Source organism: Pogona vitticeps, chromosome 1, assembly GCF_051106095.1.
Source record: "Pogona vitticeps strain Pit_001003342236 chromosome 1, PviZW2.1, whole genome shotgun sequence".
Taxonomy (NCBI): domain Eukaryota; kingdom Metazoa; phylum Chordata; class Lepidosauria; order Squamata; family Agamidae; genus Pogona; species Pogona vitticeps.
In genome coordinates, this window is record NC_135783.1 from 25,652,437 (window position 1) to 25,940,794 (window position 288,358).

Here is a 288,358-nt window from a genome sequence, read left to right on the forward strand (position 1 = left end):
TTCCTGATGGAGATCGAGAATTTCCTGGGAACTGAGCAAGATCAAGTCGCTGACCCTAGACACCAAGACGATCGAAGGGCTGCCCCTACAGCTGTTCTACCACCTGGCCACAATGATTTTTTTGACCTCTTAACGAACTCTCATAACAAACCTCAGCCGGAAGCAGAGATCATTTCAGTAATGGATCAAGCTAGGACATCTGATTTTAGCCTGACAAACTCCCTTCAAAACTCTGCAAGTTTTGACCCAAGCTCAGGAAAGGCAAATCTCCCAGCCTCTAAACCTACCTCAAAAGACTCACTCCTGCAGCTTGAGTCTGTTGGGGCTGATGCAGCCATTGTAACGAATACTCAGGCTCCGCCCCAACATATGTGTCTTACAATTTCTAACGCCGATCCCATTGCAGTCCCTCCTAGCGAACCCAGCAGAACTACAGTGAGCCCTCTGACAACGGATTCTAATGTTGCTCTGCATCAAACCAGAGACTCTACTAGTTTTCTCGTGGGTCACAATTCCGACCTTGAGGTGATTGCTAATGGTTGCGCCCCATCCCAGTCCAACAACCTTCTAGACCTACTTACTGAATCTGATTGACTGGTCAACCCCCTTTCATACTCCTCCTCCACTTCACCTATCAAGCTAATCTCTTGGAACCTCTCAGGATGGAGGAGTAAGTCCAAGGACAAAGACTTCCTGAACTACCTTCGATCCTTCGATGTCGTGCTCTTCCAAGAAACCTGGGCGTTAACGCAAATCAACGTCGAAGGGTTCAACTCTTATTGTTCTCCAGCCCTAAAAACTAACAACAGAGGCCGCCCACAAGCCGGTCTAGCAAGTCTGGTGGCCTCGCATTTAATTTCTGAAGCTGTCAATCTACTGTCGGACTTTCCTTGTTCAATTCAAGCCATAAAACTCACCATTGCTAAAACAACGCTAATCATACTTAATATATATATCCCTCCATCTCCCAATTCCGCCTCTCTTCATCACCATTGGTCACACTTAACTTCTCTTATGGAGGACCTGGAAAGAAAATTTCCCTCCTCAGAAATTATTCTGGCAGGAGACTTCAATGCAAGGGTTGGTAACGATGCCTTGTTGTTCCACAAGGCTCTTGATGTTGACCACGACACCTTTTTACCACCTCCTTACTCACAAAGCCGACATTCAAAAGACAAACTACTAAACCGTGCTGGTATTTGCTTAACAAAATTCTGTTTTCAGTTTAACAGAATATGGCTTAATGGGTCAACGAACTTCGCCAATTCCGGTGATTTCACTTTCCTGTCACCCAGAGGCTGCAGCGTAATCGACTATATAGTGATCTCTTCTTCTTTTCTGCCATACGTTTATGACTTTGCAGTGGGCGACCGTACAGATAGCGACCACGTCCCTTTAACAATGAAAATTAAGCTTCATTACCAGCCTAGCTCTCTTTTAGCCAAACAATTCCCTGCTGAATCTACCGAGGCCCTATGCAAAATCCATTGGAACGAGGCCTCAATCCAAATATTTTCTAACCTAATCAAATCCCACACCATGCTAGAACTTCGGCTACACTGTACTTCATCTGACGACCCCCCCGAATTTATTAAAAGATACGAGGCTATACTTCTCCACATAGTTGATTCCTTGATCCAGAGTCCAAGATCTCAAAGGAACCTAAGAACGCCTTATAGTTCTCCCTGGACAGACAAGGGGTGCCGTGAACTGAAACGTCTCACCCGTGACACTTACCGCCAATACCGGGACTCCAATGACAGATCTCTACTTCTAAGATACTTTGACCTCAAAAAACAACTCCAACAACTTATCCAGAAAAAGAAAGAAGACCTTTCATTTTCCCAGTGGGAACAGTTATATCAAGCCACAATTTATAATAAACCTAAACTTTTCTGGTCTATAGTATCTGGGTCTTCTCATAAAGCTGATCCAGAGGCTTCCACAGTTTCATCACTGGAGTGGCTTCGACACTTCTCAGCCTTGTTCTTTGAAAGACAAACTGATGTTCCAAACTTTTTAGATCCCCCATTGACCACCTTACCCAACTGGCCCTTGACCACACCAGACGAAGTCCGTGAGTTAATTTCCCAACTCAAAAATGGAAAAGCCCCTGGCCCCGATGTCATCTCAGCTGAAATGCTAAAGCATGACTCGGACTTCTGGGCCCCCCTTCTTGCTTCCACCTTTTCAATGGCTGACCAAACTGGCTTAATGCCAGAAGCATGGACGAATGCCATTATAACTCCCATCTTCAAGAAGGGAGACCGCTCACTCCCCTCCAACTATAGGCCAATTAGTCTCTTGTCCATCATCGGGAAACTCTATGCAAAGCATCTAATGGCCAAACTTGCCTCCTGGATGGCACAGTCCAAAATCCTTGGGCCTGAACAAATTGGGTTCACTAAAGGGAAGTCAACTACAGACCACTGTCTAGTTCTCTATCATCTGGCCAACAAATATTCACAGAAGCCCAATTGTAAACTCTACACTGCTTTCCTGGATCTGAAGGGAGCCTTTGATTCTATTGACAGAGATCTCCTCTGGTCCAAACTATACAATCTGAACATTGACCAAAGGCTGCTCTTCCTCATCAAAAGATTGCATACTTCTACAACTTGCCAAGTCAAGTGTTCCCCCGCTGGAAAACTAACATTAAAGATCCCGGTTAATAAAGGCGTTAAACAGGGCTGCATCCTAGCGCCCGCTTTATTTAACCTGCTTCTCAACGATATGGCCCCTTTCCTGGCTGAAATAGATGCTCACTCTCCTAAAATCGGCTCCCTACAAGTCCCTCTGCTCCTCTACGCGGATGATGCCGTTCTAATTTCCCGCACCCGTGTGGGTTTGAAACGCCTACTCACTAGGTGCCTCGAATATCTTAACCAAAACAAGCTTCTACTAAACTGCGAAAAATCAAAAATTCTTCTTTTCTCCAAATCCTGGCGACCCTTAAAATGGGTAATCAATGGAAACACAATAGAACAGGTTAAGCATTTCAAATACCTTGGTATCAACTTTCAATATAACTTATTTTGGACACAACACCGTAATTCTGTTACAAATCTAGCCACTTCCAGCACCCTTGCAGTCTCCCGGTTTTTCTACAATACTGGCAACCAATTCATCCCTGCAGCCATAAAGGTTTTTAACGCTAAAGTTCAGGCCCAAATTCTATATGGTTCCCCTATATGGATCAGCTCATTCGACCATTCTATTGAGTGTATCCAGTCAAAATTTCTTCGCAAAATATTAGGGCTGCCTAATTGCGTCCCATACGCTGCTCTTTGCCTGGAAACCGGACAGACTTCAATCGAATCTAGAGCCTGGTTGATTACCTTCAAATACTGGCTGAGACTTCATAACGACCCTGATCCAAATAGTCTCATTTTTCAACTACTTCAAGATTCGTCCTCCTCCAACTGGCTTGCCATCATCGAGAAAAAAATTAGTGCTTTGGGTCTATGCTTGGACTCCTTCTATATGCTGTCTGCCTCTGAAACGTTTCAAATAATTAAACGAAGAGTCCTGGACATTGAGCAACAAAACCTTTACAATGCGGCTAACAAGACTTGTTCACCAGTGAAATTGTCTCTTCCTTGCAAATTTGGACATATAGCTTCATACCTCTCTGCACTAAGTAACCCCCAGCACCGGAGGGCGTTCTCATTGGCCCGGTTTAATGTGATGCCATCTGCAGTCCTGACGGGCAGATTTTTAAGGACCCCCCACGCAGATAGGCTTTGTTCATGCAAACAAAACTGTATCGATTCAATTTCCCATATCCTATTAGGGTGTCCCAAGTATACTGCCCCTCGTATCCAACTTTTAGAACCAATTTTAAAAAACAAATCAGGCCTCTCTGAAGCCGACAAAGTTTATTTTATGTTGAGTGACTCTTTACAGGATGTATCTGCGAGTGTAGCATCCTTTCTACACTATGTTACAATCCTGTGTAACAAAGACCAGCAAACTGTACTCCTCTTTTAACTTTCCTTTTATACGTTGTCTTGTCTATGCCAATAAAGGTCTGATTGATTGATTCTTCCAGCAATCTTAATTCCGGCTTGGGATTCCTCCAGTCCAGCCTTCCGCATGATGTATTCTGCATATAAGTTGAATAAGCTGGGGGACAATATACAGCCTTATCGTACTCCTTTCCCAATTTTGAACCAATCAGATGTTCCATATCCAGTTCTAACTGTTGCTTTCTGTCCCACATATAGGTTTCTCAGTAGATAGATAAGGTGGTCAGGCACTCCCATTTTTTTAAGAACTTGCCATAGTTTGTTGTGGTCCACACAGTCAAAGGCTTTTGCATAGTCAATGAAGCAGAAGTAGATATTTTTCTGGAACTCTCCGGCTTTCTCCATAATCCAGCGCAAGTTAGCAATTTGGTCTCGAGTGCCTCTGCCTCTTCAGAATCCAGCTTGTACTTCTGGGAGTTCTCAGTCCACATACTGCTGAAGCGTACCTTGGAGGATTTTGAGCATAACCTTGCTAGCGTGTGAAATGAGTGCAATTGTGCGGTAGTTGGAGCATTCTTTGGGATTGGGATGTAGACTGATCTTTTCCAATCCTCTGGCTCTGTTGGGTTTACCAAACTCGCTGGCATATTGAATGTAGCACCTTAACAGCATCATCTTTTAAGATTTTAAAGAGTTCAACTGGAATGCCATCACCTCCACTGGCCTTGTTGTTAGCCAGGCTTTCTAAGGCCCACTTGACTTCACTCTCCAGGATGTCTGGCTCAGGGTCAGCAACTACATTGTCTGGGTTGTCCGGGATATCCACATCTTTCTGATATAATTCCTCTGTGTATTCCTGCCACCTCTTCTTGATGTCTTCTGCTTCTGTTAGGTCCCTCCCATTTTTGTCCTTTATCATGTCCATCTTTGCGTGAAATGTTCCTCTAATGTCTCCAATTTTCCTGAACAGATCTATGGTTTTTCCTTTTCTGTTATTTTCCTCTATTTCTTTGCATTGTTCATTTAAGAAGGTCCTCTTGTCTCTCCTTGCTATTCTTTGGAAGTCTGCATTCAACTTTCTGTAACTTTCCCTATCTCCCTTGCATTTTGCTTCCCTTCTCCTCTCTGCTATTTCTAAGGCCTCGTTGGACAGCCATTTTGCTTTCTTGCATTTCCTTTTCTTTGGGATGGTTTTTGTTGCTGCCTCCTGGACAATGTTACGAGCCTCTATCCAAAGTTCTTCAGGCACTCTGTCCACCAAATCGAGTTCCTTAAATCTGTTCTTTACTTCCACTGTGTACTCATAGGGGATTTGGTTTAGATTATACCTGACAAGCCCAGTGGTTTTTCCTACTCTCTTCAGTCTAAGCTTGAATTTTGCTATGAGAAGCTGATGATCAGAGCCGCAGTCAGCTCCAGGTCTTGTTTTTGCTGACTGTATAGAGCTTCTCCATCTTTGGCTGCAGAGAATATAATCAATCTGATTTCGATATTGCCCATCTGGTGATTTCCATGTATAGAGTCGCCTCTTGTGTTGTTGGAAAAGAGTGTTTGTGATGACCATCTTGTTCTCTTGACAAAACTCTATTAGCCTTTGTCCTGCTTCATTCTGAACTCCAAGGTCAAACTTCCCTGTTGTTCCTTTTATCTCTTGGCTCCCTACTTTAGCATTCCAGTCCCCTAGAATGAGAAGAACATCTTTCTTTGGTGTCAGTTCTAGAAGGCGTTGTAAATCTTCATAAAACTGTTCAATTTCAGTCTCCTCAGCAGTGGTGGTTGGTGCATAAACTTGGATTATTGTGATGTTGAAAGGTCTGCCTTGGATTTGTATTGACATCATTCTATCATTTTTGAGATTGTATCCCATTACAGCTTTTCCCACTCTTTTGTTGACTATGAGGGCCACTCCATTCCTTCTACGGGATTCTTGCCCACAATAGTAGATATGATAATCATCTGAGCTGAATTCGCCCATTCCTGTCCATTTTAGTTCACTGATGCCCAGGATGTCGATGTTTCTTCTTGCCATCTCCTGTTTGACCATCTCCAGCTTTCCAAGGTTCATAGATCTTACATTCCAGGTTCCTATGAAGTATTTTTCTTTGCAGCATTGGATTTTCCTTTCACTTCCAGGCACGTCCACAGCTGAGCGTCCTTTCGGCTTTGGCCCAACCACTTCATTAGCTCTGGAGCTACTTGTACTTGTCCTCCACTCTTCCTCAGTAGCATGTTGGATGCCTTCCGACCTGAGGGTCCCATCTTCCAGCATCATATCTTTTAGCCTTTTGTTTCTGATCATGGGGCATTCTTGGCAAAGATACTGGAGTGGCATTGCCAGTTCCTACTCCAGGTGGATTGCGTTTAGTCGGAACTCTCCCCTATGTCCTGTCCGTCTTGGGTGTCCCTGCACGGCATAGCCCATAGCTTTTCTGAGTTACTCAAGCCCCTTCGCCACGACAAGGCTGCAATCCATGAAGGGGGCAGCAATCCATGAAGGGGGCAGCAATCCATAAAGGGGAAACCGCCGATCAGCTGTCCGGAAATCATCATTTTGTGAAGAATCGGTTCCCAAAGCAGGGAACCGATCATCGCAAAGCGAAATTTCTCCATTTAGACCATTGTTTTGTGATCGCAAATGCGATCGCAAAAAGATCGTCATAAAGCAGATTCATCATAATGCGGGGCAATCGTAAAGCGGGGCAGGACTGTAGTTTCAAACAAAATGCTTGCAAAGAATATATTGTGCACACTTTGCAGGTAGTCCCCCTGAAAACCAGCCAGATAAACTTTGACCAAAGAAAATTAATTCATTCCATTCTCTGCCCTCATGCTTCATTTCTCTTTTCTCAATTGCCCCCCCCCAAGTTTTTTCTCCCCATGCTACTATTTTTAATACCATAAGCCACCTTGGATCCTTTTAGGAGAAAGGCATATACTGTACACTTTTCAATTAAATAAATAAATAAATTTCTCCTTCCATCCCAGCACTCAAGGAAGCTCCTTGTTTATATGTTTCTGGCCACTCACCCAATTATTACAATTAAAAGAATGGTATTCTTGGTTAACACGTATTTGTAAGAAACCTTGCATCCTAGGGTATCAACACCCAAGCTAATTTTTGACACATTGGCTGAAATCCAGTAGTAAGTTATAACTTCAGTAGACCCATTGAATTTGTGGGGATTTGGTGAGTCAACTCCTCCCTATGTTCCACTGATTCCGTGAGTCTACTCTAGCTGTGATTCACTACTGGATTTCAGTGATTGATTAGAATACACTTTGTTGTGTGATAAAATAAAAGCAAGAGAATTGACCTGGAAATAACAGATGAGCTACTCTGTTTCTGCACAGGGGAAAGGAACTCCAAACTGCAGCTTATCTCACGACCTTATCAACTGGCCAAATTGAGCTCTGGAGGAAGCAAATTTGAAATGTAACAAATCCAGATATTTAAGCCGGGGATTCAGTACTATTTAAATGTTTATGTTTCAAACTGTTACAAATCAGCAAACTGTCAAACAATATTTATACACATTTAACTGACAGCCGGTGGGATGGTGCTGTTGAAATTTTTCTGATGCTTCTTACAGGGAAGCCCACCAATCCGTATGATTTGACATTCCTAAAAGTTAAATACCAGTGGACTCATTTGGGACCCTGGGAAAACCAATTTCAGGACCTAACCTACTCAGTTTTTTAAACTGAGGCATCATGCAAAATTCTATGTTTCTATGAGAAATACAAGAGTTCTACATCTAATAGTTTCAGAAATGATTAGGAACAAACAAATTTCCTGAAATATTTATAAAATCAAATGGGGTGAGTTAAGTATTTGCCTTCAGTAAATGCATGGGTGTTAAAATGTGAGGAACAGAATTTTACTTGAATGAAGAAGACAGGTATAGAAGGGCATATTTGGGTTCTTGTCGTATTACGGTAAAACATCAAAGTGCCTTATTATCTTTAACATATCTTTACCAATGACACGATCAGCTAAGTATGTTATTTTCCCCTTCCCTTCTCTTCCCTAGTAAGAAATTATGAAAATATTGGTTAGATCAATATTTTTAGAAAGAACTATCCAAAATTCATGTTTTTTAAAATAAATAAATAAATATGAAGAAAGAATACAAGATTTTTAAAAATTAATTGTGAGAATAGGCAAAACTGATATTCACCTAGAAAATCCTGAGTACTTAGTTCTCAGAAATAAATAATTCTATTTATATTTAGAAAAATGGGGAATACAGTACATATAAATGTATACATAAGAAAAATTGTCTACCATGTGTTGAAAATTCCATCCCTTTTTAAATATAAATGGTTGCTATCTCCTTGGAGTTACACGTACTTTACCAATACAATGTCAATTATTTGAGAAAGGCATTACATAGAAATTGCTTTGTGGGTGTAATCCCTTTTTAAGAAAAAAAGAAGTCCTTCTCTCAAGCCTTGTCAATGGCACTTACCTCCAGGTGTAAGGGCAAAGAACACACAACTTGCCAGAAGCCAGGCATGGTGGCTGTTCAGCATCTCAGAATATGAAGGATATTCTGTTTCACATAGAATTCAGATTGGCCTCCAGTCTATTCCCAATATAGAGAAGTTACTTCCTTATATCCTTTTGGTTATGCCCATGCAGAAGCATCCGAGAAAACATGTTGTCCTCATGAGAGAACAAAGACAAAGGCCAACAGGTCATGAATCATAAACTGCGACGGCATGGGCAAAATAATAACTAAGACAAGATCAAAAACTACTGTAAACTTAGCTACTAGTTTGTCTATGCATGGCCAGTTTGTGATTTCATGGCCTACTGGCACTTCTTTTTGTCCTTCCTATGAGGATGCAGTGTGAGGGGAAACAGAAGAGAAGAACACTGCAATGAGGAAGAGGATCTTGAAAGAGCTGTGGAACAGGAGATGAAAAAAAGGCCTCCTCCCCTTCTAAGGAATCCCCACTTGGTTACGGAAATTCACTGGGAGTAGGTTAGAACTATTAAAACCATCTTTAAATATCTCACCTTGCAAACCCCATTAGGGTCACTATAAGTTGCCCCCTTAACCTGGTTGACAGCACATGACACACACCGATATGTAAAAAGGATATGCAGTAAATCAGATAAACACACACACACAAACACTTTACTGGTATGAATTTGGGGTAGGTTTTCTTTATTTATTTGGAAATACTCTTAATGAATAATTAAATAATAACAGTTCCAATTCCTGCATTGTGATTTCCCAGTGCCAGCCCTTATCTCTCAAACCCAGCCTATAGGACTGTAACCTGTAGAAAGGAACGGAAATATGTATTGTATATGTATTGTGTAAATATAATTACATATATACAGGTATCTATGTTGTTGTTGTTGTTTAGTCATTAAACCATGTCCGACTCTTTGTGACCCCATGGACCAGAGCACGCCAGGCCCTCCTGTCTTCCACTGCCTCCCGGAGTTTGGTCAAATTCATCTTGGTAGCTTCAATGTTGGTACCTTCTTTATGACACTGTCCAACAATCTTGTCCTCTGTCATCCCCTTCTCCTCTTGCCCTCACACTTTCCCAACATCAGGGTCTTTTCCAGGGAGTCTTCTCATCAGATGGCCAAAGTATTGGAGTCTCAGCTTCAGGATCTGTCCTTCCAATGAGCACTCAGGGTTGATTTATTTTAGAATGGATAGGTCTGATCTTCTCGCAGTCCAGGGGATTCTCAAAATTCCCCTCTAGCACAACAATTCAATTCTTCAGTGGTCAGCCCTTTGTGGTCCAGCTCTCACTTCCATACAACACTACTGGAAAAACCATAGCTTAGACTATGTGGACCTTTGTCGGCAAGGTGATGTCTCTGCTTTTTAAGATGCTGTCTAGATTTGTCATCGCTTTCCTCCCAAGAAGAAGGCGTCTTTTAATTTCAGGGCTGCTGTCTCCATCTGCAGTGATCATGGAGCCCAGGAAGATAAAAGTTGACACTGCCTCCATATCTTCCCCTTCGATTTGCCAGGAGGTGATGGGACCAGTGGCCATGACCTTAGTTTTTTTGATGTTGAGCTTCAGACCATTTTGGCACTCTCCTCTTTCACCTTCATTAAGAGGTTCTTTAATTCCTCTTCACTTTCTGCCATCAGAGTGGTATCATCTGCATATCGGAGGTTGTTGATATTTCTTCCAGCAATCTTAATTCTGGCTTGGGATTCATCCAGTCCAAAGCCTTTCACATGATGTATTCTGCATATAAGTTAAATAAGCCTCGTCATACTCCTTTCCCAATTTTGAACCAATCAGTTGTTCCATATCCTGTTCTAACTGCTTCCTATCCCACATATAGATTTCTCAGGAGATAGATAAGGTGGTCAGGCACCCCCATTTCTTTAAGAACTTGCTACAGTTTGCTGTGGTCCACACAGTCAAGGGCTTTTGCGTAGTCAATGAAGCAGAAGTAGATGTTTTTCTAGAACTCTGGCTTTCTCCATAATCCAGTGCATGTTAGTAATTTTGTTTCTAATTCCTTTACCCCTTCAAAATCCAGCTTGTACTTCTGGGAGTTCTTGGTCCACATACTGCTGAAGCCTATCTTGTAGGATTTTGAGCATAACCTTGCTGGAAAGAATTTCCTAGAATTGGTCATTTTCAGCCTCTTCAACATCAGCAGTTGGTGCATAAACTTTCCAGGGTCCTATCCAGTAATTTTTTTAGAATTGGACTTTCCTTTCACTTCCAGGCGCATCCGCAGCTGAGCGTCCATTCGGCTTTGGCCCAACCACTTCATTAGCTATGGAGCTACTTGTACTTGTCCTCTGCTCTTCCTCAGTAGCATATTGGACACCTTCCAACCTGAGGGGCTCATCTTCCAGCATCATATCTTTTAGCCTTTTGTTTCTGTCCATGGAGTTTTCTTGGCAAAGATCCTGGAGTGGCCTGTCATTTCCTGCTCCAGGTGGATCACATTTAGTCAGAACTCTCCACCATGACCTGTCCGTCTTAGGTGTCCCTGCACGGCATAGCCCATAGCTTCTCTGAATAACTCAAGCCCCTTCACCACGACAAGGCAGCAATCCATGAAGATATACATGATAGCTATACATAAGTGGAAATATGAATTTAAAATTAATGTATTTGCATTCATTTGTTAGAGTCAAGAACTGTATCACAGCATTCAAAAAGTGTGTAATCCACAAGTCAGATTTTGTTTACAAATTAGTCCAGGAAGTATCGGGTTCTTCTTGCTTTCAAATATCCTCATTGTGTACAAAATAGAATGGAAATTATAACTGCAACTTTTGCAAATGAAAACAACCCAAACACTGGGAAATCTCACATATTGTGCTTACTTACAAACACACCATCTTGGTTGTTGATCTCAATCCTCTTCTTCTCCACCCTACAAAAAAATTATTTTGAAACCAACCAATCAACAAACCAACCAAAGAATTAAATAATATGACAACTTTGTAGTCCTACATGGGATTAACCTTTAACTGTTCTTTTTTTTCTTGTTGTATGAACAAAAGCATAGGGAGAAAAAGATTCTACAATGTCTCTATAAAGTCATCTGTTTCCACTTCATATTATTCCTGGCTCAGTGATAGGGCAGGCCCTACCATTATGCAAAGCGATTCATTTGTTCAATGTCAGCACACCATTTACTCACTATAAAAGATCTTGAATTAGTTTTCATGCACCATAAGTCCATGCATCCTGAAATGTTTTTTTCTGAAGTAATGCAGACTTTTTAGTTCATATGTTTTTGGTTTATGACATTTTCATAGAAATTGCCCATAAAAGCCACAGAGGGAGAAAGTGGATCATTCCTCTTCCTTCCCAGAAAAATTAGGACATATTAATCCTGCTGAGAAATCATGCTACTGGCTGCCAATGAGCCATGGAGCCCAATTCAAGTTTTTATTATTATTAGTGTATAAATCCACAAGCAGATCAGCATCTAGATACTTACAGAATTAACTGATCCAGTTCCAATCCAGTTGATCTTTAAGCTCAGTAGTGGAAGCTTTGCTTGGGGTGCCCCAACATACTGTAGTCTGTAGAGCTACTTCATGTAGCAAATCAGGCAAAACCAAAATAAAAATAAAGAAGACGAAAATGTTGTGGTGCCTTAAAGACTCCTATATTTTAATGTAAGCTTTCATGAACAAATCCACCTCCTCAGACACGCAGTAAGACTTTCTTGGTAGTGACAATTGGGGTTATGGAACCACTTGGTGTGAAAGGTCTGGTTGCCCCTCAGACTTTATGACTGCTTGTACAACATTTCCTCACTTGTGGATGTATGCATGATTATGATGAGGATGGGTCAACCATTTCAGGTGACTAAAATCAATATTATCAGAAGGCTACACTCAATTGTAAATCCAGGTTCCAAGAAAGATCACCTCAGTAGAAGAGAACTGATGGTTCCAATCATAATGGGGAGAAAAAAAGATTCAAAAGCAAGTTACACTCAAGCTACATCTTGTTAGTACTGTCAGAAAGCCACAGGGGTAAACCATTTGTTGTCTGTATTTGTACTGGAAAGCCCTGTGATGAGACAAGTCAAAACAAGAAATACTACTAGAAGATGACAATCCCAGGTGAGATGACATTCACTCAGCTGCCAGGCAAGAGCAAAGTATAAATGGCTCTGTCACTAATGAAGCAATTGGATTAAAGCCAGAAGGATATCTCACCGTTGTGCATTGAAGCAAAAGAAAGTTCCAATGCTACATAGCATTCGTGGGGGAAATGTGCTCGGATTTGATTTACAAATTAGTCAAGAAAGTATCGACCAGTTCTGTTTGCAGTTAATGATAGAACAGTTTGAAAGCCAATAACTCATATCCTTAGAAGTGGCTTGATGGCACATAATATATTCTGAGGTTTTTTCCTTAATTATCAGATGATTGTATAGTGAGAAGACAGGTGAAATGGTTGAAACTGTGACATTGCTAACATTGAGTAAGACCATTCTCAGCCACAAAGCAAAACAAAAAATAGTTATTTCCCAGCTCAAACAAGTGTGTTTGTGAATATTTGTTCTCTATTATGTTTTTAATATATTTTAAAATATTATTGCAACCAGACATAGAATCTGTTTGCCAGCACCAATGCCTGTTTGGCCAAGAAGCAGCTAAACATTCAGTTGGATTTTGATTGACAGGTTCAAAAGTGCAGATTGCCTCAGACCTGGAGCTGATTTCTCCTTTGAAGACATCTGTCAGGAGCCTGGTCTAAGAAATCCTGAGAGAATGTTTACTGAAATCATTCAGGGTAGGACAAACACAACTGCTCTATGCTTTTGTTGTGCACAAATGCTTTGAATGTGCTTTACAAAATTCTATGCTAATTCCCTGGAGATGCATGCCAAACTGTCTTTTTCTGGAGTGCCCCATTATTTTCTTTAAAGCAAACTTTTTTTTTTAATCTTCAAAGAAAACCTGTCTTTTGCAATAATCATCCACAACAGCATTACACTTCTTCACAAATCAATGTGCTTTATGCTTATTCATTGTTATCCCAACAGTTAAAATAATGATGGAAGACAATGATGGTGAAAATAACATTCTGTAGATTGCCTCAGAACACAGGGTTTCTTGAAAGATGGAAAAGTGAAAGAGTTGCAAAACAAGAACATTTTTTTTTTACTGCTTGGGAAAATGTGAAGGCAAGAGGAGAAGGGGACGACAGAGGATGAGATGGATGGACAGTGTCATCGAAGCTACCAACATGAATTTGACCCAACTCCGGGACACAGTGGAAGACAGGAGGACTTGGCATGCTCTGGTCCATGGGGTCAAGAAGAATCGGACATGACTTAACGACTAAACAAAAACCAATCTAATAATTAGAATGTAGTTTTTGGAGCAGATGCTTTGTATTGTCAGCAGTTAACATCCTTTAATCCTTTGGAGGCATGTCAACAAGGTGACCACTGTCACATTGATTCTGAAGGATTTTTTTCCCCCTGAACCAAAAAGTTAGAAACATGTCATTTAAAGGAGAATTCAAACAGACATCTGAAGAAAGAAGTAGCTTTATTTCATGCACTGTAAGACTGTAGAAAGGCATGGTTTCAACTCAACAGCTTGCGAGACAAAAGAAGACAGCTTATGAGATAAGGGCACAGATTTTTCCCCCCTCAGTATTATAGGGATCTTCAGGTGGATTTCAGCCATATTTATAAATATTCATTGCATAAATCTTGATCATTGCAACAGGTGAAGTCTTCATAGAAGTGATTATTGTTGAAAAATTTAGCTCTTTTACCACAAAAGATTCTCTCTACACAAGTTCGAACAATTGCTTTTAATTCTCCGTCTAAAATAAATGGAAAAATTGTGAGAGCAAAGAGTCAGCTTTAGGTTTTTAAAATATAAATAATATTTCACACTAACTATCTAAAGTGTACTACAGTCCATCTTCCTTCTTTATAATCCTACCACTGGAAGCTGGAAGGACTGGAAGGAACCCTATGGATCATTCAGTCCAACCCCTGGCAAGAATGCACGGTGGGGAATCAAAACTCCCAACCTCTGCAGCCAGATGCATAAAACACTGAGCTTTCATCACATACCCTTCCATTTAGCTGCTCATAGTCCCATTTTGAAGATGAAGTAAGAATGCATAAGTCCAGGACTGATAGAGGATTTTAAGCAAAATATGGAAGATCATCTGTAGTCAGCAGATGACACAGTTGTTTTTGACCCTAGCAACACCAACAGCATTGAGACAGGCCTATTTTTCCCTGTCTAATCTCTGTCCTTAACACCATTCAGCAACATTGATCTTCCTCATGATTTGCAAGAACTTTGACTATAGTAATGGGCAAATTCTCCTTTCCTCTGTTGGAAGTCACTCAGTTGAGAAGATGCATGTAATTACATGGGGAAGAATAGAGACAGACCTCCTCAAGTTTCCTAGACTGACCTCTACCTGCTCTGACCTGTGCTGACCTTTCTTCAACCTTAGATTACTATTCTTAGCATTGCTGATGTCACTTTTTTCCTCTAACGCCTTTCTTTTGTGCTTCCAAGGAGACATCTTGCATTTGTTCCCTAGATATGAAAGGGGCAACCTTAGCTCCTGACATCTCCAGCTTAGTTAATTAGTACTGGGACTTCTATGACTTCTCCTATACCAAAGTTATGTCTCTAATAAAGACAAGCTTTTTATTTTCTTAGAAAGAAGTGCAAATGTAATTTCTTTATAGTGAAGCATGCCCACAAGTGATCCGTCCACATTTCAAAGGGCTGAAATCTACAAGTTACTCCAGTACTGCTGCATGAGTACTTTCAAAATTACTGAAGATGGAAATAGTTCAGTATTGCTGAGATTCTGGGAGAAGCATTTCCTGTTACATCATCTGATCAGTGGGGGAAAATGCAAATCAGGGTGCTCCAAACCTGTAGAATTTCCCCCCTAGCATGGTTTCCCCCTCAAAATGTTTCATACCTTACAGCAACCAGAGAAGAAGCAGTGTAGGGATAGTGTGATCCATGAGTCCAGAATTAAAAATCTCAATATGAGCTCAGTATAAGATGTCTTACCTACATAGAATTTGTCTAAACCACAGGTTTCCGTTTTAGTGGCTTCACAGACATCCTTCCTGTCAAATGGTTTACATATTCCACCCAAAGTTTCTCCTTTTTAGAAGCATTTTCGACACTGTAGAGCATGTGCTTCAAAATATGAAATTGTCATGATTATCAATTTCCAAACAGAGCCTCAGCTGGTAATTCAACATGAATATTGTGTCATCATTTTGCTTTATATTCCATACATTCAGCAGTAAACAAATTATTTAATTAATATTGTTTAAAAGGAAGCAAAGGGCATCAAGGGTCAATAACATTTTTGAGAAGAACAGGGTGTGTGTCATCCTATACAACCTTTATCAGGCAGTAAGGCCAGTTGAATTCAGTCTGGTTTAATTCCAAGTAGACATGCATAGTATTGTACACTGCGTTTATATGAATTTTCAGTAAAGAAGCACTGGATACAGCACAATCAGCATTCCCTCTAATTTTCCACCAGTGCTGGGTTCTGGCTGTGACTGGAAGCGAATGGACAGCAACACTGGATCGGTAACATGACACCAATTCAGCACTGTGCCTCCACTGTGGAGCATTGAGCACAACCTTACCTTCTGTTAGTTGCTTCATGGAATAGTGTCATCGAAAAATATTCAGGGCTTGTTCCAATTTCCCCTCAAAAGCGTTTTATATTTAATTAAACACTGACATGCTTAGTAAATACGCGATATTGTGTAGCTACACTGATGTAACTCCATAATCCTGTTGTGTAGTGACATATATGGAAATCATACTGCATAACGCATAGCAGCTACTTCTTCAGGAGTAACTACACATCAGGATTGGGGTCACTGTTATTGGAGGGAAAGCTAGGATATTGGACTAGTTATTACCATACATAGTATTTCGGTGAACGGCATGACCTCTGGACTAAAATACTGAAAGAGAAGGAGCAAGCAACACTGTATGTCTGCATTACCCTTTCCACTATCACTTTCCTGTATTCTTCACCAGGAAGACTTGAACACATGACCACAACAGTTTTAGACTGTAAGCAACTTACATTAACACGAGGCACACATATCCAGTGCTTTTTTACCTGCTGAAATCATGTATGCTGATCCTCTCTATTCCTTCTATGAATGCGAAGAAACGTTGGCTAATTTTTTTTCCATCTCACAGATTTCAGCTGCGTCAACACTATGAGACTCTCAATGCAAAATTGTCAAGCCCTGCAAGATATTGCATTTCCACACTGGGAGCTGAAAGAATGTTTCTATTCTCCATCAGAATGACTCCAGGTTGCCCACGATGTTTTTGTCTCTGTAAATCTAATGCTTTTTTCCATTTAACGAAGGGACACGAAGCAAGCACAGAAGGACTGTCTGGTTCTTAAAAAACAAGACCAAACAAATCAGTCAATGCTTCGGATCCTTACATTTCCAGACAAGGAAACACTGACTGCACTTTTGAGCTATGTCTGAACATTATGCCAGTCACATCACCTGCACCTCTGTAATCACATGCTTTGCAATGTGTGCAACATCATGTCAGTATTGTAAAAAAATATTGCACCCTTTCACAAAGTGAGCAGACATTTCTAAAGATCTTAAGGGATGATAGGATCAAAGATTTACATCCCTAGTTTCATCTCCATTCCCATGTGTCAACCTTCTGCCAAAGGAGCTGTTTTGTCCTTCCCAGTCTTGACAGAAACTTTCTCTCCCTCCTTTCAGTGGAACGTACCTCCAAATACCAGGGCATGGAAGACACAGATAGCAAAGAGCAGGGTGTGGTCCATAAGAGGCATCTGGGCATCAGTGGAACCCTGAAACACAATAGATAAAATGTGGGACTCCAGTCTCTCTGAATAGTTACGTTGGTTCTTTTTTTTATACCCTTAACAACCTGCAGGGAAATCACCTGAGAGAACATCTTGTCCGGATAAAAGAGAAATAAATAAAGCCAAGTGGGACCCAAAATCTTAAATTGGCCATTTAGCATCAAACATAGGATGTCTATGATGCCATAAGTATAAAAGAAGGTAAAACAAACTCAATCCAGTTACACAAAACTGTATTACTCACAAGAATATCACAGTTTGTATTACTAGCAGAGATATAGATTATGAAATCCACCAGGAAGACAGCTAGTGCTTAGAATTCAATTGTGTTCCTACATTGCTGTAAGTGGTACCAAAAATACATATGGCAGAAGGAAAGAAATGGCAGGTTTTTCAAAGTATCTATTCTGACAGGATGTCATAAAACTGGCCACTTATCAACCAAACAGCAAAGAAGGTTATTAATGAGCGTTGGACATTCATGTGTGTCTTAAATACACCCATGTCTGTATGGTGACTCTCTCATCACCCCATATGTGGATTCAGCTTTTTTTAAGAAACCAAGGAGGGTATGAAATAGGGAGCAAGTCTAAATACGCCCAAGGACTCCAGTTATCACAAGAAAAGCACCACCTCTCCTATTATTGGTAAGCAACTCAGAGTGGGTGGGCTTTGACCTGTCGTCAGGCTTGACCTCAGCATCTTCCCTTCCTCCATAAGGTTCCCATTGAGAGATAAGGAAGGGTTTTGAGTGGCTTTCCTTCTGAGGTTATTATTCAAGACCTGTATCTTTTGCCCCAACAGGTGGTGCAACAAGCCCTGGAAGGTGGGAAGAGAGTGGCAAAAAGCCCACTCCAGAGGTTTGCCTCCCAAGGTAAAGTATGAAAGGGGCAACAGTAAAGAAAGATGGAAAGAAGAGTCTTGAGACAAAGGGAAGTGAAGAAGAGGAAGACCGAGGACTGGAGGACTAGGCTGATGCCCCCGAATAGAGAGAAGCCGTTCTTCCATTATACAGGAGTCACTTCTAAAAATCTGGATTTTCCTTTCTCAAGCCAAAGCACTCCACAAAGCAGCAGAGGTTGAATGTTTTTGTTCAGGTCAGATGACAAAAACATTCTGACTGTTGGTCCTGTTGAGACCTCAACTATCAAAACCATCCCAATTCCAACACAACTGGGTGGGTGGAGTCACCACATGTGATTTTAAAAACTGCCCCAGATAGCAAACGCTGAGTGTGCCATAAGTAGAAGTGGACTGATTCCTGCTGAGCATCAAAGTTGATGGCTAACCACTTGCTTACCTCTATAAGTCTGGAGAGATCAGGTGTTGCCCTATAGCACTGTGCCCATATAATAGCCCAGAGTGTGGCAGATACAGACTGAGGGAGAAAAGATGGAGGATAACTGACCCAAAGACAAGAACCTGCTTTTTTAAAAAAATTAGTTCTGTAATAGATGTGGGCACCAATCAGGAAAACAGCAGTTCATGACGGTTCAGGGTCCATTGCTATTCACAAACCACAAACATTCATAAATGTTCTGATGCAATTAACCATTACACAGTTCATGCAATTCTGGACTTCCGGGAGTGGTGGAATAGTCACTGCATGAGTTAAAGATGCTAAACTCACTGTGAGTCTTCAAGTGACTCTACTCCCCATCCCTTTCACGTTTGGTGAAGACTGGATTTGGGACATCCAAGTTATCAGATTCCTCCAGGAAAGAGCTCTGTAGCTAGCTGCTGGAGAGCATTTTCCTGGGGGGTACCTGATTTGAGGGAATTTAACTTGGACCTCCAATATTCAATCTTCACCAAACTTGGAAGAAGTGAGGAGTATAGCCAGACCAAGGGTTCAACCAAGTTTGGTGAAGATTTGGTTTGGGGTGTCCAAGTTATAGCCCACACACTAATCACCAATGCTGGTAACAACTCCACATTTTGTTTCATTCTGGGCAAGTGTGTTACCCTGAAGCATCCCAAAATGAACCACCAAATGGATGATTACTTTTTTGCTTCGTGGTTCAGTTCTCTATTCCTTAATAAAAGTTCTGTGGGGTTCAAAATGTATGTGAACCTTCATTGGAATAATGAGTAATCCTGGTGGGCCGTTTGATGTCCCTCAAGGAATGGACAGGCTGCGGACTCTCAGAGCATCCCATAATATACAGGAAAGGTCTATAATTAGAATACCAAATTGACATTGTGTAGCCGTAAGCAGTGCACAATACTGTATACATAAAAGAAGGAAAGAAATGACAGGTTTTGTAAATGGCTTATACTGAGAACTCAATTGCATACATTTATTAAATTGCTAATTTTCCTTTGTGGTGCTTCTTGGATATTAATACCATTGTATCATGAACAGTCGAAATAATTAAACTGTAAATAGCCACAGAAGTATTTTTTCATAATACAAAATATATATCCAGAACAAAGTTGTAAACTGGTGGTCCCAGTGGATATTTTTAAAAGACACAACTTGATTTGAACTGATCTCAGGAAAGATGAATGGAATAGAATGACTTTTTCCCCCACATCTTTCTGCCTCTGCTGCTCTAGACTCTTGCAATGTGATAATTGATCGTCTACAGTGATTTCACTCATGGGACCCAGCAGGGACTCCGTATGAAAAACTCTGAGGCAAACAAGGTTTTCCCTAGTGTGTAGTTCTACTCTGAGTGCAACTTTAAAAGGACATTGAGCATGCTTCTCATTGATTCTTTATTGAAAGAGCAGTGCAGGAAGCCTGCTCTTCTTTAGACAGTTTCTGTCCATTCTGTTTGCCTCTGCCTGTCCTGTTCCCTGAATCTGAAATTAGTGGTGTTGCAGCCAGAAACCTTTGATGATTTAATCAATGAGTTTGCAGCAGGGAAGTCAGGGAAGGTTCCTTTCAAGGGTAACAAGCAGACTCTTGCCCCCCCCCCCAGTCCCGGAATAAAGATGCGAGACAGTGATATGGATTAAATACGGGCCACTTTATTAAATCAAATCACATCAATCTATATCTTCGAACATTATCAAAAGAGGGGGCCTGCTGTAGTGCGGAAACAGGAAAAGGCAGGGGTATCCAAATACCCCCTATTCCGCCATTGGGCAAGTCCCTGGCCCCAGGTTCCAGCAATCTTAAAGACAGCAGGAACCTGACCAGCCACTAATAAACACCTTCTGTTGCAATTCCAAAAGTGTGCTTCAGCATGACAGCAAAAAAGATCTCAAAAAGGGTTGGTGCAAGGTCACAGCCCTGTTTCAGTCCACTTCGGATGTCAAAGGGATCTGATGTTGAGCCATCAAAAACTATAGTGCAAGTCTCTCATGGAAGGTCCTGATGATGTTAAGGAGTTGAGGTGGGCATCCAATCTTGGGAAGTATTTTAAAAAGGCCATCCCTGCTAACCAAATCAAAGGCCCTTGTGAGATCTATGAAGTCCACAAAGAGCGGCTGTTGTTGTTCCCAGCATTTCTCCTGCAACTGTCTGAGGGAGAATACCATGGCAGTGGTGGATCTATTAGCTTGAAATCCACACTGTGATTCTGGATATACTCTGTCTGCAAGCACCTGGAGCCTCTTCAGCACAACACAGGCACTTGTTGTGACTAATATCTGCACTAAAATATAAAAATAAGGTAACACCAAAAGAGATTATTAGCAGTTTTCATTTCATTATCAGGAATTATATTCTTCAGATCATGTGGATAATGAGCTCATTACCAACTTGTTCTCCACTGAAGTTCACTAATCAAGGTAAACATGTTCAAAAGTCCTTCCTTGCCCATTGAGCGGCAACAAAATTCTCACCTCTGATTTCTTGTTAGAGCTGGCAATAAGCAAAATCCAGCTCCTCTCTGCAAGCACTGCAAATGGAGATTGCTGGAATTCTCCCCTCTGGTTGCATGTTGGAGCTGTCAATGAGCATAGCGCAAGAACAGAAATTGATCAGAGACACTGATAGAGCCCAGCAACTTCTCGACTTGCAAATGTTAGTAGTGGGAAAGTTTCCAGAACAACTTTGCTTGAATGCACCCAAGAGCTGCTCTCCCTCTGCATTGCCATTATTTCACTGAGGTCTTCCTTATTGTTTCAAGAGGCAGTCAGTTTGTGATTTCATGTCCTGATTGCCTTCCTCTTTGTTTCCCTTTTCTGAATAACATTTTCTTTTGGATGGCTTGGCAAGCAGGTCATTAAGCGTAGAAGAGGCAGAACTTGGTTCATGTGCTCAAAGTGCTTGGAGTCCAGCATTTCTTCTACAGTGTCTTCGAGATCTCATCCCAAAATGTTCATTGTGGGTCATCTCGTGCTCCTTGCAATTGGTGTCTCCCTCCACGCAGCACCATCAGGTGAGTTCTCTTAACAATGGGTGAGAAAACCTTTTTTAAGAAGGCTGACAACTTTTTAACAGGCTGCACTGCAACTGCTTTGATAGGAGGGTTGAGTTGGCGGAGTACAAGCACTAAAAAGAGAGGAGGACATGTAATTTCAGCAGGTTAAAAAGAAATAGAAAATATGAGACTATCAGTTTCTAACAGTCCTCAGTATTCATGTACAAGTGTTAGAAACTCCCTGGAAGAAATTCCAGAAAGTGGTGAAGGAAGAGGTTATTTCAGATATAAGATGCTAAAAAAAGTGTAGGAGAAGAATTGTTACGAAAGAGAACACACCAGTGGGAGTTGCAATAAAATGCTGGAGTGATGTTTGCTCCTCTCCCTTTCAGACTTTGAATCAGCATGCCATATTTTACACAGAGATGATCATTCCATCCACTCTTTGAGCCACCTTGATTTTCCCTTTTTACCCTCAACTCAATATTTGATTTTACCTAAGGGGTTCAGGATTCATTACAGGGTTTTTCAAGGTAAGAAATATTCACAAGTTATTTGTCATTGGCATCTTCCTGCACAGTCCTAACTAGAGTTAGCTTGAGTGTCACTGCGGTTGTTTATGAAAGACCCTCCATCAGTGTCACCTTCAGCTATCATCTCCTTCTAGGAGCTGTCTTCCAGGAGTTTCTCTACCTGCATCAACACTAAAACTGTCCATTCTCTTCTGCTGACCATTAATCTTGAAGAGGGAGAATGCACCTTAGTCTGGTGTTTCACACCTTTGCCTTGGGTGACTCTGCTAGAAGTCCAGACTTGTAATGGAGTCTAGCCTCCTGACAGTATTGACTTTTCGGCCCCACTCAAATCCCATCACCACGTTAAGGTCTAGATCCAAGAAGGAGACATGTGTCATGAATGTAAAAGTGGGACAATGAAAAAAGCTGACCAAATAAAGGGATTCATTTAAAATGTGGTGTTTGAGCAGGGTTTTACAGATGTCACAAGCTCTCTGAAAGACAAAGAGGCATGAAGAAATTAAAAACAAATTAAGCCAAAACTCTTCCTAGAAGCAAAAAAAAAAAAAAAAAAAAAAAAAAGATTAAACTGAGGATATTGTACATTGAGCATATCATGAGAATATCAACTCACCAGATGGAACAATAATGCTAGGATAGTTGTCCTCTTGTGTATTCTCTCAATTTAACAATATTGTTTCAATAAATACATATTTACTATTGTAATTGCAGGAAAATGGGAACCGAATAATTGAATAATGATTGCTTGTTTCATTCCTAGTGGAGGTTCTGGTCTGAAATAGATACAATAATGTGAATTTGTATTTTGGGTAGATGCTCTACGGTGTCGGGAGTGTGGAATATATCATCCATATCCAGAATGTAAACCAGTTAGGAAGGACTGTCAACCTGACACAAAAGAACACACCTGTGCAGTATCAAGACTCTATGAAAGTAAGATATCTTATGCTGAACTGATTTTCTGGTTCCTAATTCAACACCTATTGACCAACCCCATCTCCACTTCTTTTGAGATGCCTATGGATTAATAACATTTCCATCCCCATCTGGGTGAGCAGAATAGAGTCTTGCTGGCCTCAACATCCCACTGTGCATAAATTTTAAATACAAAGAATCAAGACCAAAACAGAGAATTAAAATGGAGATTAATTCCAAATATAGGTAAAGGTAAAGGTTTCCCTTGACATTTTTAGTCCAGTTGTGTCCGACTCTAGGGGGCACTGCTCATCCCATTTTCAAGCTGTAGAGCCAGCGCTTGTCCAAAGACAGTTTCCGTTGTCACGTGGCCAGCATGACTAGGGAACGCCATTTTACCTCCCCATTGAGGTGGTACCTATTTATCTACTCGCATTTACATGCTTTCGAACTGCTAGGTTGGCGAGGAGCTGGGACAAAGCGACGGGAGCTCACTCCGTCGTGTGGATTCGATCTTATGACTGCTGGTCTTCTGACTCTGCAGCACAGGCTTCTGCAGTTTAGCCCGCAGCACCACCACATCCCACTATTTAGATTTAGAATTCCAAATACAGCAGACAGTATATATAACATACTAACAAGAATATGTAAGGAAGGAAAAGAAAATAAACTAAAAGACAGTTTGGACATTTTCTGTGAAATATTCATTAAAAATAAGAAGACTGACTCTTCCCCTTCCCTCTTTTCTACTTTTCTTAGAAGGAGAGCTGATAAGAACATATCGAGGATGTCATGGTAAGTCTGAATGTGGTAAGAAAAGAACCTTCCCTCCTTCAAGAAGTAGTGAAGTCGTCTGTTGCCATGATCGTGACTTCTGCAATGAAAACTTATAGAGAGGTGCCTGAAGATCATCAAGCCTACAGGATGCATGGCTATGCTGATATCTTCTTATTTGACCTTTGCTCTCCTTGAACCAATGAATCCTAACCATGCTTGTCTGGGAGACTCCCTGCATTCTTAAGAATTAAAGTGTAGAATTGTTCAGAAGTCCAAGATTATACTGTGCTTTTAAAAAGGGGGCAGCTTTATACAGTTTAGAATACAAATTTGGGAACACGTATCCCATGCAGACAATCTCTTTGAAAAGAAAAGAATAGAACATCATGGGATTTTGTAGGGCGATTGGACAACAACTCCCTGAATTCTCCAAGCAACATGTTGCCTGGAGCATACTGGGGATTGTAGTCCAAACATACAAATAGGCCCCCTGCTAGTGGCCACTTACATCTCTCTCTCCTCCAACTCTACAGGCAGGGTGGGTTGGCCCAGAAGAGGCAACTTAAATTTGAGGGGAAACAGCTCTTACCACCTCTTGGTCAATAGCTGGAAATGCTGTGGCCTTTGGACATCCCCAGCAAAGGAACAGACATGTTTGATCTCCACACTGGATGGCAGGGTGGGTAGGACAACAGCTTGGTGTCAGTGTTGGCCAAAGCCAGTCACGTTACCCTGCATCCAGATACTCTGCCACTGATCGTCCCACTCTACCCTGCCTACTGAGCCCCAGTGGCATACTTGAATGCTTCATGATCACCATGACCTAAGCCAGAGTGTTTCACCAACCAATGCTCAGTGAGGCTGAGATCCCTATATTTGTTTCTGCAGTCACCTGGTGAAGCAGGGGGCACTGCTTCATCAAGCACGTAGAAGGTCATAAGTTCCACAGTACAAGGAAGTGATCCAGGGCAGTGCTTCTGATGCACAGGTGGCTAATCTTATTTTATTATTTATTTATTTATTATTTTATTTATTTAATTTATATGCCGCCCACACTACCCAAAGGTCTCTGGGCGGCTTACAGCATTAAATACAATAAAAATATGTACAATTAAAATACAATTAAAATATATATAAAATTGCCATCAGACCCACAGTTAATATTATTTCAGTTAAAAGCCTTCTGGAACAGGAAGGTTTTGACCTGGCGCCGAAATGTCATCAGTGTCGGCGCCAGACGAATCTCAGTCGGGAGGGCGTTCCATAGTCTGGGGGCAGCTGCCGAGAAGGCCCTTTGTCTACAAGCCATCCCTCTTACCTCCTTGAGGGATGGCTCTTTCAAAAGGGCCCCCTGGCTAGATCTTAACTGCCGGGTAGGCTCATATGGAAGGAGGCGGTCCTTCAGGTATCCAGGGCCCAAGCCGTTTAGGGCTTTATATGTCAAAACAAGCACTTTGAATTGGGCCCGGGCAGCAACTGGTAGCCAATGTAACTTGTACAGAATCGGCTTGATATGGTCCCTGGCGGCCACACCACTCACCAGCCGCGCCGCTCGATTCTGAACCAGTTGCAGTCGCCGGACCGTCTTCAAAGGCAGCCCCACGTAAAGCGCATTGCAGTAATCTATACGGGATGTTACCAGTGCATGTGTAACTGTCATGAGACTCCGCTCGTCCAGGTAGGGCCGTAGCTGGTATAGTTTCCGCAGCTGGAGGAAGGCGCCCCTGGCCACCGAGTCCACCTGGGCTTCCAGTGTTAGACTGGGGTCCAGGAGCACCCCCAAGCTGCGGACCCTGTCCCTTAGGGGGAGTGTAACCCCATTCAGGGCAGGGAGATGGCCCTCCAGCCTGTCTGGCAAAGCACCCACTAACAGCACTTCCGTCTTGTCTGGATTGAGTTTCAATTTATTGACCCTCATCCAGTCCATTATCAGGTCCAGACTCGAGTTCAGCACAGAAACCGCCTCACCTGGATTGGTGGAAAACGAGAGGTAGAGCTGAGTGTCGTCAGCATATTGCTGACTCCTCAGCCCAAACCTCCTGATGACCTCTCCCAGCGGTTTCATGTAGATGTTAAACAGCATGGGGGACAGTATCGAGCCCTGAGGAACCCCATGACATGAATGCCATGGGGCAGAGCAACTGTCCCCCAGCACCACCCTCTGGACACGGTCAGCCAGGAAGGAGCGGAACCACCGTAAAACAGTGCCCCCAACTCCCAACCCAGCCAGCCTATCCAGAAGGACACCATGGTCGATGGTGTCGAAAGCCGCTGAGAGGTCCAGGAGTATCAACAGGGTCACACTCCCCCTGTCTCTCTCCCGGCAAAGGTCATCATACAGGGCGACCAAGGCAGTCTCTGTACCAAAACCCGGCCTGAAACCCGATTGAAATGGATCCAGAAAATCTTCACCCAGTGTGAGATGCAGACTAAAATCACCCAGCAGGGAGCAAAGCTCTCTTATCCCATGGTCATAGGTGGGCTTTTCTGATCCAAGATTCAGAAGATACTTGACCACAAGAGGAAGGATGTGGGCTAAACCCCCTTCTTCAGAGTAGCTAGCATGTAAGCTGTGTTGTCCATGCCTATTAAAGCATGATGGATGCTCCCACCATCAAATCAAGAGGACATCTTTCAGAAGACCAGCAGGATGTTCTATGCCATGTGGCTCCATGGTTTATTTATGTAACATAACTGAGAAGTACCCTAGCTGTCTCTGCTCTCTGGGCTGACTACATCCACATTGGAAAAGGGCATTATCCAGCACCCAGAAATGTGCAGACAAACCATACCACCCACTCACGTTACTCTACAGGCCTGCTTTGTTTGTTTCACTTCTACCCTGCCTTTTTCCCATGGTAGGTTACAATGATTAAAGCAAGTTAGTCTAGTCTGATGTGAAAGGGATGATCCCATGGGCTTGGTCCATCACCTTATTCACCGGATCCTGGCTCCCTTCCACAGGGTGGGCACAGTCATCTGGCTCATAGTAGGCTTACAAGACACCAGGTAGGAAGGACAAAATAATTCAGGAGTCTACAGAAACTCACCTGCTCAACCAGGAAGGGAACCACTCTTGAGACTGATCATCTTCCTGGTCAGAGCATTGACTTTCCAAGATAGCTGCCTCTGTGCACCCTGCTCCCAACCCCTCTCCGCAGAGCCATAAAACATCTGCAACACTGTTCCTGGACATGATGAATGGACATTGCCTTCTTCTCTGCTGGTATGTTCCTCATGAGTCACCTCCTGTTCCTTGCAACCAGTTTCTCTATCTACATAGCGCCTGCAGGTGAGTTCCATTAACAAATCATCATCATAAGCATCCTACAGTCTCGAGAGACTATGGTAACATGCTCTGAATTGAGGAGTGTCCTCTCCAGAGCATGAAGCCTGGGTACAGTAATATGGAGGATAGGCTGTTACCCAAGCAGCAGATCCCCCCTCTCCACATTGCTGAAATGGTCCAATGGAAAGGCAAGAGCCAATACAACTGGTTCCAGCAACGTCGCAGGAGTTGGCAGAACGACACGAACTGCCTTCGGGACTCCAACTCCGGATTTTGTAGGGAGACTGGACAACAACTCTCAGAATTCTCCAAGCAGCATGTGGAAAACAGAGACCTTTGGGTAGTGTGGGCGGCATATAAATAAAATAAAATAAAATAAAATAAAATAAAGAAATTCTCTTAACAATATTGTTTAAAAAATATTTACAACATCACTTTAATTTTTTTTATTTACTGCCATAAGTATGAAAAATTGTAATGACTGTACAATGATGGCATGTTTCATCCCCAGTGGATGTTCTTGTTGGAATAGACATAAGCCTTGCCTTCCACTTTACTGGATTGAGGCAATAAGGATCTTCTATCCAACCAGCTGGCAATGCGGGCTTTGCCAGCAGCAGCTATAGCTTTCGTTTAAACCGTTGCATGCAGCAGGTTATTAGTCTGCGTTACGTTCTTCCCTAAATAATAATCTTTAAATTCCCACATACTTCTCCTTCCAAATCTCTCTTATCCTCTAAAGCAGACAAACAGCAAGATGTAATCCCAACAGCCAATTCTGAATAGTCTGGGCAGCTTTTCACCTAAGACTGCAGTATAACTTATTTTGTCACAGCAAGTAGAACACCTACCTCCAAGTTAAGGCCCCTCGGTCAAGATGAGGGGGGGAGCTGTCAATCATCTTTTCACTATCAGCATCTTAGTTTCTTCCTTAAAAGGAATTGCTAGTTTCTCTTCCCTTTTCCTGTGCTTAATCACATTGCATTTTATAAAAGAAAAAATAATGAAATTAATAATAATAATAATAATTTATTGTCATTGTAAGTATATACACATACAACGAAATTCACAGACACCCAGAGACCAGACACATGCACACACATAAAATTCCCCAAACACTCCCCACCCACTAAAAGTCCCTAAAATTCAGCCTACCCACCCCTGAATCCTAGCTTTAACCGGAGCAATGCATGACAGTATTCCTATGCAAGAGAACTGGTCCTGTTCTCTTGTCTTTCACAGCTGCCACAAACCCACAAAAATACCTCAAGTCTACAAATCTGGTACATAGTCCTAATTCATATGTCATTTCCATGCTGGCTGTGGGATTCTGGGAGTTTTACTCTAAAAACATGATTTCAAGAGTTAGATACAAAGTGAATCTCTAAACAAAGTTAGACAAATGAAAAATAAAAAAAAATGGAATTAGACAAATCAGTTAGCAGGTCTGTCTCCTGTCACACAGCATGGGGCTGGAATGAGAAATTTGCCGACCCTAACCACAAATCTGCATTTTTAAAGTCCTGAGACTTTCCCCATTTCCCTTTCATAATTTCCCTGCATGTATTCAACCGAAATGTGGCAAGCTTGGTCCCTTTTGAAAGGACAGTTCTCCCAACAAATTTCATTCAAATCTGTCAAGATATATAAATAGGTTCCTTTTAAACGCCAACATTCACCTATGCACCTATTTCTTTTGAGGCTTGGTGCACCCAATCCCCTTATCACAAGCTACTGTGGTGAAAAATGCTGTTTCAGCAGCAACAACAGCAAAATGTAATGTCATGGTTTCCAGTCATAAATCAAGGGATGTTCCAGGACGATTCTAGTCTCAGAATGAAGAATGTGTGACATAACCTTGCTAGTACTTCCTCCTATAAGGTTTAATGAAGCATATAAAATCTAAATAACATTTGAAATAATGCTCAGAATTTCATCAAAGCAATCTGAGTCACTATTCCCTAAAAAGCCTGAATAAGGATAATCGGTAAAGGGCTTGAGTCCTAGCTGTCTTAAAGACTGCATCTCCCTCTTTGAGTCTGCCTGAGTGTTAAGAGCATCAGGAGAGGCCTTTCTCTCAGTCCCTTCATCATCACAGATGCATTTGATGAGGACATGGGCGAGGGCCTTCTCTGTCACTGCTCCCAAATTCTAGAACTCCTTCCCACGGGAAACCAGGCTGGCTCCCTCTTTGCTGTTCTTCCTCAAACCGGCAAAGACCTTTCTCTTCAGATACACTTTTCCTTAGTAACCAGCAGTCTGAGAGAGGTTTTGTGCTCTGTTGTTTTTAAATGAGTTTTTTAAGTATTAATTGAATTTAGCATTTTTAATATAATACTTGTTTAATTCTTTTTAAATATTTGTACACTTGTTGTTTTAGCTTTTGTATATTGTCCTTTCCCTGACATCTGAGCGTTCAGCCTGGAGGCAGGCATTGCATCACGGCCTCTCCCAATTTGAAGAGACCCTTATCCAGCAGGCCGAGGTGAAGAGGAAGTCACAAAAGCAGCAAAAGCAGGGAGCTGGACAGGGGTCAGATTGGATTTGTCTTCAATGTGGAAGAGATTGTCACCCTCGAATTGGCCTCCTCAGCCACACTAAACGCTGTTCCAAGTCCTCCATACAGAGCACGTTACCATAGTCTTTCGAGACTGAAGGATGCCTAACTATTATCCTTTTAATAAGTGGTCTCCAACCTTTTTGGCACCGTGGGCTGATTTTTAGCATGCGTGCTAGGGATGGGGGACATCTGTGAGTGTGTGTATGTGTGCAGGAGAACGTCTGTGCATGCGCAGTGGTACATGCATGCATGCCTACGGGCAGATGTGTGCATCCATGAATGCATGGGGGTGTCTGTGCATGCATGGGGGCATGAGTGTGTGTGTGGACAGGTCTCAGCGGCCCAGTCCTGGCCGCGGACCAGAGGTTGGGCACCCCTGCTTTTAACCTATGGTCCTTTCAATTAAAAAGGTGGGATATAAACAAACAAACACTCATCAGCAAGATTTAAGGAAGATATATACTATTCCCAGAGCTTGGAAAAATTATATTTTTCGATGATAACATACAACAGCTATGCAGGAATTGTCATCCAAAACATAACTTTTCCTTGCTCTGCATATGCTTTTTCTGAAAGGTGGAGGAAAAGGAGGAGTCACTGTGCCAATTTTCATCAATTTTAGTTCTGACAGAGCTTATCGTATTATTTTGAAACTGGGCACATTTGTGAATTTTATCAACAGCTCAGCTCAGTGCACGCTATTTTCAGAAGTACAGGATTTTTGAAGCTAGCAGTGGGGGCTTTTCCTTCCCCACCTACCTTCCCAAATTGCCTTCCTTGCAGAAGCACTCCTGAGGCTTTTTTACTAACAAAAAGAAAAGAAGCAAAATTGATGCTTAGGCCAAACGTCACTTAGCCACTGAGTTATCAGTGAAGAACTGCTTCACAAACAAGCTGTAATCATAAATGCAAAGAGAAAATGAAACACTGTTAACCAATTCACCACACTAGCATCCAGATCTATTAGTAATTCTAATTTTGCTAATTATTAATTTTAATTCTGCATTGTCTTTCTTGTGCTCATACAAATTGTTCTCATACAAATTGAAGTGATATAATTATCAACCTGATGCAGGCTTCCTCTTCATTTACTTGCATTTAAATATGGGCTATTGATAGCCACAAGAAGTTGGTATTACACATTTTCTGATACTGATTGAAATATTGTATGGAAGTTCATTTGTACAGCAGCAAAACTGGAGCTGGGACGTTATTTTCATTCTACCTAGAATGAAGTAGGACTATTTACTCAAGTACTACAGGCCTTTGTGCAGTCTGTTTATTTGTGCACACTAAAGGGCCTTTATGTGCCTGTTTGCAACTGATAGCATATTTTTGCATGAGCATTTAACAGGATTGAAAGACAAACCATCTTTGTTTACACATAACAAGTAAGGAGGTGTAAGGCCAGTGCCTGAATCCCGGGAAAATGGGCAGCACTACAATTGTGCAGAGAAAGAACTGTCATGAGAACAGAGGGAAGGAACCAACACAGTCAACTTCTCTGCCCACCCCCCTCTCCCCAGGTACCATTGATCACACAGGGGCCTGGCCTCGGGAATTTAAAATATCCTTTTAGAGAGGCTAAGCCTACAATGCCTCTAAAGAAATTCTGGACTGAGATGCTTCTTTAGTGAGATCCATTTAGACTTACCTGTAACCACTACACCACATAGCTTTTCTTTACCAAGGGTTCTGTTTAGCCATAATTTACTGCAGCATTCATTTGTCTCACATTATTTTAAAAAATATTTTGTTTTAATTTTGTTTGAAAAAGTATTTCACTTTTGTTTGGTGACATGGAGAATCAAAAGAAAATAAGGAATTCCACCAAGCACTGCAATATTTGTACATTCCATTTCTTTGCTTTTTGGTTCCCATTTTACTTTGAATCATAATTCGTATGTTTCGCGTTCCAATTCTGTGTGTTGTGCAGCATCGGACATTCCTTTCACTTCCACACACATCACTCTTAAACATATGTTTGGCTTTAATCTAATTGTATCATTAGCAACAGAGCTGTCCTTTGCTCTTCACCATCTTTCTGACTTGGGAGTCTCATCTTCTAGCACTAGCAACTCATCAATTCCAAGATCTGGTTTCTCCTGAGGTTTCACTGAATGGGCTTCCATGCCATTTCCATGCCATGGGTTCTAATCATGTCCTCTAGAACACTGGTTCTTAACCTTGAGTTACTCAAGAGTTTTGGACTGCAAATCCCAGAAGCCTTCACCACCAGCTGTCCTGACTGGGGTTTCTGGGAGTTGCAGTTCAAAAGCATCCGAGTAACAAAGGTTAAGAACCACTGCTCTAGAACAACAAATAACAAATCTTCTCCATGTTCTACATGATACCTTTTATATGAGAGGAACTTCTTGGAATAAAAAATTGAGGAGTCATTCAGCTCCTTTCCATACCTTTTAAGAAAGGAGATTTTTTTTTGAGATTATCCTTTGTGAACTCTTTTTTTCCTCCCTAAAAGGGCTTGCAGTCTTTGAATTATGCACACAACTGTCTGCTTGACATTTATATTATAGAATTTAAACAGGCTTGTCAGTCAAGTTGTGTTTTGTCCCATATGGTTCCGCAATCTGCCATCCAGGACATGTAGTTTTCGACACCCGCTCTGGATTATGCATAAGCAGCTGTGTATACAGATGGTACTTTGGCCTTACACCCAACTTATTTTCCATTCTGGCTTTGTGGTGACTGCCTCTTTCCTCAAGACGTTAAAAGTGTTGTGAACTGAAAAGCATGGGTTTTAGTGGAACATGAATCAAAAGACAGAATCAGATGTTTAAGTCTGAGATCTATCGAAATATATTGTTGCTTTTCTTCATTAATTCTAATTTCACCCTTGAGATCAATAGACTTCTGGAGGGCTTCATGCCATGCAGGTGAGATAACATACTCATATGGCAAAGATAGACAGAAGCCACGGAATTCTGGATTCTGCAATCTAGTAAGTGTAATATGATCCTTATTTGAACACTTCCCTACAGTAGAAAATGTTCCCATTGTGCTGTCAGCAGTCTCATTTACTGACTTTGCCAAATGTAGTTCAGTGGGAATTTTGTTCATTTGCTTTGGGATAAGAAACTCAATGTGGTGTAGTGGATAGAGTGATGGACTAGGATTCTGGAGAATATGGCCACGTTCCGACTATAAACTGGAGTGGAGTTACTACCATGAGAAAATCAAAGTCTCCATTGTGATTGAGATATAAAGCATTTTATACAGGAGAAAGTGAGAGTCATCAATTCCTAAATACAGTGGTGCCTCGCATAATGAGCGCACCGTTTAACGACGAATCCGCATAGCAATCTATTTTTTAGATCGCTAATGCGATCCCATTGCAATGTTTTAATGGGTAGAACATCGCATTGCGAAGTTTCAATGAGTAAAACATTGCATTGTGATGTTTTTTGAACAGCTGATCGGCGGTTCCAAAATGGCCACCGAGTGCCCAAAATGGCCACCGCAACCATTTTCGCGCCCTGCCCTCGCTTACTGACGGTGCGAAAATGGTGGCACTATGGAGGAACTTCGCTGAACGGTGAGTTTGGGCCCCATAGGAATGCATTAAACGAAGTTTAATGCGTTCCTATGGCTTTTTCTGTTCCGTTTAGCGATGTTTCCTCATAGCAACGATTAATCCGGAACGGATTAACGGCGCTATGCGGGGCACCACTGTAATGCATTTCTCACTGTATATGAGAAATATGCAGTAGTGGTTGATCATTCCCTTCTTCTGGGAGCATCCTGGGACTGTACAGCTTGCCCAAGGCCACATAAGCTGAATCTTCCCTCTGGAGACATAGTACATAATCAAACTCCTAAGCTCTGGTTCCACAGTCAGGTACTTAAATCACTGAGCTATGCATACAGTTTTTACAAATAGCATAAAAAGTTAACTTTTGAACAACCAGGGTCAGTAAGGAAAAAAAAAAACCCTAAAGTCGATGGACATTTTCAATGGACTGCTCCCAGACAGACATGTATGTATGAGTTGTTGAAAAGCACCACAGTTCAAAGCATTGAAAAGACAATATTTTTTGTGTTGTGGGCTTTGAAGATGTTGCTAGCAGTCCTGAAGTTTGGCTTGGCTATAAAGCACACCATAAAATCGATAAATGTAATAAATGGAAATAAAATGGGGGGAAAATGAATTTCACTGTGTCCTACATCTGTACACAAGGCATCGGGGACTTCTAATAACTGGAAAGATTTTTCCGTCACTGATTATATTGTTTAGTTAATTTGAGATCGGTAGCACCCAAATAGCTAGGAGTCTGAAATAGATCTAGGCAGACAGCTTTATTTTTGTCAGGAGAAAGGTTTTTTAAAAAATATCCTTCCTGCTCATTATACCAGAGAGCAGGATGTGTATATCATACAGAAGCTGTAATGGTATCTTCTTTTTATATTTACAAGAAGTACTCGCCTTTGTGTGCCATTTTTAATCTATAGGAAATATCTTGACATTTAAAAACCCAACAGAGTACCTAATGCTGTACACTGTGGCTTCTGTGAGAAGCTGCAGCTGTCCAGGAAGAATCTTCTAAATACTCAGTAGTACCTGCGGAAAGCCTAGAAGCACACATGCCTTAATGGAGGTGCACGGAGATCTCTCTCCAGAAATAAAGGCTGTATACATGTAGATTTCAGTCCGTATCCCTTTTAAGCAGAGCCACTGAGAAATCATTTAGTCCCATTTCCAAATATTTGCAAGGGATATGTACCAACTTTTCCCTTTCCTATGTGACACCTAATTTCGTTGCATTTTTTTAAAAAAAAAATCAAATATGGGTTCATAAATGATACAGCAGTTGAATCTTCAGGCACCAGTGGAAATCATTATTTTTACCCCCATGCCCTGCCAGTCTGTACTTCACCTGCTAGTTTTTGCAGACCAGGTTGCTATTTAAGGTTAGAACAGTCTTGCTTTGCCAGCTGGCAATCTTATTAACAAGGGGTTTTTAGTTGCTTATTCATTTCTGTCTACAGAAGAAGGACAATGTCTGATAAAGAACTCAGGGCAGCTCATCTTTTCATGCCACCCCCTTCTGAACCTGATTACATCCCAGGAGCAAATGGAAAGGGTCTGGGGAGAGAGCTGGGGAGTGAATTAATTTGGGGCCCTTGTGCCAGTCAGAGGAACAAACACAAAACCTGCCACCACCCCGAGCCAATGTTTCCTGGTGCCAGCAGGAATTTTAGCCCAGCTTTTAAAGTAATTTCACATACAAAAATCACACTTCCTTCTCCTCCAGTGCTGCTTGCCCTGAGACTTATTCCCCACCAGCCAAATCAGGGAAGCATGATGATTCCCTGAGACTCCAGTGATCACTTTGAGTCCTCAAAACAGGCTGTGAGCCTGGGCTGCAGAACCTCCCTGTACCCATTGTACCCCAGGGTCACCTGGGACTTGGAAAGAAGAGTGAAATGAGCAAGGACAATTTACCTCAGTGTGACAGGGAAGAGAGGTAAGATCTCAGCAAACCATACTGCTGTTTCTGGGTTTCCTCATATAAATCATGGTATGGCCTTTCTTAACATTAAGTGGGAAGGACAGATTAAGATTCCCACAGTTAAGTGGGAAGGACAGATCCTGAAGCTGAGGCTCCAATACTTTGGCCATCTCATGAGAAGAGAAGACTCCCTGGAAAAGACCCTGATGTTGGGAAAGTGTGAAGGCAAGAGGAGAAGGGGACGACAGAGGATGAGATGGTTGGACAGTGTCACCGAAGCTACCAACATGAATTTGACCCAGCTCCGGGAGGCAGTGGAAGACAGGAGGGCCTGGTGAGCTGTGGTCTATGGGGTCACAAAGAGTTGGACACGATTTAACGACTAAACAACAAGGGTCTTTCTGGAACAGATCATCTAAAATCTCTTCAGTTCTTGGGAGAGAACACACTAGTATGCAGCCATGCTGAGAAAAAAAACAAATCTCTCCTCAAAGGAACATACAGTTGGATTTTGCATTTTTGCTGGTGGAACAGCCTAAAAATTTCTGACAGCCATTTGAATTGTAGCCTGATGGATGTATTAACCAGGGAGGGATTCCCCATCTGTGCCAGACTGTAATTTCAACAAGAGTACAATCAGTTCTGGCCACTTGCCTACTCCACTTAGCCTTTGCCATGCCAATCAGCTGTGGAGCCTGCATGATTCCTACACTGTTCAGTATTTTGAAGGGAACTTTTGTAACAGCTCCTTTTGAGAACATCAGGGCTTCCCTTCACCAGCTTTGAGCCTTCCCAATGTTCTGCCCTCCCCAGCACCCTCAGCCAACATAGACTGTACTGAGAAGGGATGGTGGGAATCATAGCTTCAGACTAACATGTAGTCTTTTCTACTTCAGTATCATCCAAGTTATGCTGGACAAATTTCCCACTGTCTCCAGCCAGGATGGGCCAATGGGATCCATTGATCTTCTGTGTGTTGCTGTTGTTCTCTCTGCTTGCCTCTCAGGAAGCCGAGAACTGAAAAAAAACATCTTCAGAAAAGTCATGTGATGTACAGTACCTTTTCTTAGAACTTCCCACTTTAGACAACTGGTGAAAATTATTTGGGGTTTCTTCACCTTTGCCACAAACTCTAGTAAAGCGAGTGTGTTGAGGGGGGTGGGAGATCTAGGTCACAGTCTTTCTCAGATTATATTAAGTGGGAATAATAACTGTAACTCCCACAGGTGAGACAATGGGGATGCAGAGTGCTTGGCAGACATTTGTTTAAAGAGTTTAAAGAGTTCGGTAATAAATTCCAAAGTGCTGGCTGAGGAGGAGTTTGAAACCACACCTTCCCCCAACAAGCCTTTTACACACTGCATCTGTATCCAGCTAAAGAAGCTATCCTGACCCCAACAACAACCATGAGAGTTTGGGTCTTTAATAAAAGTATGTAATTTGCTGAACTATCCACAAGAACTTGGTGCAGAGCCTGAAAAAGATTAATTATCATTGAAAGCTAGCTGTCTGTTGTTTGCTTGATTTTTTTTTAAGAGTCTAATAAAGGTATTGTGGTGTCCTGGACCCCTAAAGGGCACTTAGCACTCGATCAGAGAGTTTGATAGGCCACTTACCTACCACCTTTGCGCTGAGGCAAGTCCCAAGACCTTAGCAGTGTGTAGTGTAAGCCCTTTGAACAAGTCTGACCTTAAGAGAACACTTTACTTTTACCCAGTACTTTGCAAGTATAGACACATGGGCTTTGTGATTCCTTAGAACTCACAACAGCACAGTTAGGTAGGACTCTTAAAGATAGCTAGTTTGTGGCCCTCTCCGCCTCCTGGATTTAGCCAGACCCTGCTGTTCAAGAGACCAGTCCTTTGTAAGGATTTTTATAATTAATTTTTATTAAAAAAATAAAGTTTCATAGAATCAGTTTATATTGCACAAGCTTTAACTTAAATAACATATTCAAAGATTATTACTAAAATAACTATTTCCCATTAAAATAATAAACACTACTAAGCTAAGCTGAGCTGAGGTGGACTAGCCCCACCTCTTCCTTTCTCTTTACTTACATCCTTTCTCCTTCAAGTCACATGCTCAAACCATCATCATGGAATCCAGTCCCAGAACAGAACTGGATCTCCATACCTCTCACACAACCCATAGTCCATTTTTCTACACTCTCTAACTCCTCCCTTCTTCTTGACAATTCTGGCTGCTAACCAATTAGCCTCAAGGGGCTGTAACACCTTCCTCCTCCCTTTATTCTCATGGAAGTCCAGGTGTTTAATCTCTTCCCCAATTAGCTCGGAATGCTGAGTCTTCCAGTCCACAGGCCTCTTTGTCCGACCTTTGGCTTTATCTCGAACCATGCAGAAAAACACTCTCATGGCACTTAGAAAAACACATTCCAATGTCTCTCAAATCATCTTCACACAGAACCTGTCTGGCTCCATCTTACATTTCTCTGACTACATATCCCATCATCATGACAGGTATCACCTGCTCTTGCACTTGTACTGTTTTGGAGAACACAGCCCTTTTCTGATTTTCCTAGTTATATGTGGAAGAGATTATCCGAGGGAGAATCCAACTTCATTTGGAAATGCTTTGGATCCCCTATTTGAGCCAGAGCTGGTAAGATCTCACTACAGTTTTATCAGGTAAGTCTATTGAATTTGGAGCCACAAAGAGAAGAATATGGCAAATATAATATACTTCAATAAATAATTGAAGAGAAGATGACGAGGAATCATTGAAGAGGTAGATGGATTTCTTGGATGAGTAATGGCAGACCTTACTAGAGAATAACTAGTCCCATAGTGAGAAATAAGCAGAGATATATCATGATGGTAGCCATCCTCAGCAACTGAGACAGCAGCCTAAGAAAGAGAAGAAGGTATCTTTATTGTATCAGAGCATCATGGAGATGCTTGGAATGAACAAAATTGCTTTTCCTGGTGAATGAGGAGCTGAGCTGAAGTCTTTAAAGCAAAGGGGAGATGCTGGTCTCCAGATCAAGACCTGGCAATCACAGTTGTTAATAACTTCATCTTTTTAGATAACCTAGGGAAGCACTTCAATTCTCTCTAATCAGAAAAATGATGAAGATTTGCAACCTGTACCTTCCAGGTGACAGTAGTGAGGCTCTAAAGGGAACACAATAAACCCTTTTATACAAGTGATTCACTGCTTTTCCAATGCAAATGACTTAATAACAGTCATTTGTGAAAGAGTGTCAAGGTTTTTAGGAAAGAAGTGCTAATTAACACCCAACCTGTGGATAAACTGCAAATGGAACTGCAGAAGACAAGGCAGGTTCTCTCATGAGAACAAGTGACATTAATTGCTTTTGCCTTAGCTCCATGTGGTCGGTTCAAGATCTATTTCAGAAAACATCTAGAATGTTTTCTTCTTCTTAAACTGTTGCCATTTACTGGTTTGTCAATGAAGTATCCCAGTCTAATTGTTCCTTGACTCTCTTCCAAACCAACATACTTTTCTGTGGATCTCTATTTCATTATGTTTGAAAATAATATAGTCCCATGTCATGAGAATCTTAACCCAAAAAGACATGTACAAATCTCCGGGTAGAAAATCAAGTTAATAGGAAGTCAGAGACTACAAAATCATTCATTTCAGCTGTGGGGACACTGAGAAATCAGTGTGGGTTCAACCCGAGGTCGATGTATACTGGAGAGATCAGATACACCATAAAGGAACATCCTCCAGTCTGGTATCACACAGTGATGAGCCCATTTATCTGGTTTAGGTCACAGGCCATGCAATTTACCAAGGTGTAGTTGTTGTGCTTGCAAATGAATTGAGGCCAATAATCAAGGAGAGCTTATAAAGAATCTGACAGTGCAGTAGTCCTTATAGGTATTGTTCCTATACAGGCATCTATTACACCTCTTGACCCACAGAAACGGGCACGAACTGATGGTTCAGTGGTTTGTGCTGGTTTATTTGCTGGCCAAACAGGTGTTCAGCACTTTAGAGACCCACCTCTTCCAACAGATAGCCATTGGAAGGCAGCACCCCAGCTTCCCTGCCGCACTTCCTCCAGGCGCTCGCTGCCTCTGCGTGGGCACCCGCTGGAGGAAGCGAGGCTTTGAAGTGCCAAACAACTGTTTGACCAATAATTTATTTATTTATTTATTTATTTATTTATTGCATTTATATGCCGCCCATCTAGACATAGTCTACTCTGGTAGACTATAAATGGCTGGTACATGTCCATTTCTATTCATATATAACAAACAACACAGGAACATGGTGGATAGATCACATCACCGTCTACAAATTGGGCTGTAGGAGTTACTGATTTATTAAATGTGTACCCTAGGTTTATCCTTAAAAATAGAAATCAAGGCAGCTAGTATGGGATGTAAAGCTGCAGTACACTAAAAAAACACTTGAAGAAAGTGTGGAGGTTTCTTGGATTTCTCTCTGTGGGCAGTGATTCTGAGTTCATGAGTATGGTGAATATCATCATCATCATTATCGTCTTAGAACTGTGGAGGAACCTGCCTTTATTTTAAAAGTTATACTATGAAGAAATGCATAGTTTAGCTTAAAAGCATCACAAAGGCACTTCTATCAATCACCTGAGTTCATTTTTGTGACTTTGAAGGGACTGTAAGTCAGCTAAAGATTACCTCAGCCCTTTTGATTAGTGCTTCTTTTTATATCTCTCCTGTCTCCCTGGCCCGTTTCTCAAAGAGAAACTGCCAACATTGACTCAGTAATTGAAGTTAAACCTCATTATATCATCCTGCCTGATGCCTAAACAAAGGTTTAATTTGGTTTGGAATGAGCTGGAGGGAAATCCCCTATGAATGTGGGGCCCTTCCAGGTTATATTAAATAAAGAGTAAATGAAAGCACTTATCTGCAGTCCAAATCCTGCAGTACAGGCCAGCCCATTTATAATATTAGTCTAAACCTACTATCCCCTTCATGGATTGCTGCCTTGTCAAGGCGAAGGGGCTTGAGTAATACAGAGAAGCTATAGGCTATGCCGTGCAGGGACAGCCAAAACGGACAGGTCATAGTGGAGAAATCTGACTAAACGCAATCCACCTGGAGCAGGAACTGGCAAGCCACTCCAGTATCTTTGCCAAGAAAACTCCATGGACAGAAACAAAAGGCCTAAAAGATATGACGCTGGAAGATGAGCCCCTCAGGTCGGAAGGCGTCCAACATGCTATTGAGGAAGAGTGGAGGACAAGGACAAGTAGCTCCAGAGCTAATGAAGTGGTTGGGCCAAAGCCAAAAGGATACTCAGCTGCGGATGTGCCTGGAAGTGAAAGGAAAGTCCGATGCTGCAAAGAAAAATACTGCATAGGAACCTGGAATGTAAGATCTATGAACCTTGGTAAGCTGGATGTGGTCAAACAGGAGATAGCAAAAATCAACATTGACATTCTGGGCATCAGTGAACTAAAATGGATGGGAATGGGCGAATTCAATTCAGACAATTATAATATCTACTACTGTGGGCAAAAATTCCGTAGAAGAAATGGAGTAGCCCTCATAGTCAACAAAAGAGCGGGAAAAGCTGTACTGGGATAGAATCTCAAAAATGATAGAATGATTTCAATACGAATCCAAGGCAGACCTTTCAACATCACAGTAATCCAAGTTTATGCACCAACCACCAATGCTGAAGAGGCTGAAACTGACCAATTCTATGAAAGCTTACAACACCTTCTAGAACTGACACCAAAGAAAGATGTTCTTCTTATTATACGGGACTGGAATGCTAAAGTCGGGAGTCAAGAGGTAAAAGGAACAACAGGTAAGTTTATCCTTGGAGTTCAAAATGAAGCAGGGCAAAGCCTTATAGAGTTTTGTTAAGAGAACAAGCTGGTCATCACAAATACTCTTTTCTAACAACACAAGAGGTGACTCTACACATGGACATCACCAGATGGGCAATACCGAAATCAGATTGATTAGTTCTCTGCAGCCAAAGATAGAGAAGCTCTACACAGTCAGTAAAAACAAGAGCTGGAGAAGAAAGTAGGAAAAGCCACTGGGCTAGTCAGGTATAATCTAAACCAAATCCCTTATGAATGCACAGTGGAAGTGAAGAACAGATTTAAAGAACAAGGTTTGGTGGAAAGAGTACCTGAAGAACTATGGATGGGGGCTCGTAACACTGTACAGGAGGCAGCAATGAAAACAATCCCAAAGAAAAGGAAATGCAAGAAAGCAAAGTGACTGTCCAACGAGGCCTTACAAATAGCAGAGAAAATTTGGTCTCTGCTTCCTTTGCCCCTTTGAAATCCAGCTTGTACTTCTGGGAGTTCTTGGTCCACATACTGCTGAAGCCTACCTTGTAGGATTTTGAGCATAACCTTGCTAGTGTGTGAAATGAGTGCAATTGTATGGTAGTTGGAGCATTGTGTTGTTGTGATCCCGGCCGTGAAAGCCTTCGCGAATAAGTTGGAGCATTCTTTGGCACTGCCCTTCTTTGGGATTGGGATGTAGACTAATCTTTTCCAAGCCTCTGGCCACTGCTGAATTTTCCAAACTTGTTGGCATATTGAATGTAGCACCTTAACAGCGTCATCTTTTAAGATATTAAATAGTTCAACTGAAATTCTTCACTCTCCAGGATGTCTGACTCAAGGTCAACAACCACAGTATCTGGGTTGTCCGGGATATCCAGATCTTCTGGTATAATTCCTCTGTGTATTCTTGCCACCTCTTCTTGTTGTCTTCTGCTTCTGTTAGGTCCCTACCATTTTTGTCCTTTATCATGTCCATCTTTTTATGAAATGTTCCTTTAACATCTCCAGCAACAGACTCCCTGGAAAAGACCCTGATATTGGGAAAGTGTGAAGGCAAGAGGAGAAGGGGACGACAGAGGACAGCGTCACCGAAGCAATCAACATGAATTTGACAAAACTCTGGGAGGCAGCGGAAGACAGGAGGGCCTGGCGGGCTTTGGTCCATGGGGTCATGAAGAGTCGGACAGGGCTTAACAACTAAACAACAACAAGAAAGCCTACTATATCTTGCACGCTTCACTTATCCACACAGTTCAGATTTTCTAATGCCACTTCATAGGCTCAGTTTTCAAGATGAAATATTGGATATTCATGCTGGCTTTGCTAACAAATTACTTTTTATGTCATGTGTACAGCAGATGGAGATAGGCAAGCATACAGGCAGGATGTGCTAGTTTTGGATGAAACATTGTTTCTCTGAAACACATAAGGCATCCTGGGAAATCCCCAGAAATACTTCCAACCAGGTTTCTCCAAAAATAAGAAACAACTCTAAAAAGGGGCAAGATGGAAGTCAGAACACATGTGGACACCAGAAGTGAGACAGCATGATGAGCAATCTGAAGAGTAAGCTATTATATGCCACTGCGGACCGGCCCTAACAGAGAGAAAACATGCTTATGCCCCGAAGACCTATCACAAGACAAAGCAACCCAGTGGGCAAATTACAGGAGATGATAAAAAACCTTTGCTTTGACAATCACTAACAGTTAGCCCTTAAGAAATTCCTTCTTTGAGAGATGGGTTACCTGTAAGACAGTCAGGCTCTGAGAGTTTGGGGTATTTTCATAATTAACTTTCTGGAGAAATGTTCAGCCACAAACCTTTGGGCATGTCTCCTATTCATACTGAAAGCTCAAGGTGTTGATGATCCTTGCCAACAGTAGTAAAGTAATTGATCTTTCCTTCTTCTTTCTTGGTTCTTAATGCAAAAATTGATGGAGCATGTTCGTTAGAGGATTTGGTGACTGCTGAATACAAATACATTTTATCTCAAAGAGCACCACTTGAATGTATTCTCATTTGGAACTAAATACACGTTCTCTCCAGAATGCAGGCAAGATTGAGAAAGACATTAAACTACACAATGCCAAAGAAAATGGCCCATCTGCCCTTCTGCTTTAAGTCCCCTTTCTACATCTGATATCTCCTTTTTTTTCCCCCAACCCTGTCCCTTTGAAAAAATTAGGGGCTCTAGATAGAGGAGACCTGGATAAACCAGGGGGGGGGGAAATGACTCAAAACCCATCACCTTTTCCATTTGCAATTAATTTTAATGTTTTTTTTTTACAAATATAAATCTAAACTGTCCAGTGCAAGACGGAATACGATATAGAGCAGGATTAAGGAATCTTTTACATAAAAATCTTTTGCATATCATTCCTGTAATGCACACTAGATGGTACTCAAGTGTATCAAAAGAGTTGCCTGCTTGACAAAGCATGGTTTAAGGTTAGTAAGAATTTTGCTGTTTAATGCTTGGTGCAAAATAATGAGAAACATGTCAAAGCTTTGATAATCTACAGCTTGAGAAATCCTATGTCACTATAGGTTGTCCAACTGGAAGACAACAAACCATGTCCCCCTTATCATGTCATCTGAGGATGACTTTTCAGTGAAGTAAATCAGCCTTCCACAACCTGATGCCTTCAAGAAGTTCCAACATTCAGCACCCCTAGCCATTGGCCATGTTGACCAAGCCTGATGAAAGTCCAAAACAAGAACACAAAACTTCCACTTTTCCAGACTCCCTGTCCCCATGGGAAATGGTCTAGAGCAGTGGTCCCCAACTTTGGGCCTCCAGATGTTCTTGGACTACAACTCCCAGAAGCCTTTACCACCACCTCTGCTGGCCAGGATTTTTGGGAGTTGAAGTCCAAGAACCTCTGGAGGCCCAAGTTTGGGGACCACTGGTCTAGAGGGCATGTATTGTGTGTTGGGCTCAAGAGACAGACTGGGGATTTTGTTGGTGTACCGCCCCCCCCCCCCCGCTGCTTACCTGCTGTCTCCCTACATGAGATAACAGAGGTGATCTCGGACCTGATGGTGAGGACACCCAAACTTTTTGTACTGAGGGTCCTCAACCTCGATGCCGAGGCTACCTTAACGGGGGTGTCTTGGGACTCCATGGCCGCCATGGCAACCATGGAGCTGTCTCAACATGTCATTGGCCCAACTCATGAGAAAGGCCATGCACTTGACCTAGTATTCCCAACGGGACGGAGGGATGGTGGTCCAGATGTGCTGGGTTTATCTTTGACCTCTTTGTCATGGTTGAACTATTTCCTGGTAAAGTTTAGACTCTGTGCCACTACTATCCTCTGCAGGGGTGGGGGATCAATTAAAATGATCCACCCCCAGAGACTTATGGATCCTGAAGGATTCCTGAATGTTCTAAGGGAGTTTCCAGCTGATATGGTCAGCACTCCTGTTGAAGTCCAGGTCACTTTGTGGTATAAGGAGATGGCCCAGGCGGTTGACACGATCACACCTAGGCGCTCTCTTCCTGCCCGCAGAGCCTATATGGCTCCATGGTACGCAGAGGAGCTTCTGGCTATGAAATGGTTGGGGAGATGGTTTGAGCACAGACGGAGGAAATATTGCTGCGACTATGACCAAACACAACTTAGAGGCCATTATTGGGCCTACTCTGTGGCAATACGGCTGGCGAAACTGCAGCATTTCTCCAGTCCTATTGCTTCCTCGGCGTGTCATCCAGCAGAGCTGTTTTGAGTGGTCCGGGACCTTCTTCAGTGGAGGTCCCGGACTGCTCAATGTCTCACTGTAACAAATTTGTTACACGGTTTGAGGGGAAAATTGCTCAGATTCACAAAGAGTCGGACTCCATGTCTGACTCTTTGTCTATGGTTGTGTCCGGACTTATGTCATAATTTATTGGATGAGTTTCAGTTGTTACAACCCAAGGATGTGGACAGGGTGCTTGGATCAGTTTGTGCCACCACTATGCAACTCGGCCTTTGCCCATCATGGCTAATAAAGGAATCTGTCAGGGGAGTTCGCACCTGGATCCTGGAGGTCAGCAACTCCTTGTTAAGAGAGGGAGTGGTCCCCGCCCCATTAAAGGAGGCAGTGATTCACCCACTCCTAAAAAACCCTAATCTGGACCCAGGTCTAGTGATCAACTTCCGACCAGTAGCGAACCTCCCTTTTCTGGACAAGGTGCTGGAACATGTGTTGGCTGAACATCTTCAGGCTCTCCTGGATGAAACGGATTTTCTAGATCCATTTCAATTGGGTTTCAGGCCGGGGTATGGGATGGAGACTGCCTTGGTCTCCCTGTTTGACGACTTTTGCAGGGAGAAAGACGGGGGAATGTATCTCTGTTGATTCTCTTGGACCTCTCAGCAGCTTTTGACACCATCGACCATGGTGTTCTTCTGGACAGATTGGCTGGAATGTGAATGGGAGGCACTGTTTTATGATGGCTCCGCTCCTACCTGGCTGATCGAGTCCAGAAGGTGGTGCTGGGGGACAGTACCTCTGATCCATTGTGGTTGCATCACGGGGTTCCTCAGGGCTCTATACTGTCCCCCATGCTATTCAATATCTACATGAAACCACTGGGGGAGGTTGTTAGGAGGTTTGGGCTGAGGAGTCAGCAAAATGCTGATGACACCCAGCTCTACCTCTCATTCTCTACCAATCCAGGTGTGTCAGTCACCATTCTGAACTCATGCCTGGACTCAGTAATGGACTGGATGAGGGTCAATAAACTGAGGCTTAATCCAGACAAGTTAGAAGCGCTGCTGGTAGGTGCTCTGCCACATAGGTTAAAGGCCCATTTCCCTGCCCTAGACAGGATTACACTCCCCCTAAAGGACAGGGTCTGCATCTTGGGGGTGCTCCTTGACCTGGATCTGACCTTGGAAGCTCAGTGTCCAGGGGTGCCTTCTTACAGCTGCAGATAATATATCAACTTTGCCCTTACCTGGATGAGTGGAGCCTGGCAACAGTCACACATGCACTGGTAACAACCAGACTGGACTATTGCAATGCGCTATACGTGCCTTTGAAGACAGTCCGGCGACTGCAACTGCCACAGAACTGGGCTGTGTGGCTGGTAAGTGGTGCCACCGCACAGACTCATCACGCTGGTTCTGAAAAATTTACACTGGCTTCTGGTTGCTGCTCAGGCTCAATTCAAAGTGCATACTTTGACATATAAACCCCTAAACAGATTAAGACCTGGTTACCTAAAGGACCACCTTCTTCCATACAAGCCTGCCCATCCTCTAAGATCAGGCCAGGAAGCCCTTCTGCTATCCCTGAAAGAGGGGTTTTGTGTAAAATACAAGGTTTTTGCACAAAATAATTCTGTACTGTCAAGTCAATTCTGACGTATGGATACCCTTTCCAGGATTTTCTGGCTATAGGATATTCAGAAGTTGTTTATTCTGGGGGAACTATGGGACCACGCAGGTTGCCCAAGGCTACATAGGCTGGCTCTTCTCCTGGGACAGCACACAGTGGGGAATTGAACTCCCAGCTTCTGGCTCCACAAGCAGATGGTGAACTCACTGAGCCATCCATCCATCCATCCATCCATCCATCCATCCATCCATCCATCCATCCAGCCAGCCAGCCAGCCAGCCAGCCAGCCAGCCAGCCAGCACGCATGCACGCGCGCGCACGCGCACGCGCGCGCGCGCACACACACACACACACACACACACACACGCAAAAGCTCTGCAAATTTTTCACAAAGAAGTGAGAAACAGAAAAAAGAACATTTTTGAAAAGTTTAATTCTCACCGGTAAGATCAAATTACTCCCAAAATTTGCATCCTTAGTCCAAAAAAAATCTGAAAAGCAACATGTTGGGGAAACTTGGTCTAAACCATAGTTGATGTTAACATGGCATTTTAACCAGGACTAAGGCTAGAAAGTGTCGTTGCTGAGCTGGGATTAACTGTTATGTCCTCCCTCAGTGCGACATGAATAATGCTATTTACCTATTTGGGGAGGTTCCATTTCTAGAAATTTACTCTGTACAAAGTTATGCTCAGGAAAGGAAAAAGTAACAGCAGGCTTTTCAACATATCCAAGAAAAAGTATAATCCCATTCAATTCACAGATGGTGTGAGAAACTTCCTCTGGAATTGGATCAAGGAATTTAGGAGACCTGTGGTTTATGAAAAGGGCTTCCAGATAAAGCAGGAAATAATTCAATTAATTTTTTTTAAAGAAAACCCTCATATTTATGAATGTGGGATATTGTGCTTCTTTGCCCATGATCCAAAATGCCAGGAAATGGCCTAATATTGTTGCACAATATTGTGCCCATATTGCCAGTAGCAAAAAGGATGCCAAGCTTTATATATCTTGTTGCCAACTAGACTAAAACCCACTGGCTTAAAGCCTGCTTGCTTAGCTTGTTGTCATTAGAGTAAGTCCACTAAATCCCTGCCTCTGAATTCGAAGAGAGCTTATATCTCTACTCTGTATCTTTCTTCCTCTTTTAGTTTGTTGGAAGCAGTCAGTCAGTCTGTTGAGGCATGTTATTGCAAGCAGTTCACGTTTGTTCTTAATTTGCTGTTTGATTTCTTCAGTTGTAAGTAAAGCAAGTGGCTTTTTTTCTTTCTTCAACTAATGTCTCAGAGTGAGTAACTGAGAATGTAAGTGCCAGCTGATGAGAAGAAAAGGTGGTCCACTATGGAGAAACCTGAAGCTATTCCACGCTGTGAATTCCTGCAATTCTGCTGTGCAGCTAGACTCTTCAACATAGAAGCAGTGGTTGGGAATTTATGGAGATAAGACAAACTCAAGAGCCACTCATCACTCCTTCTGTATTCCCTGGCCTACAACCAGATTCAAGGTAAAGGATACAATTCCTTTTATTGGAAATTGGTTGACAAGGCCAAGAGTGCATTATTCTTCTAAGTAGTTTGTGCCAGAAGATCCCATTAATTTCTCAAAGAATTAGGGAAAAGACATTAACCTTGAGGTTTTATTTGTGTATCTGAGAATGGATTCTTTCCTCAACATTTCCATCTATATGCTAATGTGTTCAATACATTTCCATTACCACAAGCAGTCCTGGCATGTGTTATCCCAGACTCCAAAATGTTCCACACAGCATCTTCTTCTCTGGCATTTGTGTAAGGCTCCATAGAAAAGTCCAGGCTTCTCTTGAATTTCTCAGATTGAAAAGAGAATGAAGAAGTTGTGTAACAATCAAGCTTTATTGTACAGAGAGATATTTACAGGAGTGCCCAACAGTAGCTTTTCTACACAAATATTAAAGACACGCCACCAAACTTTCCGGAATCTCACCTTCCACTTTCCACTAATGCACACGTAAGCACATGCTTTCCATTTTGCAGTGCCTTCTGATCATGGGATTATACCTGAAAGCAAAATCCCATGTCTTATTATTGTCTCAGTAAATGCTGAGTAATTCTCTTTTCAGACAGGGCAAGAAAATGGGAAGCTACAGAGTCAAACTGTGTACAGATTGTTTTCCTCCAATGAACTGATGGTTTGATATTCCCTCAGTAGTGTACTCAGAAGTATAAAGATGTGTTCTGAAGAAGAAATTAGTAAGCAAAATGCATCTTTAGAATATTCTGCATTTTCCAGATGAATACAATGATACCCATACAATTCCACTGAAAAAAAACATTGACCAGAATCCTATTGTTGGTTATATGGACACAAATGATATTGCGTATATTGCTGCTAGTTAATGAAATGCAGTTGCATTCCTGGTTATATGCCCATTGCACAATTGGGTGCATGACCAAGAACACAACCACCACTGTAGTAGAGGAGCTTCATGGCACAGTACTTAAACTGCAATCAAGACTTAGACAATCCGCTTTCGATGCGAATGGATTCAGGTAGCTGGCTCATAGATGACTCAGCCCTCCATCCTTCCAAGATCAGTAAAATGAGTACTCAGTTTGCGGGGGAGAGGGAAAAATGTAGCCTTCATCTTGTAAAATGCCCAGAAAGTGCTTAAAGTGTTATGGGATGGTATATAAGCATCACATTTTACTTTTATTGTAGAGATAAATTGTCACTGCAACCTATGTGATTCCACTTATAAACATATAAATTGACAATAGGATCCTGGCTGTACATTTAGATTTGCAGATTTTAAAAAATCCAGTCCAAGCAAAAAGCACTCCAAACAGGAAAAACATACAGACATGAATTTTGAATAGTTGAGGAATTAACCTTTTCTTTAGATATAGTAATGATAATAGTTAACTTTTTTTTAAAAAAAAAATCCAGTATTATTGAAGCTGAACATCATGTCGGTTGGAACATTTTTATGGAGCAAACAGTAATAAATGTTTGCAACGTGATACCTGAGCCTCACTTTCCTACATAATTCTTGGAATAGCAATCAACTTTTAATTATCATGGAAATTGGTGTTATGGGATACAAAAGGAATAATAGAAACTGAGATACTAGTAGAAACTTTGCTTGTTTTCTCAGGGTATTTAATGGGGATGTTTAATACAGGTGGATCTAGAAGTCATAATTAACCTGTCAGCTACAGGTAAAATTGCAACTTAATCCTACTAGAAGAAGTGATTTCTCTGCCTCTGGTGGAATGGTTTTACAGAAATCATGTGGTGGCAGCAATAAAATGTTGCAGTGCATCACCCTAATCTAACCTTCAGAGTTCCTGCCACCCAGCCATTCTACCCATTGCATTCTATAGACCAGTGGTCTCCAACCTTGGGCCTCCAGATGTTCTTGAACTACAACTCCCAGAAGCCTTCACCATCACCTCTGCTCGCCAGGATTTCTGGGGGTTGAAGTCCAAGAACATCTGGAGGCCCAAGGTTGGGGACCATTGCTATAGACCACAAGTAGTTCAGCCTTGACTCTTTCCACCCCATTTTCCAATCTCTTTTTCTACTTGATAATTTCTTAGCATTGGGTGCTAACTAAGCATGCTCTGGTTACAATGGGCTATTTTTTCATTTTTGTCCTTCTTGCACCTTCAATTTTCATATTTTTTAAATTTTTCCTTCCACAAACCTTAGGATTACCCCAGGAATGCTTGTCCCCCCCCCCCGTCTCTCAATAGTCTGACTCTGATTCTGCTCATTAGCCATGTTTGTTACTTAAGGAAGTGGCAGATTTTTTTTAACACTGACTTCTATCTGTAATAATAAAAGAAGGTGGGTGTATGTGTATGAGTGTTTAGGTCCAAGACTATGACACATAGACATTGAAAAGATGGATATCTTTCAAGGGCTGCTAAAGATGTGGTCTTTATCTTTAAGGTGGCAGATTTCCCAAAAGTTCCCTACTGCTGAAGCTGCAGTCATACTCAGAGCTTTTGTTTTCTCTAGTGAACAACAGAAGCAATAGGGGAAAGCATTTATCAGTGACATAATTTATCAAGGCAGACTCTGCCCTACTTTGGGCACATCGTGAGAAGGCAAGATTCTCTGGGAAATACATTAATGCTGGAAAAGGTGGAAGGCAGCAGGAAAAGAGGAAGACCAAATACAAAATGGACTGATTCCCTAAAGGAAGCCACAGACTTGAGTTTACAAGAGCTGAGTAAAGGGGTTGAGGACAATTATGGAGGTCATGTCAGGCAGGTTTTTCCTTAATGACTGGTGGTCTGAGAGGGGTTTTAAATAGACTGTTCTGCTCTGTTGTTTTAAATGTGTTTTAATGTTGTTTTAAATGTGTTTTAATATTGATCTTAGTTACCATTTTACTATAGTACTTGTTTAATTCTTTTTGTATACTTACTGGTTTAGCTTTTAGATACTGTTTTAGTAATGTAAGCCACCTTAGGCCCTTTGGGGGAGAAAAGTGACATAGAAATATTTTAAATAAAGAAATAAAATCCCTCAGTTATAGGGTCACCGTTTAACGCATATAACAACAACGATGGACAGTTTTAAAACTGGTAATTTTAATTTTTGTTTCTGGACAAAATCCTGTTGAATGGAACCATGCACCCAAAGACAATCATGCATGCAATTTGTCCTTTTTGCCAGCCAGCTAACCAAGGGATCAGGCATGCCTTTGTTTTCCTTACTGGAGAAACTGAAGGCACATACTCTCAGCTGCAGAGGTTGGGTCTCCTGCTCAGGGGATCCGACCTCTTCACAGGATTCTGGCACACACTGCATGTTTAATTCTTTTCTATTATTGTTATAATTTGTTGTGCTGCTAGGGGTAGTTTTTAAAATCATTTTTGAGTTGCCCAGTGTCTCTAGACTAAGAGGAAAGTGGCATCAAAATTAAATTAATGGATTCCTGCTTCTTGAACCTGCGATCCTTTGTTCGTTCACAAAATAGGTGTATGCATTTCTGGCTATAAATGAAATTTGATGACTAGAGCTACTATCAGAAGGAAAGAAGTGAGTGAGAGAATTAGCATGACCAAAGTAGACTGTATGGTTATAAAATATGGTTGTGCTCTAAAGGTTAGTGATAGTAGTAGTAAATTTGGAAATGCAGGTGCCCATCAGAAAAGTCCCCTTATATGTGTCCCCTGAGAGTCTGAAGGCAGCTGGATCAATCCATAACAAATAAGAAACATTTTGTAAAGTTAATGGCCACTGCTTGTTCATTCCAGAGCGAATTACCTTCAAATATGTTCCATTCCCTCAGGGAGAGTTTGCCACAATACGCTTTCCTGATGACATCCATTTCTCCCTCTGCTGTTGTTAGGACTACAGCTAAGCTCAGGAGGATCCGTGAAAGCCTGAGGTGGAGGATGGCAGATGAAATCATAATCCTTCCTATTTGGAAAATCTGGAGTTTCAACCCTGTAAACCTTGTCTCCACTAGACTATCACATAAGGGGAAGACATATCGGAAACAAACGGAGGAGAGAATGACTGGGAGCGATTGGAAGGGTTAAGGCCTTAATGTGTGAAAAGGGGACAGCATCTGTTATGGCACTGCATGTAATGAGTGATTGTGGTATGCCCTTTCTCTCTGCTCAGCCATAGCAATTTCATTTGCTTGTCGCAACTCAGCCACCACCACGCATCAAAGAAAGAAGCTTGCCTGCCTGAGCTGCAGGAGAAGATCTCAGAGATTATGCAAAAATATCAATAAGTAATGAGAAAAACGGATTTCATGTTACATTAAAAAATAACTGTCAGCGTAACAGCGGCTTGTTCATAAAAGCCAATACACTGAAATATGACACCTTTTCAGGATTGATGGAAAAATCACAGTCTGTGAGTGTGATCAGATGGGCATTTAATTCACCGTTCAGTCTGCTACAGGGATAGGTTGGTTTACTCCTTTTTTCAGCCATCACACAACATAATTGCGGAAGTGAACCAGACTGTCTCCAGTGTTCGTGTCAGGGGCTTCTGCTTTTTTGGTGCAGGTAGGATCCCTCCATTTGAGTTCATTTCCAACACATGCTATCACCAGAAATGAACCAAAGCAAGCTTGGGGGTGTCAAGGCTGCTTTTACTCAGAAGTTTCCATATCATGAACTACCTTAAGAAGAGAGACAGTTCAATATATTGGCAAACTAAACACTTCTTCCGCTCTGTGATTGGGTCAAGAACCACTCTCAACTAAATCTATAACTAAGTATGGGCTGGCAGGGGATTTAGCTCTGGGCAGGTTCTTGATCTGATCTTTAAAAAAAGTCTCAAAGAAAAGAAATCTGCCTTGCTGCTCTGTCCTGTCTCCTTTCACTTCCAGGAGGAGGTTTCTTATATATATGATGATATGCTGCAACATGTCAACACTGTTCTAACACAGTCTATTTTTTCACTTCCTCTGCCCCTTTGCAGAGTAGAGGAAGTGTTTAATTTGCCAATATCACAAAATGGCTCCTTAAGCCACTTCATGACATGGGAAATTCTCAGTGGAAGGAACTGGACCAAGTAGGTTTACTTGAGACCCAGTATGTCATTTGGATGTGAGGAACATACCAAATGGCATACCAGACCTCTACCCAACCCCAAGCAACCCTATTTAGCAACACAGTCCACTCCAAAAAAGCAGACAACACTGACTTGGTTACCTATGATACCGTCTTTTTCTGTGTATAAAATGACACTTTTCCCTTAAACAATTAGACAAAAAATTGAGGGTCGTTTTATACACAGAAGGCAGCCAATTTCCCTGCCTTTTCTGAAGCCACGGGGCTTCGCAAAAAGGAAGGGAAGCCTCCCTTCAGGTAAAGCAGAGATGAAAGGGCTATATGATCACTGCCCTTTGATCCTGAAGCCCTTTCATGGCTGCTTCAGGATCAAACAGTTGTGATTGTGCAGCTCTTTCACAGCTGCGTTACCCACTTCCTAAGCCCCTGCTGGGATAAAATTTTCTAATGTGGGGGTTAGAAAAGGGGGTGTCTTATACACTGAGTCCTCTTATAAATGGAAAATTTTGGTATTTGGAAACCCAATTCAACCACTGTACACCTGCTTTCACAATCTTCCATGCTCATATTTTCCCTCTTGACCCTCAAAGCAAACATGGTAGGTTTCTTCTAAAATTCAGCATGTCTGAAACAGCACATCCCAAAATTAAACAAAGACAATTCAGTTTGGCATCTGTCCTTCAACAGACACAGCTCCATGTTTGGAATGAGATACTGCAATACACCCAGAGCTTTGAAAAACAGGGCTCCTGTGAAAACTTTAAATGATTCACCACAAGATAGTCTTGGCAGAAAAAGATTCATAAATGATGGGTTAGCTATCTGAATTTGCCCTGGAAAGGGCTATGTGTTCTCAGGAAATTGTCGTCAAACTGTGATTCTCAATGCTCTGAAAAAGGTTTAACATAAATCGTCTTGTATCCTGGTTGCCTTATCTCAAAGAAAGACCAAAGCTGAATTTTACTCCTTAGATCCAGCACTAGACTGTTCTTGACACGGAAAAAGAACAGCTTTCTGCAAGGCTTCAGAAATTCTTCTTTACCAGGTGATGCTTTTAAAGTAACCACCAACACAGATTTCATGGTTGTGTCTTCAGCTGTGAAAGATTACTCAAATTCTCTTGAATCTCTTTGTGAGTCATAAGGGACTTCATTTTCCTCAGAATTAAAGTGCATGGGGTCCGACAGGCTCTTTTCAGCTGTGATCGGGTAAACTGCTTACGACGTTTTCTATACAGAAAAGAGAAAAAGACAGATGCAAAGGAAGGTCACTTATCCACCAAGATTTTATTGTAAACAGGAAATAATCATTCTACCAAACAGAATGGCTGCAGTTAATAAAGAGTAAAAGTTGGATGAAAACAGAATGAATTCATTGCATTGCAAGGTGGTTAACAATGCTCTCCTATACATGTCTACCACAACTTGGGCAAATTCCATTTTTGGGCTACCACCTCTAGAACCCTCCAGTCAGAATGCAACAAACTAACTTTTCTGAACTAGGGATAAACTTAAAAGATTATTGCTTTTAACTGTCAGGTGAAGAAGAGAGATGTATTCTGAGATGCACCTACATTTCACTTTATGCATTGGTGTGTGTCTGTGTGCATGCGTGCTCACGTGCATGCACGTGCTGGAGGAACTGTGGAACCAGAAAATTCACATCCTTTTTCGCCCACCCTCCTTTCATCCATGCCCTGCAATACCCCTGAGATCAGAAGTTCCAAACTCAGAAGAAACCTTCACAGTGACCGATGGGGCTTGGAGGAGGGAAATCCAGTCTCAAGCTGTCTCCTTCAAGGCTGGGGCATTAACAATGACCTTCAAACTGGATTTCTTGGGCATGTTCCCAAGACTACAGCCTTCAAGAGTTGCACATTCACATAATGTGACATCACTAAGAAAGACATTCTATAAAACTTCGGGGTACTGGAATGTAAAAAGAAAACCATAAGAGGATGATGTTTTTGTGCCTCTTTCTATTTCTTTCATGTAGACTGAATATTTTTATTTTTAGTCTCTCCATGGACACAGAGGGAATCAGTACTGCCTAAAAATGTTCAGTATGATTTATGGGTCTATTGGAGTAGAATAGCATCCTTAGAGGAGTAAACCACCTCCGTTTCCACATTCAATATGATCTAGGCAAACAGTGTAATCAGTAGTTCCATTTTGAACTTTTTAAAGCAGACATTGACTTCATTACTATGAAACTCAGAAAAGAGCCCTGCGGCCAGTGATTGTCACCCCTCTTGAGGAATGGAATTATGTGAGAATGAAAGCTACAAACCAGAATGTTTTACCTCAAACAAAGGTCTTCTCTAAAACAGTGGTCCCCAACCTTGGGCCTCCAGATGTTCTTGAACTACAACTCCCAGAAGCCTTCACCACCACCTCTACTGGCTAGGATTTCTGGGAGTTGAAGTCCAAGAACATCTGGAGGCCCAAGGTTGGGGACCACTGCTCTAAAAGACACAGCTCGGACACATATAATAAAAAACAAGGAAGCTGTGCCCCATCTGGCCGTTCTGTGATTTCAGCACAGGTCTTGACATTATCATCTGTGCCCAAATCAGCTGCTTTACAGCCAAAGTACTTCAGTGGTCTTATCAGCTATGGAATCTCCATCAGCTTTGCCCCGAACCTGAACCTGATTATTATTTGTTATAAATTACTCCAGTGCCTCTGGGTAAGAAGATTTGACTTGGTTTTCCCTTCCTAGATCAGGAACTGCAGGGTGTACAGTTGATGTAAGGGTTTCATTGCTTTCGGTGGGATGTACATTTGAATGAAAATGTTAAACAACATCCCAATCCACATTTCACAGCAATGTTTCATTTTGAAAAAAACGTTTGATATTTTAAAAATACAGTACTTTAGCCTTGAGATTCTATGAGATTATTGGGCTTGTGTACTACCAAATAGGTTGGTACAGACAGTTTGTTGGGTGTAATTACTGGACTCAATGGGGCTTACTTTGGAATCAGCGGCAATAGGATTGTTGTTCTGTGCCATCAGGTCAGAACTGATTTATAGTGATCCTAAGAGGCCTTTCAAGGTAAGTGAGATATTTAAGGAGTGGTTTTACCAGTTTTACTTCCCCCAGTGAGTTTTCATGGCCAAGTGGAGATTCAGACTCTATTCTCCAGAGTCTTAACCCCTCACTCTATCCACTACACCAGTGGTTCTTAACCTTGGCTTACTCAGGTGTTTTTGAACTGCAACTCCCAGAAACCCCAGCCAGCACAGCTGGTGGTGAAGGCTTCTGGGAGCTGCAGTCCAAAAAACACCTGAGTAACTCAAGGTTAAGAACCACTGCACTACACCACACTGGGAATCCTAGCAATAGGATTATGCTGTCAATTATGAAATCACTAAAAAAATTCTGACGGTCATATTTAAACCTATTTCTATCACCAATTTACAGGAAAGTATGGGTTTTTCCAGTGACACCATCTGGGTAGCTCAGTTAGTTGGTTTCTGGCTGGGGAGCCAGAGGTTTGGAGTTCAGTTCCTCACTGTGCATCCCAGAAGAGCCAGCCTATGTGGCCTTGGGCAAGTTGCACAATCCCAGGGTGCCTCCAGAGGAAGGAAATGATCAACCCCTGGGAAACACTGGAAAGCGTCACCAGAAGCCAGAGCTGACTTGATGGCAAACACTTATTATTATATTTCCAGTGACCATATGAAATGCCATTTTCCTTTTAATGAAAGGAAAATAACAGTGTATGTGTGCATTCATGGGCGTTCATGTGGGTTTTAACACATACACAAACAGGCTGTAGAAATTCGAGCCCAGATGAGTAATTCTTTTTTAAATAATAATAATAAAAGATTTGTGCAATCTTTCTCCTCCTCAACCCCACCTTCCCTCTCTCAATTCTTGTGGCTTCCATATAAGGGAAACTTAAAATGGAGGAGCACATTTTGTCAGGCTTCAGCAAGGCCCCAATTCTGTCATGGTCGCTTCAAAGGGAATCCGGTTTCATGTGTCAGAACCAATACATCTCTCCAAAGTGATCGAGGTCAATCCAGAATTTGGCTTATTCTAAACTACATCCCAAGAAAAGTGCAAAGCCTTACAAACAAAAATTGAGTTACCATATACAAAAACTCTTACATGAGTTAATTATAATTTTGTCAATGCAATATACATCAGAAAGCTGCAAAATCTTCAGTCAGCCTATAAAGGTCTAGTAGTTTGAGTAGTTCAAAATTAAGAAAAGAAGCAACCTGTCCCTATTAAAGAACAACAACAAACAAACAGGTAAAAAAATATGTTCCCTTTGGCCACCAAGAAGAAAAATTCTGTCAAGAGTATTTTGATAGCATAGAATTGAGAAATTAATTCATGTAAACAAATGGAAAACCTCCTTTCCTTTATGAAATGCCAACCTTAATCTGCATATTTCTCCAAGTTACTATCTTTTTCAGCATGTAATTTAGAATATTACACATTTATGAAATTAATAAAAATAAGACAAGAAGACAACATTATTTGAAGGAAAAGAGAGCATCCATCCCCAAAAAGCATAATGTATAGTTCCCTTTCAACAACAACACCAAAGGAAGGAAGGAATGTTTTTAGGAAGAAGGATAGGTTATGTATTTATTAAACTGATGACTTCCCCAGTGTAATTTTTACTAATCCACTGTACTTGACCTGTATTGGTGGACAGAAGTCTCATTAGGTTTAAGGGATTGAGGGCCTGCCTATATGGGGGAATTTGGACTTAAAAGGGATGCAAGTCTCCAATTCAGCTAGTTTTTTCAAAAGTTTGCTTTGATTTACTTTCTACACATCTCTTCCCCCTACCAAGCAATCACTAAGCCAAAAACAATGGGGGGAGGGAGAGAGCCTGTTACTTGTTGATTGATTTGGTGGTGGTGGTCAACTTACTGTAGCTCCCTTCCCTGCTTCTCCCACAGTGATCATTCAGCCATTTGTGGAAACTTTCCTTTTTTTGTTGTTTTATTTTATTTTATTTATTTTATATCCCGCCCATCCAGACTGAAGTCTACTCTGGATGGCTAACAACATACAAGAATAATAAAATAAAATAACCAACAACATTTAAACCATAAAGATAACAATAAATTAAGTATTGACAGGAGGGAAGGCCTGCCTAAAGAGCCAGATCTTGAGTTGGCTCTTAAGAACACCCAGCAAGGAAGCCAGACAACTTTCAGAGCAGGGGGGTGGGAGAGATTGTTCCAGAGGCGAGGGGCCACTGCTGAGAAGGCCCGCATTCTTGTTCTTTCCCTTTGGGCCTCCCTCAGCGTTAGGCCCCTCAGCCACCCATCTTGACTAGATCTAGGTGGAAGGAGGCGTTCTGCCAGATATTGAGGTCCTAAACCATTTAGGACTTTATATGTCATCATTAGTACAGTACTTTGAAATCAATGTGGAAATGAATGGGCAGCTAATGCGAGGCAGCCAGAGTGGGGGAGATATGTTGCTGCTTTCTCACCCCACTAAGAAGTCTGACTGCTGTTAAATAAAGTAAGTGATTTAACGATACAGCAATGCATCAAGCCAATATATCTCATCTATTTAGAATAGCACTGTATCAATAGGGAAATACATTTTTAAAATAAATCAGTAAATAAAATGAAAATAAAGGAAGGGGGTTCCCATCATCCCTTTCAAAGCTACCACCCATCAAATATGTCACAGGGTTACATATAGAACACCCACCCACAGCTCCATTTGGGTGGAAACTAACCATCCACACAGGCTGTGCAACAGGATAATTAGGAAGGCAACAAATTGTGCCGAAAGAAAGAAAGAAAGAAAGAAAGAAAGAAAGAAAGAAAGAAAGAAAGAAAGAAAGAAAGAAAGAAAGAAAGAAAGAAAGAAAGAAAGAAAGAAAGAAAGAAAGAAAGAAAGAAAGGAGTGCTATGCCAGAAAGGAGTGAGAGAGCTCTAAAAAGGGGTACTCTGAATAAAAACACATAAGGACATCATAAATTGAATCAAACCAAACAGTACCAAAAGGGATGCAAATAGAGATTTAGGTACCCATCTATACAAGCCTTTAAGTTCTGGATAATCTGTCTGTCTATCTGTCTGTCTTCTTCTTTAGAGAATCAAAGAGTGATGCTTTTGTCTTGTGTCTACTAGGAATAAGAACCCCTGTGTGAAACCTCCTTCATTTACTGGGGAGGATTACGGCCAGATGATTTCTGTGCCTGTGTTGTCCACTACCTGAGTGCTGTTGATAGATAACTCTGTGGCTCCTGTTCTCATTCCTCATTTTAAAAGCAGACTAAGAATAGAGAACCTTCAGAATTAGAGGACAGCTTCCAATACAATCCTTTGACAGCCCTTCCAACTGAGAATTGTCATCTGAAGGTATGACAGACAGCCATCCTCAAAGACATGAAATGAAATGCCTGTGGTTGGGGCAACAAGTGTACAAAAGATGAGGAACCTAGTCCCTTTGGATTTTTTTGTCTGAACTAAAAACTGCAGGGCACTTACCTTACCATCATCATCACCATTATCCTTCTCCTGATTCTATTCTTCTTCAAACTCATTGTTATGTTTCCCATTTCTATCCCTTTCCTCTAAAAAGAAAATCACTCTAAAATAGTGTCTTATCTCTACAGGAACAGTGCTCAAGATACCTAACATCACTAAAAAGTGAATTAAACAATAAAACCCTTAAAACCCTATAGCCAAAAACAAATTAAACAATAAGGCCATTAAAAATTAATAATCAACAAATGGTTCATGTAGGTATTTATTCATTTGCTCTTAATGTATTTGCAGCCCTGCCTTCTGCTATCAAGCTAGCTTTTACTTTTTAACAGCATTGAGAGGACTCTCGAGCTAAGAGCTGATGACCAAAGTAGCATTTTTACAATCGTGGACCATAGTGAGAAACACACTGCTGTCAGAAATACAGAAAATGGGGGAGGAGGAAAAGAATACAGGAAATAGAAAAGCTTTTTTTCCTGCTACATTTCTCTAGCATGCTTCAAGCTGACTCTGGTGAGGCCTTATTTCTTCTCTTAGACATAAGATCACTACTATTAATATTTGGCTGTTGAGGATGCTAACTAGCAGTTTTCTTTTTTCTTCCCCAGAGATATTTGAAAATCAAATCAACAAGGCAAAAAGATTAATGTACTTTTCATGTCTCCCAGGAATTTTAGCTAGCACCACCAATGATCTGGGAGATGTCGTAAAATACCCCAAACCTAAAAGATATGTAGTGCCCTCCTACTCGCTCCTACCCCCTAGCACTCCTACAGGGCTTTGCGAGTCACATTTTTTAAAAATATCACGCCATACAAAATGTGTCTTCTGTTCCTTCCTCTTGCAGAATTAACATTGCCTCGTATTTTAAACAATTTTTTTAAAAATACGAGGCAATGTTAATTCTGCAATAGGAAGGAACAGAAGACACATTTTGTACGGCTTGCTGTAGTGAAATAAAGGTCTATTTAATTTTTTTAAAAAAATAGACCCTTTATTTCACAACAGCAAGCCCATTCCTTTTGAAGCAAGGCTCCCTGCTTACCCACCCCACTTTCTTCCTTAAGTTCAGTAATGCAGTTACTGGAAACAGGGTGGGATCATAGCCACTGCAGATGTCAAGTGTCAAAAAATGGAAAATACATGCACCGTCATACAGAGTAGGGTAGAAAATAGTGAGTTGTATCAGTGGAATTATAACCTCTTACCGCTATTCAATGAAACATATGAAATAAACATAATGTGAGCCTTGAAAGTTGGATTTCAAAGTTGAAAGGTTCCAATCCAGTTAAATGTTGGGGACAGAGTAGAAATTCAGTCCCTCTGAATTTCCATATGAATTGGTTTGGTTCACAATTACCAGACCCATTTGTGAACCAGAATGAACATCTGCACTGACATCTTATGGTGTAAACAGGTGACCTATGTGCCGGCTCAGTGCATGATTACAGTTGGTAGGCACATTTAAAGAGCCTCTTCTTTCTTCTTATGCTCCTTCCTCTTTTAAGCTCTTCAGACAGAATAATAATCATGTGCTGTCCAGTCAATGCTGTCAAATGGTGGGTGACCCTTTTCAGCGCTTTCCAGGTAGAAAGTACTTAGAAGTGGTTTACCACTCCCTTCTTCTGGGGGTGCCCTGGGACTCAGCAGCTTGCCCAAGGCCACACAGTCTGGCTCTTCTCCCAGGAGGCATACTGGGGAATTGAACTCTCAACCTCTGGTTCCATAGCCAAATAACTAAAACACAGAGCTGTTGAGCCAGCTTCCAAAAGAATAGGGTTGGAAGCCAACTGCAACCAAGTCCTCTGAATTTGTCTTAAAATTACTCTGAAAGGGTTCTTGCATTCTGAAGGGGGCATTGGGGCAGTTACATCATTGCTGCTTCCTCTCTCAACCGTTTTTAGAGTCATTTGGATTCCCCCCCCCCTCAAAACTGGAAATGACTTCTGGCCCTCTGAGCTCCATGGGTGGAAGACAGCCCACTTGAAGATTCCTTCAAAATGAAGAACTGTCGTTCAGCCCTCCAAAGAAAGGAATACACTCTGCAAAGCGGGGCATGCAGCCTCCTTATTTGAATTCAACACATTTCCCATTCTTTTTCAAAATCTTACTAGGGTACACGTGTAGCTTGAGTGACAAGGCAGAAGAAAGATAAAGCTCTAGCTCATTTTGTCTCTCCCCTTAACACAAAGGATGAAGAAGGGGGGAGGTTGTAGCCATCATTAAAGTTCAATTTCCTGTGTCTTTGTCACCTTCTTTCATTTTTTAAAAATAAGGATTCTTTATGCCACCTAAACAAATGCAATATTCTTCAAAAGCGATAGCATCCTTCAGTGTCATTACAGGAGACCACTTTTCTTTTAACAGGAGTTTGCCACTAGGCTGCTTTGAAAGCATGAAAAGTGGAAGGAGCAGCTTTAGCATTTAGAATTCTAATGAAATCACAGCTTGCCAACAAGAAGTTGCAAGTAAGTAGTTACTTCTAATTTGTTCTTTTTTTCAGTAAGGATGGTAGAACTATATAAACTTTAAATTTGTAAAGAGTGGGTATGGGACCAAGACCGGCACCCCTACCAGTGAGTGTGGGCTTTCCACCTCCCCAAGAGTAAGGGCGAGATTCCTGACCCACAGTACTCTCAGGGTCAACCAGCTGGTTCTCCTCATATTCAGCCTCTTCCTGCACCTTATTACACAGGCAAGGTCAGCCATGTCCATATAGACTTCTTTAGGGGTACCTCCAAGGAGAAATACTACACTTATGGTGCAGCTGCCACTGGTAATTACTACAGAGGAGTAGCTGGGGAAGGTGCCCAGGCTACTCTGTTCCAGGGACAGCTGAGTGCTTGCATCCAACACCTTTACTGTGGCACTCTCAGCACACCTAAGAGTTTTCCTTGAAATGGCAGAGGAGGTGGGGTTCCATTTTTCTCGGTAAGAGACCGTTGTGGACTGGTCCTGTTGACCTATACTGTTTGGAAGTGCAGTTAGCTCCCTGGCACCCATGGAAATACTCAGATTTTGTTGTTGAGCCATGTTGGCCCTGTTATATTTATGTTGCTGCAATAAAACAGCTTGTTCTTGCAAACACTCTCCGTACCTTCATGGAGGAGGAAGTGGGGGATAACCTGTTTCTGCAGAGTAACTGCAATGTTGTTTTTCATTTGTAGGGAAGTGGACTCACTAAATGGTGCAGGAAGAAGAACAGCATATGCTGCACTCTGAGTGCACTACGCATTCAATTTTTTTTTACAGGGTTATGGAAATGAATTCATCTGAAATGTGGTTACAGACTTCCCAGGATTGCAAACCTGATAAGGTCCCCTCACTAGGGGGAAAGGTGGTTTTGAAATAAAACATGAAACAGAAATAAATACAACAAGGTTCCCAATCCTGGGAGTTCTGCAATCTCATTTAGCTGACCACGGTTACAGAGCCCTCTTCAGAGCCCTGCATTGAACAGCTTTATGGCGCAAGTGGTTAAACTGTAGTATTGCAGCCCAAACTCTGCTCATGGTTAGAATTCAATATCAAAGGATCTGACAGCTGACTTGAGGTTGACTGAATCTTTCATCCTTTCAAGTTCGGTAAAATGAGTACCTGGCTTGCTGGGATGGGGTGGGGGTGCGGGGTGACAATGTGTAGCCCGTATAATTAATTTAAAAATTGTAAACTGCCCTGAGAGTGCTTTAAGCACAATGAGGAGGTATATAAGCAGCACACTTTGCTTTTGCATTCTATGGGCAGGGGGGGGGCAGGATCGGGTTTGGTAATATTGAGACTGAGGTTCCAAACTTACATGCATGCTCTCTCCTCTAGTTTTAGCCTTCCTTGTGATTAAATGGATGCCCAGACGCACTAGAGTCAGAGGCGAGCAGCCAAATTGTAGTTGTTTTACTTGTTTTGGCCCTAGGGATTGTACCCTGGGGGAGTAGAGGCCATACATCCCGGCTACAACAGCCTCAGACTAAGCTTGGGCCTGTATGCTCTGAGCAAGCATTCACAGAGAGAGCAAGGACAATTAGCAAGCACACAGATTTTCATCAGACATGGAACAAGGTGATAGGAGAGGATAGGTGAAAACAGATAACCTTGGTGAGCAGATGTTAAGTTGCTTAAAGAAGGGGCACAAGGAAGCTGAGTGAAGGACAGGGTGGAAAGAAAATATAGAAAAACAGAAGGGGACAAATAATGTAAGAATGAGATTTGAAGGGAGGCATTTGGAGTTTTGCAAGAAGAAAGCAAATAGCATGCCTAGAAGATAAAGGAATGGAAACCTGTGGATTTGAATGAGATAAAAGTTTTTATCCTACTACATGTGTTTATTAGTTTATCCACTGCCAGGGTATTGGTGTTATCAACAACAAGTGATTTTGTGAATGGCCTGTTCATCCACATAGTTTGTATTGCAACTCACCTGTTCTATGTTTTATGACAGCTATATGGACAATTATCTCTGCTTGTAAATTCTGCATTCCTGTTTTCTCTAGCTCTCTGATTACTACTGCTAAATGCATAAAAGCTGTGTGTCATACTCTTCTACTATACTGGAGTTAAACAAAGATTTTCCTCAACCTTACAGTCATGTGAAGAAGAAATTACACTCTTTGAATTCTAAGGATTACATATCTAACGATATCAAAGATGTATGGAATTTATACTTTGAATATGTCTTTTCGAAGGGGAAAGGCTATATGCCAGCAGAAGAATCAATGCACTTTTGGAGAGGAATGAGGTGAAAAATGGTAAAAATTGATCTTATTGGTTACCTAGTCCCAAGGGTGAAGGTGGCATGGGTGGGAAGTGTGCACTCACTACTAAATTTATATTTTAGTTTAGTTTTGTTATTTGTAGCTTTCCTTGTTATTATTTTTCTTTTAAAAAGGACTTTTTAAGATCAATTTAATTGAATATGAGAGGCTGAAAATGTTAACATCTAAACTTATTACTGTACCCAAGTAGAAGTAGTAAAACTTGTGAATCCATTTATATAAAATTACTTGTCAGGAGTTCTCTTTCTTTAAATCAGCTTTAGATTTCGAAAATTAAATCTAACACAGAAGACATATATGTAGTGGTGCACCTCTATGCAAGTCACAACCCAGCCTTTAATACTTTTTTCAGCTGGGTGCTAGAGTTTAGTTGGTGTGACTCTTACCAGCTAAATCACCTCCCAGGAGAAGCCCCAAACATTTTCTTGCTTGAGGCAAGAAGATGTCTCTTCCCCAGTCTGGATTGGTAATTATTCTTATTTTAACCCTGAAAGGAAGGTGACATACTTTACCACATCTCATTCTCTACCACACCGGAGGCAGAAGGCTAGTTTAGAGGGCCCAAGTCAGAGTCTGCAGCATACACAGCTCTGAGAGAAGAGAATAGCCAGAGAGCTACTGCAATAAAAAGAAGAGGCTTTCACCATTATGAGGGAATTGCTTTTTTAAAAAAAGAGAAAATTCAATAAAGTAGAATGTACGTGTCCCTGGATCTGCTGCCGGAGGCAATTGCGTCACTCTGCTGGATAGCAAGATTGGCACTGCACTTCCCAAACCTTGCTCAACCCATCCTCTTTTTCCTTGGTCTCTTCTACCTTTGACAATATTTGGCAAACATCTGCTTATTAATAATAAGTAGACTGAGGAAAGGTATTTGAATATTTAAAGAAAAGGTATTTTTCACAAGGTTCAGTTAAAGCAATAAATAATGAATTGTAAAATAGTTAAAAACAAATAATTCATGGATAAAATTTCCTATTTTCAGTATTGCGTTGCCATGATACCTTTCTCCAAATGACTCTCTAAACGAGGGGTGGCTTGTTCCCACCACCAGCATGCACCCCCTAAAATGCAAGTCAGAAGTGCTCAGGGATCCATTTCTGGTTTCCTTTAAAAAAGTCTAAATCTATATGGCGGCGGACGAGATTGGCAATTATAGGCCCGTCGCCAATGTTCCTTTCATGAGCAAAGTGGTCGAGAGGGTGGTCGCTGATCAGCTTCAGGCCCAATTGGATGAGACAAATGCCCTGGATCCATTTCAGTCGGGCTTCAGGCCACGCCACGGTACAGAGACGGCATTGGTCGCCCTGTACGATGACCTGTTGAGGGAGGCTGACAGGGGCAAAGTGTCTTTGTTGGTTCTCCTCAACATCTTGGGGCGGCCTTTGATACCGTCGACCACAGTATCCTCCTGGGGAGGCTCTCCAAGTTGGGAATTGGTGGCTTGGCGTTAGCCTGGCTCCATTCCTTCCTGGAGGACTGACCCCAGAGAGTACAGCTTGGGGAGAATGTCTCGGCCCCATGGAATCTCAGTTCTGGGGTCCCACAGGGGTTGATTATCTCCCCAATGCTGTTTAACATCTATATGAGGCCGCTGGGTGGGGTCATCAGGGGATGTGGAGCCTTGTGTCATCAGTATGCTGATGACACCCAGCTCTAGATCTCCTTTTCACCAACTGCAGGTGATGCCGTCCTGTCCCTCCAGCGCTGCCTGGGGGCCATACTGCAGTGGATGCAGGAAAATGGGCTGAGGCTGAACCCGGACAAGATGGAAGTTCTGAGGGTGGACGCCCTTGGAGTTGGTGGCCTGGGTGGCTCTCTCACATTTGGGGGGGTGACCCTGGCTGCTAAGAGTGGGGTTCGCAGCCTGGGGGTACACCTGGACCCGACGCTCACCATGGAAACCCACCTTTTCGCACCACCTTTTTCCACCTTTGGTGGATTGTCCGGCTGGACCCTACCTTGACATGGGGGCACTCACTACCTTGGTACATGCGCTCGTAATCTCAAGATTAGACCACTGTAATGCGTTCTACGTGGGGCTGCCTTTGAGGCTGATGCGGAAACTTCAAGTGGTGCAGAATGCAGCGGCCAGACTCCTTTCTGGAGTGAGAAAACACCAACATATTTCTCCTGTTCTGGCCATGCTGCACTGGCTGCCCATCCGTTTCCGCATTGAATTCAAAGTTCTAATGCTTACCTATAAGGCCCTAAACGGTTTAGGACCTCGATACTTGGTGGAGCGCCTGCTCCCACCAAGATCTACTCGGATCACCCGTACGAGTCAGGAGGTGAAGCTGAGGAGCCTGATGCCGAGTAAGGCCCGGAGGGAAAAAACTCAAAGCCGGGCCTTCTCGGCGGTGGCTCCTTGCCTTTGGAACAACCTTCCTCCGGAGATTTGCGAGGCCCCTACGCTGGGTACTTTCAAATGCCAGCTGAAAACATGGATGTACATCCAGGCCTTCCCTCCTGTCAACTACTGATTTCTTTTGCTTTGCTATTTATTATTTATTTATTCCTGCACTATTTGTTATTGTTGTATGCTAATGTTCTTATGTTTTTTAAATGTTTTGATATTCTGTAAGCCACCCAGAGTGGTAGAATATACCAGATGGGCGGGATATAAATCGAACAAATAAATAAATAAAATAAAATAAATATATCTCGATTTAAATCTGTATTTATAATGTGTGCTGGTTCCCCAGCCTGATCCATATTTCAATAAGGATAAACAGATTGGTGGCCAACCTGCCCAGTGCCATTTTAGACATGCTCTGGCCTAGTCTTCTCCTATATCCAGGCTTATATTTGAAAGTTTCTGTATCTCTGGAAAAAAAAACAATTTTAGGAGATGCAAGCAACTATGGTGGTGAGGAGAGCAGATACATGGCACTGTCATAATTATTGCTGGCAGAGTTTGCTCATTTTCAGCTCATGGAACACTAGAAAACAGAAGCAATAGAGAGCCAATATGAATTTGGCAGTACAATAGGACTACCATATCCACTGGGGATTGGTTGCAAGACCCTCATGTATACTGAAAACTAGATAGTAGCAAACACTATATACATAGCATGGTAAAAGGGGGAAAATTGCATGCATTACCAGAACTGGCCACTAGAGACCATGCTGTGTATTCTTCACTAACAAGCTCTGGCTCTCTCTAGTGGCTGGTTCTAGTAATAATGTGAAAATATTTTTTCTGGATTTAAAAAAAATTAATATTTTCAGACCGTGGATAAGTGAATCAGTGGCTACTGAGCCCGTGGCTTAGGGGGTCCTACTGTAATACTACTAGACCAGTAGGAGGAGACCAATGGGAGAAACAGACTGTAATATCCTAAATGTACAACAAAAATAAAAGCAAGAAGTTTTGAAGATTAAAAAAGAAGTAAAATCGTTTCAGTGTAAATCTCATGGATTATAAAACACATTCCCAAACTTTCTAAATCCAAGAAGTGGGTTGTAATCCATGAAAGTGCACACTAGAATAAATCTGTTATTCTTTGAAACAGCGCAAGTCTTTTTCATTTATTCTTGTTATATATGTCAAAACAGACGAACACAGCTACCTTGTTGAAGATGACCATAATGTCCTAAACTGAATATCTGACCTAACCATAAGAAAGCAGGTGTTCATCTGCACATGTGTCCACATGCACACTCAGGCGGGGCAGTTGAGAACACTGACCCCCCCCAAGAAAGATCCAGAAAGCGAAGACTAGAACCCGGGCCTTCTTGGTGGTCACTCCCCACCTCTGGAACAACCTCCCCCCAGAACTCTGCCTGTCCCCTTCACTCAGAACCTTCAAACAATATCCTAAGACATAGTTTTTTTCCCATTATCATGATAATACAGTGGTAGTCTCAATTTGAATGTTGATTTTGATTTTTGTATAACATTTTTTTTTTAAAAAAAAAAGTGTTGGTGGTAATGTTTTATTTTATTACATTGGAAATCACCCAGAGTGGCCTTGCAGCCATATGGGCAGTATAAACAAACAACAAATTCAGGAGACCTGTGCGCAGCTTCCTACTCAGCCACGAAACTCACAGGGATGGGAGTGTGGAATTCATAAATAATTATAATTATTAATAATATTAAATAATTCTGACTTATGGCATCCATTTTCTGGGTTTTCCGGGCAGAGGGCAGTCAGAAGCAGCTCACTGTTCCTTTCTTCTGGGGGCACACTGAGACTATGCAGCTTGCCTGAGGCACACAGGCTGGCTTTTCTGGGAGGCACAGGGAGAAGTAAGGTATCCGGCTCTGCAACCTAACTCACTGAACTATCCAGCCAGCTGGAATTAGTGAAATTGTTCTTTAAATATTCCACCTACCTTGAAAGTACTATTGGGCTTGTTATAAGTCAGTTCAAATGTGATGGCAGAAACTAAAATGAGCTAGCAACATTCCCAAATTCAGATCTTGTACTGTTTTACGAAATAAAAAGTTTCTTGGATCAAAATAATCTATTTATCACACCCTGAATATTTTTAAGCTCCAAAGGTATCGTTACTACTATTAAGTACACCCCAAATCCTGGACCAGTTTGAAGGATGCTGGGAGACATAACTTACATCAACATCCTCCCAAAAAAACCCCATTATTTTGTCTTTCTTTGTACCGATTCTTATAGAACACTGGTTCTTAAACTTGGGTTACTCAGGAGTTTTGGACTGCAACTCCCAGAAGCCTTCACCACCAGCTGTCCTGACTGGGGTTTCTGGGAGTTGCAGTTCAAAAGCATCCGAGTAACAAAGGTTAAGAACCACTGTTATAGAACACTATAAGTACTGATTTCACCTGGGGAGGGAAGGGGGTAGGAGTATATACATAAAAGAGTCTGGTTCCGTTGTGAATCATTATGGATGACCATTTGAGTGGTTTACAAAATTCACGACATGCAAATACTCAAGAGTGCTGCATCATTTTAAATACTGTAAGAGGCTGCTGCAAGCAGATGAGATGATGTTCTGCCATGATCAGGAAAGCCCTTCTCTCCTCCTGATAATCTTCTGCAGATCTAGCATCAATATTTATGAAGAAAAACTATTCTTTGTGAACAATATGAATTAACATTAAAATGACTATTGCTATTTTGGGCATATCATTAAAAGAAAGAATATACTTGCTAGTAGTAATATATTTCATATACCTTACATCAGTTATCACCAGTGTGCCAGCTATGATCTCTCTTAGATAATTACAAGCCCAAGCCACAATAGTCCACATATTGGTAACTAGCATGGAGTAGAGGTTAGATTGTCTACTTGAGACTTGGAAAACCCAAGTAAATGCCAAACATAGCAGGAAGGTTATGTGAGCTAGCCACTCTCATTCCAAATATCCTGCTTTCAAAGGGTTGATGTGAAGACACCATGGATAGGAGAACTAAGGGAGGTTCCACTCTGTTCTCTCTGCATTGCGAGCATCTATGTGAAGTTAATGGGTGAGGTCACCAAACGGACTGGAGTCGTGAATCAAAGACACACACTCTATTAGGAGTGGATAATATGTAACATTTGTGGACTATTGCATTCCAAAATTTTTGAAATGAATTAAAATTTTGAAAATAGCCTTTAATTCAAAAGTTCCCCTTTGACCTCTAAGGTGCATGGGCACAGTTTTGCCATGTTTTGAGATCCCCCAGCATCTTTTCTGGAGAAAATAAATTTTGGAGTTTGAACAATTCTAGTGTCTAGGGATGGGGGATTTCAACACTTGGACTGCCAGAGGCAGCCTCCCTCATCACAACTTTATACAGTATGCTCATCCAGCTCTATTTATTTCTGTCATTTGAGCTATATATGTTTCTGAAACATAAAGGCTATTTTGCCTGTGTTGTCTATACTCATCCATGAGCACCTTCAGGTCATAGGCATTGCAAAGAAAGGCCATTTGCTTAGAGGGTACAGAGGACTGGAAAGACAAGCTTTTGTACTACTAGAAATGATACCCAAACCATACCATTTCTACATGCAGTTCAGCTGCAGCTGGAAGGCAAGTCACCAAAAAGACAACAAAAACCCCTAACCTTTATTCCCAATGAATGAATGAATTATCAGTTCAGTGAATGGTATTCTGAATTTATATATTTGTCTGACTGGGAACATGTTGATTAAAGATAACAGAAGAATGTTCTCCATCATGGGGGGGGGGGAGAAATTATTGGGGTTAGAGAAGAGAGGAATAGTGGTGACTCCAACAGCTTGGAGGCATGTAAGAGAACCTCACCTTAATCATTTCACTAGATAGAAGGGATCCTAACCAACTAATGGCCATAAAACTTTGCTTGGTGCTACACTTAAGTATAATATAAGCCATGGGTGGCACACGGTCTCAACAAAAGAGGTCACCTCATTCTACACTGGTGGGGTGAGGTACCTCCGTCACTTGACCTATGGACTGCTGGTGACTGCAGTCTTAGGTATTTACATGGGGATATCAATTCCATTGAGTGATGCAGCATCATTGCCACCACAGAATACCGTATTTTTCGCACCATAAGACGCACTTTCCCCCCACAAAACAGGGTGGTGGAAAGTCTGTGCGTCTTATGGAGCGAAGAAAACAGATTATATTTTCCTGTTTTCTTCTCCTAAAAAATTGGTGCGTCTTATGGAAAGGTGCGTCTTATGGAGTGAAAAGTACGGTATTTTGTATGTTTCTAGATGTTAAGATTTTGTTGCTTTACTCTCAGGAAGCTGGTCCAGACCATCTGCATTCTGACTTTTACTGAGTGGCTGTGATCCAACTTGTTCATTCATCCAAATTCTAAAATGCTATTTTTATCACACATTTCATGCTTTCATTTTTAGATCTTAACTACATTTCTTTGGCTTCTTCCTTTTTACGAATTGCCATAAACTTTGTTTTTTAACATTTGCTTTTTGACTGTACTCATGATTTACTTCATTGACCTTACTGAGTAGCCTATCCAGAGCATTAAATTGTAGCATGGCATCATCTGCACATTGGATGTTGTTAATATTCATTAACAATATACTATCAGTAGTGTTTCTCTAACGATGTTATTGTAGCACAAATCAAAAAAGGAGTCTTTGTTGTACTATCAAGGATGTGTCTTCCTGACCAGCTGTTAAGATAATCAGGAGAGGCCTTTATCTCAGTTCCATCACCTTCACAAGTGTGTTTGGTGGGAATACTGGAGAGTGGGCCTTTTCTGTTGCTGCTCCTAAACTCTGGAATCCTCACAGGAGGCTAGGCTGGTCCTATCTTTGCTGTCCTTCCATGGCACCTTAAAGACTAACGGCTATATTTCAATGTGAGCTTTTGTGGACAAATTAACTTCTTCAATATTTTGGGATATTTAAAAAAACATAATAGGTTTCAGTACATATGTTCTTCTTCATTCTTTTATAGAATAGTTTCTCATGCCTTCTGCACAGAAAAAGCAGTTAAAATGATCAAAAACTGGGGGGGAGAGAGAAAGATATTTACGCACTAACTAAAATTATTTACTGACATGAAGATTTCCAGCTACAGTTTCTAAAGGAAGAATTCATTAAGACTGCTGGAATTTTTAAATTAACATAATGACCAACATGCCCAGTTTTACACTGAGATTTAAACACTGTAAAAAGCAAAGCTACTAAATTTTGGTTGGTTGATTCTCACCAAAACCCCACAACAACCATCAGATCCTGGCCGTGAAAGCCTTCGAGAATACTACTAAGTTTTCTTAGGATTCATTGTGGCATCATTTATCATCTAGGCTCTTGGTACTTTATGCCTAATATACCTGCTATTTAGCTGAATATTGCCTGAGTGCAACCTAGCTGCAAAACAAAGTGACTCTATGCATCTTGATATTTTCAGATTGTACAAAATTAGAAGCACAATCTGGAAACCTTCAAATCTTTCAAACTATATATAATTGTTTTAAAGATGAGCTATGTAGGCATCCTTCAGTCTCGAAAGACTATGGTATCGTGCTCTGTATGGAGGACTTGGAACAGCGTCTAGTGTGGCTGAGGAGGCCAATTCGAGAGTGACAATCCCTTCCACACTGGAGACAAATCCAATCTGTCCCCTGTCCAGCTCCCTGGTTTTGCTTCCTTTGTGACTTCCTCTTTGCCTCAGCCTGCTGGACAAGGGTCTCTTCAAATTGGGAGAGGCCGTGATGCACTGCCTGCCTCCAGGCTGAACGATCAGATGTCAGAGTTTCCCATCTGTTGAGGTCTATTCCTAAGGCCTTCAGATCCCGCTTGCAGATATCCTTGTATCGCAGCTGTGGTCTCCCTCTGGGGCGATTTCCCTGCACTAATTCTCCATATAGGAGATCCTTTGGAATCCGACCATCAGCCATTCTCACAACGTGCCCAAGCCAGCGTAGACGTCGCTGTTTCAGTAATGTATGCATGCTGAAAATTCCAGCTCGTTCTAGGACTACTCTATTTGGAACTCTGTCCTGCCAGGTGATACCAAAAATCCGTCGTAGGCAACGCATATGGAAGGTGTTCAGCTTCCTCTCCTGCTGGGCACAAAGGGTCCAGGACTCGCTGCAGTACAGGAGTGTGCTCAGGACACAGGCTCTATAGACAGGCTCTAAAGATGAGCATAGCTGAGGTATTTGAATGATAAATAATCTCAATATTTCAATACTAGATTTAAAAGTTTAATATTCCAGGCTAAGAATTGTTCAAAATATTACCATAAGTTCAGTGAGGCTTCTTCCCAAACCTTCCATGATAGTTACTGGGTGATTCAGCTCTTAGATGAGGGCTGAGCAATGTATGGCCCATACCCTAGACCTTATTTCACCTCCAGAAATGTTTTGCAAAGACAATTCTGGTTTCTTTCAGGAGAGGATCTAGGCTGTGTCTTCCTGGAGGGAGAGAGATAAAGAGTCCCCAAGACCTCATTCATCCCTGCCTCAGATCGAAGGTTCTGAAGCATTTACATGGCATATTTACTGTTGCAATGAGAGAACTACTATTTCGGTACATTTTTGTAGATTGGCATTGCATATCCAGCTTAAAAAGAAGTCACCAACTTTACTTTTATTGAATTTATATCCCGCCCCTCTAGACAAAGTCTACTCAGGGCGGCTTATATGAGTAATAAAACAGGATAAAATAGCATACATTACAAAACCTAATAACAAGTCTCTATATACATATATACTGTATTTTTCGCTCCATAAGATGCATCTTTCCATAAGATGCACCAATTTTTTTAGGAGAAGTAAACAGGGAAATATAATCTGTTTACTTCGCTCCATAAGACACACAGACTTTCCACCCCCCTGCTTTGTGGGGAAAAAATGTGTCTTATGGTGCGAAAAATACGGTACATTATCAAGATGGGAATAGTTGAGAAACAACAACAGAAAATAAGTTAATTGACTGGAGGGAAGGCCTGCTTAAAGAGCCAAGTTTTTAAATGGAGACCAATAGAGACAATTCCCAACTGAAACCATGTAGCATTACCTGGGAGAGCCAGTACATGGGATACTCTTCAGGCAGTGGGCGATATGGGGTTTTCTGATATTTTGAACTGCAGATATCGTAATTACCAAATTCTAAACTCTTGCCTAGCATCTTATTTCTTCCCTGGTGCTAGCTGAGCAGGACACTTGGGCAGAAGTTGGGTAGCTAAAACCTTCCAATATTGACTTCCCTGTCAGGTCCATCATATTCAGGTTTACAAGGTACCTGTAAGGTAGATAGAATTCCCAGAATGGAAATGAAACCCCACTGCCTGAATGCCATTCTCAGGAGGCTAGAGTCTAGAAGAAGAATGCTCCTTGTAGAGAGTAAGGGAAATCTTGCAAGATGTTTTGCAGATTTCACCAGTCCCTGAAATACCTTGACTGTAGTTCAGAGTACAAATATAATGATATAAATGTAGTGTAACCATGGACTATGCTTCCAAGGCAAAGCAAAGTGTGCTGCTTATATACTGCCCCATAGGACTTAAAGCACTTTCTAGATAGTTTACAATTTAATTATGTAAGCTACACATCCCACCCACCCCCAATGAGCTGGAAACACAATTTACCAACCTTGGAATGAGGGAAGGCTAAGTCAACCATGAGCCAGCTACCTGAATCCGGAATTAAACTCAGTTCATGAGCAGAATCTTTGACTGCAGTACTTCACTTTAACCACTGTGCAACAATGCTCACCAAAAAGACAGTGTGGTTTCTTTTTTCACACAAAAAGCATCCACTGAAAATACACTCATTATAATACTAACTATGATGATGATGATACTGTACAACCTGTGTCAATAAATAGAGGTTCGGAGATTTTTACTAGGGGTTTGGAGGATGGATACTGCAATCCTGTATACATAGAAGTGAGTTCCCAAGTAAACAGAAAGAGGATTGCAGCCTTATAATACTGAACTGGAGCAAAAACAGAAAAAGTGCCAACATTTGTTGTTCAAACTCAGGCCTGTTACATTTTGTATTTCTTGGGATAATTGTTAAAAAATCTTCCCATAGCTTTCATTGGCTGGTTTAAAGTCAATCAGAGTATTGACTTTTAAGTGGCACTTCAAAATTATTTCCACTTTTATTTTTCCTTTTTAAGTTCCAGATGTCTCAAATGAAAGCAAAAAAATAATAATAATTAGCATGAAGCAGTATTATATAGGCACGAAGCAAATTATTTGCAAACAAGGGTTACCTGGTGAACTATAAAAGTTTTCTTGCAACATTGTAAGAACACTGCAGTCCCTTTTAAGAGAATTACTATAATCAAAAAGTAAGTTGTACTGACTTATTTATTGGAACATTACACTGTTGTTTTAGTGAATATGCTCTCAGTGGAGTTGACACTTACCGTGAGAAGGTTTCTAACTGCTTCCGCACTGAAATGAAACAAGCATTGAGTCATTCAAGAGTCGTTCTAGACAGAAATATTCCTATTGGCCCATTGAAGGAAAATTTACAGAAACAATGCTTTGATTTACACAGTGCTCTTCCAACCATGTTAAGAATGATGAATTAAATAGTATGTTTGACGTCAAAGAATGGTTAGGTTACCAAACTGGTGAAGATTTTGTTTACACATCTGCTTATATTTTCTTTAATATATGGATATCCTCTTCCCCAGTTTATTAGACAGAATTAACACAACTAATTACTGAACAAAATTATCATTCAAGTGTTTGTCTTGTTCTTAACAATGTATAAGTATATAGACTGTGAGTCAGTATAGAGTCTTAGTGCTCTTCAACTGGAAAACAACAAATTCTGGAGTTGTTCTTGTTTTGTATACATCACTCCACTCTTCCCAAACAAAACATCAAAATTCTTTGGGGCATTTAAGCATTCACCAGAAGTACATAAGAATGTCCTCTAAGTGAATGACAATTTTGCATTAAAACCATAGCCAATAAAGAACTTTGTTGTCCTGTCAAATAGATGAATGTCTTCTTGTTTCCTCTCAGCTACATCAGAAAGACAGTAATAAAATGTACCACTCCCCTGTCACACACACATACATATCTTTCCTTTCTGCTCTGTCTTGTAAAATCAATTAGTGCTCTTATGCACCTGGGGGGGGGGAGAATATTTGAGTTTGTAGATTTGTCCCAGTTTACTGTTTTCATACCCACAGGAAACAACACTGCTTTGTAGAATGCAAAGCCAGGCAAGTGGGCCCATACAATATCTGAAATCTCTCTCTCTCTTCTCCCCCACCCCATTCTCCCATGCAGATATAAGATGCAATGAAGCTGTACTTCCATTTTCTTCCATTTCCAAAGATACTAGATACATGCTGCTTGAGATTTTTGTTGTTTTTCTAAACTTAAAATTTCAATAGTTTTAACTAATTTTTAAGGTGAACCTGAAAGCTCATTCATTATGCTTGGATACACTGGGTCAACTCCATCACATTTAGAGATTTTATTTATTTATTTATTTATTTATTTATTTATTTATTTATTTAAATGTATGCTGAAACTATGATTTTTCTGTTATTGCAATGTTCTCATCTTGATCAATTCAGTTCTTGATTTGTGCCTTCAGTTGGTTTGTGTGGAACTAAGTTGAAGAACATGGTTTGTTGCACAGATGGTTTGTGTGCAACAACCCATGCCTTCCCCTGTTGATGTACTTGAACTGAGGGATTGGAAATCTCTCATTGCGCCATTCAATATATGTCAACTCATGAATAAGGCTCATTCAATTCAATTGAGCTTACTTCCAGGTAAACAGATATAAGATGCAACTAAAAGTAATACCTTTGCACTTAACATTTGGAACAAAGGGTATTGGGGCATTTTACAGACTAAAGAGTTATATTAGACATTGGCTTTAGAAGAAATTGAAGTGATGGGCAACAATTCAAAAAGGTTTATGCCTCACAAAACCTATTAGCATTTAAGTTGCCAGAAAACATTTAATTGGTCTTGCTGCAACAGGTTACCACAGTGCAAGGTTCATCGTATGGTAGACTAACATCTGAATTAAGTAGGTAGACCTGAGAAGAGATGGTGGTGAATGTAGGGCTACCTTTGAATAAGTTGTCAGACTACTGTATATGAACTTCTAGTATCTATGCTAGTTCATATTTACTGTATTTATTCGTATGATGATGAGGATCAGGAGAAGGATGTCTGGATCATTGACATTGCAATTCCAGGGGATGCCAGAGGTGAAAATAAAGAATTGGAAATACTAACAAAGTACAGAGACCTGGCAATCGAAGCATCTTGTCTCTGGAAGAAAGACACTTCAGGTGTCCCCATATTCATTGGGGCTTGATATCAAGAAACTTCGCACAGTACTATAAACAGCTGCAGATCTCAGAAATCACACCACCATCAGAGCTACAAAAAAACAGCAGTATTAGGAACAGCATACATACTGTGCCAATATTTAACAGATACTTAGGTTTGGGGTTAAAACTTGTATCTGTTATATCAGTGGTCCTCAACGTTGGGCCTCCAGATGTTGTTGAACTACAACCCAGAAGCCTTCACCACCATCTCTGCTGGCCAGGATTTCTGGGAGTTGAAGTCCAAGAACATCTGGAGGCCCAAGGTTGGGGACCACTGTGTTGTATAATACCAGTCAATGTTTTTTATAATTTTGACAATAATAATAGTGCAATGCAAAAAGATGAAAAACAAACCTTAACATGGCCTGGATAGACTATAAAAAGGCATTTGACTCATTGCCATACAGCTGGATTAACACCTACCTAATAAATATTTGGGATTAATAAAAACATTCAGAAGTTCCTCAAGAAAAACATGGAAAAAATGGAAAACTCTCTTAATGGTCCATGGTGAAGAAATTGGGGAAGTTATGATCAAAAGAGGAATATTTCAAGGGGATTCTTTGTCACCACTGCTATTTAACATCTGACTAATTCCCATGTCAATAATCTTAAAGAAAACTAGATTGGGCTACCATATTTCAGACATGCAAGAAAAATCAACAATCTCTTATACATGGAGGACCCAAAACTATATGCAAAAAGTTCCACAGAGATAGAATCACTGCTAAACACAGTGCAAATATTTAGTGAAAATATCCAAATGACATTTGGAATTGACAAATGTGCAGCACTGTCTATAGATCATGCAAGATCCACAGACGAGATGGAATAGAGTGTAAAAATGGCAATATGATAAAATCACTATAAAGTGATGAAAATTACAAATACCTTGTAGTACCAGATGCAGATAACACTGTGCACACGAAAGTTAAAAAACTGACAGAAAGGGAATATATCAAAAGAGCGGGAAATCTTAAAATCAGAATTAAATGGTGGAAATACAATAAAAGCACATGGGGCATTCCAGTAATTAGATAACCAGCTGGAATAATAGATTGGACTCAAAACAAATTAGAAGGATTGGATTGGAAAACATGGAAATGAATGAACATGCATCATGTGCTACATTCAAAAAGTGATGTGGACAGATTATATTTATCACAAAAAATTGGGGGTCGTGCATAACTGCAAATACAGCAGATAGTAGAGGAGGGGGGAAAAAGAAGCCCAAATGATTATATCAGTACAAGCAGACAAAAATTACTTAAGGCAGTAAAAATGGAGAATGTTTTGAAAATAACAGAAACAAAAGCTCAATATAAGAAACAAATTATGGAAAAGAAATTAAACAACTGAAAAAAGAAACCACTAAATGGATAACACCTGAGAAATACTGATGGAAAGCATAATCATAATTCAGCATGGGTATGGCTAAAACTGGGGACCATTAAGAAACAAAAACAAAAGAAAGTGGTCCCCGGGGGCTTTGGGAGCAATATCAAGAAATTTCACTCAGTACTGTAAGCCATTGTAGATCTCAGAAATTACACCATCAGAGCTACAAAAAACAGCAATATTTGGAACAGCATATATACTGTGCCAATATTTAACAGATACTTAGATTTTTGGTTAAAACTTGTATCTGTTACACCAGTCAGTGTTTTTATAGTTTTGATTGACTGTGCCTGGTGTTTTTAATAATAATAATAATAATAATAATAATAATAATAATAATAATAATAATAATAATAATAATAATAATAATAATAATAATAATAATAGCAGCAGAATGCTAAGTCATTTCTGACTTTTAGCAACTCCTTCAAGGAGTTCCTAGATATGAACACTCAGAACTGGTTTACCATTCTCTTCTTCTAGGGGGTGCTCTAGAATTGTGCAGTTTGCCCAAGGCTACACGGGCTGGCTCTTCTTTGCAGAGGCACAGTGGAAAATTATTTATTCTGAATCCATTACATTTTTATATGTACAAATTATAAATGCATTCAAGTCTTTAAAGACACTATATGATTGAATCATTCAACCAATGCATCACCCATTCTCTTTGCTGACTACAGTTCATGCATTATGGAGTTTAAATAAAGACAAATATTCAGTCCTGTCATTCAGGACTGCACTTCTTCCAAAGTTCTGGATAATGTCATATGAGTTTCCTATATTCTTTAGTTATATAAAAGCCAGGAGTGCCAATCTAGCACAATGAAGCTAATTTTAAAAATTATATTCGTTCCTTGCATTAAGCTAAAAAAAGAAATTTACAATACAGCTTGTATTGCATTTTTTTGGAAGGGCTGCAAGTCTAAAATGGTATTTTATATTTTACTTGAAGTAGCAATACACTGAAATTAAGATATATTATATTGGTTCATAGTACATTGAAGATGTTGGTAAATATACAGGGACTAACTAGTGAAAATGAATTTTTTCTGACAGAATCACAGCCTAATCTGCATAAAACGGTATACAGCACTTGAAATGGGCACGTGCATTAAAAGATTTAAAGGCCTTATATCAGCTATGATGAACCTTTTTGAGCCCGAGTGCCCAAAAAGCAAAGAAAACCAAATTATTTATTTCGAAGTGCCAACACTGCAATTAAACCTGAATACTGTGGTTTTAGTTTAGAAAAAACAATTCATGTCACTTACACATTTTGTCTGTCTGGTTCTTTATTGATTCCTCCAACTGACAGCTCTTTTAGAAAAAAGTCAAGTGCAAAATGCTACATTGAATTAAATGCACCCTATTTATAAAGCTTATTAAGTACAGTGGTGCCCCGCATAGTGAGGTTAATCCGTTCCGGATTAACCTTCGCTATGGGGAAACATCACTAAACGGAACGGAAAAGCCCATTGGAACGCATTAAACTTTGTTTAATGAATTCCAAATGGGCCCAAAACTCACCGTTCTGCGATGTTTCCCCATCCAGCCACGGCCATTTTGGGTGTTCTGGTGGCCATTTCGGGTGTTCCGGTGGCCATTTTGGGTGTTCCGGCGGCCATTTTTGGTGTTCCAGTGGCCATTTTGGATGTTCCGGTGGCCATTTTGGGTGTTCCGGTGGCCATTTTGGGTGTTCCAGCAGCCATTTTGGGTGTTCCGGCGGCCATTTTGGAACCGCAAACAGCTGTTCCCCCATCGTAATGCGAAGAAACATCGGTATGCGATCGCATTAGCGATCGCAAAATCCTCATCGCTATGCGGATTCATTGTGAAACGGTGCGCTCGTTATGCGAGGCACCACTGTACATTGAAATCCTGAACTTGTTTCCTCCAAAGCAGCTGCATATAGGAGTGCAGTTTTTTTAAGTATATACCAACATTTTATACACTACATAAAGTATATACACACATTTCACTTATTTGAAATGTAGTGTTGGAAAAGAGATTTATAGGTATCATGACTTGTCAGAAAGAGAAGTAAAGCAAATTAAGTGTGGACTCTCATTAGAAGCTTAAATAACCAAGCAAAGGGTATTGTACTACAGTGGCATCATGAGAAGACAAGCTCACTGGAAAAGGCAGCAATGCAAAAAAAAGTGCAATGCAGTAGGAAAAGAGGAAGACTGCACATGAGATGGATTGACTCAATAAAGAAAGCCACAGTCTTTTGTTTGTAAGACCTTTTGTTTGGTGTTGCAGTCAAAGCAGGACTAGGAGCAGAGAGACTGGGATTCAGATTTGGGGAATAAACTATGATACTTTTGCCTGCTTTGGTAATGAGAAACAGAGAAACATGATTGCTACACACTTCAGAAATCTAGTGTTTGCTGTTAATGAGATTCTGCCAAATATTCCAATTCTGCCCAGTTCAATTGAGAGTCTAAACAGAATCTTGAAATACTGTACTTGCTGTTCTGAGCAAAACCTGTAGAGCTAAATGCAGTGGAGATGAACTTTGGAAGGTTACTTTTTCATGGTTTTATTTAAATTTATTTATATTTAATTTATATACCACCCCATTAGTCCCAAGGCACTATTCTGGGTGGCATACAGACAATTATAAACCAGGACAAATGAACTATGGACACTAAAATGTAACAGAAACAGCAATGACAAATCAAAACCATAAAAGCTAATGGCAACAACAAATTTTCACGATAAAGAGGGCCAGATGGGAGGCGCTCAGACAGGGTTGGATTGAAAAGCCTCCCTGAAGAGTAGTGTTTTTTAAAGCGCAACCCCCATCTCTGTTGTATTCTTTTCTTAGAAAAGCTATTTTTATTTTCATTTCACCAGTTTGTTCTGCAGTGTATCCCGTGACTGGTCATATCTATCATGGCAACGTTTCTCAATATTCCCAGTTTGGGGACCCTACAAATCAAAGAGTCCTGGGACTTTGCTGAAGCCTCAGATGATCGGGATCTAACCAGTATCTTAACAAAGCTCTCCTAAAGAACCTGATAAATGGCATAACTGAATTCAATTAAAGATAGGTGAAGGCATTCTGAATGTTATACTTAACCAATGAATGATTTAAGTACTCATAGTGTTACTTTAAAAATCCAGAAGATTAATGAATAATTATTTATCAAGCCTTTCTTCCTATAAAAACCCTAGGACTAAGCACCATTGACTACAAGGGACTTATGCCTATAGAAACATGGATAACATTGCATTTTAGAAGTGTTACATCACAGGATTGCAAAGCTCCATTCCATAACATATGGTGACGTTCTAATGATATATTTCTATAGTACTATAATTTTTCAAACCTTGACCTATTGCTGCCAAGGTAAAAGTTTCTTTCTTTCTTTCTTTCTTTCTTTCTTTCTTTCTTTCTTTCTTTCTTTCTTTCTTTCTTTCTTTCTTTCTTTCTTTCTTTTCTTTTCTTTTCTTTTCTTTTCTTTTATTTTCTTTCTTTCTTTCATATGCTACCCATCTAGCCAGGCTATTTTGGGTCGTTCACAACACAATCAAGCAAAAAACATAATTACAAGTATAAAATAAATTCAACATATAAAACATCAAAAATATAATGACAATTAAATAATCACATAATAAAATATTAGATATTTAAATATTTCAAATGGTGCAGAGGGCAGAAAAATCTTTTCATCAACGGCTGTTTTAAGACAAACATGTTTAGGCTTCTTTTGTTAGTTTCTCTACTTACCAGAAAAAGACATTGCAGGGCCATGTTTTGGATTAAAAATAGAACTATGTGGAAAACGCCTTAAAATTACTTCCACCTCCCACTCTGTCAAACAGAAAGCAACTTGTAAGGCTGGCCAGAAAAAAATCAAGTGTGTACCATAATACAATCTTACTGAAATCTTTTACTGGGTACTTTTGAACGCAATGCAATCCAACAATTGTGATTAGCTTTTGATGCCTTTTTAATTCTGGTTTTATAAGTCAAGTCTCTCTGTGTGTCTCTCTCTCTCACACACACACAAACACTTTGGAAGGTTCATTTTTTCATGGTTTTATGAAAGAGTCCATTTCTCTCACAGTTTCTCTCCCTAAATTTTCAGCAGTCATTTTCATCAGTTCAGTATGTCCCTGTTTCCTCTCATTACATTTAAACAAGCTGATGAATCCACCTGTCCCTCTTTCACACGTTCCTTCACACCTTAATTGGAGCTTTCCCTCCTGCTTGCAGTCACCTCTGGTGGAAGTAGTAATTCACAAGCTGGATTGACTGCCCCGGGCTATTCTACAGTAGAAAACAATAAAGCAACCATATCTCCAATCTCTAAAAAGAACTGATTTGCAAGTGCCGCAAGCAAGGAAGGTAGCAGGGATAGGTGGCTTGCAATCGTGCAGTTTGAGGCTCTGCTGTGAGAGTGGGGGGGGGGGGTAGCACTCCGCTCAAGTGTCTAGGGAGAGGTCTCCACATGCCAGCTGTGGCACACCTGCCATAGGTTCACCACCACTGCCTTATATGATGTAATAATTCAACCAACTCATCACTCATTCTCTATGCTGGCTACAATATCTGTCCCATTCAATCACTATTAGTTACTGACACATTCTAATACAAGATCCTTGTTCCTGATGTAAACATACCACTTGATTTCTCATGATACAGACAACTTGATACTGGATCTATCTGTGTAGGCACTGAGTGCAATGAACAATTTTTGCTTTCACTGTACCATCTACATATGGGTTTACCTGATGCAAAAGAGAGGCAATGGGATGTGGTAGGAGGCCTCCATCACCAACCTCAACAGTCTGATTCCCTCTTCTGAACAAACCAATCCATGGAAGTTAGGATTGCTCCCTATCCATGTTGGTAATAGAAACTGGGGAGTAGGGCAACATATTGTAGCACTTTAAAGACTAACAGTTTTCAATTCTGTGCCAGCTATTGTGGAACAAGTTTCTCAGGAAGTGGATGTTGACTCAAAAAAGCTCATATTGAAACAAAACTGTTAGTCTTTGAAGTGCAACAATATTTTGCTCTTTTCTTCATTTTCTTTTACCAACATGCTGAGACAGATTAACACACTTACTTTGGAAATCCTTATGCATATAAAGTATATGCATAATAGCCTATGCCACTGTACATCTATGACAGACAGCACACACAGAAGGGCGAATGTAAATATCTGCACAACACAGGAAGACCAAAGAGACTGGGAAAAGAACCAGAGAAAATAATTAGAGAAGCCAATAGCTTGGGGGCAAACCAAGAATTAATAGTACTGGAATACTGTTAACTTGCTTTCCCACTACAGTCCTGATCTGCTTCTTTGTTATCAAAAAGAAAAAGACGAAAGTACTGCAGGGGAGTGGGAGAAATAACTTCAAATGAAGTAGTGTAATATTAGCTTTATGATGTTGTGAAAAGGCAGCAGGAAAAAGAGAAAGACTGGACACAAGATGAATTCACTCAATAAAAGAAGCCATGGCTTTTAGTTTGCAAGATCTAAGAAGGGCTGTTAATGATAAAATCATTTGAAGATCATAAAATCATAGGGTTGCCACATGTTGTAGATTAGAGATGAGCACAAATTGAGTTTTGTACCCATCTCACAGCTGCCACACATTCCCTCCCCCCCCCCACAGATGGCCCACTCACTCACCCCTTGCCAACAGGGTCCTCCTTCTCTGACAGCGGCCAGGCTTGGCTGGGGGAAGGAGCTTGGGCTGCCCTTCCCTACCTCCCCCAGCAGCTGACCCCTGACTGTTTAGGGAGATTCCCTTTCCTGCCTCCTCATCGGAATGGTCAGCTGCTGGAGGAGGCAGGGAAGGGCAGTTCCCAGCTCCTGCCTGGTTTGGCCCACCACCTGACAAGAAGGGGAGGGGGGAGGAAACACATGGCAGCTGTGAATGAAGCCCCCTGACTCAACTGATGCCCATCTGTAGTGTAGTGCAAATTCATAAATGCAGAGTTCATCCAAGACACTCTCTCTCTCTCTCTCTCTCTCTCTCACACACACACACACACACACACACACACACACACACACACCTGCAGCACATTCACATGCACCAAATTATGCCATAGCTGCAATTACCAAGGGCAGGGTAGGAATCCATGGGGAGGAAAGAGAAAAGCTGCCATCCAGAGATCACCTTCTTTCCACTTTTTGCAAAGCTTGTGTAATGCAGAGACAATGGCAGCTGCCATGACTTCCTTTACCCCACACACTTCAACCCTGCCCCATCTCTTTGTCCCAGGCTCAGCAATAGGAAAGTGCAAAACACACACGAGGAATTGGGTGGGAAAGAAGAGAAACTGGATTTTCCAAGCAGCCCAAAGAGTGGGTTACAGAATGGCTCCTTTTCTGGGTTTTAATTAACACTTTGCATGGGCACCAGGACTGGGACATGGAAACATAAGCAACCCGAGACCATCCTAATCAAGCAAGCTGGCAATCATCACCTGGCATAGAATGTAAGGTGGGACAAGATTTCTCCCACACACAAAGGAGAATGAGGTGGGGAAGGTGGAATATATCTCTATGAAATGCAATGGGAGGGAGGCTTTGAAGGACTGGCCAGTCTGAAAAGACATGAGTCAGTAGATTCCTGATGGGAGGAGACTGAAGGAAAAAGATGGAGGGAAAGATCTGACTAATAGGGCCAATAAGGAGGATCCCAACTTCAGAAGACTTGCTGGTGCTTCATACTCCCATGGAGTTGCACAACTACACCACTGGTTGCCATAACTCAAAACAGACAGGACAGGACATAACAGCAACAGTGCTAGGACATGAAAGCTGAACCCGTTGAAAGAATAATTTCTGCAATACACAACTACACATTTGGAAGGAGAATCCATAGAACTGAGCCACATCAACAGAATATTGCAATTTGTATCCATCTGGGTTAATGCTTTCTACATGGAAAGTATTACAGCCTTTCTTGGCTATCATTATAATGCACTCCAAAGATGAGAGAACCGATGATGGACTGAAATAATAATATTGGAACGCAGGGATTACATATATGAAATCAATCAGAAGGAAATTCACGCCGGAATTATAGCTCAAGGGAGACTTGAAAGAAAGAAGGAAGGGGGGGGGAAGGAAGGACAAGCGTCTTTAGACTGTTTCTCCTTTTATCAGAGGCTTTGGACCTGATCCAGCAGGACTTACACTTCATGGCCCACAAAATCCATGTTTACACCCCATTCCAAATGTGCTGTAGGTCAATTGTACTATTCAGTTCACATCTTTCGCCATCTCAGAGGAGATCACAGTACCTGATGCCATGCTTTTAATGGCTAACATAACTCAAGTCGAGTTCAGATGCCCTCACAAAGAAAGGCCTTGCTGGACGCAGGCTTTCCTTTGTCAAGGAAAGGTCCGGTGCAGCAAAGTCAGCTGCCTGACCAGTGCTTCTCCAGACAGCGCCTCAGCCAGGCACTTCCCTTTGCTTCTTCCTTGCTTTCCCCACATGGGCGAAGTGAAGGGAGAACGAAGTAAACTCAGTCAGAGATTTAGGAGTTATTTGAATCCCACCGTCAGGAATTCAGGAGACTCATGAAGCACTTGCTTTGCTTATAGTTAATTGTGTGGGAAGGAAAGAAAGGAGAAAAGGCATGAGGCTCTGTCTGTCATTCTCCCTCAAAAGAGGCAGGGCTTTGAGGAGGCAAAGGGATTTTGAGAGAGGGGTAGGGCCCTTCCCCTGGTTTGGAACCACAAACTGAGCAGCTTTGAGGTATAGGTATGTGTGCAGGATCTGTCCTATAGGTCACTATTATGTTCAATCTTCCAGTTTTCAGGAGCTGGCCCTCCTAGAGAGATTGAAAAAGCTATCCTATACATGCCATTGTCAGTCCCCTGATCTGACATAAGCATTGCCAAGTTTTCCAAAAACTGTTAGAATATGAAACACTCTGCTTCATAAAAACTAAGCTAAGGCACTGTAGATATTAACACTGGAAAACAGATTCCAGCTGGACTGCCTTTATTCATATTCCTTGTGGTCAGAAATCCACTGTGTGCCTCCTCCCGCTCATATCACAGTGAATCTCAGGGCTTTTATGCACCTTAGGAAAATTACAGGGTGTACTGGTATTTCTGGCATCAAACATCAAGAACATCTTTGCATGCAGTAGTTGACCTAGGTTTCCCAGACATTCATCTTGAGGAACTGATAGATTCATGAGCAAGCGTGTATCACATACCCATGCAATATGTTTGCTAATGTGTTCTTGCAACAATTGTAAAGTGTGAAACTGCCTCTTCAGTTGATTGAAAAAGAGTTAAGAGGAAAAATAAAATCTTCATTTGGATTACAGCCAATATGGCCATCCTTTGAGATTCTGAAAATCGTAGTCCAAATAATGAACTTTTTGCTATCCTTGCTTCCAAACAAACATTTATGCAAGAACTCCAGATGTTATTCTCCTGTCTTTAAAAAAAATCTTCAATTTGGAAAAATGAAGCTATGCTATAAATACCTGACAAAGCACCTGTGTATAATCACACACAGAGAGATGCATGTACATCTAAAATAAATCTGCCTGTTTTCTCCACACAGTGCAGATTGGGTTGCATCATTAAACCATCAAGGGGTGAGCTATAATTGAGGGATCTCCATAGCAATCAGCACATGGGAAGCCTCTGCACTCATAAATCTGTGTAGCTGATAATGAAAGGATGTTTTAATAAAAGGCTGAGCAAGGACAGCACTGCAGGAACATACTGCCTTTGGTCCTTAGTACAAAGATAAATAAAAAAAATTGGTGAGATAAGGTAGATACCAGAAAGAATGAAAAATCCCACACAATACACAAGCAAGAATCTTTACACGTTGACTGGAAAAATCCCTGCCGTTATCATGAATGGTGTTGCATAAAGAAAGCTAGTGTAGTGAAAGACCTGCTGGCTTGTTTGTTTTACCATCAATGGTTAAACAATTATAGGCTTGTTTGTTTCACCATCAATGGCCAAGGTATTTTACAGAAAAATGGTGATCAAGTCCCTACCCTGAGGAGCATACATGCATGAACAGATCAATGGGGCCCCACTGGTGAGGTACAAGCCACCCACTGTCACGAGTGGAAGAGATGATCACCACAGAAGTGTTCCCAAGTTTAGCACATCCCTACAGAAGTAAGAGGCAGCTGTTAAGCTGTATGACAGAACAGTATCAGGCACAACACAGCCATTGGCAGGCCAGCCATTTCCTACCTGCATAGCCCCACCCACAATTCTAGTTTTCAACCACTGTGAAATATAATGAAAAATCAGGACTCTCTCTCTCTTTTTTTAAAATAGCAAACCCCTTCTCTTTCTAGTACAGAGTAATTGTTGTCTACCTGAGATCAAAGAAGTCTATTGGATTATAGCATCTATAAATATTACTATGTTACAACAGAGATTATTCCCGCAGGTGTCAAACACACTGGAAGGGGCACATAAAGATTCATCATGTGCATAGGAACACATTTCAGGTTTCTCAGCCTGTTATACAGAAACAACAGCAGCTGTCAATGCTCTTGGTTCACATCGGCTCTTGACTCCCCCCTTTCTCTTACCTGGTCTCTTCTGTAGCAATAAACAAACCATCATCGGGAGCACTGAGCCAGTTTTGTCTCTGCCTCTTGAGCAACGGCGTAACGCTTGGCATAAGGTCACTTGTGCCGACTTGTAAAGTTTTACCATTAGTTGTATAGAAATCATGCGCAGCTTGCTGAAAGCATTACCAAAACAAACAAACAAGAAGGTTTTAGAAAACATAGGCTACAATCCAGTGGAGAGTCTTCTTCTGCCCTGGTGTTCTTTTCAGGACAACCAACTCCACCCACCTTGTTCCCACATGCGTTCCAAACTGCATGTGAAAGACCGTGCCATTTGCAAACACTTCTGATGAACCTCCACAATTCTGCCCTCATCTTAAACCTGGGATAGGCGATGTGTGGAACCTGCCAATATTGTCGTACAGAAGCTCCCATCGTCACAGACCACTGGCCATGCTGGCTAGGACTAATGGGAGACCAGCAAATATGCAACCTCTGATCTAGAAAGGAAACACCTTTAGCTACCAAGTTCCCTATGGTAGTTTTTTATAAACTTTACTTGCAGCATGCTAGGCTTTCCTGTTATTGGGTAGTCTTTGCCAGAGGTTAGAAATCAGGCTTTTTTGGACCACAGCTCCCAGTACTGCCCCCCACAGCTGGCAGGGGACTTTAGAAGTTCAAATATATAATTTTCCCAAGCCTGTTACCCCGGCATTGCCCACAATCTGCTGTACTGGACTACTGAAAAAGAAAAGTTTTGGTAAGAGTGTCACTATTTGACTCACATAAACTCCTAGTCAAACTTAACAAAGGTAAAAATGTATTGATTTACTGTTCTTGCTCCTCCCTCCCTCTAATCATATCCATTAAATTTGCCTCGTAATGTTAGCCATTAATGGGTACCAGTGAGGTCCTAAGTGCCTCTTTTGTCTGTTTTCTTCTGGCAGGAAATGTGATGCTACCATGGCAAAGCACAGTGTGAGACGCTGCATGCATTTATGGACTGTTGCCTGATCTAGATTTCAAATCCTAGCTTTGGTCATGGTGTGTGAACAAATGACAGTCTCGCCGCTCAGATCACGGCTCTGTGGATAGAAACCTAGCTTCTTTGCAAAAGACTTAAGAAACATTTCATGTACTTTTTAAAGCCACAGGATAACAGATCCATCCCCTGTTGAGAAACTTGATCAATATATAACTCAGACACAAGCTTTTTGAAGTTGATGGAAGATATGGCACTCCCATTCTACTACCTTTTCTAGTAGGATTTCTGGTGCAAAACAAAAATGCAGTTTGGTTAAAAAAGAAACAGTCACTGATGTTCCTTTCCCCCTAAAAGCTTGGAGAACGTCCTAGAGTCCATTTTCCTAGTCATTTGTCCTAGCCACAAAAGAACAATCTCATTTCACCACTGCATCACCTCATTCAAAATGATGCATCAGAGGGTTCAAAATGAGCTGCATCAGCTCATTCAAATGATATTTTCCCTAAACAGCAAAAAGCAAAAAAGTGTGCTTCTTATACACAGCCCCACAGCCCTTCAAGCACTCTGGGCGGTTTACAAGTTAATTATGCAGGCTACACATTGCCCCCCCATGAGCTGGGAAAGATAGAAGCCTGAGTCAACTTCAAGCCGGTTACCTGGGATTGAACTCTGGGTCATGAGCACAGATTTGGCTGCAGTACAGCAGTTTAGCCACTGTGCTATGAGGCCAGTTCTTTGATAGAAAACTAAAAGGAAATATTCACATACAGTATCTGTCATCTTTTTCAAAGGATTGAAATTATATTCTGGCCCACACTTTATGTAGCAAGTCCAGCATAACACGTGCCTCATAATTATGTGGCAAAAATGTTGCTGTTCTTTTTAAATTAAAGGAGTTGCTTATAGAACACAGAGGGCATTATGTGTCATTGCCTCAAATGCCATGAAGCGCAAGAGGGGTTTTTGTTCGTTCATTCTACTGCTAACTGCTGCACCTGGCAGTCCTTTCAGAATGTCTGTGGACTGCATCTCAATTGTCTTTGTATTCAAACATATATCCATTTTATTTTACATCAAATGCATTTAAAAAAACACACCATAAACATCAAATTACTTATTAAAAGAACAAAACAAAACAAAAGGTAGTCAGCATCAGCCTGGAAAATATATATATAAGGATTTCAGGAGGTGGAAAAAAACTATTAAAGATCAACAAAACACAGTGCAGCTGGACCCAGCAGGAGAACAAGAAAACAGCAGAGTTAAACCCAACGTGAAGTGCCTCTGAAATAAGGTTCTGACTCTTAATCCCCAAGGTGAGAGGGCCCATGAAATGACAAATCATGGGCTTTGACTCATCACCTAAAAATAAAAAGACTAAATTGTACCTTTACACCTGATATAACCATCAGCAGGGATATTGTTAGGCAGTGTAGTGTTTAGCCTGGATAATTAAATTGTAAACCGCTCAGAGAATGCTTTAGGCACTATTGGGCAGTATATCAGTAGCACATTTTGCTTTTTTGCTTTGAGTAGTATAGGAGAACCAGAATCTGGCATCTTAACCAGTTACAGGCCAAGGCTAAAATATCCAGGTAATTATTTTTAATAGTTACAGATTTTAAAAAGTAAACATTTGCTTTAACAGTTCTGAAAAGTAACTAGAATTCTTGTTTTCAATTACTTTTTTTTTAAAGTGCCTGACAATTACAAACTTCTAGTAAGTGGCACAAAATCCCCTTCCCTCCTCTTTGCAATCATCTCAGCACCTCCAGAAGAGCACAAGCCAGCAGCAGATGACACAGTGTGTGAGTCAACACTTTCACCATGTGATATTTCTCTTTCACTGTTAAGTGAAACTACACACCTGTAACTGTAAAAGTAACTTAAAATATAGTTGCACTGTGAGAGAAGTGAAATTATTTCTTCCCAGTTTACAGGCATAATATGGTATAACTATATTTTCATCATTAGAAAACAGAAATATTTATAAATATATTAGGATCATGGTACCCATGGCCAATCGGTTTGTAGCTCATCCCACCACCCCCATGGAGCTGGAAATAGCAGATGAATGAAGCACTTACTTCCAGTTTCTTTGGTTTCTTTCTGGATGGTTGAGAGAGGAAGCCTAGCCCAGTCTTGTCAAAGGACTGGGTTTCCTGCCCTCCTGTTTGCAAAAGAGGGTTTCCTGAAACTCACAACTGCCACCATATCTCACCCCCCCCACATGTGGCTGCTCCATTTCACCAGAAGGTGCTTCCCTTGGAAACGCCAACGACGAGTGTATTTCCATGAAGCTACCTATATATAGCATTGTTTCAATCTAGTGGCCAGTCCTAGTAATATACCTTGAGAATGTTATTTCTGTCTTTTTGTTTTTTCAGGCTGCAGATAAGTGAAATCATAGGTACTGATTATGTGGATATGGCTGTCCTACTGTTTTGAATTATTTGTCATTAATTACTTCCAAGCTCTGTTTTAGGAACCCTGCAGTGTTCTAGAGTCCAATCACCAAGGGCATACATTCCAGGAAAGGAAATAGTATAAAATGAAATGATGGCACCCCTCCTCTCCCTTTGTTGGCTTAGTGATACAGATTTACTAGGAAAAGAGATACTGTATTTTTCCATGTATAAGATGCCCCCATGTATAAGATGCCCCCCACTTTTCTAATCGAAAATTCAGAAATCGAAGTGGGGCTTAGCAAGTGTAGGGGAAAAGGGATCAAAGCACTGCAGGATCGCTTTGATCCCTGCTTTCCCCTCCACTTCCTTTTGTTCTCTCCTTGGCTTACTTCCGTGTATAAGACAACCCTTAATTTTTTGTCTAAAAATTTTAGACAAAAGTATAGTCTTATACACGGAAAAATACCGTAAATATTTTAAACACTGTACCATAACTCATCTCATCTGTCACACGAGTGTGGCAGTATTTACAAACATTTTCATTTATTTATTTGTCCATTTTATTCTTAATTTCTTTATTCTTTCTAGCAAGAGAGAACTTTAGGCAGATACCAATATCAAAACACACCAATAAAACGAAGAGCTGGGATCCTATTCCCAGCTAGAGAAGACACATTTCCTCAATGTTAGTTCTTGCCACATGACATTTTTATAGACACCTGTATGAAAATAATATTTGTTTTAAGCTCTGCTAAGTGTCTAACCAAGGTGCCTTTACATTATCAGATGTTTTAAATGGATATATCTAACAGATTAATTAGCAGAACCCAAATTGGGGGGGATAACATGTTTAGAAAGTACAAATATCCTAGATTTATATCCTGTAAGACACAGTTCTGAATTACTAATTAATTCCTAATTCAGAAAAGCAGAAGTTACCTTAAGCATACAGCAAAACAATAATAAACATATAACAAAACAGAGCACAGAGTGAGTTCTGACTCCTGTCCTCTGAAGATGCCGGCCACAGAGACTGGCAAAATGTTAGGAAGAACAATCTTTAGAACACGGCCAAAAAGCCCGAAAAACCCAGAGCAACCAATAATATTTATATCAAACTAATAACAAAGTTAATCCCTTACACAAAATGCTTATTAAAGACTGCCAAATCTGAAATTATTACAGCCACCAGTTGTGTATGAGACAGCTCATCTAAGAAATCCAGTGGATTCTATTTAATAAGGCCAGTAGAGATATAATGATGTTTTGATGACATAAAAAATGAGCAGAACTCCTAATCAACCAGGAAACATGCACAGGAGCAGCAATCTTGATCTAATCATAATGCTAACATCTGGTATTTGACCCCAGATAGATCTGTCACTGAGCTATCATGTAACTTTGCAGCAAACAGCTAACATTCTGATTCAGGCTCTGTCTAAAAGGAAAGATCAGACTTACAAATATTTATTTGGAACAACAATTGTGGTATGAGCAGCTGGAAGACAAATGGATTGCAATCTTATACACATTTACCTAACAGCAAATCCCATCAGAGAAATATACTAAAAACCAATCTTTAAGCATCTGTTCCATAAGTGGACAGCACCCCCCCTCCATACAAATGAGCAATGGTGCAGGTGTTTATATAAACACTGCATATGCCACTCTGCATTGTAAAAATTCTTCTATAATCCTTAAAAAATATGCGGGCTAAATTTAATGGCTGGTCCCAACTAGAGTTGACCCATTGAACCAATCAGTCTAACATTAGTATTGATTTATGAAATACTACTCCTCTGTCTCAGACAAACCATTGGATTTTACCCCATTTGTGTAATTAGCTGATGGAATTCCCTAACAAAATATGCCACTACATTAGATAAAGTTAATAGAGGATGTAACAAATGTACAGATAATGTCTATTATTGGCTTGATGCCATTACGGAAATACCGAACCTCAGAAATACAGGCTCAGAAGGTGTATGACAGCGAGTACAAGCTGTTGGGGAACAATGTTTATTTATTTAGTGCACTTATATCCTGCTGACTTAGTGCAAAGCACTACTCTAAACAATTTAAAACAAACAATGAAACAGTAACCCATCCCCTCACAAACCAACGTTAAACATCCGTAAATGAACACATACAATAATTAAAAAAGAAAGCTCAAATGATGGCGGAATCAGGGAAGACAGATAGGAATTAAGAGAGGACGTCTTTAAACACTTCTTATCCTTTTAAAGGATGGGAGGGAGGAGGCCTGTGTACTTCTAAGAGGAGCCCATTCTTTAAGGATTGGGCCACAAATGAGAAAGGCACAATTTCTGGTGACAGTCTTCTTTGCCTCTCTTGGCAAGGCGACCCGAAGAAGCAATTCCTATGAAAAACAGACAGGACAGGCTGATGTTCTGACAGAATGACACTCCAACAAGCCCTGTTTCTGAAGGTTTCCAATTGGCCACTCCAGCACAGTTGAGACCAGATGGATCTTTGGTCTGATGCATCATAGATCTTTGTTTCTTAACTAAAACATTGTTTATTTAAGGTCATACCCCACCTGCTCTCCAGTGAACTCAAGGCAGCATACATGGCTCTCCTTTTCTACAGTTTGTCCTGACAACAACCCTGTGAGGTAGGTCAAGTTGAGAGAGAATGAATAGCCCATGGTCCTCCAATGACTTTCAAGGGTGAGAACTAGCATCTGGATTTCCCCAGTTCATTTCCATGTTATAACCAGTGTACCACGCTGGCTCGGGAGGAAAACCATTGACCTGATACTTTGCTTTCCTACTGGTCCTAGCCTATGCATCTGTGGAAAATGACCCTTGACCATCCTCAAGGTGGAGGCCAAATCATCCATGAACAAGTTAAAAAGATAAGAGGCCAAGATTCATCCCTGTTTAACCTCCTTGTTACTCATGATCTCTTCAGGCAATTCACCCTTTGGAACAGAGCAGACCTGACAACTGGTAGGAGCATATAACTTTTGGATAAGGAACAGCTTTCTCCTATCCAAGGAGGTCCTTTCAATTTATCCCACAGCCTTGGAATAGAATCCTTGGAATAGAATCAAAAGCCCCTTTCAAGCTATGTCGAGCCACCACTTTGAGATGACACAACATTCAGTTAGGACATTCAAATATACAGTAGTACTTTTTAGTCCCTTGGAAACAATTTATGGTTTATCTTTGCTTGGTGATCTGAGAAAGAGGTTTCCATGTATGATGTCTCTAGGGCAGAGTTTGTTTTTTCTTAATTGTGACAATGCTGGTGGGGAGATTCTGGGAATTATAGTCTAAGAAAGTAACTATGATCACAACCGGGCTCACTTTTCCATTTCTCCCACAGGTGTTCAGTCTTCTTTTTCTCTACCTCATTTATATCTTTTTGATAGCAGGAAAAAACTTAAATAACTTTGGATAAAGTTCCAGTCTTCCCCTAATGGTACTTCAGCTGTTAATCCTTTTTTCATTTGAAGGAAAATAAACTAATAAAAGTATGCAGCTGTAAAGCGTTTGCTTTGACTGGTGAACATTTGTTTGGCTATTCCTAATTGGTAACATAATTTTTAAATGGATGAAAATAGCATAATCTTTCTTGATGATGAACAAACATTATAAGGAAGCCACCTCCACTACCTAAAATATTCTTGTGCTGAAGTACAAGAACGCAGATGGATTATTGGTAAAAAGATTGTTTGGCCTTCTCTGTCAGTTGTCTGAAGAGTTTACAGACAGAAAAAATATATTTGTCCAAGACAACACAATAATAAGCATAAGGGCTGTTCAGAGATTTGAGCCTAACTCTCAAATATTTCTAGAATTTGCTTCATATTGATTCGTACTCAATAGCATGTAAGGAAGAAATCATACTGCAGATTTTCAAAACCATGTACTGTCAGATGAAGACCAAATGCGCACTTACCTTCTAGAAATCCCCACTGAATAACGGTGCACTTTAAGTATCAATGCACAGGATTACACTCTTTGTGTATCAAACCATTAACAACCAAAGAAAAGAAGAAAAAGGGGACAACTTACCATCTTAGTTCCATGTGTATGGCTGGAAAGTCCTTAAAAAGAAAAAGAAAGACCACACAATTAGCTCTAGATTAAGTTTTTGCTAAAGATCAGTGTAAATGTTTCCTTTTGGTCTTCCCTGAGCACAACTCTAGAGCAGAAAGATATGAAATGCCAAAAAAAAAAAAAAAAAAAAAAAAAAAAAACCTTTGGAAAAGATTGCTACAAAGCCTGAAGTATCTATTCAATCTACAGAGGCAACCTCAGCAGCTGTTGGTCCCAGCATGGATGATGGCATGAACTCTACTGATGGAAAGCATTTGTTTTCATTGCTGAGCCCATTAATGGAGAAATGTGATCTGGCCGCAGTGACACATCCTGCCTGGATTACTGTAACACACTGTACGTGGCCCTGTTTATGGATGGTGTCAGGAAACTTCAGTGGGTCCAAAATGCTGTAGGCAAATTGCTAACTGGGGCAGGTCACAGAGATCACACAACCCCCTTGTTACAGCAGCTCTACTGTTTTTGAGAACAGTTCAGAGTGCTGGTTCTAACCTCTAAACAGCTTGGGTCCAAGCTATCTCAAGGACCGCATCATCCCCTTTATGAGCCTGCTCAAGTGTTAAGATCATCGGGAGAGGCCTTTCTCTTTGTTCTACCACCTTCACGGGTGCATTTAGTAGATGTACAGGAGAGGATCTTCTCCTCCCAGACTTTGGAACTCTCACACACAGGGGGCTAGGCTAGCCCCATCTTTACTATCCTTCCATTCAGGGAAGCTTTCCCTGAGTGACTGGCTTGCCTTAGTAGGGTTTTTAAATGGATTGTTGCACTCTACTGCTTTGAATATGTTCTGATGTCACTTATGATTTTTTAGTACAAGATTAGTTTGATCCTTGTTAGTATTTGTATACTCACTGTTGTGAGCTTTAAATACTGTCTTATAATGATGTAAGCCGCTTTGGGTCCTTTTTAAGGAGAACGGCAGGAAAAAAAATACTTGGAAAATATTTTAAATAAACAAATCTTCTTTACTGTTACTTTTAAAAGTTCAAATTCTTCATCACCTTGTCTGAACATCTGAATATCACACTAGGAGGTTTTCACACCTCTTGCAGTTTGTAGATTAGCTTAGCTTTATTTTGTGATTGGGCTTTGCTTGCAGGTATGATTGTGCAATCACAATGCTCTGCCTGAATCACACTTCAGGAACTTCAGGAACACTAGCAGATTCCAACTTCAAATGGCAAGCTTTCTGTCACATGCTGTTTGGGCCTCAGATACTTGGCATAATTGCAGAAAGCATGTCAGAAATCTGCAAGTACATTGGATTACAGCATATGTTTCCACTGAAAATGATGTTGCAGTGAAAAATAAGTTGACAGGAAGAAAAGTTATGCCATTAGGCAAGAATATAAAATGTAATGTATGTAGTACAGTAGTCGAAAGTTATGAAATAAGGTGAGCTTCAATGTCTTGTTTGAGCAATCCTTAGGGGGGAAAGTATATGATGTAGAGGAGGCATTAAAATGACTCAAGGGGTAGAATACTGGAATTTTGCTTTCCATAGAGCTGAGTTGGGAACTGAATATAGAAATCAGAAAGAAATGTCAGATGCTTTTCTGTCAGTGAAATGAAAAGAAAGGCATTGGGGAAGGCGAGGGAAGAACAGAACAGACTGTTCTTCCCAGGCTTTTCTGTAATGAAAGTATCCCAGCACCTCTAAACTGAGAAAATTAGAAAGCATTATTTTCTGCTATAGGAGATCTAGGGAGACACCGATATGCATCTGAATCTGGACATGGGACTTTCTCCTTAGGAGATCTGGAGTCTTGGACACTCTAGGATCCAAAGACCTTTAGGGACTCTACCATACTGCCCCTCAGAACTTCATTTGGCCTAAAGCCTTAACAGAAACTTGTCAGGACTAAACTGTACATTACAGTTAGTGAAGTATTAAAAGAAGGAATTCTTTAGCTGCAGATATCATTAGATAGTCATAGCAGGAGCTTCTTGTACCTCTTATTGTCTGTCGGTTATCTTGCTTTGTTTCGTGATTGGCCATCAGGAGGTAAGCACAAGGATCATTTGTAACCATGACTGCTTAGTCACTAAGGTCTGCCTGAATCACATCATTGATGTAGGAATTTGTGGGAATTATATGAGGAAGGTGCAGCAGGCTAGTAAGGTGAATCTATGGCTATGAATCAGGAGTAATCACTCCCAGTATTCATAATAAGGTAAAGGGGAAATATTGTATTTTTATTTATTTATTTATTTATTTATTTATTTATTGGACTTATATACCGCCCCATAGTGCTACAAGCACTCTCCGAGCGGTTTACAATTTTTAATTATGCAGGCTACACATTGCCCCCCCCCCCAGCAAGCTGGGTACTCATTTTACCGACCTCGGAAGGATGGAAGGCTGAGTCAACCTTGAGCTGGCTACCTGGGATTTGAACCCCAGGTCGTGAGCACAGTTTTAGCTTGCAGTACAGTGTTTTAACCACTGCGCCACGAGGCTCTCCTATAATCCCTTCAGATGAAATAGGATAAAACCTAAATTTGTGTGGATGAGCTCTTAGAGTAGGCTCCTGAGTATGGAAGTGTGCCTTCATGGTCAGCTACGTATTATCAGCAAAGGAGAATGGAGGAACTAAACTGTCCCCTTTAAGACATAGAGAAGTGTGATCTAAGAAAGACCCATGGTAAACAGTCTACAAGTTTTACAGAAAACCGAAGGAGGCCAAGATGCCAAAACCTACCTCACTATATCACCTTTAATTTAAATATAACATTGCAACACACCTAGCCTTACATCTGGAACAATGACAGATTCAGCTTCTAATAACTGGCTGTCATTCCCAGAATATTTTAATGGAGAGAGTAATAAACCAGAACTCAGGTTCTATTCCCTGGCTCTCCCATGGAAATACGTTTGTGTGTGTGTCTGTCTTTTTAAATACCTCACTTGAAAACTATTAGGGTCACTATAAGTCAGTTCTGATTTGAAGGCATATAACAAGAACAACAATAAGTGGCTATATGTAACACATCCCTGAGAAAGGCCCTCAGAGTAAAGTTCGCTGGGAATTTTCACTTGCTCAGACTTGTGGGACCTTAATACAAGAAGCAAACATTCCATCTTCTGTTCCCTAATGTCCGAAAAATGTCTGGGAAAAGGTATAGGATCATAAGGGACGACGGTTGGATTGGCAGAAGGAAGCCTCCAAAATGTATCATGTTCTTGAGAAGAATGGCAGAGTCTGAAGTGACCTCTCAAGCTAATCTGGTCCCCATTTTTATTGTCTCCAGCTAATTTTGAAACTCACTCATCATTAGTTTTATCTTCCTTCATTTCCCTTTTTTTGTGTGTGGTTGAATTGCATTTCTATAAGTTTGCATTATCCTGCTTAGTGACTGTTTTGTCAAAAGGAAAACTCTGTAAACAAACAAAACAAACTCTTAAAATTGTGAGGGGTAACGGTTACACAAGCTGACAAAAGGAAGAGCTGGAACAGATATTATATGCAGGTACAGCTCAATGACTTCAACTGGAAGAGGATAAACTTTTACATTTCCTTGTAATTAATTACACAACAGACAGGTAGCAATCTGTATACTTGTTGCAGATCACAGAGGACATTTTTGAGTGTAATGCAGCTGATCAGTGCTTTCAATTTTCATACGTCTGATGCCCCCATAGGATATCTATTGGGTGACAAACCTTTCATCACACACATATGTTAATTAAATAATCCTGTGATCATTTATCCATGCTGTCTGTGAAAACTCAAAGCCTCCTTATGATCTCCACAAGATGTTTACTTAGGTGATTCTGCGATCATCTATTCTATCTCTGGGAGCCTGAAGCTGTATAGATAGCATCAATTAGGCCCAGACTAGGCAATACAGTTAGCAGGTAATTAGAAGCAGAACTCTCTGAAACATTAAATACATATAACTGTCAAATCACAAATTCTCCTCACTTTGAATTTTGTAAATTGGTTTACTATTGTTTGAGGCTGGTCATTAGGAGGTACATATAAGCTTCATTTGCAAATATGGTTGTGCTTTGATGAAACTCCAGGAAATACATATTCCCCTGTGTGATTTGATCTTCAGCCTTCAAAGGCTGCTACTTTAATCTGGATTGGTATTGCCATTAATTTTTTGATGATTTTTTCCAAGGTAGGAGGAGCCATCTGACTTGTTTGGGGCCATATATTGGTGATCCTATAGCACAACAGTTATACAGCATTTTGAGCATGAACACATTTCACCTACTGTAGCAGTAGCCTGTCATCTAAATAGAGGAGCCCTTCATCCCACTACTCCCCAGTTTAGACTATGAGGTGTTGATTTGTAAATATTCAGAAATACTAACAACAGATCTGAAATGTAACTAGGGTGAAGAAAAGTCAATTTCCATACTACAAGTCCCAGAATCCCTCAGCCAAGGCAGCCACTGGCTGTGCTGGTCAGTAACCCAGTACCATTTCCATCGTTGCATGGGTTCAGGTTGAGTTACTGGCTTGCTAATGCTAAAGATTCCCAGTGTCATGTAGTGGGTAGAGTGATGTACTATGAAACTGAGGAGCAGAGTTCTGATCCCACTTGGCCATGGAAACTCATTGGGGGATTAAACTAGTAAAACCACTCCTTAAATATCTCACTTACTTTGAAAGCCCTGTTGGGGTTACTCACTATATGTCAGTTCTACCTTGATGGCACAGGACACACAATGCTAATTGGTGTGTTTATGGCTGAGGCAAGTTTAGATCATGGACTTAATTAAAATCAGAGTTGAGGCAGGTTTTCTGTTTCTTTCTGTTTGTATAATCAATCATTCGGGCAAATAAATCAAATGAGTATGTGGGATATGAAATATTAGATCAAGGACTGTGTAAAACATGCAAAATGTTTTCGCAGATCTGTACTCATTTGCATGTTTGGAGTGAAAACAGATGGAGTGCAATCTACTTGTACACAAACCAGGTTCACGCCAAACACCAGAGGCTGAATGTCAAGTGTTTCCTTCTATAAAATATCAGTTGAGAGTTCATGGGATGTAACAGAGAGATGGCTAGTCTTAGATGGGAAAGACCTGGATTTCATTGCCTGCTTGGAACCAATATGCCTTAGTTAGGCCTGTTGCAATCTCGTCTTGAATCCATTACAAGCTGTCAGTGAAGACACAAGGGCTCGTGTGAGGAAAGAATTTAAGAACCATATATGTCACTTTAAGCTGCTTGGAGTGTGGAATGAAATGCCAATATAATTAACATAAAATATTTCAGAAAAGAAAGGACATAACCTTTCTCCCTCGTAACTATAGAAGGTACGTGGGACTTTAAAATGTCACAAATTCTTCCTTATTGTTGAACAGGAATGTTTCTCTTTAGGGTTTCAGCCAGCTCGCAAAGCAATATTTTTCTTCAGGATGCCATAAACCCTTAGAGGCTGAGGAAAGCCAATTCATTCCGCTCTGCTTTGACTTTCCATTTTTTCTTTTCCAACTGACACTCAGCTTTCCATGTCTCCTGCTCACCATATAGCATTCTTTTTTAAATTATCTTTTATTTTAGTTGTGGTTCTGTACTCGTACATCCCTTGACTTTCACTCACTTACGAGGATACTTCCACCCGGTGATCTGTTTTGCATGTTAATCCTGTTTACTAGGGACATAGTATTCACTTTTATTGCAGAATATAACAATACTAGATCCCTAGATATGCATATCCACTGCTGCCTGAACCTGTTTATTTGTTAATTAATTGTTACATTCATATTCCAGATTATCTCCAGGAAACTCCATACGGCATTCATAGGTTTTCTCCTCTCCATTTTGTCTCCACAACCTCTTTTTCAGTGATAGGTGAGACTGACAGTTACTGGCCCAAGATCAATTAATTTCATGGCTCTGTGGAAGATTTGAACTATGATTTGTCAAGATCCAACTGAAGAATTTAAGATCTACATCCAATTAGTTGTCATATACCTCATGATACACACCAGAGAAGCATAGTATTTCAAATATCAAGTTTACACATACCATCAAGGCCATTATGGTGGTGGCTATAATTTCTCTTTCCCAAAATACTTAATGACGAATGGCCAGGGGGGGCAAGCAAACGCTTTGCCATCGAACTCTGAAGGCTTGGTGTTGATTTGATTATATTGGGTTTCATTGCAGGATGAATTTCTGTAAAAGATCATCATCATCATCATCATCACCATGAAGAATTTTGTAATTATTTCATATAATCATTACCATCATCACCACCTTGAAGAGATATAGCACAAAGGGGCAAAAAATCATACGGCAGATGGAAAAATAGGAACATACTCTGTAGTTTGCTTGAATTTAACTGTTGCTATGATGAGAAAAACTGCTCAGGCCAATCCCTGTGTCAAATGTAGTTAAAAACCATGATGTAGGCACATCAAGCCAAAATTTTACTGGGGGAAACCTTGCACAGGTAAGGGCAGCCACACAGCCTGTCCGCCTCACATGCTGTTCATCAGATGACCTAGTGTGTAAATAGTTGTAGGGCTGCTTCCTTGACTTAAGGAAGCAAAGGTATATGACAGACAGCAGTGCAGGTGGAGTCAGCTAAGTGATTGCCTGTTTATGCTTCACAAAATCAGGATTCTGGCCCTTGAAGCTAGTATTTTTCAGAATTTGCTTATCTGAAACACTTATGTTGCTTCAGCACATGCAAATATTTTGGAAAATGCATGCATATTTAAAGAGATGTTTACAGTACAGCATTTTTAGTTCTCAGGCAGGTACACTGCAGACACAGAGCTGCTTAGCTCTTTACTAGAGCCATATGTTTTCATGAAGAAAGACAGTTTTTGGTTGCAGGCACCTCCAGGTATCCAGAATTTTGGGATCTACTTTTTACAAGAAATCACTACTCTCACTTGCCCCCCACCTCATTAACCCATTATCATTACTTGTTACTCACTTCTATACATTGTTTTTTTCTTTACTTTTTGTTCTTTTCTCTTATTTTGATTAATCCAATTAGAAAAGTAAATGGCCTAAAATCTGAGGAGAAAAATCCCCTTCACATGGCCTTAGTACAACTTTTTGGCCAAACAATAGGAATGAGTAAGCAATACTTGTTACATTTTTTTTTAAAAAAAAATATCTGTTGTTGCACTACTTTGAAAAAGGAATATCACTAAACCCCCTTCTTCCACAAAACAAATGGCATATTATGGAAATTAAATCTGCTTTTCTTACTGCCTCCATTTGGATCCCTCCTTTGGAGGTATCGGTGTGGTGCAGAAATGTTGTGTTGAAACATAAATTACCTTCTTAAATGGACAGTGTGCTTCCTTTTAGAGATCTCTTGCATCTTTCCTGTACGGAAATTCTGTTATTAACTGTTACTTTTTTTTCTGTTTTCCTTCTTAAAATCAGGTCTTGATGATATATTTTTAAAACTTAAATCCCATGTGGCTTATTTTCCTGAGCAAAGTTTATTCTCCTGCTGTTGAAACATGGTTGACAGCCAGGGTGTCTGGTTCTTCTCATAGAAGACGGAGCTACACATGGATCAAAGCACAGGGTTCTGATGACTCACTACAGGCTGAGGGCTAAATCCAATTGTTAGTCACCACAGAAGACTAACTGGGTCAACAGAACTTACATTAGTGTTGACTTTAGAATTCCTATTCACTGAATGGATCTCCTCTAGTTGAGTGTAGGTTGGATTTAGCATTGTGAGTTTAATTGTTCTACTGTACAAAACACTGGTCATGGGGAGGGAAGAAAGAAAAAAAGAAACACTTCACATGGGGGGGAACCCATTCGTGACATTGACAGGTCCTCACACAGCTCTTGACATGTTTGCCTTTCACATGGCCTGGAAATGAGATGCACATTTTTTAAATCTCTCATAGCATCTCTAACCCTTACTTGCATCCTGTCCAACGTGCATGAATACCCTCTGTCTTGATAGGAATGCTTAAGCACCATCAACCTATGATACTTTTGGCTCAATTGACACTCACCCAAATATCCAATGATACACGATAATGATTTTCTAGTGCTTTTAATCTTCAAAGGATTTCCCACAAATTCACAGTGCCTGTCAGCATCTGGAGAATTGAAAAGAGAGCATTACTTTGGGATGGGTAGGAAAATGATGGCCATGGTTTTCAAAATCTCTTCTAGTATATCAAGGTCAGATCACACTTTAAGGCAAATGTGTATTTTCCCCGCTTATTGTGCTGTCTCTCTCATCATGCAAATTTTCCAGTGTTACCAGCCTAACACATTAGGTATCTCATCATCATCTTAGAACTGTAGAGCTGGAAGGGACCCTGTGGATCATTGAGTCCAGCCCTCAGTAAGGAGGAACAGCAGTGAATTGAATTCCCAACCTCTGGCCCTGGAGCCAGAGACCTAAACCACTGAGTGATCCAGTAGCAAAGCCACACTATCTTCCAACTGACCAACGGCAAAACAAAACATTTACCAAATGCATCCTGGAGCTAGTGCATATTATAATAAACAGACATTATTTCTCTCTTAAGCATGCACTGTTCCTAGATGAGGAATCAGTGTCTCTTCTATGAGACAGTCATTTCTCTAGTAATCTGCCATGATACTCAATGAGATGAGCAAGACAAGTGGCCAGGAACAATCTACAGGACTACAGGACAAAGTCAAATGGGAAAATTAGAGAGCACTGTTCTTAGTCATCCATACCTCCCAACTGAGATCACTCACTCACTCATCAATAACTTAGATTGCATTCTAAGCTGCAATATATCCCCCTCTCAGGTTTTGAGCAACAGGCCTGTGCTTGCTTACAAACAGCCCCCAAGCCGCAACCCACGGCTAACAAATTATGGATATGAAGAAAGGAACAAGCCCCTGCTACTGATGGATATGCTATGGCCCCAAGTCTACCCTAGCAGCACTGTGATGGGTCCCACTCAAGTCACCTACAGTATCAGAGACTCATTTATTCATCTGCCATTCTTTGCCAGCACTGCCTCTCTCAATACTACCTAGGACAATCCAGAAAATCTGTAGGCAGCAGAATATATTGACACAAATCTGACATCAGAAATGGCAACAAACAAAATTTTTGTGTTCCAGGATGCTTCACCAATTATCTTAAACTGACAATTGTAGAAAAAAAGAGAGAAAGAAATACAAAGGGAGACATGAGATTTTGAGAAAGGCAGCTGAAATAGGTCTTACCCATAAATTCCAGTGTGCAGGTAAAGGCTATCTATCTATCTATCTATCTATCTATCCTAATGAACTTGCACATAAATCTGTGGATAAATACTGCTCTCCATGTATTTGGGGAAGTGAATTGCAATATATGAAAGTTAACATTGGAATAAGTCGATTAGTCTTTAAGGTATTTTGTTTTTCTTATGCATGTAGTCCATCCCAAGTTTTACAATTTAAATTTTTTTAAAAAAGACTCAAAGTGTCCCTACCTGGTCTGTAGAGGGAGTTAGAAGCACATTTTATCCCATTTCAGGCCCTTCAGCATACCTCTCATGCCATACCTCAAAACTGTTCATTTTTTTTTAAAAATGGCCACTGAGGATATAATGGAGTTTTTTTCCTCAATAAAAGTGAAAAGCCTTTTAAACAGAAAAATAATTTTGAAGGACAGAAAGGATATCATTTTGGAGGACATAAAGGGTGTGGCCCCTGAGTTCAGTGGGATCAGCATATGTGGGTCTTGATCCTCTGGAGTTTGCCATCCGCTGTGTTGAGGATCATATGCTGTAGGTGCTACTTGACTGCAAAAGGGTGGCTTCCTTCCTATCAGAGGCAACATAATCTATGTCCAGCCCATGTGCATCTCTTTGGAAGAGTTGTACCATTCACAGAACTTGGTAGAAAAGGTAGAGATGTTTAGTAGCCCTTAACTGGAACATCCAAGACATTCTGCTGCCTAGGGCAAAGATCTTCTCCTGCGCCCTCCCCATTCCACCAGATGACTGGACTGGCAGTTGAATTTTCTTTCAATACTAACAGGGGAGCATTCTGCACTGAGCCAAATGGCAACAAACTAGAGGGAGTGTAAGGCAAGCTACATGGTGCACATAACTCTCCATAGACTGTAACTCCCATGCAAGAATAGATTTTCCAAGCTCTGGCCTTCCAAAATGTTGCCACTGCTCTATGCTCCTCCTTTGCTGTGATACCTCTCTCTGCCAAATGATAGGACTGTCCTCTCCTACAATATTAATGGCAAGTCATGTCATTGTGTGCTACAGCAGTTACATTATCCTTCCCCACACCAGCATTGTCCAGCTGTCTTTGATTACAACCCCATGTTGGCTAAGAATGATGGGACAGCAAGACTGCAAAAGAATACTAGATAGACCTGCTCTATGGTAGTGCTTCAGATAATGTTGAACTAGCACTCCAATCATTCTCAGTCATTGTCTGTACTGGCTGAGGCTGATGGGAGTTAGAATCCATCAGCATACAGAGGACCACATGTACACCACTCCTGTTCTAAACAATTAAAGAAAAATAGACAGCAAGAGTTCTTTCTCATTAAATTTGTATAAAGTTACGCTGCATGATTGGGAAAATGCTTTTCCTGTCTATATTTCAAGTAATTACATGTTATGCTGTCCTTAAATAAAAGTATGCATTTCTTAATACTCCAGTTCCTGGAAATATTATGCCAGTTTAATTACTGGTTACAATTCAGCTGAGCTGAACAGTAATAAGTGCCAAAAAGTTTAAACGACAAATAATGAAGCACCCGCTGGATTCTCTTCTATTTAATTATCCTTTCTCAACCTGATGCCCTTCAAATGTGTATGATTACAGTTACAGTGATCCTACTGGCAGGACATGATGGGTGTTGTGGTTGAAGACAGAGACAGGAACAGGCTGTGGATTTCTGTTCTTAATCAATAGTATCTAAAATTCTATAACGTTGGCCGGATTATGCCCCCTTTTGTGCAAGCTATATGTGTATATAAAACTGTAATTTTAAGTGTATTCAGAAGACTTCTTATGTAAGGGAGGTTTTATTTCATTAAATATTGGCTAAATACTTAAGTGATTCCCTAAAAGAGACAATGGGCTTGAGCCTGCAAGCAGGGAGGCTGAGGACAGGAAATTTTGGAGACTCATTTGTACATTTGCCATTAGGCAGAAGTGACTTGATTGCACATAACAACAACAGACTGAATACGCATCTTCCTGGATATAGGGAAAGAATTATAATACTATTAGATAGCAGATAACTAAATTTAGAAAAGGTTCAGAACAGGGAAAGGAAAGGAAAGCTGAGGAAATTATCTCAATATTTCTTCCACTTGAAAGATTCTGCACAAATACCAAACTAACAAGGATAACATATGGAACAACAACAGCAACAAAAAGAATTATGATGTTTTTACTACCTGATTCTGTATTATTTTGTATGTTGATATCTGCCCTTTCCCTCCCCTTTTCCTTTGATATATTCTAATATACATCAAAGTGATGTATACGATCCCCTCATTTTAGCTCACCTTGCGAAATAAGCTTGGCTGACAAATAGTGACTGGCCCAAGGCCACTCAGCGAGCTTAATGGGAATATGAACCCAGGTCTCCTGAATCTTAACTTTCACCCTATTCTTGCTCTCCATGTGTGTTCATTCAGAAGAAACTCCTACCAAATTTATATCCCAAATGAGTCAGCATTAAGATTGCCAGGTCAGCAACACCCCACTCCCTCTGATTTCAGGACTAAAACGAACGTCTTTGGGCAGGTTCTTCTGATGCTCTGGGGCAGTTTTGTCAACCAGCTTCACATCTCAGAAACCGGGCAAGCAAGGATTGAAGGGCACTGAGCTGCCTCTGGCCCAGCTAACTGTGGAAATGGTCATGAGTGGAATTCACACATTTGGACCTTAAAAAAACTTGCTTAACTAAACAGTCTGTCAACGAAGACTGGGGGATGATCTAGTTATTAATCAATTTCAGAAATAGCAAAATGTGCTTAGTTGATGGCTGCGACCATCCCTGGTTAAAGTCATATCCCGGGGGGAGGGCTTAGCTACCGTGTTTCCCCGAAAATAAGACAGGGCCTTATATTAATTTTTGGTCCAAAAAAAGCAGTAGTGCTTATTTTCAGGGGATGTTTTTTTTTTTCATGTACAACAATCTACGTTTATTCAAATACAGCCATGTCATCTTCTGGTTGCTGCACTATGGTGGAGGGCAGGGTTTCACTTAACTAGGGCTTATTTTTGAGGTAGGGCTTATATTATGAACACCCTGAAAAATCATACTAGGGCTTATTTTCAGGTTAGGTCTTATTTTCAGGGAAACATGATGTAGCTCATGTAACATGTGGGAAGGACTCATAACCAGCTGATGAGGTTTTTTTTCCTGGCCTTTCTGTTTTGTGCAACAAAAATGTTCATGAGTTGCAATACAAATGCTCTGTACCCTGCCTTGCTTCAAAAACCACAATGTCCCCAGAATATGTGAAATTTCTTCTTCCCCCTTTCTATTTTCCTGGCTTTCTGGTGTGGTTATAGTGACATGTAGTCTAGTCACTTTAATGGCACTTCTGTGAATCAGTCCTATATTTTAACACCCCTGCTCAGGTCTTGAAAATTCACAAGTGTGGTTTCCTTTACTGAATTAATCCATCTCACATTTTGCCTTCCTCTTACCCTCCTGCTTTCCTAGCATTACTGTCTTTTACACTGAGTGTTGTCGCAATACAGATTTTAAAACAAAACATACAGCTGTGCAGAGCCAGTGAATCTTGGCACCACTTGGAGAAATGGGTGGATATAGATGTCCAGACTTTAAAGCCACCTCACAGAAATCTCAGTCTTTTCCTCTCCTCCAGCATCTCCCACTGTGAGATTTGTTTCCCATCCTGGAAATTCATGGAGACATATCAATTCCCTGAGATTTGAGCCAGCACTCTTGAGACCTGGCAATCCTAGAATGCACATGAGGCTCTAATATTTCAGTGTTTTAAATTCCACATTAAAAAGATATTAAGGCTTGAGAGGCTGACGTAGAAGCTATATTTGCCTGAATGACATGTAACACTTAAGTACAAGTCTGGACAGCATATTCCTTTCCTTTTAAAATGTATCATTTATGAAAAAGAGCAGATAGCTCATTATATCTCTACAAGCAAGATCTTGTTCAGTTGTGTCATGAGACGAATCAAAGTATTCTCCACTGTTAAGTGGAAGCAGTCTTATTAAAAATGTTTTGTGGAAATAAAATTGCTGGCAAGAGGCATACTAGGACCAAACCCTGGTAGTATTGGCAGCACTGACGTGAACAGCCACTTCTTCCAGGTGGAAGCCATATTCTTACTTGACTCCCCAGTTTAAATGCTCCCTCAGAGTCTGTTCATTTGTTAGGCATGCAAGTTGTTGCTTAAACAACATGTCATCAGCTTACCAAGCAGGAAGGGGTTGGGTTTGGAGTAGTAACTGTACTTCAACATATTTCATTAATTTGCCATTAATGAGAAGAAAAATGAAAGTGAAGTAAGGCACTATCAAAGTGTGCATGACAAGAAATACTGTGGAGAAGCCAGCTGGCTTGTGAAACAATCTGAACAAGAGACTTAGAAACTTCTACTGCCCGATCATTGTTCTTCCTAGCTGAGTATTTTCAGCTATAACTGGCAGCAAATCTCCATGGGGAGGTGGTGCCTTTCCCAGCCCTCCCTGAGACCTATTCAGATGTTCAGGAATGGATTAAGCTGAATCCATTGAACAGGCTAGTCTCTCTTCCTTCTTTATCATGGCCGTCCCTGCAAGGAGAACATGACTCTGAAGGAAAAAAGGTTCCTCTATGTATGGAAGCTCTCCCACAACCCAAGAACTGGAATTATCCTGTGGAGATACGTACTTCATGGGTAACACAGGATCTTGTTTTCAAATTGTCCTGCTTCACACAAGGAGAGCAATGACAAAGCAGGGGCATGGCTCATCAACTTCTTCTCATGTGTCAATCCTATCATCACCTGAACAAGGCTCTGAAGGTACCATTCATGTGGCACCTCCTCTGTGCAGATTAGTTGCTCTACCCCCAACAGTTACCTCAGTAAGAAACAAAAACAAGAAGCAGAAGAGCATCACAGAACCCTTAAGACTGACATGTTTATTTGTGAGAGAACCTTTGTGGATCACAATCCCACTTCTTCAGAGGCACAGACTGCACAAAAGAATCCAAACAAGCTCACACTGAAAGAACTCTGTCCAACTATAAGGAGGCACAAGACTTTCTTTTCTTTTCACCAAAACAGATGTAACACAGCAACCTTGCAGAAAAACTGTCTCAGTGAGAAACGGTGTACGGTAATTCACAGTAACTGACAATGGAATAACTCAACCAGCTGTATGAGCCTGACCAAACCGGGATTCCCCAACCACACTTTCTTCCTCAGCTGCCATCCATTCAGATGGACATATTGGCACTGTCTTCACTCCTCCCTTAATCTGACCCCAAAATGTGTCACAACATGACTCAGTTCTATTTCCTAAGCTTCCAACCAGTGTTTCCTTCCTTTCTCAACAGGGATATTGGTCTCTAGTCATGTGACAAGAGAACAGCCTTGCATATTTCAGAATTTTAAAGGAGTTTTGGACACCTTTTGCTATGATACAGAAGAACCACACACAACTTCGACGCCAAAGAGATCATGTAAAAGACTGGCACATTCTCCTTGTGGATGTTATACAAGAAATGCAAACAGAGAATGTGAGAGTCACTTGCAGATCATGTGCTACTAAAAATTGTATATTTTTGGAGCTAAGACTATAGTCTAGAAGTAGTATCTAAAAAACCAAACTTTTCCTAGCTCTCTGTCTGCATAGCACCCATAACCACTTTGAGCAACAGGAGTGACCATTTAGCCCAATTCACAATATGGTGGATATCAGGAAAGTATTCAGATGAGCATTATGTGGCATTTCATCAGTTCCCAACCTGAAATGTGGAATATAATGGAACAGAATAGAAATTCTGGTTTTCGCTCTAAATTTTAAAGCTTGAATGGATATAAATATATTTCTTTAAGCTTCCAAGCCCTTTAAAATATCACAACCCTTGGCAGAGGAGCTTGAAAATCCCCTCAATTTACCTTTATCCTATCCAAATTCTGAGCATAAATATACAGAATAAACCCTATGTCTTTTGTTTCCTTCAAAATTTCCCAATAAAAGAATGTTTTAATGTAATGGAAAATCTGAACCTATTCCTGTAACAATATTCCTGCGGCCACCAATATATATTTAAAGCAGTGAAAAGGCACTAATAAAACTCCTACACTCGGTCCAAATACTGATGCAATGAAACTGTAGTAAATCCATTTATATTATGCAAGTAAAAATGGGTTTAATTTTCAGGAATAATAGTTTTAGGATGCATTTGGCACTCCTAGAAGTGGAAATTCAAAACCAAATAGTCATTTTCATCTTTCCTGGTGTATTTTATTTTATACAATCCTATCTGCACTAATTTTCCACACAAATCTACTAATCTGCTAATATGCAAGCTTTCAAATGCAAATAAGAACCCTAAGACCATAAAAGCAATATACTTAGCTAGACCTGATTCAGCAGAAATTCAAAGCAGAGGAGAAAGGTAAAAAGTTCCAATTTTGTTAAGCCACCCAACAAAAGAAAGAAAAAAACCCAATAGCATTCCCTATCCTGTATTGTTCAGAGATGTGCAGGAAAAAAGGATAATTTATCTGAAATTGCACAGCTTCCAATGTCTAATTTTATACGACATGGCCCAGGTCCCAAGAAGTAGAAGATGTAGAACGCCTGCCACAAAAACTGTGCCACCATGTATTACAATTGATTATATTCAAACTTTGGTACTGAAATCTACTAACACAAAAAAAATTAAAAGTTCTTAATTTTCAATTAGTAAAAACTGAAGATTTTGGCAAAAGGTTTTAGTCTACTGGTTTGTAAACATGGGTCCCCAGATGTGACTAGATTCCACTTCCAATAAGTCTTGAAGATGGATCATGCTACTTAAGGTTTCTGGAAGTTGTTGCTCAACAATATGTGATCCTTACTTGTGAATCACTGATCTAGACATGTGCATCCAGTAGACCTGTGGTTCCCAACCTTAGGTCTCCAGGTGTTCTTGTACTAAAATTCCTGGAAACCTTCACTATTAGCTGTGCTAGTCAGGATTTCTGAGAGTTGCAGTCCAAGACAACGTAGTGGCCCTGTCTTCTCCAAAAGATGATCGAGAATGGGCAATTTAAAAAGCCAAAATCTTGAAATACAGCCTAAATCTTGTAACATAGGTTATTTTAATTAAGAGGATTAACCTCAAGGACAGCAGCTGAGGGTCAGGTGGTTAAACCAGTAATTGTTCCATTCACAAAAACAGAGATGATGTATACATAGCTTCTGGCACACAATTCACCTTATATTTTTCCCCTTGGTCATGGGTAGCATATTATTTATTTGATAAACCAGACTGTAAATTTACAAATGCAAAGATATAAGGCTTTAATCTATAGCAACATTGCTTTTGTTGATCTTTAGTGTGACTAATATTTTTAAACTATTATTAAAGACTAATATTATTATAAAATAAGTATTTGCATTTTTAAAAAATTCCATATTCCGTATTTCCTCTCATGAGTGTTACCCAGTTGGCTGCAAGGTGGGAATATGGGAATCGGAATGCAAAAAGAACTGGGCTGAAAAAACATGGACGAGGAGAAGGGATACACAGGGATAAATTTCCACACCTGCCACCTGTACCTTTCTGCAAAGCAACCCTATTACCCTCCTGTCATCGTACTTTGTACTAGAATTCAGCTAACACCTGAGCAGCGGGGTGGGTGAGTGGGTTACTGTGGACAAGCAGAACTTGGCCTGTGGACAGTCCAGCACTACCATATCCAACCCAAACTTCAATGTGATTTAAGACAGAAATCAAGATTTTGGAAAAGTAATTTCAATTGTAATTCCAGAATCCAGTGGTTGTCCTAGCTAAGGAAATCTGGACATTAAAAAAGTATTTTACCAAGCTCTGAAACACCTAAATCTGCCACTAACACAGGGATTGGTTAACTGTTATCCATGTTGGTGGTGAAGTTATACAATTCACTTTTGGCTGGTAAAGTCAGAGAAAGTGACATGTAATGATTACAGGTATTCCTGACCGTTTCATGAAGTGCCAAATGTAAAGACCGTGTCACATCTAAGCGATTATCCGTATACAATCAGTTCAATCATATCCCAACCATGTTAATAGACTTTATGGGACAAGATTCCACTTTAAAATAACCATGGGACATTCAGTGTATTTTTTACTGTGGATTTAGTTGTGCATTTCCAAGACCTCTATTCAGAGCACATTACCATAGTCTTCTGAGACTCAAGGATGCCTACAGGCTGCTGCAAAGCCAGGAAAATGGAGCAGGACTATGCAATTGTCAAGTATCTAATATAAAAAAAAAACCAGCAATAGAGAAACAATGACAAAATAGAACTGCATTCTTCTCAGGGCGAGATCTTTGGAGGGTAGAAAATCAGAGGATTCTCATGTGCATCCCCTTCATGGATTCCTGCCTTGTCGTGGTGAAGGGGCTTGAGTAACTCAGAGAAGCTATGGGCTATGCCATGCAGGGACACCCAAGATGGACAGGACATAGTGAAGAGTTCCGACTAAACGCAATCCACCTGGAGTAGGAACTGTCAATGCCACTCCAGTATCTTTGCCAAGAACGCCCCATGATCAGAAACAAAAGGCTAAAAGATATGACGCTGGAAGATGGGCCCCTCAGGTCGGAAGGCGTCCAACATGCTACTGAGGAAGAGCAGAGGACAAGTACAAGTAGCTCCAGAGCTAATGAAGTGGTTGGGCCAAAGCCAAAAGGATGCTCAGCTGTGGACGTGCCTGGAAGTGAAAGGAAAGTCCAATGCTGCAAAGAAAAATACTGCATAGGAACCTGGAATGTAAGATCTATGAACGTTGGGAAGCTGGATGTAGTCAAACAGGAGATGGCAAGAATAAACATCGACATCCTGGGCATCAGCGAACTAAAATGGACAGCAATGGGCGAATTCAGCTCAGATGATTATCATATCTACTATTATGGGCAAGAATCCCGTAGAAGGAATGGAGTAGCCTTCATAATCAACAAAAGAGTGGGAAAAGCTGTAATGGGATACAATCTCAAAAATGATAGAATGATGTCAATACGAATCCAAGGCAGACCTTTCAACATCACAATAATCCAAGTTTATGCACCAACTACCGTTGCTGAGGAGACTGAAATTCAACAATTTTATGAAGATTTACAACGCCTTCTAGAACTGACACCAAAGAAAGATGTTCTTCTCATTCTAGGGGACTGGAATGCTAAGGTAGGGAGCCAAGAGATAAAAAGTATAACAGGGAAGTTTGGCCTTGGAGTTCAATATGAAGCAGGGCAAAGCCTAATAGAGTTTTGTCAAGAGAACAAGCTGGTCATCACAAATACTCTTTTCCAACAACACAAGAGGCGACTCTACACATGGACATCACCAGATGGGCAACACTGAAATCAGACTGATTATATTCTCTGCAGCCAAAGATGGAGAAGCTCTATAGAGTCAGCAAAAACAAGACCTGGAGCTGATTGTGGCTCTGATCATCAGCTTCTCATAGCAAAATTCAAGCTTAAACTGAAGAGAGTAGGAAAAACCACTAGGCTCCTCAGGTATAATGTAAACCAAATCCCTTATGAATACACAGTGGAAGTAAAGAACAGATTTAAGGAACTCAATTTGGTGGACAGAGTGCCTGAAGAACTTTGGATAGAGGCTCGTAACATTGTACAGGAGGCACAACAAAAACCATCCCAAAGAAAAGGAAATGCAAGAAAGCAAAGTGGCTGTCCAACGAGGCCTTACAAATAGCAGAGAAGAGAAGGGAAACAAAATGCAAGGGAGATAGGGAAAGTTACAGAAAGTTGAATGCAGACTTCCAAAGAATAGCAAGGAGAGACAAGAGGGCCTTCTTAAATGAACAATGCAAAGAAATAGAGAAAAATAACAGAAAAGGAAAAACCAGAGATCTGTTCAGGAAAATTGGAGATATTAGAGGAACATTTCGTGCAAAGATGAACATGATAAAGGACAAAAATGGGAGGGACCTAACAGAAGCAGAAGACATCAAGTAGAGGTGGCAAGAATACACAGAGGAATTATATCAGAAAGAGTTGGACAATCCGGACAACCCAGATAATGTAGTTGCTGACCTTGAGCCAGACATCCTGGAGAGTGAAGTCAAGTGGGCCTTAGAAAGCCTGGCTAACAATAAGGCCAGTGGAGGTGATGACATTCCAGTTGAACTATTTAAAATCTTAAAAGATGATGCTGTTAAGGTGCTACATTCAATATGCCAGCAAGTTTGGAAAACGCAACAGTGGCCAGAGGATTGGAAAAGATCAGTCTACATCCCAATCCCCAAGAAAGGCAGTGCCAAAGAATGCTCCAACTACCGTACAATTGCACTCATTTCACACACTAGCAAGGTTATGTTCAAAATCCTACAAGGTAGGCTTCAGCAGTATGTGGACCGATAACTCCCAGAAGTACAAGCTGGATTCTGAAGGGGCAGAGGCACTCGAGACCAAATTGCTAACTTGCGCTGGATTATGGAGAAAGCCAGAGAGTTCCAGAAAAATATCTACTTCTGCTTCATTGACTATGCAAAAGCCTTTGACTGTGCGGACCACAGCAAACTATGGCAAGTCCTTAAAGAAATGGGAGTGCCTGACCACCTTGTATATCTCCTGAGAAACCTATATGTAGGACAGGCAGCAACAGTTAGAACTGGATATGGAACAACTGACTGCTTCAAAATTGGGAAAGGAGTACGACAAGGCTGTATATTGTCCCCCGGCTTATTTAACTTATATGCAGAATACATCATGCGGAATGCTGGAATGGAGGAATCCCAAACCGGAATTAAGATTGTCAGAAGAAATATCAACAATCTCAGATATGCAGATGATACCACTCTGCTGGCAGAAATTGAGGAGGAATTAAAGAACCTTGTAATGAGGGTGAAAGAGGAGAGTGCAAAAAACGGCCTGAAACTCAACATCAAAAAAACTAAGAAAATGGCCACTGGTCCCATCACCTCCTGGCAAATAGAAGGGGAAGATATGGAGGCAGTGACAGATTTTACTTTCTTGGGCTCCATGATCACTGCAGATGGAGACAGCAGCCACGAAATTAAAAGACGCCTGCTTCTGGGGAGGAAAGCGATGACAAACCTTGACAGCATCTTAAAAAGCAGAGACATCACCTTGCCAACAAAAGTCCGAATAGTCAAAGCTATGGTTTTTCCTGTTGTGATGTATGGATGTGAGAGCTGGACCATAAAGAAAGCAGACCGCCGAAGAATTGATGCCTTTGAATTGTGGTGCTGGAGGAGACTCTTGAGAATCCCCTGGACTGCAAGGAGAACAAACCTAGCCATTCTAAAGGAAATCAACCCCGAGTGCTCACTGGAAGGACAGATCCTGAAGCTGAGGCTCCAGTACTTTGGCCATCTCATGAGAAGAGAAGACTCCTTGGAAAAGACCTTGATGTTAGGAAAGTGTGACGGCAAGAGGAGAAGGGGACGACAGAGGATGAGATGGTTGGACAGTGTCTGTGAAGCAATCAAGATGAATTTGACACAATTACGGGAGGCAGTGGAAGATAGGAGGGCCTGGCGTGCTCTGGTCCATGGGGTCACGAAGAGTCAGACACGACTAAACGACTAAACAACAACTCATGTGCATGTAGAACTGAAGTTTTTGGATGATGGGGAGTGGTATACTAATGCATAATTCTAGGCCATGGCATGTTAAGGGTTTCTTTTAAATTACAGCTTGAAAAATCTCAGCACTTGAATATGCTGTCTGGGTAATCCTGGGAGTGTTAATCCAAATAAATTCATTTTTCAAGCTCTGGTTCCAGCTTTGATAGACAAGGAGGCTCTAGGGAGAGATGGGGGAAGAAACAGTAAATCCATATTCTGAAAGTGGTTGATCTGCTCTTTTAATTTCTGGATCCAGTCCTACTGTACTAGTTTAGTGTACTGAGGTAGGTCTCTGCCTGCAAAATTCACAGGTTGGGAATTTGATTCCCCACAGTGCCTCCAGTTAGAAGTGCCGGCCTTTGTGGCCTTGGGTAAGGTGGACAGTCACAGGATGCCTCCAGGAGAAAGGAATGATGAACCACTTCTGAGTGATCTCTCCTTCGAAAAGAGTTGCCCTAAGTCCAAGTCGACTTGATGGCCCTGAAGGAAGGTGTTGAACATGCTAACTACTGTTATTATTATTCAAAAATACAAGATACAGTCTTCCACTGTTACTATAATACATTTTAAACAAAAGCTACATTTTTGTTATCTTCTATTATTATTATTATTATTATTATTATTATTATTATTATTATTATTATTATTATTATTATTATTATTATTATTATTATTATTATTATCATCATCATCATCATCATCATCATCATCATCACCATCATCATTATTATTATTATTATTATTATTATTATTATTATTATTATTATTATTATTATTATTATTATTATTATTATTATTATTATTATTGACACATGACACAGTCTACCAACATGAATCTGACCCAACTCCAGGAGGCGATGGAAGACAGAAGGGCCTGGCATGCTCTGGTCCATGGGGCTACGAAGAGTCAGACATGACTTAATGACTAAACAACAACAACATATAACAGATACAAATATCAATGTAGTACGTGTTGTTGCTGTCTGCTGCTGTTGTCTCCTGCCTCTGGAAGACTCTCAACAAGCAGAACACTGTGATTATTTTGAGAAAACATGTCTGACTTAAGTTGATTGAGATGCTCAGAACCTTTATACACATAAATTCTTCTACTAAATTCTCTACGTAGTATGGATTGAGCTCCCAAAATGAAAATTATGAACCAGTAGTAGCCCTCAATGCATTTATAACAAATAATATAATAATAATATTTATTATAAAGGTCAGCATAGCTTATTCTGTTTTTCCTGTGTTCCGCTTTTATTTAACCACTTGCCCACTCTGTTTGCAACTGGCCTTTAAGTAAAGCTGTGTTCCATTAGGATTATTTTATGGAGAAGAAAAAGCTCTCCTAAGTACTTGAAACATTTGAGATGTAGGTGTGGCAAATCATTTGAGTTATTGTTGAAACAGAATGGCTCAGCATGCATATTATGTTCCTGGAAATGTGTCGCTATTTTAAAACTTCCTATATGCCAATTGCTCAATACTGAAACGAACTTTCTCTAGCATAATCACTGCTAACCTGCACTAGGCACATTCTAATCTTACCCCCTGCACTTCCCTGTGTCATTTTCCTTTCATATCACATTGTTCAGTTCTGTACAAAGACTTCATAACATGGAAGCCAAGGGCTGCAGTTCAGAGCCCTGCAACAGAAAACAAAAATGGAAGTACGAAATCCCGAGTTGATACTCTCAACAAATTCCTAAACCTTTCATAACTTTGTTAACTCCTGGTCTCAACATATTTACAAGGAAGTGACTGCTAGCAGGATGAATGCATATACTGTTGTTTAGGAAGAGGAGAAATGCACAGATCTTTGGTTTTACGATATCATTCCCAGAATCCCTCACACAGCGTGTTCACTGGTCATTGGAGCTGTACTCCAAAACCAGAAATATACACTTCTCTTTAAAAGTCCTAATGTTCATCTGGAAGCTCTCTATGGTGTTCAGTCCCAAGATATTGCTTCTCTTGAGGGATAAGCTGGGGAAGAAGGGGGCAGGAATTGCCACTCTGAACTGTAGGTGGCTGTGCATAGCACTGATTGGCTAGTTCCCTCTCCTGCCACCACTTCCTTATTTGCTGGAGCAGCTTTAAAAGTCCTTTACACACAATTGTGAATGAATGCTTTACGCAATGATTTTAAAAATAAAGAAGTTAATTGACTAAAATATTGTAAGACTGATGGTTGGCATTACTGGTATCTCAATCTCTCTACTGTGAAGCCAGAAGTAAACCAGGCTTACACTGTAACTAAATAAATATGTTGTGAAATCGTGGTTATCTTGATAAAGGTATTGCCTCAGCATAAACTGTGGAACTTGTTTCATGGCTATCCTTGCTTTTGGATACAAATTTAACCATTCAGCAGGAGGACATACACTTGAGGAACTGATGCTGGACATCAAGCAAAATAGCTGAAACTACATGATTTGGCTAATTTGGCTTCCTGTCCCAAATCCCACCATTAAAATTAACTCCAGCACTACCGATCTAAAGATTAACCTGGTGACCCTCTGACCATGTGTTCAGGCAGGACTTACATTATCTTAGGATGGAGGATCAAAAGATATTAATTTCTGGTTCTCAATTATCTTTGGGCTACCCTATCTGAAAATTCAGATAGAGAAGACTCCCTGGAAAAGACGCTGATGTTAGGAAAGTGTGAAGGCAGGAGGAGAAGGGGACGACAGAGGATGAGATGGTTGGACAGTGTCATTGAAGTTACCAACTTGAATTTGACCCAACTCCGGGTGGCAGTGGAAGACAGGAGGGCCTGGTGTATTCTGGTCCATGGGGCCACAAAGAGTTGGACACAACTAAATGACTAAACAACAACAATCTGAAAATTAACACACTGTAGCATCTGATAACTATTCATCCCTCCTCCGTGGCATCCTGAAACAAGATGCAGACAACAAGAACCTAAAAGCCATTATTTTCTCTGCTCCCCACCTTACTTCTAAACACACACATAAGAATGGGGCCATCTTGTAAGAGCAGGTTTTGAGTTTATATGGAGATGCTGGGTCTGAATACTAGGCTCAAATGACCATTAACAGCTTCCTTCTTTGATGCATATTAATAGGGAAACATCTTACACAGAGCCCTACCACAGAATCCTACTGAGAATTTTTCTTTCCGCTATCCATCTCTTCCATTTTAGAACAGTAATAAAATCTGCACAAGGCAATATATTTTTCATTCTATAAAAGCACCATGTCCCCAGACAGAAAAGAACAAGCAAATAAGTTTAAACAGATGAAAGTCAGAAAGGTATGCATTGTGAAAACAAATGCTCCATACAGATGGAAACATGGAAGAAGGGCAGTGGAACAGTGCAACCCCCCCCCAATGTTTCCCCTTTAAAAGATTTTTTCAGTAATTTTCACTAATAAGTTTAAATTCATCAAGCCCTCTTGTTATACTTAACAGAGAAGCTGAATCTACATATTTGTTGATTACAACAACACCCCCAAGTTCTACGGAACTTGCATATGATGAAACAGAGAGGTCACGTAAGGCTGCAATTCTGTTCTTATTCAGATTTTTTCTTCTTCCTCATGTAGTGTAGTGGTTCCCAACCTTGGATTCCCAGATGTTCTTGGACTAGTAACAGCAGGTTACCCACTTGTAACTGTAGTTCTTTGAGTGGACCTCTGTGGTTCACACCCTGGGTAATCCGCGCCTGCACGGAGCCTCATTGGAAAGTTACAGAGTTTCTGCAGTAGCAAAAACTCATTAGAGTAAGGTCCATCCCACCCTCGTATAAGTACCTTGGTGCCAAGGCTCCCCTTTTAGTTGTGTCAACTGCCGCTACATTAAGCAGAATGGTGTGACAGTGGGGAGGATGGGCCGGATGTGTGAATCCAGAGATCCACTCAAAGAACTACAATTACAGGTGGGTAACCTGTTGTTCTTCTTCGTGGCCTCTGTGAGTCACACCCTGGGTGACTAAATAGCTGTCTTACTCGGAGGCAGAGTGTCACACCAAGGTAGAGGCTAGAACAGCACATACAAAGGCTGCATCAGATTTCTGCCAGAGATCAAGTCTATAATGCCGGATGAAAGTGAACGGCTGTGCCCAGGTGGCAGAGGAACAGATATCTGGAAGAGGAACACTGCATAGGAATGCCGTACAGGTCACCACTGCTGTGGTGGAGTGAGGGCGAATCACTTTCAGGACTGGTTTGCATGCCAGCTGATAAGCGAGGTGAATGGATGAGGAGACCCATCTAGATATAGTTTGAGATGTCACCTGGCAACCTTTAGTAGGTGGTTGGTGACTTATGAAAAGTTGAGGTGAATGCCTGAAAGGTTGAGAGCGTTGGATGTAAAAGGCAAGGGTTCTCCTAACGTCTAAAGTATGGAGGATTTTTTCTTGAGTTGTGGACGGTGATGGGAAGAAAGAAGGAAGGATAAACAGCTGAGAGAGATGGAAATGAGATTCGACTTTGGGGAGGAAAGAAATATCCATGGATAGTTTGACTCTGTCCGGAAAAAAACGGTAAATAAGGCCGCTAACTCACAAGCTTGCTGAGCTGAGGTGATGGTGACAAGGAAAACTGTTTTGAAGGTAAGTAGCCATAAATCAGTTGAAGCGAAGGGTTCAAAAGGAGCTTTAGTAAGTTGTTGCAGTACTAGTCTTAGTGACCATTGAGGGGAAGGCGGGCGGGTATCTGGGTAGGTATGAGATAGACCTTTAAGAAAACGTTTCAATGTTGGATACTTGAAGAAATCAGCTGCCGTAGAGTTAGGGGGCTGATAAGAGACTTTGGCGGAGAGGTAAACTCTCAAGGAAGAGAGGGAAAGGCTGCTAGACTTGAGATGAAGCAAAAAAAGCAGAACAGTAGCAAAGGATGGGTTGATAGAAGGCAATGAAGATGCTTCAGTGAAAGATTTGAATCTGTTCCATTTATACAGGTAAGCGTTTCTAGTGGAAGGCTTTTTTGATTGACGGAGGACGTTCATTAGTGAGGTAGAATCCTCCCGCTGCCAGGTGCAGAACAGGTAAGTCTGGGTGGAGTACTTAGTGTTGTTCTGCGTGAGGAGGTGGGGCAGGTGAGGGAGGTGGTGTATGTCTGATAAGAGATTATGAAGGACTGGAAACCAGGGTTGTCTCAGCCACCAAGGGGCTATAATGATGGCATCGGGTTTCTCTTTTTGTAGGCGAATCACAAACCTGTGGAGAAATGGGAACGGTGGAAAAAGGTAAATGAGGGTCTTGGGCCATCGACCGACGAATGCATCTTCTTGGGACTATTTGCCAATGCCGGCTCGGGAGCAGTATTGTTTGCACTTCCGATCCACAGAGTATGCAAAGAGGTCGAAAGTTGGTTTGCCCTATCGTTCACATAGGCAAAGAAAAACTGATTGGTCTACCTCCCATTCGTGAGCTTGAGAGTTTGTGCGGCTGAGTAGATCAGCCAAGTCGTTGTCGTGGCCAGCAATGTGTAAAGCCACGAGGCAGATATGTGGTAGGCACCACTCCCAGAGGTCGACCGCTAAATAGAGGAGACTTGGAGAGTGGGTGCCACCTTGTTTCAGAATATAGTACATCGCTGTGGTGTTGTCGGTGGCAATTTGTACCATCTTGTCAGCTAGGATATTTCTGAAAGCTTTGCAAGTTTTATAACTGCCAACAGCTCTAATTCATTGTTGTGAAGCAATTTCTCTCTGGAAGACCACTTGGTGTGGATTTTGAGAGATTTGCAGTGAGCTGGTGTCGGAGGTGACCTGTATTTGTGGTTGTGGGAACTGCCGCCCAACCGATAAGTTGGGAGGAAAATGTCACTACTGAAGTTGGGAGGCAAGTTCTGGCATGACCCTTAAAAGAGTGTGAGGAGGATCAGTGAGAACATCGACGAGGGTGAGAAACCATGACTGAAGAGATCTCATCTAGAGACGTATGTACTGCACTACCGAAGTCATATAGGCCATGGTGTCTAGTACACATTGCACATTCAAGGTGGATACCATAGCATGAGGGGTGAAAACTTGAAGTAATGTGATAAGATTTTCTCTCTTGTCTGGAGGAAAAAAGGCATGAGCTTGTGTGGAATATATGCATGCACCTATATAATGAATAATCTTTGTAGTTTTCAAATTTGAATTTTGTTCGTTGACAGTGAGACCGAGACAGTGAAGGAGGGTAAGAGTGACGGGAATGAGCTACGAGGAGCCAATCATCGATATATGGAAATATGAGAAATTTTTGCAAGCTGAGGTAAGCAGCTACTGGTACCACGCACTTGGTGAATACTCTTCAAGCTTTTGTAAGGCCGAAAGGAAGCCTTTTGAATTGGTAGGCTTGTGATCCTAGCTGAAATTGAAGGAATTTTCTGTGTGATGTATGGAAGTATGTGTCTTTGAGATCTCTGACAGTAAACCAGTAGTTTTTGCGGAGTAAAGGGAGAACTGATTCGCGGGTAACCATACGGAATTTTGTGGTAACAATGTATTTGTTTAACTCTTGTAGGTCTAAGATAGGGCAAAGATCTCTGTCCTTTTTGAGTACAGTGAAATAGCAAGAGCAAAACCACTAGAAAGGCTTACCTGTATAAATGGAACAGATTCAAATCTTTCACTGCACTTTTTCCAAAATATTATCAGTTTCAGCATTAAATAGGCCTGCCCCGTCGAATGGAAGGTCTTCAATATGTGCGTGGGCATCCTTAGCTAGGCCAGCTGTCCTTATCCAATAGAAACGCCGTAAGGCTACTGAAGTGGCCATTGACTTTGCTGTGGCGTCTACCGTGTGCCTAGCAGAAAGCATCTGTTGTTTGGCAACGGAAAGACCTTCTTGTTGAAAGGTTTGGGCAAGTACTTTTTTATTTTCTGGTAAAGATTCGACAAAGGTTGCCATGTTGTCCCAAAGGAAACGTTGATATGCACCCATGGCTCCCTGGTAGTTAGCGACACGCATGGTGAACGCTGCTGATGAATAAAGCCATCTTCCCATTGAGTCAGTCCTTCTACTGTCTTTATTTGGTGGCATGAGGGTTTGTTGATGTTGAGATCTGGATTGTGAGGCTTTGACAAAAATAGTTTCGAACTGGTTGTTTTTGAAGAAATAGAGCTCCAGGATCATGGACTCTGAGGCAGTCATGGTAGACAATCAGATGTTACCGAATAAGGCATGGTCTCTAGTTGTTGTTTGGAGTCAACCCTGTCAGGTGAGGCAACTATGGAAGGGTTGCTCAAAATAACAGAGTGTTGAGGACTGGGAGGATAAAATGTTAATCGCAACCTTAAACTCTGTCATTCCATTCCAGTGATTGGGAGCAGGGTTGATGTCATCGTCAGAAGGCGTACCAATAAAGATTGATTTGGCGGTTTGTTGAGGCTGCTGAGAAATGACTGCAGCTTTAGATTTACGCTGTTTAGGTTTTTTAGGCGGAGAGGGCTCCGAAACCAAAGAGGCTTTGATGGACATTTGACGTTTAGTGGAGGGCTTCGATATAGAGGATTTTCTTATCGAGCGCTTCAATTTATGAGTTTTTGAAGTTTTAGATGAAGTGGATGGAGCGTCAGAGTGGGATGGTGTGGTCGATGGACGTTGTTTGGAGGCTTCAGAAAGAGCCTTTTCCATTCCTTTGGTTTGTGAGGTAGCCTTACAAGGAGGTTGGGCCATTTTGGTTGGCTGAAGGGATTGTTCTCAAAGATGGAGTTTTAATCTGGATAAGCGAGAATGGAGGACTCCGCACTTGAAGTTCTTATAATGCTGGCAGGAGGACATTTGGTGTGCCTCTCCCAAGCAAAAAAGCCGCTTGGCGTGGCCATCGGAGAGTGGTATTTTGTTATCACAGACCACATAGTGGTCAAACGGGCCCAAAGTGGCCATGAATATGAGAAAAATAATTTGAATAGAACCAGCGATGATGGGGGGGGGGTTGGTGCAGCCGGAGGCCGAGCGAAGCAGAAAGGAAAAAATCTCTGATGATAATGTAAATTGACCTAAAAGTTTAAAAGGAAAAAAGATTGCTAACAGGAAGTAATCAAGAATAAACTCTCTGTTTTACTCACAGAAGGAAAACTATGAGGATCTCAAAGTGGCGGTTGAAAGAAACTGAAAGGGGAGCCTTGGCGCCAAGGTACTTATACGAGGGGGAGGGACCTTATTCTAATGTGTTTTTTGCTGCTGCAGAAGCTCTAGAACTTTCCGATGAGGCTCCGCGCAGGCGTGGATTACCCAAGGTGTGATTCACAGAGGCCATGAAGAACTCCCACAAATCTTGGCCAGCACAGCTCACCAACTGTAAAAACATCTGGGAGTTTTAGTCCAAGAGCCTCTGGGGACCCAAGGTGGGGAACCACTGAGGCAGAGGAAGTGGGATGGCTTTTGTTACAGACCCATCCCTCAACTCCAACCTCTGAATGTTTAATGGGAAAGATCTGTAAAGGATTTGCAACCTTGTTTGACTTAATAGGATTACAGATTTCCATGTGATTAGGAATGCTGCCTCAGAAGAAACAACACAGGGAGGTCAGGAGGGTGGGCTGGAGTTGTTCTCTACATAGGACAGATTCCGTCTCTCTCTCTCTCACACTCTCTCCATGATTAGGCAGAATAGAACTAGGCTTCTGTATGGTGAGTCTTATTCCAGAAAGGCAAAACTGCAGAAAACTGGAAACTGCTGCAGAAAACTTTAATTTCAGCTCCCACCTCTTCCTTAATAATACATTTGTGCAGCTGGCCCATATCCTGACATCAGTTCCCCAAAGCTCAGCCAGTCAATAATAATTAGATGCTATCAAATCAATTCTAAGTCATGGCTGCCCCTTCCAGAGTTTTCTAGATATGAAATATTCAACAGTGATTTACCATTCTCTTCTTCTGGGGTTGCCTTGGGACTGTGCAGCTTGTCCAAGGCTAAACATCTTGGCTCTTCTATCAAAAACCCGGAGAGGGATCTAACTCCCAACCTTTCTCTGGCTCTACTTCCAGATACCTAATTCAATGAGCAGAAACCCACCTCTTATTGTGGGGGTGGCCCATGGACTGGTCAGGGGTGATGGTCTTCATGTTGAAATGGTAAAACAATTTACTCTCACTGCTCAGGCCAAGAGCCCCAGATGGCTTTGACATTAGAACACCAATCCTGGATTTAACACACTAATTCCAGTTTCAGTTCTGCACTAGCCTTCATTAAATGCCTACACTTGCAGTGATATCACCACCCTTTTTTGTTCTAATATGTCTCCCTCAAATACAGCTCTTCCTCATGACCATACTGCTGCCTGAGGGACAGCACCAGCACACAAGTGCGATGCCATGAAGAGTAAACTAGTCTGCTTCTAGATCTCTGGGGTCCTTTACCATCGTACTGAATCTAAAGCCAATTTAAAAGTACATTCATATCACTATTAGGAGGTATGATCTGTTTTCCAAGCATATAAATTAAAAAGTGACAGGTTAAACGAAATGTGTGATGGCAGCATATGAAGTAGGCACACAAACCTATGTGATTCATTGGTGGCCATTAAGCATCTTCGAAAACTCACAATAGTTTCAATAAACTTTTCTGTGGTGATAAAGACAAATGAAAATAAAGATTTTCTTAACAAAAAAAATAATACAAAAGGGTCATAGACAGAAATGTGTTTATTGCAAAAGAAACAAACAAACAAACAAACAAAAAAGGACGACAAAGTGGTTGGAATAATGGCACATTAAACTAAGAATTTAGAAACATCTTACATTCTGCCCTAATGGCAGCACAGTTAATAAGGACAAAAGGTCTTCTTGCTGCTCGCTTCAGCTGTAAGGTATTTCTGCAGACCTGGCGGGCAAATTTAGTGAAGTATGTCGTATGAAGGAAGAAAGACTGACGTGTCTTCACGGCAGATTTTGGGCTGCCAGTGTTCCGGACCGGTATTCCCTGTGTTGCCTGTCGAGACATGTGTGTCCTAACACATGAATCCTGCAGGAGGAAGAAAAAGGGTCATGCTTTTTTTTGTTTTGTTTTGTTTTGTTGTCTGGGACATCCTTTCCCATTATAGTACTATTTCCCTGTATATGGGTTACGCTCTCCATGAAAGTACCATGAGCCAACTGCCAACTGCTATCAAACGACTATTATTATCAAGGCACTAATATTATTATCTCCTATGACAGTTAACACTACTTTGCTATAATAGATAGTAATAGATAGTGAAGAAACACTTCAGTTCTCTACCACGAACATGCCAATTCTCTCTTGCCCTCTCCTTACTTAATAAGCAACATCTCACCATCTAAAGTGGGGGAAAATCCCGAGCTTTTCTCCCTCCCCATGCACTAGCCTTCCTTATTCCATCTTATTATAATGTAGAAGCCATTAAGAAATCCCTAGGGCCCCTTAAAACTTTTGTCCTCAGTGTCCTGTACTGCACTGCACCAGGAAGAGAAGAGGAAGGGACATGACTCATCCTCCTCCTTTGTACCAGCCTCATTGCTGAACCTCCCAAGAAAGAAACAGATAAGCAGGTGGTAATCAGGGGACGTTGGGAAAGGAATGAGGACAGCTAGCTGAGACAGAGAAGAGAACATTTTTTTCTGAATACAAGATCATTTTTGAGATAAAGAAGGAAAAGCTCATCCATCTCCGCTAAAGAGACTTCAAAGTGGAGAAAAATATTTTTATGTATACTTATCTACAGATGCAAACTTATATTCAGAATCTATATAATATTCCACTCCAGACCTAAAAACATAAATAACTTCTCAAACTGCTGTTTACAAGGTAGTGAAATTGTATGTTGGTTCTCTGACAAGTGTGACATAATAATATCAAAAAGCAATATATATCCACCACATATTTCCATAGAGAAACAAAATGTGCATTGCTTTGCATGCAGGGTATCACTAATTACTAAAATAACAAAGTATACGAAGCAATTATAAAAAAATATTCATAACCCTAAAAGCATAAAAAAAGTTCAGCATCACACAGCAAATGCTCTTACTTTCTCCTGCGTAAACAAGTATAGCTGCTGTGAGCATTATAATAGCACCAATATAAAATAATGCCCCACCTCTGTTGTTTGACTAGGAGAGAATCTGTCTTCATTTGTCAGTGTTGGCATTTTTAGGCCTCCGTATTTCTTCCAGTAAATCCAACATGGTGCGCATAATCTACACTGCATGTTGGGTGGGCCCCAAGAATACCACTGATGAGACTGTGTTACTGAAAGAAGATGAAAACAAAATTGAGGTGATCTATGCAGTACTGAATTTTCCTATTCAAACACACATCCCAATGCATTGCTGCAATAAGTATCAAAACAATAATTAAGAAGGCTCTACAGTCTACACTTTCCATTGTAAATGTAAATCTGCAATTGAATCTGTAATTAGATTACAAACTGATTTTATAGATAACAAAGCTACATACCTTGTGACCCAGTAAGGACAGGATGAGCAGAATACACTGATCTTTGGCGCAGCTCAAATGAACAAATGGGCTACAACAAAAACTGCTGTTCCGCTGCCGTGGTTAGAGGAGCTTGTACCTCAATCCCTCTCAGGGTTGCTAGGCGGGGGAGGGAGGCAGGCTGACAGTAAGGGTGGCAGTGCTTCAGCCCGCCTCTCTCAACAAACAGTAAGTGACACTGGCAACCTGAGAACTTAACACATTCTTCTTCATTGGAGGTTTTTAAAGAAATGCTGGATAGCTCAGTGGCTGAGGAGCCAGAGGTTGGGAGTTCGATTCCCCACTGTGCCTTCTTGACGGGGGCTGGACTCAATGATCCATAGGGTCCCTTCCAGCTCTGCAGTTCTAAGGTTACTACTACTACTATTACTACTACTACTACTACTACTATCCATAATTGGAGGGTTAACTTATCAGGGATACATAGCCATGGACTTCCTACATTTGCAGGGGATTGTACCAAATGCACTTTGGGCTCCCTGCCAACAGTTCTATGACTCTATGAATCCAAAACAGCTCTAACTGCTGCTTTTACCTCTGTCTTGAACAAGATCACAAAAGCAGAGAGAAGAGGCTAAAGATACCCACTTTCCCATCAATTCCTTTTCTGTAGCAAAAAATAAAAAAATTAAATAAAATTGGGGGCCACAATCCACCATCTGAGGCTTTCAGAGCTGACATGTTCGCCTACTCTCTACTAAGACAAACAGCCTGTAAACTGCACATAATGGCTGCCCACCAGCCTGTTTTGATGCCTCCCTGGGACTAATAAAAGGGCTGCATATGTGTGTCAAGCACCAGATAAACCTTTATATGCAACTGATATGCTGTGGGAATGAAAGTCATGTTATACAGGCTTGCTATACAAAAAGACGCACTTTCGTGTTTTCATACAACTTATGAAAGCCCTGATCAAGAAATCTGGGTATACTGTGATGTCTGCATGAAATTCTTGTGGAAGCAGGTGAACCCACACACTCCTATAAAGGAGTCTGCTGCACATGTGCATGCTCATGCATGCATGGAGCTAATCCCTCAATGGAGGATACAACAGATTGCTTGATCAGAAGGACATGTTTCTCAGAGGTGCACATGAGATGGAAATACACTCTTTACTAACCATAACAACTTTCACAGGCACGGCCTATTAACGAATTCTGAGCCTGATGAGGTGCTCCAACTGCTCCATTCATGGCACTTGGTTTTCCATTACTGCTGGATATCTGACTGGGATTTGGTTTGTTGCTTTAAAGTGATCACACATAAATTAACAACATGAGTTAAATGACAGAACCTTCTCTGAACTTCTGTAATAATCACATTTGTTATCAAGATTACTGACCAAATGGCCAAATATTTTCTATGCAAACAAAAAGCAAAAACATGTCAAACACTCAAGATTCTCAGGCACTTTTAATTTGGCACTACAATGGCCCCTGCAGAGTTCTGTTAATCACACCCAGGTCTCTGCACACACTTTCAGATAAATACTGCAGTTGCCTCTAGAAAGTTAAACTTTCTTTAAAACGGCAGCAAACAGTAATCCCCTTATTAGTGAGTATCAAAGGCAGTCTGTGACCCCAAGTGATCTGTTCTACATAGCAAGGTCTCTTGTTACTGATGAGAAACTCGTGTTTATTTTTAAAAACTTCCTATGCATGTAAAGAGAAACTTATTGAGGTCAAATTGACTTGAGCTTTAGCCAAAGTTATAAGAAATAATAATGTCCATTTTTGTGTAAAAATTTTGAAACTGATATTAAGAATTTCTCCTACATTCTGGGCAGAAATGAGCAAAAAATAGACTGAAACATACTGGCAGATCTCTGGGTGGCTCACAGTAGAATAACGAAGATTTCTGACTACCAATTGTTTAAGAACAGCAACAATGAAATGACTATTCTCTCCACTCCAAAAAAAATTATATTGCTGAAATGAAGAGAGCTTCAGGTAGCCAAGACTTTATTTTTCTATGAAATGACTGTGAGCTCACATATAAACTCTTGAGCTCAGAAATACTTAATGCTAAGGCTATGCCTTTTGCATTTTGACCCAGCTAGTGAATGTTTGTGTTTGGGGGTCTGTTGTTGTTTTTTAACTAAGTAGATCCTACAAACCTAAAGGCATCCCACTCTTGGTTTAGGATACAAGTATATATTAAAAATATACCTGTAATAATATTTTCCCCCAACAAAATTACTTGGGGGTACGGATAAAGAGTGAATAATGAAAAAGTCATTCTCTTTAATGTTATGGATGTGGACAGTTTCCACCAATTTGTTTTGACTAGTATGAACACCCAGTTTGGTCCAACTGTCAAGAGTGCCAGTTAAGAAACAACATTCTAAATAATGCCAAATAGTGAAACACACAATTTAAAATGGAAAAAAACAAACCACACAATGGATCAAATCTTTTACTGTAGAAGAATACAGCATTGAGCAGTATAAGTTAAACATAATAGAAGCTGCTCACCCTGGCGTAGACTGTTTCGTGGCATGAACCTTTTATTGTTTTGTAACAATGTTCTATGCCTGTAATCACCCAGTCTACTAACCTTGAGGGATGGAACAGGAGACTTCACTAACACTTACATAGCCAAAGATTTGTGGCTTTACCCAACAGTAAAAAGAATAATTTGCTTAGGTCACTTTTATGTCCATCGCAGACTGGTATAACAGCAAATCCCCCAATACAAAAATGTGTGATATATTATTGTTGCTTTATCTATTTTAAGTAAAAGTATCCTATATATTTGTCTTGTTCTATGCATCTGCACACAGAAAAGAAATAATTTAAGATAGAACTCCCCCACTTTGGTTGAAACCCTATATCTGCTTAGCTAGGAATACATCTCACTGAACAGAACAGGATTTATTTTTGAGAAGTTCAGAATTTCACTGTTCATCATTCAATGAAGAAATGCTACAAGAATTAGTTGCAGAGTAATCCAAGGAACATTTACTGTGTTTACCTAGACTTATTCTCATGTAAGTGTGAAGAGACCTGCAATGGAAAAGATCTATATTTTGTATTTACACATAAGAAAATAATTGAAAACGCTTTGATAAATGTCAGCATGGGCATTATTGGATTTTATACAAATACGTTCAATGTACAACAAACTAGGGTTTTATAAATGGTGCTCCTTGGTTGCTGCTCCTGAGTTGTCTACACATTTTGCATTTTTTTAAAAAGTATGACTGTTTATTATACTTACTAAGTAGGTATGTAAACTTGTTTCAATTTGCTTTCTGCTTCAGCAGCTTTTAGACGTTTCTAACAGAAATGATGAACAAAATTAATTTTATGCACAGTGTTAATATTATAGGTTTTCCCAGACAACTATATCAATATGCTCAGTCTTTAAGAGATGCTTCAGAGACCAAGCAGCATCTTCCTGACCTCACCCTTGCAAAACTTTCCAGAAGTCAATAAACTTTTGAAAGAAGCTATGAAGTTTTCAAGACCCCTTGAGTGAGATGCTAAATACTTCCATCAGCAAAATCCTTATAGGACAGCCTGGGAAAAGATATTATAGCAGTAAAATCAGAAACACAAAAATAGCCAAGTAGCTGGGCTACTGTTAAAGTAATATATTCAATGGTTCCCACACTATAGCCTCCTAAATGCATCTCATCTCCTCTGGTTCTGAAAGTGTAGACTGGGGAATGATAGGGGTTGCCAAATAGGCCTAGTGAAAAACACTTGCGCTTGAAGCCCTGGAGTGCTGTTGCCAGTAAGAGCTGACTCAATTTAATTCAGCTTCCTACAGGACCCAATAAATAAATAAATAAATAAATAAATAAATAAATAAATAAATAAATAAATAAATAAATAAATAAATAAATACACTGCAATGATGAGCCAAGGAAAAGAACTATATATTAGAATAATATTAGAACATTGTTTTTAAAAAACCTATGTATTAACTTCCAGATCTGCACTACACAACTACCGTGTTCCATATGCATTACTTAGGGATTCAAATTGCAATGTCATGATTTTTTTTTAAAGAAAACTAAATCAGAAGACAGTAATGCATCACACACTGCAATTGATTCAGAGGGTAACTAGTTGGAAGATACTTATCACACACAAATACTGCGAACTAAATTAAGCACAAATCCTAATTTCCAATGTTAGCATGCTTTTCCACAATGCCATCCACTTTGGAGCAATCTGCGCCTTAGCTAGTTACTTCCTCGACAGTGCAAATAAAGATAATGCTGTCTATGGGCTGACAGTGACTTGTTAAAACAATTGTTCTAGCATTTACTGGACCACATGCAGCTCCGAGAAGAAAAAACACATGGTGAATGTATTTCTGAGTTACCATCGGGATGAAGCCAATTAAGAAAACAAACAGGGAGTGACTACTGGAAGAACAATAAACCTACAAAAATTTGCCTTGTAACCATAACTCTGGGGTCCTTTTTGTTTTGTTATTACTTAGAAAGTGTGTATATTTGAAAATGCACCAGTCAATGGCTCAGTTCAGACAATCACTTATAATGTTTTTCTTTGAGGAGGAAGTGAAATAGAATCAACCATGTTATTCCCTCTGAACATGAGATGCAGTGGTTTGTTCTAAATGAAAATTTTCAGTCGTGGTCTCGGATCATGGTTATTTAACCAGCTTTGGCTTCTGAATAGACAAAACTCCCTCCCCTCCTTCTATGAATACTGTAGCTTCTGCTTCGGCTGCATAAACAAATTTCCATAAATGGAGCCTTTACATCTAACTGCTCTGGATCCAAGACAAAGTAGTTCAATATCCATAATTTCTAAATTTCTTTATGGCATTTAACTGAAGGAATTGAAGTCACCTTCAAATGCTGTTAACATCTTTTGCAGAAAAAGCCATAGGAATTAATATTTTATGTGCAACTATGACTGCCATACCACGTGCAGAATCAGGACAGATAATGATCTAATAACTGGCACATACCAGTTCCAAGTCATATTCATTCTCATATAATGTTTTGCATAATTTAAAGCATTACCTACCCCTTAGATTTAATTTTCTAAGCTGTTCGTATACAGTCCTTTTGATTTTCTTGGCTGACCACCGTTAACCCACTGTGGAAAAAAGAAGTTAAAATTACCTGCTGGATATATCTGTCTGTGGTTTTCCACATGTAGTAATATTCAATGATGCTAGTCAAAGATTTCCAAGGTAGCTGAAAAACATTTTTTAAACCAAAAGAGAGGAAACAACCATTTAATTAAAATTTCAGATATACATTTTATTGATTTAAAACATGGGCACAAACAATTACCTCTTTTCCATCAAACAAATGAGTCCATTAAAAATCTTTTCTCTGTTTCTAAAGTGTCATTGTACATTAATGACACAGAGAAAACCAATGAGAACCAGAAAAACTAATTAAAAGTTGTGTGCTTTTTAAGAGTAAAAATGCCAGAATCCCTCAGCAAGCATGGCCAGTAACTTTTGCAGCTCTGGGCACCCACTTGTGCCTCAGCAGTGACACACATTAGGCTGAAAAAGTACCCTAAGTCCTTGCAGCTCCCATGGAGTTTAGCTATGCTCACCCATTTCCTGCTTCTTCAAGCTTCATCAGCCTAATGGCCACTGTATAGAAATATTTGCCAAGGCAAAAATGTGTGTACTGAAGCCTCTGAGAGGACTTGGGAGTTTTGGGCTACATCTATCAGAATTCTGGCTGGGAGACTAACGTGGGAAGATGTTGACATGATAAACCCATGTACCACCTTGCTCATAACAGCATTAGATGGCAACAAATTCAAAAAGCATATAGGCAATGAAAGAACTCTGTAAGCCTCTTCTATGCTCCCTCTTATTCAATGGGAGCAAACAATTTGCTCTATTCACCTGTTTGCTTTATTACTGTCTCTCCCAAAGAAAGAGAGAAATAGAGAATGTTTGTCTCTCTCTCTCTCTCTCTCTCTCTCTCTCTCTCTCTCTCTCTCTCTCTGTGTGTGTGTGTGTGTGTGTGTGTGTGTGTGAGAGAGAGAGAGAGAGAGAGAGAGAGAGAGAGAGAGATGGATAACACCAGCAAGAAGATGTCACTGTGGAGGTATGTCTAAAAAGACTCCCAATTTTGCAGACAACCATAAACATTTTAAAACACAAAAGAAAGTGCATCTATCTACCAAACGGCATATATAATCTTCAAAGGGCAGTTGGCATTGTGATTCTGTAGACTTTAGTTATCTGAAGCAAACAAATGGGGAAATCCATTTCTAGAAGAAACAATATGTGTGAAAATTAACAAAAAAGGACTAAACAATATCAGAATTGTCTATGTAGTCTGCTTATTTGAAAAAAAGCATCAAAACCTGGCATCTTCTTGAAAGTTGGAAGCTTATATAATAGTAGAAAGCATTCTTTCTGAACGTGCCAGTTTTCTGTATCTCTTGCATTCAGCTTTCACTGAGAGATTTTGGTACAGAGTGTTTTTAAGCAAGCAATCCTCTTAATACATAACTGAAGTAATGTGACATCCCACACACTTTCCTCATTGTTCCATTACACGCCCTTGATGTACAAGTAATCACAAAAGAGATGTGATCCTCTGTATCTGAGGGCTTAGTGAGTGTAAAGACAGAAGTATTAAGAGGAAGGCGTTAAAATGAGCCAGCTGCATCCCACTGCAAATCAATCCTTTCCTAGGTCCTTCATGCATTACTTTTTTGCAGGGACAAAACCTGCATAATAAAGGATACGTAGTCGTTGATGTTCCTCTTAGCCTTACAATCTACATTTTGGCATAGGGAAACATAGGCTTTTTGGGTTCTTTGGGTCCTGAGACCATGATAATGCAGGGTTCCAGGATCCAAACGTATCCCTATTACAGATGTTTACACTAATTTATGGACAGCAAGGCCAGGGCAAAGAGAAAGAACCACACATCATCAGGGATGTGGTTGATATTGTTCCTTCTTAGCTTCTACACACCGGGACTTTTCACATGAATGCCTAATAGCCAAATATGCACACTGTATATTGGGAGGAGCAATTGATCTGAAGGCTTTAGCTCTGGAACGTTCTGCATTTCTTTGGTGCAAGCATTCCACAATGAATGGTAGTATGTAGTAACAGATCTTCATTCAGAAGACTGAAGAAACTGGAGGGCTTCAGCAGCAATTGCAGATGCCATACCCAGGAAACCTTCTAGTTATACTGCATCTCAAGAGAAAACGACAGGTTACCCACCTCTAATTGTAGTTCTTCGCATGGACCTCTGTGATTCACCCAGGGTATAATTCACAGAGGCCACGAAGAAGAAGTAGGATTTTATTTATTGCACATTAGCAGAATTCTCAGAAGTGATCTGGAGGGTCATGCTCAAATAAAGTAGCATGCTTTTATCTTGTTACCTTGAATACGCTTGATTCCAAACCATGTTTTAATCAAACAAGGATTAAATTATCTAAACTTTAATAATAGGAACAGGGTAGCTGGAGGGGAGGTTTTGTTCTTGTTCAGTTTTTTTTTCAGTAACAGACTCTTGTTCTCAAACCTGGACGACTTCATGTCGATATCCTTTCTTTCTTTCCAAGAAAGGATATCCAAGGCTGCAAACTATGATAGTTAGTGGAACCTCACTGGGACAGTTGGAACCACACTGTATTCTGACAATGTTAGTATCCATCATGTTCAAAAAGAATGGAAACAAATAATGAACTGTCAAGGTCCCATGAGAGTCAAATGTTATTTTAAGAACACTATAAAGGTGTGCAAATCAACATTTATTTAGAAGAAGGAAGAATTCTTAACTGATTTTGTTGGATAGAAACTGCTAAATGGAAAAGTCTCTAATTTCCTTCACAGAATACTTTTCTCTTGTGAAGTATCTGCATTTAGATAGTCCATATTACTGGGAGAAAAATCCTAGAACTGGGTAACACTTTATGAGGAAGAAAAGAATCTGCTTTTAATCCTTAGTTGTGAGGATTGAGGAGCTACTGCTACAGATAACAAATTCTAAGTAAAGTGCTACAGATAACTAATTTGACTACATATAGAAACAACTGCATGGCGGATGATAAAAAAGAATATAGTAAAAATATAATTAAAGGGGGAAGTTATTTCTACTTACAAAGTCCTGACGTATATCATTGAAGTCTTTGCCATATTTCTCCAGGGCTTCCTCAAACAAACTAGCCTCTGAAGCCGACCATTCTTCCATTTCATCTCTACAGAGCACAGGACCACCAAGTGGAACCAGGACACTAATAGCACTGCTCAAATCATAGTTATGCTTATGCAATGTATCCATTGCATGAAACTAAGAAGAACAAGAAATCTTTAATTAAACAAGAGTCAATAAACAAGTCAATAATTTATTACACCTGATCTCCCATTTTGAAAAAAACTGGCATGTGCTTTTAAAAATTCCCATTCATTGACCTTAACTGTGCAAATGTTCATGCTCTTCTTCCCCCTTCTCAGAGGTGAAGAAACTTTTGGCCTCTCAGGTGTTGCTAGACTACAGTCCCTATATCTTCTCACCAATTATACTAGCTGGATAGAGTCCAATAGAATCTGGATGACCACATGTGAACCAGCTCCATTTTAGTTGAACAAAAGAGATTCATACTCATTCTCTTTCCACCTTTCTGCTACCAACAGTCTATTTGTAAATCACTTAAAGGGAAAAACTGGGACATAATAAAATTGGATGTTAATGACTAATGTGCTGGCACAGGAAAATGTGCACTCCTGGTTCTCTCTAGTGTGTAAATTAAGCAGGAATGGGATGACTTTCTGTGCCAGACAACCTCAGGATGATGGTTCGATGTGTCCAAACAAGCAAAGCTTCATAAATCAACAACAAACCCTGGGCTACCAATGACGTATAGTTGTGGCTCTTTATTGTACACCAAACTATAATTACAACTTTGCACATCACAAAAAAAAGGAATCCCCTTTTACCCAATGGGGGAAAAGAATGAAGAAAGAGACTACATGCCACAGCAAACTGCTTGTCCAAATCATAACAAAGGGACAATTTTCATCTTATAGTGGTGTGCAGATGAGGCCCTGTATTTGCTAGGGAACAGTGCACTAGAGATGTGCAAATTTGTGTTTTTGGACTACGATGCCCAGAACACCTCAGGCAGTGTATTGAAAATAAATGCATAGGATAGGGATAGGATACACGGCTGCCACTCCTACATATTGAGCAGGTCTTCTGCAAACATTCTGTCTGGATATCCACACTAAATAGATCAAGGACTGCATGGAAGGCTTGGTCAATATGCAGTCCAGAGCAGCAGGCATTATTCTTCTCTGATTCGTATTGATTGTTCCAGGATTCTAACTTGTCCACGGAAGGATACAGAAACTTTATGAATCTTTCAACCTAGGACTTTCTCCTTATAACTGAAAGATACAGAAACCTACCACTTGTACTTAATTTTCAAAAATATTACTAGAAAAAGACATTTGGGAATGAGGGAGAAAAAGCACCTCATTAATATATATAAAAAAGCCCAAAAGGAGGGTTGATGTCTAACAGCCCATTACTTCTAGGATTGCAATGAAATATACCAAAACACTCCTCAAAATGCCAACTCCAAGTATATTCACCAATTAAAAGTGAAGTCCTATTATGAAAAGGAAATACGTCCTCATTTTTAACAAAAAAGAGAACAAAAAAGAGAACTGAAGTTCTAAATAAGGCCAAGAAAACAGACAAAATGTGTGGAAGCGAATGACTATGAATCCAGAGCAGCAATTAAATCTTTTCTGGCTTTTCTAGTGTCTCATTAGAAGATGAACCTTCCATTAAACAGAATTAAATTAACCATTAGAAAATATAAAATGTCTGTTCAGATACTAAAATAATGTGTCAGTTAGAGAAGCTAATGTGTGTTTTTGTGAAAGGAAGAAAACACTTTTACCATGGGGAGAAAGTATAGCCCTGGATCACACAAATGTCATGATATATTTCATATTTATTTATTTATCCTCCAATATTCACTTTGCAATATTCTTCCCTAGTCATCCCATCCCCAACATTATCATTACACTAGCCCTGATTGGTACGTTAGACTGGAAAAGAATGAAAATTCAGAATATTTCACAAAAGAATAGGGATTTAAATATGGGTCTCCTCAATTCTGTTCTGATGCACTGCACTGGCTCTTAGTATACATGCTAACGGACTTTCAGATGGAACTACTTCTAAATCTTTCTGAGAATTAGGCTATATGTTACTGATAGCCTATTATTGGAAGAAGTGATTCCCTAAGTGATGAAAGGTATCTAATTTTCATAGCTCACTCTTGTAGTTTTCCAACTAGTTTATTTAATTTTGTGATTGGTCACTGAGAAAGGGTTCCATTTGTAAACATGGTTGCTTAGACATTACGTTCTGATAGAAACACACCTCTAGAACATTAATGAGATTTCAGTTCTTAATGATTTGTTACATGCAGATCAAAATCTCTTGGTCTTTGTAAGCCAGATCATAACATTCACTCTGTTCCTCCTTGGCAAACAAAGCACACTGGTCATGATTTTTGGATCTGTGCATTCTGGCTTGGTGCACACCCTGAAAATTGAGGCAGGACTGCTTTGCTTGCCAGGGAGTAACAGACCAAACTAACATGCAATTTGGTACAGTAAGCAACAGGATTTTGATTACTGCTTAACTCTCAATGCTAGTTCAGATTTCCCCCTTTTTGCCTCCCTGCCCCTTCAAAAGAACAAAAACTACTTAGCAATTTGGTTCGAGCAAAAGCTGGATTTTGGTAGCCCTTCCCTTTTTAAGAAGTTTAGAAAAGTACCAAAACCATTTATCAGCATGTCCCTCAAATCATATATAATCTACAGGACAAACATCAGATGATTTGGCCTCTTAAACCCCAACCATTTATTTTAATGCACAAACAAAAAAACCACCAGTATTTCTAGGAAACTTCTTACCAAAGTGATGTCACGGGAAGCTGCAGCAGCACTCATGTGTAAGCTAGGCTGACGGACAGAACTACTGCAGTCAAGAGCTCGGGCAAAAGTGCCAACCGCACTGAGGAAGGAAGAAAAACATACATTTGCATCAAGAAATGCTAAAATACCCATGAAAACTAGTCGTCTTGATCCTGGTGGTGGTGATCCATTGGCAGTTTTGACTATTAGGGACCCTTGTCCCCGAGGCTCCCAAAGGCTTCCCCCAGGGCAAAAGGAAGCCCCATGCCCAGACACTTGGGTGGCCAGTTTGTGATGCTTGACAGGGACAGGTCAACTGAAAAAAGGTAGATCAGGCCTCCAGGACACCTGGGTCAACCTATTCTGCACCTGGGTGTCTGCAAGAACTGCCAGTCTATTTGTTCCACACTGGCAGTAGACTGGGCCTCCAGAACTCCTAGCATAAGGTATAATGCTGAACTACCTTGTTTAGTACCGATTCAGTTAGCACTCCATTTTCTTAGAATGCATCCTGAGCACAAAGCAGGATATTAGTATACATGCTTACCTAGGGGTAATCTCGCCCGAACCAAACTTGAGCCAAAATGCACAGGGCTGTGTGAAGTTAATCTGCACTGCAAAGTATCTTTACATATTGATTCCATATTTGACATATGGATGTAAGAATGCAGGGGAAAGGAAAATATGAGAAGATACTGGAACACAAGGTAGATATTGGTTAACTATTAAAAATCTATTGACTCATATATTTCTTACTGCAGTCTCTTCGTTTCTTATCATTCTTTGGTTTCTCCACCTGTCTGTCTTTCTTTCTCCTGGCTAGTGTAGAATTCTCCTCTTTCCCTGTGGGTGTGATGACTATTAAGTCATGTTCTTCTATTCTTTTGTTTTGTGCCTTTTTTAGATGGTGAGCCTACTGGCAAGTACTTGTGTTGTTCTATTTCTGTGCACCACCTAGTGCATATTAGGCACTTCTATAAATAATTCCACGAACAAGGCATGATAATAGAGAAGGCCCTCTCCCTGACTGTCATCTGTCTCACACAAAGGCACCCAGAACAGCCTCCAAATGAGATCTTAGCAAATGGCACAGGGGCAGGAGGATGCGGTAGAAGATATTGGTTTTAGATACCAAAGACTTACAAAATGTGAATGCCAGCACTCCGAACTGTGGAACTACAGTTGTGTTCAAAATTATTCAACCCCCACTGAAATTGAATGTTTTGGCCATTTTGACATTGATTTTGATCATTCAGTCATCTTGCTTACATTTACATGAAAGAGGCACTTGTAGGTCAGAGAAATATAACCTTAAGTTTATAATGAAATAACCACAAATGTCTTTTCTGTGCTCACATCATTATTAGTTTTTATTCAACCCCCAAGTGACATTCAATCTTAGTACTTAGTACAACATCCTTTTACAGTTATAACAGCTTTTAAACGTGAAGCATAGCTTGACACAAGTGTCTTACAGCGATCTACGGGTATCTTCGCCCATTCTTCATGGGCAAAAGCCTCCAGTTCAGTCAAATTCTTAGGCTTGCGCACTGCAACTGCTTTCTTTAAGTCCCACCAGAGGTTCTCAATTGGATTTAAGTCTGGTGACTGCGACGGCCACTCCAAAATGTTCCAGCCTTTCCTCTGCAACCATGCTCTAGTGGACTTGGAGGTATGCTTGGGATCATTGTCCTGTTGAAAGGTCCAACGTCTCCCAAGCCTCAGGTGTGTGACGGACTGCATCACATTTTCATCCAATATCTCCTGGTACTGAAGAGAATTCATGGTACCTTGTACACGCTGAAGCTTCCCTGTACCTGCAGAAGCAAAACAGCCCCAAAGCATTATTGACCCTCCGCCATGCTTCACGGTAGGCAAGGTGTTCTTTTCGTCATATGCCTTGTTCTTCCTCCTCCAAACATAGCGTTGATCCATGGGCCCAAGCAGTTCTAATTTTGTTTCATCAGTCCACAGAACACTATCCCACTTTTGTGGTTTGCCCACATGACTTTTGGCATACTGCAGTCGACTCTTCTTATTCTTGGGAGACAGCAAGGGGGTGCGCCTGGGGGTTCTGGCATGGATACCTTCATTACGCAGTGTGCGCCTTATTGTCTGAGCTGAAACTTCTATACCCACATCTGACAAATCTTTTTTCAGTTCCTCAGCAGTCACACGGGGACTTTTCACCACTCTACGCTTTAGGTAGTGCACAGCAGTCGAAGTCAGCATCTTCTTTCTTCCATGACCAGGTAGCATTTCAACAGTGCCCTTTGCCTTGAATTTGCGAATGATGCTTCCTATGGTGTCTCTTGGTATGTTTAACTTCTTTGCAATCTTCTTATAGCCATTGCCCTTCCTGTGAAGACAAATCACCTCTTCTCTTGTCTTCCTGGACCATTCTCTTGACTTCACCATGTTTGTAACCACACCAGTAAATGTCTAGAAGGAGCTGAGTATCACAGTCATTTTAAAGCTGCCTAATTGGTGCTTATTATGCTTGATTGGTGCTCGGTGACATCCACAGGTGTTTTCAATACCTGATCGAAAACACCTGAATGAACCTCTCTTCTTCAGAGTGGTAGTCTTTAAGGGGTTGAATAATTGTGGCAATGAAGAAACCACAAAAGAAACATTTACTACTGTATTACATAAACAATTGATGTTATTTTAGTTGCATTTGGTTCTTTAAAACGTCCTTGTAGGATTTCATTCTGAATACAATTCCAAATGTACACTATAGTCCCTAAACCCCTTTACAGCATTGGGGGTTGAATAATTTTGAACACAACTGTATCTAAGATGTCTTAAAGCCGTGGTTCTTAACGTGGGCGATAATGCCCCCCAGGGGGCAATTTCATTTTTCAGGGGGGCGGTAGAACGAAAAGGGGCGGCATGGGGGCGCTGGAGCAGAAGGGGGGCGGTAGGGGGGCGCTGGAGCAAGCCAAACCTGCTAAGATGGCTGCAGCCTTTTTACAGTGTGCATGGATATATATTTGCCTCCAATCTTAATTTAGTTTCAGAGTTTTTGTCTTGAAATTTTTAGTTCCTGTATTGTGGTTTGTTTTTATGCCCTTTTTATATTTCTTTTTGCGTCTTAAAATTTGCTTGCAACTAAATCATTAAATGTTACTTTTTGGGGGCATTTCATTTTCTTGGAATTGAATTTTGTTTTCAGGGGTCATTGGATTTAAGTGTCATAAATAAATAAATAAATAAATAAATAAATAAATAAATAAATAAATAAATAAATAAATAAATAAATAAATAAATAAATAAATAAATAAATAAATAAATAAATAAATAAATAAGATATCATCACCGCGGGGAGGGGGGCGATGATAACTTCCTCAATGGCTCAAGGGGGCGTTTCTTTCAAAAAGGTTAAGAACCACTGTCTTAAAGCACTGATGAGATGTGCTTCCAATGAAGTAATTGGATTTTATTCATTTACTCCCAATGAAGTAATTTGAATTAGTAATTTAGCAATCACAGTATGAACTAACTACAGCTTCCAGACAATCTCCACAGGCAGCCCCATGTACAATATAGTGCAGCAGTCTAACTGGGAGGATAACAAGGGAAAGCCCAACCACAGAACTGTAGAACAACCAAACTATCTATGTTTAGAAGGAGTACAGTACAGGGGGAAAAAACAGAAAAAAACAGGATAATAAAATGCACTGGTATGAATACTCCACAGCATTTTCTAGAATACCCTATGGGAAGAAAGGTGCCGTAGAAACAAAATAAAATCAATCAATCAACCCAGATCAACCTTTCCTAACTAGTTTGCCGTTCATATGTGTTTGACCACAATGCTCATTGAGGGTGGTAGGAAGTATAGTTCAATAAATCCAGAGGGTTCCAGTTCGTAGAAGACAGGTCTATATCTTGATGGAAAGGTTAGATACAAATTTAAGAAATAATGACCAAAATTCTACTAATTATGCCTGCTGACAGTGCAGGTGGTCTAAATCTTGGCAGCAAATTGTCACAAACTAAGAAGTCAGCATAGGCATTGGCTGTTGGATGCAAAGACATGCAACTCAGCGCACAACACAAAATGCCTACTTTGACTTTTTAACTTAAGACAACTCACCAACAAAATCTATGCCAATGCCACTATTCCACCATAAAAACGTGACGGGATCTTAGCCAATGCATCTTAGAAAACAGAAAAGAAAAAAACTGTGATCTCCGGTAGCTCTTGTCACAGTATTATTATTGTTTAAAATCTGTGTTTGAACATGTGTCAAAGCCAGGTGTCACACAAACATGAACCCTCCTGCCCACACATTCAAGCAGAAAATGCTGTTTTAAAGTACCCTTAAATATTTCCCAGCTGATCATTTAATGGCCTAATCCATCAGACCTCCCCTCAGTGCTGGATCCTTCAGACATTTAACAATTTGAGTGGGAAGAGCTGACACATAAGTGGTTTTTGCTCCCTGTGCAGTGTTCACAGCATAATTCAGGTAAGGCATATTAAGTACAGTATATATATGCATCAACCCACTGTTAAGCTGTTCTAATATGTCAGTTTTCTTTTTAATGTAATGGCATGATTGAGGAAAAGATGAAATTGCAAATTATATTTCTTTTAAAATTAGGAAGACTGATCTGCAAGCAACAGAAATGTTTCAGTGCTTTCCAGCTGGTGGTTTACATTTGAACATAAACAGCAAAAAAGTGAGCCATTAATATTACATGCTTTCAGCAATTTGCACAAGTAAACAAAGCAATTTCCTTCACCCTCCTAATTTTAAGTTTTTTTTTTGCCATTATACTGGATGACCACTTCTAGCTTGGCCTGATCAATAAATGATTGCTGTGTTATTGAAGCTATTAGGTTCATCTCCCTGTGTGACATTTGCACTTACAGATCACTGCAAAAAGCAAAAAGAAAGAACACCAAATGACATGCAGCTTAAAAAAAAAACCTAAAACAGAAGTAATGGCCAAAATCCCACTGTTTTTAATGCTAACATTAAGTGCCAGGGCATAAACTGCATTGGGTAATTGCCACTAGTTAACAAGTCCCCATGTGTATTTTTGTTGCACATTAATTTTCACTATTGGTATGCACTGAGGAATTTTGGGAAGTACAGCACAAATCCTTCTCAGATCTGCACACCCTTAGTGATGTGCATGTATTTAACCATGCCTTTAATTTAAAGTTGTTTTGTATTTTAATAGCTCCTTATTCAATCATATTTTAAGCCATGCTGATGCCTATTTGAGGAAGAAATATAACGCATATATCTAATAAATAAATAAGATAAAATAAGATAATTTTCACAAAGTTCAAGCTTCCACATATTCACTCAAAATCCAGGATACTATATTTTACTGCCTGATGTGAAGAAGCAAATGTAGGGAAAAAAGAGGCAGATATCCCACAAACATCCCTAGTATTAAAAATTTGCTGCTATTTCATGGCACCAAAAAAATCTGCTAGCATAAGCTGTCTGGCTGTCTGGCTCTGCCTAAAGATACTGTTCACTGTCTACACTCCTCACAGCAAATGTGGTTTTCTTCTCTAGTGAGCCTAACAAACCCAAGCCTTTTTCTCAACTTCAGAGGTGGCAGGGGATCACTCCAGCTATTGCACAGAAATCCCTGCTCTCCCTGTCTCTAATCCACAATTGGGAAAAAGGTGGGGTTCTCTGAAGCTGGGGATGGCATAGGCATCCTTCAGTCTCGAGAGACTATGGTAACATGCTCTAAATCGAGGAGTGTCCTCTCCAGAGCATGAAGCCTGGGTAAGGTAATATGGAAGATAGGCTGTTACCCAAGCAGCAAATCCCCCCTCTCCACATTGCTGAAATGGTCCAATGGAAAGGCAAGAGCCAATACGACTGGTTCCAGCAATGTCGCAGGAGTTGGCAGAACGACACATGCTGCCTTCGGGACTCCAGCTCCGGATTTTGCCTCTAGGTTAACTCCTGAAGCCTTTTCCATGAATGGATATAGCCACAAGGCAGTGGAGGTTTGAAATCGGAGTTTTCCTTCTCCTAGATGGGCTGCCTTCCATGGCTGACGAGCCCCACCTACCCAGCCAGATCATACTGTAGCATACCACTATCAGCACCAACACACACACCTCACACAGGGAGAACTCAGAGGGTCAGACTCCATCTTTGTATGACTACAAGTCCCATATGCCTTCTAATTCCTTACACACACTACAATGGAAGTGATTCACACTCTAAGAAGTGTGTTAGTCTGTCTTTATGCTAGTTTTACACATTACCTTATCTTCAGTATCATTTAATGTAATGCAAGGAATCACAATCAGAATTATACTGCGTCACATCGAGATTCTATAACAGGAAAACAAATCCTGCTTCAACCAACTATTGATTCTTCAAACTTTATTCTTTTTCTCTAACAAGCTAGCAGTCAAGATTATTTCCCACTTTCACATCCAAAATGCAGCCACCCTGATGCTGGGGATGAATGTGGAGGATTTAAGAAGCTGAATGGCAGAGATGATCCTTGGTCACAGGATATAATAATTTTGATCTTTGGTACCACAGCCAGCACAAAACAGTGAGCCTTTGCAATAATCTATGCATGGTCTTCTGCTTGAATTCATCTGTTCCTCTTCTCTAATAAGCTCAGTGCAATTCACTATGGAGGATCTTGGCAACGTATTGGCTATTTGTATACATACCTGTTTCTTTTGTACAACAGGGCAAATAGCAGCTTTCTAGAACAGAGATGATTTTCATTGGGAAAATGCTATGAGGAAGATAACTCTTACACTCCAGCACTGCCATCCTAATAAGTTCTTTCTCTCAACCACTGCAAATGAACTTTAAATAGAAAACCAAAGACCCGACAGAAGATGAAGCAAGAGATCCCCATTCTTGCACACAATCTGACCTTGAAGCAGTGCTATCCACCAAAGTGTGGACATTCCATTATTTCGGGCTGCCTTTAAGGGTAGAGCCCTTCATTGGTGCGGGTTTGTGTTTAGTGAGCAGGCAGCAGTGCGGCATGGGGGAAGGCTGATGTTGCCCCCCCCCCGTAGGCCAAAGGTGGGTTTATATCTTTTATACCCAGGGGTCAGATTACGCCCAAGGCCCTGCCTAACAGACCAGATGAGATAAAGATATAAAGGATTTTAACTCCTAGACTTTTTCTGTTTTATAAAAAATTGTTTTGAGGCAGTGACCCTCATGGTGCAGTGGTTAAACCGCTGTACTGCAGCCAAAACTGTACTCACGACCTGGGGTTCGATCCCAGGGAACCGGCTCAAGGTTGACTCAGCCTTCTATCCTTCCGAGGTCGGTAAAATGAGTACCCAGCTTGCTGGGGGGGGGGGAATGTTTAGCCTGCATAATTAACTTTTAAACTGCCCAGAGAGTGCTTGAAGCGCTATGGGGTGGTATATAAGCAGCACGCTTTGCTTTTTTTGGAATCCTTTAATTCTGTCATTCTCAAATCAGGTAACACTCATGTTAGCTGTGCAAGCTAAAGATCTATTTCCCTAACAAAAGTTGCAAAACTGGCTAATAGATTCCAGAAGGTTAGAATGTCACTACTTCATCCAGATCAACCCAGTTTTTTTCCAGCACAGGAAGGGAGCAGATAACTTAAAGTTGGTCGCAGATTCAACTGCATGGACACCAAAAGACCTGACACAGCTGCCATTATTTTACTTGATGCTGAAAAAGTATCTGATAGAATTAACTGGGAATTTATCTTCACAACTTTGAAATACTGTACATTAGATGTAAATATTTTACCTCTCTCCTAGGTCAAGAGTGGTTACAAATGTGATGCACTGTCTAGTTCATACCTAGCGAAGGTTACTCAGGACAGATGTCCTCTGTCATCTCTAATATCCAACTTATGTTTGGAACTGATGGCATGTATAGTAACACAAAATGCAACAATTTCATGATTTGTATATGGAAAATACGGACATAAAGTAGCTCATGGTCTTCTGTTGTTTATCACTAAACCTGAATAATCTGTACTGGAAATGCTAAAATAAATTCACTTTTGGAGCTTTCTTTGGCTACTCATTTAACTGGTCTAAGCATAATAATAATATTGTTGTTTTATTTTAGTTTAATATTGTTGTTAGCCACCCAGAACAGACTTCGGTCTAAATGGGCGGGACATAAATTAAATTAAATTAAATTAATAAATAACGCCTTTAGGGGTTAGTATCTCTGCTAGACTGTTTACCGACCAGCAATTTAATTGGTATTCTCCTACAATTTCAATAGTCAGGATGGCTCATCAATCAGTTTCTTATCAATTACAAGTCAGTCCATATAGATGTGCTAAACTAACTTAATGGTGCAACACTTATCTGAAATTTTTGAAACTTTTAAGGCGGAAAAATAGATTGATTATTGGGTAACCACATTAAAACAACTGACAGGTCCAGACCAGGACTTTTACCATTTTCAACTTTGCAAGCCATATATAACCTACCTTTTCGAATAGTACAACAATATTTACAATTATCACACTTTCTAGTAACCATATTCTGTACTACAGTGAATTAATTTTGTTTTAGAAAATCCATTGTATTTGTGGATATGTACAGTAGGTACTTCCTGAAGTTTGGAAGTATTATTATTATTATTATTATTATTATTATTATTATTATTATTATTATTATTATTATTATTATTATTATTATTATTATTATTATTATTATTATTATTATTATTATTAATTAATTAGATTTGTACCCCGCCTATCTGGACCAATGGAGAGAGTAGGGTGAACTTACAAGCTCTCATCATTGCCAAAGGACTTACACTTCAAGTCTGGAAAGCTAAACATACGCCATCCATAATTCAATGATAGGAAGCTCTCACTAACTTAGTCATGCACGAACATTTTATTCTATCAATGCCAACTCCAAAGGAAATGTTTTTGAACATGTGGTAGCCCATATTTATGTATATGCCTAGCCCATGATTATGCTATATTCTGAATTTTTTCTTTTTTCTTGTCTTTACATTTTACTTTCTTTCTTCCCCACTTTTGTTATTTTCTCATCCCCCTTTTTCCCTTTTGTCTTGCAATAAATTATTTAAAAATGGGTAAATAGAGGCATGTCCATTCCCTTCTCCCTGTAGTAACTTCCAGCTTCTCTTGTCAGAGAGATATCTATGCCTTTCTCTCAATTCTTCTTTCCCATTGGGAAGTTTGCCAGAGCAGGGATGGATCACCCTTTTGCCTCTAATCAGAAACTGGGGGGTACCACTGTTTCCCTGCTCCGCTCACCCTTTTATTAAGGAGAAGGAGAGAAGTGAAAAGGAATTCCTATGTTGTCTTCTGTTAGCAAATGAATCAGTAACCCATCCTGCTTCTCATTCCAAGAGTGAGGATGAGCAGAGGAGGTTTGGAAAGGGTCCATCATGTCGGCAGTACTTTAGCTGTCGGCAGCACCAGATTAGGCCTTGTATCCTATTACCACCACCTGTAGAACTGTACCTATGGGCCCTCCACCTCCTGCCAAAGAATGCCACAAAACTCTGCCGTTGGTGCCAGATGAGGTATCCACATCAGAGCTTTGACACCTATACTTCTACGAACATAGCTTTGTATGGCAGAATAATATTGGGCTGCTCAGTATGTTTGGCAATGACATGTCGTTGCTTTTCCATTTGTTTGCTTTCTTTTTATTAAGGCAAACTGCTTTTCACCCAAGCACCCAACATTTTTAATAATGTACCTTTCTTCGTCTCCAAAACCATTCTACAAACCAATTAAGATTTCTGACCTAAAAACTGAAGATCTTCCACATCAACAACTCACAGATAATTGAAGCTGGAAATTGACCCGAAGGACTCACAGACCTCAAACAGCAGAAAGGTGACATACTGAATATGTCTTATTGATGGCCAGCTGCTGTTGCTTCTCATCATCAGTTCACCCTTTGAAACAGGCAATGCTTATTATAAAGAAAAAATCACCAAAACACCCTACACTGCAGGGAAATAATATGATGAAACAGAAAACATGATGAAATCTGAATGAGATAAGGATGCTTGGGGGTGGGGGAAGGGAATAGGATAGAAAAAGCCATTCAAATTATGTACTCTGTCAGAATCGCTTCTCCCTAAAGAGATGGCGTGTTGGGCAAGGAGTCACTGTAGGCGCAAGCAATCACCACTTTTTATGCCCAAGACAGGTCCTTTAGCCTCAGAAATATGTAGTCCTTGCTCTATGGACAAGCTTGACCTGAAAATAGAGCCTCTTACCTACTTACAAGGCAATAAATCATTGACTGTGTGCTTCCTTAGACAGCACAACAGACTGGCTAGGTAGGACCTCTCTGTATAGTAGCAATTAGTGACCTTTCCACTCCACACTGGATTTAGGTGCAGTCTTGCTGTTCAAGAGACAAGACCTTTGTTGAAGAATAAATGTTTTACTAAGAAGTAAAGTAGTTCCGTTAAAATACAGTTGTAGCTTAAAAAGCATGATCATATCCAAACCGTTACTATGATTCGAATAAACTAGGTTAAAATAATAACAACTAAATCTATGTTAAGTAATCATCTTGGCAACATTCTACATCTTAGCACATTAGAGAAGCTCGGCAAATTCCTCCCCCCCCCTTCTCTTTCAAAATGACAAATCACTCTCTCTCCCTCCAACACTCACCGCAACATGTCACATACATGAAACAACCATTTTTCTACATGTCTCTGGACCTCCCTCTTTCTTACGCTTTCCAGTTGTTAACCAATTAGGATTATGAGGGTGTAACACAGTTCACCGCCCATATTTCACATGAGATCTGCACGTGGCTTATCTCATCCCAATTAGAAGGACTGCGGTGTTTGGTTTTCCTCTTGAACTTCTCAAATCTTGCTCCTTATATTGGCGCCAGGCAGAGCAAACTTCAAACAACAATCCCATGATACATTCAGTGGCTTAAAATATCAAACTACACAGAAAACTTAACAGACTCCATCTTTGTATGACTACAAGTCCCATATGCCTTCTAATTCCTTACACACACTACAATGGAAGTGATTCACACTCTAAGAAGTGTGTCAGTCTGTCTTTATTCTAGTTTTACACATTACCTTATCTTCAGTATCATTTAATGTAATGCAAGGCATCACAATCAGAATTATACTGCGTCACATAGAGATTCTATAACAGGAAAACGAATCCTGCTTCAACCAACTATTGATTCTTCAAACTTTATTCTTTTTCTCTAACAAGCTAGCAGTCAAGATTATTTCCCACTTTCACATCCAAAATGCAGCCACCCTGATGCAGTAAGTTACTGGCTAGAATCTTATCACTTATGTCCACCAGTATTAAATCAAACAGGGTACACTCCTCTGCGCAAACTGCCACTAATCAATAAGAAGGTATTTGTATTTCCCATTGAACACCAAGTCACAACTTCTCAGTTAGCAGCAAATTACTGCAGCAATTTACACAGTCTGACTTAAACCAGCAGACCTAAGTAATAAGATATTGGCCAATGCATGGAATTCACTGATTGCATAATTTTAAATAGCTTTAGAAGAGCGCAAGACGAATTGAGGGAGGCCTAAATCAGCAGCTATTTGGAACTTTGTCTTGCCAGGTGATACCAAAAATGTGTCGGAGGCAACGCATATGAAAGGTGTTCAGCTTCCTCTCCGGCTGTGCACAAAGGGTCCAGGACTCACTGCAATACAGGAGTGTACTGTACTCAGGACACAAGCTCTATAGACCTGGATCTTGGTATATGCCATCAGTTTTTTGTTAAGCCATACTCTCTTTGTGAGTCTAGAAAACATGGTGGCTGCTTTGCCAACGCATTTATCCAGCTCGACATCTAGAGAGTGAGTGTCAGAGATCACTGAGCCAAGGTACACAAAATCATGAACAACCTCCAATTCTTGTGTAGAGATGGTAATAGAGGGAAGTGAGATAGATGCCTTCTGTTGCAGTTCCAAAAACGTGCTTCAGCATGACAGACAAATTTTTGGCATCACCTGGCAGGACAAAGTTCCAAATAGTGTAGTCCTAGAACAAGCTGGAATTTTTAGCATGTATACATTACTGAAACAGCGCCATCTATGTTGGCGTTGGCATGTCATGAGAATGGCTGTTGGTCAGATTCCAAAAGATCTCCTATATGAAGAATTAGTGCAGGGAAAGCGCCCCAGAGGGAGACCACAGCTGCGATACAAGGATATCTGCAAGCGGGATCTGAAGGCCATAGGAATGGACCTCAACAGATGGGAAACCTTGACACCTGAGCATTCAGCCTGAGCATTGGCCTCTCCCAATTTGAAGAGACCCTTGTCCAGCAGGCCGAGGCAAAGAGGCAGTCCTGAAACCAGCAAAATCAGGGAGCTGGACAGGGGACAGATTGTATTTGTCTTCATTGTGGAAGAGATTGTCACTCTCGAATTGGCCTTCTCAGCCACACTAGGCACTGTTCCAAGATCTCTATCCAGAGCATGTTACCATAGTCTCTTGAGACTAAAGGATGCCTGCTGTTTACAGGTGATCTGCTACTAAATATCACATGTTGGAAAACAACAGCATGAAAAGGCTGCTGCCTGCTTGTCCCTCAAAATACCTGGCTTGACCCTAGAGTGAACAGGATGCTGGTCTTTTGGCAGGCAACAGAGTTCTTGGGTTTATCTGTAAGACTCTAGTGTCTTTTTTTTGGGGGGGGGGGAATAGTAAGGCAACAACAACAGTAACAATAATGTTCTTAAACAAAGAGGGCCTCAGTGTTGCCATACTGCCACTACCACACCACCTATACTTGACATAGACTCTTCATTAATTGGGTCTTCCCCTCTCTACTGGGCTTGGCACCAGGAAGACACCATTTTAATTTTGCATAATGCCCTCCCTTCTCCCATGTTCCACTGTTGGTAATCAAAATAAACAGCCACAAATCAAAACAGCAAAACAAATAACAGTCAGCTGAGAAGCACTACTGCCTAGCAAGGAAAGGGGTCCACCGCCATACGAGGCACTCTAGTGATATTGAGAAACCACCAGTAGACACAATGCTGAGGGACCCTCAAAGCCTGAAACAGGCTCTGAAGAAGGCCCTTAGTCTGCAACAAAATGATCATGTATCTCGGCAGTGAAATAATGGAGCTCCAACTGTGGAAGAAGTTGCAAACACACTTCTAACAACAAATGAACAAGACTTTATATGAAGGAAATGTGTGTGCAGATCAGAGTGCTTAAGCACTGCTGGCTCAGTTTCTAGAAAAGACTCCTCCAAATACACTTTTTGGGGGGGGGGGTATTCTCTAAGGCTTTCACGGCCAAAAACTAATCCCACAGTTACAAATACTCAGCTATCTAGAACACTACAACAGAACACAGACAGAGTTCTAACTCCTTTCCTCTGAAGATGCCGGCCACAAAGACTGTCGAAACGTTAGGAAGAAAAACCTCTAGAACACAGCCAAACAGCCTGAAAAACCTACAACAACAAAGTGGGGTTTTTTCCTTAAATGTAACTTGTTCTGTTTATTAGTAAATAGTTGGTTGCTGTTGTTACTCCTAATTTGCCAATGAATAATTATGTAATACATTATGCAATACATGACTTCTTAGTTAATTTTTAACTCTTGGAGGGAGCAAATTAGGAAACAATTAAATGGCCCCCAAGTCCACTCACATCATCTGAAAATGCCCCCTAATTGCTAATTGTTACAGCAAAACCTTACTTTAAGGAACAGCATTGTCAGCCATTATTTCTATAATTTTTAAAATATTACTACCACGTTATTTTGGGGACAAACTCAAATGGTTTCATGAGACAATTAATATGGTTTAAATTATCATAATGATTCAGAGTGGCACCTTATGCAGCCTTGGGCAAGCTAGAGTGCCCCCAGAAAAAGGGGAATGGTAAATCACTTCTCAGTTTCTATACCTAGAAAACCGTGGAAAGGGTCACCATAAGTGGAATCTGACACCACATTATTATTATTATTATTAAGGTCACAGAAAGGTGCTCTTAGATCAGTCCAGAATTTATGCAGGAGAAGAACTCAGAAGCCAGGGGTAATCAGTTGTTTGTTTCATTGGCTGCTGCTTAATTTTCAAATTTTCTGACAGAGTACAAATCAGGAAGTTTCCCACTTCAGCTCTCACATCTGTCATGCACTGACAAGGTTGATTAAGGCAAGCCAAACAAATGCAAATATTGCTACTAATATACAGAGCAAAGTGTTTACTTCTCTTCATATGACTCACTGTACAAAGGAAAATCAGTAAAGTCAATGAACCAATGTTGACTCCTTCCTTTCTTTGAACAATGCCAAAACTCCAACCACAAAATAAAATAGAGCAATTATTTATTTGTAAATTAAGACTTCCTGTGCTACAAATATATCAACTTCTAAATCTGTCTTAGAAAACAGTGAAATAATACTTTCCAACAATGCTGTTTGAGAAAAACCACCTGCTCCATGTTTTTAGGGCACTGTTGGGTCTACAAGAGAAAGAGACAAGTGCCTCCTTCCACTTCAACTCACAGAAGCACTAAGCTTTAGTCAATATTCACAGCTTCCAGTCTTTCCATGCAATATGACATAATTGCTGCAAATCAATACTTAGGGGGGAAAAAGTAAGGGAAAGAAGAGGGTAAGTCTTGTAAGTGAAGAAACAGAGCACCTGGGATTTTCCAACTAGTGCAAACAGATGAGAAGCAACAACTAAAACAACTCTCGCTTAAAAACTTAACACAACATATTTTTAAAACAGCACACATTCTGAAAGTGTGAAGAGGGAAATAAAAAAGTACCCAACTGGATGAGCGGACTTAATCGTATTTCTCCCTTTTTTTTCTGAATGTTTGCAGTAGAGCAGAGCTGCAGGTTGGTAAGGGGAAAAAACAGATATACTAGGTCAAATCTAAAATCCCAATCAGAGTTGGAAATCAATGGAAGGTATGTTACTTAACAAGGTCCATTTGTTTCAAAGGGTCCAATCTAGTTGGGACTAACACTGGATTTAGCCCACAGAACAGAAACTACTTAAAGTAGTTTCCTTCTACTAACCGAATTAGAAAGTAATCTTAAATAAGCCCCTGAGCACTAGTGGAAGCATAAACCTTTTCTGAAATAGAAGCTAATTTTGATTTTTTTTAAAAGGAACAGTGAAAAGGTATTTGTTACCACTGTGTTCTCTATAGGTATCTTAATAATGGATGGATTATTCTTTCTAAGAAAACAAGGTCTTTGCTTATGATAATACACAGATCAGGCAAACTTGCTGGAAGCTGACCATCATCTAAACTGTCAATCCAAAATTTAGTTTTTGTCTCATCAGAAATACAGTTCACAGACAGGATCAAATAATATTTCAATTGTCAATGACAATGCAGATCAATATGCACACACAAGGAATCTTGACTGGGTAGGATTTATTCCATTCATCCAAAATTCTCAGCAAATTTCTGCATACTGATGTACTCTGAGCAGTGTAACACATGGTTTCCTAAAATGTTCAAAATGTAGAGTGTTATCCCCATAACCCCAAGGAACAAAACCATCTGAATCCTTCTAACATGTAAAAAGAACTAGCATGGTCACTCAGTCCCTTCCGAACTGTAACGGTACAGAAAATTCCATATCATATAAACAGACTGAAGGATCACTCAAAGTTCCACCAATATCAACCATTATCCTGGAAGAAAGCAAACCTTTCAGAGGAGTGGCTCCAGAGAATCTGGATCACTTCACTCTTGCATAACTACAATTTCTGAAATTTATTTTGCACTTATTAGCATTACATCAGGCAGAATCCTTTCCTACCTGTGTCCTACTGTACTCTCCTCTTTATAAATGAATAAGATGAAACACAGCGATAGCTCTTGGCTAAATGTCATCTAGTTATTATCTCAATATTTTTCATTGTATCATAGACACAGAACCATTTCAAATGTTTTCAGTTCACTACATGGTAAATCATGGTAGGGTGCCAGAAAACTTTGTCCCATATGAGCCTGCCTACAACCTGAGACTTTAATCAGAGGCCTTGTTGTAGGGCTTACTGAAACCTTGAGATGCTAGCTAGGTGAATGCATGAGACAGGACTTTCTCAGTACAGTGGGGTCTCTACTTAAGAACTTAATCCGTATTGGAAGGTGGTTCTCAAGTGGAAAAGTTCTTATGTAGAATCTGCATTTCCCATAGGAATGCATTGAAAACCATTTAATCCGTATCTGCTCTTTTCTGTCCATAGAAACTAATGGGAAGCTGCTATTCCGCCTTCTACCACTAGAGGGGGATTTTTTTCTTTTTTTCCCCTTAGGTCAGGGAACAGTGTTAAAAGCACTTCTGACGAAGCTAATTTTGAAGAAATGGACTGAAAACCAATTAATCCGTTCTGGCTGTTTTTTTTATGTAGAGGTGTGTTCGTACACTGAAGCATTAGTTCCCATAGGAACTAATGCAAAGCTGGTTAATACGTACTCTACCACTAGGGGGAGAACTTTTTTAACCTAAGATGACCTAAGGTTAAAAAAAGAGCAGGAAAGTTTTTTTTCCTGTTCTTATCTGGATTTTTGATCTCAAGTAGAAGCAAAATTTAGCAAATGGAGCTGTTCTTAAGTGGAATTGTTCTTAAGTAGGGACGTTCTTAAGTAGAGACCCCACTGTAGCTGAACTTCAATTATGGAACTCCCTTGCAAGGGAAAAGAAAACATAGCTGCATGATCCATCCATAGAATTCAAGTTCTGGATTCAATTACACTTTCCTTGGCTCACTAAACATTTGCAAACATGGTGAGCGTTTGAATTCCTCAGAATTCTTTAGATGAGGATAAATCAAATAGTCTTAATAATCTCACTGGCAATATGGTTTCAAAATCAATGGGCAGTGCACTGTTCATTGTTTCTGAAAACCATACTGACAGCAGGACAAGTAGGAATTTGTGGATTCCTCATGACGTAAAGCTCTCTAATGTATTAATTTACAGTCTCTTTCTTCAAACAAAAGCCTTGCTTCTGCCTCTGTAGATCTGTCTATTGCCTTTGGTAAGGTGCACAGCCCCCTGTGTAGGTTGAGAGTATAAAAGATGGCACAAGGCAACAGTCCTTACTTCAGCAAAACAGTCCTCCCAAAATAAGACAGACATCTTCATTTATTTTATTTTTTTTTCTGGTTAGGTGAAATGACATCATTCTGTATGACTGTTGTGTTTTAGAATTTTTAACTGGCTATTTAAATGGTTTTAAAATTGTTTTATATATTATATTGTACACTGCTTTGGGGGCAATTTATTTTAGTGATCATTTATTTATTTTATGTTATAATCTTAGAACTCCAGAGACGGAAAGGACCCTATGGATCATTGAGTCTACCCTTTGCCTAGCTCTGACTCCGCAGTCAGATGTCTAAACTACTAAGCCATTCAGCAGTTCTGTTCTGTCCTGTTAGTCCCACCTTTCCTCAAGTGAGTACAAGGTGGTGTGCATGATTCTATTCTTCCCTCTTTTATCTTTACAACAACCCTGTAAGGCAGGAGGGGCTGAAAGAATGTGACTGCATCACGGTCAACCAGTGAGTTTCATCACCAAGTGGTGGTTTAAGCCTTGGTGTCCCAAATCCTGGTCCAACACTCTGACCAGGATATTACACAACCTTTGCAATAAGTAAATGGATAGAACGTTCTCTCCTCTAATAATAATCATTACTGAACGCAAAAGAACAACTGGGAAATATCTCTGCTCTCCAAGATGAAGTTTACTGCAATTTTTAGGAATGAAGCTTGGAAGAAATCCAGCAGCATATCCTGCTAAAGCTAAATCATAATTTATTTTAAATAGTAGATGTATTATGCACAGTCTAATTGTTTCTCCCCCTGCCTCACAAGACAAATGAGACTTGTTTTAAAAAAGAGGAAATTGCTAAGATCACGAGTACAATTATATAAATGAAGCAGCAGTGTTTGAATACAGTCAAGCCAAACTGAACATCTTTCATTCTAAACGATTTCAGTGGAGGAAATGTAACCACATACAGTAGGACCGTGAGATTCACTTGCTCAAAGTTTCACTTGTTCACTGCCTGGAAATATTAAATAAAAATCCCAAAAATATATGTTTCCAAGGTGTATTACCAGAACTGGCCACTTAGAGGGAACCAGAGACTATGCTATACATAGCGTTTCTCTATACCTGCGCTTTTTGACAGAAGCAATCCTTTGCAAATTTTGCAAGTCCTACTATATTCACTCCTTCCACTGAAATTAATCAGACTTGCAACAGTTAGTTTTGTCTGGATCATAACCCTTTTTTTGGAGGGGAGGAAATCAAAAGGAGGATCTTGCTCTTACCGTGCTACTACTAAAAACTGGTCAATCTGATGATCAGTGAGCTGGCTATCTGGATCCCACACTTTCACTTCAAGTTTTGCCTGTTCCCGGTCATCTGTTTCTCCTAAGAAATAAAATAAAATAGTTACAATATTATTTATTTGTTGTGTTGTTTCAGGGTTAAACTGTCACAAGACAGCCTCCATCATAAAAATCACAAGACTTAAAAGTAAAAGTACAATAAAGTGTAATTGAAAATAGCATAAAAATAACAAATTCGAGAGCACAACAGGAAGACAGCAGTGAATCAAAAACAAAAAGATTAAGCAGCAAGTGACTCAAAATGAGTACATCTGATGTCTTGCCATGAAGGAGACCTATGAGTCTTGGTTCAAGGTAGAGATTTGCAAGCATGAGGCCACTGTTGAGAAGACCCTCTCTCTCTCGCCCAATATTCTAAATAACTTGCTGATCTCAAAAGCACAGGCAAGTTAAAATGGATGGAGACAGTCCTTCACATAGCCTGGTCTCAAATTGTTTAAGGCTTAAAAGATAAAAACTAGTGTAGAAGTTTATTGTAGAAGTGCAGAAGATTGATGTCACATGCTCTGAATGTCCTGCCGCCAATATTCAAGTAGATGTACTCTGCAGTAGCTTAAGTTTCTGAACTGCATCAAAGGCCACCCTAAGCTGAAGATATGACACTGTTCTAACTGAACACTGCTAGGACACAGACAACTGAAGCTATATCCTTTTTATATATGGCTGCACGTTGGCTCATCTAGACATGAGCTATCAAAAACATTTCTGGCTACCAGTGCCTCTAGTGCTTTCAGTGAATGCATGGGTTACATCCACATGGACGAAGTTGGAATGGTCTGATTCATGCTTTAAAAGTTCTTATCTTTAGTTCAATCTATTTTATCTTGTGCTTGAGAAAAGTCCAGACAGCCCTTTGGATTGTTCCAATTTGTTCCCCTTTCAAATTTCCAATTTGACAGCCCCTTCCTGCGCCCTGCCTTTTCTCACCTACTGACCACAGTTACTTTCCCCTCTTTTATTTTTTTGCCTTCCAAATGAGTCAGCACTGCTTCATATACAAGTATTGAAGGGCACCTCCAATGTATATCTAGAATTGTGCTGCATCAGTTGGGGAAATTTGTAAAAACAAGTTATGAGATGATGAAAACAGAGGAAGCAGTTTCTCCGCCATCCCTTTTAATGTTACAACCCACTGCATATGTCACAGGGTTGCTAGCACAAAGAGTGCAGCCCACAGCTCTATTTGGGAGTGGATTAACCACCTGTGTGGGCTACAGAATGGGATAATTAGGAGTGCACTGAACTGCACCAAATAAACTGCAGACGACTCAGAGACTACTGGTAATGGTGCGGCTAAAAAAAACCTTGCAAATAAATAAATAAAAGGGGCAAGATGAATCATTCTTTTTCCAAAATTGTGGTTCCCATAATTTAATTCAAACCAAACCACACCAAAAGGAAACCAAACAGTGAGCTATATGAACATCCCATCCCCCACTCCCTTGAATCCAGGAGGCCTCTCAAAGAATCTGATTATCAATGGGAATATAATCCAAGACTATCTGCCAAACAGCGTCCAGAATGACTCAATTTTAAAACATCAGCAATAAGCAGACGGTAGGGTTGTGCATCATCCAGAAATGATTGACAATTCACCCTGAACTCCAGAACACTCCTTCCAGTTTTATCTAAAAGTTAAAAAGTGGGGGGGTGGGAGCAAAAGGGAACTCTGAGGCACCCTATATGCTGAAGGAGAACATCCTTTGGGTTTCCAGATAGAGTTGGATCAAAGTTCCCAGCACACTTAATCACTGACTAATCTAGCTAGGACTATAAGGAACAACAAGTTGTACAACAAGTTGAAGGCAAAGAGTTGCACACCTCCTGTAAGTCTATAGCACATATGTTAACCCCCAGCAGCTTTCTAATATCAATAGGATTAATATTATGAACAATTTGATCCAAAATATTCATGGTAATACTGTTCTTTCCACCTGTCTTATATGTTTAAATCAAACACACAAACGGAGACCATACATGTATATTGATACACTCAATGCATATGTACCGTATTTTTCGCTCCATAAGACGCACCTCTCCATAAGACGCACCTCATTTTTAGGGGAGGAAAACAAGAAAAAATATTTTGGCAATTTTGGCCGACTGGGCCCGCAGGGTGCGGGTGGGGGAGCCTCGGAAGAGTCCGAGAGTGACTAAACGCAATTCACCTGGAGTAGGAACTGGCAATGCCACTCCAGTATCTTTGCCAAGAAAACCTCATGAACAGAAACAAAAGACTAAAAGATATGACGCTGGAAGATGGGACCCTCAGGTCGGAAGGCATCCAACATGCTACTGAGGAAGAACGGAGGACAAGTACAAGTAGCTCCAGAGCTAATGAAGTGGTTGGGCCAAAGCCGAAAGGATGCTCAGCTTTGGACGTGCCTGGAAGTGAAAGGAAAGTCTGATGCTAGAAAGAAAAATACTGCATAGGAACCTGGAATGTAAGATCTATGAACCTTGGGAAGCTGGAGGTGGTCAAACAGGAGATGGCAAGAATAAACATTGACATCCTGGGTGTCGGTGAACTAAAATGGACAGGAATGGGCAAATTCAATTCAGATGATTATCATATCTACTATTGTGGGCAAGAATCCCGCAGAAGGAATGGAGTAGCCATCATAGTCAACAAAAGAGTGGGAAAAGCTGTAATGGGATATAATCTCAAAAATGATAGAATGATGTCAATACGAATCCAAGGCAGACCTTTCAACATCACAGTAATCCGAGTTTATGCACCAACCACCAATGCTGAGGAGACTGAAATTGACCAATTCTATGAAGACTTACAATACCTTCTAGAACTGAATATAGGAACCTTGTAATGATGGTGATAGAGGAGAGTGAAAAAAACGGTCTGAAGCTCAATATCAAAAAAACTAAGATCATGGCCACTGGTCCCATCACCTCCTGGCAAATAGAAGGGGAAGATATGGAGGCAGTGACAGATTTTACTTTCTTGGGCTCCATGATCACTGCAGATGGAGACAGCAGCCACGAAATTAAAAGACGTCTGCTTCTTAGGAGGAAAGTGATGACTAACCTTGACAGCATCCTAAAAAGCCAACACCTTGCCAACAAAAGTCCGCATAGTCAAAGCTATGGTTTTCCCTGTAGTGATGTAAGGAAGTGAGAGCTGGACCATAAAGAAAGCTGACCACCGAAGAATTGATGCTTTTGAACTGTGGTGCTGGAGGAGGCTCTTGAGAGTCCCCTGGTCTGCAAGGAGAACAAACCTATCCATTCTAAAGGAAATCAACCCTGAGTGCTCACTGGAAGGACAGATCCTGAAGCTGAGGCTCCAATACTTTGGCCATCTCATGGGAAGAGAAGACTCCTTGGAAAAGACCCTGACGTTAGGAAAATGTGAAGGCAAGAGGAGAAGGGGACGACAGAGGATGAGATGGCTGGGCAATGTCATCGAAGCCACCAGAATGGGTGAATACTTTATTATGATCAACAGATCAGATGTGAGCCACCAGAATGAATTTGACACAACTCCCAGAGGCGGTGGAAGATAGGAGAGCCTGGCGTGCTCTGGTCCATGGGGTCACGAAGAGCCGGGCATGACTTAATGACTAAACAACAAAGCTTGATATCCATCAGCCGGCAAAGCATGCCTTGGGATGAAGTCACACAAAATCGTCCCAAGCAATATCCTTATGAATCAACAGCCATCTTGTAATAATTGGATCATAGATCCAGTCAAGATTAAAGGTTGAATTTGCATGACAGGATAAGTCCACTTTTTCATTGCAGATGGTGGAGTTATCCTGTGTTTTAACAGTATTCAGGGGTCTCCTCTTCTGGCCTTCTACATCTGGGATTTCTGAAAGCTAAAGGCACTATTAGGAAACAGATCTGGGACACAGTCCTCCAGCTCAGCAGATTGTGGGTTCCACATTACTCACAGCAAATCACAAGAAGGTTTTCATCCCAGAAGATTATCTTTGTAATTTAGAACTCATTGGACATCAGAGAGCTATTACCCTGGTCCATTTCAATGCTGTGCCATCAGCCTTCAATGCTGTGCCATATGCATCTTTCCTTTAAAAAGATGCGTATGTACCCCTTAAGACTAACATTTTTGCCCTTACCAATCTGGCATGGTAGCAACTGTGGAAGACATCCTTTTACATTGTTCATTTGATAAGGATTCCCACAGTCCAACAGGGTCCCGGAAGGCACTCTTGGACCCTTATAACCCCAACAAAGCCTGCTTTGATGACACAAACATTTATTGGGGTGGGGGTGGGGGGAAAACCGCTGAAACCAAAGTAGCTCAAGTACTGGATAATTCCCCCGTTTCTCATCACCACCACCACCTCACTGCACTGATCCAGACATACTAATCAATTCAAAAATATATTTCTCTCACGTGGGAAGGGCACTCGGGTAGAAACATGGCTTTGTTTGAGGTCTTTTCCACCCTTTTCACTCATTAATAAGACTGAATGTTTTTTTTAAAGCGTGCAAGAAACCATTCAATCAGAGCAACCCGGGGCGGGAAACAGTTTCAAATTAAAACCATTTCCCTGCTAAAAAAGAAGAGTCACATTGTGGTTTGTGCTTTCCCATTTTAGCTCTTCCAGCTGTTTGAATGTGGATCCGTTTCCAACTGGTTTTCTGGGACGGGCAAAAAGATGTCCCCAGAAGTCAGTCAGTCAGTCATTCTTTCTCTTTCTCTCTCTCTCTCTCTCTCTCTCGCTTGCTTGCTCGCTCGCTCGCTCGCTCTCACTCGCTCGCTCTTGCTCTCGCTCGCGCGCCCGCACACACTCGCTCTCTCTGCTCCCCTCCACCACTCCTCACCTCATCACGTCTAAAATGACCGTGCATGGGCGAGAGGGATGGGCAGCCACTCTAATTCCGCCGCTGAGCAAGTGCATAAGGTAGCAGCTGGAGCTTTCAACACACTCCTGGGGCTGGCCAAACCACACACCCTTTTACCCAGTTGCCGCTTCCTCTGGGAATTGGCTCCGCGCAGCGGAGGGTGGGGGGCGGAGAATTGCCCTATGCTGTATTGGGACTAGGAAGGATATGAAGGGCAGCTAGTCCTCAACTGGGGAGATGCACATCCCAAAGAGTTTGGGTTTTATTTTATTTTTCCCCATGAACCTTTCAAAAGGCTGCAAATGAGGCCAACCTGGGCGCTCCCTCCCGAATACTGCAGAAGGCAGGGGGTCCCCCGGGAAGGCGACGGCGGCAACTATGGAATGAAACTTGGGCAGGAAGAGAAGGTGGCTCATTCTCTGCCTGGGAAGGAGCGGCACGGAGGTTTATGCTGCCTTCTCAATCGCCCTGCCTGCAAGCTCTGGTTGCTTTAAAAAAAGGGAAACTGGGCTTCCTGTTAAATGCCCCGTGTGATCGGCAACCAACTATATTCCACCGCCACCCCGACCTCCAAGACCCAATGAGGAGTCTCCTTAATGGCAAAAGCATTCCTCCCTGCCTGAAGCAACTTCCCCACTAGCCTGTCCTCAGTCCGTCTAGGGTGGGGCACAGCTGGGAACCAGATTCACTCAGGCGCTCCACTTGACCAGCCTCCCAAGCACGGCCACTTTCCTTCAGTATGTGGTCCTGTGGCTCCCGACTTTGCTGGCTTCCCACAGCTGGGGCCGCCACCGCGCTCTTGCTCAGCCAACACGCCGTGCCCCTCCCTCAGCTATGTGAAGGTCGACAGCTAGGAAACACCCAATGAAAGGTCCCGGGGCGCACCCAAGCCCAGCACCTAGATTCTTGTCAGTTATCCCAAACCGTGCACTCTGGCCATGTTTAGATGCCAGCTTCCAGGACCCTTCTGAGACTTGGAAAGCCTCAGAAGGGTTCTGGAACCTGGCGATTTTGCAGGGGTGGGAGGAGCCTCCAAAGGGTCCTGGAAGGCACTCTCGGATCCTTCCGAGTCTCCCCCCACCATCCCCCACTGGGAACCGGGGAGCGCTGTTTTGCAGTATTCCTTCCATAAGACGCAGCCACTTTCCCTCCCTCTTTTGGGGAGGGAAAAAGTGCGTCTTATGGAGCAAAAAATACGGTATATAATGATGGATTTGATTAAATTACCCCACTAAACTTTGATACGTAATGCAAAATGATGAAATAAACTATGCATGTATGAAAATCTTCTGTTGGATAATAAACAACTATTCCTCTAAAATCAACTACATACTAAGTAGAAACTGTTTATCTCCTCCAAATGCTTCATCAAGAACCACTAAGTTTCACTTCAAAATTAGAATGATATACATACAGGATATCTTCTAGTACACTCACCCCAGCTTCTCAAATGCACAGCTTTCCATGACTGGATATTCTTTAGCTCAATCATACATTAAACATAATTCTCAAATACGTGAAACGGATATCACATAATGTATACTGTAACAGTCTGTACATATGAACCTGTCAGTAACAGAATCCTGTTGGTGTTTGTATAACAGTCTCAGTAACTTGTTGTGGCTAATTGATAAGATGTTGAGACACATCTCAGCTCTACAATCAGGCCATGCAAGTCAGATGCATACCGGCAATTAGCTGCAAGTAGCCACGGCACGTTACACAAATATTCTACAAACACCAACAAAATTTTGATCAATAAAGTTCATTTGCTTCTTGTATAGGTGGTGCCCTGCATAGCGACGCTAATCCGTTCCAGATAAATCGTCGCTATACAGAATGGAAAACCCCACAGGAACGCATTAAACTCCATTTAATGCGTTCCTATGGGGGATAAACTCACGGCTAAGCGGGAATCCTCCATAGGGCCGCCATTTTCGCCGCCTCAGTAAGCGAGGAATTGGCGCGAAAATGCTGTGGGTGGCCATTTTCTTGATCCGGTGGCCATTTTGGAACCGCCCATCAGCTGTTCTAAAACATCGCAATGCGAAGATCGGTAAGCGAAACACAGATCATCGCAATGTGATGTTTTGCCACTTAAAACATCGTAATGTGATCACTTTTTCGATCGCAAAATCCGCATCACTATGTGGATTCGTCGTTAAATGGCGTGCTCATTATGCGAGGCACCACTGTGCTCTATAATGTAATTGTCAAAAGGCAGGCCCATCAAGGCTGACTGTGATCAAAACACCCTCCCAACAAAATCTGTACACCACCCCTTATGCTGCCCAAAGTACAATCCCTGAAGGAAGACTAACTACTTCAGGTAATTGCAACTGTAGCACACACCATCTTTTTCTTTATTTGCAATATTTTGGAAACACCATCTAGCTGTGTAGAAAAGTGTGTATGCCCTCATCCCCTCACACATTCATGTTCCTTTCCCGCCTTCCAAGTTAACAATAATTCCAGCTTGATACAAAGTCTGATTCAAACATATTGCGTTACCATTTTCAATTCTATTTTGGAAGTGAGCTTGTTTGGTGTAACAATAATGTTCCCAATTCAGATGTCGTAATTAATTAAATTCACTCTAAGCCAAGAAATGTCAGAGGGGAATAGGAATGTGAAAAGGACAAAGTGTGAACATGCAAGGCTGAGGATATTCCTAGTGGCCAAACCATCATTTAATAGTGACATCTGAATCGTGCATATTATATCACCTTCTAGTCCTAGAATAATTATCCTCGATACACAGCCTGTGACCATTCATTATGTATATGCTTCAATACCAGTCAGAACAGTCCTTAAAATGTACTTAGAAGATAGTCACCAACATAATTGCTTCCAGATACTTGCTCCTTAATCAATGATTCAATATACAAATTGCTTTCAAAAGATTTTTAATACTTTTCCCTGAATGCACTATAATTTGCTTTTGGAACAAAAAGCAATTAAGCCCCTTTTTTGTTGTTTAGCCCCTATATTTGTGCAAATAATGAATCCTTGTTTTCATCTCTGTGGTAAGATTGTGGCTAGACTGCCTGTCTCCTATCTTTATTTGCCTAATTTCTCCTGATCTCACACACTCACACACACACACACACACACACACACACACACACACACACACACACACACACACACACACACACAGAGAGAGAGAGAGAGAGAGAGAGAGAGAGAGAGAGAGAGAGAGAGAGAGAGAGAGAGAGAGAATAAAATTGGTCTGCCCTGTCTCTCAAGGGTGCAACTAGGAACAGGAGGTGATATGTAAGGTTCCAGATTCAAAACCTTCACTTACCCAGGCTGAACTGCTGAATAATTTATGTAATAATAGAGTTTCTAATTTTGGCTCAAAATGAGTCCTTTGCTACATATAGTGTTTCACAACCACATTTCCGAGGCATAAATGAAGGTGCATTTGTTCTCATGTTCAGCCTTCTGCTTGGAGAAGATATTAATTCATTCTTCAAACTCACACACGCCCACATAAACATTGCCCGCTGTAATGAATACACAAATCATGACTGCAAATGAAAAGTTCCTTTTTGGCTTTCATGTCTATACCTATGAATTAATTTTCTGACACTTCTGCAGTGGAGGGGGGCTTTCTTCACCCCAAGACTATTGTTAGACCTCTCTTCCCTACATGTTTTGGTCCAAATTGGAATTGGGCTCCTTCACTATTTGCTTGAGATGCAAACAACATTATCTGGCAGAGCTTGGCAGCTGCCTGCTACAAGTAGCATCAATAATCATAACAAGTTACTTTTCTATAGCAACAATGTGGAATATTGTTCCTTCTGCTGAGGATGGGGTTTTTTTGGGGGGGGGATCCACCATGCAATCCTTCTGTGCTTTGTCCACATGTGCAACTACAGTATGTCTGTGCTTTTCAAAGGGAACAGACACTGGAGGCATTTTCTGGGTAGTGTAGGCGGCACATAAATAAATAAATAAATAAATAAATAAATAAATAAATAAATAAATAAATAAATAAATAAATAAATAAATAAATACACACACACATACATACATACATACATACATACTTACATGATTTTTAAGAATTAATTCACATAATATTCATTTGTAAAGGTGTAGCCAGATTAGCAGCAACCAAAACAAAAGCAAAAAGCAAAAGCAAACACACACACAAACTGACCTTCTAATGACTTAATAACTATATATAAACAACTCACTTCATTTGTGGTAGATTTCCATCCAACACTTCCTAATTAAAATAAGGCAATTGCAGAAAGCTATCCATTATTAAGAACAGTGAATACCTTGCAAAAGCTATCAGAAAGTCTCCTGCAATGGTTTTCCACAGTCCTCCAATTCTATGGAGATTATTTGTAACCACAGTCATCAAGTCACCATTCACCAGTCCTGGATTACATACACATCAATGTAAGTATTAGATCATCTTTGTGTATCTTAGGAAGAAAGTGATCTTAAAGATCATCATGACTGGCATGACCTACTGTACTGAACAGAATACCACATGTAGAATCTGCAATCTAACTTTTATCATTAAGTCCAGATTGCAATTGTGAGGAGATTAAGGAACATGAAAAAATAAAATACATTGTATGGACTTTTCTGTCCACCTAGGAGGGCATCAGAATATGATTCTTCTGGAAGATTGTTGGTTTGCACCTTTTAACCATCTCCTTTTCCTGTTCTGCTGCCCTGGATTACTTTAAAAGAGATCTGAGATCAAGAACACTTCAAAGAGGAGCCTAACACTCAAATTTTATCTTTGTATATCAAAGTGATCAAATGGTTGTACCTGTGATTGAGGAAGGTGGCATGTTGTCTAACCTGAGGGTATGCAGATTTTGAAGCTGGGAAGGAAGCATGTAAGAATGATCAAAGAGGATTGAGAGTAATTATGTATTAGTCAGTCCGCATGACAATGAGCCATTCATGGATCTAATGATAAAGTTAGAATTTAAGTTTTTGAAGCTTTGCATAGCTTAGAGAAGCTGTGCTTCATTTCTCAGTGGTGGCATTATTCACAAGTAGACCTCTGTGCACTGTGTAAGAACTTGTGCCCAGGGAACACAGGGAGTGTCTCCCCAGTTTCACTGTCTTAAATAATGAACGCTGCATTCGTGAAGGCTTTCACGGCCGGAATCTAATGGTTGTTGTAGATTTTTCAGGCTCTTTGGCTGTGTTCTGAAGGTTGTTCTTCCTAACGTTTCACCAGTCTCTGTGGCTGGCATCTTCAGAGTGCTGCCTGAAAAACCCACAACAACCAATAAACACTGCCCTGTCTGTATGAGACAGACAGGGCAGTGTTTATTATTTCCTGATGTTTCTGTTTCGTATCCTTTAATTCGGTACCCACAGCTGTTTTGGATCAGGAATTGTTTTCCCATTTTTTAAAATTATCTTTTTATTTTACAGTGGGCCCTCAACTTCCGAACAACCCTAGTTACGAACATTTCGGGTTACGAACCCAATCTCATCGCAAGTAGTACACCCTACTTGCGAACGCGGATCGGGTTATGAACCCAAAAGGCAGGGAAAAAGGGCAGGAAATTCAAATTTCCTGCCCTTCCTCCCTGCCTTTGGAGCTTTCAAAAGGCTTCCTCCGCCATCGGGTGAAAGGAGGGAGCCAATTTCCCCCTGGCCGCCCAGCTTGCTTTTCCAAACGAGAAGCAAGCTGGGCGGGCGGGAGAAATCGGCTCTCTCCTTTCACCCGATGCTGAAGGGAACTCAGCATCAGGTGAAAGGAAGGAGCTGATTTCTCCCCGGCAGCCTGGCTTGCTTCCAAAGCCAAAAGAGGCAGGGAGAAAGCGCAGGAAGTTCCAACTTCACGCCCTTTTTCCCTGCCTTTTTGGCTTCAGAGAGCTCAGAAGCTGCCGATTGCAGCGGCGGGGACCCCTAGGGAGGTCTCCCAGGGATTGCACGCCACCCATGGGAGACCTCCCTGAAGGCCGCGATCGGTGCCTTCAGAGGTTTCAAAGGGCTTTCCCCGACATTGGAGGAAGCCCTTTGAAAGCTCCAAGGGCAGCAGAGGCAGTGGAGCGCCAGGAAGCTAAAGCTGGCCGGGCGCCTGGCCGCTCCCCCCTGGCCACGCGGAGGCAGCGGAACACTGGCAGGCTTCGGATTGGTAAGTCCTTTTTTAAAAAACCTTTTCTGTGTGGGTTTTGGAGGGTGGGTTTGGACTGGGGGGGTTATGTTTCTGTGGTTTTTGTGTATATGTGTGTGCTTTGTAGTCCCAACATGGGACTTGCTCTTTTTATATATATTAATTAATTCCGTTCCCATGCATTTCAATGGGAAATGGTACTTCAACTTACAAACTTTCCGAGGTACGAACGTCCTTCCAGAACGGATTAAGTTTGTAAGTCGAGGGCCCACTGTATTTTCCTTTCTTTTAAAATAAACTTTACAAATCCTTTCAAGCCAGTGTCTGAATGGTGACTGAGAGGGAAAGTGTACTACTAATTTTTCAGTCCCTGTCTCTGTTAAGCTACTAAAATGGTAATATTGAAGTCAATGTGACCTGGTGGCAACCTACTGTAGTTTTAAATGGCAACCTATGGGGCACATATTGCCTAGCAAGCTGAAGGCGTGATAAGACTTGAGGAATCCCAATCAGGACTCATGGGTTCTCCCCTACCTGCTGGTCGTGGGGTGCTTTCCCTCAGAGAAAGTGGGGAGTAATGCAGCTGAGTTGCCAAAGGAAGGAATCTGAGTTTGGAGGATATTCCAGTCTGAGGAGGCACTAACCTTTCCACTAATGTTTACACTAGTCCCTATTCTTAGTTTCATATGAAACACATAACAAGGAGATTTTGGAGCAAAGAATCAAACAGGATTTTCATTCAGGGACTCTAGATAAAAGTTAAGCTCTTCGATGTAAGCAAATAGTAAGACCTAAGCACTTTTCTTCAGAATTTTTGAGGCAAAAATGATGAAACTCAGGTTGTTCTACTTGGGCACATCATGAGAAGGCTGGATTCTCTGGAAAAGACCATAATGCTCGGAAAGGTGGAAAGCAATAGGAAAAGAGAAAGACCAAACATAAGAAAGCCACAGGCTTGAGTTTACAAGAGCTGAGCAGGGCAGTTGAGGACAGAAAATTTTGGAGATTGCTTATTTACAGGGTCAGAGGCAACCTGACAGCCCACAACAGTAACAAAAAGATCTGACAGTACTATTAAGATTAGGTATGCTTTAGTCTCGAGAGACTATAGTAACGTGCTCTGTATGGAGTACTTGGAACAGCGTCAAGTGTGGCTGAGAAGGCCAATTTGAGAGTGACAATCCCTTCCACACTGAAGACAAATACAATCTGTCCCCTGTGCAGCTCCCTGATTTTGCTGGTTTCAGGACTGCCTCTTTACCTAGGCCTGTTGGACAAGGGTCTCTTCAAATTGGGAGAGGCCGTGCTGCACCGCCTGCCTCCAGGCTGAACCCTCAGGTGTCAAGGTTTCCCATCTGTTGAGGTTCCTGCAGCTTTCCCAGTGATGGCGGTCAGAGCGGCAAGGAACCTTGGGAGGCCTCCCATGGCAGCTGTCATGACTTGCTGTTTATTTTCTCTCTCTCTCTCTCTTTTTGTATTTTTTTTTTCCGGCCGGAACAGATTAATCGGTTTTCAATGCATTCCTATGGGAAATGGTGCTTCAACTTATGAAACGTTCGCGTTACGGCCACCCTTCCAATATGGATTAATTCCGAAAGTCGAGGCACCACTGTATTACAGTTTTTCTTAGGGCACAACACCTCAGTTTCTTGGGTAATCTGTTTACTGAATTTAGCGTGAAACTGGAAATTAGAATGTAAGCTTCTGTAAGTAAGTTCACATTCTAAAAGACTTCTCTTTGATTCCATACATTGGTCTGTTTGTTCACTTATTCATTTCATCCCTAAAACACCTAATAAACAAAGCTTCAGGCAGCTTGCAAGAATTGAGTAGAGCCGTCAAGGATAGGATATTAACAAAGTTTTGATTCCATATTGACAGGGCTTGAGGTGGATACATAATTATCTAAAATTCATCCTGCCCATTTTGTCAATTAGAACTTTTAATTTGGTCAATTATTTGTTAAATAAATGCAGAACTAACAAATATTATTTAGCTAGTTAGTTGTGGATTAACTCTCCAGTATATATTAGTAAAATAGCAGGGCTGCTTAAAACTTTGAATTATGTTTCTGTAGTCTGTAAAAGTCCAAAAATATAAAAGAAGCACGTAAGGACTGTAAAATAGGAAATTTAAAAGTAATTATAATCTACAAAATGAAAAAAGGGAGCCAGGACGAGGAAGATGAAGCTATGTTCCAGGATTCTCTGCTTCACATCTTGTTGTGCAGGAACAAGGAGGCGGTGGAGGGGGTTGTTGTCCCGATGGAGTCAGCAGAGATCCTGGGATGAGGGGTCTGTGGGTCAAAGTGTAGTGGGTATACCACGAAGATTTCGGGTTGTCTCAGATCTGGCTGGCCAGGAGCTTTAACTTGCTGGAAATCCCTGTCACTGCTTTCCCCCTCCTAGACTCTGCCTGCCCAGCTCTCAGAGGCTCCCTCCCCTTAGACGCTCACACACAAACAAAACAGTGGCTGCTGCTTCTTCACTCTCCTGATTCCACAGAGGGAAGCAAGCAGCCCCGGCCAGAAAGGAGCCAAGAGAAAAAGGGGTGTGGCTGAAAGGGAAAGATGGGAACTCAGGCAACTCACACAGACAATGGGATGCAGAAAGCTCAGCAGTGGGGGAAAAACCAAAGAGAGGTCGGTGCTATCACAAGACTAGGTTAGCCACTGGTTTGTATGCCCACAGAGAGGGCTCTGTGTGCCAGCTGTGGCACGCACGAGTGCCATAGATTCGCCATCACTGCTCCACATAGTCAAACCTCAGCTCTCTCACCAATCCCACAGACCATGCTTCCACAATTCCAATCATGCTAACAAATCACCTATTCCACTGCCATCACTACAGCACTTTACCAATGCCCATCTATAACACAGGCATTCAAAACTGCTTATGCACAAACCTAACATAAGCAATTCCACGTAACTTTAGATACAGAGTTCCCAAATAGGTAGAATCACTGCATAGATGACCTACCCTATGTAGGAAAAATTAAAACAGACATACACACACATTTAAGGAATTGCAAGTCTGTATCCTTGACCAGAAGAGGCTCTTTAATTCATATTGCAGCCTATACATGATTGGGTGGTGACTGGAGAAATATAATCAGCTTCAAATAGATTAGAAAAGAGGGAAGGTGTCTAGATGTATAGACCTGGACGTCATGACCTGAGCACCTGACATCATCCATCTTTCCACTGCAAAATACTCCATGCTCGATGTTGTCTAACAGCCACTTTGGATACAACTATGTATTCAGAACAATTGATTTAAGATGGCTGCAGAAGCATCTTTCAAGGAAAATTTCATGTTTATGTTCTGTTACATGTGGGTCTCTGTTGAGACATAGCTTCATACTGACTAGAATCCATTTCAGTGGACTCATGAATATTATCCCGGGTTGGCAGACATATGTATATATGTTCTCTCTATATATGCAAGTCGGGGTCACAAAGAGTCGAACATGACTTGACGACTAAACAACAAATATATGCATGTATATAGAAGACAGAAAACTGTGGGCAGCTAACTAACAGGAAAACAAAATACAAGTACAGACTGTGGCAATTACATTAAAGTTTAAATATATGTCAAATTACTACAGATACCATATACAAAATAGGGTTGATGACAACACAGGCATTTTGCTGCTGGATAAATCACTGGAAGCACTACTCATTTGTAAGATTTACATTCACAAACAGAAACCACAGTAAGTTTTTGGAGAAAAAGCTCATTGATATGTGGTCTGAGAACCCATGTTTTGTAATTATCACTTGAAAACTCAAACATGCAGAACTACATCAAAGCATACCAACTGGCAACCCAAATCCAAAATATAGTATTTTTACCTTCAGAGAGCATATCTGGAACATCTGCTTGATACCTGGGTCCTACTCTAATTTCTCCTTTGTCTGCTAGGAGTGTTTTGAGTGAAGGATCATACACCAGCGAATAGAAGAAAGTATCCTAAAATAAAAAGAGGAAAAAAAACAAGAGAAAACATGAATTTCTGAAAGGTATTTTATTTGTTTGAAATATTTTTACCCTACCTTTCTCCTTAAAGGCACCCAAGGAGGAGTAAAAATACAGTGTGATAGAGAAAACACTCTATAACATGTTGACGGGTTACCCACCTGTAATTGTAGTTCTTCAAGTGGACCTCTGTGATTCACACCCTGGATGAGCCATGCCTGCACGGAGCCTCATTGGAAAGTTATAGTTTCTGCGGTAGCAAAAACACATTAGAATAATGTCCATCCCCCCCTCGTATAAGTACCTTGGTGCCAAGGCTCCCCCCTTTTAGTTGTGTCAGCTGCCACTACATTAAGCAGAATGGTGTGACAGCGGGGAGGATGGGCGGGACGTGTGAATCACAGAGATCCACTCAAAGAACTACAATTACAGGTCGGTAACCTGTCGTTCTTCTTCGTGGCCTCTGTGAATCACACCCTGGGTGACTAATAAGTTCTCTTACCCGGAGGCTGGGTGTTATGCCAAGGTAGAGGCTAGAACAGCACATCCAAAGGCTGCATCAGATTTCTGCCAGAGATCAAGTCTATAATGCCAGATGAAAGTGGACGGCTGTGCCCAGGTAGCAGAGGAACAGATGTCTGGAAGAGCTGCACAGCGTAGGAATGCCGTAGAGGTCACCACTGCTCTGGAAGAGTGAGGCCGAATCACCTTCGGGACTGGTTTGCGTGCCAGCTGATATGTGAGGTGAACGGTTGAAGCGGCCCATCTAGATATAGTTTGAGATGTTACCTGCCGACCTTTAGTAGGTGGTTGGTGACTTATGAAAAGTTGAGGTGAACGCCTGAAAGGTTGAGAGCGTTGGATGTAAAAGGCAAGGGTTCTCCTAACGTCTAAAGTATGGAGGATTCTTTCTTGAGTTGTGGACGGTGATGGGAAGAAAGAAGGAAGGATAAATGGCTGAGAGAGATGGAATTGAGATTTAACTTTGGGGAGGAAAGAAATACCCATGGGTAGTTTGAGTTTGTCCAGAAAAAAAAACTGTAAATAAGGGTAGTCATGATGTAAGGCCGCTAACTCACTAGCTTGTCGAGCTCAGGTGATGGCGACAAGGAAAACTGTTATAAAGGTAAGTAGCCGTAAATCAGTTCAAGTTAAAGCTTCAAAAGGAGCTTTAGTAAGTTCTTGCAGTACTAGTGTTAGCGACCATTGCGGGGAAGGCAGGTGGATATGTGGGTAGATATGACACAGACCTTTAAGAAAATCGTTTCAATGTTGGATGCTTGAAGAAATCAGCTGCCAGAGAATTAGGGGGCTGATAAGAAACTATGGTGGAGAGGTAAATTCTCAAGGAAGAGAGGGAAAGGCGCTAGACTTGAGATGAAGCCAAAAAACTTAGAACAGTAGCAAGTGATGGGCGGATAGAAGACAAAGAAGAAGCTTCAGTGAAAGATCTGAATCTTTTCCATTTATACAGTGGAGGGCTTCTTTGATTGATGGAGGATGTTCATTAGCAAGGCGGAATCCTCCATGCTGCCAGGTGCAGAGCAAGTAAGTCTGGGTGGAGTACTCGAGTGTTCTTCTGAGCGAGGAGGTGGTGCAGGCGACAGAGGTGGTGAATGTCTGATGAGACATTGTGAGGACTGGAAATCAGGGTTGTCTCGGCCACCAAGGGGCTATAACGATGGCATCGGGTTTGTCTTGTTGTAGGTGAACCACGACCTTGTGGAGAAGCGGGAACGGCAGGAAAAGGTAAGTGAGGGTCATCAGCCGATGAATGCATCCCATTGGGACTGTTTGCCAATGCCGGCTCGGGAGCAGTATCATTTGCACTTCTGATTCACACAGGAGGCAAAGAGGTCGAGAGTTGGTTTGCCCCATCATTCGCGTAGGCAAAGAAAAACTGATTGGTCTAACTCCCATTCGTGAGCTTGAGAGTTTGTGCGGCTGAGTAGATCAGCCAAGTCGTTGCCGTGGCCAGCAATGTGTAAAGCCATGAGGCAGATATGATGTGCTAGGCACCACTCCCAGAGGTCGACTGCTATATAGAGGAGCCTTGAAGAATGGGTGCCACCTTGTTTCAGAATATATTACATCGCCGTGGTGTTGTCGGTGGCAATTTGTACCATCTTGCCAGCTAGGAGATTTCTGAAAGCTTTGCAAGCTTTTATAACTGCCAACAGCTCTAATTCATTGATGTGAAGCAATTTCTCTCTGAAAGACCACTTAGTGTGGATTTTGAGAGATTTGCAGTGAGTTCCCCAGCCTATGAGGCTGGTGTTGGTGGAGACCTGTATTTGTGGTTGTGGTTGTTGGAATGGCCGCCCGACGGATAGGTTGAGAGGAAAACGCCACCACTGAAGTTGGGAGGCAAGTTCTGGTGTGACCCTTAAGAGGAGGGTCTGTGAGCGGGTCGAAGAGGGCAAGAAACCATGACTGAAGAGATCTCATCTTGAGACGTATGTACTGCACTACTGAAGTCATAGAGGCCATGGTGCCTAGTACACATTACACAGTCAAAGCAGGTACAAAAACATAAGGGGTGAAAACTTAAAGTAATGCGATAAGATTTTCTCCCTTGTCTGGAGGAAGAAAGGTGCAAGCTTGTGTGGAATCTATGCATGCGCCTATATAATGAATCTTTGTAGGTTTCAAATTTGATTTTTGTTCGTTGACAGCGAGACCAAGATCACGAATGACGGTAAGGTTGAAGCGAGAGTCTCGTTGTGCCTTGCAACGGGAATGAGCTACGAGGAGCCAATCGTCGATATATGGAAATATGAGAATTTTTTGCAAGCTGAGGTAAGCAGCTACTGGTGCCATGCACTTGGTGAATACTCTTGGAGCTGTTGCAAAGCCGAAAGAAAGCCTTTTGAATTGGTAGGCTTGTGATCCTAGCTGAAATTGAAGGAATTTTCTGTGTGAAGGCTGTATGGAAGTATGTGTCTTTGAGATCTCTGACAGTAAAGCAGTAGTTTTTGTGGAGTAAGGGGAGAACTGATTTGTGGGTAACCATACGGAATTTTGTGGTAATGATGTATTTGTTTAACTCTCGTAGGTCTAAGATAGGGCAAAGACCTCTGTCCTTTTTTGGGTACAGTGAAATAGAGAGAAAAAAACACTTTGTTGTGTTGTGAGATGGGTTGTATGGCTCCAGGGACTGTTGGGGCCAATGTCTCTGAGGCGGTCATGATGGACAATCAGATGTTACTGAATAAGGTATGGTCACTAGTTGTTGTTCGGAGTCAACCCTGTCAGGTGAAGGAATTATGGAAGGGTTGCTCGAAATAACAGAGTGTTGAGGACTGGGAGAAGAAGATGTTACTCGATTGACTCTGTCATCCCATTCCGGTGACTGGGAGCAGGATTGATGAGAGGGGATTCCGTCATCATCAGAAAGCGAACCAATAGAGATTGATTTGGCGGTCTATTGAGGCTGCTGAGAAATGACTGCAGCTTTAGATTTATGCTGTTTAGGTCTTTTAGGCAGCTAAGGCTACGGAACCGAAGAGGCTTCGGTGGACATTTGACATTTAGTGGAGGGCTTAGATATTGAGGATTTCAGTATTGAGCGCTTCAATTTATGGGTTTTTGACGTTTTAAACGAAGTTGATGGAACATTGGAGTGGGATGATGTGGTACATGGACGTTGTTTGGAGGCTTCAGAAAGAGCGTTCTCCATTGCTTTGGTTTGTGAGGTAGCCTTACAAGGAGGTTGGGTCATTTTGGTTGGTTGAAGGGATTGTTCCCAAAGACAGAGTTTTAACCTGGATAAACAAGAACGGAGGACTCCGCACTTGAAGTTCTGACAATGCTGGCGGGAGGAGGTCTGGTGTGCTTCTCCCAAGCAAAAAAGACACTTGGTGTAGCTGTTCGAGAGTAGTATTTTGTCATCAAAGACCACACAGTGTTTAAACGGGCCCAAAGGGGACATGAATAGGAGAAAATAATTTGAGGAGAAAAAACAATGATGGGGGGTGCCAGGGCCGGAGGCTGAACGAATAAGAAAAGAAAAAATCTCTAATGATAATGAATTTGATCTAAAAGTTTAAAGAAGGAATCAAGAATAAACTCTCCTTCTCTTTTACTCACAGAAGCGGAAGTATGAGGCTCTCAACGTGGCAGTTGAAAGAAACTGAAAGGGGAGCCTTGACGCTGAGGTACTTATATGAGGGGGGAGGGGTCTTATTCCAATGTGTTTTTTGCTACCGCAGAAGCTCTAGAACCTTCTGATGAGGCTCTGCGCAGGCGCAGATCATCCAGGGTGTGATTCACAGAGGCGATGAAGAAGAACCTTGAATTTCAAGGTACAAATCACAATTTACTTTTTCAGTGCCAAGACTGGGAAGAACTTTTGTCTGAAAACCACAGAAAGCTGTAGACCACAGTGAGGAATCTTTGGCTTTTAATAGCAGAACCTTCAGCAAACTCATGCCTGTCTATGACAAAAGTAAATCTTGTTAAAAACGGCTGTTGGTATAGCAGCACATGCATTTGATGAGCCATGAAGGCGAAATGAGAAAAAAAGAGACTGTGTTGAGTTCTGTATCAGTGTCTATCCCTGCACGTATTTGTGATCATGGAAAGCTAAAAGTGTGCCATTCGTCGGTTTTCTTTTCTGTTTTAAAGTTTTTAATTATTATTACAAATGCTGCATATTTATAGTAATATAGTAATTAGATATATAATGTGGCTTTCACTACAGAGTTGTGAAAGCCACATTATATAACTAATATAATGCATATACATTATATAACTAATTACTACTCTACGCTGTAGTGGACGAACTGCTCCAAATTTAATAAATATCTGCACAAAGGACTAATGTTTTTGGCAAAATCTGTGATTATATGAAACTAACAACACTTCTGTCAATGTAGGCTGTGTGCTTACACACAATGGAAGTGAGCCACAATTAACTCCCTGGGGTTTATTTCCGAGCATACTCATACAATTGCACCATAAAAGCTTATGATCCCTCAACAATCACTGCCTGATAAAACCTTTGGTTTAAAAAAGTGTTTTGTGGCAGTTTAGTAAACAATCTATCACACCATGATGAAAGCACAATTAATAGGATGTAAGGGAAGGCAGGGATTGCAATCTTTCACCTAATGAAAATTTTAATGTAAGAAGGGTTACTAAGTGGCTCAGTTACCATCAGCGACAATCATGTCAAGATGTAGCCTGATACAGTGATAAAAGAATCAGACAGATTCTGGTGGTAAGAAGGAAAGCCTTTCTAATTTCACTTGCAAATTTTGAATGTAATTCAAATGAATCATTTCAGTATTATTAAAAATAATAATAACTCAGAATGCTGAATAACCATACCAGACAATAATTTAAAACAAAACTTTTCAAATGTATCTGCTAAAGTGCTGCTTTTATTAATAATTTCCTGTTTATACTCCCCACAAATTCATATACAGTATAAAGACACTGTTAGAGAACTTTATCCTACAAAAATGAAGCATTACCTCTTTCGCAAGATATGACAATACAGATTCTGTCTCATTCAGAAGTGCAACACTGCATTTCCCCCTATATAAAAGAATAATAAAACATTCATGACAAGCAGTACAGAATAACAGATCAGTTGGTCCAGTTCAGAAAAATTGGAAAATCCAGCTAATTTTTTAAACACAACTACAGTTATTTATTATAACAATAATCATAAATCTAAATGGAGAGTGCAGCCAAGAAATGAGAAAAAGACTGAGACTTGGAAAGGCAGCAATGAAGGAATTAGAAAAGATTATCAAGTGTAAGGATTTCAGGCAAAACCCAAAGGAAAAATAATATTAAAACATTATTTTAAAAAACCAAACAAACTGTAGCACCTTAAAGACTGTTATATTTTAACGTGAGCTTTCATGGACAGGTCGATTTCTTCAGACATATTACATGAAATACAGTAAAATATAGATATCACAAATAAAACATTCAAGCTGGCTTTGAGAGTCAGTGGTGTATGGTTGCATATCACACATGCAGCAATTTATGACCTGGTGTCCAATGTTTTTGAGATCTAATTGTAAACATTCCCACAAGGGAAAGAAAAGAAAACACAAAACAATGAGTCACTAGAGACCAAAACCAAGATTATCCACACTATTGTATTTCCAAACACCATGTCAGGGTGTGAAAGCTGGACAGTAGAAAAAAGTTTACAGGAAAAAGATTGATTCATTTGAAGTATGGTTCTGGAGGAGAGAGATCTGCAGCTATGCTGTTTTGCCAGAAGGTTGAACAAGGAAGCAAATCAAGCCTGAACTCTATCCAGAGGCAAAAATTATGGCACCGAGACTGTTCTACTTTGGACACATCATGAGAAGACAGGATTCTCTGGAAAAGACAATAATGCTATGAAAGGTTGAAGGCAGCAGGAAAACAGGAACACCTAATACTGTATGAGATAGATTGACTCCCTAAAGGAAACCACAGGTTTGAGCTTAAAAGAGCCGACTAGGAGACTGTCGAGGACAGGACATTTTGGAAATTGCTCATTCTTGGAGTCATCATCAGTCAAAGGTGACTTGATGGCACATAACAACAAAAAGTGCCTGAAATCCAGTAGCAAGTTACAATCAGAGTATGTCCATTGAATCAATATAACTTATGTAACAATTGATTCAAAAATCAACACTCGTTCAATATCCTCCCTAGCTGCAACTTACGGTACTACTTGATTTCAGCCATCATGTTACTTTTAATATGAAAATGCACAATGACACCCAACTATGTACTATACTGCTTGTCACACATTACTGCCAAGTTCTCATCTCCACCATGTCTTCTGCACTTTTTTATAAGGAAAAAAAAGCATCTAATGTCATCCCTAAACTCCATTCAGATAACCCAATGAAAGACTGTAGACCAGCTACATTCAGATCATTCAGTGAAAGACTATGCATTTGATTTACGTTTTCTGATGATGGAGACTGAGGGTTGCACGAGTTTACCAAACTGGCTAACAAAATCCATGATTCAAGGATTCATAATATGGCATTTGTTAATTTCCTTAAAAATCTAACTGTCATAAAGGACTTTTCACAATAGCCTGGCTCAGAGTCAATAGGTTTCACAATACAGAGCTTGTTTTGATGATGACGCCAATGCAGAAGATAAACTTATTATTAAAATATGAGTCACGAAACTGTTCTAATTTTTAAAATAATAGCTACCAACATTTAATAGATGGTCCATGGACATCCCCCAGTAATCTTTAAGAGGCTCATGGTGGAATAAAGTCTGCGAACTTCTCATTCAGATTAATGGCTGGGGAGGTGGGGCAAGATTTTGAGCAAGAGAATTGATAGATTGTACTTCTTTGGGGTAAATCTCTCTTAAATGAATGCTTTCAAAGCAGAGCACTGAGAAGCACAATCTTAACTGCTTTCCAATGACAGGCTATCAAATCATATAATTCCTGCTAGGATACCTATAAAGGCTCTGTGCCAGGCATCCATTTCAGGTTATGTTATGAGTGAAAAGCAGTTTAGATCTGGGGGAGTGTAGAAAGCTTTGGTGAAAAGGCCAAAACAGTTTTGTTACCCAAGACAATAGCAACAAAATCTGGCTGCGGGCAATAACTACAAGCATAGAAAAAGCTTGAAAGTGCATGGGAAACAGAGAAAAGTAGTAAAGGCTTTGTTTTGTTCAACAAAGGGAGAAGGAACATTCTACATTCTTATTCAAGGCACAATGTTTAATATTTTGCCTGTAAAACACTTCAGATACTACAGGACTTAACAGGCAGCCCCAGGAACCAAACAGCCTTCCCCGCAGTCTCCCAAAAAATTGGAGCCAGGGTGGTGGTATTGAGATTGTTTCAGAAAATCAGCATGTGCCTTGTACGGGATATGGAGGCAATTTTTTTCCTGTTCCATTTTATTTTTAAAATAACTGAGGATATTTTTTAAAAGTATAAAAATAGCTCATTGGTATTCTCTTGTAAGGAAGCTTCCGTAATGTTGAATCAAAGTATTCTAGGTTTTGCACAGTTAATTTTTAATCCCGAGTAAAATTATCAGGTTATCAAAGAGGTGCTTGTTTCTTGTGTGTTTGTTTGATTAGTATGATATTGCCAGCAAACATTTTTAACTGGTGATATTTTTTAGAGGATTGTAAAAAATAACTGAAAAGCAGATAAATTCAATGCAACGTGATCATTGTATTTGAAAACTGACAGCATATTAAAAAAAGCAGGCAAACATTTAAGATTTGAGGAAATGACCTTTAAAGGAACCTTTACAAGGATGAATTTCACTTCGTAGAACTACTGAACTGTTTGGTTAAAATGAACACTTAAACATAAGATCATGACTAATGGTTTAGTGTTTGAGGTTCATCATATGTTTTAATTATTCACAAGTAAACATATTAATATAGTAGCTGTTTTGAAGACACAAGAAACCATGGTAAAAGTTGTAAACCAATATGACTATAGTGGGCCCTCGACTTTCGAACGGCCCTAGATACGAACATTTCGGGTTACGAACCCGATCTCATAGCAAGTAGTAAACCCTACTTGCGAATGCAGATCGGGTTACAAACCCAAAAGGCAGGGAGAAAGGGCGGGAAATTCGAATTCCCTGCCCTTCCTCCCTGCCTTTGGAGCTTTCAAAAGGCTTCCTCCGACATCGGAGGAAGCCTTCTGAAACCTCCAAAGCCAAAAAGACAGGGAGAAAGTGCGGGAAGTTCAAACTTCCCGCGCTTTCTCCCTGCCTTTTTGGCTTCAGAAGCAAGCCGGCCAGCCGGGGAGAAATCGGCTCCCTCCTTCTACCTGATGGTGAGTCCCCTTTGCGCCGGCTGAACTCAGCCCAGCATGAAGAGGACTCAGCATCGGGTGAAAGGAGGGAGCTGAATTCTTGCTGGCATATTGAATGTAGCACCTTAACAGCATCATCTTTCAAGATTTTAAATAGTTCAACTGGAATGCCATCACCTCCACTGGCCTTGTTGTTAGCCAGGCTTTTGATTTGTTAAGAATAAATATGAAACTGCTACAAGATCCAGCTGTAGTTACAGGCAATGACAGAATCTGCTAACTAGCAAGTTTGGCTCAAAAGTAAGCATCCTACCTAAAATGTGCAATTTGGAGTTTAAACAGAATCCATTTCAGTCCATTCTATATAAAGGTCTAGGAAAGGCAAACCAATTTTCTAGTTAAGTCACTGAATTTTACAAGAATTCAGGCGTTGATATGATAATGAAAATAGCATATTTGTGGTTGCAACCATGGGAAGAGAAGGAAAAGCAGAGCTATCATCAGCTTTGCCGAGACACTATGATTTCCCTTCAAGTGCTCCCAAGGAGCTGATTTTAAGAGAGCCGCCTGGATTCACGTCTCTACTGAAGATTCAGGGTAAATTAATCTATTCTCACACCTCTCCCAGGTTAAACACTAGGATAAACAAAAACACATCAAGGCCACAAATAGAGAAAAGCAGTATGTAAACTGGAAATGTCTTCTAGATCGGGGTCCCCAACTCCCAATCTGCGGCCTGGTGCTGGTCCTTGGCCAGTCCAGGCCGTGGAGACAGATCTTCCACCACCCCCGCACACCCACCCACCCAGCCTCTTCACGCATGCGTGTAAGTGTATGTGCATGCTGTGTGAGTGCCCCCGCTCCTTCGCACATGCGCGTGTGTGCATGACGTGTGAGCCCCCACCTCTTTCATGCATGCATGTGTGTGCACACGCAATGTGAGCGCCCCACCCCTTTGCACATGTGTGCAAGTGCCCACGCCTGCACACGGACCCCATCCCTCCCAAACAGTCCGCAGTGTCAAAACAGTTGGGGACCACTGTTCTAGATAACTGATGCTGCAAGCTTTTTGTGTTTTCTGTTCTTTATGATTGTCTGGATATTTTACTACAGCGGTCCCCAACCTTTTCCGGTCTGCGGACCGTTTGGGGGGGTGCAAGTTCCGTGCGTTGACATGTTGGGGGGTAGGGCACCGCCGCACTCACAGGTGAGCATGTCGTGCTTGTGGGTGGGTGTGTCCCGCTCCTGCTACCCTTTCCCCCAGTGCCCCTCGCAAGAGACCAGCACCCCTTCCCTGCGGGGAAGCCGCCGCGGGGCAGCCCACCCAGGTAGTGCCGACGGCCGGCCACCGGCCTCGGCACCACCTCACCCAGGGCGAGCGGGCAGGTGGGAGAGTGTGTGTGATCTCACTGCTTCCTGCCCAGCCAACTTCCTGGGTGGGAAAGGTGGGCCAGGCCGGGCAGCAAGGGGCGCTGCTGCTCGTCCGCGGATGAGGTTCCGGGAGGGCGGCTTCCCCTCCCCAGATTGGCTGCTTTGTTTGAGAAGTTTCCAAAGAAGGCAGTGGCAACCATATAAGGTTAAGAAGACAGGGAAAAGTAGTATTCTGCTAATTTGTTGAGTTTGCTTTGCTACTTTTATGCTTCTGATTTCATTTTTATTGTGATTTTAATGCTTTATTGAAATATAATTTAGATTGTAAGCCTCACGTATACCACTCAAGATGTACAGCAGGTTAAAAAAGTTTCAATGAATAAATAAATTTCAAATTAATAATATGCTGAATTTAAAAAAAAAATGAAGCATTTCTCAACCTCCTTGCTAAAATCAAATTTACGATAAGTCATTAATCATACACTACATCAATTACAACAGTTCCTGTACTATGGAGTACTACTTGCATTGCTTATGACACCATTCTGATGGCCAGAAGTGTATTTTGCCACAAAGTCTAACTCCCTCACTATGGCCACGCTCCATAATAAAAGTGGCATCAACCACAAATAAGGACTTTGGGGAAAGTTTATTGGTGCATATTTCAAAAACTATATAAATGATCTCAGAGGAAATATGTAATTTTTAAAAACACATTCTCTCATATGACAAACACTTGGTTTGACAAGTGCACTCACTTCATACAGTGTTGGAACTCATTTGGAACAAAAAGGCACAATTCTGCTTCAGAGACAGAAACAGAGACAGAAGGAAAAGGAAATTATTCTAAGAAGCTGTAAATATTACTTTAGCAGCTAACATGTTGGGCTTACTTAATTTTTTTCAAAAATTATTTGCCATTGTCTATAACTCATATTACTTCATGTTACTCATTATTCGCAATGTGCTACAAATCTGTTCTTTAAAAAACACTGAAACATTTAACAGTACAAGAAATGACATTTTAGAAATTCTCAAAATTAAGAACAATATTAAGTATTTTGAAGTAACAAGGAAACATTATTCATTACTCAAGTTTCCACATGAATATAATTACTATTAGAATAATTGTTGCCTTCCCCTGCTCATAAAAGCAATGCTCCTTTTTTTAACACATAGTCAATTCCAGAGGTTCCAGCTTAGCGTCTCCTTCAAAGAATGTTCTGTCAGACAGTAAACCAATTTAAGGATCTCACCCTCCTGCAACAGAATTCCAGTCCACAAACCTACACCTTCAGATAATGCTCACTTCAGAGGCTGCAATGCTTCCAGGAAGGAAGCTACCATAATGCTTCCTGCATGTTCCTTGTATAAAATTAGCAGGCTGTGCCACTGGACATGTTTAGAATTACTGCATTTTTCCATGTATGAGACACTATTTTTCCCCAAAATCATTACACTAAAAATTGAGGGGCATTTTTTACACAGAAGTAAGCTGAGAACACGGAGAGGACAAAACAGCCCGCACCTTGCCTCTGTAAACAGGCTTCCTTTAATCATGCCGCTTAGCTGCCTCCAAACAGGAGGCTTAGCTGCCTCCAATCATGAGCCCTATGGAACCGATGTCAGCTGATGCTGAACTGGAACACACCTCGTTGGAGGTGGAGCCTGTAGGCTCAGATTCAACAGGGACGCCTAATGTCCGAGCATTCTGAGCCCAGAGGCTGAATACTCAAAGCTAGTTTTTGTTTTTGTTTTTACATTTTTGGGTTAGTGTGGGAGGGATGTCTTATAAACGGTGGGATGTCTTATAAACGGAAAAGTGTGGGAGGGATGTCTTATAAACAGAAAAATACAGTAAAAATCCACAGAGCTGCTTCCATTGCCTACACGCAGGGTCCTTTTTGCCTTTCAACAGGAAAGAAACTGCCTTGGTGGTGTTCAGAAGTAGCAAGGCTCAATGGGACTTGCAAAGATTTATGGACGAGCTAGTTCTGCAAAAGATTCTCTCAATCTCTCCAGATTCTATTGGACCACCTGTTCCATAAACCCCTGCATCTCCCTTGGAGAGTTGCTTCTCCTAGGCATCATCAGTCAGTTTATTTTTTTCCTGAAAGATGAATGCTGACCAAGGCCCATGGGCAGGTAATGCTTTGTGAGTTTTTATTTTTTTTGTTATTTCTCCCAGAATTTCACCTGGGAGAATTCTACCTATTGGAATTTTGGGTATTTTTTTAATGACCTGCAGTACAAAAAAATTCAAAAGTTCCAACTCTAATAGCTATGGTATGGTAGACAGATTTGCATTTTGAAAACATGATTATATAAATAAACTGTAAGGAAAATCAGTTTATTTATACATTTCATTTACAAATATTAAGAGAAATAAGACTTGTCTGTCCACCACCAATTTTTTCTCTCTCAGCCAGGAGGGATGTGGAGGCTATGGAAACAATTTCAGATAGGGAATGCATGAATATTATCCTTACCTTTATGAAATGGCCTTGCTTATCTACATTATGAAGCAAAAATTTGTTCAGCCAGATTTTGATAAAATGCCTTTAATAGTTATCTAAACAATTTCTACAGACATGAAGACTTGACTATCACATTTGAAGGACAAGCAAGACGGGATGACACTGCCATTTTCAGGTTTGAAAGAAACCTAGGTAAAGTAACATTTGGTGTGTGCTGGTGAGATGGCATGGCTCTGAGCAGTGCTGCCTAGTTCTATCAAGTGACATTACCATCCCATAATATTTCAGCGCAACTCTAGGAAGCAGCTTTGTGGGAAATTAAGGAGATAGCTAGATGTACCCAACTGGCACTGCTCAGCAGGGTGAAGAAGTAAAGTGAGTTTAGGGAAAGTATGAACCCTGGGCCCTACCAGGACCCTGGATACCATCTGAGAATGCTAGATGCTTGCATTCAGGGATTGCCATAATCATCCTGCTTTGCATACTTTACTGCTCAAAGAAACCATTCAGTATATTTTCAAAAGCTTTCAGGGCCGGGATCTGATGGTTGTTGTGGGTTTTTCGGGCTCTTTGGCCGTGTTCTAAAGGTTGTTGTTCCTAAAAATTCGCCATTCTCTGTCTCTGAGCACAGACAGAGTTCCGACTCCTGTCCTCTGAAGGTGCCAGCTACAGTGACTGGAGAAACGTTAGGAAGAACAACCTTCAGAACATGGCCAAAAAGTGCGAAAAACCCACAACAACCATCAAACCATTCAGTTTTGGAAAGATGGCTATGAACTATTTATTTATTTATTTATTTATTTATTTATTTATTTATTTATTTATTTATTTTGCATAGGCATCCTTCAGTCTCGAGAGACTATGGTAACATGCTCTGAATCAAGGAGTGTTCTCTCCAGAGCATGAAGCCCGGGTAAGGTAATATGGAGGATAGGCTGTTACCCAAGCAGCAGATCCCCCCTCTCCACATTGCTGAAATGGTCCAATGGAAAAGCAAGAGCCAATACAACTGGTTCCAGCAATGTCGCAGGAGTTGGCAGAAAGACACATGCTGCCTTCGGGACTCCAGCTCCGGATTTTGCCTCGAGGTTAACTCCTGAAGCCTTTTCCATGAGTGGATATAGCCACAAGGCAGTGGAGGTTTGAAATTGGAGTTTTCCTTCTCCTAGATGGGCTGCCTTCCATGGCTAACGAGCCCCACCTACCTGGCACCATTTTTAAGCCCCACCATTTTTAATCCCTATCAAATTACGCAAAAACTGACAAGCTGGCTAGAGAATTCTGCAAGCTGTTATCTAAAAAGTCTCCTCTCTTTGTTACCCCACAAACTATCCACCTACAGAAGTTCCAGCCATTTCCTCTACCATTACATAGTTCTCCCATGTGTTCCACATTTTGTATTCTGCAATACAACTGGCAACACGGCACACAGAGAAGAGGAACTGTAGTACAGACTAGATTAAGGAAGACACTAGGTTAAGATACCAAAGCAACTGAAGCAACTACTGTATATTTATATAAAGAAGCTTAAATCACCAATACCTAGCAGAGACAGACAAAAGCCACAATAAACTGCTTTATTTCAGCAGATCAAAGCACGCCACAATGTACTGCAACAGAAAATAAAGATTACAAAGTCAGACCTGAAATAGTTTAGAAGAGATGTGGTTGTTAAAACACAGCATGGTCAAATCAAAAGAGAAACTCTGGCAACCAAGCTTCCTGAATTCAAAGAAAGTCTGATAACACTACCATTTGTTCCACTAAATTGATTTATGTTAAAGGTTACTTTTAAAAGAAGACAATGCAAAGAGGAAGCTACTAGAAGCAAGACATTTGCAAGTTTGCTCTCAAAGTTGTATCTTAAAATCTTGACATACAATTTCTATTTAAAAGGGGGGGGGATGCAACCACCCATGTCTTTAGTTCCTCCCCAAATAATCCTGAATCAAGTTCCTATATTTATGGCTCAATTCACTGAGATATTCTCCTATGGAAGTTCCATCAAAATATGTAAAAGCTCTGCACAAATATGCCTTTTAATAGTGTTTATGCTATCAAATTTCCTATGATGTTCTAACCCAAGCTAAAGTTTGTGCATGAAATGATCAAATAATGCTCAGAGTTCCCCGATCCTCCACTTTGGCCCCTCCTCACTACAAATACAGCAAATACTTACTTTAACTAAACAGGCCAGGGTTTAAAAGTTCGTTGGAATTGCCTTCTAACAACTGCCTCTCATAAATAAAAGTTTTCATCAGTACATTTTTTGTGAAGATTACTACTGGGCCCCGTTAGAGCTGGTCAGTCTATTCCTCTGATTCTGCATAAGCTTTGATCTCTCTTTATCTTTGACACTGTCTCCTTCCCTCGTCCAATTCAGATTAAAGTCCTCCTGATGAAGTTCTTCATGATGTAGCCAAACACATTCTTCTCAGTTCAACCCATCACTTGGAAGCAGTCCATTTTCTAGGATATACCCCGCCTATCTGGTCTACTTGACCACTCTAGGCGGCTTCCAGTAGAGGAGAAAACAATAAAACACAAGAACATTACTAGTAAAAGAACCCTACGACTTCCCAGAATTCATATTCAGCTCTGCCTCCTATCTCAAACCACTGAAAAAGAATCAAAAGCATTCTCTCAGATGCCAAAGAGCAGAGTGGCTTTCCCAAACAAATCTGTGCAGCTAGAATTTCTTGGTGCCATGATAGTACATGCGACAATTTATTCCTTCCTTTAAACTTTTTTTCAGCAAGCTGCTGAAAGTCAAAGAGCCTTGAGCATCAATGTTACACATGCTTAATTAGATGCACAAATGCTCCAACATAGGAAGAGAAAGGGGGAAAAAAACCCACAATCCTACAAGATGATTTCTTAGTTTGTGTCCCATCACCACATTTCTCTGTATGTCTCATTAAAAGATACTTTCTTTTAAAAAAAGAAGTTCAGTGGATCAGGACTTTTTTCTTTTCATTCTTTCTTTTTTGTATATACCATCCAAGAAGACCACCCACATTATTATATATTTTAAAAGATACACATAAAGTATAAGACAACTTTCCTGTGCCAAGAATTTAACTGCAAGCAATACCTATGTTTATTCCAGACTGGTTCCGTTGGCAGAAATATGTGTGCTCCTTCTTAAAGAGGGCACCTCCACCCTTGATGAGAGGATGTCAGAACCGGCATCTGGTGAGATATAAGGGGCTACCACCAGACCTACTGTCCTCAAACTTCACATATGAAAATACATGATTTTATATAGTGGAAGTGGGTGGTTGCCTGGGTAAGGGCATGTACTGCATTATTAAAATATGAAGAAGTGGTATGGCAAGGTGAATAGAGTTTGTGTGTGTTTAGTCGTTTAGTCGTGTCCGACTCTTCGTGACCCCATGGACCAGAGCACGCCAGGCCCTCCTGTCTTCTACTGCCTCCCGGAGTTGTGTCAGGTTCATGTTGGTTGCTTCGCAGACACTGTCCAGCCATCTCATCCTCGGTCGTCCCCTTCTCCTCTTGCCATCACACCTTCCTAACATCAAGGTTTTTTCCAAGGACTCTTTTCTTCTCATGAGATGGCCAAAGTACTGGAGCATCAGCTTCAGGATCTGTCCTTCAAGTGAGCATTCAGGGTTGATTTCCTTTAGAACTGATAGGTTTGTTCTCCTTGCAGTCCAGGGGATTCTCAAGAGCCTCCTCCAGCACCACAATTCAAAGGCATCAATTCTTCGGCGGTCTGCTTTCTTTAAGGTCCAGCTCTCACTTCCATACATCACGACAGGAAAAACCATAGCTTTGACTGTTCGGACTTTTGTTGGCAAGGTGATGTCTCTGCTTTTCAAGATGCTGTCAAGATTTGTCATTGCTTTCCTCCCAAGAAGAAGGCGCCTTTTAATTTCAGGGCTGCTGTCTCCATCTGCAGTGATCATGGAGCCCAGGAAGATAAAATTTGACACTGCCTCCATATCTTCCCCTTCTATTTCCCAGGAGGTGATGGGACCAGTGGCCATAATCTTAGTTTTTTTGATGTTGAGTTTCAGACCGTTTTTTGCACTCTCCTCTTTCACTCTCATTACAAGGTTCTTTAATTCCTCCTCACTTTCTGCCATCAGAGTGGTATCATCTGCATATCGGAGGTTGTTGATATTTCTTCCGGCAATCTTAATTCCGGCTTGGGTTTCTTCCAGTCCGGCCTTCCGCATGATGTATTCTGCATATAAGTTAAATAAGCTGGGGGACAATATACAGCCTTGTCGTACTCCTTTCCCAATTTTGAACCACTCAGTTGTTCCATGACCAGTTCTAACTGTTGCTTCCTGTCCCACATATAGGTTTCTCAGGAGAATAGAGTTTAAGGAAGGTCAAAGCAAACCAAGGAATCCCAGGTTAATCTTCCTCACTGAGTAAATATATGCTAATGAGCCAAATGTTTTTCTCAAAGACATTTCTATCTACCTTTTCCTTCCACAATACAACAAATGTGTCTGTATAGCACGGCTTCTTCTTTCTCCTGTGATTCAAAACACTGCTAGAGGAGTACCACTTGAAGAATAAGACTGGGGCAAATACTGATTCATCATGTAGAAAAGCCATAGAATTACTTGACAACAACAACAATAATGATAATGCGTAGCTAAATTTAAAAATAAAATAAAAGATACTTAAAATATTATGACTAGCAAAATATAGTTCAAAAACCGTAAATAGACAACGCCATGATGCACCTAAACAATACTAACCAGTTCATTACAGCAAAATTCTAATATAAAGATCTGTGTTTCATCAAAATTTCCAATACAATAAAATATTCTAGAAAAGCTTTGCTTGGCATTGTGTAGCACAACCATACCCATATAGTGGTAAGAGCCAACAGAGAAAGAACACACACCCAAACTAAAAATAGCAATCATTGTTCCAATGAGGGGTAAGGAAAGCCACACTATCCTGAATTTCAAGAAGCCAAATTCTACTCAGGCATTGCATCCCACTGAGATAACACATATCAAAAAGAAATACAGTGGTGCCCCGCATAGAGACGATAATCCGTTCCAGATAAATCGTCGCTATCCGGAAACGTCGCTATGCGGGGGGGGGACCCCACAGGAACGCATTAAACCCTGTTTTCCCCCTATGGGGGAAAAACTCACCGCTATGCAAAGATTCCCCATATGGCCGCCATTTTCGCCACCTCGGTAAGCGAGGGCAGGGCGCGAAAACGCTGCGGGTGGCCATTTTCGTCATTCGGTGGCCATTTTGGAACTGCCAATCAGCTGTTGGGGAAACATCACAATGCGAAGATCGGTAAGTGAAACGCTTACCCATCATCGCAATGTGATGTTTTACCTATTAAAACATCACAATGCGATCGTAAAAACTATCACAAAATCCGCATCGCTATGCGGATTCATCGTTAAATGGTGTGCTCGTTAAGCGAGGCACCACTGTACAGGTAGCATCTGCTGAAGAACCCATCTGAAAGATGTAGTATTTTTACCCTTACAGACTGAGATACCAGTAAGCACAGCAGTAGCTTCTTAGCAGTTTCTTACCTGATATGTGTTGCAGGAAGGGACTCATATTGACGAGACAGAAACAGTTCCCTGTGTTTTAATTGATGTTTCTGTTTATCAGTCAAATCCACTTCTTTGGGAATTTCAGATTCTTCTTCAACCTCTTCTGCAAGAAGAGAAAAAAGAAAGGTGAGTGTAATATTCAGACTTCTCCGCTTCAGCTTCTTCCCATCTGCAACCCTTACACCTTGCAATAATGGAACTGCTTCTTTCCATTTTTCTAAAACAAGCTGACAGTAACGCCGCAGAAAACAACCTTCCTTGGGCAAAACAAGTCAATTTACGGGAATACTTTGTTTTTCAAACACAAGCCAAAAGAGAAAAGAAAAAGGAAAGCCTCATATAAATCTCACCTCTAATGTTACTTGTAATAAAACAGAAAAATGTACTTTAATAAAATCAGGCTTTCGATATACCGGTTGTTATATTGGGTTGTATCAAATAATGTCTGTATACCAGCAAGGACGGGGCACTGCAAACAGAACAGGGTCCTCCTGCGTACACAGCAGTGTCCTCACAAATTTTCTACAAAGTGTTGGAGGTCACTCCAGAACAGACTGGGAATGGCATAGGAGGAGGAAGAGATGTGTGAACAAGCAACACAGAATGTGCTTCATTAACTTGTTTTAGTTAGATTTTGTGCTCTGACCAAGAGAGTAGATTGCAATCCACAACAGTTCACAATGAAATAAATGTATGAGTGTTAAAGGTGCCGCAATACCTTTTTTCCCCTTTTTCCTTATGTTTGTTTGTTTTCATTTTGATTTTGCTGAAACTAAGTAGAATAGCTAAAATATTATGTTACTTCTACTTTTCTATCAAGGTCTTCAAAAGCAATATATATTAAATGTAAAATAAACACAAAACACACAACAAAACAAAGTTTGGGATGGCAACATTGACCCTGACCAGGATATTTCTTATAAATCAGCCTAGGATTTTTTTTTCCCTTACATTTTCTGAATCTGTATTTCAGCTACAGATGAAGAAACATTACATGTCTAGATTAAAAACTGGAAAACATTAAGCATTCCCCTCCCCCAAACTTCCTGATCCACTCAGCTACCACACCTTGAGCCTCAGCACTCCTTAGTTCTGCAATTTCTTAAATTGGGGCAGGCAAAAAAAAGCAGATTAGGACTACCTTCACTGGGAGAAAGGCAACATTAAAATACAATAAACAAAAAAAATTAAATACTGGTAAATCTCTCAGCAATCTGCAGTACATTATGAAGCCTTTTGATTCCCTATGGAGTAAAAATATCAACAAGGCACAGCTTTCTTTTCTTCTCTAAATTGGATTACTGAAAGCATGCAAGCTTGAAGGAAAGTAGGTGTTAATTAGTGTACAAAAACATTTTAATGCAAATCCTAGTTCTGATACTGAAGAGAAAGTGAGAAAAGAGATGGCTGAGTTTGTGCCCAAGCCATCCTATGTCCACCTCCTTGAGCTTGTAGACCTCTAGAGTTCTAGTAAAAAACACAGCAGTTCAACTAAGCCTGCAACGCTAGATCTAGTTATTCAGCCCAAATGGAGTAGATCCACTCAGTCAATGGAACTTACAAAAGTACTGTTTTTACAAATTTCAGTCATCTAACAGGTGTAACAACTGCATTCAGCCCAAAGTCTGTCCGCATCTGTCTTGGGGCTTGCACAAATGATGATACAGTGGACCCTTGATTTACAGACGGCTTGACTTACAGACTTTTTGAGTTACAGACTTCTCTGGCTGCAAAATTTAGGTTTGACTTGCAGACTGAGATTTGACCTACAGACCAGAAAAAAACCAAAATGGAACAAAAACGGCCTGTTACGGGATTAATTGGTTTTCAATGCACTGTAGGTCAATGGAGACTTGACTTACAGACTTTTTGACTTGAGAACCGCCTTCCAATACGGATTAAGTTCTCAAGTCAAGACCCCACTGTATTTTAACATTTGGTTAGCATCAAGAATGGGTCTCAGATTTCTAACTTTGTTTTCATAGGAATATATGACTGAATAAAAAAGGGGAGAGAACTTGCAGAATTGGTGAGGGAAGGACTGTAAAAACAGCTATAATCTAGAGTTTCCAGACTTGTAGCTGTGTTAGTCTGTTTCAACAGCAAGAAAAACAAAAAAGTGTTGTTTCTGGGGTGTGCCACTTCAAATGAAAGAGATCAAATGCTTCTTAAAAAATGGGGAAAATTGCATATGGATAAGTAGCATGTTGGGGAAAGGGCTAGGATGGAACCACTGTGTTTGATTTTGTCTTTTAACATAGAGAAAACTTCATTTTTCTATTTTGTGGTAATGAAACAAATATATCTGCATGAACTCCCACCTGCAGTATGAAGTGGCAACACTCATAAAAGTACTTCACATACTGTTTTAACTTCTAAGCAAGATGCCCTCAAATGCAAGTAGGGAGGGCTTGTCCAAATCAGACTAGAATCATTATCATTTAGGTCTACTAGAAGTGACGATGTAAATAATGGCTAAAAGAACTGACTAAATGGCAGGATAAAAGAAGCCAGGAAGAAACACAGTGTATATAATGGGCTGGCTCAAAGAAGAGTATCAGTGGCATCCCACTGCACAAACCAAAGCATCAGAGAAATGTACAATTCTTGTTCACCCTAAGAGATGGTTTTGGTTGTAAGTACCCTGTTTCTCCAAAAATAGGACCTAACCTGAAAATAAGCCCTAGTATGATTTTTCAGGATGCTCGTAATATAAGCCCTACCCCTAAAATAAGCCCTAGTTAAGTGAAACCCCGCCCTCCACCATTGTGCAGCAACCAGAAGAAGATGATATGACTGTATTTGAAATGCAACATCATTTGGATGTTGTATTTTATTCATGTACAACAATCTAAATGTAGATTGTTGTACACGAAAAAAAAGTACAACATGCCCTGAAAATAAGCCCTACAGTGGACCCTCTACTTAAGGAATTAATCCGTATTGGAATGGTGGCGGCAAGTCGAAAAGTCTGTAAATCAAATCTCCATTGACCTACAATGCACTGAAAACCGATTAATCCCATAACCAGTGGTTTTTATTCTATTTTTATTCCATTTTGGTTTTTTTCTGGTCTGTAAGTCGATTCTCCGGCTGCAAGTCGAATCTAAATTTTGCAGCCAGAGAAGTCTGTAACTCGAAAAGTCTGTAAGTCGAGCCGTCTGTAAGTCGAGGGTCCACTGTAATGTGTTTTTGGAGCGGAAATTAATAGAAGACTCTGTCCTATTTTCAGAGAAACACAATACTAGTATTCCTTATCTTCCAAACATCAAAACACACTGTGATTTTCTTTTCTTCTTCTTCTTCTTCTTCTTCTTCTTCTTCTTCTTCTTCTTCTTCTTCTTCTTCTTCTTCTTCTTCTTCTTCTTCTTCTTCTTCTTCTTCTTCTTTTTGGGTGGTTTTCTCATTTAAGGAGAATGCATGGTACACAGAGCAAATTATTAACATGCAAAAGGCCAAAGACTACATGTTTGCTGTTTGGCATCACATTATGTGGCATGTCCCCCTAAATCTCAGAAAGCAGAGCAATGAGGAAAATCTGTGCAATTGAAAAGATACTCCCCATCAAAATGGACAACACTAGGTTGACTAACAGCATCCCTCAACAGAAGACAACGTCCCACACACATTAGAAGTACAGTACAGGATCAAAAGTTGTAACTGACAGATAAAATAGAACACTACACAAACTTCATTCACATCACAGGAACTATACATGATGTATGAGAATACATGATCCATCAGCAAAAGTGATGTGGACATTTTTGATACTCTGGAAACACTTCTACAAGTATTCATGGAAGAGTTCATATTTTAATGCATTTTTTACTTATTTGGAATACTTATATACCCTTCAACCAATTCTGAGGGCAACCTATGTAGTCAGAGAATACAGCAGATTTCTATTCTAGGCAAATTCTATACCCATTATCAAGGATTCTCTTGTTTAAAAAATTGCATGCAATAATCTCTAAATCCAGAATCACCATGACGAAGTAACACTGCAGCACAGGAGAAATAAAAATTCTTCGATACCCCTGCAACTCATAAATGCTACCTTTTAAATCATTTTGTGTGAGTGGAAAACATCTCCCACATAACAAGGCTACTTATTAATCCAAAGTGGTATTAGAAAAACATAGTAATTTTTAGCCCTACATTAAATGCATATTTTTCTTTACTTTCTAATATTTCTAGCTAACCATGCTAACAACTTATAAATGTTGCTGAATAAATTACTATAATTGCTATTACTATTTCCCTTGCTCACTTACTGGCTTTTCAAGTGGATCCAGAAACACTTTTCTGAGATCACAAGTTCCTTGTTTATTTTTTATTTTTCAGATTTAATAAGACACATCAATTTTTTCTTAATTAGTCTTCTCACTCACTTAATTAATTCATCTATTAATCTCTAATGAAGGATGAAAGCCTCTCTGCACCCCCTTTTTGTACAAATAAAGTACCTTGAAGAAATACACCCACCACATCTGGGTGGCAGACTTCTCTCAGCTAGTAGTAAGGGCTTTAAGGAGAGTATACTGAAATGTCTTCCTGAAATTCATATTACATATTAAAATTCAGCAGCAGGTAATAAATATTTAATCATTGTAGGAATTAAAAAATCTGTGAGCTGTCAGCAAAGAACAGAAACATGATCCAAGAATAAAAGGATAGGAGACTATGGATAAACGTTATGTTCATCATGAACTACAATTAAAACAGTTTGGAAACTATGTGACAAGGGAATCCACCAGTATGGTTCACCAAAGCAAAAATTCTCAGCCCTGGGGGCAAAAGTAGCACACCTGGGATCCCAATGTGGCCTCCTGTGGTTTTCACATATTTGATGGATGTTTAGGTCATTTATACAGCTTGTCTCATTCCTAATCGCTAGTGCCAAAGGTAAAATACATTGGTATTTTGGGTCCCACCCATTTGTATTTGGCAAAATCTATGTAACAAAAATAATTGAATACTAAGCATTTTTCTGGAGGTTAAAATGTACTCAATAGGAAAGAAAATTAAATATCAATGAGCAAAGTTATTAAATAACTTCCGAATTAATGGCAACCCTGAGTTTTCAAGGAAAGGTTTGCCATGAGCATCACTCAGTGAGTTTCCATGTTTGAGTGGGGATTTGAAACAAGCTTTCCTGAGTCTTAGTATGACACTCTATACATTTTGTACCACTGGCTATCATGCAAAGTTATAGAAATGTTAGATTAAAACTTCTGGTTGAATCCAGATTTAAAAAGGTAAAGGTTTCCCTTGACAATTTTTGTCCAGTCGTGTTCGACTCTAAGGGGCGGTGCTCATCCCCGTTTCCAAGCCATAGAGCCAGCGTTTGTCCGGAGACAATCTTACGTGGTCACATGGCCAGTGCGACTTAGACACGGAACGCTGTTACCTTTCCACCGAGGTGGTCCCTATTTATCTACTCGCATTTGCATACTTTCGAACCGCTAGGTTGGCAGGAGCTGGAACAAGCGACGGACACTCACTCCATTGCGTGGATTTGATCTTATGACTGCTTGGTCTTCTGACCCTGCAGCACAGGCTTCTGCGGTTTAGCCCGCAGCGCCACCACGTCCCTTGAATCCAGATTTAGGTACACATAAATTAGCTGGTAACAGATTTCCCTGCCCATCTCCTTCATGGTGCTGCTGTAACTGCTACACAGAGGGAGAAGGCAACCCACTCAGTGGGGTGCGCTGTGGTGCATCAAGAGAGTTGCCCTATCAATGTAAAGCAGATCATGGATCCAAACTTTTATACTTGGAACAGTACAGCCGAAATCCAAGTATAAATTACAATAAAGGTCCAAATTGTAAGCAAAATATGCCTTTCTTCATAGAAATAACTGAAAGTATAATCTAGTGCATTGATAAATATTATTTAAATCAACAATTTACATCAAGATTTTCTGCTTAGCTTACTTATTTTAATGATGGGCCAGTGCCTGTCTGTTTCTATCAGTGATATAAAGCAAAGGTATTTAAACTCAACCTTAGTTTTCCTATTTAAATGAGATGCATTTTCCAAACTATTAAAGAAGAAAAAGAATTTAAAACAGGAACCAAAAGTAGTACAGTGAACAATAACCATTTTGCAAAATAGTTATCTGGATTAAATACAGCTAACTATAGAATTTGCAAAAATAATTTGATGCAAGTTGGAGTTCTTTGAGCCATTAAATTAAATTAATGATTTTGAATTAAACTGCTAGGGAGCTGTTCTTTACATTATTAAGAATCTGCTTTATACCGAGTCCAACTTGAGTAAGACAGTTATTCCATTTAGCCTTGTATTGGTGACATTGAGTAGCGGAAAATCTCCGTAGTTTCAGCCTGGATTATTTCATAAACTCATAATTTATGTGGAGATACAAGTCACTAAACACAGGAACTTTGTAGATAAAATATGGGTGCTACTGAGCTACAGCCTGATTACTGATTTTAAAAATATAACCTTTGGCAACAGAATATCTGAGGTTTCTAACAAATTAAGAGTTGAAAAAGACTTCAAACTTCTGATGTGTAATGTATTCTCGAAGGCTTTCTTGGCCGGGGTCCAATCTCCTGAAAAGGACAAAAAGCTGATCCCACAGTTTCAAATATTCAACTATCCCACACGCTACACCAGAGAGAGAGTTCTAACTCCTGTCCTCTGAAGATGCCAGCCAAAGACTGGCAAAACATTAGGAAGAAAAACCTCCAGAACACAGCCAAACAGCCCGAAAAACCTACAACAACCATTTCGCTGTGTAACTGAGAGGCTTGAAAAATGGCCATATCTACATTGAGAATTAGACACAGAAAGAACCTGCCAACGACAGGGAAACAGAGGCACAATAACCAATAAATCTCATCCCAGTGACTTTTAAAAAAATCACAGAAATCTGTTAGATGTAACCCTATATTTAGGGGGAAAGTGCAACATGGTTTTTCCACATTATCTCGTTACTATGTGCAGTCAAGTCATCCTCGACTTATGGTGACCCTAGGAATGAGCAATCTCCAAAATGCTCTGTCCTCAACTGCCATGCTCAGCTCTTGTAAACTCAAGCCTGTGGTTCCTTTAGGGCAGGGGTCTCCAAACTTTTCAGTGTGAGGGCACAATCGTATATTTTATACATTTTCAAGGGCCGAAGGAGGGAAGGGGGACTGAAGTGATCTCCCACCCCCACTGTCTTTGCAAAGACAGCAAAGGTGGGGGATCACTTGGGTCCCCCTTTCCTCCTCTTCCTATGTCTAGGGTGGATAAAAAAGCAAGGCAAGATGGATGTGGCCCACGTGCCATAGTTTAAAGACCCCTGCTTTAGGGAGTCTACTCATCTTGTGTTTGGTAATTCTATTTTTCTGCTGCGTTCATGCTATGACTGTTGTTGAATGTTTACAATTTATATTAGAGATGTAAACTCCACAAGCAAACAAAGTTGGGTAGTAAAGAAAATATAACTGCTAATGAAATTCCAACTCCTCATGTAAACAATAATTTAGATAACAACTGATTATCATTAATCATTTTAGTGAAATTTATAAAATTGCCTGGCTATTTTAATTGCTAATAACATCAGTTTTACATTTTAAAAAATGAATTAAAAAAGGCAAAAAATATCCCCCAACTAATATCCCCAAAGTAACAAATTTAAAATGATGCATGTATTTAGATTAGGCATCCTTCAGTTTCGAAAGACTAGGGTAACGTGCTCTGTATGGAGAACTTGGAACAGCATCTAATGTGGCTGAGAAGCCAATTTGAAAGTGACCATCTCTTCCACACTGAAGACAAATACAATCTGTACCCTGTCCAGCTCCCTGATTTGGCTGGTTTCAGGACTGCCTCTCTGCCTCAACCTCCTGGACAAGTGTCTCTTCAAAATGGGAGATGCCATGAAGCACCGCCTGCCTCCAGGCTGAATGCTCAGATGTCAAGGTTTCCCATCTGTTGAGGTCCATTCCTAAGGCCTTCAGATCCCGCTTGCAGATGTCCTTGTATTGCAGCTGTGGTCTCCCTCTGGGGCGATTTCCCTGCACTAATTCTCCATACAGGAGATCTTTTGGAATCCAACCATCAGCCATTCTCACCACATGCCCAAGGCAACATAGATGGCACTGTTTCAGTAATGTATACATGCTAAAAATTCCAGCTCGTTCTAGGACTACTCTATTTGGAACTTTGTCCTGCCAGGTGATACCAAAAATGTGTCGGAGACAACGCATATGGAAGGTGTTCAGCTTCCTCTCCTCCCATGCACAAAGGGTCCAGGACTTGCTGCAGTACAGGAGTGTGCTCAGGACACAGGCTCCATAGACCTGGTTCTTGGTATATGCCGTCAAGTTCTTATTGAGCCATAACCTCTTTGTGAGTCTAGATAACGTGGTAGCTGCTTTGCCAATGCACTTATCCAGCTCGACATCTAGGGAGAGAGTGTCATAGATCATTGAGCCAAGGTACACAAAGTCATGAACATCCTCCAATTCTTGCGTAGAGATGGTAATAAAGGGAGGCGAGTCCACGCCCTGGCCCACGACTTGTGTTTTCTTCAGGCTGATTGTTAGTCCAAAGTCTTGGCAGGCCTTGCTAAAACAATTCATGAGTTGTTGGAGGTCTTTAGCAGAGTGGCCAACCATTAGATAACCCACTAATGTCAGTGGCATTTAACAATGTAAATAACAATTATGATTGTTTAATAAATATAGGATAACAAATTAATTTTTACGGAATTATTTCAAAGCTCTTCTGGTGACAAGTGCCAGAAAACCACACTGTACAGGCCTCACTGCTATGCATGGACTTTTTCATTTCTGGGGAGGATAAATTGGTAGCTTCTCTGAGGATTTTTATTATTATTATTATTATATGAAAATCTATTTAGGCAAGCATTCATTTTATGAGTTTTACTCAAGGTTTCATCTAGTGTTCCTATCTGTTTTTTCATAATCAGCTCCTCTCTTTCTCTTTAAATTAGCACTACAGCAGACAGTAATGATACAAAAAAATGCTTTCAGTTCGTTTATAACTTTTTATAAACCCCATAAAGGGTACCTAACAACTTTAAAAACCAACAATAATAAAAACAAACACAACATTTTCCAACAATATAATGAAAGCAGAAAGATGCAGCAAATAAAATTCTAAATAAAATCGATACAGCAAAGTTTCCTCAGATTGGTATTTGAAATACTTTCTGCCTGATTCCGGCAAGCTAAACATGGATGTTGTGGCCAAGTTTCTTTTGTCAGTTCAAAGGACACATAAGAGGAGTCTCTCTGCGGAACTGCAGTTTTCATTTTTATTTGTTTTCTGTACTAACATTGTTTAATCTAATATATCAGTTCTACTGGGTCTATGACTGCACAATAAAAGACTGATCATAAATCAAACTCCTGCCCACGCAAGAGCATCTTTAACATAAAGCAGAGTGAAAAAGGTACTAATTCACAGCTTCCTAGGGCAGCAAATCAACGGTTCTTTAGCAGGAACACAAAGATGTCCCATGGATATCTTGAGATACTGATAGGCTGATATGGGAATGGGAGGACTCTAAGCTAGGAAAAGAAGGTGGGTGGAAACCAAGATGTAATAATCTGCAACAAGCTCCAATTTTGTCAGACTCAAATGCCTCCCTCTTCCAAAGTCATGTATAACAATCACTTCCACCATATTTGACTATGTCTTCATTCCAAGGCTTGCATGGAAACAAGCATCACTGGTATCAGTAAAACAATACCTGTTGCTATCAATAATCTTACATTCACATATCTTTAGATTGTCTATTTCCCCAAATGGAAACAAAATTATCACCTATATCCATTTAGTTTAACCTTTAATCATTAAGGAAAACATCACCAAGCTTCCCCATTGCTGGGAAGATTTTTCATTCTCTCCTATTCAATTAAATAAATAAATATTGTGGGGATTGGGTGAGCCTCAGACTGGCTATTTCCTGCTTGTAAAATAGAAAATCATCACCTTAGTGTGCATCACTCCACACTCCTAGTTTCCATATATCACCTAACATTTACTGGCTGCCCATAAAAGACACAAACATTAACCCTAGGTATCTAATCCAACAACCGACTGGGAAACTATGGGCACTATTACTCCTTTATTTTATGTGGTTCAAAAGCACCACCTCTCAACTGTCCATGCTTGGATACACGGGTGAATATCAGAGGGACAAAAAGCTACAGACAAGAAACGACGTGGTGTTGTTTACAATCTGCAGCAAGCAGGAGTGGCCAGCCTTGGGAGCAATTCTGCATCCATCAGGAATCAATGCCAGCTATTGAACAAAAACTGAGTCTTTAAAAAAAATTAAACCAGAAGTTTCTTAAAACATTTTGAATAATTTTTTTCTTTGCACCAAAACTTGCTATCACTCCTTGTTCTAAAGGAAAATGGCTACTCTCAGAAATACTTATTAAAAGATTCCACATACAAAAAAGACGCTGCCTTTGAATTGCTTGCAATTAGGTTTTGCTGTTGATTTCTATATATTTCCACTTTATTTAACTGTTGTTCACCACCCTGGAATTTTCCCAATGAAAAACAGTATCTAAATATTTTGAACAAAATTATCCACCACAATGTGTCAGAGTTTGGTTCAGTTCCATTTATTGCATACTAAGTCGAGCCAGCTTTTCGCATGAGCAGCAAAAGAAGACAAACAATGAAACAGATCAAAGTACAAATAATGAAACAATAAATATGGATTGATCTAATATACAATACACTGTGAAATGCTACAGTGTGTAATTATTTGACTACATGGTTATTAATTAAAATGCATCCTAGAGGACATAATATCATGAATGGAAAAGGGAATAAAACCCTTCCTCCTCTCTAAGGCTAATTTAACATATTTAGAAACCTTAAATGTTATCTAATAAGCTATTCCTGCCAGTATAAATATCACTTAGTTTGAAAACATTATCTCCAGCACAAGCAAACAGGAGATAAAAATATTGATTTCTCAATTCTAGATACCCAAGGATACCCAACTATTATCCATATTTCTCCTTTCTCTCTCCCAACACAACTATTTTAGCTTTAGAATTATCGTCGTCGTCATCTGAAAACTGCAGAACTAGAAGGGATCCTATGGATCATCAACTTCAACTACCATGTCAGGGAGGCACAATGAGGAATCCAACTCCTAACTTCAGCCAGATATCTAAACCACTGAGCTATCCAGCAGCTCTTTTGACTTGCAGGAGTTAAAAAATAAGCCTTCTTCTCTTAAAAGTCTTCACTTCCAAACCTCTATGTATGAAAGAATAGCATTATCCTTATATATTAAAATGGAAATTCCCCTGTTTTTTGAAGGGCACCCACAACTACTAAAAAAATAATTATATCAAATTTCAACCAAAGTGCTAATAATCCTCTTCTCGATAACTTTACCCATCATGATCTTGACACATATCTTAGGGTTGCTGTACATACTGCCCCTGAACGCTTCTTAACATACTACAACCTAAATTCAGGAGAACCAATTTATGCCAAAAGTGGGACCAAGTCAGTCTATTAAAAAAATTCTAAAAGAATTCCAAAACAAAAGCAATGTAAATGGAATGGTATGGTGGGAGCTTAATATTTCCTTACTAAGTATTCCAAGAGAGAACTACTACAGTTATGGATCTATCATGGCAAACACTTGTTTGCTCTTCTTATAGATAATTTTTAAGTACAGTAAATTTTCGAATTTATCCAAAAGTTTGTCCAATGTAACACTTACAAATATCCTGTAAGGTCAGTAATTCTGAGAATCATTCACATATTATTGAAGAATCTTTATTCTTTTACACTTTGTGGTTGCAAATACAGACAGTAGATACAATATCTAAACACTCTGGAATATACACAGTTCTAACAGTGCTGATTTTAACTTTATAGTTCTTTATGCACCAATTACAGATGTGTTTTTAACAAATGTGCTTTCATATTTTAATTATAATTGTACTTTTAAAAAATCTCATTATCTGCTTCAGCACGATTTGTAGTGGAAAGGTCGGACATTAATTCCATAACAGATGCATACAACATGCAAAAGTGCATAAAATAGCAGGGATATCTGTAAAATAAATATTCTCAACATGAAATTTCTACTTTCCAAAATTTCATTAATTCCCATTAGCACAGTAAAGGCCCCTTCATCACATAAGCCTATTGTTTGTTTATGACAAGAAATACTTGGCTGCTCAGTACTTAAGAGCTGACAATAATCTGGTTAATGAGACACATATACTCAAGAATCGACTAATAATTACATAATGTCATTCAAAAGAAGGAAGAAATGGCTATTATGTCAAGGAAAGGAACTCATTATTATTGTCCCTTTGTGTTGCAACCCCCAGGGAAAGGAAGCACAGCAGGCTTTCAACAACACAAACCCAATAAAAGCACACCTTTTAGAGGGCCATAATTACAAAAAGAGAGAGAGAGAGGATGGCTTAGATTTTCATTTATTCATTTCAGGAAACTAGTAACAGCTCCCATTAAACTCTCAAGTAATCTCTGAATTCCAGACAGTAACATACAATGGCAAAAGGCAGTTGTGTTTATGCCCTGCCCTGTTCCTAGAGAAAAGAGCCAAGTTATGGGCAAAAAGAGAATATTGAACCAGACCAGCCCTCTTCAATGTAGCATCTTCTCTAGACAAAGTGGACTACAACTCCCATCCTCCCTAGAAACTTCAGGAATTTTTTGTTTTTTATTCCTAGTTATTCAGAAATAACATTGCAACACTAACTAGGCTCACTGGCAAGGGCCGTAAAACAACACAACACTTCATTATTTCTATACTGTAACTCCTCTGTTATGACCCTGCTTTTTCTCTAGATACATACAATGGGAGTTTATGGCATTCTCTTACCCAAATTTACCAAGCTGACACTCATTCCAGACTGACAAGGGCATCATTCAGACATTATGTTTATTGTCAAGATTCACTATACTTTGAAGGATATACTAACTACTCCTTCCTCTTTCCATTGCTGTTTCCTATCCATGCAAAGTGATGCATCTTCAGAGGAGAGATTCCTGCCTTCACGTGGGACTGCACACAGCAAAACCCCAAAAGCTCCAGGTCTCTTGCTTTCATTTATTGCCTGCATGTGAGCATGACGCTATCCTGCACAGAAAGTGATGATGAAGTGGGGCATTTATTTCTGAACATAATGCTCAGATAAGCTATTGTTAAACCTTTGCCTATTTCACATCAAATAAGCTGTTCACTGCATGCTTTAATCTTACAATTCTATGTTTTGCTTTTATTTTATCCCAAAGCGCAAGAACGTATTTTTAAATGCACAAGTTCTGACATTAACACTACTCTACCCTTCATCTACAATCTTGAAAATGCCTATGATTCAGATCCTGATGAACCTCTGGTAATTGTTCTGTCCAATTTTTGTTTTTTAAAAAAAACCCTGTGGCCACAACAAGACATGGAAATGCTATTTATTGGACTGTAACTCCCAAGATTTCTCAGCTAGCATGGCTGGCCAGTGGTCATACTTGCTAGGGGATTCTGAAAGGTGTAGTTCACCTCTTCCCAATGATGAGCCACAGTGCAGTGGTGCCTCGTTTAACGAGCGCACCGTATAACGGCGAATTTGCATAGCGATCCATTTTTTGGGGGGATCGCTAATGCGAAGGCATACCAATGGTTCCAATGGCCGAAAATCGCTTAGCGACGATCGGTAAGCTGTTTGGCGGTTCCAAAATGGCCACCGGATGCCCGAAATGGCCGCGCTCAGCGCTTACCGAGGGCACGAAAATGGCTGCCGGATGGGGGAAACATTGCAGAACTGTGAGTTTTCTGCCCATTTGGAACAATGGGCTTTTCTGTTCCGTATAGCGATGTTTCCCCATAGCGAAGGTTAATCCGTTCCGGGGCATTTCTATGCGGGGCACCACTGTACATGTAATTTAAGCAACTGTGTATTCTTCTTCCTTTTACCTTTGCCACCAATGCCTACACCTCTTTCTGTTGTTTCCCTTTTATTTGGAAAGGTGGGGGCTTGCCCAAACTGTCTCATTAAAGCAGCCAGGGGAAATTTGGCCAAATGGGTAAAGGAAGTGGGGATGCCTTTCTTCAAGAAGGCTCCAATCTGCCTAAAGGAAACAGTAATAAAAGCATGGTTTACAAAGCCCTCCTTGAATTCCCCATGCTAGATAACTACCAGCTAATATCTAATACTCCATTTTGGAGCAAGGAGCTCGAGCAAGTGATAATGTATATCCACTTCAATCTGGCTTCAAGCCAAGCTCTGGAATGGAAAGAGGTTGATTACCTTGATAGGTGACCTAAGCAGGAACTGGGCAGGGAGAGGGCCCCTCTTAGTTCTTTCAACCACATTATCCTTCTGAGCCATCTCTCTTGGGATGGGACTTGATTGCAACGTTTTACAGTGGTTCCAGGCCTTTCTGGAGGGGCAATCCAACAAAATGGTATTGGAGGACACCACTGGCTTATGGTGTCTCTCAAAGATACAGTACTTATCTCTTGTCTCATGAAACTGCTAGGAGAAGCTGTCCAGAGTTTTAGAGTCTGGTAACACCAAGACGTGGTGGGGCTGTGGGCTAAACCTCAGAAGCCTTTGTGTGCTGCAGGGTCAGAAGACCAGCAGTTATAAGATCGAATCCACGCGACGGAGTGAGCTCCTGTTGCTTTGTCCCAGCTCCTCGCCAACCTAGCAGTTTGAAAGCATGCAAATGGAAGCAGATAAATAGGTACCACCTCGGTGGGAAGGTAAACAGCGTTCCCTAGTCACACTGGCCACGTGGCAACGGAAACTGTCTTCGGACAAGCGCTGGCTCTACGGCTTGAAAACGCGATGAGCACCGCCCCTAAAGTCGGATACGAGGGGACTGAAAATGTCAAGGGGAACCTTTACCTTTACTAACACCAAAATATTTATGACACCCAGCTCTATGTCTCCTTTCCAACTAAACCTCAGAAAGCTGTTTCCATGCTAAACCAAAGTCTGGAATCAGTAACAAATTAGATGAGGGTGACCAAGTTGAAGCTCAATCCAAACAAGGCAGAAGTGCTCCTGGTCAACTGAAAGACAGACCTGGGAACAGGAAATCAATCTGTGCTGTATGGGGGTAACACTGTCTCTGAAAGGTGTACTCTGTGAATTCATCCCTGAACCTGGATGCTCAAGTTTTGGCAGTACCCCAGAGGACACTTGGACGGTTAAAACTGGTGCATCAGTTGCATCTATTTCTGGAAGTGTTTGGAAATTAAACCTATGAAGCCAGATTGCTGATTGTGGCTAGTTATAAGGAACATGTAACTCATTCTAACAGTTTCACTGGCTACTCTCTTTAGAATAGAAACAGCAAAGATTCCAAACCAAGTCGGTCTATGGGCACAATTTAAAGTGATGGTCACAATTTATAAAACCATTTGGATCCAGATTAACCCATACAACCCTGCCTATTATTTATTTGTTTATTTGAAATATTTGTATCCTGCCTTTCTTCTTAAAAAGGACTCAAGACAGCTAGTCTTTAAGATCTATACAAGAGGTCCTCCTCACAGTCCTACTACAGCGGACCCTCTACTTACGGAATTAATCCATATTGGAACGGTGGCTGCAAGTCGAAAAGTCTCTAGGTCGAATCGCCATTGACCTAAAATGCATTGAAAACCGATTAATCCCATAACTAGCAGTTTGTATTCTATTTTTGTTCCATTTTGGTTTTTTTGGTTTCCATTTTGGAGTCAATTCTCCGGCTGCAAGTCGAATCTAAATTTTGCGGCCAGAGAAGTCTGTAACTCGAAAAGTCTGTAAGTCGAGCCGTCTGTAAGTCGAGGGTCCACTGTACCTTCAGAGACTATCTGATGGGGACTTCAAAGAGGGCCTTCTCAGTTGTTGCGCTTAGGCCCTAGAACCCTGCCACTGACCCAGATGCCAACTATGTCCACACATCTATTCTGGCAACACAATTAAAAGACCTAACAATGCCACACAAAATATCGAAGGCCACTTCACTTGCTCCTCAGATAATGTGATCTATACCATCTCTTGCAGATAATGCCCCTCTGTACTCTACTACATAGGACAAACAGGACAATCTCTACGGAAACAGGTCAATGGTCACAAATCTGATATCAGAAACCACAATACACAGAAACCTGTCTCCATCCATTTCAATCTACCACGACACTCCACAGAAGAACTGAAAGTCAGTATTTTAGAACAGAATCATTACCAAACAAGAATAAAGAGAGAAACAGCTGAGATAAAATTTATAAGCTTCGTGGCACAGTGGTTAAACCACTGTACTGCAGCCAAAACTGTGCTCACGACCTGGGATTCAATCCAATGTGTAGCCTGCATAATTAACTTGTAAACCACCCAGAGAGTGCTTGAAGCGCTATGGGGTGGTATATAAGCAGCACACTCTGCTTTGCTTTGCTGGACACCCATATAAATGGATATAAGCCTAGGTTTCTTACATCATTACCAATGTACCCTCTAATTTTCAACCCCGTTGAGTGGGGCGCCGCCTCTTCATGCACGTGCAACTCCACCCCGCGCACTTGGTTCATCAAGACCAGAACCTAACGTGACCACTGCACGGAGGAGGAAGACAGCTGCGCAGAGGGAAGTGGAGTTGTGCACATGCTCCCAGCTTAGCAGGAACCTTGGTCATTACCAAATATAATACTTCTGCTGTTATCTACTGCCACTGTCATTTTCTTCACAACTATCAAGTCCATCACTAATCACAAGACTCCAAGGCAAAAACTATAATTCCCAACATTAACACACATGATTCCTCTGCCATCTTCATTCATTTTTTTATTCACCTTCATATTTTCTTGTATATATTATTTTTTTCTTCCCTCCCAGATTTGAAGTGAATCCTCAGTCTTCAAACCCCCACATACGCAACCCTCCTCTCTTCTCTCCCTCCCATCTTGCCCAGGCCTGGTATCTGTTTTCTGTCTCTTGGAAGAATTTTTATAACAGTATCCTAAAACAACTTAAGCCACAAATTACTACATGTAAATGTACCATACAACTAAGAGCCAATGAATATTTTATTCTACTTATGTAATCAATATTTCATTCAACATTTTATTCTGTTTCATTAAATTAACCAGTTCCTTTTTAAGGATACTCAAGCTAACATGGGTACTTCTGAGATTAACTTTTCTGAGGATCCATCATCACCATCATTATTACTCAAAAATACCAGACAGTCAATCGAAATTATGAAAACATTGACTGGTCTTATGTAACAGATACAAGTTTTAACCAAAAACCTAAGTATCTCGTAATTACTGGGCTGAATATATACTGTTCCTAATATTTTGGTTTTTTGTAGCTCTGCTGATGTTATTTCTGAAATCTGCATCTGCTTATAATAGTGTGTGAAATTTCTTGATATTATTCCAAAGCCCTGATGATGATGGTGAAGAAGGCAAGAGGCTGACGAGGAGGAGGAGGAAAAGGGCAACGGGCGGGGGCGGGCGAGCGAGCGAGCGTGAAGCTGGCTCAGTGGCACGGGGCAGCGGGCAGCCTGGCGGCGGGCTCTAGCCGCTCAGGCATGGCAGGCTGTGCTTCCCTCCCTCCATTCAGACCGACTGCCTGGCTGCCTGCCTTCCTCCCCGGCCAGCACAGCCCTGCGTCATTCAGTGCACCCGACGTACAAGACGACCCCGCCCCCCACTTGGAGGCATGTTTTTTGGGCCCCAAAAGTTGTCTTGTACGCCGGCAAAAACGGTACTATACTGCTGCCGCCGCTACAACTAGTAGTAATAACAATAATAAAAATACAAAAGAACAAAAATAGAGAAAAATACAAAAGTACTTGATATTGCTAAACAAAGCTACTCATATAACAAAGTTATGAACCACATTATGGATGAAAAAAGTGGAGACCTCATAAGATAAATACTGTCTTTAACAGTGTATTATTAACACACAGGGTCAGCTCAAAATGCTTCTAACCATAGTATATGTTAATAAGAGTGAAAAATCATGAACCGAAATTCGCTTCACAATATATATCTCATCAACAGCAAGAGTGCATGGTTAAATCACATTTGTATTCAGATTTCTAGAGCCTGCACATATGCATTAAGCACAGATACATGCAGTTTGAACCAGCTGAATTCAGCAATCCATTTTTAAATAATATAATCAACTTACTTGCGTGTTTATCTGCAAGCATAATGAGGCTATTGGAGATGTCTCGGCGTCTGTAAAAACACACCACTTTTGCTTCCACATTGCCATTGGCAGTCTGGAAAACAAGAGGATGAATGAATGAATGAATGAATGAATGAATAAAACATGAATACAGGAGAGAGTGAAACACAGGTACCAATAAAACTTTGGTATTGTAAATGCAAGGTCCTTCATAAATTCGCAGTGCATTAAGCCTCCCCCAAAGATAAATGTAGGTTGTTGTTGTTTTTTAATCACTGGATGTTATTAGACTTACTTTCCACATTTCTTGGTCAATCGATGCCATCAAGCTTTGTTTCTCCCAAATTACTGGGTGGTCTGCTTTGTAAATCAATAAAAAGCTCCCTTCCATATTTGATAGTTAAGTGAAGCCTCTATATGAATTTCAGGGTCTCACAACAGATGTCTAGTTCCTGGAAATCTGGGAACACATTGAGACAAAAGGCCTACATTTCCTATAGGCCATATTGCATGTACTCATATTACTGAGATAACACAATGACTTGAAACCACTACTGATTAAACCAGTGGTACTTAACGTGGGCAATAATGCCCCCCAGGGAGCGATTTCATTTTTCAGGGGGGCAGTAGAACGAAAAGGGGTGCTGTGGGGGCGAAAGAACAGAAGGGGGGCGGTAGGGGGGCGCTGGAGCAAGCCAAACCTGTGAAGGCGACTGCAGCCACAGTGCTGGCAGTAGATCCGGTGCTGCTGCTGCCGCCAGATGATCCAGCTCTTTCTACCTGCCACGTCTCGCCTTTCTACTTTAGGGGAGCACTGAGTGTGGATCGGGTGGAAGGAAAGGGTCTCCTGGGTCCTCATCCTCGCCCCGTGAAGCGCTGCCTCGTACCCGGGTGGGGAGGGAGACTAGGTAGGTAGGTAGGTAGGTAGGTAGGTAGGTAGGTAGGTAGGTAGGTAAGATATCACCTCAGGGAGGGGGGCGATGATAACTGCCTCAATGGCTCAAGGGGGCGTTTCTTTCAAAAAGGTTAAGAACCACTGGATTAAACCACTACCATTTATTGCTTCTGTCCACACTGACCTTTCTTGGTACTAGCCATCTGCAGTTTTTAGAAGTACTCATATTAACATGACCCTCTTTTTTTTAACAAATCTGTAAATTAAATATTGAAGAAAAAGGAAGAAATTCATGCCTAGATTATAGATCTGTATAAGTAACAACTTGTCAACCATGCTTACAATATCCTGCTTACAACAGCTAAACTCATTCACTAATATCGCAGTCTTACTCGTGTCTATACAGACTAAGTCCTACTTGGTTCCTTAGGGCTGACTCCTATGTAATTGGGTGGATGAATGAAGATTTAAACTAACTTGACTGAACGACTACTTCTGATCATGCAGGCAACATGAGCACTCAAGAAAGTTAAACAGCTTGACAGACCATGTTGGTGGCAGGGGGAAAAGAAAAACTACTGACAAAGGTGAAAGAAAGAAGTGCAAAACTTGGATTACAACTGCATTGAAATGTGTACAGAAAAAGATAGGTAACTTTAATGTTGATGATGAAGGTATCAAAGCTGTTTAAAGTGTTGGTATAAATTTTATGACTGGCTCAAAAAATAGAATGCAAATTCAATCACATAATTGAAAGCCTATGATCAGTTTAGAAATAGAATGTATATTATAATTAAGTTATACCATGAACCTATGTATCTTTGAAATGTAAAAGAGAAGAATTAATATTTTAAAATGTTTATGTTGATTTGCACCCCCTGTTTATCCCATGCCCCCTTGTCCCCCGTTCCTACTTTATACCTTCCATCAGTCACCAGTGAAAATGGAAACTGCTGATGGAGATTTGGAAGGGCAGCTATGAAGGAACTAGAAAAGATCATTTAGAGTAAGAATATATCACAGGAAACCAAGGTCAAGATGACCCATGCTATGGTCATCTTGATTACTATGTACAAAAGTGAAAACTAGAAAAATAAAATCATTCAAAATTCAGTATTGGAAAAGAGCTTCACAAATCTCATTGACTGCCAAGAGGACAAATAAGTAAGTTCTAAATTACTGTGTTTCGTGGTGTCACCTAGAATCAATTTGTAGTAACCTTAATAGCACTTTCAAGATATTTAAGGAATGGTTTTACCATTTCTACACAGACACTTGTGAGTTTCTATGGCAAAGTGAGGATTCAAACCCAGGTCTCCCGCATCTGTAGATTATACTAAACTTGAACTTTCACTGAACTCTCACTCCTTGAGCAGCAGCACTAGAAGCTAAACTGATTAAACCCAGGCTACCATACTTCAGACATAGCAGAAGAAAGGACTCAATTTAAAAAAGAAAAGAAAAGCAATAATGCTATAAAAAGTAGAAGGCAATATGAAAAGAAGACTTTACATTAGATGGACAGACTCAAAAAGGAAGTCATCGCCTTTAGCTTGCAAGACCTAAAAAGGGTTATTAATGATAGCACCTTTTGGATGTCATTAATTCATAGGATAACACATAAGTGGTTTGATAGCATGCAGCAACAAGAACAAATAGGAACTTTCAATGCAGTGTGCTATCAGCTCGGTGGAATACTACCTCTGTACCTTTTCTGACCAAATAAGTGTTGTTGAAATTGGGGGGGGGGGCTTGGGGTGCCTAAAGAATTTATGTTTACAAAGATATCTTACATCAAACAGGAAATTATCTGGATCTCTCATGGACCCATCCACTGAGACTAATAAAGCCTAGGAAGAGGAGGATGATATCTGGTTCCCAGCTGAAAGCCAGAAAATGAAGCTTGGAACAAAATTCCCTCTAATTTTGGACCCGCACTGAGCGGAAACCCTACCCAGTGCAAGTAAAGTTCCAGCTGCGACTGGAATTAAATGTGCAACAACACTAACTGAGGGTGTGTGGAACCAATACAGTATTGCATACCCATGAACCCATGCAGCTTAGAGGGAATGTTGTTTTGGAAAGTTAAATCTTCGGACTACCCAGAATTTCCCAGACACCTTGGTGATTTGGGGAGTTGTAGTCCAAAAAATGCACTTTTCCCAACTTCTGACTTAGAAAACATATGATGTTTGAGGAAAAGGCAACACCATCAGGAGGACGTGCAAAGGCCAAACATTTAGATATCCCAAAAATGCATCCAGCAGAGGCTGCAACATGCTTAAGGAGTCACTCCTCACAAAAGGGGGGCAATGCTTGGTCCTACCATAAAAAATGACACCAATACACCTCATCACTGGTAGGATCATCTTTGCAGACTATGTTCAACAGCCCCTTGTTTCGCTCCCCCCCCCATGACTCTTTTCCTGACATTCTGCCATCCTCTGTATGATAATCCAGTCGTTAGTTTCCACTGTGTGCTACCAAATATTCTGTTGATACATCTCCAGATAATCCAGAGGAGATTTTACCCTATCTATTTAGGCTACTAACAATCATGAAAGGATCTTGAGAAAAGCTCATCAAAGCCAAACGTTCCCTTATTGTTCAGTTATCATACAGATTAAAGTACATTTCATCCTCTAAATTCATAAAACATCTCTACAAAGGAGCTTCTTCACACAGCCCACACGAGAGCCGGGGGGGGGAGGCGAATGTGATTTCCACATTTGAGACAGAATTAAGACATTTTCTTTTTACTGGGAAGCACATCAATTCCACATCAAGGAGCACAAAAGGATTACCTTATTAAGTTCTTCTATTCGCCTTATCAGATATGGATTGCTTGAAGAGTTTTCAAAATAGACATAATCTGTGAGCAAGAAAAGTAAAAACATAATTTAAATTCTTGAGAGAGCAGTATTAGAACACCATAAAGACTAAAAGACTCATGATACAAATCCAAGCATGTTCAACAAAATACGTAGCCTTATTGTGTTTTAGCTGTTTATGAGCAAATTCCCTTTCACATCTCCCAGGATTAGCTGAGTGGAACATCACTAATGATTCAGTCCCACAAAGATATATACTAATAATAACAATCATGCGCCATCAAATCATTTCTTACTGGCAACCTTTTCCAGGGTTTTGCAGGTAGAGAATACTCTGGAGTGGTTTTCCATTCCCTTCTTCTGGGAGCATCTTGGGACTGCGCAGCTTGCCCAAGGTCACACGGACCGGCTCTAATCATAGCAGGTACAGTCCTGCCCTGCTTAACAATTGCCTTGCTTAACGAGGAAATCGCTTTATGATGAGGTTTTTGCGATCAGAATTGCGACTGCAAAACGATGGTCTAAATGAGGGAGTTTCACTTAGCGATGATCGGTTCCCTGCTTCGGGAACCCATTTTCACTTTACGACGATCAAAAACAGCTGATCGTCTGGTTTCAAAATGGCTGCCAGCTGAAGAAAATGGCCCCCCTATGGAGGATCTTCGCTGGACGGTGAGTTTTCAGCCCACTGGAACGCATTAACCGGGTTTTAATGCATTTCAATGGGCTTTCTTATTTTGTTTGACGATGTTTTCGCTCTACAGCAATTTTGCTGCAACGAATTAATATCGTCAAGCGAGGCACCACTGTACTGCAGGGAACTGAACTCTCAACATCTGCCTCCGCAACCACTAAACTATCCAGCCAGGTACAAAGATGGTACACAGTGGCTTAAATTTTGTTCGGTAGGAGATTCACATATTACACCAATCCTCAAAAATTTCTATTCTTGAAACAAATCAGTCTGTTTTTGGCTATTTGTACTATGGAGTCATGAAGCGAAGCAAATGCATGAAATTTTCTACAACATGGAGTCCTGATGTACCTTCTGCCAGGTCCTCCAGTTTATCAATCCACATACTCCAAAGGATAGCATTCTAAAAAAGTGGGGTTACTTACCTGTAACCAGGGTTCTTCAAGTGGTCATTCTGTGAATTCACACATAAAGGGTTAAGTCAGCGCCAGCGTCGGTTCCTTCGGAATTTTCTAGAGCTCTGGAAATGAAACATAGTTTAACATCAGTCATACTGCGCATGCTCCGCCCGCCTAAGCCCCAGTTCCATTTTCCGCCACTATAGAAAAGTGAGTTACTAAGAAACAGTGACGGAAGAGGGGAGGCCGGGCGGGCATGTGTGAATTCACAGAATGACCACTTGAAGAACCCTGGTTACAGGTAAGTAACCCCACTTTCTTCTTCGTGGTCTTCTGTGAATGCACACATAAAGGGTGACTGGCAAGCTAAACTCACCGGAAGGAGGGACGTCACTGTAGGGCGGATGCCAGCACAGCTCTCCCAAATCTGGTCTCTTTCTTTGCTCTCATGTCCAGCCGATAGTGAGTAATGAAGGTAGACGGCTGCGACCACGTAGCAGTGCGGCAGATATCAGGAAGGTCAATGCCATGGAGAAGAGCAGTAGAAGAGGCTACAGCCCTCGTAGAGTGCGCACGTAAGTGCTCAGGAGGAGCCAAATTGTGGAGTTGATATGCCAAGGAAATTGTGGATACAAGCCACCGGGAAAGCGATGATGGAGAGGCCGGGAGTCCTTTTTTGTGTCCAAAATAGCAGAGAAAAAGCTTAGGGGATGAGCGGAAGTCTTTAGTCCTTGAAACATAAAAAGCGAGTGCCCTTTTGACATCTAGAGTGTGGAGCATGCGCTCTAAATCAGAAGTTGGAGAAGCAAATAGCGTAGGTAGTACTAACGGCTGGTTCAAGTGAAAATCAGAGACGACTTTAGGTAAAAAGGATATGTCAGTGTGTAACACAACCTTGTCAGGAAAAAATTGCAGAAAAGGTTGATCAGCCCGGAGGGCGGCCAATTCACTGGCCCTACGGGCAGAAGTGATCGCAACAAGAAATAAAACTTTGAGAGACAACAGTTTCAAGTCGCAAGTTGCTAGAGGCTCAAAGGGGGGTCTCATAAGGGACTGTAACACCAAGTGGAGAGACCATTGAGGGAGTGGAGGTTTCACAGGGGGGCGCAGATGCGTAAGTCCTTTAAGGAATGCTTTAACTGTAGGATGTGAAAACAAACGGGAGGCTGGTGAGCTCCTAGGCTGGAAAGAAACAATGGCTGCTATATACACTTTTAACGTAGAAATAGACAACTTGAAGTCAAATAAGTAACGTAGAAATAGCAACAAGGTGGATAGGTCGACTGGAGAAGACGGGAGACCTCGAGACTGTGTGAACTTGAGGAAGTTGTTCCATTTATATTTATAAAGCAAGGAAGTGGAATCCTTCCTAGACTTGTCAAGGACCTCTCTTATCTCGGAGATATCCTCCACGCTGTGAGATGGAGTGTCCGTAACTCGGGATGGAATATGCTGCCCTGGTCCTGAGTGAGCAGGGCTGGAAAGATTGGGAGTTTCACTGAATCCACTGCCATCGACGTCAAGGTGGGAAACCACGGCTGTCGGGGCCAATGGGGTGCCACAAGAATCGCCTCGGCGCCGTCCTGTCGAAGTTTCACTAGAGTTCTTTGTAGCAGGGGGAACGGAGGGAAGAGATACAGAAGACCCCCTGTCCAAGGGATCATGAAGGCGTCCCCTAGTGAGTGAAGGCCGCGTCCTGCCCTGGAGGCAAAAAGAGGGCATTTTGCATTGACATGTGTGGCAAACAGATCGATCATCGGTAAACCCCAACGGCGACAAAGGCTGTGAAATATCTGTGGATCGAGTTCCCATTCGTGCATCTGAACAGTGCGACGGCTGAGTTCGTCCGCAAGGGCATTGTCTTGCGTTGACACATGGACCGCCACTAGGAATATGTGATGACGGTAACACCATTCCCATAACGTCACGGTTAGATACAGGAGTGACTGAGAGTGCGTGCCGCCTTGTTTGTTGAGGTAGTACATGGTCGTGGTGTTGTCTGTCACTACCTGTACAGCACGACCATGTACTAGCGGGAAGAAGGATTTGAGAGCTTTGATAACGGCTATCATCTCCAAGTGATTGATGTGAAGGTTGCGTTCCCGTGGGGACCAAAGGGCGTGAACCCGATGAGGACCGCAATGTGCCCCCCAGCCTGAGGGGCTGGCATCTGTGGTGACTTGAACAGATAACTGTAGAGGACGAAATGGGCGTCCCACGTGTAGATGTGGTTGAAATGTCCACCACCGCAGTTGACGGGCTAACTCTGGGGTAACTGTCAGCCGGCGTAACTGATGATGGGCAAGAGGATCGAAAAGCACCAGGAGCCATGACTGCAAGGATCTGAGCTTGAGCCGGGCATGTGCAAGTGCCGGTGTGGTGGAGGACATTAGACCCAGAAGATGCTGGGCATGCAAGGCTGTCACCTTGGCACCTGGTTTGAATTTGCGAACTGCTTTTAGGATCTTCAATATGCGATCCTGAGGAAGAAATATGCGGCCCCTTAAGGCATCCAAGGTCGCCCCTATGTAGTCTACAGTCTGAGAGGGAACAAGGTGAGATTTCTTGTAATTTACTTGGAGCCCCAAATTGCGAAGTACATGAAGGGTGAATTCTGTGTCCCGTAGGGCCTTGCTCTTGGATGGGGAGACGACTAGCCAGTCGTCGATGTACGGGAAGACCTGGACGCCGTGAAGTCGCAGGTAAGCTGCCACGGGGGCCATACACTTCGTAAATGTCCTGGGAGCCGTGGCTAGGCCGAATGGAAGGGCCTGGTACTGGTAAGCGGTGTCCATGAAGATGAACCGGAGGAATCTGCGATGGTTGGGATGGATGGAAATGTGAAAATACGCATCCTTCAAGTCTATTACCGTGAACCAATCGTTTTGTTTTAGGAGGTGGATGATGGATTCTAAGGTGACCATGCGAAATCTGCGAGGATGGAGGTAAGTGTTCAGGGTTCTGAGGTCCATGATAGGCCGTAATCCGCCGCCTTTTTTGGACACGGCGAAATACCTTGAGTAAAAACCGTTGAAAACGTCCCTTTTTGGAACTTTTTGGATGGCATGCTTGTTTAGCAAGGATCGAACTTCTGCCTGCAAGGTAGGGTCGAAGGATGTGTATTGTAGGTGACCTAAAGGTGGATACTCGGTAAACTCCAGACGGTAACCGAAATGAACGATACCAAGGACCCAGGAGTCGGTGGTAACTGTGGACCAATTGGGAAGGTATGGATGAAGTCTTGTGAAGAACTGTGGACAGTCAAAGGTACTGTTTATGTTTCTTAGCCGGTGGTTTGTAGGATTGGCGACGGCGGGAAGACTGAGCACGGTAGGTGGAAGCAGAGGTATTGCTTTGTGAGGATGTAGGTTGAGACTGAGTCTTGTACTGTCGGAACTGGTGGGACTGGCCAAACTGGTTGGGAGATCTTTTCCAGTGATATTTGGTAAACCTAGGTTGAGACTGAATAAAATATGACTTAGCAGTCTTTTTCGCTTTGTGCAACTCCTCAAGGTGACTATCCGTTTTTTCACTAAACAGGCCAGAGGCGTCAAATGGCAAGTCCTCAATCTTAGCCTTGACATCCTCAAGGATGGAAGCTGAACGAAGCCAGGCATGCCTGCGCAAGGTAACAGAGGAGACAAGGATACGAGCTGCGGCCTCCACAGAATGGCAAGTAGCGATCCTCTGATGCTTCGACACCGTTTGGGCCTCTTCAAAGGTGTTAAGACAGCCCTGTCTCACGTCATCAGGCAGCAACTGGAGACCTGGGAGAAGTTTAAGCCATAGTTGCTTCTGGTAAGCACCAAGAACCATTTGATAATTAGCGACCCGTAAGAGGAAGGAGACTAGAGAGTAGATGCGCCTTCTGATCATCTCCAGCTTTTTACCCTCCTTATTAGTAGGGATGACATGAGAACGTCCTGTAGGTTTGGAGCAACTAGTTTCAACGATGAGAGAGTTAGGGATGGGATGTTTTAAGAGAAACTTGGTGTCATCCCCAACAATTTTGTACATGTTCTCGGTACGCCTCGGTAGAGGGATGGAGGATGAAGGGTGATCCCATAGCTCCTTGATAACCTTGAGCAAGGAAGGTAAGTAGGAAAGGCTAGGTGGGGGAGTGCGTTCCTTGACAATATCGCCAAAAATGAGATCTTCCTCTGGGGGTGGAGGTTCGTCCACCCGCAGTTTAAGCGTCTTTGCCAGCCTGGATAACATCTGAGAGTAAGAGGAAAAATCCTCAGAAGGGGAGGGATCATGGGGATCACCAGTATCCGACTCCACAGTCTCCCCAACGGGCAATGGAACAGGTTGAGGGTGTTGAGGGAGCTCATCATCAGATCCTGATTGCTGAGACGAAAAGGGCTGATCGTCATCGGAAGATGGCTCATGAACCCTCTTACGAGGTCGAAGCTCGACCTCGACCGCGGGAGCAGAAGCAGATGGTGTCGATAATTTCTTTGGAGCAGGAGGTTGAGGCAAAGGTGGTGGAGCAACAGGTTTGGGTGGTAAGGGAACCGGTTGAGGGATAGCGTCGATGTCGTGCTTGTGTCGGTGTCGACGACGACGGGGAGGAGTCGAATCAGAAGAAGAAAGGTAGATATATTTAACGCGACGACGTCTGTGACGTCGATCGGAGGACGTCGAGGAAGAGGACGAGGAGGAGTCGCGCCTTCGACGTCGCTTATGCTTCCTACCTGAGGAACTGGAGGATGAGGAGCCCTCCGAGGGAGACCGACGTCGGCGACGAGACTTCCGATGACGAGCCCCGTGCTCCTTATGAGTGGCTCAATGTCGATCTTTAGAGATATGCTTAGTTTTCTCCGTTCTCTTCTTCGGCGGCGAGCCTGCTCTCGACGGCGACAGAGAGACGGAATGAGCCACAGAAGCCCGCCCGGTGGAAACAGGGCTGAAATGGGCTAACCCCAAGCTTGTAGTTGCGAGAACAAGCTGACTTGGCGTCGGAGACTGAACGCCAAGGGGTAACACTGGCTCCGGCTGTCGTGGAGGGAGCGAAGTCGCTGCCTCCGACACCGACTCGACATCGCGGGATGTATCCTCCAAGATGGGCGAAGGAAGAGAAGTCCCGACAGTGTCCAAGTAGTCAGTAGAGAACTTATTCTTGGAGGGCTGTTTAGCCTTCTTGGCAGGCTTGACAGACCCAGGCTTAGCGGTAGACGATTTTTTCGGTACTTTCTTAGGCGGTTTAGCAGGAGCTGCTCCAGAAACCCCCGCCTCCGGTTGTGTAGCAACAGGCTGGGGATCAGACGCCGAAGCAGTAGATGGGAGCTCCATGGCCGATGGCTTGGAAGCTGATAAGGTGGAGTCCCACAAATGAAGTTTTAGCCGCTGCTGCCTGGCTTTCAGGGCAGCCTTAGTGAAAGCTTGGCAGTGTCTACAAGTCTGGGGAGAGTGTGATTCACCCAGACAAAAGAGACACGTATCGTGCCCGTCTTGAAAGGGGATTTTCCCCGAGCACACAACACACCGGCGAAAAGGTCCGGATGGTGGAGGGGGCATAGGCAAGGACCACGGGGACCGGGGAAAACGGCCGGTAAAAAGGGCGGGAAGAACGGTGAGGGGAATAAGGGGGGGAAAAAACACTAAACCAAGTCCGTAGCGAAACCAAACCAAGTCCGTAGAGCGAAAGCAATGTCCTTAGACGATCCGAATCAAGCCAAAAAGAGAAATCCACGAAAAAACAGTTCAAAAGGCGAAAGTTTAGCAGAGCTAAGCCGAGAGGAACCACTTCACATGGCGGAGAAATGGAACTGGGGCTTAGGCGGGCGGAGCATGCGCAGTATGACTGATGTTAAACTATGTTTCATTTCCAGAGCTCTAGAAAATTCCGAAGGAACCGACGCTGGCGCTGACTTAACCCTTTATGTGTGCATTCACAGAAGACCATGAAGAAGAACAAATGATGCTGTAACTAGCAGACCACAGATTTAATTTATTTATTTATTTTATTGTATTTATACCCCGCCTATCTAGTCATTTCGACCACTCTAGGCGGCTAACATATTTCATATACAGTACTAGTCTCCTCTAACATAGTCCCTTCTCTTCAGTATGATTTTCTGAAGTAGTAAGACAATATGATAACTTTACTCTAAATACTGCTGCTATTTTATGGTCAGAGTATTGTTATTGCCTTCATAATCCTCCGACATTTCAATATGAGTTAAGTAGGGCTCCACCAGGACTGATAATTAGATTTATTCACAAGAGCTGCAAATCTAATGACTACATTGACCCCCAACCCCAGCTTTTCACCACCAAATTAGAGAAGCGCTAATGGAGCGCAAAGGGGACCATTCAAATAAAAAAAGTATCCAAGAAGTATCCACAACTCAGTGCACAGCATGCCAGTAGAAACAAAAATAATTATTTAATTTGTTTAAAACAATAGTTAATAGCTTTGCTGCCAGGCACTGAATGAACTACAGTCAATCAGTCAGGAAGTCAATTAATAAAAATGGAGGTAGAGGGAAGAAACCAGAAGTGGATAGAAAGTCTCAGTTTTAAAAACTTCTATTTTGGGGCATTTAAGGAAGCTAGGCCGTGATGTATTTAAACAGGTAAGTGGCTACTCCTGGGAGTTTTTGGAACTTAAATTTATTCTTTTTCTCACCAACCATTGGAGGACTGCAAAAACATCCTTGGACAGCCCAATGCAGCTTCAGCACCATATTTTGCCCATTCGCAGGCTTAAGATTCCAACCTGAGCATACAAAAAAGCAATATTTATTTCTAACCCATCCTTTAACAGTGAAGGACAGTAGTCAGAATGTCTGCTTCCACTGGACCTGCCCATCCTACATGAACATCCCAAGCAGGTCAGCTGAGAATCCTAACTCCTAGAGATGCTCAGAGGGAGAAGACAAAAAACTGGCCCTTCTTGGTGGTTGCTCCCCGGCTCCCTCCTGCAATTTGTCTAGCCCCTTTGCTGGTGATTTTTAAAATGTCACTAAAAAACCCTGCTATTCAAGCATTCCAGAACACTATCTGTGGACTCGACTGAATTTGTTCAGCCTTAATTTGAATGATTCCACCAATTTAAATGTTTTTATATAATTGTATTTTAATGCACTTTGATGGCACAGTTATTGTATTTTCCCTTTTGGGGTTTGTCAAATTAGTTATTTAATTGTGCTATTGTACTGTACAGTAGTACCTTGGTTTATGAAATTAATCCGTCATCTGGGACGTTACGTAATACGGAAATTACATAAACCGGAACGCTGAGTGCCTTAGCAATGGGGGTGGTGCTAACATCTTCCAGGTGTGATGCATCCTTTTCGTACAGCAACAAACCACACACACCCCAGTAAAAAACAAACTGAGGCATTACAGTGGTACCTCGCTTAACGGGCGTCCCGTTTAACGACAAATCCGCATAGCAATGATGTTTTTGAGATTGCTTTTGCGATCGCATTGCAGTTTTAAATAGGGAAAAATCGCTTTGCGATGATCGGTATCCTGTTCTGCTTACCGATTATCGCAAAGCGATTATTTTCTAACAGCTGATTGGCGGTTCCAAAATGGCCACCAGGTAAAAAAATGGCCGCCCGCTGTGTTTTCGCGCAGATTCCTCGCTTACCGGGCAGCGAAAATGGCTGCCGTATGGAGGATTTTCGCTTTAAGGTGAGTTTTAATGCATTCTTATGGGCTTTTAAAAATTGCATAGCGACGTTTTCATTCTGCAGCAATTTCTGCAGAATGGATTAACGTCGCTATGCGGGGCACCACTGTATTTCTAACGGATTTGGGTTCATAAACTGAAAATTATGTAAACCAAGGCATAAATAAACTGAGGTAAGCCTGTATTGGTTTGTTGTAAACCACTCAGAGTGGCCCACGGCTTGATGGGTGGTATAAAACTGAAATCGAACAAACAAACAAATGAATTAATAGCTCCAAAAAGCTTGGACATCATATTCTCTGCCATTGCTGCCTCTAGTCAGCCTTAGTGTAAACACCTGCAACAAACGAGAGCTTGACGCACCCTGAAAGTGTGGCTTCCTATCAAACAGTTCTTACTACAGTAAGTACCTATTAATGCACAGCTAAATTCTGTTTTCTCACCATTCCCAACCATTCATTTAGTTCCTAGTCTTGCCCTCCAAGGCAAAAGAGAACAAGCCTGCTACATCTTCTGCAAGACAGTTCTCCAAATATTTGAAGACAGATGTCATGTCCAATAACAACAATTGGCAAAATAATAATAATGAGCAAAATCAATAATAATTGGCAAAAACAACACAGAACAATGACAATAATATGTAAGATAAATGGAGGGTAGAGGGGAAAATGCAGAACAAAAGAAATTAGGCCCATGTAAAGATGATGCTCTAAAATTTGGGAAAGAAATTTGGGGAAGCCCAACCAGACATAACAAAAATGCCTCATGGATTAAAGACATTTCTAAAGAAACTAAAGGAAAACAAATGAATGATATTGTAATGACAACTGAAATGATTAGGAGGCAAGTAAAGGCTGTGAAAAACTGGAGTGCACCTGGTCCAGATGAGCTGCATGGATTTTGGTTAAAGTATCTAACAAGTCTCCATCAACATACAGCAGTGCAATTTAACCACCTACTTCAAAATTCTACAACTGAAGACTGGATGACAACAGGCTGCACATTTCTGATAATAAATGATCATCAAAAGGGCAATGAATCCAGTAATTATCAACCAGTTACATGCCCTCCAACAACGTTCAAGCTCCGCACATGAGTACTGGCAAGATCAATATATAATTACTTAACTGAAAACTCCCTATACCCAATCAATCAGAAAGGGAACTTTGAAAAGACTAGAGGCACAAAAGATCAGCTGCTTATTGATAAAATGATACTGAAGAGTCGAAAAAGAGGAAAAACAAACCTTAACATGGCCTGGATGAAAAGGCATTTGACTCATTGCCACACAGCTGGATTAACATCTGCCTAAAAATGTTTGGTAAAAATATTTAGTAAAACATTCAGAAGTTCCTCAAGAAAAACATAGAAAAATGGAAAACCATCTTAATGGCCCATGGTGAAGAAACTGGGGAAGTTAGCAACAAAAGAGGAATGTTTCAGGGGGATTCTTTGTCACCACTGTTGTTTAATATCTCACTAATCCCCATGTCAATAATCTTAACTAAAACTGCATTGGGCTACCATATTTCAGAATAAGCAATACATGGATGACCTAAAACTATATGCAAAAAGTTCCATGGAAATAGAATCACTGCTAAACACAGTGCAAGTATTTAGTGAAGATATCCAAATGAAATTTGAAATTAACAAATGTGTAGCTCTATCTATACACCGTGGCAAAATCCAAAAACTAGAAGGAACAGAGTTTTAAAAATGGCAATATTTTAAAATCACTATCAAGTGATGAGAACTATAAATATCTTGGAATACTGGATAACATTGTGCACACAAAAGTTAAAGAACTGACAGACAGGGAATATATCAAAAGACTGCAGAAAATCTTAAAATCAAATTAAATGGGGGAAATACAATCATAGCCATAAACACATGGACTGTTCCAGTAATTAGATACCCAGCTAGAACAATAGATTTGACTCAAAACAAATTTGAAGAATTGGATCAAAAAACACGGAAACTAATAAACATGCATCACGCACTACCTCCAAAAAGTGATGTGGACAGATTATATTTACTATCAAAAATCAGAGGCTGTGGATTACTGCAAATACAGCAGGTAGCAGGGGAGGAAAAAAGAAGCCTAAATTTATCAGAGAAAAATTACTTAAGGCAATGTAAAATGGAGAATGTTTTGAAAACAACAGAAACAAAGGCTCAATATAAGAAGCAACAATTTGAAAATAAATTAAACAGCTGGAAAAATAAACTACTACATGGACAACACCTGAGAAATATTGATGGAAAAAAATGATCAGAATTCAACACAGGCATGGCTTAAACTGGAGACCCTTAAGAAAGAAACGAAGGCTTGATTTTTGCTGCACAAGAACAAGTGCTCCAAACCAACGTGATAAAAGCTAAGATCCAAGGAATTAGTGCTAAAAGCAAATATTGACTCTGCCAAGAAAAAGGTGAAACTGTGTCATGTGAATGTCCAAAGATTGCACAAACAGATTACAAAGTTAGACATGATAGAGTGGCAAAGTTAGTGCACTGGTCATTATACAAAAAATATAACTTGCCAGCATCCAAAAACTCATGGGAACATCAGGTAGAGAAGATGTCAGAAAATGAGGAAGTCAATACGAGGGGGTGCTGATAAATATTGAGCTTTTCCCAGAAAAAAATTGTGCTAGGAAGCTATAACTGCCACACTATTCTACATATTGCCCCAGGAAGTCAATGCACCTGCGACATCCGTCCTGCAGCTTCTTAAGTCCCTGCAAATAAAATTCTTCTGACTGCTGGTGTAACCACTAATTTGCAGCATTAGTTGCCTCCAGAACACTCCCAAATCATTGTCCCCTTAGATGGTTTTTGAGTTTGGGGAAGAGATAATAGTCAGAAGGAGCCAGGTCGGGAGAATAGGGTGGATGGGGCATCACTTGAAAGCATAAGGACATCAGTTTTGCCATTGTTTGACGAGGCGTCATGCAACAGGATGACACCTTTGGAGAGCTTTCCTCGACGTTTTTCCTTGATGTTTTGCCTCAACTTCATCAATAAAGCACAGCAATATTTTGCATTGATGGTTGAACCCTGTTGGAGTTTGGAGTCCACCAGCAGAACTCCCTTCTTATCCCCAAAAACTGTTGCCATTTGCTTCTGCACTGACCTTTGCACTTGGAACGTCTTTGGCCTGGGGGAACCACCGTGCCTCCATTCCTTAGACTGTTCCTTTGTCTCAGGATCATAACAGTAGATAAATGTCTCATCACCAGTTACCAGTTTGCCCAGGAAATTTGATTCATTTCTTGCAAAATGTGCCAAAACAGCCACTAATGACTCCACAGTTTTCCTCCTTGGTTCGGTTGTCAAAAGTTTGGGCATCCACTTTGATGCCAGCTTTCTCATTTCCAAGTCATTGCGGATAATGGCACCAACTCTCTCACGTGATATTCTCATATAGCAATATTTTTGGCTGATATCTGGTGGTCCTCCATAATCATGTCATGGATGGGTTTCACATTTGCAGGCACAGAGACAGAAACAGGCCTTCTACTGGGTTTCTCACTTTCAACACCGAAATGGCCAGTTTTAAAATTGACAACCCAACATTTAACTGTTGCATATGAAGGGCCACTGTCACCCATAGTTTGTGACATTTCATCATGGATCTGCTTTGCACCTTTCCCTTCGAGAAACAGGAACTTGATTATGGTCCTATGTTCTTCCACACTGAACTTTTCTGGAGGTGCTACCATGTACACTTTGGACCTGAACATGAAAGATAAGTTAAAATCATAGGTAGTTGATTTTTGCACCACTGAATACAAACAAATTGGCCAATACACCCTGCAATGTATAGCTTCCTAGCTCAATTTTTTCTGGGAAAGGCTCAATACTTATCAGCACCCTCTCGTATCTTGTGGGATTTTTGTAGCCAAACAAGCAGACACCTTGAACATAATGCATCAAATGTAGTAGTGATAGAACGAAGAAATGTCTGGATGACTGACACTGCAATTCCAGGGGATGCCAGAATTGAAAATAAAGAATTAGAAAAACTAACAAAATACAGACACGTGGCAATTGAAACACACTTCAGTGGTCCCCGTAGTCATTGGGACTTGGGAACAGTATCAAGAAATTTCACAGTACCCTAACCAGTTGCAGATCTCAGAAATCACACCATCAGAGCTACAAAAAAAAAACCCAGCAATATTAGGAACAGCATACATACTGCGCTGATAATTAATGTCAGGGAATTAAATGATCTTATAGTATTTGTTTTTCTAACATTTTGGTAGAAAATAAAAATAGATTTACAGTAATATTAATAATAATATAGTCCACAAGAGCAGGACATCTTACAATTCTATTTAGATCTAGTAGCATCCTATGTCTGTAATTTATCAAGGAAAGAATGGTGAAATAAACATTCCTGTAATATACTATATGTGACTGAAGTAGGAAATCTAAAGTAAAATAACAAGAAAGAAATCGTCTTCATTTAAAAAAATGTAAACAGTGGTCAGTAAGCACATCCAGTAGTACATTAATATCAGCATCTACAGAGGTACATAAGGGCAAGCAAGGCAGAGTTAAACACCGAAAAATGTCCTTATTTCATCATGACTCATACAAAATGTGTGGAGGGTAGCAGGATCTGCAATGCCACAGCAAGTGGTTTTCTATATTTTCCAAACCATTACACCAAGGAAGACTTTAAGAAATGCTCATGACCCCATATTAGAGCTATGACCCTGATTGGAGAATCCATGACCTAATTAGAAACTAGTCCTTCTGCAGGACTGGCATGGGAGTTTCTCCAAATTGAATATGTGAGATGGAATGGAGATACTTACAGCCCCAGCCCTATGGAGGTTTACTTGGGACGTATGTGTCACTGCATTCATAGCAGCTTAGACGCTCAAGACCTGATAATACACTCTCATACATATTTACTGAGAAATAAGCCCTAACAATTTAAATGGGATTTATTACATTTAAGCATCTACAAGTCTGCAACCCTGTTGCTTTATTGAAATATATATATACTGTATATGCTCCCATATCCAGGTACTCACTTTGACACACATTTTTTAATTCTGACAAATTAATGGATGAGATATAGGACATCACAGAAAAAGAAGATGCTGCTCTTTAGCCATGCAGACTATTTATCCACCTATCTCACCAGCACTTCTGACTTCCCCTCTGATACAGCAGTGTCTCAGTGCATGCACATGCAATAATGATAAGGCTGGGTCAATCCTGATACCCCACGTCATGATAGAGACAACACTCAGCTTCCTGCCACAAGGCACATGACACCTTGACTCCATCTCTGAGAGAACTGTGCTTCACTAAGCTCCAAAAAATTTTACCCTCTTCTTCTGGACATCTAGAAAATGAACTAAAGCCTCCAACACCAAAATCAAGAATCAAAACACAGACCAACAAGACTGAGTATCTTTCTACTCTTCTCTTCTTTCTGACTTTTGACTGATTTCCCTAATACAAACACAGGATAACAGCAATAACCACATAGAGATCCTAAGGTGAAAGAACCATTTTTGCCATGCTCCACTAGATTTGAAGCAGCTGTACAAAAGGAAAAGTAGTGTTTGTTCACCTTTCCCATCCTAACATTCTTGTTTGTTGATGTCGTTTTTTAAAATTATTTTCCTCCCAATGGAAAAAATGGGATTGAAATCACACACACTAACCCTAGGGTTGGCATACATTCACCCCTATGTTGAAGACATATCTGGGAAACTAAAAGACAAGCTTCTCGTGGACCCATTCCATTTTTTTAATCTCTGCTAGCACTGAACCTTTATGGTACTAACCATCTGCAGTTTTTAGAAGTAATCATATTAAAGTTTCTCTCTTTTTTTTTTACAACTCTTTAAATTAAATGTTGACAAGAATGAAATAAATAAATCCATGCCTAGATTGTAGACATATATGGGCAACAACTTCTTGTCATACATTATAGCAATAGCTAAATTCCATCCCTTTCTGCACAAACAAAATAATAAGAATTTGTGAGAAATCTGAGAACTCATCACTCACTAATAACACTGCAATCTTACTCATGTCTGTACAAAGTCCTACTTAGTTCCACGGGGTTGTCTCCTATGTAACTAGCCAGATAAATGAAGATTTAAACTGACTTGCCTGTCAGCTACTTTTGATAACGCAGGCAACATGAGCACTCAAGAAAGTTAAACAGTAGGTATAACTTTTGGCTTGACAACTCACTTTGGGGGGGGGAGGAAAACAATTCATCTGCTCATGAAGTTTACTCATGATCAAAGAGCCATGCTATCCACGTTTAAAACTAGGTCAAGGTAACAGCTCCAGTTCCTTCTTCCTGCTAGCTAGAAATGCAGAGATGCAATTAGCCAATTGCTCAAGCAAGGCAGAGTTATCCCAGAACTGAGCAGTTAAATTGCCATGACTTCTCTTCCCTTTTAGATTTCACTTTCCCACACCTTAAAGCTTATGGCATGACTGGAACTCTTCTAGAACCTGCACACAATTGTAATATTTTAAAACTTTTTAAATTCAGAAAAAAAGGGTATTCAATTAATCCCCTTCTGCACAATGAGTGGAAAGAGGCTTGTTGAAACTGCAGCAACCCAAACTGTCTTTGCTGATCTTAAAGAACCAGGAGACAGAAAACCACTTTTCCAGGTCAGAAAAAATACCCAAACAAAGTAACACCAAGGTATTCTGTGAACAGGCAGTATATTGTGTTGAAACTGAGGAAGAGAAAGGATTTACAGTCAACCCTCGACTTACAAACGTCCCCAGATACGAACTTTTCGATTTATGAATGGCTCTGTTGGCAAAAATTGGCATCGACTTGCGAACAGAGCTCGACCTATGAACGAGGTTGAGGCTCCGTTCGCAAGTCAATGCCATTTTTTGCAAACGGAGCCGTTCGTAAATGGCTCCCTGCCTTTTTGGTTTCAGAGCTCTCAAAGGGCTTCCTCTGATGTTGGGGGGGGAAGCCCTTTGAGCCCTCCGAAGGCGCCGATTGTGGCGGCGGGGACCCCCAGGGAGGTCTCCCAGGGCTTGCCCGCCACCTTCATAGCTCTCAAAGGGCTTTCCCCCCGACATCGGATGAAACCCTTTAAGAGCTCCGAAGTCAAAAAGGCAGGGAGAAAGGGCAGGAAATTTGAATTTCCAGCCCTCTCCCCCTGCCTTTTTGCCTTTTGAAATGCTGGAATGGATTAATTCTGTTTCCATGTATTTCAATGGGAAATGGTACTTCGACTTACGAACTTTTCGATGTACGAACGTCATTCCAAAACGGACTGAGTTCGTAAGTCGAGGTACCACTGTATTCAGTATTACTTAATACACCTCAAAGCAAAATCAAAGTGGGTCAAATTTAGTCTTTAAAGAGTTAGGATGTCTTCCTGATAAAATAGTTATTTGAGATTCAAAAATAAAGAGCCATTTTTTTTTAAATAATATGTAACAATTGTCCACTTCAGATCAAAAGTCAATTTCTTGGCTACACAACTAAGGACAAATTCAAATATACGAAAAGTTATGTTTAGAGCAACAAAGGGCAACATATTTTTCAATGTTTTAATCAGAACAAAATAAACATTTACTTTTTTGCATCAAAAGTAGCATGAAAAATGTTATTTGGGAGAGTCATTTGAAAACATTTATTGTTATCTTTCCTTTGACATTAATTTAAAAGTAGTTCATCATAACACATCACCAACTAACATCAGTATTTCCATGTAATGGTCAATTTGTAGATTGTTTCCTTTATTTTTTCCCCACAATACAGCTAATATGACTTTTTCAGTAATTTTAGTGGACGATTCTGGACTGTGCTATTTTGGACCATAGATGAGAAAAATACCATTTCCAAAAACTAAAATACAGTATATTTTTTTAAAAAAGCAGATCCTACCAGCTTCTTATATACAGGACACCACTTCCATATGCAGATATAGTTCAGTAAGAGATAGTACAGTGTCCCATTTTTGGCTATTTGAATAGAACCATATGCCTGGCTACAACTGAATATCAAGCACAAAAGGAAAGAAGGCAATTTGAACACAGTGGAGAAGGAACCTAACCAAGTTTTGCTGGAAGTAGAAAGCAGGAATGAGCAAAGCACTGTATTTTGTGTGAAATGTTTTTCAATTGATTTGCCTGCAAAGTTGCTGAAAAGCACAGGAATAACTGGCACAACAAATGACAGTGGGATTAAGAACTCACAAGCACTGAAGTGACCACTCACCCAGTAAACCGAGTGACAAACATTCTGCAGAGGTTCCTACACTGTGTTTTCAAAGTTAACACTGCCCCTTAGTTCTACAGCTGGGGGAGGGTTTGGTGGGCAGGGAAGGGAGGCAGAGATATATGTGGCTGGAAAGATTAAATTGTTCTACATTACACAGGAGTTGATGAGTGATGACTTTGCCCCAGGGAATTTAACAGAAGTAGGCATGGTGAAACTTTCTCACACTCTGAAGAACTGAAATAGATCCCATTGGAGATACGTAGTTTTATGTTCAGGGATAGAGGGTGGTGCTGAAGGAAGATTCTTCTCAGGAATTACCCCTCCTTGTTTTCTGAGGATGGAGGCCCATGTTCTTATCTTCTGTTCAAATGTAACTCTGTATTCCTGTTTCTACCTTCTGGGAAGGATGCATGAGACTGGAATACCTTTCCCCTTCCCAGTACAGGTAAAGAAAAACTGGGGACCCCCCTTTTGGTGAAACATGGTGCTCCTCAACCCCTCTTATGGCTTTAAGGCTACAACCATAAATACACCTACTAGGCAGGAAGTCAAGACATGAGGAAACCTGGACAAGATGGGAATGTTAGATTCTACTGGGAGAACATCTTAGCCCAACACACACACACACACACACACACACACACAGAGAGAGAGAGAGAGAGAGAGAGAGAGAGAGAGAGAGAGAGAGGTATCTTATAGTTCTGTTAAAAAGCCAAATTTTTGTTTAAATCATTTCAATGTAATATAAATCCAATCCACCATCCTTCTCATTCACTTTCCCTTTCCAAAGATACACATAACTAGTTTCAAGACCAGTGCTTGTTTTCACCCAACTCCTCATGCCCCATATCACTATTTGGTGGTCAAAAATCTAGAACCTGCAATTTTTATTCAATATCTTTCTCCTTTTAAATAAAAAAGAGCCTCCTCCTTTTCAAGGTTGAAATAATTATTATAGGTTATCATGAATGGGAACGGCCAAGTAATTTCAAGGCGTCACGAGGACCCAACAATCAACGCGATGCACAGGTAGGTTCTCCTGGGATCAGGAAGAACCAGATATTTCTGAGGGATATTGTTTGGTGATGGCCTACCACCATCATCACCAAAGCTGTGTACACCTCTACTTAGTCTTGTGATCAAGGCTGTTCTTCTCTTTTGTTTCTGTGCTTTGGAAGGAGGCACTTAAGCGTAGGTACTCAAAAAGAACACCAAAAGCAGACAATATATGTCATAACCTGCAGTAAATCTGAGCGCAAACTGTACCATTTGAGATTACAAAAGGTGGCTCAAATCAAAGCGTGGGCAGCCACGTCACCCCAACATTTAGGGGAAGGGACCTCCTGCATTACCTGTGCTTATGACTCAAGAGCTAAAAAGTTAGAAGTAGCAACAAAATTATCCCTGGCTTCTCTTCCCTGAAAAAGAGGCAATGCCATCGACCTTAATAAGAGGGCAGGTGATGGGATTTGTAGTCTAATACATGTGAACAGCACCGGTATAGGGAAACTGTTTAAGGGAGTCAGTGTTTATTGTAATGCTGTTACAGTTCAGTTCCCTTCATCTTAAGCCTATAACCTCCTCATAGCCAACACCTAATGTCTTTCTTTTCTTCAAAAGGAAGTCAACAGTCGCCTCTCTTTTTTCTCTCTCATCTGCTAGACCTCCTGGATAAAGATAGGCTTTTCCATCCTCTTCTATTTCTCTTATTTCTTCAACACACTGTTCTCTCTTCACCCTTGTCCCACCCCACTACTTTCCACTCACTAATAAGATTGCATCCCTCTTCTCCTCCAAAGTGCTCCAGGTGGTACACTTGGCTTTTCTTCTCCCCCATTTTCTCCTGTGAAGTAGAACGAGTTGACAGAGTATGACTGGCCCTGAAATTCAGCCAATGAATTTCAGAACCTGAATGTCTCAAAGTTCTCTCTCAACACTCTAACCACTGCACCACATTCTCAGGCTTTTTTTTTCTCACTTGTTTCCCTTTTCATTTTGTGCCTCTCTCTTTGATGGAGGATCTTAGGACGAGTGGCCATGCTGATTCGGGGAATTTAGTAGCTGTAGTCCAAAAATGTAACTTTTCCATCCCTGAGAGTCAAAGTTACAATGTCTCTGAGCAAAATTTCCGTATACAGTGGTGCCCCGCATGACGTCGATAATCCGTTCCAGGAAAATCGCTGTTAAGTGAAATTGTCGTCATGCGGAAAACAATTCCCCATTGGAATGCATTGAAACCCATTTAATGCGTTCCAATGGGGAAATTACCTCGTCGTCCAGTGAAGATCGCCCATAGGGGAAGCCATTTTCCGAGTGCTGATCAGCTGTTAAAATGGCTGTCCTTTGAAGCATGGGTCTGGAAAACACAGGGCAGCCATTTTGCGGAGCCGGAACAATCGTTGTTTTGCAAACAAACGGTTCGCGAAGCAAGGACCTAATCGTCATCAAACAAAAGTCCCCCATAGGAAACAACATAGGTGTCATAGGAAACAACAAAAAAGTCATCGTCATGCAATTTCGTCGTTCTGCGGGGTTGCCGTCATGTGAGGCACCACTGTACTATTGTAGCTAATAGCTAGTTCTACACTGGCACTATAGAAATTTGTGCGTTTTTTTTTTCAATACCACCCACACATCATGTGACAGTGAATTCTACAGATTAACTATGTCCTGAATGAAACAATTCTTGTTACACTGCCAGCCACTATCACTGGATGCATAACCCATCCCAACCTGACTCCTCATACAAGGAAAGAGAAATTTCTTTCTCCATTTCAGATGGAGTGGAAACACGGTCCGATGTGGGCTCAGGAGACATGGGTTCAAATCTCAGCTTGACCACTGATCCTCAATGGAATGACAGTAATAAAGTATTTCTTGAACATCTTGCATACCTTGAAAATTCTACTGAGGTATCAAAAAGTTGGAATCACCTTAATATATTCCAGTTTACACCACTCACAATTTTATAAGCCCTCCATCCAGTTGTCTATACTGTATATGACGACATGGGTCTGCCATTCCGATGCCTGCGTTTTTGCGCATAACCCTCGCCGCTGGTGGGCCAATCCTAGGCAGACTTCTATGGAAATAAGCACCAGCGAGCATGGCGGAAGCAGCTCTGGGGTGAACACCACGGAGGGGGCCGCGCTGCATGCTCGCTTCCCCAGTGCCAGGATTTACCCCCGAAAACAGGCCAAGGCAGGGCGGACTCAGAAAGTCGCCAGCGCCGGTTCCGGCGGCACCTCCTTCACCGCGGGATGCATTACAAGCAGCGACGAAGAGACCCAGGCGCCTCCAGCCGGGGAGGGAGCCGTGGCCCGCCTGGGAGCTCTTCACCTCCCCCCCCCCCCACAACACCTGAACGTGCCCGGCCCTGGAGAAGGGGGCAGGGGCACTGCGGGTCTGTGGGGCACCCGGGTTTCCTCCGGGCTTCGCAGAAGGGCGCGGGAAACGCTTCCCTTCCCACCCCCGCCTCTTCTTCCTCCTCCTCCTCCTCCTCCTCTCCCGGCAAGGTGGGCTGGGGCCTCCTCCGCCAAGTCCCCTCGCTGGAGAGAACCAGGGTCGGCTTGGCGGTGTACGGGGGGGGGGAGGCGGGTGCCAAGCTCGGCTTCCCCGTCCAGCACGCCCCTTCGCTCTCCTCTCCGGCCGAGGGCCAACCCTTTGCGGCCACCACCGCCTCACCGGGGGCGCGCTCCTCCTTTCCCCTCCCCGACCCACCCCGGGCCTTCCTCTCCGAGACCGCCAGGGCGAACCAGAGCCGCGGGACGGGGGCGGCGGCGAAGGCCCCCCTCCTGCAAAGGAAAGCCACCCACCCACCACCCCATACCTACCTCCCACTCGGTACATGTTGGCCGCCATGTCTGCGCTTTGCGCCCTCCTTCCTCCGGCTGCCGCCGCCGCCGCTGTTGTCGTCGCCGTCGTCGCCGGGCTGGGGGAAAAGGGGAGGAGCGCCCAATCCCTGGCTCGCTGCAGCCGCGGCGGTGGGGAGAGCTCCCTTTTTCCGCCGCCCGGCCCTGGGCAGTCGGCCCTACAAGCTGCCAAGCGAGTGGGCCCCGTCTTCGGGCAGCCCGCTTGGAGAGCAGGGGTTGTTGTGGGGGGGGGGGGTGCGGAGAGGCGGGCTGAGGAAGCCGCGGGCGGCGAAGGGGTTAAAAGCGAAGCGGCAGGGCCCGCCTCGCTGGGCAGGGCGCGGGAGGGAAGGAGCGTCGCCGCCGCCGCCACCACCAGCAGGGCGCACGACCGACTTGGGCGTGCGCTGCTATACCCACTCTGGGAGAGGAGGGGTTAAAAGGTTCCCCTCACGCAGCTCTGCCTCCAATGGGCGGGGGGGGGGGGCGGAGGCGACGAGGGTCCCCGGCTGGAGTTGCAAAAAAAGGACGCGTCCCCTGCAGCGGGATCTCCTCTGCGCTCATGGGCCGCGCGCGCCCGGCCAAAGGGGGGCTCTGTGCGCGCGCAGAACTAACTAGACAGGTGGATGTCCAGGGCCAGGTGTGCGTGCGCACGGAACTTTATACCTGCGCAGAAGGATCTTGGCAAGTATGGAGTGTAGCCTGTTCTCTAAAGGCACGGGCTTCAGAGTACCATCATGAGTATGGTTTGGTCAAAGTACTTCTGCCTCCCTCTAAGAGCCTGCCCAGGTGATAAGGTCGTCTGGGCAGGGGCCTTTCTCTTTGTCCCCCCAGCTTCACAGGTATGTTTGGTGGGGCTTCTCGCAGAGGGTCTCCTCTGTGGGTGCTCCCAGACTCTGGAAATCCTTCCCAGGGGAGGCCAGGCTGGCCCCATCTTTGCTGTCCTTCCACAAACAGGCGACCTTTTGCTTAAAGACAGGTTTTCCCTTGGTGACAGACTGTCTAAGAGAGGTTTTGAAACCAGACGGTTTGCATTTTGTTGCTTCTAAATCTTTTAGTAATGCTTCATCAAACATTTTTCATATAATGTTATACAGTATTAATTCATTTTCTATTTGAATAAATCACTATTTTTAGCTGTAATGTTGTGTTTTGATGATTTAGACTGCCGTGGTCCTTTCTTCGGAGAAAAGTGGGGTAAAATATTTTCAACAAACAAACAAGTAAATTGTGTTGGGAGCATTACTGCAGAGAATGTCTTCTGCTATTTTTGGTGCATAGATTATGGCATTTCATATTCCTGCGGTGGATTTCTTCTACGGTGCAACACATTTGCACATGCAGGAGAAGCATTTCTGTAACACATTTGCCACATGGAGTGGAGTGAGAAAGACACGTGCTTAGTAGTTGTATGCAACAAGTGCATTGCTTCGCTGAAGGATTCCTATTATGTGCGCCGTTGGTGTGGCACCTTGGCTACCTGTCAAGCCCATAGGAATGCTTGTATTGTCTGTTTGAACCTTACTCCCAGATGTTCATTTCTATGATTTACTACATGGGAGGAAAAGGCTGTTTGGCTACATTGTGAAAACTGGCCCTTTTTACATGACTTTTCCCAGAACAATACATCAGAACAAGTCAAATTCTCTTTCCTCCCATCAGCAGTTTGGTGTTGGAACAAGTCAAACTGCTGTAGTGATCATTGAAGCAACAAAACATCAGAGAACTGGTTCAGGCCATGCCAGCTCAATGGGGTGGCTGCTTTTTGGAGGAAAAGTGAAATACCCTGGGGTTTTTGTTGTTGTTCTTGGTTAATGTCACCACTGGATTAGAGCAACAGAACACAGTTAATTAGACAGGCAAAGCCTCCACAGTTGGACATCACTTGGATTGATTGATTCCTATATTTCTATACCGCTAACCGCTAACTTAGCATACAACAGTACTCTAAGTCAGTAGTCCCCAACCCTGGGCCTCCAGATGTTCTTGGACTACAACTCCCAGAAGTCTTTACCACCACCTCTGCTGGCCAAGATTTCTGGGAGTTGAAGTCCAAGAACATCTGGAGGCCCAAGGTGGAGGAATACTGCTGTAAAGGACATATATACTCCTCATGTCCTCACCAATGAGGAAAACAACTATCTTGTCTTGGGGACCACTGCTCTAAGTGGTTTATACATAAAACAATAAACCAAAACATCAACAACACAAATATAACCAAAAAAACCCGAAATTAAGACAGTATGGGAATACCTGTAAAAATACAGTATTCCAACTGCCAAGGGGCTTTCAGTGGGTTGGGAGGCTTTTGAGATGCAAAGGGGCCTTGATTAAGAAAATGTCATGACATACAATCTGCTCTAAATGATTCCTAAACGATTTCCCCCTATTTTATTCTTGGGAGAATGCCTTCTATAACTGTATGGTTTAATGTACAGTACATAGAAAACAGCTTGTACTCAAGAATTTGGGTAACAAGTTTCTGAGAGAGGAACATAGAAAGCATAGGATGCATAGACAGAACTTAGTAGTTACCTTATCTCCCCATTGTCTACGTATACCAATAACTTTTCAGCAGCCATAAATACTCATTTGGAATTATTTGCAAATAAAGTGACTGATGATTGCTTGTAAGACATCAGTTGTATTATGTGCAGTGAACAAACCTATTCCTTAGGGTATAAGGGTCTGATTAATTAAAATGGTTTAGTGGAAGTACAGTAGTCTTATGTTGAAACCCTGCTGAAGAGAAAACTGCTGCTATTCTGGCTTACAGATGATGGCAAGCCATTAATAACTTCCCTACTTCCATTGTGTTAAATGAGTATGTGAGTATTAGCATAATATTTCTTATAAGCCATTCAGCACTGCTTTTTTAAAATATCCAATTTTAATGGGAAATGAGGATTCTAGTCCCAGCTATAAAATAAATGAATGTATGAAATCATAAAAGCCATGTATTGCTCTCTTCCTGCTTTGACAGCAAGTCCAATTTCTATCATATTTGAAGGGATCCCACAGTCTAAAAGGATTTCTGAAATCTTTAGAGTATGAGCCAAAACATATTCTTTTGCCCTTCTCTTCTCACTCAGCCCAGAATTCTTGAACCTGTCACCTTCTCAGATTCTTATCTAAAAAAACAAAGATAATAAAGAAGTAGTTCATAACATAATAGTCATGTCTGTTCAGAACATAAGTGACAATCTGCTTCTATACTGGCCAACTGGATGGCTACAAGCAGGACTTGAAGCCAATACTCTCTCTCACTTGCATTTCCAAAGAAAGTCAGTGTTTAGAGCAGTAGTTCCCAACCATGGGTACCCTAATGTTCTTGTACTAAAACTCCCAGAAACTCTCACCACTAGCTGTGCTGGCCAGGATTTCCGGGAGTTGTAGTTCAAGAACATCAGGGGACCTAAGTTTGGGAACCACTGATTTAAAGGTACACTGCCTTGGTGTAATAGTTACTAATCATGACTGTGGAGGGCTTCACCTTCCATGAATTTGTTTAATTGGTCTCCTTTTAAAACATTCCAGTTGGCAGCCACCACTGTGTCTTCTTATGAGTTCCACGGTTTTCTTTAAGCAAGAGGTTGGACTCAATGGCCCCTTCCGATTCCTATGATTCTATATAGAAATTTACTACTGAGCTTCAGTGTATGACCCTGGTTTCTGATATGAAAGAAGAAAAATGTCTGTGTGTCCACTTTTTGCACACCATGCATACGTTTGCATGCTTTACCATCTGAGAAGGATCCAGGAATGGGAGGAAGGAGAATTCTAAAGGGATCTGCTTGATTTTTTTTTTCTGCGCAAGGTGTTGTGAAACAGCTTCTGTGACTTTCTAATTACAGATTACACTAGCAGGGGATTGCAGCATGAAAAACAACTCTTTCCTCGTGTAATTTTGCAGGTGTATTTGGATAAGGAGTGCATTGTTAGGATAAGGTGACATCAAGTGGTATGGCATATCTCTGTATACCAACCAGGAGTGTGATAAAAACTATGTCTGCCCCCCATGAGTCAATGTTTCAGTCTTCATATTAGTGACTGAGTAATCCATAGGTTTGCCACTTCAGTATATTTTTATAGACTGGAACTCCTAAAGGTAAAGGTTCCCCTTGACAATTTTTGTCCACTCGTGTCCGACTCTAGGGGGCAGCGCTCATCCCGCTCTTCAAGCCATAGAGCCAGCGTTTGTCCGAAGACAATCTTTCCGTGGTCACATGGCCAGTGTGATTTAGACACGGAACGCTGTTTACCTTCCCACCGAGATGGTACCTATTTATCTACTCGCATTTGCATGCTTTCGAACCGCTAGGTTGGCGGGAGCTGAGACAAGCAACGGGCGCTCACTCCGCCGCGTGGATTCGATCTTACGACTGCTTGGTCTTCTGACCCTGCAGCACAGGCTTCTGCGGTTTAGCCCACAGCGCCACCACGTCCCTGGAACTCCTAGGGCTGCACATATAAAAGACAACTCTCCCGTGGCTTTTTTTTTTATTGGTGCATTGTCTGTGGCTGGTGACCAGAGTGAAGTTCCTCCCAAATTTTGAGTTGAGTCCCTCTGGGACTGATGAGGGTTCTCCCAGCCACAAGAGTGAACTCTCCACCTCTCAGAAAGTGCCAGCTGGATTCCCTACCCACTGTACAGACTGGGACATTGATGAGGTAGAGGCAGACAACACCCTCAAGGACAGAGGACTTAGACTTAAGAAGGAAAGGAGGACTGTGAAGTGGATGCTATAGATTGGGAGACATCCAAGACCCAGAAGATACTGCCAAAGGAGTCAAAGGCTGGCTGAGAGACAGCTAGCAAATGTGATCCTGAGGCCTGGTATTTGGCGGAGCTGCTTGTGCCACCAAAGAAAGCCACCTGTGTCTGTCAGGACCAAGTAAGATGCCGAGAGGCTCAGAAGCCAAAGAACCACCAGCAGGAGCCAGCTGTAATGCTGGAGAAGCCCCACAGTCAGTCTTACTTTGGGTCCCATGAAGGTCACCATGACACTTTTCCCATCCTCCACACCACCATGCAGGAGATACCAGCCAGGTCTGTGTAGAGTTTGGACGAGCTACCCAAGAGGATTATAATACCTACAGGCTTGCAGTTGCCAGTGGGGTCTCGGGTAGAGTGGGCATGGGAGGAGGCTTTGACACCTGCCTGCAGGGACACTTGATGGCATGCCACAGGTCCCTGCTGCCTTCAAAAGGACCTAGATCTGACAGAATGCGGGGCTCCTCTCAGTAAAAGACTATACAGGGGCAATGTCCCAAGGACTGAGGGAGTGAAGTCAACTCCCTGGCACCCTGATTGCATGCTTTAAGTTAAAGGGGCCTGTTGACCAGTTGAAAGTTCTGTTGCTCAATCAAAAGAGCCTGTTTCAGGAGCCACTCTCAGTGCTACCATGGAAGGGGGTGCTCACAGCCCCCTTTGCTCCATCAAACAGCTGCCCCCATTTGTTGTGTACTGTGATAAATTACTTTTCTATTGTGACTCAGATTGTTTGGTGTATTGTTTTCACTGGGAGCTGTACTTGGATCCAGTTCTTTGGGTGCACAGCTGAGTACTACAGAAAGTGAAAATTGCTATTTCTGATATTTATTTTAATGCTTAAAAACTGCTCTAACTCATCTGAAACAATAATTCAAAGTGAGTTGCAATGAGGAAAACACTCAAGGAGAGCAAATACATATACAAAAATGCCATGAATTCCAATTCTAGTCATAAAATACATCAACAACAAAAACAAAATGAGTAGATCACAATCTGTTGGTGTTGAAAACTTGGCCATAAAATGATGGCCCGTGTTGCCTTCTTAAAAGGCCAGCGTGGTTGAGCTGTAAAGTGCGTCATAGCAAAACAAATACATCTCAAGCAGTAAAAGCTATTCTGGAAAAGAAAAAATGGTGCAGTGGGGTTTAAAATCCCCATAGGAAAGATCTTGAGCAAATAAACAAAAATTGTAGATAATTGTCAGCTATGTCTTTATCTTCACAACAAAGAATCCAGTGACACTCTGAAGATTAATTAATTTTTTACAACATGAGCTTTCATGGAGAAGAGCCCTCTTCATCAATGTGTGGAGCATTCCATTAAACGTCTGGTACAGGTAATACATAATTGACACAGATCTACTATCCTAGTCATATTGGTTGTCTATTACATTTTACCATTATCAGTAGCAGCTAATACAAGTGGAACAAAATGAGGCACATTAATGGTTTAAGTATCTGGTTGAAAAACCAGAAGTTGGGAGTTCAATTCCCCACTGGGTCTTTTATGAGTAGAGCCACCCTATGTAGCCTGCATAGTCCCAGGGTGACCCCACAAGAAGGGAATCGTAAGCTGCTTTCTGATTATCCTCTACATGGAAAACCCTGAAAAGGGGTCACCCTAAGTCAGAATTGACTTGATAGCATTTTTTAAAAAATGTGTGAAAAAGCACTGGACGGCAGCACCACTTATAAACAAAAAAGCAATGAGATGAACTTCATACTAAAGCAATAAAGATTCTGTCTGTCTGTCTGTCAGCAAACAGCGTTGCATCAAGATACACGGTATCCAGAATCAAGTAATATATTTTGGTACCTGAGTAAAAAAAAAAGAAAAGAAATGCTTTCCTCCAAAATCCCACAAACAACCCCCTGCCCTCCTTGGAAGTAGAAATATGAAGAAGTAAGTGATTTGCAATTTGCTCTTCTTTCATGACATCCAAACCTTCTACAGTACCTGAGACAGCCACTTTATTCAGCCTGGTGATTGAGCAAGCCTTGCTTTCTTCCCATTCAACACTCTGTTGGGAATCCTGGGTGGTACCCATTCATCTCAATAGAGAAAATACATAGAGCCTCGTGGCACAGTGGTTAAACCGCTGTACTGCAGCCAAAACTGTGCTCATGACCTGGGGTTCAATCCCAGACAGCCAGCTCAAGGTTGACTCAGCCTTCTATCCTTCCGAGGTCGGTAAAACGAGTGCCCAGCTCGTTGGGGGGGCAATGTGTAGCCTGCATAATTAACTTGTAAACCGCCCAGAGAGTGCTATGGGGCGGTATATAAGCAGCACACTTTGCTTTTTTTTTTAATCACCCATCTACAGAAAAAGACAAAAGCCTATCTCACAGCCATAAATACTGCATTCCCCAGCCAACTACACCAGAGCACTGAGTGCTGTCCTCTAAAGATGCCGGCCACAGAGACTGGTGAAATGTTAGGAAGAACAACCTTCAGAACACGGCCAAAGAGCCCAAAAAACCCACAACCATTAGATCCTGGCCGTGAAAGCCTTCGCGAATACAGTGTCTTGAAAATTTTAATTAACCTTTTAGAGAGAATTTATGGGATACTGTTTCTAAAAGTACTTAATTAACAACACTGATTCACTTGTATCACCAGAACTGGCCAACCAAGAGAGCCAGAGACCATGCTATGTATTCTTCAACAATAACAATGCATAGTATGATACCCAAGAATTTTCTCTTGAAAAAAGCAATACAATATATCGAAAAGGCAAACCTTCCTAAAGTAGCAGAAAATATTAAAAGTCTCCTAAATGAGAAGATAACAATGATGGAAGTAATAGAAGCTATTTAAAAAACAAAAAATGATAAGACCCCAGGACCAGACTGATTACCAGTGGAATTTTATAAATCCTTCCAAGATATATTAAGCCTACCAATAAGAGAGGTCTGCAACAAAGTTCTATTAGGAGCTAAAATACCCAAGACATGGTTAGAGGCATATATCACCCTAATACCAAAAGAAGATACAGACTCTACACATATTAAAAATTTTAGACCAATATCATTATTGAATGTGGACTATAAAATCTTTGCAATAATTATAGCGGAAAGATTGAAAAAAATCTTAATAGAGTTCATCCATTCAGACCAAAATGGATTTTTGCCAAAAAGACAACTAAGGTACAACCTAAGGATAATCTTAGACATACGGTGTATTAGAATATTATGAGGTGCATACAGAGAAACAAATGTCATTAATCTTTCTGGATGCCCCAAAAGCATCTGATAATATGAATTGGCAATTTATGATACAGCAAATAAAAGCTATGGACTTTGGCAGAAACGTGATAAATGCAATTGAGACAATCTATAATGAACAAATAGCTAAAGTAATTCTAAATGGTGAATTGATGGATAATATTAATATAAAAAGGCAGTAGACAGGGATGTCCGCTCTCTCCATTGTTATTCATATTAGCTTTGGAAGTATTAAATAGGAATGTGAGGAACAATCCTGAAATCGAAGACACGAAAATAAAGGATGAGAGTTACAAATTGCAAGCATTTGCAGATGACTTGGTGTTTATTTTGGAAGATCCATTGGAAACAACATTGAGACTATTGGAGAAAATTGATGAATTTGCAGAAATAGCAGGATTGAAGATAAACAAAGAAAAAACTAAAGTTATAGTAAAAAATTTAACAGTCAAACAAAAAAATAAACTCTCAGAGATGTCAGAGCTATGAATAGTTAAAAAAGTTAGATACTTTGGAATATATCTAACTGCCAGATGCGTAACTAAAAAGAAGATAATTATATAAAATTACTTAAATAAATAAAAGTGGACCTAGAAAAATGGAAAAATCTACAACTATCACTACTAGGAAGAATTGCAACAATCAAAATGAACATCTTACCAAAACTACTTTTTCTGTTTCAAACAGTGCCAGTGAAAATAGAGACGAAATACTTTGATTATCTAAGCAAAGCGATATTAAAATTTATTTGGCAAGGGAAGAAAGCCAGAATAAAATTGAAAATGCTCCAAGAATCCAAGGAAAAGGAGTCTTTGGTTTACCGGACTGGACCTTATATCTGTCCTAATGTGGATGAAAGAATGGATTTGTCTGAAAAACAAAAGACTTCTGTATTTAGAGGGGCATGATTTACAGTTAAGTTGGCATGGCTTTTTATGTTATCAGAAAGCTAAAACCCACAGGTATTTCTAAAACCACTATATTAGAAACTCCTTGTATATAATATGGGAAAAGATAAAAATGAAAATGTACACAAAAATACCAGGATGGGTCTCACCTGTGGAAGCATTTGTTCATCCCAATCTTCTGAAGTTTGAAATTTTTTTTACTCATACAGGTATCTTAGATAGAGACAGGAGATGAAAACCAAAACAGGACCTTATAGACCAGGGATTAGACGCATCGTGATGGCCTATAATAAAAATAAAATCTAGCCCATAATGCAAATACAAGGGATTCAAAAAATGTATGATTTTTATCAGGAACAGACAATGTTTGACCAAATAAAGTAAACATTAGATAATAAATTAATTTTTAAAATATGTAAGTTTCTTTTAAATTGGAAAATGGAGGACAAACGGGTCAAAGAAATGATGGTTCAATGGGCAAAAAATTTTGGATTTAATATTAACTTTGAAAAATGGCAAAAACTGTGGTCTAGAAACTATAAAATGACAATGGCAACATCTTATAAAGACAACTTATATAAAATGTTTTATAGATGGAATTTAACATCCAATAGATTAGCTAAAATCTGCTCTAATACATCAAGTAAACGCTGGAAATGTCATAAAAACTGGAACTTATTATCAGCTTTGGTGGACCTGTGATAAAGCAAAAATTTTCTGGAAAAAAAATACATATACAGCTTGTTAAAATAATCAAAAAAACATGAAGATTTTAAGCCATAACTCTTTTTATAATGTATTAACAAAAGATTATGAGCTGAACCCAGGTGACACAATGTTAAATAAGCATAGATGGATTTTATACAGAAGAAGAAGAAGAAGAAGAAGAAGAAGAAGAAGAAGAAGAATTTTTTTAAAAATAATTAGCCTTTTAGAGAGAATATATGGGATACTATTTCTAAAACTACTTAATTAATAACACTGATTCACCTGTATCACCAGAACCGGCCAACCAAGGGCGCCAGAGACCATGCTATGTATTATTCAACAATAACAATACCTAGTAAGGTCTCCGGCTCCCTGTAGTGGCAAGTTTGGGTAAATTGTGAAAATATCTATTTCTATTTGTTTCCTTTTCCTTTAATCGTTTTCAAAATTTCAGACGCATAAGTGAAACTGTGGATACTGGTCCAGTGGATACAGGGGTCCTACTGTATGTCCAGCCTGAGAGAAACAGATGTCTACCCAACTGTCTGCAGTACTTTTGCAGTAATGTCCTCAATGCAGAAAGGGAGACAGAAAGGAAGCACTTTCTTCTTAAAGACATTTTAATTGGAATATGCAGGCAGCAGTAACAACACCAAAAGAGAACAGAATAGAATACAACTCATAAAGGAGGAAAGTAAAGACAATTCTAAATATTTTAAAGATGACAAACGTGTGGGGGAGTAGGCATGGAGCCATTGGAAGAGTTGGTGTGCTCCTGTTCTCCCCTCAATTTTAGCCTTCCAGTGGACAAGCTCTTAGTAGATCATGAGTACGTTTGGAAAGTATGGAAAAACTGCTAATTATTAATAAGAGTCTGGATAATAAATTAATACAGCCAGTAGCTGTGCTTTGCATGCCTGTATTTTCATTATAGCTGATGTTGCAGGCAGGTGGCTTAACTATCTTATTCCTGGTACCCTGTATTTTAGGAAAATTCACATTGACCCATTTGCTGGAAGAACTTGCTTTGTAGCTAGACATTTGCAAACCTGAACATGTAAGTTAGCTTGGGAAGCAGTAAGCAGTAAGTTCCATTCAACTGAGCTGAATGGAACTTCCTGGTGGGAACAATTTAAGGACTAAAAAACAAAAAAAAAGCAGTCACAGGACTGCCTCCCCCCCCTCCACCGCCATCCCTAGAGTATGCTTCTGGATCAGGCGTTTAATACCAGTGCAAACATAGTCATCGGGAGATGCATTCTCAGTATAACAGTTATGAATGGTACACCAGAAAAAGGTCTTGCGAATGATAACACATGCAGATCTTAGTGCAGGACAGGCTATTGCCTTTCAAATCAGGAATACAGGAAGCTTTTTGGTTTGTCTGATGTTGCAGGCAGGTGGCCCAACTGTCTTGTGCCTGGGGCCCTATATTTTAGGAAAATTCACATTGACCCATTTGCTGGAAGAACTTGCTTTGTAGCCAGAGATTTGCAAACCTAAACATGTCTCCTCAAGAGTCCAACTGAGCTGAATGGAACATACTGTTGGTTAATAGGCACAGACTGCCTCCCCTCGCAGCCCCCAGAGTGGGTTTCTGGATCAGGCCTTAAGTACCACTGCAAACAACAGTCATGGAAAGATGTATTCTCAGTATAACAGTTATGAATGGTACCCTAGAAAGATTTCTTGTGAATGATAACACCACATGCAAAGCTTAGCACAGGACAGGCGTTTGCCCTTCAAAGCATGAATACAGGAAGCTTCTCGGTGTGTCTAGGAGGCTGGCAGCAAACTAGTGCCTTAGGCCCCAATGAAAACGAAAGAACATAACTGTGTCTCTCTCTCAATCCGAAAGAAATCAAGGCTTGCACTCATAGACACCTGAACCACTCAGCGCTCAGGGGCAGTCACTGCCCTCAAGCAGATGATTTTGCAGGACCAGTGTATTTTTGCCATCTATCCATGGCATGGATCCACATGAATTATAGTGTACACTCATCTCCACATCATTGCCCATCTCCATTTCTTCAGTTGAGGCACTAGCGTGAGAAGTTGGACGGTAAGCTTCTTTGAAGTGACGTATTTTCTCTCCACTTATACTTCGGAAGGAACTGTCCATGGAGTGCTCATGGTGTTGATGATGGAGATGAGGTTTGCCAGGTCTCAGAGAATGAGCTGGTGGTGCCAGGAAACAGCTGGGCTCCCCTGAATCTCCAGGCCAGGCAGACAAATGTCAGGAGCAGTGAGGGAAGGGAAGGAACGAGTCTCTGTTTTTAAGGGGGGTCATAGTGTTTGGGTACCCAACTCCAACCCCAGGGCCGGACTGGTCATCTGGAAATTCTGGCAAATGCCAGAAGGGCCGATGGTCAGAAGGCCGGTTCCTGCCTCAGCCAGGGCCGATTTTTGGTCCCAGTCCGGCCCTGCCTCCAGAGAAGATGGAGCGGAGCTCCCCACCGGCCGCTGAGGGGGAGCGGCCGGAGGGCGACGGCGGCGGTGGAGGGGAGCCGGAGCGAGAGGAGGAGGAGGAAGAAGGAGAAGAGGCACCCCCTGACTCGCCCCCTTTCTTCCTTCTCTACCCCGGCCGAGGAGGAAGAGGCGCCGCCGCCGCCGCCGCGACCGGTTGGCCGCCCCCGAGCGCCTGGAGCGTTGCTGGCCCGGCCGGCCCGGGCGGGCTCCCTTTGCCCGTCTTGCTCAGTTACATCGAGTCGGAACCGGGACCGCCGCAGACCGGCAGCTCCCGTGAGTCAGCCTGCCCGGGGGTGGGGTGGGGGGTGCCGCCGCTTCCTTTTTTCCCACGCCCGCCCGCCCACCATCCCATCCCTCCCTTCTTCCCTCCCTCAGCCGCTGCCCTCCTTTCTCTCCCGCGGACCCCACCCTGATGGGTGGGCAACACGTGCTTCGTACAGATCGGGCGTGTGCGTGTGTGTGTGTGTGTGTGTGAGTGCCCGTGTAAGTGCCCATCCCTCTCGGATTTCCCATTTCTTACACAACCCCGAGATGTGGGTCGCCCTCCCCGCTTCGTCGCTACTTTTAGGACGTCGCCTTGGGGGGGTGTTTTTTGGGGGGGAGGAGAGGAGAGCTCCCTTTTGCTCCCCACCACCACCTTCCATACCTCAGAAGGTAGCCCACCCCCTCCTCTCACTCGTTTTCTTTCCCTTCCCTCTCCCCGTTCCTGCCAGCCCCCCTCCCATCTCTATAATCTTATTTTTAAAGCCTGTTAGTCGCCTCTATCCGGCTTTTAAAAAAAAAAAGACTCCCGAAGCTGTTGGGATCCATGCAAAGGGAAGATTAAAAATTGGTGGCCAATAGATCTGTCTGCAGCCTTCCCCTTTTGCATCTTTACTCGAAAGTAACTGTAGGACTCGCTATCAAGAAAGGAAAGCTTTTGCAGCTTTCCTTTTTGTGTGTGCATGTGAATTCTCCTTCGCTTCCCTTAATGCGTTTTCCTTCCTTGCCACCTCCCTCCCAGCCTCAAGGAAAATCCTTTCTTCCTGTCCAGAAATGCTAATGGAGTGAGGGAGGATGCTTAGTCCCATCATCCATGATAGTGACAGAATGCTTTGGCTGATTCTATTCAGTGTGCCACTGTTTTAACAATATTAAAAAGAAGTATACAGTACTATCTAGACATAATAGCAAGACTTTTTAAAATACCACCATCACAATAAACGGAGTTTGGTTGGGAGCGTCATTCTTCATTCCATTCCAAGAACCTCTTGTACTGTAATTGTTGTCACTGATTGCTTTGCGATTATTGGAAGTGTGGAATCGGACAGATGATCAGTTGGAAGAATTGTTGAAGCTTTCCTGTGGAATTGAAGTATTTTCTCAGGGTGTGTGTGTAAAATCTTTTAATTTACGGATTTATTTTGGCCAAAGGAACTAGGAAAAGGTTTTGATGAAATCAAAGAGAGAGGCCTCTCTCTCATTATGTAAATACCATTTATGTGTCCTGTTGGTAGAGGGTAAGAAAGTGAAAATGTTCTTGGGACAATGAAAGAGGAAGACAAATTTTTGCAGTCTTGGTGACTACATCTTGTCGAGTTTTGACTATGCAAGAATTTGATTTTATGATAATTTTTACTGTTTTAACAGAAAAAAAAGAAACAAATAGTTAGTCCCTGGCTCCCCAAGAGTTTACCTTCAATCATGGCATAACATATTATTTAATTCTTCAGCACCCATCATATAATACAGTATATACCATATGTAGTGCATCATTTTCTCAAATGTGGTTTTGTTTTATGGATTTCTTCAAGCCCTGTTATTGATGACTTTGTCATCAGAGTACACTGTGCCATTCTTTTATAGAGTTCTTAGGTGGAAGTGGTGTTCAGACAATTCTCACGGGTGAAATGCTGTAGACTCATCCCCTTTAAACACAGTGTTCCATTGTCAGTTCTCATGTCCACAGTGTTAAATGTATTAAGTGAAAGAAGCCGGATCAACTCATAGAAACATGGCGTGTTGATACTGTTACACAAGAAGTATGTGAGGAATAGATTCAGGAAATCAAGAATATTTATTTTATGGATTGCATTTTAAAAATTTATACTCCATGCTTTAGTGGCCCTCTCAACAGTTCCTCTCAGATGGCTTGCAGAATTGAAATATACAAATATTATGTAAAAAAATTAATTAAACACCAACATAGGGCAGGATAAGAAGACAAAATGCATCAGTTCCAAACTTTGAAGTTTGTGCTGTTTAAAAGCCCGAGGAAATAAAAAGTATTCATGAATTGATAAAGTAGCTAAGTTTTTCATCAAGAGGGCATTCTGTAGTTGTGATCAAATGTCAGCATTCTCTGTATAAAAGAAGATAGACGTGTGGCAGAGGATGATTATTTTGGGCTACATGTGTCACCTAGCTTGTATACTTATATATAACTTTCTATTTACACATTCTTAAAAAGTCAAGGAAGTGTCATGCTAACATGTGTCAAACCTTTCTGAATCAGAAAGCAGAAAAGGGAATTGAGGTAGAGAGTTCATTTGCTCTTCAAACTTATATAGGAATAAGAAGTAGTGCTGATACTAGGTGGTTCTTAGGATGCCTCTTTTTCTGCTAGGAGTAGCTTTATAATGTAGATTTATATTATAATACTGAATTGGCCCCACAACCATATTTTCCAGGGTTCCTGGAGAGTATCCATGTGGTCTGGAACCTTTTTTTATTCAAACATGTCATTCACTTCTTCAAGAAAATGATACAGTGGTACCTCGGCTTACAAACTTAATCCATATTGGAACGGTGTTCGCAAGTCGAAAAGTTTGTAGGTCAAGGCACCATTTCCCATAGGAATACATTGAAAACCGATTAATATGTTCCGGGAAAGAAAAAAACAAAACAAGTACACAATGTGATCCTTGATGTAATCACGGAGAGCATAACTCGACGTTTTCTTGCTAGTGAAACACTGTATGCCGACTATGCATGCCTAGACCCTAGGAACTTTTCAAACATAAGAGAACAAGGGCTTCATATATCTGCAATGGAAGATTTAAGTAAAGTCTTGATCAAATTTAATGAGAATGCCACAGCTGAAAATTTGCGGTGTGAATTAACTAGTCTAGCTTTGCATTGGGACAAATTGAAGACATCAGCGCTAGAAGAATACACTGTAAGGGTATCAAGAGAAACGCCCATGGAAGATCTAAGTCAACAATTTGATGAAATGGAGCTGTTAAATAAGCCATGTGCAACATGTAAGAACTGTGCCATTTGTTGCTATCAAATTCTACGGCGCTACAATTTATTAACAGATGCCTATAATGTGATAGGTCTAGCCTACAAATTCCTACTGACTCTATCATTTACTCAAGTTGCTTGTGAGAGAAGCTTCTCCACCTTGAGGTTCATCAAGAATCGACTGAGGAATACTGTATCCCAGGACCATTTGGATTCATTCATGTTAATGGTTACAGAAAAAGAAATCCTCATGAGTCTTGATGTGGATGCCATCATCAACAGAGTTGCAGAGAGTAGTGAAGCCCTGCAAAGTCTTCTTATTCCTTGATAACGTATCATTCCTAAGTCTTTCCAGTATTAGTAGGGTTCAAATTTAAAATGTTCAAATCATAAACGAGGTGGAAAGTTCTTGAGCCGAGCCTTTTGTTCCTGGTGGAAGTGTTGATGTAGGAGGATCTGCTACTTATGGCTTGTTCACATTGAACGTTTTGTTGCAGTTATGTTTAATGATCTAATGTTTCAATACATTAAAATAGCTATAAGATCTCACATTGTACTGTTGGTATTTTTTGTTTAGAGAGCACTGGCATTGACAAATTTAAACATTAAATTTTAATTACACTTTTTGTTAAACGTGATGATTTTATAGGTTTAGATTTCCTGATGCTCCTTGTTATTTATACAACCAGGGCAATGATTGGGATAGGGAGAACTCGTAAGCATGTACCAATACCACTATACCAGCAACGCCCTTTCAGCGCGCCACAATATCGTGAATGGAGCCCACAACAGGTGGGCCTGTGTGCTCTAAATGCCAGGGCCGATTTTTGGTCCCAGTCCGGCCCTGTCCAACCCTCTTGGAATGGCACCAGGGCTCACTGGCTTCCTGGGTCTGTCCAGCACAAGATGTAATATACTTGCTTAAGAGCTCAGACACGGAACCCACCATGCCTAGCTCCCTCCCTCACACACGCATGGAGAAATAATATGTTCCCAATTCCTGTGACAGCACAAGGCCCCAAACCAGGAATTCACCAAGACCCACCCCAGGCATTGGGCCCCAGATATAATGAGGGGATGAGGAAGACAATCCCGTGACAGCCCCTGACAAACAAGACAACACTTGAAAACTGTTCCCGAAAAATACTTTTATTGGTTTTGGAAAAGAGGCTAAACTGGTATATCCTCAGCGGAGACAACAGCCTGGCTCAGCTCCAGCAGGACGCCAGCCTTCTGGTCCCTTGCATCCCCCTGGGGAAGAGGAAGCCTCGGGCCCTGCAAGAGAAAGAGAAAAAACAGCTAAGTGGGGAGCTCCTCCACTCCTGTCAACAGATGCTTCTGGCAGTACACGAGAATGTTTTCTTGTGTGCTCCCAGAGTCATCTGGTGGGGCCACTGTGAGATACAGGGAGCGGGACTAGATGGGCCCTTGGCCTGATCCAGCAGAGCTCTTATAAATTCTTATGTTCTTAAGGAGCTGAAATTCCCAAAGCTTCCAAATATAATATCAATAATATAAGTGTGTTCAGTGTTGACACCTCTGGAATAAAATATTAATCCTGCTGTACTTCCTCTCATAGCAAAATGTGATACATGTGATTTTGGAATTTATAGAATCAAAGTATCATAAAATAATTGAGATGGAAGAAGTGTAGAAATCCAAGTCAACGCAGATCTGTACCACGGTTGTCCAATTTTCTCTTCAATGCCTCCAACGTGGGTAAACTCACCACCTGCCAAGGTCACTGGTTCCAATGTCATACTGCTCTTACAGTTAAGATGTTTTTCTCTATCTTCAGCCTAGATCTGGCTTCCTGTAGTTTGGGCCCATTATCATGTGTCCTGCAGTCTGGGGTGAGTGAGAACAGATCCTGCCCCTCCTCAGTGCAACTGCCTTTCAAGTAGCTTCATTGAAGTGACATATTTTCTCTCCACTTATACTTCGGGAGGAACTGTCCATGGAGTGCTCATGGTGTTGATGAGGCTTGCCAGGTCTCAGAGAATGAGCTGGTGTGCCAGGAAACGGCTGGGCTCCCTTGAATCTCCAGGCCAGGCAGACAAATGTCAGGAGCAGTGGCGGAAGGGAAGGAACCAGTCTCGCTTGTTAAGGGGTGGCCATTGTGTCTGGGTACCCAACTCCAACCCCTCTTGGAATGGCACCAGGGCTCACTGGCTTCCTGGGTCTGTCCAGCACAAGACATAATATACTTAAGAGCATTGGGCCCCAGATATGAGGGGATGAGGACGTCAATCCCGTGACAGCCCCTGACAAACAAGACAACACTTCAAACCATTCCGGAAAAAACACTTTTATTGTTTTTGGAAAAGAGGTTAAAGGGGTATATCCTCAGCGCAGACAACAGCCTGGTTCAGCTCCAGGAGGATGCCTGCCTTCTGGTCCTTCGCATCCTCCTGGGAAAGAGGAAGCCTCGGGCCCTGCAAGAGAAAGAAAAAAAAACAGCTAAGTGAGGAGCTCCTCCACGGCCGTCAACCAGCTTCCACCCACAAGTGTTCTGGCAACTTCATCCCGAAGTTCCGCCTGCCAGACCATTCACACACAAACACCAGCCACACCCCGACACACACACACCTTCACTAGACTAGCCATTCACACACGAGCCCGGGCTTCCATCCACTAATATCCGCACAGCTTCCGCCACCTGGTTTCAGGAGGCTAATGTCCACTGTCCATCGGCTTCATCTGTCAGCCTCTGCTGGCCTCTTGCCTGGTGGCCTCAGCCATTTCCCACAGGAAGATCCCATCAGCTTCTCTCTGCCAACGTCCACCGACTTCTCGCCGGTCCATCGCCGACATCAGACAGCTTCCAGCCAGGGATCTCCAGCTGTTAACTTGCAAGCCCTCTTGGCAAGTTCAGGAGTGGCCTTGGACAGAAGGGTTGGGTCCCCTGCAGCTGCTGCTGCTCTCTCTGCCCGACTGCCCTCTGGCCACTGCCTCTTGCCCTGCCCAGCAGCCCCTTTTATATGCTAGCAGAGGGGGGGGGGTCTCTGTGAGGTGACAAAAGACCCAGGAGGATGCCTTTGGGTTCCCAAGGCAGCAGCAGCAGCAGCACCCTCGGGATTGGCTGAGTCCTGAAGATGATGTCAACAATCCCTCTGATCCTGTGATTCACCCACAAAAGCTTTCATTTAATATGATTTTATATATTTTTTAATTAGTGGCCTATAAATGTCTCCGCTATCACCAAACCCTCTGATTGTTAAATCTCCCCATGTTGGCCTTCTGACAGGATTCTAGGCTGGTGTGCCAAAACTTAATCTTCCATCCTTTGCACCATAAAGAACTTTCCTAAGCTCTGAGCTTGGAAAAAAGAATAAAGTAATAAATGAATTAGGATGGGCACAGTCACACAATGCAGCCTTTGACCTTTTTTTTTCCTTGCCTCTTTTTGGACATTTTTTTCTTGCCCTTGCCATGAAAAAGATATTATAAGGAGCCTGTTAGGAAAAAACCGAAGTGTTTGAAACACATACCTGTATTTTAACACCATCCCTGCACTATCAAAGAAGCAATTGTGTTTCAAAGTTGCTCCCAGCCTTTAGAACTCCCTCCCACTGGAAGGTAGACTTGTCCCATCTTTGCTGTCCTTTCACAAGGCACCGAAGACCTTCCCATTTAGGCAAGCTTTCCCTTATGGACTGGCTGCCTGGTTTAGGATTTGAATGGACTGTTGTGCCCTATTGCTTTGAAAGTGTGTTTAGTGTTGCTTTTGTTTACTTATTTATTTATTTTATTTATACCCTGCCCATCTGGCCTAAAAGGCCACTCTAGGTGGCTTCCAGTGAATATAAACCATAAAATAATACAAAATGTTACATAAATTATATTATAACACACATAATACAAAAATAGAGCAGAAAATAAATAAAAAGAGTACAAGAAAGAATCAGATGTTAGCTAGAGGGAAGGCCTGAATATATAGCCATGTTTTTAGTTGACTTTTAAAGGTGCCGATAGTGGGGGCTGCGCAAATCTCAGGAGGGAGATTCTTCCAGAGGCAAGAAGCCACCGCCGAGAAGGCCCGGTTTCGTGTCTTTTCCTTCCGGGCCTCCCTCGGTGTCAGGCTCCTCAGCCTCACCTCCTGGCTCGCACGGGTGAATTGGGTAGATCTTGGTGGGAGCAGGCGTTCCGCCAAATATCAAGGTCTTAAACCGTTTAGGGCCTTGTAAGTGAGCATTAAAACTTTAAAGTCGATGCGGAAACGAATGGGCAGCCAGTGCAGCATGGCCAGCGTGGGAGAAATATGCTGGTATTTTTTCACTCCACTGAGGAGTCTGGCCGCTGCATTCTGCACCACCTGAAGTTTCCGCATCAGCCTCAAAGGCAGCCCCACATAGAGCGCGTTATAGTGGTCTAATCTTTAGATTACGAGTGCGTGGACCATGGTAGTGAGCGCCCCCATGTCGAGATGGGGCCACAGCCGGGCAATCCACCAAAGGTGGAAAAAGGCGGTGCAGATTACCGACGCCACCTGCGTTTCCATGGTGAGCATCGGGTCCAGGTGTACCCCCAGGCTGCAGACCCCACTCTTCACAGCCAGGGTCACCTCCCCCCCAAATGTGAGAGAGTCACCCAAGCCGCTGACCACGGGGCCACCCACCCTCAGAACTTCCGTCTTGTCTGGGTTCAACCTCAGCCCATTTTCCTGCATCCATCGCAGTACGGTCCCCAGGCAGCGCTGGAGGGACAGGACGGCATCACCTGCAGTAGGTGAAAAGGAAATGTAGAGCTGGGTGTCATCAGCATATTGATGACATGATGCTCCACATCCCATGATGACCCCACCCAGCGGTCTCATATAGATGTTAAACAGCATTGGGGAGATAATCGACCCCTGTGGGACCCCACAATTGAGACTGCAGAGGGCCGAAACATTCTCCCCAAGCTGCACTCTCTGGGGGCGGTCCCCCAAGAAGGAACGGAGCCAGGCAAGCACCAAGCCACCAATTCCTAACTCGGAGAGCCTTCCCAGGAGGATGCCATGGTTGACAGTATCGAAGGCCACCGAGATGTCGTGGAGGACCAACAGAGACATTTTGCACCTATCAGCCTCCCTCAACAGGTCATCGTACAGTGCGACCAATGCCATCTCTGTGCCGTGGTGCAGCCTGAAGCCCGACTGAAATGGATCCAGGGCGTCTGTTTCATCCAAGTGGGCCTGAAGCTGGTCAGCCACTACCCTCTCCACCACTTTGCTCATGAAAGAAACATTGGCGACGGGCCTATAATTGTGAGTTTCGTCTGCCACCAAATTAGGTTTCTTTCTTATGGGCCTAATGAGTGGCTCCTTGAGGGCAGATGGAAACCTGCCTCAATGAAAGACCCATTTATTATTGCTGTGGCCCATTCTGTTGTTTTCGGCCTGGCTGATTTGATTACTGTTTTTAGTGGGGTTATTTGTTCCTGTAAACTCTTTTTTCCAGCACCTTTGGAAGCGTGGCTGTCAGGGACTGTACCTGCAACTTCCCGCATGCCAGACTTGCTGCTGGCCTCTGAACTAAGTTGCTCCCATTGCTGGTGCCATCACTGGCCTTGGGTAGCCTTTGGTTATGGATGCCAGGCCCCTATTCTATGCAGGTGCTTGCATACTGGTGTTGGTGTAAGGTTTGAGTAACGTGCCCCAGCTAATTGAAAGATGCCAAGGAGTATCTGGGTCACACGGCTGGTCATGTGCCTGATTTGTGCAACCAGGATGTACCCCAGCACCTCATCCATCAGCTGCAAGTAGCCATGGCAAGTTACTCATATCTTATGCAAGTGCCAATAAGATATGAGTATCTTCCATATCTTATTGGCAATTAAAATGTCTTTAAAAGGAAACTGCTTCCTTTCTGTCTACCTTTCAGCATTGAGCAGATTACTGCAAAAGTACTGCAGACAGTTGGATAGACATCTGTTTCCCTCAGACTGGACATAGAGTAGGACCCCTGTATCCGCTGGACCAGTATCCACAGTTTCACTTATCCGTGGTCTAAAATTTTGAAAACGATTAAAAGAAAAGGAAAAAAACAGAAATAGGTATTTGCACATTGTATTTACCCAAACTGGCCACTACAGCGAGCCCGAGACCTTACTAGGTATTGTTATTGTTGAAGAATACACGGCATGGTCTCTGGCTCCCTTGGTTGGCCAGTTCTGGTGATACAGGTGAAAATACATATTCCTGGATTTTGCTCTTTTGCCATACTAATTATTATTATAGTGTTCACTATTATCTACAGTTTTCAGCATCCGTGGGGGGCTTGTAACCAATCCCCCACAGATATGGGGTTGCAGCTGTGCTTTCTGATTCAGAAACTGTGTTTTCCACTTCCAAAGTCACTCCCCGTGTCAACAGTTGTGCATACATAGTGTGTCATGCATACCCGTACAGATTGCTTCCTTACCAAAATGCTGAAATCAAGTCACAGCCAGCTGAACTCACACACCTGCTGACACAAGAAGGGGGATACACTATAAAATTATACAGAAGATGAATAAAGTGGATAGAGGGAAGCTCTTTTCCCTCTCACGCAATACCAGAACCAGGGGACATCCATTCCAATTGAGTGTTGGGAGAGTGAAAACAGAGAAAGGAAATTATTTCTTGACCCAGTGTGCTGTTAGTCTGTGGAACTCCTTGCCACAGGTTGAACCCAGACAAGACGGAAGTTCTGAGGGTGGGTGGCCCCGTGGTCAGCGGCTTGGGTGACTCTCTCACATTTGGGGGGGGTGACCCTGGCTGCGAAGAGTGGGGTCTGCAGCCTGGGGGTACACCTGGATCCGATGCTCACCATGGAAACGCAGGTGGCGTCGGTAATCCGCACCGCCTTTTTCCACCTTTGGTGGATTGCCCGGCTGTGGCCCCATCTCGACACGGGGGCGCTCACTACCATGGACCACGCACTCGTAATCTAAAGATTAGACCACTACAACGCGCTCTATGTGGGGCTGCCTTTGAGGCTGATGCGGAAACTTCAAGTGGTGCAGAATGCAGCGGCCGGACTCCTCAGGGGAGTGAAAAAATACCAGCATATTTCTCCCACGCTGGCCATGCTGCACTGGCTGCCCATTCGTTTCCGCATCGACTTTAAAGTTTTAATGCTCACTTACAAGGCCCTAAACGGTTTAAGACCTTGATATTTGGCGGAACGCCTGCTCCCACCAAGATCTACCCAATTCACCCGTGCGAGCCAGGAGGTGAGGCTGAGGAGCCTGACACCGAGGGAGGCCCGGAAGGAAAAGACACGAAACCGGGCCTTCTCGGCGGTGGCTTCTTGCCTCTGGAAGAATTTCCCTCCTGAGATTTGCGCAGCCCCCACTATCGGCACCTTTAAAAGTCAACTAAAAACATGGCTATATATTCAGGCCTTCCCTCTAGCTAACATCTGATTCTTTCTTGTACTCTTTTTATTTATTTTCTGCTCTATTTTTGTATTATGTGTGTTATAATATAATTTATGTAACATTTTGTATTATTTTATGGTTTATATTCACTGGAAGCCACCTAGAGTGGCCTTTTAGGCCAGATGGGCGGGGTATAAATAAAATAAATAAATAAGTAAACAAAAGCAACACTAAACAAGCATTCAAAGCAATAGGGCACAACAGTCCATTCAAATCCTAAACCAGGCAGCCAGTCCATAAGGGAAAGCTTGCCTAAATGGGAAGGTCTTCAGCGCCTTGTGAAAGGACAGCAAAGATGGGGCAAGTCTACCTTCCAGTGGGAGGGAGTTCCAAAGCCTGGGAGCAACGCTGAAACACAATTGTTTCTTTGATAGTGCAGGGATGGTGTTAAAATACAGGTATGTGTTTCAAACACTTCGGTTTTTTTCCTAACGGGCTCCTTATAATATCTTTTTCATGGCAAGGGCAAGAAAAAAATGTCCAAAAAGAGGCAAGGAAAAAAAAAGGTCAAAGGCTGCATTGTGTGACTGTGCCCATCCTCATTAATTTATTACTTTATATTTTTTCCTAGCTCAGAGCTTAGGAAAGTTCCTTATGGTGCAAACAATGGAAGATAAAGTTTTGGAGCACCAGCCTAGAATCCTGTCAGAAGACCAACATGGGGAGATTTAACAATCAAAGGGTTTGGTGATAGGGGATACATTTATAGGCCACTAATTAAAATATATATAAAATCATATAAAATGAAAGCTTTTGTGGGTGAATCACAGGATCAGAGGGATTGTTGACATCATCTTCAGGACTCAGCCAATCCCGAGGGTGCTGCTGCTGCTGCTGCTGCCTTGGGAACCCAAACACATCCTCCTGGGTCTTTTGTCACCTCACAGAGACCCCCCCTCTCTGCTAGCAGATAAAAGGGGCTGCTGGGCAGGGCAGGAGGCAGTGGCCAGAGGGCAGTCGGGCAGAGAGAGCAGCAGCAGCTGCAGGGGACCCAACCCTTCTGCCCAAGGCCACTCCTGAACTTGCCAAGAGGGCTTGCGAGTTAACAGCTGGAGATCCCTGGCTGGAAGCTGATGCCAGCAATGGACCGGCGAGAAGTCGGTGGACGTTGGCAGAGAGAAGCTGATGGGATCTCCTTGCGGAAAATGGCTGAGGCCGCCAGGCAAGAGGCCAGCAGAGGTTGCAGGATGAAGACGGTGGACGTTAGCCTCCTGAAACCAGCTGGCAGAAGCTGTGCGGATATCAGTGGATGGAAGCCCGGGCTTGTGTGTGAATGGCTGGTGGAGTGAAGGTGTGTGTTTGTCGGGGGGTGGCTGGTGTTTGTGCGTGAATGGTCTGGCAGGCGAAACTTCGGGATGAAGTTGCCTGGACACTTGTGGGTGGAAGCTGATTAACGGCCGTGGAAGAGCTCCTCACTTAGCTGTTTTTTTTCTTTCTCTTGCAGGGCCCGAGGCTTCCTTTTCCCCAGGAGGATGCGAAGGACCAGAAGGCAGGCATCCTCCTGGAGCTGAACCAGGCTGTTGTCTGCGCTGAGGAAATCCCCCTTTAACCTCTTTTCCAAAAACAATAAAAGTGTTTTTTCCGGAATCGTTTGAAGTGTTGTCTTGTTTGTCAGGGGCTGTCACGGGATTGACGTCCTCATCCCCTCATTATATCTGGGGCCCAATGCTCTTAAGTATATTATGTCTTGTGCTGGACAGACCCAGGAAGCCAGTGAGCCCTGGTGCCATTCCAAGAGGGGTTGGAGTTGGGTACCCAGACACAATGGCCACCCCTTAACAACAGAGACTGGTTCCTTCCCTTCTGCCACTGCTCCTGACATTTGTCTGCCTGGCCTGGAGATTCAGGGGAGCCCAGCCGTTTCCTGGCACATCAGCTCATTCTCTGAGACCTGGCAAGCCTCATCAACACCATGAGCACCCATGGACAGTTCCTTCCGAAGTATAAGTGGAGAGAAAATATGTCACTTCAATGAAGCTACTTGAAAGGCAGTTGTACTGAGGAGGGGCAAGATCTGTTCTCACTCACCCCAGAATGCAGGACACATGATAATGGGCCCAAACTACAGGAAGCCAGATTTAGGCTGAAGATAGACAAAAACATCTTAACTGTTAGAGCAGCATGACATCGGAACCAGTGACCTTGGCAGGTGGTGAGTGCACCCACGTTGGAGGCATTGAAGAGAAAATTGGACAACCGTGTGTCAGATCTGCTTTGACGTGGATTACAGCATTGAGCAGGGGGTTGGACCCCATGGCTCTCCACCCTTCTTCCATCTCAATTATTTTATGATACTTTGATTCTATAAATTCCACAATCATATGTATCACATTTTGCTATGAGAGGAAGTACAACACGATTAATCTTTTATTCCAGAGGTGTCAACACTGAACACACTTATATTATTGATATTATATTGGGAAGCTTTGGGAATTTCAGCTTCTTAAGATCATAAGAACGTATAAGAAGAGCTCTGCTGGATCAGGCCAAGGGCCCATCTAGTCCCGCTCCCTGTATCTCACAGTGGCCCCACCAGATGCCTCTGGGAGCACACAAGACAACATTGTCTCGTGTATTGCCAGAAGCATCTGTTGACAGGAGCGGAGGAGGTCCCCACTTAGCTGTTTTTTCTCTTTCTCTTGCAGGGCCCGAGGCTTCCTCTTCCCCAGGGGGATGAAAGGGACCAGAAGGCTGGCGTCCTGCTGGAGCTGAACGAGGCTGTTGACTCCGCTGAGGATATACCAGTTTAGCCTCTTTTCCAAAACCAATAAAAGTATTTTTCGGGAACAGTTTTCAAGTGTTGTCTTGTTTGTCAGGGGCTGTCACAGGATTGTCTTCCTCATCCCCTCATTATATCTGGGGCCCAATGCCTGGGGTGGGTCTTGGTGAATTCCTGGTGTGGGGCCTTATGCTGTCACAGCAATTGGGAACATACTATTTCTCCATGCGTGTGTGAGGGAGGGAGCTAGGCATGGTGGGTTCCGTGTCTGAGCTCTTAAGCAAGTATATTACATCTTGTGCTGGACAGACCCAGGAAGCCAGTGAGCCCTGGTGCCATTCCAAGAGGGTTGGAGTTGGGTACCCAAACACTATGACCCCCCTTAAAAACAGAGACTCGTTCCTTCCCTTCCCTCACTGCTCCTGACATTTGTCTGCCTGGCCTGGAGATTCAGGGGAGCCCAGCCGTTTCCTGGCACAGCAGCTCATTCTCTGAGACCTGGCAAACCTCATCATCATCAACGCCATGAGCACTCCATGGACAGTTCCTTCCGAAGTATAAGTGGAGAGAAAATATGTCACTTCAAAGAAGCTTAGTCAAACCTCCCACGCCAGTGCCACAACTGAAGAAATGGAGATGGGCAATGATTTGGAGATGAGTGTACACTATAATTCATGTGGATCCATGCCGTGGATAGATGGCAAAAATACACTGGTCCTGCAAAATCATCTGCTTGAGGGCAGTGACTGCCCCTGAGCTCTGAGTGGTTCAGGTGTCTATGAATGCAAGCCTTGATTTCTTTCGGATTGAGAGAGAGAGACAGTTATGTTCTTTCGTTTTCATTGGGGCCTAAGGCACTAGTTTGCTGCCAGCCTCCTAGACACACCGAGAAGCTTCCTGTATTCATGCTTTGAAGGGCAAAAGCCTGTCCTGTGCTAAGCTTTGCATGTGGTGTTATCATTCGCAAGACCTCTTTCTAGGGTACCATTCATAACTGTTATACTGAGAATACATCTTTCCATGACTGTTGTTTCCAGTGGTACTTAAGGCCTGATCCAGAAACCCACTCTGGGGGCAGCGAGGGGAGGCAGTCTGTGCCTATTAACCAACAGTATGTTCCATTCAGGTCAGTTGGACTCTTGAGGAGACATGTTTAGGTTTGCAAATCTCTGACTACAAAGCACGTTCTTCCAGCAAATGGGTCAATGTGAATTTTCCTAAAATATAGGGCCCCAAGCACAAGACAGTTGGGCCACCTGCCTGCAACATCAGACAAACCAAAAAGCTTCCTGTGTTCTTGATTTGAAAGGCAATAGCCTGTCCTGCGCTAAGATTTGCATGTGTTATCATTCGCAAGACCTTTTTCTGGTGTACCATTCATAACTGTTATACTGAGAATGCATCTCCCCATGACTATGTTTGCACTGGTATTAAACGCCTGATCCAGAAGCATACTCTAGGGATGGCGGTGGAGGGGGGGGGGAGGCAGTCCTGTGACTGCTTTTTTGTTATTTTTTAGTCCTTAAATTGTTCCCACCAGGAAGTTCCATTCAGCTCAGTTGAATGGAACTTACTGCTTACTGCTTCCCAAGCTAACTTACATGTTCAGGTTTGCAAATGTCTAGCTACAAAGCAAGTTCTTCCAGCAAATGGGTCAATGTGAATTTTTCTAAAATATAGGGTCCCAAGAACAAGATAGTTAAGCCACCTGCGTGCAACATCAGCTATAATGAAAATACAGGCATGCAAAGCACAGCTACTGGCTGTATTAATTTATTATCCAGACTCTTATTAATTAGCAGTTTTTCCATACTATCCAAACTTACTCATGATCTACTAAGAGTCACAAAGAGTAGCATTATCTAGGGATTTAACTTGTCCACTGGAAGGCTAAAATTGAGGGGAGATCAGGAGCACACCTGCAACACTTCCAATGGCTCCATGCCTACTCCATCACACGTACGTCTTCTTTAAAATATTTAGAATTCTCATTACTTTCCTACTTTTTCAGTTGTATTCTATTCTGCTCTCTTTTACTGCCTGCGTATTTCATTTTAATTCAAATTATCACCAGTGCTCCTCCTTGCAGGATTTAGGAGTCCTGAAATCTCTCATGCTTTCTGCTGTGTCTTCCTTCACGTGTCTACCGAGGCATACCTGTTCTCGGCTGGTCCTCCCATGGACCCATTCAGTGACCCAGTCTTCCTCTCCGCTCAGCTGTCCTGATTCTTTTTCCCTCCTCCTGTATTCCCAACAATTACCCTTTCTCTTTCTCTCTTCTCTTTCTTTTCTCCCCCACCTCACTTTTTCCCCTTGCAGGTCTTTTCTTGGGGATAATTCAGATTTTCACTCTGTTCACTCCTCTCCTACCAGGCTGCAAGGTGTTTTCTCTCTTTCAACATTTGGAAGAGTTCTGTTGTAGTCATGCCCAGGGGGGTGGTTTCTACTCACCTGAGGATGATCAGGGGACTGGAAACCAAGCCCTATGAGGAAATGCTGAAGGAGCTGCAAATGTTTAGCCTTGAGAAACAGGGGACTGAGGGCAGATATGATAGCACTTTTCAAATACTGGAAAGGAAGTTGTACTGAGGAGAGGTGGGATCTGTTCTCACTCACTCCAGACTGCAGGACACATGATAATGGGCCCAAATTATAGGAAGCCGGATTTAGGCGGAAGATAGAGAAAAGCATCTTAACTGTTTAGAGCAGCATGACATTGGAACCAGTGACCTTGGCAGGTGGTGAGTGCACCCACGTTGGAGGCATTGAAGAGAAAATTGGGCAACCGTGGTACAGATCTGCGTTGACTTGGATTACAGCATTGAGCAGGGGGTTGGAGCCCATGGCTTTCTACGCTCCTTCCATCTCAATTATTTTATGATACTTTGATTCTATGAATTCCACAACCACATGTATCACATTTTGCTATGAGAGGAAGTACAACATGATTAATCTTTTATTCCGGAGGTGTTAACACTAAATACATTTATATTATTGATATTATATTGGGAAGCTTTGGGAATTTCAGCTCCTTAAGAACATAAAAATTTATAAGAAGAGCTCTGCTGGATCAGGCCAAGGGCCCATCTAGTCCTGCTCCCTGTATCTCACAGAGGCCCCACCAGATGCTCTGGCAGCACACGAGACCACATTGTCTCGTGTACTGTCAGAAGCATCTGTTGACAAGAGTGGAGGAGGTCCCCACTTAGCTGTTTTTTTCTCTTTCTCTTGCAGGGCCCGAGGCTTCCTCTTCCCCAGGGGGATGCAAGGGACCAGAAGGCTGGCGTCCTCCTGGAGCTGAACTAGGCTGTTGTCTCCATTGAGAATATATCAGTTTAGCCTCTTTTCCAAAACCAATAAAAGTATTTTTCGGGAATGGTTTTGAAGTGTTATCTTGTTTGTCAGGGGATTGTCTTACTCATCCTCTCATTATATCTGGGGCCCAAAGCCTGGGGTGGGTCTTGGTGAAATCCTGGTGTGGGGCCTTGTGCTGTCACAGCAATTGGGAACATATTATTTCTCCATGCGTGTGTGAGGGAGGGAGCGAGGCATGGTGGGTTCCCTGTCTGAGCTCCTAAGCAAGTATATTATGTCTTGTGCTGGACAGACCCAGGAAGCCAGTTAGCCCAGGTGCCATTCAGAGAGGGTTGGAGTTGGGAACCCACACACTATGGCCATCCTGTAACAGCAAACGAGACTCATTCCTTCCCTTCCGCCAGTGCTCCTGACATTTGTCTGCCTGGCCTGGAGATGCAGGGGAGCCCAGACGTTTCCTGGCATACCAGCTCATTCTTTGAGACCTGGCAAGCCTCATCATCAACACCGTGAGCATTTCATGGACAGTTCCTTGTGGAGTATAAGTGGAGAGAAAATATGCCACCTCAAAGAAGCTTAGTCAAACCTCTCACGCCAGTGCCACAACTGAGGAAATGGAGATGGGCAATGATTTGGAGATGAGTGTACACTATAATTCATGTGGATCCATCCCATGGATAGATGGCAAAAATACACTGGTACTGCAAAATCTGCTGCTTCAGGGCAATGTCTACCTCTCAGCGCCTAGTGGTTCAGGTGTCTATGAATGCAAGCATTGATTTCTTTCAGTTTGAGAGAGATACACAGTTTTGTTCTTTCGTTTTCATTGGGGCCTAAGGCACTAGATTTGCTGCCAGCTTACTAGACACACCGAGAATCTTCCTGTATTCATGCTTTGAAGGGCAAACGCCTGTCCTGTGCTAAGATTTGCATGTGGTGTTATCATTCGCAACACCTCTTTCTAGGGTACCATTCAGAACTGTTATACTGAAAATACATCTTTCCATGACTGTTGTTTGCAATGGTACTAAAGGCCTGATCCAGAAGCCCACTCTGGGGGCGGCGAGGGGAGGCAGTCCTGTGCCTATTAACCAACAGTATGTTCCCTTCAGCTCGGACTCTGAGGAGACATGTTTAGGTTTGCAAATCTCTAGCTACAAAGCAAATTCTTCCAGCAAATGGGTCAATGTGAATTTTCCTAAAATATAGGGTCCCAGGAACAAGATAGTTAAGCCACTTGCCTGCAACATCAGGTATAATGAAAATACAGGCATGGAAAGCACAGCCACTGGCTGTATTAAGTTATTGTCCAGGCTCTTCTTAATAATTGGCAGTTTTTTCCATACTTTCCACACTTACCCATGATCTATTAAGAGTCGCAAAGAGTAGCATTATCTAGGGATTTAGCTTATCCACTGAAGGCTAAAGCATTGGCAATGCTTCCAATGGCTCCATGCCTACTCCATCACACGTATGTCATCTTTAAAATATTTAGAATTCTCATTACTACTTTTTCAGTTATATTCTATTCTGGTCTCTTTTGTTGTTGTTACTGCTGCCTGCGTATTTCATTTTAATTGAAAACTAGCACCGGTGCTCATCCTAGCGTGTTTTCTCTCTTTCAACATTTGGAAGAGTTCTCTTCTAGTCATCTCCAGGATGATGGTTTCTACTCGCCTGAGGATGATCAGGGGACCAGAAACCAAGCCCTATGAGGAAATGCTTAAGGAGCTGCAAATGTTTAGCCTTGAGAAAAAGGGGACTGAGGGCAGATATGATAGCACTTTTCAAATACTGAAAAGGCAGTTGTACTGAGGAGAGGCAGGATCTGTTCTCACTCACCCCAGGTTGCAGGACGCATGATAATGGGCCCAAATTATAGGAAGAGCAGCATGACATTGGATCCAGTGACCTTGGCAGGTGGTGAGTGCACCCACGTTGGAGGCATTGAAGAGAAAATTGGACAACCGCGTGTCAGATCTGCTTTGACTTGGATTACAGCATTGAGCAGGGGGTTGGACCCCATGGCTTTCTACGCTCCTTCCCTCAATTTTTTTATGATACTTTGATTCTATGAATTCCAGAATCACATGTATCACATTTTATTCCAGAGGTGTTAACACTGAATACACTTAGATTATTGATATTATGTTGGGAAGCTTTGGGAATTCCAGCTCATTAAGAACATAAGTTGCAGGTACTGTCGCTGACAGCCACAATTCCAAACGTTCCTGAAAAAGGAGTTTACAGGAACAAATAATCCAACTAAAAACAGTAAACAAAAGCAACACTAAAAACGCATTCAAAGCAATAGGGCACAAGAGTCCATTCAAAATCCTAAACCAGGCAGCCAGTCCATAAGGGAAAGCTAGCCTAAATGGGAAGGTCTTCGGTGCCTTGTGAAAGGACAGCAAAGATGGGGCAAGTCTACCTTCCCGTGGGAGGGAGTTCCAAAGGCTTGGAGCATCTTTGAAACACAGCTGCATCTTTGAAATTGCAGGGATGGTGTTAAAATACAGGTATGTGTTTCAAACACTTAGGTTTATTCCTAACGGGCTCCTTATAATATCTTTTTCACGGCAAGGGCAGGAAAAAAAATGTCCAAAAAGAGGCAAGGAAAAAAAAAGGTCAAAGGCTGCATTGTGTGACTGTGCCCATCCTCATTCATTTATTACTTTATTCTTTTTTCCAAGCTCAGAGCTTAGGAAAGTTCCTTGTGGTGCAAACGATGGAAGATAAAGTTTTGGAGCACCAGCCTAGAATCCTGTCTGAAGGCCAACATGGGGAGATTTAACAATCAGAGGGATTGGTGATAGCGGATACATTTATAGGCCACTAATTAAAAAATATATAAAATCATATAAAATGAAAGCTTTTGTGGGTGAATCACAGGGTCAGAGGGATTGTTGACATCATCTTCAGGACTCAGCCAATCCCGAGGGTGCTGCTGCTGCTGCCTTGGGAACCCAAACACATCCTCCTGGGTCTTTTGTCACCTCACAGAGCCCCACCTCTCTGCTAGCAGATAAAAGGGGCTGCTGGGCAGGGCAGGAGGCAGTGGCCGGAGGGCAGTCGGGCAGAGGGAGCAGCAGCGCCTGCAGGGGACCCAACCCTTCTGTCCAAGGCCACTCCTGAACTTGCCAAGAGGGCTTGCGAGTTAACAGCTGGAGATCCCTGGCTGGAAGCTGTCTGATGTCGGCGATGGACTGGAGAGAAGTCAGTGGACATTGGCAGAGAGAAACTGGTGGGATCTCCCCATGGAAGGTGGCTGAGGCCGCCAGGCAAGAGGCCGGCAGAGGTTGGCGGATGAAGCCGGTGGACGGTGGATGTCAGCCTCCTGAAACCAGCTGGCAGAAGCTGTGCGGATATCAGTGGATGGAAGCCCGGGCTTGTGTGTGAATGGCTGGTGGAGTGAAGGTGTGTGTGTCGGGGGGTGGCTGATGTTTGTGTGTGAATGGGCTGGCAGGCGGAACTTCGGGATGAAGTTGCCAGAACACTTGTGGGTGGATATGCCTGGGTGGAAGCCGGTTGACGGCCGTGGAGGAGTTCCCACTTAGCTGTTTTTTTCTCTTTCTCTTGCAGAGCCCGAGGCTTCCTATTCCCCAGGAGGATGCAAAGGACCAGAAGGCAGGCGTCCTCCTGGAGCTGAACCAGGCTGTTGTCTCCGCTGAGGATATACCCTCAGCGGAGGTTAAAGTAACCTCTTTTCCAAAAACAATAAAAGTGTTTTTCTGGAATGGTTTTGAAGTGTTGTCTTGTTTGTCAGGGGCTGTCACGGGTTTATCTTCCCCATCCCCTCATCATATCTGGGGCCTAATGCCTGGGGTGGGTCTTGGTGAAGTCCTGGTTGGGGGCCTTGTGCTGTCACAAGTATATTATGTCTTGTGCTGGACAGACCCAGGAAGCCAGTGAGCCCTGGTGCCATTCAGAGAGGGTTGGAGTTGGGTACCCAAACACTATGGCCACCCCTTAACAACAGAGACTCATTCCTTCCCTTCCGCCACTGCTCCTGACATTTGTCTGCCTGGCCTGGAGATTCAGGGGAGCCCAGCCTTTTCCTGGTACATCAGCTCATTCTCTGAGACCTGGCAAGCCCGATCTTCATCATCACCAGTGAATTTGCTGCCAGCCTACTAGACACACCGAGAAGCTTCCTATATTCTTGCTTTGATGGGCCAAAGCCTGACCTGTGCTAAGAATTGCATGTAGTGTGATCATTCGCAAGACCTTTTTCTAGGGTACCATTCATAACTTATACTGAGAATAGATCTTCCCATGACTGTTTGCAGTGGTACTAAAGGCCTGATCCAGAATCACACTTTGGGGGCGGCGGCGGGGGGGCGGTGGATGCAGTCCTGTGCCTATTAACCGACATCATGTTCCATTACTTTCTTTTGTCTGTTTTCCCTCTCCCAACAGAGAATAGCTTTATCAAGAGCAATGCTTTTCAGATCTCTCATTGGAAATGCATTCTATGCTGACCTTTCTGCAGGTTCTGGGGTAGATTGTTTTTCAGGCTTTATTGCATTGTGAAGCACTCTGAGGGCCATGCTAGTGAGCACACTTGAGTTCATGGAGCACACCAATAAGAGCTGTTGTGCTGGAGATTTCTCATCATCCCACATGAATGTGGCATGCATTCTTTAGAATAGCCAGCATACTTTTCTAGTTGCTCACTGATAGGCACTAGGAGACTAGAATGATCCATCTGGGTTTGTGGAATACAAAGGGCTCCATGCAATGAAAAATTCTGCAAAATGCTACACTGAAATGAACAGAAATAGAACAACAGTATAGCAGTGGTTTTGCACACATCTATTTCTTCCAATGAAGCTTGAGCAGAAAAGTGTCTCAGTGTCTTGTGCCCTAAAATCTTAATGCTGGAAAACATGTATATCTATATTGATCTTACGGAGTCCCTGATGAAAAATCTGCACTAATGCCTGTACTAATTAAACTGAAAGCAACCTATAAGTACAGGAAGAATTTTGCTTGTTTCTGCCCTGTTTTTGTCTTTGGTTTTTTTTTCTAATCACAGATTCTAGATGGAAGCAGAACTATTGATTGGAGAACAAGAGAACAAATTAGCATAAAGAAAAGAGAACAGCTTCCGAAAGAATTGTGTAACTTTATCATCCCAGCTATAAACATACAAATCGAGACTTTCAGCAGCTCAGGAGCAAGATAAATAAAATCACTGTCTGTCTCAATCACTGAAAATATTTTAAAACCTTTCTTTATAAAATAATATTTCTCAGTGATGCTGCAAATATGAATACAGAAGATAAAAAACATAAGTATTGTTCTTTAATTCCGGAGAATCAAATGACAGTCATAAAATCAGTGCAAATAAACTGTTGAAGATTAATGTTAATTAGTTGCACTTGAACTGGCACCAAGTATTATTCTCCAAACACATTTCTCAGTTAATAGACCAGATTTAAACACTGACAAGGATCACCTTTTCTCTTTATCCACTGTATGAATTTCAGCATGACTAGGCAGCCAGAATGTACACTTGGGCTATGTTTGCACTTCCAGACGACAGGTGCCCAAGAGAATGGCTTCAAATTACAGGAAGAGAGGGTTCAGCTAAACATAAGGAGAACTCCTTGGCAATAGACTTTCCTTCATTGGAGATTTTGAAACAGATGTTAGATGGCTGCTGTCTGGGATGCTTCAGCTGTGGGTTTCTTGCTTGGCAAGGAATCTGAATACTGTACTGTAGATGGGATCCCTTCCAGCCCTACTTTCTATGACTCTTTGCACAATGGACTCACAATGGCTAAATCTCAATTAGAGCAGACCCATGAATTAATTGTGTGTTGGTAAGTCGCTACTTGTGTACATACAAGCCACTACCTCAGTTGGTACTGTACTTTAGAAACTGAATTTAGGCAGAAAGACTCCAGGTTTGTGTGGAGAATGCTGGGAAATGCTGGGAAAAGTCCCATGACTGAAAACATGAATAGTTGTTTTCTGTTATTGGTTACAATACTGAACCAGATACAGCAGTTGACTGGTTTGGTGTGAGGCAACTTGGAAATGTTCTCCCTCCCTCCCTCCCTCCCTCCCTCTCTCTCTCTCTCTCTCTCTCTCTCTCTCTCAATGGCTGGAAGATTCTAGAACTTTTCATCTGTAAAGTAATGTCTCCAAGTCTCTGAAACGTTGCTGTTTCCTTTTCGTAGATCAAGATTGCTTCTGGAAGGAACCCAAAGTCCCTAATAATAATATAGCCAGACAAATTCATTCATAACAATACTCATTAAATCAGTAGATTCTGATACTTCATTCATTCCAATCCATATCAAGGAGGTACTAAAAACTAAACACACTTTAGGGAAAATAGACATACCACTAGCTTCTACACCTTTCTATAAGAGATCCAGTATTCTGGTTTCATCTAAGTAGAAGGCCAACTTTGAGCATATTTCCATAATATTTTTCCAGAATCATGCATACTATCATGTTAAACAAACAGGCTTTGCTTATTTTGGTACTGTCTTGAGTTTTCTCATTGCTGTGAATAGGTTTTGTCTAAAGAACCCTAGGTAAGAATCAAGTTTAGATACAAAAGGGGTTTAATCATCTGTAATAGCCAGGGATGTTTCCTGAACGAACAATTCACCCGGACAGGACCCAATAATGTTCTGCTGAAATATTCAAATGGACAATTTTTAAAGAACATTCAGAGACCTGGCAAGGAATGGAAGAGGGTGATAAAAAGAAGAAATGTGCAGTTTTTTGTGTGTTGAGGAACTTTATATAGATTATTTAAGGTGGGGATCAAGGGACATGGTTTGTAACAGAGAGTATGAACATAATGGGATAAATGAGATGAAAATGGCTGTGCTTTTCCTATAACAATGCAGCTGGGAAAAAATAGGTTGTGATGCCTTAGTGTCCTTCTGCAGAGAAACCATGAAATGCAATGGCCCCATAGATTTGTGGAAACCATAGCTTAGAGTAGATTTTTTTTCTGTCCATGGTGGCTGAGGCAGTTTTCTAAGTTCTACTAGAAACATTATGACCAGCTCAAGACAAGCCCTCCCATATTTTTTTTTGCAAAAAAAAACCCAATAGTTTAATTTTCCAAAATTTGGTTGCTCCCTAAGGTAAAGGTAAAGGTTACCCTTGACAATTTTTGCCTAGTCGTGTTCGACTCTAGGGGGTGGTGCTCATCCCCGTTTCCAAGCCATAGAGCCAGCGTTTGTCCGAAGACAATCTTCCGTGGTCACATGGCCAGTGCGACTTAGACACGGAACGCTGTTACCTTCCCACCGAGGTGGTCCCTATTGATCTACTTGCATTTATTTATTTATTTATTTATTTATTTATTTATTTATTTATTTATTTATTTATTTATTTATTTATTTATTTATTTATTTATTTCATTTATACCCCGCCTATCTAGTCAATTGTGACCACTCTAGGCGGCTTACAACATGGATTTAAAAAAGGAACATATAACAAACCACATCACAAATAATAATTTACATAAATTAAGATAGAATAAAAAAAAAATTTTTTCCCCAAAGATGGCGAGAAACGGGATATATTATAACAGAAAAAGAAAGTGTTAGGTAGAAAGGGGGAAGGCCTGCCTAAACATCCATGTTTTCAGTTGTTTCTTGAAAATACCCAGCGAGGGAGCTGCGCGAATGTCAGGAGGTAAGTTGTTCCAGAGGCGAGGAGCCACCGCCGAGAAGGCCCGGTTTCTTGTCTTTTCCTTCTGGGCCTCCCTCGGCGTCAGGCTCCTCAGCCTCACCTCCTGACTCGAGCCGCTTTCGAGCCGCTAGGTTGGCGGAAGCTGGGACAAGCAACGGGCGCTCACTCTGTCGCGTGGATTCGATCTTACGACTGCTTGGTCTTCTGACCCTGCAGCACAGGCTTCTGTGGTTTAGCCCGCAGCACCACCACTAATTCCTATTAAATGGGTTAAGCAGCAGCCTTTGACATATGCCCATAAGTACTGCCCAGCAATATTGTCCTAGTAATACTGAAGAATCATTCTGATCTATATTAAGGAATAATTATCTAGAAGCTGTAATATTTGTCAGAGTCATTGTGGTAGAATCTCATTTCAATAAGTCACCAGCTAGCTAAACAGATAGATAAACAGAAACTCAGGCTTTCAGAATACTAAGCTTTTCTGCACACATACACACAGAGATATACGTGTTCCTGTCTATTCTTGCAGAATCATGGTACTCATATAGCTGTGACCATATTGGAAATTATAACTATTGTAACAAATATCCCATCAGCTGATGCTGAACTTGTTGAACAAGGGAGTTTTGAAAGTCCAACCTTTCCTTTGTCTTTGAAGGAAGAGCTAAATGATACAAATAACAACTTCTGATCTTGAAAGTTTCCAGATATTGCTTGCTAGTTTTACCTTGCCTTCTCACCCAAGCACAAGGTACTTTGGTCTGTTATTACCAGATTATTCTGACTAGCTCTGGCATATTCTACATTCTGAATTGCATTAAATGTTTCTAGCTGAGCCTGTTCCAGATGCAGCAGGTTCATGCATGTTATCTGAGTGATCTGCTTTCCCACACAGTTCCCAGAGATTAAATTTATTGGGACAGGACTAGAGCTTGTATAGCCCAGTGGGCTGGGGTGCCTTGCTGTGGATCCAAAGATTAGCCGTTCAAATCCTCACTGTGCTTCTCATAAGGGTGGCCAGGTGAGATCACCCATAGTATATGTGGCTCCTGGATTAACATGCCCTACCTCTGGCACCTTGGTAGGGAAAGCATGGTCCACAAGTTTCACCAGAAAGAGGGACTGATAAACCACTTCCAAGTGCTTAGTATCTAGAAAACTCTGAGAAGGTCACCATATTTTAGAGTCTACATGTCATTTTCCAGTGAAGCAGGAAGCAGAGAAACAAGTGACAGACTCCAGTGCAGTTTGGAAACATTACCACTTTGAACTTCAACTTCAGAATCCCCTATGCTACTAAGAATTATGAGGGTTGTGGTCAAAAAAAAAAAAAAATCCAAGCTCTGAGGAATAGTAACATGGGAAATGTAAATACTTCCTCTGTGCTTGTGTGTCAGAAAGAGAGAGAGAGAGAGAATATTTGTTATATGCCAATTATTAGCATAGTAAGGGGTTCTAAATTTGCCCAAGAATGCTACATCCTGTCGTAGCCTCTGTATAAGTCTGGTCTCTGTTTCAACTGATTCCCCTATGATTTTTTTTCCCAGAGGTTTCCTCTTGTTTTGAATCTTGGGTTGTTTTTTAATCTATTGCACTTACACCTGTTTCACTTGCCACTGAAAATGCTGAAGCATAGACACTGAAGTGGAGTAGATTGATGGCACAAAACATTAAAGCTCCATGAATACAAGACAGAAAGAATGGTGTGCATTATATTGACCAAGCACATATTTAGTCTATCAAGAGAGTAGCTGTATAATGGCTAACAGCTTCTGGCCTTTTGACTGTTAACCAAGATTATCATCTCATTGTAGGATTTACTGTTGCCTCCCCAAACATTCTTTAAAGTTTTTTTTTAATCATTGTGAATGGAAGGAAAGGAGCTTTTTGTTGTTGTTGGTCTTCAAGTTACAGTAAAGTTTCCTTCATTATACTACTTGCAATTTTTGAAACGCAGTTGGTGTCATGACAACAGCAAATTATCCCTTCATTATGGGAGACCTTTTAGTCAGACAAGGTTGAGTGGTTTTTGAAGCCTCATTTATCACTGTCATAAACAGGTACTGCCCTGTCAAGACCAATGTTACCGAGATAATGTACAAAGTCATCGGCTTGCCTTTTCTATCTGCAAAATCAGCATCACCTAGCGCTGACAAAGTCAATGGGAGAAGAAAATTTCACCTCACCTGACTGCCGTGCTGTTACATATAACTGGGCTATAAATATTGGATATTCAGCTGAGGGTAAAGAAATATCTTGTTATATGTGTTATATACGCTGTCTTGTCATTTATGAAAGTGCTTTGTTTCCTCTGCTGCAGGTTCTTGATGGCAATTGTATCTCATTTAAGCAGTTATATTACCAGCAGAGCTTTATGCTGTTTCCACAGTCAAAGGCAGTCTGCTTCCAAATTAAAGCAGAAAAGACTGTCAAGATTTGGTTGCTTTGGTTTCCTTTTTGGACCTCCCAGGGCATCTGGGGCATTATAGTCCCAAAAGGTTCTACATTGTTTTCACAGCAACAGCTGCTATGGGACAAGAGGCAGAAGCTTGGCCAGGCCCTGCATAGAACTGGATGTTCACTGTGGACTACTGATGTCACAAGGGATGTGAATCTGGAATGCTGAAGCTTGAGAGGATCCTCAAATGGATTCACTACAGCTTTTTCTTTTTCAAGTGACAGCAAAGTTCAGTCATTCTTGCAGAGCAAGGCTATGGTTGTGTGTTGCATCTTTACTTTTCCAGGGGTTCTTATGTTAGTTCAGGGGCATTCTGGGAAAATCAGAACATGGAACACAACCGCAAGCTTTACTCCACTGCAAATCTAGAGTCTTCTGAATGTTAAAAAGAAAGTGGCACAAGTCAGATTGTTAGTTGGAGCTAGTTTGATGGATCACATAACACCGTTGCTACAGCTGTTCTGCTGACTGTAACAGTCAATTTCTGGGCACAATTCAAAGTGCTGGTTTTCACCTACAAAGCCATAAATATTTTTGGTCCAAGCTATCTCAAAGACCATGTCTCCCAATATGAACCTGACTGGGAGTTAAAATAATCAGGAGAGCTTTTCTCTTGGGCCCACAGAGCTCAGAGGTGTGTTTGATAATGACATGAGATATGGCCTTCTTTATCGCTGCTCTGAAACTATAGAACTCCCTCCCTCAGGAGGCTAGGCTGGCCCCATCTTTGCTGTCCTTCCGCAAGCAAAGACTTCTCTTCAGGCAGGCTTTCTCTCAGAGACTGGCTACCCAAGAGTTGTGGGGTTTTTTTAATGGAACTATTGTGTTTTTGTTTGTTTTTTTATTGTGTCTTTAGAACTGTTTTGATCTACTAGTTTTAATATTATACATCTATAATTGGTTTTAAATACTGTAACAATTTTAAAGCTTCTAATACGGTTTGTTTTAATATTGTAAGCAGCTCTGTGTCCTCTTGAGGAGAAAGACATATTTCAAACCAATCAATCAATGAGGGCAAAGGAGAGTGAACTTGAAGAGGTGTGGGGAGGGACCAAGCGAGGGAGTGAGTGAGAGGGAGAGAGAAATGAGGAGGAAAATGAGAAAAGAGGTCACTGAGAAGGGGAAGAGCAAATGAACAGGAACAACACGGTCAAAGGAAAGACAGAATGTGCAGTGGACAGGGGGAAGCCTATGGGTTACTCTCATGTGGCAGTGTCAATTATGCTGGAAAAGATAAACAGGGTGCCTTCTCTGTGTTGAAATCCTAGATCTAAAATATTCTCACCAGGGTTCTTGCACAAATCTTGTCATTTTTCTGATACTAGGGGAAGGCCTTTTTATTCTTTCAGTCATTCAATTGATAAATTCAACATGGATATGCTGATTTTTTATGTATGGTTTAGTTGCTGTGTTTATTGGTATTGTTGTTACTGTTCTTGATTAATTTCTGCTGTTATCTGTAGTTTAAAATGGTTTTGTGGGCTCTCTTTCTGGCTGTAACTGAAAGGTAAACTATAGACCTTTAAAATCACTCCATATAAGCGGTTCAAACAAATTCTTTACCCCAAATGAACCTTAAAGAAACCCTTTCTTTAAAAGACAAGAAGCTGGGATTAGCCAAGATTTCTTGAATTTTGGTTTGGTGAATAGTACTTCATAATGGCATCTGTTTGAAGTTCACCATCAGGAAGAATATATTTATTCTCTGGAGCTAACGTTCTCGCCCACATGGCATTTCAAATCAAAATTTAAAAGGGAAAATTAACAACATGGTTAGGTATCACTACAGTTTCTCTTTTATGAGAGAAATCAGATTAATGAAGAGATTTCTAATTAACCTTTAAATTCATTGGGGGGAGGGAAAAGTATTGTAAGCAAAGGGCAGGAAGAAACATTTTGCTACGGAATTAATTATTAGGGAGACCCAGTTTTGAAAACTCTCACATAGCTCAAGCAAAGTAATTCGTTCTTACTAATTAATCTGGCAAATATTTTGTATTCATCTTAAAACTTACCACAGAAATGGTGAATTAATATTCATGAAGATGAGACTTCTAATGTGAGGAGCTAAATGAGAAGCAATGCACCCTCCTGACTTTTCCCAGAGTTTTACTGTCTGTTATCACATATTTTAGGGAGCCCAAATTTTTTTAAAAAATCTTATCAACTTGACAAAAAAGGAAGGAAACAATGAGCTGACAGCTGAAAATATTCAGTACCCTTGTTTCTAACGGGTACAGGGTTGAATTATTATTTATTTGTTACATTTATGTCTTGCCTTTCTCATAGTTAGCATAAGACAGCATGATTCTCTTTCCCCCTATTTTGTTCTCACTGCATGATCTCTATGAGGGATAGGAAAAGTTACTTATTTGGACTACAACGCCCAGAATACTCCAGCCGGCCAGTGCTCATGCTAACTGGAGGTTCCTGGAGAGGTTGTCCAAAAAAAGTAGCATTTCCCATCTCTTAAATGTACATTTTCTTAGAACCACTTGACTCAATACTGTTGAGTCTATAAGGCAGTGTAGTGTAATGGACAGTGTGCTGGACTAAATTTAGCAAATCTGTCAAATCCTTGTTCAGCCACAAAAGCTCATTGGCAGGTGGCAATGGCCCATGAGCCAAGAGAGATGACCCATTTCTCTTGGCTCATGAGAGAGCCCACAGCCACTGAGCACAGGTTTGCAGCTTCAGCCATGTGACTAGCAGCTAACATGGCTGCAAATCCACCTTTTCTTCTTCCCTGGTTTTCTAGCTTGCAGATGCATGCACAGTCCTTTAGCTGCAGTGGTTCCCAATCTTGGATAACCCAGATGTTCTTGGACTGCAACCCCCTGAAGTTTTCACCACAAGCTGTGCTGACCAGTGTTTCTGGGAACTGAAGTTCAGGGACGCCTGGATTATCCAAGGTTCGACACTACTGCCTTAGGCATTCCATACAAAAAGCCCCAGGTTTAACTCTTGGGGTTTCCAGAGGCTCCTTTATGAGGACCCAACAAGCCACTGCTCTTTAGTGTAGGGCAGCCTTCCTCAATGTAAATCAGACTTCCTTTTCCCCAATGGTCTCCAGATGTGTTGTTCTGCAGCCTCCATAATCCCCATATAAAAAAGAAGTGCTTTTTCCAGCAGACAATTCACCACATCACCAGTTCTCTAGGGCTGGTGTGTTGAACTAGTTATTCTAACATGGGGATCCTGCAGTTCCACAAAGAATAGATGAGAATGAACTTTTCCCTGAATTTGACAGCATAATGGAAAACATAGTAGTCTAGTGGAAGAAGGAGCAGAGAAAAACGAAAGGACAGACAGTCTGGTACAGGGTGAAATAAAATTTAATGACTACTTAGATATGCTAAGCATTGGAATTATTTCTTCTGCACATGAGACATCACCAGTACAACTAGGAAAAGTGGTAAAATAGAACTATATTATATAGTTCTGTATAATATAAAGGTAAAGGGGAATTATTGTAAAATCATTTGATATTTACCTGTACGTGCTCTGTAGATATGCATTAGTACATAGGGCATTGGGGAAGAATAAAGATAGAAATAATTGTGTAGTAGAGTGGCACTGGTGAACTATATCTATAATGTACTGCACTTGTCACTGTGAACTGGCTGAGCTGGCACAGAATGTTCAGGAACAGTACAACTGTTCACGAGACAAAGTTTCCAAAATGTTTGCTGTCCAGTTTTTGTGAAAGAAAGAGAAGTTTGCAGTTGAACTGGGATTATACAGCAACCTTCCCCAACATGTTGTTCTCTCACATTTTTGGACTATGTTTCCCATCAGCCCTAGCTAATATGTCCAATGGTCAAGAGTGCGAGGGATTGTAGTCTCAAATGTTGAGAGGGCTCCACACTGGAAAAAGCTCTCGGCAGAAGAAGAACTATGTGGGACAGGCTCAGGACTATAAAGAAGTCCAGTCAATAGGGAGAGGGAGTCCAAAAGTAAGGTTATTGAAGCTTTCAGAATAAAATTAAGAAGCAGAAATTTGGTGGAACAATATACAAGTGTGGGAGTACAGAGCTATTTATATTAGTTTTGCATTGACTGAACAGAGTTTAGACAATTTTCAATGTTACTATAGTACTGGTTTGTTTTTATTATTGAAAAAAATTGTATTGCTGTCAGATTCCTCTGCATTTTTCTTTTCTTTTCTTTCTTTAATTATCTTTTGATCACATTTTCTAATATATTTTGTATTTCACTGATACATTTTACATTGGAAGCTGCCTACTAGAGGCACGATCCTGAAAGGTAGCTTAGCTATTTCTTGAATTAAATGAACAATAAAAACAAGGCTCACAGCAAACTCCGTGGATTGGAGACACAACACAAAAGAAAAAGAAACTAAGGAGAAAGCAGGATTTATGCACAGTCTCGCACATAGATCCTAGGGAAAAGAAATACTGTGAACAATTTTCAGGATACAAGTGGACACACAAGGAAGATTTGGAAGAATGCTATGGACTCTGAAGCAGGACCTTAGCTTGGTAGAAATGCGTAAGGTAGTTATCCTTTGCAATCTACTACTTTTTATGTGAAGAAAAGAATGAATTTATATTTCAAAAGTAATGTAAGCCGTTGGCACGACAATAGCTTGGAACGAACTATGGAATAAAGTTTCTACCAAGAAGTTCCTGTGCTTTCAAGAAGTCTCTCTTTTTAAAGAACTTTCCCCATCTTTAATGTGAAGCATTTATGGGTTTTTTGGAATTTTTTTTTTGGGGGGGGGGGAAATGCCCAAGAAAATTTATTTATTTATTTATTTATTTATTTATTTATTTATTTATTTATTTATTTATTTATTTATTTATACATACCCCGCCCATCTAGACTGAAGTAAGATCTGGCAAGAATTACACAGTACTAAAAAAGTGATGCTTCTTGGTTTTAGTAGTCTATCTGCCCACCTAGATATCTTCACAAACCCAAAGTGTATGAAAAAGGAGTGAGGGAGAAAGTCTGTGATCCCTCAAACATGTTACTTTGATTAACATTTGTTGTTGTTTAGTCATTAAGTCATGTCGGACTCTTCGTGACCCCATCGACCAGAGCACGCCAGGCCCTCCTGTTTTCCACTGCCTCCCGGAGTTTGGTCAAATTCATGTTGGTCGCTTCGGTGATTCTGTCCAACCATCTCATCCTCTGTCGTCCCCTTCTCCTCTTGCCCTCACACTTTCCCAACATCAGGGTCTTTTCCAGGGAGTCTTCTCTTCTCCTGAGATGGCCAAAGTATTGGAGCCTCAGCTTCAGGATCTGTCCTTCCAGTGAGCCCTTAGGCTTGATTTGCTTTAGAATGGATAGGTTTGTTCTCTTTGCAGTCCATAGCTTTGACTATGCGGACGTTTGTCAGCAAAGTAATGTCTCTGCTTTCTAAGATGCTGTCTAGATCAACATAAGATACACTAAAAACCTACTTAAGTGGTGGCGCTGTGGGGGATGTGGTGGTGCTGTGGGTTAAACCGCAGAAGCCTCTGTGCTGCAAGGTCGAAAGACCAGTTGCCATAAGATCGAATCCACGCGGCGAAGTAAGCTCTCATCGCTTGTCCCATCTCCTGCCAACCTAGCAGTTTGAAAGCATGTAAAAATGCAAGTAGATAAATAGGTACCACAACGGCGGGAAGGTAACAGCGTTCCATGTCTAGTTGCGGTGGTCGCATGACCACGGAAAACTGTCTATGGACAAACACTGACTCCGTGGCTTGGAAATGGGGATGAGCACCGTCCCCTAGAGTCAGACACAACTGGAAAGATTGTCAAGGGGAACCTTTACCTTTACCTTTACCCTAAGGCTCTTTGAGGGGAGTCTAAAATTACCTTTCTGCTTCATCTGTTTTTGTTACCTGAGTGGTGACTGCTTCTGGTTTACTCATTTGTGCTGCTTTATTGTATTACTTGGCACACCCAATGTGGTGTAGCAGATAGAGTGATGGACTAGGACTTAGGAGGCAAGGACGTTGGCAAGTCTTTGGGTCTGAGTCTCAAGTCCAAGTCCAAGCGTTTGGTACCAAGTCCCAAGTCTGAGTATCTATTAAAAACAAGTTTTATCCCCCCCCAAAAAAGGAGGGGCGGGTGGGTTCTGAGTCACAAGTAGAGTCTGAGTCATAAAAAAAACCCCAAGTTACTAGGGTGACTTATGTCTGACTTGACAAAGAGTCCTGCAACTTGAGTCCCCATCTCTATCAGGAGGCCTGGGTTTGAATTTTGATACAGCCGTGGAAACTTACTGGGGGTGTGGAAAGCCACTCCTTAAATATTTCGCTTACTTTGAAAGTCCTATTTGGGTCAATTTATGTCAGTACTATCTTGGTGGCACATAACAAAAGCAAGTTCTAGATTATATGACTTACTGCTATTGCTACAGCTGTTGTAGATGTTGGTTTGATTTATGTCCTGCCCTTCCTCATGAGCATCCAGAACAGATCACAATTCATGTAAAAATTCAGGTAAAATCACAAATGTCAATATATCATTTTTATTTTATTTATTTATTTATTGCATTTATATGCCGCCCATCTAGACATAGTCTACTCTGGGCAGCTCACAACATACAAAATAAAAACAATTTAAAATATACACAGTTTACATAGATAAAAACAAAGCGATATAAGATGAAATCGTAGATTTACAATTTTAACAATTAGTTTAAAACAAACAGACAAATCAGAAATATATCACAAATTCCAAATATCTCAGAACAGAAATCTAAAATAGCAAACAACACACATGACAAAACTCCAAAATACAGATTGCATGTGTTTGCTAAAAATGCAAAAGCAATAAGACAAGCAGCAAATAACAACTGATCTTATTCGGTGCTTGAAAAATGAAATGTGGGAAACTAGGTAAAGGTAAAGGTAAAGGTTCCCCTTGACAATTTTAGTCCAGTCGTGTTCGACTCTAGGGGGCAGTGCTCATCCCCATTTCCAAGCCATAGAGCCAGCGTTTGTCCGAAGACAATCTTCCGTGGTCACATGGCCAGTGCAACTTAGACATGGAACGCTGTTACCTTCCCACCGAGGTGGTCCCTATTTATCTAGTTGCATTTGCATGCTTTCGAACCGCTAGGTTGGCGGGAGCTGGGACAAGCGATGGGTGCTCCTTCCGTCGCGTGGATTCGATCTTACAACTGCAGATCTTCTGACCCTGCAGCACAGGCCTCTGAGGTTTAGCCCGCCAGATTTTAATAGAAATGAGCTTTGTGATTGGTTGCCACCACTCATTATTTGAATTTTAAAATGTGCATGCACTGCTTTGAAACTGTATCACAAAAGAGGTATATACCATATGTATGCATGACCACCATTTTTACAATACTGAAATGATAACAATATCAGTGGGCTGGCCTTGTTATCAGAATGTTGGACAACTGTCTCCCTAAACATATTTTCTATGGAAAGCTTTGTTTATCACTCAAAGCTTTGTTTATCACTCAATAATTCAAGGATATACTGAAGTCAACACTGAAAGAATTTGATATTGACTATTTCAATTGGGAAGCTCTTGCTCAAAACCAAATGTTTGACACAACACTGCCAAACGGCTAAAGAATTTGAAATAAAAAGAACCAAGGATGGATGGTAGAAGAGAGACTTGAGAAAGCAAGGATGTAACATCAGCATGTCTCCCTGCTTATTTAACTTATATGAAGAATACATCATGTGAAAGGCAGAACTGGATGAATCCCATGCCTGAATTAATATTGCTGGAAGAAATATCAACAACCTCAGATATGCAGATGATACCACTCTGATGGCAGAAAGTGAGGAGGAATTAAAGAACCTCTCCATGAGGTTGAAAGAGGAGAGTACTGTACAAAAAATGGTCTGAAGCTCAACATCAAAAAAGACCAGGATCATGGCCACTGATCCCATCACCTCCTGGCAAATCGAAGGGGAAGATATGGAAACAGTGACAGATTTTACTTTCTTGGGCTCCATGATCACTGCAGATGGCGACAGCAGCCACAAAATTAAAAGACTCCTGCTTCTTGGGAGGAAGGCAATGACAAACCCAGACAATGTCTTAAAAAGCAAAGGTACGCATAGTCCAAGCTATGGTTTTTCCTGTCATGATGTATGGAAGTGAGAGGTGGACCATAAAGAAAGCTGACCGCCAAAGAATTGATGCTTTTGAATTGTGGTGCTGGAGGAGGCTCTTGAGAATCCCCTGGACTGCAAGGAGAACAAACCTATCAATTCTAAAGGAAGTCAACCCTGAGTGCTCACTGGAAGGACAGATCCTGAAACTTGAGGCTCCAATACTTTGGCCATCTCATGAGAAGAGAAGACTCCCTGGAAAAGACCGTGATATTGGGAAAGTGTGAAGGCAAGAGGAGAAGGGGACGATAAAGGATGAGATGGTTGGACAGTGTCATCGAAGTGACCAACATGAATTTGACTCAACTCCGGGAGGCAGTAGAAGACAGGAGGGCCTGGCATGCTCTGGTCCATGGGGTCACAAAGAGTCAGACATGATTAAACAACTAAACAACAACAACAAATATGCTGGAACTCCCTAATGCTATAATATTCATAGTGGAAAAGGAATTCAGGGGAAGAAAGAAGAGAAATGTGAAATAATGGTCTACCAGCCACACAGAACAGTTTTTTCAGGTGAATGTTAAATCAGCTCTGCCTTTCTCAAAATGTGCGAACAGAAATATTCAAGTCCACATTTCCCATGAGTCATCTATCTAACAGCAAACAGGAAATGTTAGCATTGGATTTAACACCTCAAATCTGAAATATGTGGATTCCTATTCAGGCTCATAAGCATACTGTATTAAGAGTAAATTTGTGAGTGGGTACATTTAACGAGACCTTGAAGGAATTCAAAAGTGCATACAATTCCCAAGTTTGGGGCTTCTAAAAGTATCTCATGATTTTTGTTATTTTATATGAGATGGCAATAAGATGATTTTTTGTTTGTTTTTAAATTTTTGATGTTTGGTGTTTCTTTTGTATTGTGTAATAGCAAGATTTCAAACTGTTCCTGGAGAGGCATCATCTTAAATTCCAGATGAACTCTACCTTTGTGTTTGTAATGCCCACAAAGGAAATCCACGTTAAGTTGGTATTTCCTGCATTGCTTTTTATATGTTGAACCAAAGAAGAAATAGTATTTGCATTGTTTGTTGTTATTTCTGTTATGTGTGCCAAATCACTTCTGAATTAACAACCTTTTTGAGTGGGTCTCCAGCATCTGGATGTATCTCAGCTGTTTCTCTTTCTAGTCTAGTTCTGTAGTAGCTTTTTGTTTATTTTTTGTAAGACAGACATTTTCAGATATTCAAAAACTATGTAAGTAGACTTAAATGTTCAGAAACAACATACAGTTTATACACATTTTCAAACCCCATTTGAATGGACTCAATATAAACCAAGGTTTATTTTATTTATTTATTTATTTTATATCCCGCCTATCTGGTCGGTTAAGACCACTCTAGGCAGCTAACAGCATAAAAATAGGACAATAAAAATATATAAAAAACAAATTTACATAAAGATAGATACGTATTTCTAAAACTGAATGCAAAGGGAGAAAGAATGGCATCAGGGATTGACTGGAGGGAAGGCCTGCCGAAACATCCATGTTTTTAGTTGATTTTTAAAGATACCCAGTGAGGGAGCCACACGAATCTCAGGAGGTAGGTTGTTCCAGAGGCGAGGAGCCAATGCCAAGAAGGCCTGATTTCTTGTCTTTTCCTTCCGGGCGTCCCTTGGCGTTAGGCTCCTCAGCCTCACCTCCTGGCTCGCGCGAGTGACACGGGTAGATCTTGGTGGGAATAGGCATTCTGCCAGGTATCGAGGCCCTAAACCGTTTAGGGCTTTGTACGTAAGCTTCAACATTTGAAGTCGATGCGGAACTGGATGGGCAGCCAATGCAATGCGGCCAGAGTGGGTGAGATGTGTTGGAATTTTTTCACTCCACTAAGTAGTCTGGCCGCCGCATTCTGCACCACCTGAAGTTTCCGCAGCAGCCTCAAAGGCAGCCCCACGTAGAGCGCATAACAGTGGTCTAATCTTGAGATTACAAGCACATGCACCAAGGTAGTGAGCGCCCCAACATCGAGATAGGGCCGCAGCTGGGCTATCCGCCTAAGATGAAAAAAGGCGGTACGGACCATCGACGCCACCTGAGTTTCCATAGTGAGCGCCGGGTCCAGATGGATCCCCAAGCTGCAGACCCCATCCTTGGTGGGAAAAGTCACCCCCCCAAAAGAGAGGGAGTTTCCCAGTCCCCCAACTGTGGGGGCGCCCACCCACAGTACCTCCATCTTGTCCGGGTTCAGCCTCAGCCCATTCTCCTGCATCCATTGCAGTAGAGTCCCCAAGCAGGGGACAGAACGGCTTCTCCTGCAGTTGGTGGAAAGGAGATGTAGAGCTGAGTGTCATCAGCGTTTCTTAGGTCATTATCAAATATAAAATATATTCAGGAAGGCTTTCACGGCCGGGATCTAATGGTTGTTCTGGTTTTTCCGGGCTCTTTGACCATGTTCTGAAGGTTGTTATTCCTAACGTTTCGTTTGGCTTGGGAGTGCACAAGCCAACTACACCAGAGCACAGTTTGCTGTCCTCTGAAGATGCCGGCCACAGAGACTGGCCAAACGTTAGGAAGAACAACCTTCAGAACACGGCCAAAGAGCCCGAAAAACCCAGAACAACCATAAAATATTATGCTGTGTCTAATAAAATTCCCAGCTATATTTCTTTACTATCTACCAGTGTCATTTCACAAGTCTCACACACACCCCCAACTGTTGGTGATTAGAGATACTCATTACCATATTGTTCCTGCTGGCTATCTATATCCTGGGACTAATTTAGCCATGAATCATTTTGCATTGTTTACAGAACAATGCATTTTGGCAGGGGAACTGAATACCAATAGGGGATTTAAAGATCATTGTCAGGTCACCAAGCTGTGCCCAAATACAGTCTCTGATTTGGGGTCATCCATAAATGTATAAATATTTGCCACGTGGTCCCACTCTTTTATCTGAGGTAACTTGTCCAGGAAAGCTCACATTAAAATATAGCAGTTACTTTTTAAGGAGCCATAATGTTTTGGTCTTCTTTATTTTTATTTTTTATTATTATTTTGGTTTTGCCTGATATATTTGTGGCTGCATCCCTTTTCCCCCCTCCTCCCTTTTATTTCTCTCACACACTCTCATGTGTGAGAGTGTGACAGGAGAAAATAGGTGGGGCCTTGACTCTCTGGCCCTGTAAAAAAGGCAAATAAGAATGGGGAGGAGCCTGAGCTGGAGATGGGACAGCCGCTTATTTGCCCTAACCAACCAGCTTCCGCTGTACTGTATATTTTAAGGTCAGAAACTGAGCTCATGGTAGCATCCCATTTTAGTTCTGTATTTGTCCCCCACCCGATACAGATCACTGCCCTCTTCTTCAGTTGTCATAGCTCTGCATCCAGCTCCTGTTTATAGTCCCTCACCTACATGGTGACATATGACTCACATTCTCTGCTAGCTATACAAGATTTTAAAATTATTCAGCTAGGCACTTTTCTCCGCTCTCTGTGTTTGCACTCCTTCCTTTCTCCTGGATTCTAGTTCTTACTTGCCCTAGCCTATAGTCTACCAATTCCCTCTTTGTGTATCTTAAAACTAACAGTCCTGTTTCCTCACCAAATTTTCATTCTAGTGTGCTATTTTCACAGCCACATTACAGTGGACCCTCGACTTACAGACGGCTTGACTTACAGACTTTTCGAGTTACAGACTTCTCTGGCCGCAAAATTTAGATTCGACTTGCAGACCAGAAACAAACCAAAATGGAACAAAAATAGAATAAAAACTGCTGGTTATGGGATTAATCGGTTTTCAATGCATTGTAGTTCAATGGAGATTCGACCTACAGATTTTTCGACTTGCAGCCACCATTCCAATACAGATTAATTCCGTAAGTAGAGGGTCCACTGTAGTTTCTCTTCTTCACAGACTTACAAGTGGAGTATCTTGTTTTTCCTTGTCTTTACTTTTAATTCCCATTGTCCCCCTACAGTCTGTGACCCACCTCTGGCAATCTGTTGCAGAGGGCCCTCTATGCTCAATAACATATCTATTTAAGAGGCTAAGATATTATTTAGTTAATTAATACTTCAGTTATTTTATGTTAAATGATATAGTATTAAGTATTATTTATATTGTGTACCACTTTGGAATATCATGTGACAAAGGTTTAGTTAAAATAATAGTCAAAATTTTAATGAATGAGTTATGCCTGTGGAAGGGTGATAATGTATTCAGCAGGAGGAGATTTTTGGAAATTAAAGACTTCCTCCTCCTCCTATCCTGCAGCTCTCATGGTTCTATACAATGACACTGATTATTCACAAGTCAGACTAACTGTGGGATAGAAGGAGGGAGTCTTTAATTTCCTGAAGTCTCCACTACTAGATGATGTTAGTGACAGGGAGAGATTTTCAGTAATTCAATACTTCTTCCTTCTATCCCATGGCTTCCAAGCAATGAAATGGACTATTCACATCTTGTAGAAGCCACAAGACAGGAAGTTTTAAGTTACCAAAAATCTCATCTTGCCACTGACATCATCACCCTTCTGCAGACATAACTTCCACAGGCCAACAGTACACCTTCAGAGGGGGTATATTTTCTTTTTCATATGTCTGTATATGAAGCAGAAGGCACACTCATGTAATCATTATTTGAGATGCAAGCACCTGCTTCTTGTACATGGGCATGGCAGCAGTAGATAGATTGTACACTTCCAGTCACAACTCAATGAAAAAAAGCCCTTGCACTCAGGAATACGTTTACTGCAGCAAAATAATTACCTGATCAGTATAAAGTCCTCCTGGATCAGTGGCAGTCTGAAGAATTCTCATGTAGAAGGTTCCCAACCCCGTCACCAGTCTCTGAGGTCTTCAGAGGAAGGCCTTTTCTTGGACCGCAGAGACAGACCTCCCTTCACCCCTGCACGCACTCCGCCCGCATTTTGTGCCTGCATGTGTACACCTACATCCACACAAGCACTCCCCCACTCCTTCGTGCATGTGCATGAGTGCCCCTGAGCGCCTGCCCACACAAGCGTCCTCCCGCTCCTTCGCGCATGCATGCAGGGGGACACCCCCTGCCGTCCCCAGCTGGTCCGTGGGGTTAAAAAGGTTGGGGACCACTGCTATAGAGGGTGTTTTCAGTGGCTGCTCCCAGTCTCATGTGGGTTTGAAACATACAGACCTCTTGCCAGAAGATCCTTTGTAAGCTGGTTTTTAACCTCTTCACCTTTCAGGATTGCATTTTTAGAAGATGATGCATTTTATCAGTTGTTAAGCAGGTATTTTAAATTTAACTTTTTTAACAAATTGTGTTTAATCCTATTTTAATGATAATGTCTTAATTTGCTGTGACTTTATACATTTTTTGAATTGTTATACACCATCATTTAATATGAATTTTATTAAAGCAACACTGTATATGTGGAACAACCTATATCAACTTATTAAGTCATCATCATCCTTCATCTTTTCCTGTGTTCTGCCAGCAATTCTGGGCATTTGTCTTTAAATCGGCAGCTGTTGTTGCTTAATATAAATTGCTGGTTGTTAATTTAGAGTCTTCATTTTATTTTTGTAAACACTATGCTTTATATTTTTACTGTAATTTTGGTGATGTTGTTTTCCTATTTTACATGTGCTGGAAGGAGGGGATGGGATATATATTCCCTTTTAAATTAAAAAAAAAAAAACAATATCACACTGAATGGTAAAAAGGGGAAATCCAGAATCTACAACTGCAGAATATCTTTATTAAGATCATGTGAAATTCCACAAAAGAGTGTGCACACTTTTGAGTGCTCCAGAATTCTTCATCCGGCTATATGGTACAAAACACTAGAGATGGAGAGAAGAGGAATATAGGAAAATTTAACCAATTTTTTTTCATTATGTTTCCATTTTCAGACTAAGTCTAAACTGCAGACCTTGGCCACATATCTAGCCTTCTTTTGCATTACACTTCTCCCTCCAGCAACACTGGGATTAGGGGAGCCAGACTCCTGTGTAGTTCAAAATCCGTGTAGAACTCTCATGACCCAAAACACATACAGTAACTACAAAGCATAAAGAGTTGATTAACAAACTTCCTTAGTCCTTAGGCATCCTTCAGTCTTGAGAGACTATGGTAACATGCTCTGAATCAGGGAGTGTCCTCTCCAGAGCATTAAGCCTGGGTAGAGTAATATGGAGGATAGGCTGTTACCCAAGCAGCAGATCCCCCCTCTCCATGTTGGTGAAATTGTCCAATGGAAAGGCAAGAGCCAATACAACTGGTTCCAGCAATGTCGCAGGAGTTGGCAGAATGACATGAACTGCCTTCGGGACTCCAGCTCCAGATTTTGCCTCGAGGTTAACTCCTGAAGCCCTTTCCATCAGTGGATATAACCACAAGGCAGTGGAGGTTTGAAATGGGAGTTTTCCTTCTCCTAGATGGGCTGCCTTCCAAGGCACCCCATCTAATCACACATCCCATCTAGGCACACACAGACAAACACACACAGAACAATTCTCTCTATTGGAGTTCTCTTCCATAGTGTTGACAATATTTTCCATAAAGTATTGTGTTTAATGAGCCTTAAAGGTCCTTATGAACCCCTGATCTAGAGGCTGAATGAAAGATGTTTTGTTTGGGGGCAGCTGGACCATTTTGACCCTGTTGGTGTTGAACTCATGGGGTTCTCGGTGGCCAGGGGCACAGTATTTTCTAAATATTTATATATTTATTGGAATATTTATTTATTTATTGAAAAAAATCCATATATAACCAAAACCATGATGTTCAAACTTGTACACTTCAAGGGAGAAGTGTTTGTTTCTTTTTGTTTTTTCAGTCATCTCTGGGTTTTTTGTTTTGTTTTGGTTTGTTTTTGGTAAATTCCTGATATTAATGGCTGGAACTATCAGTTACATGTTGATGCATTCAACTAAACTCTAATTTTCTTCTTTTAGAGAAAATCAACTTAATGAAGGCAATATAAAAAGGAGAAAAAGAATGGAAAAAGAAAGCTTAACTTTTCCTTCCCTTATCCACTGTTGTTTTTTACCAGAGTTTGGGAAGTTTTTTTAAAAAGAAAGATGATTTATCATTCTTCATTTTAAGCCAACAAGATGGCTGTAATGAGAAGAAGCACTCAGTGTTTGAGTGTGGTCAACACATTATCAACTTAATTAGGTTGCTCTTAAGAGCACACTGGAAAAACACAGGGAAATACTCTGTAGTTCCATCTAGTGGGTAATTCTGACACTGCACTGTGAAAACAAACAAAAATTATAAAAAAATATGATACAAAACAATACTTCCTTTGCCATTCAGGACTGATAAAAGTATAATATACAATTGAAAAATTCCTGTCACAATACTATTAAAAATGTCTTCAAGTGGCCTTAAAAATAAATTTTGGATGGAGTTGGAAAGTATTACTCATTATCCTACTAAAAGAACCTTGTTTTGAAATGTAACTTTGCTATGTTCTTGTTCTCCCATCCCTCAAAATAAATAGTTTCAGGTAACACTGTTACTTATAATGTTATTTCAAAGCTCTGTTTTCCCCTGCAGCTTCTCCTTGGAAAAACCTCTTCCTCAGTCATGCTGTTTGTAGAAAAAAGAAATCGCCTTGCTAAGGAAACCAGATATAGTGCAAGAGAAATGAATCCAGGCCAGCTTTGCTTAATACACTTGAGCTGAGTCACAGCCCTATTTTGTCTGTGTTAGAATGCTGGACCTTGACTTGACAAGAGTCATTTGCAAACCCTCACTCCGTGTTGAACCATGTTGGACTTTGGGCCAGTCATCATTTTCTCACTTTACCTACCTCACAAGGTTGTTTTGATAACTTGTTTGTGACGGGGGGGGCAGGCAGAGGAAGAACCCCATGCCCTGCTCTAAGCTCCTTAGAGAGGTGGGTTGACAGTGAAATAAATTTTGTCAGCCTGGAAATCAATCACACCTTTTTTCACTATTACCCTGTCTCTTATACTTTTCTTTCTTTCTTTCTTTCTTTCTTTCTTTCTTTCTTTCTTTCTTTCTTTCTTTCTTTCTTTCTTTCTTTCTTTCTTTCTTTCTTTCTTTCTTTCTTTCTTTCTTTATAGTGAGCCAGTGAAAAGATCAACCTTTTACTGCTAGAGTTTGATCTCTATTTTGTGGCAGTATAATGGAAGTCACAATATTTTATTTTGTGGCGACAAAACCAACTTCCATTTTTTCTGCTGACTCCACCTGGTATGGGCCTCAAGGCATTCCTCTGAATTCCAGCCTCCTTCATTATCTATCTATCTATCTATCTATCTATCTATCTATCTATCTATCTATCTATCTATCTATCTATCTATCTATCTATCTATCTATCTATCTATCTATCTATCTATCTATCTATCTATCTATCTATCTATCTATCTATCTATCTATCTATCTCCAAGGTAAAGGTAAAGGACTCAGGATAACAGGGAATATAACATGTCATTTCTTATCACGTATTATCCGTATTTACAAATATCATTACATTAAGAACTTTTGTATGTTAATTGCCTATATACTATATGCTTCCACCTAGAGTTATTTGACTATTTTGTATTAAAATTATCACATTTGGCTTTCAAGTTATAGAATGGATCCAATTATATATGGGTTCCCATTTTTCAGTTGCTTCTTGGATTGAATGGTCTTTCAAAGCTTCTATTAATATGTCCATCTCTGCCACTTCCATAATCTTTTCCGTAAATTCTTCATGATTTGGTATTTCAGTTTTCTTCCATTTCCGTGCATATAATATCCTGGCTGTGGTTATTATATGCATTACCAAATGGCCCTC

General features: G+C 41.4%; 1 protein-coding gene and 1 long non-coding RNA gene across 5 annotated transcripts; one reads left to right on the forward strand and one right to left on the reverse strand.

Annotated features, from left to right (window-relative positions):
- Positions 1–13,052: 13,052 nt before the first annotated feature.
- On the forward strand, positions 13,053–19,656 carry LOC140704371 (uncharacterized). Its single transcript, XR_013538855.1, has 2 exons — positions 13,053–13,232; positions 17,230–19,656. It is a non-coding gene; the product is annotated as an uncharacterized LOC140704371 (long non-coding RNA).
- A 31,062-nt stretch (positions 19,657–50,718) lies between these two features.
- On the reverse strand, positions 50,719–232,786 carry MTA3 (metastasis associated 1 family member 3). Of its 4 annotated transcripts, XM_078380852.1 has the most exons (20): positions 232,610–232,786; positions 211,768–211,835; positions 208,069–208,162; positions 189,860–189,986; positions 177,170–177,233; positions 171,569–171,686; positions 156,693–156,795; positions 138,380–138,479; positions 135,546–135,734; positions 132,567–132,641; positions 130,679–130,737; positions 128,580–128,704; positions 127,062–127,213; positions 125,746–125,968; positions 103,252–103,338; positions 101,279–101,428; positions 95,238–95,269; positions 87,820–87,974; positions 74,913–74,940; positions 52,187–54,075 (listed from the first exon to the last, which is right to left on the reverse strand). In XM_078380852.1, exons 1-20 carry the CDS (start codon positions 232,635–232,637, stop codon positions 54,064–54,066), a joined length of 1,989 nt encoding a protein of 662 aa, XP_078236978.1. In that variant the 5' UTR covers positions 232,638–232,786; the 3' UTR covers positions 52,187–54,063. The 4 variants fall into 4 exon arrangements, with proteins under 4 accessions (XP_078236983.1, XP_078236991.1, XP_078236988.1 ...); XM_078380857.1 differs by lacking the exon at positions 87,820–87,974 and having other exon boundaries at positions 50,719–54,075; positions 232,610–232,785; XM_078380865.1 differs by lacking the exons at positions 87,820–87,974; positions 232,610–232,786 and adding an exon at positions 231,739–231,841 and having other exon boundaries at positions 50,719–54,075.
- Positions 232,787–288,358: the final 55,572 nt, after the last annotated feature.

Coding starts and splice junctions, on each gene's coding strand:
- MTA3 (XM_078380852.1), bottom strand. CDS start 232,637: ATGGCGGCCAACATGTACCGAGTGGGAG. Junction 132,642..135,545: donor ATGATATACGTCAGGACTTT/GTAAGTAGAAAT, acceptor AATGTTTTTCAG/CTACCTTGGAAATCTTTGAC. Junction 130,738..132,566: donor CAGACAGATATATCCAGCAG/GTAATTTTAACT, acceptor CATTTCTGTTAG/AAACGTCTAAAAGCTGCTGA.